We start from the raw sequence: 288358 nt of genomic DNA, 5'->3' as shown, positions 1-288358 counted from the left end.
AGAGCCTAGGAAGCAAGCAAGGTGCCAATACCCTCTTTCCTTATCCCTTCTTTAACAAAGGCTACAAACCTAGGAAAAATGCAACGAAGCACACTTGACGCAACACTAACAAGGAAGATGAGCCAACAAATGACTGATTTTTTTTTGTAAAGTGTGCCATGCTTCAAGAGCCCAATCGATTACCAAAAGATAGCTCCTAGAAACCCATCATTCCATAAACCCTTCACACTGTGCATTTCTGTACATTTACACATTTATGTGCAGTTTTTAATGTTTGCTTATGGTTCACATTGAATATGCCTTTAACAAGGAGGTATATTGAGTATTAAAACAAGTTTTTTAGGGGCATTGAAGTACTGTTAAGTTCAATCAGAGGTCAAAGAAAACATGTTTTCGTTACTTGTTGATAGCAAGTGGGACAATACATTGGAACTAGATTAAAAGTTTCCACAAGTGGAGACAAAACATGTTGAGAAAATTCCAAATGCCACACATAATGGAGTCATATTGCCCATGTGTGATAGTCTTACATTTTTAGGTGCTCTTTTTCCATGATAAAAATGCACAAAACCTTTTAGAATTCTTGCCAAGATGCTTTTAGATCACACAAGTGGATCACACATTGTGTATGTCGTAGTGTGCTTGTTAATGGAGGATGTTGCCATGTACATATCTCATCGGGAAGTTGGATCCTTGAAGGAAACACAGGGTGCAAATAATGTAAGTGGAGGTGTTGATAGACTTGAAACATCCAAAAAGTTGGACTTATGCGGTCATTGTCTATATGCGGAAACTAGCATGTGTTGCTATGGAAATCACTAGGGAGAGTAACCAAAATGGAATTGTGATGGATGGGCATCCAATGGAGCTAGCAATGATTGAGCCTAAAACATTAGAGCTTTTTTGGACATTGCTTGACTTTTTCCCACAAAAAAATGCCATTTTTAGGTCAACAATGCTCAGAAAAGCCATTAAAATGGTCAAAAAATGGGCCAAATGGTGTGAAAAGACCAAATTCAGACCCAAACTCACGTTGCTATGGTTTTGAAGCTGAGGTATTCTTGCTTGAGCAAAATATCAACAATTTCTTCCCTCTTCATGAAGATAACACACATGACTTTCTCATGTGTTGCAGTGTAGTGTCGTCTTGCTCCCTTCTTGTTTTTGGGTATGTGAAGGAGTGAATTAGGGTTCCCCTTCTTCAATTTTGTGTGTGATCTTGCCTATGACACTCCTTAAGTTTCCATGGTTTTGTGTTGGCGAAGGATCAAGGGAAGAAGGGAGAGTTTTCTGTGCAACAAATTGACCCTATATCGGTGCCATTGGAGGTGAGGTCGCTCCAAAGATAGTTTTGAGTTTGGTGGTGGTTTTCTGAGTGATTGTGAGTTGAGATTCCATGGCTAATAAAATGATCTCTTTCTTGGCTTGGCTGACATGTGCTATATTTCTACGTCCTACTCTTAGGACTTGCTTTTTGCAATGCCTTTTGAGTTGGCGTGGGCTCGTAATTCCCAAGGGTGGAAGCTTGAGTTGTGAGAAAGGAGACCACTTTGTGTTTTGTGTTGCATTTCCAAACAACAAGGAGGCTTAACTAACAAAGGTGCCTTGCTTTCGGCTTCCCTTCCTAGTTTTTGGTGCCCCCACAGAGGAAGCGCACATAGTCTTTTTTCTACGCTTAATTTTGGACAGTGTGAAATAAAGACATGAATCAAGGTTTTAGTTTCATGGACTTCCAAAGGAGGATGCAAATTTCTTCTTGAAGGGTTTGGAGATGCAGTGTTTGATGAACACGGCATACAAGATCCATGTATCATGTTACACTTATTTGGATATATAAGTCTACATAATGAAGCATAGACATGGTTGCAAGCACTTAAAAGAGAGGCATAAGTTCAAGTTCCACCACTGGTCCTTGATTACACGAGGCTTTCTTGAATCACAATAGGAATGTTGAAGAACGTGATGTTGTTTGACATAAATTCTTAAAGTATGTACAAAGAACAACCAAAATGTGGATGATTACCCTATGGAGTTTTTGCGTATTTGGGATTGATGGTGTCGGGCTCTTAAATACAAGGTTCCTCCAAGAATCTTGAAAAAAGATCTCTCTGTTGAAAATCTTAAAGAGAACTTGAAGTTTAAAGTGGAGTTGAAGAGGCCTCCTACGTTGCAATGGCTATTGCTAGAGAAAAGGAGTGGAAAGCCAAGCATTTGAATGAGTAACGAAGGGTATCATGCTCTCATGTGTTGAGGAATCGGATATAATAAAAATATCCATCCAAACGGTGGTTATGGTAAACAAGTAGCTCCAAAACTAGTGGATCATGAGAAAATGCAACATAATATGCAAGATATGATGAATATGATGCAAGAGCTTCAATTGACTGTCCTTGGAGGTGGACAAGAAAGAGGTGGTGGATATGATAGAGGTGTGCAAGAACCACAAGAGGGAGGAGTAGGTGCTTAATCAAATGAAGTTTAAGCCATTGGAAATGTAGGGTGTGGATAAGGAGGAATAATGTTCATTCATACTTGCTACAATTGTGGAGAGCTTGGACAACTTAGTACATACACACTGTGATAAGCCACAAAGGATGGGAGGTGATCTGTATCTACTTCCACAAAATTTACCTAATAGGATGAATGATTTCCAAGCAAGGTGGAAAATGATGTGAATGCAGGTCAAGCAAGAGGAGGTGGTCAAGTGAACATAGTCCAAATATGGTGCCTTTAGGTAAAAGGGAGCAAGCAAGTAATGGTTGAGGTCCAAGTAAGAAGAAAGGTAAGGAGAAAGAAGGAGATGATAATAAGTTTAAGAAGAAGAGGAGACCACAAAGACAATTCAAATTAAATGATCTATCAATAGGAGAAGTGCAAAATGTGTATAGTCTCAAGGATTATCTTAAAGGAGGAAAGCCGATGTGACCTTTGGACAATTCATCAATATGGTTCCAGCTTAAAAGGCATTGAAAGTCATTTGTCTATCAAATTGAGAAGGAACCTAGACATGGATCAATGATAGTTTTAGCTCTTGGAGAGTCACCATATGTCAAGTGGTGGATTCTTGGTACAAAGGATTCTTGGCAAGTGGTCAAGTGGTCAAGTGGATTCTTGGCATGGGTGAAGACTGCATTGATGGAGGAGCTCAGGTATGTGTTATCACATAGTCCTCTGTTGCGAGGTTGGGCCTTTCCATCTTAGGTAGTTCAAGATTTAGAACCCGGCTTGCAAATCATGCAAAGGTTAAGTGCCTTGGTTTGGTTAAAAATATTGAAGCAGAAGCTTTTGATGTCAAGGCATTGGTGAATTATCATGCCATGCCAACTGGGTTCGGTGCTTTTCCTTCTCATCCTTGGGAGGCAATGGTTAAGGGATTTTGTGCAGTTCAATACTGGAGATATGGCACAATCACTTTGTACAACAAGAAGGGTGGTAGAAGTACATTCAATATGGAGAATAAGGAACCCTTGGAAAATGAAGACTCTCATGATCATGATGAAGTTTATGATGACTCAAGTGATGAGAATTTTGATAATGAAGTCAGCACCACAAGTCTTAGCTCTGAGAGTGAGGCGAGGTGTCTTTTTTGCTTGTTGAAGGAGAGGAGAAGGAGTATTTATAGGTGTGAGAAGTTATTGAAGATGAAGCTACTTTAAGTCGGTATGATCAGTTATAAAAGTTGATGCAACCAAAGGTGGATCCATCTACAAAGGATATGATCAATAGAGGCTTTGTTGGAATTTTGATGGAGGCTCATTGAAGGTAAATTCATCTTGCAAGGTCGATCTTCTTTAGCATTTATCTTAGCTTTACCTTTTTTTGTTATGCTTGGTTGCTCCATTTTTGCATTGACTTGAGGTGTTTTTGGGATTTTTGATGGTGATGTTGTTGAAAATTTTCCTTGTGGTTGAAAGAAGATGTTCATCCAGATTTCTGTCAGGATTAGACTCTCCTTGATACGATGGGACTCAATTATGTGGAAAGTATCCTTGTACTCTCCAATACTCAACTTGAGTACGGCTTCTGTCATGCCAAAGCTAGGAATTGTCTTTTTTGAACTTGTGTACACTATCTCCTCTAGCTCAGTGATTGGTGGCTTTCCCATCATTATCCACGTATCATAAAACATTAGATTCTTGGTTGCTTCTGGATCTATCACAGTTGAACATGTGATTTTGAATATGTTGAATTTGATCATCATAGGAGACAATCGATCTTCTTCCTTGTCCGTGTTTTTCTCTTGATCTTGCGCTTGTTGAACATTTGACATTGAATCTGATCTTTTCTCCTTCATCTGCTTTCATTTTCACTTTTTCTGGACTCAACTTCTTTGAAACAACTTTTGCTGATTCTTCAGATATGTCAATGATGACATATTCTCGCGGTTGCTCTACTTCTTTCGTTTTCACTTCTTCCTCATGCTCAATGACATAGCCATCTATTTGACATTTTCTGCTTTCACACTCACAAACCTTTTTATATTCCTTCAACACATTTATTGTAAACAAGGGAGTTATATCATAGCCATCTTCATCGCAGAATTTGGTAATGGTTACCTCATTTACGTAGACATCAAGAGTCACCAGTATTTGATCCCATCCAAAGGGTTCAAACATTTCTTCAAGAAAAGGTTCTAGAATACAGTCCGTGTCCTCCACAGGTCGATTGAGAATACAATCGACCATCAAGAGTCACCAGTATTTGATCCCATCCAAAGCGTTCAAACATTTCTTCAAGAAAAGGTTCTAGAATACAGTCCGTGTCCTCCACAGGTCGATTGAGAATACAATCCTCCTTCCTCAGACTTACATTCTGAGGAGCTCCGTACATCTAAATATGCGCTTTGATTTGCAACCAAATAGGTACCTCATTTTCTTGCTCATTTGTTGAGAGTAATTCTTCCCCCGAGGTTCTCTCTACATCTCTATAACTATGATCTTTCACACTAATTTTTGTAGTGACCTCTTTGTATCTCAAGTAGATATAGTCATAGCCCCATTCTTGTACCATTTTGAGCTGACGCATGAATGGTCTGCCCAATATGATATCAAAGTTGCTACTCTTGTCAAAATTCATTATGGCAAAGGTGTGCTCATACTCTATGCCACACAAGGATACAATATTCCATTTCTCCACGTATCCATCTGCTAATTGTAGTTCAGTCGAGTTTTTCTTAGAGCAGCTTTTTCCATTTTACCCACATTTCTCTGGTTGCAATGGCAATTCTTGCCCCACTATCTAATATCGCAATCGTCTTCACTCCTTTGTACAAGTGGTAAGGTGGTGTTTCCTTCCTCACTTTTGCAGTAATCACCCATCTTATTCACTGGTACTGGCTTTGTTTGTGGCTTCTTAGGCTAGGTGTCATTCATGCTTTTGTCTGCAAGCTGGTCATGTGAAGGGATTTTCAACCCCATCTTTTCCAGGTCTTTGCCCATTTGGCCCCATAGATGCGGTCTAATTTTTAGTAGCTCTGAGAGATAAAGTGTGCATTTATAGGAGAAGACATAAAATCGTGCAAGCGCTTGGTATCCATCATTTTTGGTGTGGCTTTCCACTGAGAAAGGTACCATTTTAACCTCCGATTTTGTTTTGAGTTCTCCTATAAAAGATGACAAAGTTTGTAGAGAGCGTGGTTTACTCTCTTCAGATGCGATAGACCTAGCATTTCCATATAGAGATCGTATATCCCTTGGGAAAAATTTGTGATCCATGTTTATCTCAGGGATAGGTGCTGACTGTAAAGTAGCACTACCATCTTTTTTGGTTTCTAATCGATTCCCATAAGGATTGTCGCCACAGTTCTTCTACCTCCGGAATAGGCATCACTAATTGTGAGCCCACCCCATCTGTGGTATTGGCTACTTCCCTTGTATCTAAAGGTGCCTGAACTCCTGGCTCTTCATGATCTTTGTTTACAATACAATGGCTTTCCAATTCTTGGATTTTTTTGCAGATTACCACCTCTATTTTTGGAGCATTTGGAACATGTGGTTCCATAAGAGCTTGGGCCTTCTGGATGAGCTCCTTGCACATTTGCAACCTCTCTTTTTTATACCTTGGATGAGGATACGTCAGCCATCTATTCTCTTGGGGTTGATTTGGTTTTAGCCTAGCTTCATAGGCCTTCAAAATTGCATCTAAGGGTTCAAAGAGTTTGTCGACCAAGACTGAACCTCTCGAGCTAGTCATTGACCCTTTATGCCCCTTTGCGTTTTTCATGCTAACTTGCTTTCTTTCTCTTGTGTAAGCTGTTCTTTTGTTTGATTCAGTTCAGTTTCCAAAGCAGCTTTCTCTTGTAGCCTTCTTGCTTTTATTTTGTCCCGTTTGGCTTTCCACGATTTTCTTCCTATTCTCACCGATATGTTTTCGATTTTTGTTTGAGGTGGCAATGTTGCTTCCTCGATTGGTTTGTTTTTGGCAACTTCTTGATCTTGAGCTTGAGTCATTACCTTTAAAAGAATCGTGGGTTCTACCTCGGATCCGCTTGAAGAAGGCATCAGGCCTACAACATTCATTATTGCTTTCCCCTTGTTTGCAATTTTGGTGTAGATGGTCTCTTCCACAACATTCAGAGAATACAAATAACTCTATTTGTGGACCCGTGTTTGGACAACTTTGTGCCCAATGGTCACCTCCACATTCATAGCATGGACCTTCTTGTTTCATAGCTCATGATCCAACCAATGGTTGTTCTTGCCTGGTAGTAATTTTCTTCAAACCATACTCTTAATTGGCTATGAACATGAGCGTGTTTGCATCCATGGAATACTGGTTTTTCATAGGGTGTGGCGCATGTGTTGGTTGAGCGTAGTTGACTATCACTCTACCATCGTTTAGAAGTGGTTCTTGTTTCCCTAGCATTTGTTGCGGTTTTGGTGTAGTGTTACACTATGAAGTGGGATGATCCCCTCCACAAGTATTGCATCTCCTCAATTGAGGCTTTCATACATCTAGGTTTTGTTTGTAGCCTTGGTTTTTTCTTCTAATCACCCCCTTCACCACTTGATCAACGATTGGTTCCCAAGGAGTGTGAACATCTCTCCTTGTTATTGATTTGCTCTTCGGAGATGAGGCACTACTAGTTGCATTGTCTGTATCTCCACTCAACTCTCCATGTAGGCCTTGCAATTGTTAACTAGATATAGAGCTTCTCTAGTGACTTGATCAAATGTTGTGCATCCTTTCAAATGTAGGTCCTTTTTTAAGGTTTCATTATCAAGCCCTCTATGAAGATAACTAATAGCCTCCCGTCTTCCGGTAGCCCTCTCATAGGACATGTCTCTACATATAGTTTGAAGCGAAGCAGAGCTTCCTTCACTTTTTCATCCCTTTTCTGTTTGAATGTGTAGATTTGGGACACTGTGTTGTGTTTGATCCCCCTTTTTGAGAGCTCCTCTACAAACTCTTGTAAGAGTTGTGCTATGTTTGGGAAATCATCTCTGTTTAGAGGTTTGAACAATGTCAAATCCGTACCTTCTAATGTTAACCCAAATCCCTCATACTAAGTATGGAAATCCGCAATCTGTTTGAAAATTGAGGGGATTTTACTCTTTTGGGGATCTCCTTGGCAAAAAGTGGTGATTTGATGCAATTTTGATTTCCAAAATTTGATGTGAGCACATGTGCATGTAATACACATCAAGGAGCACTTTGGGTAGAAACAGAAGTCCATTTTGACCAGATAGACATCATACGAGTATGATGTCTTAGAGGCCAAATTTGAAGTCAAAAGATACACTTGAGTGCACCCTTGTGATCTAGAGCATTTAGGAAGCAAATAGGCAAAATCTCATTTAATTTGAAGCATTTTTGGGCTTGTAAAGGCCATAAGATGGATCTAGGCAAGTGAATGCTTGAATTGATCATATCTATCACAAAAAGTGTTGGATTTTAATTTTAAATTTGTTGTGAGTTGCTTGTGAGGTGAGAGATCTTCGGAGTGAATTTTCCTCCATTTTGACCAATTAGACATCATACACGTATGATGTCTTAAGGGAAATTTTAGGGACCAAATATGATATCAGAGCATAATTGGGTGTTTAGCACCACAAAACAAGCTTAGAGACCAAATTTCGTTCAATTTGGATCACTTTTGGCTTATCTAACCTTCCCAGGAAGTTGCAAGCAACCAACCAGAAAAAGGAGTGACAGACATGTCTAAAAGTGTCAAAATAACAAACTGCGACTTGAAGTGTTACAGTACATCAAGGAGATTCTACAACTAAAGTTTGGAGAAATTCTGAAGGAGACATCATACGCATATGAAGTCTCCATGCACAAATTGAGGCCATACAGTAACTTTAACTCGTCAAAGGACTTCCTTTTGACCCTAGAATCCCAAATATAATTTCAAAACAAAATATGGACACGTGTTAGTGGACCAAAGCATGCATCTAGTGTTGACACTCTGAAATTGCCAAAATTGACCTACAGGGAGGTTGAATGCAATAGAAGACTGGTTTGGCCATAACTTAAGCTTCCAATATCGGATTTATAAACTTTTTTTATCAAAACAAAGCTCCAGAGTATCTCTACAAAATGCAATGTGATACATGAACAACAATAGAAGACCAAGGCCTTAAAATGCATCCAAAAGTTAGGGGTGTCTAAAATTGACAATTTGTGAGAATTGTGAGGAAACGATTGCGGTTTTGGACATAGTTTAGACTTTTTCCTAACCAAAGCACTTGACCACATTGGAATAAGTCTTCTTACATCAAGCTAGAGTTATTAAGCCCAAAAATAATTTCTACTTTAGACACAAACTCAGCTTACACAAGCTTCGAGATCGCAGCGATAGAGGAGCATCCGCCCATAATGGATCTTCCAAACTTACAGTTGATAAAGGCTGACTCAACTAGTCAAAAAACCAAGAGCAAAAGGAATAGTTAGAAAGCTAGAAAGGCTAGGATGAAAGCATGTAGGGAACAAGAACAAAATCCCTAGCTAAGGAACTTACCCAAGCTAAAGAGAAGATAAGAAAACATGAGAAAAGGGTTGCACCTTCTCTTATGAAGACGTCTCAACCTCTAGAAGAACCATCCACAGAAGAGAAACCGAGAACTATTGGTTCTCGAGGATCAGTGTTCGTCGAGAAGGTTAATGAGTCATTAGATGCCCTCTTGAAAGCCTATGAAACACGACTCAAATAAAACCAAGCCCAAGAAAAGGTGGATGACATATCCATATAACGAACTAGAAAAGCAAAGGCTTGAAATGTGCCAAAAAAAAATTCAAACAACCGAAGCTTTACTAGAACCACCAGTTGGAAAACCTGAGGATGTGATCCTTGTCCCGCCTACACCACTAATCCCACCAAAGCAGGAACAAAAAGATCTAGATCTCAATCACGAGCACAGACCAAAGCTTAAGGACCCATTGTTAGAACCAAAGATAGTGTTGAATACCACTGATAGCTCTTCTGAGGAATTTCACCTAGCTACACCTGAGGGTTGAAAAGAAATATATGCTCTTCACAATTGTGGAAACAAGCCAGAGAGGCCAATGAAGCGAGTGAGCTAAGTAGATGAGTAAATCAAACGGGTGACGGAAAAGGAGTGTTTCTTTCACCACCAATAGAGGAATTTGAGGTTGGATCTCAAATGAATTTAGAAGTGCAATCATATTGGGGAAACAAAGGATATGTACAGTATATGGGCAGTCAACCCCATTCGCTAAGAACACTCCGTCCTATACTACGGGAGAGCACGAGTCCAAGTTAGATGTTATTGCAGTCACATCACAGAGACTATCTTCCAACAAGGTCATCAATTCAAAAGGGTTAATAGGTATTCTATCTATTCCAGTCATCTGTCCAATAACATTAGCCAAGTTTCTCAAAATAAGACCAAACATGTGGACTACTGTGGATAGATATCTAGAGAAATTTGGTGTGAAAGACCCAACAACTCAGATACAAGAAGGGATCAAAGAGCTTGAAATGCCTTAGCTAAACACTAGTCCAGTGCCATTAAACAAGGTAGGTGAGTACTATGAGGGAGATGATGGGAACACCACTCTTTCTGTGGAATTCCAAGGTGTAAAAACCATGGTAATCCTTGACTTCGGAGCTAGTCTTGCCATCACAACAAAAGAGAATTGGAAAAAATGGGGAAAACCTTCCTTATAAAGTGCATCAAAAATGGATTCCAAAATCCCCAGTGGTGATGCAACCACAACAAGCATCGTTATACGTGGCTCCCATACAGGAAGAAAAGACTCAACTAAGAAGAAGACGGCCATGTCAACGGGCTAACAGCACTCTAATCAATTGGCTAGAAAAGCCCTTCCAAAAACAAACAATTCAAGAGCGAACACATAGTAACTTTCCATAACCAACCAACCAACCAACCACAGTAGGTTGCTTCTTGCTCAACCATGATATACATGAACTACCAAGCATGAAACAAAAACCACTTGTAGACACTCGTGTGTCAAAAAAACCAGCCCAATCTGAGTCCGAAAAAGCATGTAAGTCTAGTGGCAATGATCCCCCCTTGGGATAAAACAAGCCAAGGTGTAAAGTGCCACTAAGGTAGCAAAGAATCCTCTTGATAGCCTGCCAATGCTTATACCCTGGGCTATGCATGAATCTGCTCGCCTGTGAGACTACAAACTAAATATCTGGGCTCGCCTGTGAGACTACAAACTAAATATCTGGGCTTGTGTTGCATACATAAATGAGGCAGCCAGTAGCAGTTTGGTAAAGAGTGACATCAGCAGGATCGCCAGCATCATGTAGACTTAACTTCAAACCTGTTTCCATGGGAGTGGCAATAGGTTTGCAATCCTCAAGTCCAAACTTACATAGCAATGTCTCTATGTAACTTTTCTGACACAAGGCAATACCACCATCACACTGCTTAAACTGTACACCCGAGTAATGATGCAACAACCCCAAATCTTTCATCTTGAAAGTAGCATTCAAATCAGCCTTAAATTCAGCAGGAAGTCTCTCATTTGGTCCAGTGATTAGCAAATCATCGACATAAAGAACCACAATGAGAAGTACATCACCCTCATGCTTTACATACAATGTGCTTTCTGTTGGACAGTTACGAAAGCCTTGTTTGACCAAATGAGTGTCATCTTTCTCATACCAAGCACGAGGACCATACAAAGCCTTCTTACATTTGCACACTTTGTCCTCTTGTCCTTTTATGACAAAACCGCGAGGCTGCATTACATAAACTTCCTCAAATATGTCACCATTCAAGAAAGCAGTAACAATGTTTGATTGATGTACATCCCAACCAAAATGAGCTGCCAATGCACGTAGAAAACGCACAGTAATCATACGACAAGTGGGAGCAAAAGTCTCTTCATAATCTATGCCTTTTTGTTGTGCATAACCCTTTGCAACAAGTCGAGCCTTATGGCAATCAATCTAACCATCCGGCTTGCATTTCAACTTGTAAACCCACTTCGTACCAATGGCCTTTTTGCTAGGAGGCAAAAAGGCCATTGTGATTTGCCTCCTGGCCTTTTTGCCAGGAGGCAAATCACATAAAGTCCATGTGTCATTTTCTATGAGTGCATCATATTCTGATTGCATGGCAGCCATCCAATGTTTTGAATTTTGTGCTTCATCAAAAGACAGAGGCTCCTCAACATCATGTAAGCTAGACACAGCCAAAGCATAACAATCTGATGCATAAGATGCATGGCGAGAGCCTAAACGAGTACGAGTAGACAAAGGTGCATCCAATTTACTGTCACGCAAAGTGTGCACCAGCCATTTTGGCATACCTCTAGCCTGCTAATTCAACCTTTCCTCATCAAGTACATCATGTACATCTACATCAGTAATAGGCTGATCTAGAACATTTTCAGAAACCCCCATAGGCTGTACATTTGCCTCATTGGAACTTACACTCGTATTTCCACCACTGAAAAGAGGCAACAAAGTGTCATAAATTTCCTGTGAGCTTACATTACTGTCTCTAGTACATGACAGCAAGGGCTGAACAGAATCTTCCACAAACACTACATCCCGAGAAACCAGAATATGTTTTGTTTGCGGATGATACAACCTGTAACCTTTTCTTTCAGCACTATAACCAACAAAAATACATTTGACAGCCTTATCATCCAATTTTCTGCGCTGCACTTGTGGCACCAAAGCATATGCCAAACAGCCAAAAACACCCATGTGCTCAATAGAAGGCTTTCTATCATGCCATGCTTCATATGGAGTAATAGACTACAAAGCTTTCGTAGGACACCTGTTAAGTACATAAGTGGCACACATGATGGCCTCAAGCCAAAAAGAATGCGGCAAAGCTTGACTTTTGACCATACATCGTGCCATTTCCGTCAGTGACCTGTTTTTCCTCTCAGCAACACCATTTTGCTGAGGTGTATAAGGCACTGTACGTTGGTGTTTTATCCCACGATTAGCCAGAAATGCATTAAATTCATGAGACATATACTCCCCCCCTCGATCAAAACGGAGGGTGCCCATAGTACATTTCGAGACATTTTCAGCCATACCCAGAAATTGTTTGAAGCACATAAAAACTTTAGACTTCGCTTTAAGAGGAAATACCCATGCATGCCTGGAGTAATCATCAATGAAAGTCACAAAGTACACGTAATTGCCCAAGGACGGAGTTTGCATGGATCCACAAACATCACTATGCACAAGATGCAACCTGCATGTGGCTCGAACTGAACCATCCTTTGGAAACTTAGAACGCTGCATCTTACCCAAAATACAGCCTTCACAAACATGTTTGACAGGTGCTTCAAGAGGCGGCAAAGAAGCAACCATATCAGATTTCTGCAAATGCAGCAAACTGCCAAAATTCAGATGACCAAAACGTGCATGCCAAAGTTTTGCATCTGAAATAGCCCTTGAATCTGCAGCAGCACTTGCAAAATTTTGTCCACGCTTGTCATACAAAGTGGGTTGCATACAGCATTTGCAAAATTTTGTCCGCACTTGTCATACAAAGTGAGCTTATACAGCCCACGGCACAAAAGGCCAGATGCAACAATTTCATCACCAAAACTGAGATCATGAACTGTACATCAGTCATCCACAAATGTGACTACAAGTCCAAGTCTAGCAAGTGCGGATATAGACAAGAGATTCTTCTTGATCCCAGGTACATAAAGTCCATCAACAAGTGTGAAAGAACTGCCATTAGTAGTAGTAAGCACAATCTTTCCAACTCCCTGAACTGGATAAGAGGCATTGTTGGCACAAGTGACTGAATTCCCATGAGGGACAGACTCGAGAGAGGTAAACAATTCTCAATGTGAGGTAATGTGCTTTGTAGCACCAATGTCGAAATACCACACATGTGAATCTGCAACAACTGACAAGCATGCATCATGGACAACAGGATTGTAAGTGCACTCTGCACTAAAAGCCCATTCTGCATCAACATCCGCATCACAGTCTCCTTTCACAGAAGACTCAACAATGGGTGCATTAGTAGTGGAACCAGCATTTGTAGTGGAACCACCCTCTTTCTTCTTAGCCTCTTTGGCCTTCAACTTAGGACACGACTTGATCAAGTGATCATTATCTTTACAATAATGGCAACACATCTTCTTTTTGCCCTTATCACTAGAATTTTCAGACAAATTGATGCCAGCAGAAGCATTAGGAACAGAATTTTTGCCACTCGCAGCAGAACCATAAGAAGTGGCTGCATTACTGTTACCACCCTTTCTTTGAGCAGCAATAAAAGCATGTTCAACTGCACGCTGCCTAGTCTTGTTTTTTCTAGAAAGTGACTCTTGCAACAGCAATGTTCATAATGCATCAAACTTGACAACTTCAAGATTTCCTTGGGTCATAAGTCTCCAAGTACTAGCAAAAGTCTGGTAAGAATCTGGTAAGGCATCAAGAACAGTCTGCACAAGGGAACTGTCTGAAATGACTTCACCTGCAGAAATAAGTTACTCATTCATATCCTTGACACTAGCAAGGAAAGTGTCCATATCATCTTCCTCATGCATAATCTTCGACTCCAGCTCTTTACGTGGCAAAGTAATTTTAGCCTCATTGCGGCTTGCATAAAGACCTGCTAGAATATCCCAAGCCTGTTTTGCAGATTTTGCTGAACGAAGGTGAGGAACAATGGTGCGCTTCATCGGACAAACCGCCGTAGGGGTTACAGAAAAGGGTGGTTGGTTAAGATCTTATGCAATTTATTGACAAAAATATGCAAATCCTATTGTTGAGGGTCATGGTAAGGTTTTATTGAGCTACGGGATTCTCAAATGTGGAAATCCTTTTGGTGATACAGGTTTTGGAGTGTGTCCCCGACATCCCCACAGTTTTGGCATCAACATAGGATGTATGTTTATGCAGTTAGTGCAGTATTGATTTGCATATGTTGATCCACCATTGTTGGCATTGTTGTCATCTTTATGTGTATGCATTTGATAGTGTTTAGTTGGTCAAAGACACGTTTCTAGAGTTGGAGATAGTGACAGTGACAATTCTTTGAGATTCTATCTTGCTATTTTAGCCACTTTGATCAACGTTTTAGTCATTGTACACATTTGTTTTTGGGTTCAAAAGTCTGCAAGGGATACTATCTCAAAAAAAAATAGGTTTTCTATCATCTTGTTTAGTACAGTGGATGTATCACTTTTGTTCCTTGTTGAGTGGTGACTCGATCATCGAAGAAATCTTTGTTCAATATTGAGATGTTGGATGGCTCTAACTTCCCATTTTTGAGGGAAGAAATTTACAATGTCTTGGTACAAAAAAAGCAGATCCGACCAATAAAGATGAAAGAGATAAAGCCTGAGGATATAGATGATTATGATTGGCAAGAGTTGGATGAGCTTGTCAGGTCTACCAGCATGGTGACTTTTTCAAAGAATGTGTACTTGAATGTAAACATGGAAAAGACTAGGTACAAGTTGTGGAAAATTTTTGTGACTTATATGAGAAGCAAAGTACAACGTCACTAGTTTATTGGCTTAAAAAGTTAGTTGAATTGAAGATGGATGAGGGCACACCCATGTGCAACCATTTCAATGAGTTCAACACAATTTTCAGTGAGTTTTTTGTGCAAGGAGTCAATTTCAATGATTCTGTCAAAGCAATGTTTTTGCTAGTTAAATTGCCAGAAAGTTGGGTCACTTTTTGCAAAACCATAAGTGATTTAGTACCTCCAAATGGTTTAACATGTGCTAATGTTGAGGGCAGTTTTCTTACTGAAGAGGTTAGCAAGAAAAATCTTGGTTCTTCTCGTGGTAGTAGCAATGCTCTCGTTGTTCGTGGTTGATCACACGAAAAGGGCAAGTAGAATTAGAGAGGGAAACCTTGTAGCAAATCACATGGCTACATACTTCAATGAAGAGAAGATTTATAATAAGCCTATGCATACAATGGAGGTTAGGAGGGTTATCTTCCAAGAAGATGGGGTTGTTCACAATAGGCTAAAGTATCTAATGTTGGACAACAAGGCCAAATCTCTCTTGTAGTAGAAGATGTTGTTGAGGGACAATAGGCTCAACTAGTTGTTAGAATATCTACAAGAGTTTCAAGGCCTCCTAATAGATATACTCCCTCATTGGACTACATTATTTTGGCAGATTACAAAGAGCCATCCTACTACACAAGGCAATCAGAAATGGACTCACTGCATAAGAATCCAACTTGGAAGTTGGTTCGGTTGCCTAAAGGTAAAAAGGCATTATCATGAAAATGGGTGTACAAGCAAAAAGTTACACCTCATGATAATAAACCCAAGTACAAGGCACGACTTGTTGCTAAAGGATTAAGCAGCAGGAAGGTATTGACTTTGATAAAATCTTTTCTCCAATTGTCAAAATGACCTCTTTGTGGTGTTTACTTCTGTTGGTTGCTAAAGAGTACATGGAACTTGACCAAATGGATGTCAAGACAACGTTCTTGCATGGTGATCTTCAAGAAGAAGTTTATATGAAGAAGCCGGAAGGTTTTGTTGAGAAGGGCAATGAAGACTTGGTGTGTCAATTAGGAAAGACTCTTATGGTCTAAAACAGTCATCAAGGGAGTGGAGTCATAAATTCTACTCGTTCACACTCTCTCAAGGCTACAACTGTAGCGATATGGGCCATTACCTCTACACTATGCGAGCTCAAGATGGTAGTTTTTTTTAATAGAGATACACACCCTTGTGAGGCCTCTATGATATCAAAGAAAGTCAATAAATCCCAAACATAAGAACTTACACCAATTTTATACCCTCAGTAGGAAAAAAAAAATCAGGAGTAAGCTACCAGCCATTAATAGCATACTCGATCTAATGTAGAACCAATCATGTCAGACATGAGCAGCAATTGTTTCAGATCAAGCTAGAATAAAGACCTAAAGGTCTATTTAACTAATGAATTCCCACAAAAATACAACCAATAAGTTTATAGCAAGCAAAGAGCAGCTCAATATGGAAACCAATAATGTGTTGTAGATATTTGGGATGAAATCAGAGGTATTTATGTTACCTTGACAAATTAGTGTCATATAGGTTCCAAATACAACTGCATCAACTCATCACACATAGTGATATGGATGAAAACCAAAAAATTATATCCAAGAACCATTCTATTCTATAAGCAAAATTAGCTTTGAGTTAGATCCTAAATCATCCTTCCTAATCATATTAGGCCATGGAGTATGAAGCTGATTATCCCTTTTTTTAGTGGAACACTCATAGTCTAGCAAAAATAACATCGGTGTAATCTTTCATTTCCAATTTTGATGTATGATCAATAGAGCACCCAGAACATAGCCTAGAAGCACATAGAGGAAAAATGTGTGTTTAGGCATCTTGCCAAAGGACTTTATTTAAGATTTTTATTTACCCTTCCTAATCACTTGAGGCCATGGTGTAGGAAGAAGATAACTCCTTGTTGGAGTAGAATACCCACAATCCAACAAAAATTACACCAATAAATTAAACATTTTTTCAATTTTTAATGATCAAAGCATTAGGTCATAACCTAGAAGCATAACCCACACTACATATATGCAAGTGTCATCAGAACAAAATTTCTATAAATAAAATCCACATTAGGCAATCCACAAATAAAATCCGCAGTAGGCAATCCACGACATGCCGACATCAAAAAAAATATAACCAGTGAGTTTGAAAAAACAGTTGTGTAGAGGATGTTTTCATCAAGCTGCATGTTATAGTAGAAAGCTTTTGCCATAGCAGAGAAGCAAAACATCCCTCATACACACTCATTCTCTTAGTATTGCATGGCTAAGTGAGCAAAAAAGAGAGTCCCTCGACAATTAAATAGGTGCCAAGTAGTAGATAGTGAGACAATTCCAGTTGGATACCAAGTAGTAGATAGTGAGACAATTCCAGCTGGATGCAAGTCTTCAAGTATCCCCAATAGTATATTAACACAGGGGCTTGAAGAGTAGGCACAACATTTAATTTAAGATATTGTATATTAACACAATATATACATAGGTTTAGAGAGGAAGGGACAAACTAGTACTATAGTATTACCTCAATATGCTCACATCAGCAACGAGAAAAGAGGAATAAACCAGTAAATGAGGATGATCACATGTATCTGTAGGAAAGGTCATGGAACATAGATACAAATGACTTAATGAAACCTTTATACTTTTGCCATTGCTATCTAGCATAGAAATGATTGTTATACCTTTAGCATTTGTAGAGGAGTGTCCACTTCTATTGCACTAAATCTTTATGTACATTTGATGTGCTAGCTCCATTATTACCCCTCTTTTGAACGCGTTGAGTTGGGGCATATGTAGGTTGTAACCCAAAGGCCTCAAGGTAAAGCTGCAATACATTCGGTGACTCTATCATTTGACACTCTTCCATCCACTCATTAAAGTTATGATCACCCACACCCACTACTCACACACATAGTAGTTCACTTATAAAGCAAATCAGCGCGTTCTCTCAACTTGGGCACCCCTCTTTATGAAGGTCTGGCAAAATGATATGGTGTCACCAAGTGTCCACTTCGCCTTATTTGAGTTAATTTCCTAGTACCCACCGACTTATTAAATGTAGCGAGGGGCCTTCATTTCCAATGTCAAACTGCAGCAATGCTAAACCTTCTTTAGTCAAGATAGAATTCTCACCTGCATCCATATAGACAAGACAATAGATTCAATTAGACTTGGCTACATATAACAAGTGTCAAAAAACCTAACAGTTGTTTTCCGTGTCAAACTTAAAAATTATTGGACTAGCTACAATCCTATATATGCAAAGGTAAAAAAGTGATCCCATTCATAAATCCATCCTTTGCTTACTTCGTTTGATCATTAGAGACTTAACAGTAACTCTATATTTTAGTGTTTAATATAAATTTCTTTCAGAGTAACCTTTTGCAAATTTGAAAACCAATGCTTAGTCTACAACTTGGTTCTCCTTGAATTAGAGCCAAGCAGTTGTCGGTAATGAGGTCATCTTTGGATAGTAAAGTGTATAAAATCCTTAAAGGAATCAATGCCATCCTTTACCCAATATACAAGTTTTAACTAGAAGAAAGAGCCCAAAGCTGTCCTTTTCATAGAAACTTACAACCAAAAAATCAAAACAATGATCATCATTCAAAGCTTGTTTAAGCTTTCGAGAGATTTCTCAATTTATTATAAACATAAGAGTCTAGAAAAGCCACAATATAAGGACTTTTCCCCAAAGAATAATTAGACACATAAGTGGCATAAAGTGTTTTCCCAAACACCCAAGCAGCATTGTCAGTAAATTAGTAATTACTTGTACAAAAATAATCCAACAAAGGGCTTCCAAGCATCATGTAACCATATTTAGAAATTTTGTAACAAGAAAAGGAATTGGTCAGAGAAGTAATTTATAATAAGCCTCCTCAAAAGAATCCCCAAATGTAGACATCAAATCCGGTCAGTCAAAAAATTCCACCCAAGATATCACAAGAAAAGCAACCGAGGAAGTGTAGAGACCCAAAAAAATTGAGAGGATAACTAACAAAGACATTGGATTCAGTTATCTGAGTCCATCCCCATAATCTTAGAAAAAAATAAAAGTATCAAGACAATCCAACTATAAATCATTAAAGCAAAGCCAGCAATCGAGGCATTTTTCAATCGAGGAAGATTCTCAAAAGGACCAGTAGCCAAGCCATGATGAAGTGTATCTTTAAAAATACATTGATAATAAAAACCAACAGAACTATGCCCAAAAAGTGCCACAAATCCAAGAAGGGAGTACCAACCAAGAAAAGCCTAAGTGTCAATGAGATTCTAAACCACCTTATAAAAAATGAGATTGTAAATCAAAGAAACAACAATATTGTAAAACTAGAGTAGCAAAAACATATCATTTTTTGAAAAATATTGCATCAAATAGTACACTCAGTAGTAATAACCAGAGGAATTAATCCCAACAACAGCTACCCCACCCAAAAGAGAGTGTTGGCAGAGTAAAACATGAATAGCAACTAGGTTGTAAACCACGGTAATAACCATCTTGTAACACCAGAGTAGCAACAAGATCCACAATCCTTTTGTTGTATACCATAGCATTAGAAGTCTAAAAATACCAATGCCAAAAGACTACCTTAGCAAGCCAAGTTAAGTAGGAGGGAAAACAGTAAGAAACTTGGGAGGAATAAGTCAAAAACATTTAACCTAAACCAAGTTGAGCAGCCAAAAGAATTTCAGCTATAATGGACGTCATGACCAATAAATACTTGTAACCAGATTGGCCAGATTCAGGAGTAACCAACAATAGGTGAAATTTTCCATAAACTTCTATACTAGATGAGAACAAAAAGTTCTCAACTTATTAAGCCAAAGTAGCAATAAATTTTGAGAGAGCTGAGCTTTGGAAAGGTACAGAAGGCATCATGCCTAGGTCAGTATCCTCCCAAAGGGTCGGGTCTAGTATTACTTTCATATTCCAAAAAGCCTTATCATTAGAAAGCCAATCCATAGCAACTAGAGTTCAAGAAAAATCAGGTTCCATACTTCAAACACCCATATTTCTTTTCACATAGACCCATATCTTCTCTCCCTTTTAGTAAGTCAAATTAGCTCAAGTAATAAGGATTGCAAGCTAGTTAAGAAGTCGAAATTGGCAAAGTTAACTAATTGAATTAAGACCACATTTCAGGGCCAAGCATCCATTACAGAGTTTTAATTGACACCATAATTAGTCAAGCAAGTGAGATAAAGTTAGTTTTAAAGTAGGAAACATGTGAAGAATAAGCATTCCCATTATCTCCATAGAGTAGTAAAGGAAGGATTGGTACATAGTTCCCAGAAAGTATCAAAATGGACAACACCAGCACACTAAAACATCTCACTCTCTCTTTCTTTCATTGGAAAAACTCTCTTTCTCACCCACTCTTTAAAGCAAGGCTAAGTAATCAAAATCTAAGTGAGGGAAAAAAAACCCCTCACCTTTAAATAGAAAGGGGCAGTCAGTCAAGTCCTCCTCTTCCTTCCACAACTAATATTGAGTAGGTTAGGTCACATGAGTATTCCCATTAGCTTCACCATGTATCTATAGGTACGCAGCAGCATGTAGAAGCAATTGATAGACACAAGAGTATCACTACTTAAAATGTCATAAAAGGCAATAAGAACAAACCATGATGCAAAGAGCACATACAATATTCTGCATATTGTAATTTGCAACTAAATCCAAGCAAGAATTAAACCAGGGTATTGCAATACCTTTTCATAGGGAAGCTTGATCTCGTCGGCCAAAACAAAGGGGGCAATAAAGAGCAGTCTCACCATCAAGGTGGGAACAAGGGTGTTGTGCATAGCAAAATAGGGATGAGGCACAGTAAAGCCACCCCACAGACAAGAATGCCATCCAACGATCACATGTACATAAGCCTCAGATGTGAGAAAACCCAAAACCCATTATACAGTTGGTAAAAAATGCTTAACGTCCACCTCATTACAAAGAAGGGGACATTTCCACCTAGGAATGTACTAAAATAATACAAAATAAGCCCAAATTTAACCTTACAAAAGTTAGAAGGTGTATTCCTATCATGAGACCATTTAGAGAGCCTCCTGACTAGGAGAATAAGGAGAAAAGAGACCAGGAGTCCAAAAAAATATGTGCCACTTTTAATCCCCAAGGCAACCAGAGAGGAGCATCTCATAAAATAAATGAGAAAAGTATTAAGAGGGAAAACCTACTATGACAAGAAAGTCATGGTTCAAAGACAGAGGGAGAATCAAAGCCGAGCAAAGCTAAAGGTAATTATTTAGCTCCATCATGCATAGGCCAGATTCAACTATGCAAGGTAATTATTCATGGTAGGGAAAAGATGGAAAAAGCCCAGACTCAGACATATCAGGGAAAAGAGGAACAACTCAGATTCACCCATTGAGGAGAGTGCAAGGTAAAAACTCATGGTAATCACCCACAAGACAATATAACCAACAAATGCATTATGCAAAGCATAAGCCAAAAGAACAAGCAAAAGATTCATGGTAATCACCCACAAGAAAATATAACCATCGAATCCATTATGCTCACTATAAGCCAACTACTGAAAACACCTGAAAGTAAGCAAGTTGAAACAACTTCTTAGCATGTCAAATGCCAAAAGAGAATCCCTTTAAAAGATAACATGCAATGGCAATAAGCAGATTGTAGTTGGATGAAGCATTGACAACCAAGTAAAGTGACCAAGTGTGTGTGTGTGTGTGTGTGTGTGTGTGTGTGTGTGTGTGTGTGTGTGTGTGTGTTATCTAAGCTATGCAACATGATGACTTCTTGCCAACAATGTTTAGCGAGCTTAGCGATTGAAGGTTTGCCCAAGCTTGGCAATTAAGTTTAATTGTAGTTTAATTAGCCAGTTTCAAACTGAGTTAACATGAAGTAAAGTGGATAAAAATAGTCAAAAAATGCTTCAAAATTACAAATTTTATTAGTACTTCTTGTGTGCATCTTAATGGAAACGAAATGTCCATTGCAAATACATCAACAAAGTGAAGGCATGCTTGGCTACAAAGGGCAAGTGCGAGAAGCGCATCGAGGGTTTGGACAGAGACAGAGAGAGAGAGAGAGAGAGAGAGAGAGAGAGAGAGAGAGAGAGAGAGAGAGAGAGAGAGAGAGAGAGAGAGAGAGTGGTCCTCTCTTTGTCAATACGCATGTCTGTGAACATTCTCTCTAGTCGACGCTATGCAAGGGTAGATACACATAGCATTGTTGAGAGTTAAGGAAATTTTTCATGTCAATAAAGAAGGTATAGAATATTCTAATATAGTGGAAAGAATCCCAATATATTTCAAAGATATATGAAGCATCTGATAAAATTGGAACGAAATAGAGACGACAAGCATAAGGTGAGATCTCTCTCTCTCTCTCTCTCTCTCTCTCTCTCTCTCTCTCTCTCTCTCTCTCTCTCTCTCTCTCTCTCTCTCTCTCTCTCTCTCGCACGCGCGCGCACACACACAGTGCACTTGAGTTTAAGATTCTATGGTTAGATATTTGAGAGTAGCTACGGTTGTCCTTATAATGTCAAACTCTCTCACTCTCTCTATGTGTTTGTGTGTGTGTGCGTGTGCACACGCGCTCGAATTGAAGACTTGTTGCATAGATCTTGAGGCCTTTTGCTATTGTTCCAGTACAATGACAATGACATTAAAAAATTACTATGCTCCCCTTCTGTCCCCCGCCGCCCCCCTCCGACTCTCTCTCTCTCTCTCTCTCTCTCTCTCTCACACACACACACACACACACACACACACACACACACGTGTTGGGTGGATAGCAAGTTACCTATGTGCATACACATACGACTTTCCATTGTGACATGATAGCTGACAAATTGGTGCTGCGGTTGAAAAGACAATCCCAAGTTGATGTGTGCACAAGGCAAGTGCTCTCCTTTTTTCCACCTCTTTACAGAAAAGTATGGATGGCTATGATTGGTCTCTCTCTCTCTCTCTCTCTCTCTCTCTCTCATCTTGAACTTGAGACCATCAAATAGCTCTTTGAGATCTCCTTGGATTGTTCAACATTTTAAATCCTCCTCTTATCACGACTTGTGTGTTGCTATTTTTAGACTTATACTTATACACAAAAGAACATAACAATTCAAAAGACAAATGGCTTTAGACAAAGGACAATGATTAGCACAAAAACAATTTAGTCTTGGATTCATTTTTGTACCTCATAGTGAGAATGAGGTATTATTCTAGTGTTTTGTACACAAGATAGTCAAGAACAACTTGTTCTGAAGTGAAAGAGGCCAGTTTCGATAGTGATGGACAACAACTTAGCCAAAAAGATCCTAAGTAAAGATAGAGTCCTCATGTGCATCCACATAAACAAGACAATAGATTTGTTAGCCTTGAATAACAACTTGTTCGGAAGTGAAAGAGGCTAGTTTCGATAGTGATGGACAACAACTTAGCCAAAAAGATCCTAAGTAAAGATAGAGTCCTCATGTGCATCCACATAAACAAGACAATAGATTTGTTAGCCTTGAATACGTATTACACGTGTCAATGAACCTATCAGTTGTTATCCATGTCCTACTTAAAACCTTTTTAACTTATACCTACCATCCATGTAGTGTTAAATATCAGCAAACAAGTATCCATTCTCAGAACAGTAAGCCACAAATAAAAGTGACATGTGTGTGTGTGTGTGTGTGTGTGGGTGTGTGTGTGTGTGTGTGTGTGTGTGAGCCCGCCCTAATCCAGGTCAATGAATAGGTTGTAGGCCCATTGAGTGCGGACCTACTGCCTCATCAAGTTGATAAGAATAGAATAGTCAAGTTTGAAGCCAAAGAGCTGTATCATATTGAAAAATCATGAGATCATCGGAGCTATAAGTTATAATGTTAACAAAGACGATTACACTCGAGTCAGAGTTTTAAGACGTTATTAGCTAGTTGAGAATAGTATGGATGTCGTTCATAGTCAGCTGTAGAGGTTTTTCATGCTTTAAGCAGTTTCTATGGATAGTCCTCATACAAACCGTCCATCCAAGAGTAGTTTGTTTATAGGTAAAATATTCCTAAAATCATAAGAATTGAAATAATTAAACAAGGGTAAGTAATTTTGGATTAACGTGCAATCTAAAACCAACAAATCAAAGACTACAATACCTGTGAGTAAGAATCTGATCCATAGACAAGGAAAGACCACTTAACACCTGTCAACCTAACAAGGACTTATAGACAGTGGGTCGATCAAAGCCTATAGACAAAAAATCTCCAAAGCTAGTGTCGTGGTTTCTTAGCTTTTTGCGACAACCTTGTGTTGGAGGAGCGACTCACACACCCATGAAGTGCATGCAAACACTACCTAGATCAACATAATGTCAATCGAGGACACAAATGACACGATAGGCACACTGAGGAAATCTCTTTAGCTTGTCAGGCTGAGACCATCCTACACATACAACACTCTGGAAGGCCAACTAAACCACAATCAAGAACCTCACTGCTCTCAACTACACCACCTAGCCACATACACACAATCGGAAGGTAACTCACCTAATCATGCCAGATTCGTACGAAACTTAAGGAACACCATCCCCTCACTAGGATACACATGTCCCTAAGCTTCTACACTCAAAACCCTCACTCTAAACCCATCTGCGAAAAACACGTAGGATGACAGAGCAGAATTTTGAAAGTGCCCGAAACTGAAATTTATGAGTACCTATGCATAGCTTATGTCGTCACGATTCTATAGACTACTAGCACGCAGAAAACAGACATCGTTTGATACACTTACGGCCACAAATAGCTCGTAGATGCGTCGGTGTGTGCGCTTCGTCTCGCGTGGAATGCTTGGCATTGTCACGTAGCTCTCCTCGAGCCTACAACAATGGTGCAGTCGGATCTCCAATGTGTTGAGCGAGCCAGGCGTAGCGAGAGGATAAAGCTCACGCTCACTCTCTTTCTCTCTCACACACAGTAGACGACAGCGCTAAAGTTTTGATTATGATTAAAGTCTCCTCCTTTACAAAATGACCTAGGTACCTTATATACTAAGGCTACCTTAGGTTTAACCAAAAATGGGGTTGAAAGTGTCAAATGGATTTGTATTTACAATCTAGAAGTGCCATTGCACCCCGGCTTCTGAAACTAGAATAACTACTCATTACAAATGACGTTTATAGCCATAATCCGCAGCATTTCATAACTCGCAAAAGATAAGACTTTGGTACAAAACTTGAGTTATGTTGTGTTGTTGACCCAGCGGCGGTCAACACTCCCCCCTTCCGCGTTCATGTCGTCCCCGACATGACCTGATTGTCGATGGCGATGTGGTCTTTGCTGTCATTTTGGCTTCATCTGTTGCACTGCTTGTAACTTTGTCGAACCACAACAAGAACTATGATCCATTAGAGCGGACATCTATCATCATAACCATTCATCTTTTGAGATCCTCTGATGACTTTTATGTCTGCTCTTCTTCATTGGGGACTTCTTTGTTCCTGTGCAATCATGTTGTTAGTGTTGTCTGCAGCTCTGTCATTGTAGTCCATTCTTCGACTCGCCATTGAGGAGAGTATGCTATGATCTGAAATTGGTTCTCCAATTCATTTGTCAATTGATTTGAGTAGCATTTCCTTATTGTTGATGTAGAAGGAATATGTACAAGAGGATGGTGATAGGTGTCTTTAGATGAGGGTCTAAAACCTGGATGACCAAAGGGAAAAAACCCGGTGGGAAAAAAATACCTTTGGTATACGCTCTTTTTGGAGTTGAGCAGTTGAACGTGAAGTGCATGTTCATGAAAGGTGAGTGCTTGGGTGAAACACGGAAAGAGTGCCTGATGGAAGTGCCAATTATGGGACACTCTATATGCATATGAGAAATTTGTCACCAAAAGCATGCAATGTGAAAGAAGGAGATGATGGGTGTTTCGAGGAATAAATGTAGCACATGTGACATCAAAAGATGTCTCAATAGCTTCCACCTTTCCAAGAAGGGTTGTCGATGTAAAAGTTTCTCCACTCGTATCTCACTGTGCTCGGTACGTGAGTGTCTTTTGGACCTTCTCCTTCACTTCACCAGACTTAAGTACTTAGACTTCGACTCTTTTGCTCACCTATACCAGCATGAGCGACACAACGTAAATATGCTCAACTCTTCCAGCTTGAGCAGTACCTAGAATAGCTAAGACGCTTAGACTACAGAGAATATTACTTCAAGCTTTGGGACTAACACCTCACTCATTTTGTGGCTTAGCTACTCGACTCTGACAAGTATGACTTGTCGGTTGCATGTTGACACTGCTTTGTGACAAGTTCTTCGGATGTTGTAGTGACTGTTGATACATACTTCATGAAGTTTCATCGTTTTTCTGTACCTTCTTCTCTTTGTAGTGCTTAGGCCTCTCGTCAGTCTTTTCTTCATGTGGATTATGGATTTTTTTTATTTTTTCTTAATAATAAACAAAGAAAATCTTAAAACAACTCAACAAAAGAAAAATCATTCAAATAGAAATCTAAATGCTATGTACACTATACACATGTCCCTAGGGGCTCATATATGGATTTTGTCCCCATACTCCTCTGTAACACTACTATGAGGGCATATACTCTAAATTTCGTCAAAAAGTTATCACAATAAAACGCAAAAATTCAATGCATCTCACAAAACATTGCCCTCTAATAGTCATAATGTTAGGTCCACATTCAGAATGCCTCCCCCCTTCCTATTTGGAGTCATCCTTTACGACGGGGTATCACAAAGGGTATGTGTTGTGCTTGGGCAATTAAAAGTTGTGCCTATGCAGGGTAATGTAGCCCTATTATGCATACACAGTCAATGCATGGAAAAGATTTATGTTGTGCAAGATGTGAGTATAAGCAATTTGCTTATTGGCATTTGTTGGCGAGGCTTCCTATTCTAAGCAATGTAATGGTCTTTGAAGCTCTTGTATCGTTGCTTGATTGAAGCGAGTTGCTCTCTTCTAATTGTACTATAATCGTAGGAAGAATTGTAAGAATTCAAGCGACGATGCACTGACAACAGTTTTGTTGTTCTTCTTTAGAGCCCATTTCTTTGCGATTATTGGATGTTTTGTTGCTGACGCTCGTTTGGGAACCCATACTTGCTCGTGCTTCATTTGTGTTTGAAGAGACTTCTTTGGGATCCACCTTTTTGTTGTGTGAGTCAACAGTGGTCTTTGCTTCAGCCCTTGTGCGCTTGGTTGGGGACAGGATTTAGGCTTTGAAAGTTGATATTGTGGTTGTTTTGGAATCCAAATGAATTCCTGACTTTTTTGTGCTTGAATCAACTTCTTTGGAGCTCAAACCTGAGTTGTGAAAGCTTGTAATTTTGTGATATTCTTACCCGTTCATGCACACTTTCCTTGTTTTTGTTTTGGTTTTGGATCTTGTGATTTGTCATTAGAGATCTTTGTCTTCTTGATCCATATCTGTTTTTGGCCGATCTGGCTTTTTGGTATCCAGATTTGTCGAGCTTGTTGGCTTTGACTTGTTGTCCTGTTCTTTTGCCCTGTCATGGTTGTTGCTGAAGGGGTTGGTGATAGTGATGGCCTGAGTTGATGATAGGGGATGTCGTAAGATTCATCACTATCGCTACTATCCTCAGCAAGGTTGACTTCTTGTACTTTCCCTTGATTTTTTGCCTGGTAGTGGAAAGTTACTGTCTGTTTGCTCGTGGGTGGTAGTTTCTTGGAGGACTTTTCTGGCCCATTGATTAGAGCATTGTTAGCTCGTTGCTCTGGTCGTATTCCTCTTAGTAGCTGAGTCTTTGCATCCTTATTAGGAGCCATGTATGAGGATGCTTGTGGTGCCTGTGTCTTCACCGAGGACTTTGGAATCCACTTTTGATGCACTTTATTCGTGTAGCGATGACATTGATTCCCGGATTGTTGATCTTCTTGAAGCTCGAAGTGTTCTACAGAGTCATAGAACTTGTCGTCTTCTTCATCTTTTGATTCTCCACATTTCTTTGTTTGCTCCTTATTTCGAGAGCTTGTTGATGTTTGGATCTCTTCGTTTTCCTGGATTACACTCACTACAAAATAAGGAACGACATCATAGCCATTTTCATCACAAAACTTTGTTGTGGGAGCATCCTCCACGACCCCCACGCCAGAGTAGCCAAGATGTGTTCCCATCCAAAAGGCTCTAACTCTTCTTCAGGAAATGGTTCTGGGATATAGTCCATATCTTCTATAACCCGCTCTAGGATACATTCCTCACGTTTCAAGCTACCACATTGTGAAGCTCCACACATCCACGGTTCTTTAGGCTTACCTAACCAAGCTGGAAGTTCTGATCCTGCTACTGTGGCGGAATCAAACTCCTCAACCAGTGTTCTCGTCACATCCCTATAGCTATGTTTCCTCAAGTTTATCTTTGTTATGGTTTCCATATGTCTCAGGTATATATGGTCATAACCCCAATCTTGGACCATTTTCAATTGTCGCATGAATGGTCTTCCCAGAATGATGTCATAGTTGTTCTTCTTGCCAAATTCAACAAGAGCAAAAGTGTGTTCATATTCAATGCCACAAGAAGTAACAAGTACTTTTTCTAGCAGTCCTAGGGGCTTTTCCTTGTGTCCGTCTGCAAGCTGCACGGTCATTCGTGTGGATATCAAGGCGGGTTTTTCCCATTTTTTCCAAACCTCTTTGGTTGCAATGGCCACACCAGCTCCACTGTCAAGGATTGCCATGGTTTTTACACCATTGAATCCCACAGGAAGGGTGGTGTTTCCCTCTTCTCCCTCATAATACTCACCTACCTTGTTTAATGGCACTGGCCTAGTATTTAGTTGAGGCATTTCAAGCTCTTTGATGCCTTCCTCGATTTAAGTCATTGGGGTTTTTACACCAAATTTCTCTAGACTTTTACCCACATTAGCCCACATGTTTGGTCTTATTCTGAGCAACTCGGCTAACATTATTGTACATGTGACTGGGGTAGATAGAATATCTACTAGCCCCTTTGAATCGATGGTCTTGTTGGGAGACAGTCTCTGTGATGGGACTGCAACCACATCTGACTTGGTCTCGTACTCTCCAGTGTAGGACAGTAGTGTTCTTAGCGAATGGGGTTGACTATCCATAGATTGTACAGATCCTTTGTCGCCCCAATATGATCGCACGTCTAGATTCATTTGAGATCCAGTCTCAAATTCCTCTATTGGTGATAGAAACACTTCTCGTTCATCACCAGTCTTGTCTACTCATCTTCTTAGGTCATCGGCTTCATTGGCCTCTCTGACTTGTTTCCACAATTCGTCAAGACCATCTATCTCTTTACAATCCTCGGGTATAGCTTGGTGAAATCCCTCGGAAGAGTTATCCATGGTATTCAGTACTATCCTTGGTTCTAATGCTCGGTCTTTGAGGTTTGGTTTGTGCTCATGACTAGAATCTGGCTCTTTTAGTTCCTGGTTTGGTGGGATTACTTGTGTAGGCATGACACGGATCACATCCTCAGGTTTTGCAACTTGTGGTTCTAGTAAAGCTTGGGCTGTTTGAATCATTTTCTGGCACATTTCAAACCTTTGCTTTTCTAGTTCCGCATAGGGATATGTCATCCACCTGTGTTCTTGGGTTTGGTTGTTTTTTAGCCTCACATCATAGGCTTTCAAGAGGGCATTTAATGTCTCATTAACCTTCTCTACCAACACAGATCTTCCTGAACTAGCACTTCTCGGTTTCTCATCCGTGGATGGTTCTTCTAGAGGTTTAACCATCTGTGTAAGAGAAGGTGCCTCCTTTTCCTCATGTTGTTTTATCTTCTCCTGAGCTTCGGTAAGCTTCTCAGCTAGGGATTTTTGCTCTCGTTCCCTGCGTGCTTTCATCCTAGTCTTTCTAGCTTTCCAACTATTTCGTTTGCTCTTGGTTTTCTGACTAGGTGCGTCTATCTTTGGTCCATCATCTGTCTTTGGGCTCATGTCACTTCCCGTGTTCTTTGTCTCTGGATTCTCATCAGCTTTCTTTTGAGCTTGTGCTCTCGTAACTACTTGAACTGGTACAACATTTTCATTTTCTGAGCTACTAGGGAGCTGAACAATCCCTAATACATTTGTCGTGATTTTCCTGATTTGGTTTGGTTTTTTCGGGCAATCGGGAATCAAGTGAGTGATGCCACACTCAAGACAATAGGCATTTACTTCAGTGATCTCCGTATGAGGACATTGTTTGACCAAGTGGTTGTCACGACTTTTGTGACAATCTGTCTCTGGTTGAGGAGATTCTTTTAGCATTTCCTCTTGTCTATAAGCAAGCTTTGACCTAGATAAGCCGCTATTTGCAATGAATCGCAATGTCCTTTCGTCCATTTCATACCTTCTTTCTTTCGACTAAAACCCAAGAGGTGGAGGTTGTACCGGCCTCACCACTCCATGTGTTTCTCTCACATTTTGTTGCTCCGAAGGGTAGTACTCACTTCGGTTTCTATACCACATTGTAGCTGGTACTGGCGTTGGTTTATTTGATGCTTCCATCATTGGCATGTATCTCATGTCTACCGGCATTCTAGCACCTGGCAGCGGAGGTTGTTGTCCTAAGACAAGCTGTGGCCTTAAAACTCCTACTGGTCCTTGTGCATTCCTCGTAAAGTATCTAGGTGGAGTAGGTGCTTCTGGAACAGGTTGTACATACCTCTCCCTAGCATTTTCCATGCTATAATAGCACTCTTCCCCCGTATGGTTCGTCCATTTTCTCTCAATTTCACACCACTTCGGCTCTCCCAAATCAAACCTTACAAGAGGAATCAACCTCTTGACCAAGTCGTCGATAAGCTTTTCTTGATCAATAGGTGCCGTTGGCTTGGCAATGGACTCACTTATCTGTGAAACACTGTGCTGAGAGGATGTGTTGTCTCCTTGACTCTTTAAGTCCTTTTCTTTGTATGCCTCACAATTATCCACTAGATAAAGAGCTTCTTTGATCAACTCGTTTAGCGTCATCCTCCTTATCATATGCAGATCCTTCTGAAGGCCCGCATGTCTCATTCCCTGGATAAAGATCAGCATCAATCGTGCTTGCGTAGGTAATTCCGCTCTCGGACAGAGCTTAACATATCCCTTGAGCCATAATGATGCTTTGCGTACTGATTCGTTCTCTTTCTGTTTGAATCTATGGATTTGCGAGACCGTGTTGTGAGCAATGCCTTTTGGCGAGAATTCTTCAATAAACTCCTCAAACAGCTCATCTAGGGTCTCAAAATCCCATTTTTCCACCGAGTCGAACCATGTAGCTGCATCATCTTCTAGAGTCAATCCAAATCCCGCAAACTGTGTCGCAAAATATGAAACTTCCTCTGCTCTAATCACTCTTCTAAAAGCCATTACGTGATCTCTCGGATCTTCATCTCTGGAGTATTTTCTGTTTACCCATTTATGGACTTGGGATGGTCTAACCCGTCGATTGTCTACAAGTCTAACCAGAGACTCTCCCAATCCTTCTCTCGTTATCGCTCTTGAAGGGAATCATGGTGGCTCTCTTCTTGGAATTCCTATAGGAATTCTCGTGTTTGGTGGAGGCATTCGTGGTCCTTCATTGACCAAATATCCACCTCTTTCTAATACAGTCTGTGGATTTGTGCTTTCTACAACTCTGTATTCTCGTCCATACTTGTCAATAACTATAGATCTCCATTGACAGTCGACTCCGTATGTGTAGACATATAAGAGCTTGTAATCCGTTATCTCTTCTAAGTATGGATCTGAGCACCTATAAAGATTGACCTCATTGTCGTCAATGTATCTATATAGTCTTTCACTCTCATGATCAATCATCCAAACTCTCTCAACAAGGTGGATCTTTATCAATTGCAAGTTTGGAAGATCCATTGTGGGAGGATATTCCTCTATCGTCGGGATCTCCAAGCTTGTGTAAGCTGCGTTTGAATCTAGGGTAGACATGATTTTTGGGCTTAAGAGTTTTTGCTTGGTTCAAGTAGACTTAGTCCACTGTGTTCAAGTGATTTGGTTAGGGAAAAGTCGAAACTATGTCCAAAACCGGAACCGTTTTGTCACAATTCTCGCAAATTGTCGCTTTCAGACACCCCTAACTTGCGGATGTATTTTGAGGCCTCAAACGATGTTTTTTTTCAAAGTTGAACTAAATGGTTACTTTGGGCATACACTTAGTTCAAGTTTTGCTTCAAGATCTGTAGAGCCGCTCTCCGGCTACGTTTTGATATAAAAACTTTTCCGATCTGATACCGCTTGTGAAAGTTATGGCCAAATCAGTGAAATGAAGTTTAGAATGGTCAAAATGAGTCCAAATTCAATTTTAAAAGAAGATTTGGGACTCTGTGACACTGTGAACACTTTTGTATGGTCAAAATTACAGTTGGACCCTAAAAGTGGCCTAGAGACATCCTACGCATAGGATGTCTATACGCTAAGAATTGAACAAAATTTGGTCCAGAGACTCCCCTTAAGTCCAGCAACACAATGGTATGCTCAGAATTTCATTTGGACCTAAAAATGGCCTTGAGACATCCTACGTGTAGGATGTCTTTTTGCTCAGAATGACTTGAAATGTTCACCCCAGCTTCTCCTTGATGTGTTGATCACAGTGGTGTGCTCATAGGTTGGTTTGGAGTCCTAAATCAGGCTGGAGACATCCTACGCGTAGGATGTCTAACTGCTCAGGTTTTGTCCAAACTTGATCCCAAGATTCTCCTAGTGCTCAGCAACCCAATGGTATGCTCAAAATTGAATTTGGATGCCAATAGCTCAGGATTTGGGATGTATAAGCTTCTAGTGCACTCCAAGAGTAGGATGTCTGACAATTCTTGTCTTTGCTTGGTAAATAGGCCAAACAAGGTCCAAATTCACTTTTGAAAAAAGTTTTGGAATCCTTGAGACACTTAGAACTTCCCTATATGGCCAAAGTAGAATTTTGACCACTTTATGACCCTGGAGACATCCTACGCGTAGGATGTCTTTTTGCTCTGTTTCAGCTCAAACTTGCATTGTAGCTTCCCCTTGATGTGCTAAGCTCACATCTATTTTTACTTTTTGATTGTGACACCTATAGGTTGGTCAAATGATCAAGAATCTGTTCCAAAAGCCTGATGTCTGTTCTGATGAATTCCCAAGTCAAATCAACTCCAAATTGGACCAAAATTGACTAGGAGGCTTGCCTAAGGCTATATGACAACATGGTATGGTCACAATAGAATTTTGGTTTCAGAATCATGCAGTAGACATCCTACGCGTAGGATGTCTTTTTGCTCAGAATGAACCCAAATTTGAACCATAGACTCTCCTTAAGGTGCTGATCACTGTGGTATTCTCAGAATTTTGTTTAGAGTCCAAAATCACACAGAAGACATCCTACGCGTAGGATATCTTTTTGGCCTGTTTGACCCCAGACTTGTCCCACAGCTTCCCCTTGATGTCAGTAACCTAGTGGTATGCTTAGATTTTGGTTTGGATTTCAAAAGTCCCAAATTTAGCTGTTCTTGCCTTTTTTTCAGTCAAAAGTGCTAAAGTCCGCTTTGAATCCAATTTTCTCACCCAAATGAGGTGAAACCCCTTTCAGTCACTCAATATATCATTCAAGACATGTTCATGTAGCCATATTATGGTTTTGGTCTCAAAATAATGCTTTGGCACAAATTGGGTAGGATGTCTGGCAATTTCAGTCTATCTGGCCTTATCCTGTCAAGATATGGTCAAATTTCCACTTTCCAGGTAAAAATAGGGTAAAACCTACCTTCTGAACACACTGATCAACTCAGAATTTCAAAATTTCCACCAAATCACCCTGTAGACATCCTACGTGTAGGATGTCTACTGCTGATTTTTTGAGACTGAAGTGTCCTTGATGCTTCCTTATGCTCTCAGCAAGTGCAAGTATGCTTCACAATTGCAAAAACATGCAAAAATCGCTCAATTTAAGCCTTTTCTGAAATTTTACGTTTTCTGACTCCGCCTTTTGGCTTTTGGTCAACAAAAATAGGGAAAAACACCCAAGTCAATATGTTACTACGGTAAAACCTACCCTCTGAACCCACTGGTACAGTCAGAATTTTCAAATTTGGTCTCCAGAACCCCCTTGAGACATTCTACGCGTAGGATGTCTATGTTTATAGAATTGCAGGTTTTCTTCATAGAACCCTTGCAAATGCTCTTTTATATGCACATCATCAATCAGTCATACAAAAATATTCACAAAAGCTTGTTTAATGCATTTTTACCCTCAAAAGCACACTTTTCCGTGATTTCAAATGCAATCCAGCACTTTAGCAAATAATTCAATGCTGAATAGCTCTAGATCAGAATCGGATCACTTACCTAAAGCTACTCCTACAAATCATATGGGGTTTTGCATCTATGAGTAGAAAAACGCTTCATTGCCACACACGGACTAGTAAACGCTTTTATCACCTCACAAATCACTCGACCACCAACAACTACTCTAATCCACAAATCTTAACTAAACCTATCTAGTCGCAGACCCTCGGCAAGACACACGCTTCCTGGCTATCCACTTGATCGCGGAATATCCTCTTCCGGATCCACTTAAGAAAAACGCTTTCTTTAGCCGAAACTAAATCAAGCAACCATCACACGAGTGTTAGTAGGAAACCTACTTAGGTCCTTGTGTCCCCGGCAACGGCGCCAATGTTGCGGGAGCAACTCACACACCCATGAAGTGCATGCAAACACTACCTAGATCAACATAATGTCAATCGAGGACACAAATGACACGATAGGCACACGGAGGAAATCTCTTTAGCTTGTCAGGCTGAGACCATCCTACACATACAACACTCTAGAAGGCCAACTAAACCACAATCTAGAACCTCACTGCTCTCAACTACACCACCTAGCCACATACACACAATCGGAAGGTAACTCACCTAATCATGCCAGATTCGTACGAAACTTAAGGAACACCATCCCCTCACTAGGATACACCTGTCCCTAAGCTTCTACACTCAAAACCCTCACTCTAAACCCATCTGCGAAAAATGCATAGGATAACAAAGCAGAATTTTGGAAGTGCCTGAAATTGAAATTTATGAGTACCTATGCGTAGCTTATGTCGCCACGATTCTATAGACTACTAGCACGCAGAAAACAGACATCGTTTGATACACTTACGGCCACAAATAGCTCGTAGATGCGTCGACGTGTGCACTTCGTCTCACGTGGAATGCTTGGCATTGTCACGTAGCTCTCCTCGAGCCTACAGCAATGGTGCAGTCGGATCTCCAATGTGTTGAGCGAGCCGGGCGTAGCGAGAGGATAAAGCTCACGCTCACTCTCTTTCTCTCTCACACACAGTAGATGACAGCGCTAAAGTTTTGATTATGATTAAAGTCTTCTCCTTTACAAAATGACCTAGGTACCTTATATACTAAGGATACCTTAGGTTTAACCAAAAATGGGGTTGAAAGGGTCAAATGGATTTGTATTTACAATCTGGAAGTGCCATTGCACGCCGGCTTCTGAAACTAGAATAACTACTCATTACAAATGACGTTTATAGCCATAATCCGCAGCATTTCATAACTCGCAAAAGATAAGACTTTGGTACGAAACTTGAGTTATGTTGTGTTGTTGACACAGTGGTCAACACCTTGTGTTTAGGATTTGTGTGTTTAGGGTTTTAAAATTATACACAAAAAAACATAACATTTCAAAAGACAGCTAGCTTTAAACAAAGGACAACGATTAGCACAAAAAGAACTAAGTCTTTGATTCAATTTTGTACATCATAATGAGAATGAGGTATCACTCTAGTGTTTTGTGCATAAGATAGTCAAGAACAACTTATATTAAAGTGAAAGAGGCCAGGTTTGATAGTGATGGACAACAACTTAGTCAAAAAGATCCTAAGTAAAGATACAGTCATCACCTTCATCCATATAAACAAGAAAACACATTCGTTAGCCTTGAATACGTATTATAGGTGAATGAACCTATCAAATGTTATACATATCCTACTTAAAACCTTTTTAATTTATACCTACCATCCATGTAGTGTTAAATAGCAGCAAGTATCCATTCTCTAGAACAGTAAGCCATATATGAAATTGACATGTGTGTGTGAGTGTGTGTGCCCGCGCGTTTGCCTTAACCCAAGCACCATACTCAATGAGTAGGCAATAAGCCCATTGAGTATGGGCCTACTGCCTCATCAAGTTGATGAGAATAGAATAGTCAAGTCTGAAGCCAAAGAGCTGTATCATATTAAAAAATCTATGAGTCTCATCAGAGCTATAAGTGATAATGTTAATAGAGAGGATTATACTCGAGTCGGAGTTTTAAGGCTTTGTTAGCCAGTAGAGAAGAGTATGGATATCGTTTATAGTCAGTCATAGAAGTTTTCATGCTTTAACCAGTTTCTATGGATAGTCCTTAAACGAACCATCCATCCAAGAGTAGTTCGTTACAGGTAAAATGTTTCGAAATCATGACATTAAAAATAATTACACAAGGGTAAGTAATTTTGGATTAACCTGCATCTTGAAACCAACAAAGTCAAAGACTACAATAACTGTGAGCAGAAATCCCATCTATAGACAAGGAGAGACCACATAACACATGTCAACCTAACAAGGAATTATAGACAGTGGATATGGCCCATCAAAGCCTATAAGAATTATAGACAGTACGTCCATCAAAGCCTATAAACAAAAATCTCCAAAGCCAGTGTCCTGGTTCCCCAACTTTTTGGGAAAACCTTGTGTTTAGGATGTGTGTGTTGTTGTTTTTAGACCTATACTTATACACAAAAGAACATAATAGTTCAAAAGACAACTGGCTTTAGATAAAGGACAATGATTAGCACAAAAGCACCTTAGTCTTTGATTCATTTTTGTACATCGTAGTGAGAATGAGTCCATAACAACTTATTCTAAAGTGAAAGAGGCCAGTTTTGATAGTGATGGACAACAGCTTAGCCAAAAAGATCCTAAGTAAAGATAAAGTCCTCACATGCATCCATATAAACAAGAAAACATATTCGTTAGCTTTGAATACATATTACAAGTGTCAAGAAACCTATCAGTTGTTATCCATGTCCTACTGAAAACCTTTTCAACTTATACCTACCATCCATTAGTGTTAAATATCAGCAAGTATCCATTCTTAGAATAGTAAGCCACATATGAAAGTAACATGTGTGTGTGTAGCAGTTCTATATATATATATATATATATATATATATATATATATATATGCAAACGAACACTAACTGTTCACAAACTAACAATTCTAGAAAAGTTTAGTGGCTTTGCACAATAATTTATTTGCAGTTGAAAATAAATTTTGTACAAGGTAATGAAGATAACAAAATACAGCTCAAGAATCCATAAACCCAAAGTCTGGGAATTTTGCGTCACACTAAGAGATCCACCATTTGTTAAGAACTGGACATTTTAATCAAGGAAGGTAGCCCTCACCTGCACCCATAGCCACAAGAAAACAGTTCGTTAGCACGTGACTGTACGCAGGTGATGTTGGGCGTCCCAGTTGTTATCCATGTCACCATAAAAAAAACATAGTTCTTAACTTGTAATTTGTTCTTTTTGATAAAAAAATGTTTTTTTAAAACAACAAAGATCCTTGGCTTTTCTACCAATCTGATACAGACGGTACCCACCCCCATAGAGCAACCATAAATTCTGATTTATTTTTTCTCAAAAAGCATTTTTTTAACCAATCTTAAGGTTTTTAAAGGAGTTTAGGTAGAAAAAAATTTTTTACCAGAACTTCATCCTTAACTAGATAAGAGTGACTTATATTCTATTTGAAGTAGTCTCAAGCCAGATCAAAACTACCCACTTCCTTGTATATCAACAACATTTGTAATAGAACCTTTTATTCGGAACTAGTTTTATAATCAGGCTGGGATATCTCCAAAAAAAACTTTAAGTATTTACCACTTATTACCTAACGGGGATACCCCTTTCTTAGAGAAATTTCATAACCATTATTCCCAAAAATACTTACTATTATGTTATGTCACTCCTACTACTGCCATATGCCAGCTAACAAAAGTATACTACAATATATTGGACTACTTAGTCATAGTGAGCCAACTTAGACTCAGTCCGAAAAAAAACCTCCGGTCAAGCCTAGATAGAGGGAACTATATACCATACTCATCTACCATATAATGCATTCATTCCTATCAAATATCAAAAATTAGGGCAATAACTCCGAAGCAATCTGTAAATTCATAGTATCATTTTAGTTAAATCAGTAAAATAAAAACGTCTGAAATTTAACAACATCAGATTAACCAGCCAGGATCCACTTAAGGTCACTATATGATTTACCCCATAGTATCGAGATCAAACCTACTAGCAAGATGGTAGGTAAGGACAAGTGCCTATATATTTTGAATGAGAAAAAGAAGCCAGCAGAAGAAGGTAAGCAAAAAGAATTGAGTAGCCAAGGTTCGACCTAACCTCAGCCATCAGAAATCTGTCACCACATTGAACTAGTGATAGGTTAATCAGAACCTACCGCTATTCTTCCTAGCATATGATGATGATGAAAAAAACCAGTAAATTAGAAACTTGCTTTTATTCGACCTCAGTCCGGTATGTGCAGTCAGCATATAGGGCACCATACCAGAAGCCAGTACTCAGTATATAGACAAAATAACCTTTTTAGCCGATTCAGTCCAATAGGCAACTGGTAAAAAAGATCAGTCTAACTTATAAAAAATGGTCGAGTTAAGTTGAAAAAACATTATTTACTCCTACAATCGGGTATGCGAAACCTTACATAACCTTTTGACACCAGTAATTAGTAATCTCAGAATAACCTTTTGTCGATTCAGTAAGAACAACCAAATCGGTCCAGGATTTGTAACCTTACCTAGAGCACTACATCACATCGGTATTCCAACTTACCGAGGTAACAGAACCATCAGCACACTGTTTTGTGTTTTAATTTATAAGTATACTTTCAAGCTTATTTTTTTGAATTACACAAGGTCAAACAGTCTCAGCCAGCAGAAATCTGTCAATAGGCTGAATTTGTGATTAGCAAAGGAAACTTTAACTCATCTTCCATCTTGTGCTGTAATACGAAAAAGACGAGCGAGTAAAAAACACATATAATACCTTCAGAGTATCATCCAATATGGCAACAAATTTGAAAACAGTCTTCCGTTTATTCAAAGTCTCTTTAGACAATTCCAAAACTTCGGTACCAGTACTATGAATTGAATCAGTTTGAGGTCAGCCCATGTACATAGTGTACTCCAACCTCCTTAGTATTACAACTGACATAGGTCTCCGACATTACTTGCTCACTGTTTTTTAGTTTTTTTTAAAATATTTGTGAATTTCTAGCTCTATGCAAAGACCAGTTATACATACATCAAAAAATTGAATAATCACCAGCTAACCTTACCATTTCCAAACAAACATAATGCAGTCCGATGCTAAATCATGCCATATATTTAGACATGCTCAAGTCATATTATTCATTAGCCGATAGGGTCAGACTTATCCCATCCAAAAAAAACTAGCTTACAGAACCAGTTTTTTATTTCCCATTCCGCTTATTTCACGGACCCTTACAACATAAGTCAAAGAGAACCATAACTTGCATCATTCCCTAAGCAAACCAATCATATTACACCCCATACACAAGAAAGGTCAGTATCCAGAACAGGGTTATTTTTTTAAAAAAAATTTAATGGTTTTTTTACAGCTTTCTCAAAACAGTCTCAGCAAAGCTTCACAGTATTTTTAGAAATTTCGAGAGCAAGAAAGAATTTTTGTTTAACCTGCAGATTAGGAGACGAAGAAGCTTCCACAATCTCCTTCTCATTCTTTTTCGGCATGATTGAGCACACATTAGAAAATAGCTTCTAACCCACACATTATAGAATGCACGCACAGGTGAATACAGCACGATGCTAAGTGAGTAAGAGTACTCACTTTTTAAGAGGCATTTATATTTGCTGAAGCAAATCGCGAGCAGATCCGCCACTGACTCGGACCAGCTACCGCACTAGAGGGCGCCCATACGGCCAGAAACTCCGGGATTATCCCCAGCAGAAGATCCGGTTGATCTAGACCAAGTCGCCCCAACACTCGCTGCTACAATCACCTGCCCACTCAACCCTAGCACAGGCAGTGGCGTGTTGCAGGAAGCCCGACACAATTGCAGAGAAGCTTTAAAAACGCTACTGAGTGTATAGAGAGAGAGATTTTTTTAAATTTAAAGCAAGGTCAAGTCCTATAGTACCATGTCACACTATGACTACCAACCCAAAAAAAACTTATGCGGTCGATACCCGGTTCGAATCACCTTACGGGCTTTTTGTACCTAGCTCAGGTTGATCCGACACACCCCGTTATCAATTCAACAGAACCTAACAATTAGCTTAAGTCATGCAGCCATCCACTAGGGTACAATATACCTGCCATGATCTTAACGGTGTGCGATACACTACATAGCAACAACACTTTTTTGTGATCATTTATTACTTCCAATTCCGTCTCGAAGTCAAAAGGTGGGTCTATAAAAGCCAGATGACATTTATACATAACCACGTCCAAGGTAACAGTAAGGAGTAACTATACTCAAGTAATTTACATATCCGTTTATTTGCTCCTCATGCGTGTTTATCCAATAATGGCCTCGAGAACTGGTTTTTTCCATAGCAACAGCAAACCTTTATCAATCAGGTGAATCTACTCGGAGAGCTACTTTACTCCGTTATGAACTTCATCTATTCCCGCAATTAGGAACCTCTGTTTCCCAAACTAAATGGTGGTTATATCAGAACCGAGTGACTCGTGTAACCCTTTGGGGTCGCGAGCATTTTAGGAACAATATCAGATTGGTGATGGTAACTGAAGTTGTGGGCCTAGGGCCACAGTATTATTGCATAGAACATTCATTGAAGCCAGGTTTTTCTGAGTGGTTATACTTGCTAGCCCAATTCCTTCCACCTCATAAGATTTTTTTGTATCGTAGTTATGGTCATCTATTAAGAGGATATTTTAACAGTACTCCACGCACCCGGGAGTATGGGTTAGCCTTGGCGACTCATATCCTGCCTTTAGCAGAGCGTCCAAACACTTGCTTTTACTGCGACAGCTGTTTGTGTCATCATGTAATGGGCGGTTTAATAGAGATGTAGATGAGGGGATCCCAAAATACTTATCAGCCCAGCTTCTTTTTGTCAAATTTAATAGAAGAGTCAGTTGAAAGACCTCATGTTAATTTTGTGTGTGTGTGTGTGTGTGTGTGTGTGTGAGAGAGAGAGAGAGAGAGAGAGAGAGAGAGAGAGATTGATTTTTGACAACTTCCCACGTCGAAGTATCCTCAGTTTTTGGTAAAGGATGATAAACAAGGTTTTCTTTGCGATGAAACAAGGGGTAGATTGAAGGGAATTTCAATCACCATCTGGGTAATAAAAATAATTTATCTCTCTCTCTCTCTCTCTCTCTCTCTCTCTCACACACACACACACACACACACACACACACACACACACACACACACACACACACACACACACACACACGCGCACACACAAGAAGAGACTAATTTTTATTACTTGAAAACAACTCTAAGAATGCCCAAATGGTGGTGATTTCAAGGGCACTGAAGCAAAAAACTGGAACTGTGAGAATGAAGTACAACTAGCCACATGGGAAAATTGAAAAAACCAAAAACAAAATGAAAAAACTTCTCTTAAAGAGATAAAAATTTGCCCATGGTAAGCTAAATAGAGAGAGGGTGATAGCAGCCTCAGAATGATAGGTATGTCCACCAAAAGCACACTCTGCAAACTCTCTCTCTCTCTCTCTCTCTCTCTCTCTCTCTCTCTCTCTCTCACACACACACACACACACACACACACACACACACACACATGAGGAGACTTTCTAATATATGTGTATGTGTATGTGTATGTGTGTGTGTGTGTGTGTGTGTTACACACACACACACACACCCATGAAGAGAATTTCTAATGTTGTAGAAAAAAGCCTAAGGGATCTTAGCTAAGTTAGTAGACCAAGCACCATATAATTTCTTATACATGGTTAAACATGTGTTTTTTTGGATCCTCAAACATAGAACATTGAAAGGGTTTAGATGATGCCATAATGGATCTTGGAAAGAGTGGGTGGGCTAGCATAGCAATGGGGAGAGTTGTGAGCATTATGTTAGGCTATGTTGATATGACTAAACAAAGTTTGAGTGTAGTAATGACTTGGGGTTGTATTGTGTGTAAATTCAAGCCACAATTACTTTGTCAACAAGGTTGTAGAAGACGTGGACAGTGATGACGATTAGTGAATCTACTTTTGAGTGGAAAGCTTGGAAATGGCCCATGAGTAGCCGATTCTCTAAACCCCATACCAAGGGCATTTACCAAGTGTTAATTCATGAGGTTGATTGGTTTGCCCCTTTAAACAAGCAGTGGAAGAAGAAATGGTAGGAGGCTCGATGGGTAGAGGTCACAAAGAACATTTGAAATCCACAGTGGCCTCAATTTATGAAGATATTTATGTGGAAGGTACTTTGGGGGCCTTGCCGACATGTGTCAAGATTCAAGCGTGTTCTGGCCGAAGATGGTGAGGCTTTGAGTGGCAATCGGTGTCGTCTCCACTGGCAGCTCTGTCCAGGCTTCTTGTAAATGTCCTTTTTCAATAGAGAGTCTCCCTGTAAAGCCTGACATATGCTTCTCTATATCTTCGGTTTGAGGGCTCCGTGTGAAATCCCTTGAGACAAATTCTGTTGTCAGTTCCTATGTGGGTGACTCTCTTATTAGACCATGGATCCTTGTAATTTGTTTAGCCTTGGCTCGAGTTGAGCATGATGTTGATGTAGTGGTTGTTATTAATATAACTTCTCACATAATGTGAGATTTGTTGAAAGAAAAATATCCCCTTTAATGTGCGCGTACACACACACACACACACACACACACACACACACAAAGAGATGAGCTCGTGCATTAGCTTTTTAATAATAGCAGTCATTTTCTTGGTTAATCGAACAATGAAATCTTAGAAATTATGATTGGAATATTATGTGATATGCAAGTCTATAAATTCTCATAAATTATACACCACATATACCAAGGTTATACATCTTATTTATAGATCCTAAAACAATTAAGCCATGCTATGATAAAAAAATTTGTATCACCTCTAAGTCACTCGTTAACCAATGAACATCAAAGAATAGCCAGTTCAATGGAACAATACATACTTAAAGCAAACAACAATTACTTTATGTTCAAGAAGTTTATAAAAATAAACACATTGACGTGGGTGGATTTTCATTGGATTGTCTTTTGAGAGGTGCTAGATGTCATCTCCTCCATTTTTTTGTACGGGATGTTACTCTTGATAGTTAGTTAGAGCTACGTTATCATAGCTTTGGAGGATACTCTTATTTTATATTGAAGCATCAAAAATATATTTGGCACTACTTTATTGATGCATATAGAATGTTGCCACCTAAGGTGAGGGGGGAGAGTGTCACAGAGTTAAGCCTTGCTTCTAATTAGCTGCAACAATGTGCGAGTCATATACTATTCTATTCTATGTAGAGTAGAAAGTCTTTTGACTTTCTATTGTCAACATGATTTTCATTTCATAGAATCTTACCCTTCACTTTTGTATTTTAGATTAGAAATTTTGTAGGGTTTTCTTTGAAGCGAACCACTCTAAGGCTTTTCATTCCATACAATCTTTTTGTTTTTTTTGCAAAACTCACACACGAGTGAGTGATATTATATTGACCAAACCAACAAAAATATTCACTCTATACATCATTCCATACAATCTTACCCTTCACTTTTGCATTCAATTTTGTATTTTAAATTAGATGTTTTATAAGGTTTTCTTTGAAGTGAACCAATGTGTGATAGATGGAGGCCCTCTCCTTTCTTGAAATTTTTAAGTTGTTTAATATATAGTATAGAAGATAGATAAATAGATAAGAAATTTTTAAGGTTTGTTAAAAGACTAGCATCTAGGACCTTATGATTTTTAACATCGGATACTTAGATCCTTTTTTTAATCCTTTTTTCTAGGGTATCAATGACATGGCCCAAGGAGTACCCACAAATTGCACATTTAAAAAGTACAAGATCAAGGAAACACCCTTAAAGTGCCCTACTACCATAGCTCGACCTTCACATGGAAAGTTCTATGGTTTTGCCAAACAGCCTCAAAAGAAGCCAAGGAATCTATCACTTATATATTCCTTAGAACGCATATGGCTCGTATCAAAAGCTCTACTTTTCTTGTGACCCACATATGAAAATTGTCACGTTCGTGCTTCATAGGAAAAGATAAATCCAAGTTAACTAATCCACAATGAGGGTCTAGGGTTTGTGGAGAGCAGGGGATCGCTCTTCTTCTACAGCTTGCGAGATGCGCACGAGTGGAGGGCCCAATGGAGGTATGTGGTAGGGTGGCAGTTGGGCGCCTCGTGTTGGGTAAGTAGATGCTAAGGGGAAATGGATGATTCCTAAGGGGTTGGGTTTTCCTTACTGCTTGCAACCCTACGTTCGATTTTTTGCTCGCTCCATGCCACCCCTCTATTTTTGCTTCTCGGGAGAGGATGCCTTCCTACCACTCCTTCGGGGGGGATGTTCAGCATCTGGTGCAGGTTAGTGGTTCGCTTGTGTTGGAGGGTAGGAGATGGATGGGTGGCAATCGACCGTCTCTTGGTGGCAACACTTGATGTTGATGTAGTGGTTGTTATTAATATAACTTCTCACATAATGTGATATTTGTTGAAAGAAAAATATCCCCTTTAACGCGTGCGCGTACACACACACACACAGATGAGCTCGTGCATTAGCTTTTTAATAATAGCAGTCATTTTCTTGGTTAATCGAACAATGAAATCTTAGAAATTATGATTGGAATATTATGTGATATGCAAGTATATAAATTTTCATAAATAATACACCACATATACCAAGGTTATACATCTTATTTATAGATCCTAAAACAATTGAGCCATGCTATGATTAAAAAAAATGTATCACCTCTAAGTCACTCACTAACCAATGAACATCAAAGAATAGTCAGTTCAATGGAACAATACATACTTAAAGCAACCAACAATTACTTTATGTTCAAGAAGGTTATAAAAATAAACACATTGACGTGGGTGGATTTTCATTGGATTGTCTTTTGAGAGGTGTTAGATGTCATCTCCTCCATTTTTTTTAAATACAAGATGTTACTGTTGATAGTTAGTTAGAGCTATGATAATCTTATTTTATTTTGAAGCATCCAAAAATATATTTGGCACTACTTTATCGATGCATACAAAATGTTGCCACCTAAGGTGAGGAGGGAGAGTGTCACAGAGTTAAGCCTTGTTTCTAATTAGCTACAACAACGTGCGAGTCATATCCTATTCTATTCTATGTAGAGTAGAAATTCTTTTGACTTTCTATTGTCAACATGCTTTTCATTTCATAGAATCTTACCCTTCACTTTTGTATTTTATATTAGAATTTTTGTAGGGTTTTCTGTGAAGCAAACCACTCTAAGGCTTTTCATTCCATACAATCTTTTTGTTTTTTTTTGCAAAACTCACACATGAGTGAGTGATATTATATTGACCAAACCAACAAAAAAGTTCACTCCATACATCACTCCATACAATCTTACTCTTCACTTTTGCATTCACTTTTGTATTTTAAATTAGATGTTTTATAAGGTTTCTTTGAAGTGAACCAATGTGTGATAGGTGGAGGCTCTCTCCTTTCTTGAAAATTTTAAGCTCCTTAATATATAGTATAGAAGATAGATAAATAGATAAGAAAGTTTTAGGGTTTGTTAAAAGACTAGCATCTATGACCCCTTTAACATCCGACACTTTAGATCCTTTTTTTCAATCCTTTTTTCTAGGGTATCAATTGCATGGCCCAAGGAGTACCCACATATTGCAGATTTAAAAAGTACAATATCAAGGAAACACCCTTAAAGTGCCCTCCTACCATAGCTCGACCTTCACATGGAAAGTTCTATGGTTTTGCCAAACAGCCTCAAAAGAAGCCAAGGAATCTATCACTTATATATTTCTTAGAACGCATATGCCTCGTATCAAAAGCTCTACTTTTCTTGTGACCCACATATGAAAATTGTCACCTTTGTGCTTCATAAGAAAAGGTAAATCCAAGTTAACTAATCCACAGTGAGGGTCTAGGGTTTGTGGAGAGCAGGCGATCGCTCTTCTTCTACGACTTGCGATATGCGCACGAGTGGAGGGCCCAATGGAGGTATGTGCTAGGGTGGCAGTTGGGCGCCTCGTGTTGGGTAAGTAGATGCTATGGGGAAATGGATGATTCCTAAGGGTTGGGTTTTCCTTAGTGCTTGCAACCCTACCTTCAATTTTTTGCTCGCTCCATGCCACCCCTCTAATTTTGCTTCTCGGGAGAGGATGCCCTCCTGCCACTCCTTCGGGGGGGATGTTCAACATCTGGTGCAAGTCAGTGGTTCGCTTGTGTTGGAGGGTAGGAGATGGATGGGTGGCAGTCGACTGTCTTTTGGTGGCAACACTTGATGTTGATGTGTCTTGTCTGTGAGATGGTGCTTGGCTCACCAATTAAAGGCTGCATGTTAGTATACGTTTGGGACTTTTCCTTTTTGTGGTGGCTCTCATGGGTCGGTGATGGAGACGTCATGGCTCCGCCCTGCTTGCGGTCATATTCTCGGACTTTGGTTTCTCTCCTTGGAGGAAATCTTGTTCATGGCATGAGCTAGCTTTTTGGTGGCAGCCAAGGTGGAATTCTCAGGTCTTCCTTTGCCCCTTTTGGTACTCGATTCTATGTCTATGATTCTCTAAGTTTGGACTTGATGGGGTGGCTACTTTGTTCGCCTACTTCTTCTATGTTACTCTTGGACTTTGGATACCTTGGCTTAGTTGTTGACCAGGGTTATGTGGTGTAATTTTTTTGGTTTCATAATTCATGTCACTCACTATTTTTTGGGGAGGGGGGGGGGGGGGGGGGGGGGGGGGGGGGGGGGGGGGGTAAATTCACCATGGGCCATTGGAAGGATGCACCCACTTTGGATCTCCTTTGGTAGGTGATGGAGTCTTGGGATCCTCTTTTGATATGGAGGTGTATATTTTTTTTGAAGTTTCTTTACCCTATGTGTTGTGAAGCTTTCTGATACCTTTGGTGGCCTCTTGTGTAATTCTTTTTGTGATACGATGTGTGCTCAATGCTTTTGGGCAATGGTTGTGGGAGTCTATATTGTCTCTTTTTGGTTATGGAAATATATTTTCTCCACACAATTGTGAGTATGAAAACAAAAATAAAAAAGGAAAACGGATAAATCCAATCACTATAGGAAATAATAAAATTTCAAATGTTGCCTCTCTTCTTCTATGAGGCGTGTTTTAGAAAGCCAACAAAAAAGAAATATAGCATGAGCTTGTGAGGGATGCTTATGTAAGAATGTGAGGAGCTTAGATAACCCCCTTCCATCAAGAGTGCATCCCTCATTGGTGCCCCTTCCCACACAAAGTTAGCGTAGGATATGCAAATGACCTTTCCAGATCTAGCTAGCCCTTACTACACTTTTTTTTTTGCCATACTTACAATTGTGAGTGGATGTATTAGATTCTCCATAAAAAAATGTACTAAGTACCCTCAAATTTGGGTTGAGCCTTGAGGGGCCACACAATACATCAAGGAACTACACTGGCCAGGCAGGGAAGAGCCTTGTCACCAGATTCCATACATACTATTGAGCTCATGATGACAAGGATTGCTTGATTCCATCCGTTCGCCTTCTTCCTTTTTCCAAAGGTTACAATTACTTCCCTGCTTTCTTGGACAATATTTGTGAAGCTAATTGTGCATTCATAGCAACTAGCAAGAGCAACATAGTGTTTATAAAGCCTAGCTTGCCTCAACTGACTCTCCTCCAAGTTGCTCCCACCGACAACACCACATCAAGTAAGCACGATGCAAGTGAAATTCTCTTTGCCTATCTCTTTGTAGAGAGGATGAATATAGAAACTCATCTTATCCACACAAAGTATGATGATTGCATGAATAGATCAATTGATCTGCTGCTTGCAGTGACGACGATGATGAACGTAGATACAAAGCGGGAGAGACTCAAGCAGATAGATGAACTTCATCACACACGTGCATATAAAAACTTAAACTTAGCTTCAAATAGCTTCAAGCCTGAGGTCACGTAGTTCGTGTGCATGTATAGTTGCATCCTGAACATTTCAATGTCTAAGCAAATTTCAAGTCATGTAGTTCGGGGACGAGAGACAATATCAAGAGATCATGCTCACTGAACTCAAAGCTAGGATGGGCTAAGGGCATGCAATTATCAATTATTTTGAGCAACGCTAGCCCATGACTAGTTTCAACATAAGATGTGTGTTTGCTAGCTTTGCTGTGTGGTTGAGCTTAGCGTAAGGCAACCTTTCAAGCATGCATCATCTCTTCTCTAGGTAGGGTGATTCCACAATAATATTGTAGCCATGCATGCATTAAACCTTCTCTCACCAAAGTTCCCGCATCACAATGATAGCACAAACAACACGCAAGAAGGAGGACACTAGCCTGCAACCACAAGAACACATGTTGCCATCGACACCAACCTCAATATGAACAATACCTGCAAGTCGAAACAAAAAAAGCTCGTTGTAACAACAACAGTCCTTGCTTGACTTCTAGCACCCAACCGGAACAAGCAACATGCATCTCTCTCTCTCTCTCTCTCTCTCTCTCACACACACACACACACACACACACACACACACACACACACACATTGTGTGTTCATGCTCCTCCTTTGTTGTGTACTATCTAGGCCTAATTATGCAATGAAATAACATTTACATGTTCCTTTGGAATACCACAAGCAGCGGGATCATTTGTAATAAGCATTTTGTGACAGCTGGCAACAGTCGGAGACAGAAGACGAAGCCGAATCGGAGGAGGAGGAAGAGCATTATAATGCTGCGTCTGTTGGTGGGTTTTAGCGATGGTGTCAAAGTAGAGGAGCCAGAGCAAGAGGTGAGGACATGTTGGCAATCTGCTATCTGCTCGACTGTATGGGAGAGGGGCAAGCGTTTTTTTACCATTCTTGGGGCATCGAATTTTATATTCTGTTGCGTCCAAAGTAACATCACCCACATCCACATTTGTATGTATCTGTGGGGGTCTCTCTCTCTCTCTCTCTCTCTCTCTCTCTCTCACACACACACACACACACACACACACACACACACACACACACACACACACACATGCACATACACGCACAGACGCCCTCGCACGCGCGTGCACACACACACACACACACACACACACACCCACACCCACACACACACACACACACACACACACACACACACAATTACTAATAACGAAAATCCATGAAGAATATTACAGAGCCTATGGGGAGCATGTCGTCACTCAAATGATCACAGCACTATAACTGTAGACAGCTTAGAAGCAATCGAAATTGTGCTCATAATTCTGAGCTGGTAGCTCATTTACAGCAAAACCGAACTGACGTAATTGCTGAGGGAAATTTTGAACCAGGCGAAGTAATAGGCAGCATCTTGAGCAAAGACAAGGAGATTGCCGAGCATCCACAGTCTGACCTCTATAGAGAAAGATAGATACTGTAGCAACTCTCTCTCTCTCTCTCTTTCTCGTTTAATATAACATTTCGTTTTATTTAATTTCTCTCTCACTCTCTCTTTCTTGCATGCGTGCTCATGGAGACACACAATTGCACAGAAGCACAGACTGAAATTTATTTGTTAGGCCAATTCATGTCGGTTGTGCCATGCTAGTCATTGGAGATATTTTATTGTACTTCTGTTTAGAAGGTCCTTTAAGGCCAACACCCTTTGTTTTTATTGTGCAGTTGAATTGACTCCTTGCACAAGAGTCTTGTTTGTGTGTAGTTGATCATGGAGCCAGCAAGTGCAATTGCTCCAGCAATGCAAGTGGAGTCAGACCGACCAGAACTGGCCATCTTGTTCGTGGGAGTGAGCCTGGTTTTAGGGTTACTATGTCGACACATTCTGAGGGGCACAAGAGTGCCTTACACAGTTGCCCTTCTCATCCTTGGGATCGCTCTTGGAGTTGCAGGCAAGTTCAACCTTTTATTGGCCTCCAAATTTCCTTACTTTTGTGATGGCTTATTGGTTATAGTGAGCAGTGACTTTTTGGTTTGTTTTACTTTTTCTGAATTGCTGATTTTCTTTCGTTTTTTGTATGGATCATCTGATCTCGTGTGGCTTCTTTGGTCACTTTCCAAAAAAATGCAAGCATAGTAATAATCTGCAGTGGTTTGGCTTCTTTGGTTACTTTGCTCAAAAAAGATGCAAACAAAGGTGGCCTGAATTTGAAAACTGATTAAAATTGTTTTTACAGAGCCTTTTATACGTAATTAATTGCACAAAGGCTGAATAAATCGCTAATTACCTCAGGATTTTAGCCTTTCTTTGGCTTAATAATGTCTTATACATCCAGTGATTAAAATTGCTGATTTTCTTTCGTTTTTTGTATGGATCATCTGATCTCGTGTGGCTTCTTTGGTCACTTTCCAAAAAAATGCAAGCATAGTAATAATCTGCAGTGGTTTGGCTTCTTTGGTTACTTTGCTCAAAAAAGATGCAAACAAAGGTGGCCTGAATTTGAAAACTGATTAAAATTGTTTTTACAGAGCCTTTTATACGTAATTAATTGCACAAAGTTTGAATAAATCGCTAATTACCTCAGGATTTTAGCCTTTCTTTGGCTTAATAATGTCTTATACATCCAGTGATTAAAATTAAATGGTAATCGTGGATAGGTTTAAAGGCAGTTACTGTGGTAAGTCCAACTTGACCATCTTGTTGAAACTTGAGCACGTCCACGATGCATGTTGACATTGGTGCATACCAGCAGGTAGTGCTTGCCAGCTCTGCAAGTTGTGTAGACAATTTTAGGGCTATCTGTGTCTTGGAAGCTTCGATTAGCTGTGAATAAATGATGTAGATCTAGTGAATGCCTCCACTATGAAAGGTGTTACACCAATTTCCACTCAACAATCCCGTGGGACAGAGCCCTTTCTCTTTGATATGATAGTGGCCTCCATCAACCACGAGTCTGACCCTGTCTGCTGCAATGGTCCATGCCAGGGTCCCATATGTGGACTCTATATAGGTTAGTTGACATGACTGAAGTATCATATAACCAAAGCTTTGTGCGGGTCAGAGCTAGCAGCAGAGTCAGGGACAGAGGCATCTAGGCAAAGAGAGACAGATGCAGCCTGTTAGGGTTCAAGGAGGGTGGGAAAACCGATGATAAGAGGATATTGAGCGGCTCTCAGACAGGTCACCAGATGGGAGTGAGCTTCGGCAAGAGGCAGAGGCCCCTCTTGAGCAGTTGGACCTGCAGTCTGAGGTGCCCATGACAGTTCAACCAAAGGCAAATTAAAGGCTGCAACAGTCAATGGACCTTAAGAGGTGCAGTTAAAAGTGCCACTCTTAGTGGTGGCCATGGCTGAGCGATTGAAGGAGATTTCAGTGCTATAAACGGAAGGCAAGGTGGCCTTGCCAAACAGAGTAAATGGCATATTGCAAGAGATAAATCGACAAAACTGTATACCTGGCAACTATCTTTGCACATACTCCAAGCCGTACGTGACAAGAGAGAGACAGAGCGGGAGAGAGAAAGAAAGCATGCAGATGCGCCTCCTAGAGCAGAGTGCCACACCGGCATGACAAGAGAGAAGAGGAGAGGAGAGAAGAAACACATGAGCACGGGGTGCAATCTCCCCCCCGTGCAAGAGTGAGCATTTTCCTCTTGCACGTATTTCATTTATAGATTCTTCAATGCTCAAAATGAATACACATTGGCCGGCCGGCATGAATGACCATAGCTCCTAATGAGCACTCGAGTAATAAATGTACAGATCCCATATCCATAACATACTCCGGGGTTGACAAAGCAACTGCCCTCAGTTGCGGGGTGCAGAAGTGGTGGAGTCGAGTGTGAGGTACAAAACTTTCAGTACTTGCCTTCAACAATTCACATTGGTTGCAACGAATTAGTATCGCCAATCCACTGTTGATCTCCCATGGTGCGTGCAGTGTAGCTGAGAAGCTCAAGGTCGATAGATCGCATCTAGCCGCAGAATGTGTAGAGCAATGGATAAATAATAAAATAAAATAACACGGCTCTCTTCTTACTTTGATCCGCTCTTCTTCAATACTATTAATCATCTAACTATGCACGTTAGCGAGTGTTAATGATATTAACAGTTATAGTGTCTCTTAATCTGTCACAATCTACTGACGTATCAAAGTGAAACCGGCCTGTTCAATCCAAAAAGGGCGGTAGACTTTACTTCAAACCTTGATTTAGCTTTCACCCATTATTAGTCGTCTATTTTACCTGCGTTGTAGTGACACAAGAGAGGGGAATGGGATACAGATGCTAGAATGCACCTGTATGAGAAGACCGACACCAGATTGGCCCCTAACTTAGGCGCCCCTTTCGGTATTTCTTTATTCTTTAAAAGAGGGAATAAATGTTGTGGATCCCTACAAGCTGCCCCGCACAAACTTGGCTGAATTTCAACTGTTCCGGCCTGATTTCGGCAGCATAACTGTACTAGGACCCTTCACAGTCAGTATTCCCACGCATTGACTGACTTTCCCGACGCATATGGGCACTTTGCAAAACCTGGCGAGAATCTGCAGCACGCTGAATTCTCTGTTTTCAGCCCTGAAAATGCGCTAGATCACTTGTACAGCGGTCCCCTTGCGTCCCCGAACCTCCTGGGGGTATTAGGGTCTGTTTAGGGCCAAAACCCTAAACCTGCAAAAATACACAGCAGGCTGTAATTCACTGTTTCGGGCTCCGTTTCGCGTGCCGGTCGCATCCGTAGCAAGTCCTCGAGCTCCCGCACCTGTAGGGCTACTTGCCCTTTGAATCGGACGAGATTTCTGGTGTGAAACCTCTCCGAATTCACCTGTACCTGCGGGGGAATTAGCCGCTAGCTAATCCAGTACCTGTGCAAGAGGCTCTTGCCTCGGCAATCGCGCATGAACCCACACAACTGTACATTGGTCAAATGAAGAGCCCACTAGAGGGGCATAACATACTGCCAAAGGGGAGAGAGAGGGTAGTGCGTAGCGTGCAGGGCATCACTCCTGGCACCGCACTGTACATAGGAGGGAAAGCAAGCACTCCATAGCTCTTAACCTGTGACAAATTCTGCAAAAGCAGCCCCTTTCCCCTTCAAATTCAGCGCCCCCTTCTCTTGCATGAGGAAAGTGCACAGAATTGTGCCACTTGGCACATTTACGAGCATTTTCCCGTTTCGGGGTTGCCGCCTAAAATTCTCCCAACCGGTTGCCCAATTGACTTCACGGCAGAGTAAGAAAATGTTCCCCTTGTCATTCCGGAGGTAATGACGCCAACACATTTTCAGGTCCCAAAATAGCAGTTCCCTAAATTTTAGGAGATGCCGCCATTGTATCTTTTTAGGTCATCCGACCCTCTTTGTACACTGTGGCCACATCCAGAACTGAAATGTAGCCTCTGTAGCAAAGGATTCCACTTTGGCTAGTCAATGACCCCACTTGGCTAACCATAGTCCTTGTCCAACCATAGTGCTCTCTTGCCCTCAGGCCTGGACTCCCTTTGGACAGTTCCACACTAGCTATGCAATGCAGGGCAGTTAGATTTCCCGAGGGGTGTTTCCAAAAAGTGAAAGTAAATAGATAATAAGAAAGAAATAAAAAAAAAGGATAGATAGTAGTCACACGCTGGTGACATATCCCCCTCTTGAAATCTCAAACGTCCTCGTTTGCATCTATGTCGTTCATGCTCCTAGACAACACTGATGTATTCAACACCTGTCGACACATGTACGACACATACATGCTCATTGTCAACCGTGGTGTATTCAACACCTCGTCGACTCATGTATTGCTTGCGTGTGAACCCTGTCCCAATGACATAGTGGTAGCTTCGCACTTTGCCATTGCTTTGAGTCACTAACTTTCCAATGACAAAATGGTAGCTGCACATTTTGCCACTGTCTTATAGTACACGTTGGATCCCGTAACACTTTTGAGCATACCCAAACCGACAGTTTAAGAATGCAGTTACACATGTACTCTTTAATAGAAGGAATTACGGTATCCTTGACAAACTGACAAGAAATACTCACTTCTATAGCACTAACCAAACTTTTGGACATTCCATAAGAGCAATTGCCAAACTGACAATCTGTACAGCTCTAACATTCATGTAACAGGTATTTCATTTGAGCTCACTTTAAATACCATGTACATCATTTGTTTCAGAAGCCATTGTCACACTGACAATCCATGTAGCTTTGAAACTCAAAGGGTCAAGGTAGGTTGCAAATCGAAGGCTTCAAGGTAAAGTGATAACACAGTTGGTGACTCTGCAAGTTCACCTTCTTCCATCCACTTAGCATCCATTGGTGGATAGTTTCTGAACTTTACTAAGTAACGCCTAGCAACCTTGCCTTTCACTTTCCTTTCTTTGTGTGCCAAAATCTGTTCAGGGACCAAGATCTCGTCAAGTTTCTCGACTTCCGGCTGATCTTCAGCTGGCATATCTTCTGGCACATCACCCACATAGGGTCTGAGAAGACTCACATGAAACGCATTGTGAATCTTCCAACTGTCAGGCAATTTCAGCCTATATGCAACATCACTGAAAATGTCGCACACTTGAAAAGGCCCATAGTAACGCATGCTGAGCTTTGGAAACAGTCTTTCCTTGCCCTTCATCTTCTTTAACCTTGCCTTTTCAAAGCGTAAAAGCACCCAATCACCAAGTGAATATACCACTTCACGACGGTGACGATTAGCTACTTTCTTTTGCTTTGCCTGAGTCCTTTCTAAGGCCACTTTGACCTTCTTGTACATTTCATCCATGTCCTGAACATACTTATCTGCTTTAAATATCTTGTCCTTTGTATGCAGTATGGGAGGAACTTTCTTGCCACCTTCAACTATCTCAAAGGGTGCCTTGCCAGTTGATGAATGCACTGTATTATTGTATGCATACTCCACCAATGGCAAATACTGCTCCCACTTTCCTTTATGCTCTGACACATAGCACTTCAGCAGATCTAGGACATTAGAATTTGCCTCTTCTAACTGCCCATCTGTTTGAGGATGAAATGACGAAGAGAATTTGAGCGTGGTGCCCATATTCTCAAACAAACCTCTCCAGAACAAACTTGTCATGCGTGGATCACGGTCGCTAACAATCGACTGTGGCATGCCATGATACTTGAAAATATTGCTCATAAACAAGCGTGCCATCTGATCTGGCTTTATCTTCTTCCTGACAGGAATAAAATGAGCCTGTTTGCTGAATCTGCAAATAATGGTCCAAATACCATCGTTTCCTGTCTGCGTTCTCGGAAGATCAAAGATAAAATCCATAGCAATACTTTCCCATGGTTTATCTGGAATAGGTAGTGGTTGCAATAACCCTGGTGCCTTTTGCCTGTCAAACTTGACCTTTTGGCATATTAGGCATTCTCGCACAAAGGCATCCACATCCCTTCTCAATGTAGGCCAATAGAAGAATGTCTCAACCGCTTTAACTGTAGCATCAATACCACGATGCCCTGCATACGGTGGGACATGACTCTCTTCCATAACTTTGCGTCGCAATGGCTTTGTGACACACAATCTGCCATGCATCATCTGCCATGCATCATCATGAACCCGTCTTTAAGAAGATAGTGTTCATGACGTTGTCCATCCATTAGTTGCTCGAAGACCCTTGCAAAATCTTCATCATTTGCATACTGTTCTCTCATATCATCAAGTTCATGATGATAAGGAATCGACACAACTGAAATTTGTGGCTTCCTTGACAAGGCATCAGCCACAACGTTCTTCTTGCCTTCCACATGCACAATCTGAAAATGGAACATGGACAAGATATTTGCCCATCGCATATGCTTCTCAGATAACTTTGTTTGTGTCAAGAAGTATCGCAAGGTCTGATGATCCGTTTGGACAACGAAATCTGCACCTAGCAGGTAGTGTTTCCAACTTAAGAGCGCATGAATCACAGCCAGTAACTCTTTCTCATAGACCTGCATGGTCATCTCTGGCCCTTGCAAAATTCTGCTCTCATAGGCTACTACCCTGCCATCTTGCATTAGCACTGCACCAATGCTACTACCGCAGGCATCACACTGGACCACAAATGACTTCCTAAGATCTGGCAACACAATGACTGGATCTGAAGTCATCTTTTTCTTTAAGATATTAAAAGATGAAATCTCTTTCTGTGTCCATCTAAAGGTGACTGCTTTCTTTTGAAGAGCATGTAAAGGTGAAGCAATCTCAACGAAATTTCGGATAAACCTTCTGTAATAGGAGCATAGTCCCAAAAAGCTTCGGACACACCGTCTTCAAATTTGGCCATGACTTGATCGCTTCAACTTTTGCAGGATCCATTCTGACACCATCCTTTGAGACAATGTGTCCCAGAAAGTGAATCTCTTCCAGAAAAAACTCACTTTTCTTTGCATTGATGAGCAACCTATGACTGCATAGCTCTTTGAACACAATGGCCAAGTGATGCCTATGCTCCTCTTCATTCTTTGAGTAGACTATCATGTCATCAAAGAATGTACGAACAAACTACTGGTGTGGACGGAAAATTCTGTCCATCATCCTATTGAACGTAGCAGGAGCATTTGTGAGACCAAAGGGCATCACTAAAAATTCGTAAAGGCCAAACGTCGTTCTAAAAGCAGTCTTGTGCACATCCTCTGATCTAATGCGGATCTGATGGTACCCACTCTTTAGATCTATCCTGCTAAACATAGCTGCTCCTTCTAATTTGTCCATAATATCATCAATTCTAGGTATAGGAAACCTATTCTTGATGGTATTCTTGTTCAGTGCACGGTAGTCGATGCACATACACCATGAGCCATCCTTTTTCTGCACCAACAACACTGGAGAACAGAATGGAGATGAACTGGGCTGAATCAGCCCCTTTTCTAACAGCTCCTGTACTTGGCCCATTATCTCTTTCTGCTGAGCCGCACTAACCCTGTACGGAGGCTTATTTGGTGGGCTACTGCCTGGCACCAAATCTATCACATGGTCCTCGGGTCTCCCTGGCGGTAATTGAGACGGTAATGAATCGGAAAAATAGTCACTATACTGTTGTAAAAACATTGACCTTTCTTTATCTAGCACAGATAAATTTGATTCATCACAATCTGATACTTCACGTGCAAAAACCAAGTACGCAGAAAGATGCTTTTTCATTACAGAAGTAATAGCAGAAGCTGATACAGTAGGAATAGACTCCCCTTTAAGCTTTACATCCAGAATATGAGTCTTTCCCCTGCTCTGTACAGTGATCTTTTTGTTGTAGGCATCCATGATTCCCTGTACACGAAACAACCAAGGAATAGCTAACAACACATCACATCCGTCCAGTGGCATGATGTAAAATTCTTCAGCATCTACATAGGACTGGATATGTAGACGCAACTTTCCAATGATGGGTGTCACAGCCTCTGTATGGCCAGGACATGCCAAACCTACCTCTGCTGTATACCCCATCTCTTGAGGTCTGATTCCCAACTTTGAAGCCAATTCTGGGGAAATGAAGTTGGCTTTGGCACCTGGATCAAAGAAGATAAGCACTCTTTGATCCCTGACCTTTCCCCATGCTCTGCAAAGCTCACTTGCATCTGAATTTGGCTTGTCGCCCACCAAATCTGGCACTAGACCAGCCATGGGCTTCTTTCCTTTCCTGTCCTCCTTGTCTTCAGAATCAGCTGGCCTTTTCTTTGTAGGACAGTTGTAAGCAATGTGGCCAGGCTGCTCACATATAAAGCATTTGTTTTCTGTCCTCAGGACCTTCTTTTTCTTTTCTGACTTGCGAGGAAAACGTCTTTTCCATTTCTTCGCTGGTCCCTTTTCTTTTTATCTTTCCCTGTGTTGGCTGACTCCTGAGTCCCTTTAGGAGCCTCATTGGGAACGTGCTTCTTGGCTGAATTTTTCTTGCCTGATCCTGCCTTGACGCCAGTGTTAAATTCACAATCTTCTCCCTTGAGCAAACCATTGCCAGTGTTTGCTACCTCGATGAGCTGCGTCAAAGTAGTGACTTTTGTCTTCGTACAGTACTTTCTCAATCCTTTAGGTAGGCCACAATAGTATTTTTCAATCTGTTCTGTCAATGGCACAACCCTATAGGAAGTTACTTGAAGTAGAGCTTTCCAAAACTTCCGATTGTAATCATCCAGATTTCTGCAAGTGGTAGCATTTAGTTGGTGCCATTCTGTCATGACATCTGCTTCAAAGTCATCAGATAACCATGCTGCTGCAAAAATCTGCTTGAAGTAAATCCATGTGAACGGAGCTTGCCCTTGAAGCAATAAAGTTGTCCACCATTGTCCCGCATTCCCTGTCAAGAAAGTGGTTGCCTTGCGGACCTTTGAAGCCTCCGTAAAATTTCCCCCTGCATAGGCCTTGTCAAACTGCTGGAGGAATGAGAGAGCCTTCTTCCTGTCATCAAACCCTGTAAAGGTCGTGAATGACACACCTTTGCCACCTTCTTTGTACGGAGTTGGCCTCTCCAGCGGCGTTAAATTGTCATATGGAAGTGACTGAAACATGGGAACACTATTAGGGTTCATCTGTGTTCCTTGGCCGCTATTAACTTGACCTGGAAATGCCATATTTGGCTGCTGATTTGTAATTCCAGCCATACCAAAATTTGCCTGTGGCATCCCAAATTGGCCCTGAGTGCTCTGAAACCCTGGTTGCATACCCATGACACTGTACATGGGGTTAGGCATCATCGTTTGAGCATCCCCAAACACTGTTCCTGGCGTATAAAACTGATTTCCAGGTGCATGACCAGCCATGCTGTGGAATACCGATCCACCTCCAAAATAGCCAAGGTGTACTGAAGGTTGTGGGAAGACCTGTTGCATAGCCTGTAGGTTGCTTCCCTGCCCATTAGAACCAGCTATAGGCTGCTGAAAGGTGGCGGGCTGAACTGGTACAGCTTGAAAGACTGGCATCTCAGCCACCTGTTCTTGCACCTTAGGCATAGGTTGTGGAGACTGCATGTTCTCCGTCAAGTGTACATGTGTTTCCATTGACTGTGCGGTATGAATCACCTGTGCTCGAGCCTTAACAGGCTTTTGAATATAATCCATTGACCCAACTTGCTGAGACGGAACAGGAGGTTGCAGAAAGGCTAAAAACCTCGGATTCTGCATTACTTGTGTGAACATAGCCACAACAGTAGCCAACTGGGTCCTGAATATATCGTCATCTGTCTGTGGTGGTCTTGACGACTCACCCACTTCATGTGTCTGTTGACCCTGTGAAGAGGAAACCTCTTCAGTCACATCATTCGGTCTGTCAGCCATAATTGCTATTTCCTGTGTCTGGTCTATGATCCTCTGTGTCTTCAAGCCCAATCTGACCAAGGCTCACTTCTATGGGAAAAAGTGATTTAATCCCGTCGATGGAACCATGAAACCGGCCTGTTCAATCCAAAAAGGGCGGTAGACTTTACTTCAAACCTTGATTTAGCTTTCACCCATTATTAGTCGTCTATTTTACCTGCGTTGTAGTGACACAAGAGAGGGGAATGGGATACAGATGCTAGAATGCACCTGTATGAGAAGACCGACACCAGATTGGCCCCTAACTTAGGCGCCCCTTTCGGTATTTCTTTATTCTTTAAAAGAGGGAATAAATGTTGTGGATCCCTACAAGCTGCCCCGCACAAACTTGGCTGAATTTCAACTGTTCCGGCCTGATTTCGGCAGCATAACTGTACTAGGACCCTTCACAGTCAGTATTCCCACGCATTGATTGACTTTCCCGACGCATACGGGCACTTTGCAAAACCTGGCGAGAATCTGCAGCACGCTGAATTCTCTGTTTTCAGCCCTGAAAATGCGCTAGATCACCTGTACAGCGGTCCTCTTGCGTCCCCGAACCTCCTGGGGGTATTAGGGTCTGTTTAGGGCCAAAACCCTAAACCTGCAAAAATACACAGCAGGCTGTAATTCACTGTTTCGGGCTCCGTTTCGCGTGCCGGTCGCATCCGTAGCAAGTCCTCGAGCTCCCGCACCTGTAGGGCTACTTGCCCTTTGAATCGGACGAGATTTCTGGCGTGAAAGCTCTCCGAATTCACCTGTACCTGCGGGGGAATTAGCCGCTAGCTAGTCCAGTACCTGTGCAAGAGGCTCTTGCCTCGGCAATCGCGCATGAACCCACACAACTGTACATTGGTCAAATGAAGAGCCCACTAGAGGGGCATAACATACCGCCAAAGGGGAGAGAGAGGGCAGTGCGTAGCGTGCAGGGCATCACTCCTGGCACCGCACTGTACATAGGAGGGAAAGCAAGCACTCCATAGCTCTTAACCTGTGACAAATTCTGCAAAAACAGCCCCTTTCCCCTTCAAATTCAGCGCCCCCTTCTCTTGCATGAGGAAAGTGCACAGAATTGTGCCACTTGGCACATTTACGAGCATTTTCCCGTTTCGGGGTTGCCACCTAAAAATCTCCCAACCGGTTGCCCAATTGACTTCACGGCAGAGTAAGAAAATGTTCCCCTTGTCATTCCGGAGGTAATGACGCCAACACATTTTCAGGTCCCAAAATAGCAGTTCCCTAAATTTTAGGAGATGCTGCCATTGTATCTTTCTAGGTCATCCGACCCTCTTTGTACACTGTGGCCACATCCAGAACTGAAATGTAGCCTCTGTAGCAAAGGATTCCACTTTGGCTAGTCAATGACCCCACTTGGCTAACCATAGTCCTTGTCCAACCATAGTGCTCTCTTACCCTCAGGCCTGGACTCCCTTTGGACAGTTCCACACTAGCTATGCAATGCAGGGCAGTTAGATTTCCCGAGGGGTGTTTCCAAAAAGTGAAAGTAAATAGATAATAAGAAAGAAATCAACAAAAAGGATAGATAGTAGTCACACGCTGGTGACACAAAGCCCTGAAGAAGGGGGCCAACTTGCAGATATCGCCCGAGGGGCCTAAACCCTAAGAAGAACAAGTAACAGAAGAAGAAGTCCTATCATTTTATGGGGACCCCATCCGATGGGGCCCGAAGTGACATAAAGGATTTAAATAAAGCAGGAGCCACACACACACAGAAAAGGCTGGCGGAGCAGCTGATGACGTGGCTGCTGTACGAAAACCCGAAAATTGCGATGACATGATGACGTGGCAGGCTGTACGGATTTCCGCGTTTTGCGCTTGCTGATGATGTGGCAGCTGTACCTTAATTACGATGATAGCTTTTTTGCATTGCTTTTGGACCATATGCTTTTGAGTTTGAAGGCTTTTCACTGTGAACTGCTTTTGGGGCCTAGGGCCATTAAATATGTGCTAAGGGCTCATTCTCTGGCATGCTTCCTGGAGAAGGTGCTAATAGTGGAGTTCTGGCTTGTACTGTGTTGATGCAATATAAAGAAATACCGAAAGGGGCGCCAAGGTTTGGGGCTAATACTCTTTGGGGTGGAATTATTCCCCCACTCCGTGTTGTGTGTCGGCTCTCTATGAGTTTAGTTGTTATTGAAGTGCTAAAAGACTGTTTAGTCTGTTCTTTTCTATCAGCACGTGGTGCCAGTCTTGTGACAGTGGTATCAGGGCATCAGGCGTGTGCTTTTTTGAAAGCATACCGGTCCTACCAAAGAGCAGACAGAGCAAGATCGCACTTCCAAAGTTTATTGGAAATTTTAGCTTCGTGCTCCGACCCCAGACTTATTAGCCACTCCCACCCTTACTTCATCGCGCATCGGGTGCTCTCCCATCTTTACCGCTCATGTCTTACAGGGCATAAGCCATAAAGATCACTTGCAAGAGAAGGATCCAAGATTTGTTTTGAGTCACTGTTTTTCTTAAAAGCAGTGCCATGCAGATGTTGATGTCTATAGCTACCAAGCAGCACACTCCAAAGACTTGGCAAGCTTTCTAGAAATTTTTTTGCCCGAAGTTATATGGTTTCTATCATCTTCCTTCGGAGTGCAACTTCTGGCAGAGTGGGGTATCTTGAAATGCTTGCCATGGAAACCCTAGCAGATTATAACTTGAAATTTCTTGACATCTCCCAGTAGATGTCTCTTCATGAGCAAATGACGTTGGAGGTCTAGTGCGATTGCTATCTTGGGACTACCATCGCCACCAAAGAAACATTGTTTGTCCAAGAGCTGATGGACCATGCTGTGCTCGGCTACGACCCTATGGAATGAACCTAACCCTAATTTTTTTGGTGCAGGTTTCATGTCGAGGGCTAGCTCCTTTCGGACTTCTAACGGCTCAATAATAGTAAAGCCGTAGGAAAGTCTAAAAAGACTCTATTATTAAGTCCAAAGCTCTCGAGGTGTGCACCATATCCCACATAGTGGGCTCAACAAAACCAATAATAGATCCTAGTTCCACTTACCCTAATATAATCAACAAAATCAACCATTTATAGGCTACTTAAGGACCTCTCTTCTTAAGCAAGAAAAAAGAAACCAAATGCTCTGATTTTTAAAGTCAATCGACTTTTCGAGCTCGACTGATGTCGAGATTGCTTTTTAAGTTTGAAATTTGTTTGAGAACTTGTTTGGTGATCCTGTTTGCAATTTGTTTGAAATGGATGGTATTTGTTTTGAACCTGTCTTGGTGCCGATTTGAATTGTTTGACTCTAGTTTTAATACTAGTTTCAATGATTGGTGATTTTACTCCCGGGTGTAGTAGTGAGAAATGATGTTTGAGAATGCTTGTTCATACTCATGGCCCGAACGCTTGTGGTTATTTGTGGGGGGAGTATTGAATGATTGAAAAGTGTTGTTTTTACTCATGGCCCGGACCCTTGTGGTTATTTATGGGGGGAGAGTTGTTGTTCTGACTCCCGGCCCGGACCTGGATGGTTATGCGGGAGGAGTATTAAGAAGTCTGAGTAGTGGTTACTATAACCGGCCTATACAACGTAGAGGGCGGTACTATTTCAATCACCTGTTAACTTTACACAGAGCATTGAGAAGGGAAGAGAACACAGTTGCGTCCAACGACTAGAATGTCACTGCGTACATGAGACCGATACCCTGTAGGCCCCAAAGACTGGCGCCTCTTTCAGTATTTCCCTATTCAAATTAAGATAGACGATCCGACCATTCAATACAAGCTTTCACAAAGCTGTCCAAACGTGGCGAGGGCTGAAAACGCAGGTTTTCGACCTGATTTCGGCAGCATAACGGCGCAAAAACCCATGTAGGTCAAAAGCACTTGTCTAGGACGGATTCCCTCATTTGGAAGCTTTTTGGTGAGCTGTCATAGAAATTTAGCGGGCTATAATTCTCTGTTTTTTACTGTCGGGTGCCCAAAAGCCTGTACACGCATTCCAAGGCTCTCACGAGGCTCCCCCGGTGTTCCCTTGCAGTTTAGGTGCGAAACCCTAAACCTGCAAAAAAACACAGCAGGCTGTAATTCCCTGTTTCGGATCGTTTTAGTGGAGCAAACACGCCTACACGTGTCCCAAGGGCTCCCGCACACAATGGGACAGTTCCCCTGTGAATTGGACTAGTTTTCACGCGAGAAAACTCTCTAAACTCGCAATCCTTCGCGATGGAACTGTGCGTACCTGTGGGGGATTAGCAATTAGCTAATCCGGTTCCTATTTAGAAGGTTCTTGCCTTGGCAAAGGCGCATAAACCCCCAGAACCGTACAAGTTCATCTGAGTAGCCCAACTAGTGGGGCATTACCATATGTGCACGAAGCAAATCATCGCGCTACATGAGATAGAGGAGAAGGCAAGCTTTCCATTAAAGCTGTAGACCTGCACCCACTACTCACACACACACACACACTGTATGTCACTTATTAGTGACAAATCAGCCCCCTCTCTCTCTTGGGCGCCTCCTCTTGCTGAGGTGTCCTGCAGGCTGCTTTCTTCTTGCCAAGTGTCTAGTTTGCCCCTTTGAGTTAATTCCCTAGTTCCCACTGACTTATAAAGTTATAAGTGACTTTCCGAGTGGTCCATATTTCATTTGGCGCGCACATGCTTCTATACTCATTAGAATTCAGTGCTAATTGGCCCGACCAGTCCCAGACTGACCGACTCAGACTCCCGATGTGAGCAACCTATTCGGCCACAGCCGTTTCACACTGGCCATGCAATGTCCACTTGCACCTTTTCAAGGGTTCCTGGGGAAACAAGTAGAAATAAAAATAAATAAAAATATATAGTACTTATTTACGAAAGGCAACAGGAAAAATGCACCTCCTGGTGACACACCCCACCCTTGAAATACTGCAAGCGACCTCGCTTGCATGCCAATAATACATGCGAATATCTCCTGACATCACATATATTCTATGATGGGAGTCCAAGATATACATGCTTCCGGAAATGTAGCGTTGGATGATTAAAGAATCCCACCAACCTGGCTACAACATATATATCAAGCATAGAATTCTTCTAATGTACGCTCGAGCACAAACTTCTCTAGCTAAATCCTGTATGGAAAGAGTAGATACAATTGCTTTACTACTCTCTTGAGCATCTTGAACCATGCTCTTGCCTTGCTCCAAAAAGGACACATCAAGTCATTGTGGGTTCCATTTGAAAGGCTTCAAGATACAATTGCAATAGCTGAGGTGAATCAACCAATTCAGACTATTCCATCCATTTGGCATCCAAGGATGGATAGTTCTTGAACTTCACCAAATAGCCTCTTGCAACCTTTTCTCTAACCTTTCTTTCTTTATGTGCCAGTATTTGTTCAGGAACAAGGATTTCATCCAATTCTTCTACTTCGGGTTGTTCCTCATCAAGCATATTCAATGGCACATCACCAACAAAGGGTCTTAGAAGGTTGACATGAAAAGAATTATGTATTTTCCAGCCTTCTGGTAGCTTCAACCTGTAAGCTACATCGCTGATCTTTTCTGAAATCTGAAAAGGACCATAATATCGCATACTGAGCTTAGGAAACAAACGTTCCTTGCCTTTCCTTTTCCTTAACCTAGCTTTTTCAAAGTGCAAAAGCACCCAATCACCAAGTGAAAATACAAGTTCACAACGGTGACGATCAACAACTTTCTTTTGCTTAGCCTGAGTCTTCTCAAGAGCAATCTTTATCTTCCTGTATGTTTCATCCACATCTTGGACATGTCTGCCTCAAATATCTTGTCCTTAATCTGTAAAATGGGCGGGACTTTCTTCCCTCCTTCCACTATCTCAAATGGTGCCTTACCTGTTGACGTATGCACAGTGTTATTGTAAGCATATTCAACCAATGGGAGATGGTGTTCCCAAGTTGCCTTGTGCTCTGACACATAACATTTGAGCAGATCAAGGACAATAGAATTTTCCTCTTGTGACTGTCCATCAGTTTGCGGATGAAACGAAGAAGAGAACTTTAGCGTAGTGCCCATGTTCTCAAACAATGCCTTCCAGAAAAGACTCGTCATACTTGGATCCCTGTCACTGACAATTGACCGAGGCATTCCGTGGTATTTAAAGATATTGCCATGAATATCTTGACCATGTGTTCTGGCTTTATCTTCTTCCTCACAGGAATGAAATGGGCCTGCTTATTGAACCTACAAATGATAGTCCAAATCCCATCATTGCCTGTTTGCGTCCTTGGAAGATGAAAGATAAAGTCCATTGCTATGCTTTCCCATGGCCTATTAGGGATCGGCAATGGCTGCAACAATCCCGGTTGCTTTTGTCTGTCATATCTGCATTTTGTATGTATGGCTGTGAAAAACCAACCATACCAAATTGTGTTCCAGGCACTCGAAACTGGCCATAGACACCCTGAAAACCTGGTTGGACACCCATGTTCGTGTACATAGGGTTACCCATGCCTATTTGCATTGTCCCGAACACATTCCCTGGCATATAACCTATGGAAGGTCGAGCCATAGCTTGAAACACTGAACCACCTCCAAAATAACCAGGATAAGTATTAGGTAATGGAAGGGTCTGACGCATAGCCTGTTCATTACTCCCTTGACCATTCACAAACGGTTCCTGTCTAGCTAAAGCAAGTTGCTTTGGATCATTGGACACCGGTAGTTGCTCAACCACATGGGCTTTCCCTCGAGCATCATGAGTCCTCTGCGCATTGGAAATCTCCTTTTCCTGCAACGGCTCAGTCATGCCCTGTGTAGGAGGCTGAAAACCGTGTGTCGCAGCCTGTAAGAACTCCTGCATCCTTGGGTTGCTAGCCAACTGCTGAAACATGTCCATGCAGCTACACAGTTGAGTTCTAAACAACCTGTCCTCTTCTTGAAGAGTTCAAGGAATTTTCTCCGTGCCATGTGAGAAGGATCCCTCTTCAGGTACTTGGTCTCTCTTCTCTGCCATAACAACAAGCTCTGTGTTGCTTTCACCCACAACAATCCACGCTGCACTTTTTGAAGAAAAAGTGACTATCCCGTTGATGGAACCATATAACCGGCCTATACAACGTAGAGGGCGGTACTATTTCAAGCACTTGTAAACTTTACACAGAGCACTGAGAAGGGAAGAGAACATAGTTGCGTCCAACGACTAGAATGTCACTGCGCACATGAGACCAACACCCTGTAGGCCCCAAAGACTGGCGCCCCTTTCGGTATTTCTTTATTCAAATTAAGGTAGACGATCCGACCACTTAATACAAGCTTTCACAAAGCTGTCCAAACCTGGCGAGGGCTGAAAACGCAGGTTTTCGACCTGATTTTGGCAGCATAACGGTGCAAAAACCCCTGTAGATCGAAAGCACCTGTCTAGGACGGATTCCCTCGCTATCTGGAAGCTTTTTGGTGAGCTGTCACAGAAATTCAGTGGGCTGTAATTCTATGTTTTTCACTGCCGGGTGCCCAAAAGCCTGTACACGCATTCCAAGGTTCTCACGAGGCTCCCCCGGTGTTCCCTTGCAGTTTAGGTGTGAAACCCTAAACCTGCAAAAAAACACAGCAGGCTGTAATTCCCTGTTTCAAATCGTTTTTAGTGGAGCAAACACGCCTACACGTGTCCAAGGGCTCCCGCACACAATGGGTCAGTTCCCCTGTGAATTGGACAAGTTTTCACGCGAGAAAACTCTCCAAACTCGCAATCTTTTGCGATGGAACTGTGCGTTCCTGTGGGAGATTAGCAATTAGCTAATCCGGTTCCTTTTCAGAAGGCTCTTGCCTTGGCAAACGCGCATAAATCTCCAGAACTGTACAAGTTCATTTGAGTAGCCCAACTAGTGGGGCATTACCATATGTGCCAAAGGGGAGAGAGAGAGGCACGAGAGCAAATCATCGCGCTACATGAGATAGAGGAGAAGACAAGCTTTCCATTAAAGCTGTAGACCTGTACCCACTACTCACACACACATTGTAGGTCATTTATTAGTGAAGAATCATCCCCCTCTCTCTCTTGGGCGCCTCCTCTTGCTGAAGTGTCTTGCAGGCTGCTCTTCTCCTGCCAAGTGTCCAGTTTGCCCCTTTGAGTTAATTCCCTAGTTCCCACTGACTTATAAAGTTATAAGTGACTTTTCGAGTGGCCCAGACTTCATTTGGCACACACAGGCTTCCATACTCATCAGAATTCAGTGCTAATTGGCCGGACCAGTCCCAGATTGACCGACTCAGACTCCCGATGTGAGAAACCTATTCGGCCACAGCCGTTTCACACAATGTCCACTTGCACCTTTTCAAGGGTTCCAGGTAAAACAAGTAGAATTAAAAATAAATAAAAATATGTAGTACTTATTTACGAAAGTCAACAGGAAAAATACACCTCTTGGTGACAGTTACTTTTAGCACCTCCAAACAACGCAGGCTACGGTCTGGGGGGCGTTTGGTTGTAAAAGGCCTCTATATCTCCTGGCCCGGACCTTTTTAGGTTATGCGGGAGGAGTGATAAGGGAGTTGTTGAATATCTCCCGGCCCAGACCTTGTTAGGTTATGCAGGAGGAGTGTTCATCGGCGGCTTTATGTTTCTATGTCTTGTAACATGCATATGTGAACATTTGTGTTGCATTGTGATGTGCCAACCACTGAATATTCCTAATTGGATGAGATCGCTTGGGTATGTAATTTTAGTGCTTCAAGACACCCGCGGAAGATCAGTACGGTCTGGGTGTCATGGCTAATTTTACTACGCCAGAATATCAAGAGTTCCTATCTGGATGAACTTCTTGATCAAAAGAGCCGAAAGGAGAACTAACTCCTTAACAAAAAGAGCAAACTGATTGTCCCTTGGAATGTCCTTCGGAATGACCCTCGAAAATTTTTGAGCTAACTTGAGTTGTTTTGCAGATATGCTGTAATCGTAGACGATTACTCTCTTTCAAGAAGGGGAGATGTCAGAAACTGCTGACGTGTCAAAGCCCTGAAGAAGGGAGCCAACTTGCAGATGTCGGCCAAGGGGCTTAAACCCTAAGAAGAACAAGTAACAGAAGAAGAAGTCCTACCTACTTATAGGGACCCCGTCGGATGGGGCCCCAAGTGACATAAAGGATTAAAATAAAGCAAGACCCACATACACACAGAAAAGGTTGGCGGAGCAGTTGATGACGTGGCTGTTGTACGGAAACCCGAAAATTGCGCTGACATGATGACGTGGCAGGTTGTACGGTTTCCGCGTTTTGCGCTGGCTGGTGATGTGGCAGCTGTATGGATTTTCATAAATTACCTTGGCATCTTTTTGGCATTGCTTTTGGACCACATGCTTTTGAGTTTGAAGGCTTTTCACTGTAAACTGCTTTTGGGGCCTAGGGCCTTTAAATATGTGCTAAGGGCTCATTCTCTGGCATGCTTCCTGGAGAAGGTGCAAAGCGTGGAGTCCTGGCTTGTACTATGTTGATGCAATATAAAGAAATACCGAAAGGGGCGCCAAGGTTTGGGGCCAATATTCTTTGGGGTGAAATTCCGCCACTCCGTGTGACGTGTCGTCTCTCTCTTTGAGTTCAGTTGTTATTGAAGTGCTAAAAGACTGATCAGTCTGTTCTTTTCTATCGGCACGTGGTGCCAGTCTTATGACATAATCACTTTATTAATCCTTTTTAATCCCCTCTCTACTATTTAATCTTTTGTAATATCCTATCTAAGGCCGTATGCTAATCCCTTCATATTATTGAGTAGTTTCATTAAGTTTAATATGTTCAATTACTATGTTTAATTATCATAATTTCACTAGTAATTACTATATCATGAATATTTCTAATTGGATGAGATTGCCTGGGTATGTAATTTTAGTGCATCAAGACATCGGTGGAAGATCATTACGGTCTGGGTCTGATGACTAATTTTACTACGTTGGAATATCAAGAGTTTCAATCTGGATGAAAGGAGAAGCTAACTCCTCGATCAAAAGAGCCGAAAGGAGAAGCTAACTCCTTAATAAAAAGAGCAAACTGATTGTCCCTCGGAATGTCTCTCGGAACGACACCCTCGTAAATTTTTGAGCTGACTTGAGTTGTTTTACAGATATGCTTTAATCGCGGACGATCACTCCCTTTCAAGAAGGGGAGATGTCACAAACTGCTGACGTGTCAAAGCCATGAAGAAGGGAGCCAACTTGCAGATGTCGACCGAGGGGCCTAAACCCTAAGAAGAACAAGTAACAGAAGAAGAAGTCCTACCAACTTATGGGGACCCCGTCCGATGGGGCCCCAAGTGACATCAAGGATTAAAATAAAGCAGGACCCACACACACACAAAAGGCTGACGGAGCAGCTGATGACGTGGCTGCTGTATGGAAACCCGAAAATTGCGCTGACATGATGACATGGCAGGTTGGACGGATTTTCACGTTTTGCACTGGCCGATGACGTGGCAGTTGTACGGATTTTTGTAAATTACCCTGGCAGCTTTTTCGCATTGCTTTTGGACCAGATGCTTTTGAGCTGAAGGCTTTTAATTGTAAACTGCTTTTGGGGCCTAGGGCCTTTAAATATGTGCTAAGGGCTCATTCTCTGGCATGCTTCCTGGAGAAGGTGCAAAGCGTGGAGTTCTGGCTTGTACTATGTTGATGCAATGTAAAGAAATACCGAAAGGGATGCCAAGGTTTGGGGCCAATACTCTCTGGGGTGGAATTCTGCCACTCCGTGTCGCGTGTCATCTCTCTCTTTCAGTCTAGTTGTTATTGAAGTGCTAAAAGACTGTTCAGTCTGTTCTTTTCTATCGGTATGTGGTGCCAGTCTTGTGACATAATCACTTTATTAATCCTTTTTAATCCCCTCTCTACTATTTAATCTTTTGTAATATCTAAGGCTGTATGCTAATCTCTTCTTATTATTGAGTAGTTTCATTAAGTTTAATATGTTCAATTACTATGTTTAATTATCATAATTTCACTAGTAATTATTGCAAGCTGAAGCAACTAACAACACTTACAAGCATGAGAGAACAAATTACTTAGCTGATGCTTGTCGAAATCCTTTATCTTGGAGCGTAGCCTATGCTCTGATACCACTGCTGTAAACGGAAGGTGAGGTGGCCCTGCCAAACAGAGTAAACGGCATATTGCAAGAGATAAATTGACAAAACTGTATACTTGGCAACTATCTTTGCACATACTCCAAGCCATACGTGACAAGAGAGAGACAGAGAGCGGGGGGGAGAGAAAGAAAGCGTGCAGATGCGCCTCCCAGAGTAGAGTGTCACACCAACACGGCAAGAGAGAAGAGAGGAGAGGGGAGAAGAAACACACGAGCATTGGGTGCAATCTCCCGCCGTGCAAGAGTGAGCATTTCCCTCTCTCACGTATTTCATTTATAGATTCTTCAATGCTCAAAATGAATACACATTGGCCGGCCGGCATAAATGACCATATCTCCTAATGAGCACTTGAGTAATAAATGTACAGATCCCATATCCATAACATTCAGAGTCTCCAGTTCATAAGGACGAGGGCTTTGATTACTTTGCCAGATTTGCCTCTACTTCAGAAGTCCCTCTATCCATGTGGCGCCCAAGTGTGCAGTAGTTTGAGAGATGGGGCCCTGTGTTTATAGAGGCGTGACCAATTGTACGGTTCAGCATGACTTTACAAATTTTGTAGACTTTGTGTCCAATCCCCAGGTCATTTTTTATAAGTTGTTAGGCCCTTTAACCTTAGATCTAGGTATAGTCCTAAGTCATGAGGTAATTTGCAGAGGTTTTTCATGGTTTTAAAGAGTCTTTTTAGAAAACACACAGCACTTATTTAAACCGAACGATGTAAAGTGAAACACACTGTATTTTCCTATACGAAGCCGTACGTTACTTTATTGTACGACTGTACAATGACAACCCTAAAGTACATAGACCACACACACACCCATACACCCACTTGAAAGAATTGAAGGTTAAACTGATAAAGGAAGACAAAACAACTGGAAAAAGAAAAGAAAGAAGCCAAAATGCTACCCTTCCAAGCCAGAAACTGCATGGGAAGCGGAGTCGGGGAAGCATAATGAATGGCATTCATAACCAAAGAAAGAAAACTATGGGAAGGTTATGTACACAGTGGAGGAAGTAGCGGTTGCAGTACGGTCCTGTCCGTATGGGCTAGCAAGCGGTGTAGTACGTAATGGCACCTAGTATAAAAAAAAATGCATTACCTATCGCTCTATCAATTAAATATTTGTAAGTGTAGACTTCAAAAAGTACCTGAGAAGGGCCTCCTGGCTGTGCAAACCGCTCGACAAGGTGGCTGACGTCCATTGCTCGCAAGGTGCGTAACTGCCCCGGCTGAAGCGGGACCAGGGAAGGTTTTCAAGGGGTGGCTGATGCAGAGGAAATGGGCGAGACCGGTGAAAAAAAGTGGGGCTTGTGACCCTTTGCATTACATAAAAACAACCAAAGGTCCATATACAAGAAAGATACACAATGAGATCGTGATCACGAGGAAAAATACCCAAACAACCACAGGATAGACCGAAGGATAAGATACTCAAATCTTGAAGTGGTAAAGTAGCTTTGTCTGGCTGTAGGAAGCCTACACAAATCTGCCAGAAGCTCTCTCCGCCTCTACTGGTGTAGCGAAACCATAAAGACCAGTGCTAGCTACTAAAATGATGTAGAGTATTCATTGTAAACAGCCTCCTATAGTAGCTCATAAAAGCCAAGGGATTGTAAAAGAGAGGGACTACTCGTGATGGCCCACCACCATAGGTTACCTAGTCACCCCCTCATTGCATCCTTGTTGATCCAGCCATCCAACTTGGCTCCTCATGACGCCCGAGGATGCAAGGATCTTCACATTTAGAGGTCTACATTGGAGGCCACAGAGCATCGTTGAGCGACATCAAGCACGCCCCCCAAAGAACTGATTTTGGAGGACATTGAGGCCATATGGCAAAGACCCATGAGAGAGTTCTTGGGATGATCACCATTGTATACTTTCTCCATCTTACACCTCATTAGCCCTCATGTGATTGTACCCCTCCCCTTCTGTTTTGAGATGATGTATTATATGACGACGATGTAGGGTAGGCTTACATACCTACTTGGTGCCCTCATTTATGTTCCCTAGACATTGTACTAGAGTCACACGTACTTTCTCCATCTTACACCTCATTAGCCCTCATGTGATTGTACCCCTCCCCTTCTGTTTTGAGATGATGTATTATATGACGACGACGACGATGATGTAGGGTAGGCTTACATACCTACCCACTCTTGGTGCCCTCATTTATGTTCCTAGACATTGTACTAGAGTCACACGTGGATGTAACCTTTTGGTCTTATAGGTCATTTTGGCCTTTTGAAGACGTCAATATAACATTTCATTTTCTCTCTCCCCACACAACTCAAAACACCCCAACACCCCCCCCCCCCCCCCCCCTTCTTAAAAAAAAAAAAAAGCCCAATCCAAAAAAAAAGGGAAAGAAACTTTACCCTTTCATATGTCTAAAAAGGCACATGCTCTTCCAACTTCCAAAAACGGCCATGGACAAATTACAAGGTATAACCAGAGGTGAGAAAACTTCTCAAGATCTGCAAGGGGCTCATAGCTAAGGGGAACAATCAATGGGACAGTATAGGAATCAAAATACTTGCAGATAGGGCAAAGTTGGCAGCTGAAGAGGCTGATGACTCAATAACAGGAGCAAGGGCCACACAAATGTGCCCAAGACAAACTGAAGCCTCAAGCAGTGCAACTCTGCAAAGAAGTCCTATCTGAGAACATCCCATCCTAATGAATGGTGAACACCAGCGGGACAGCACAAAGGCTGGACCACCATCCACACTGAGAAGAAGCAGCCCATATGTAAGATCTTGAAACCTGTAAAAATTCCGCAGCTTTGTTCCCTTATCTTTGCAGAAAACTACATTTAATATTCAGGCAAGCATTGCAGCAATTTTTGTCTCCTTTGATATCCAAATCTGGAGCACCAAAACAACTGTTTTGAGTTTGAGAGGTTTCACACACAAGCTTGCATTATATATAGAGCAGCTGAAATGTGGATCACAACAGGCTCGCATTATAGAGCACCTGAAATGCGGTTTTTATTAAGATTGCTTTTTCCTGAAAGCAGAGTTGGATAAGAGCTCCAAATTCAAGATTTCTGGATAGATTCTAGATAGTTCTTTTGTGTCTATAAGAAGAGTTCACAACCTTGCAGGTGATGGAGCGAAATTGCTTGAGTACTATTTTTCTTTCAATTTGATCTCATTTTTGAATGTGCAGAAATTCTGTAGGGTTAGTGTATGTAGTGGATTGATGATACGTGATTATGAGTTAATGAACATGTTTTGGATCATTTGAAAGGCTAAACTCACAAATTAAGTTCTGTCGCATCTTTAACACAATGATATATTCTTGTAGGCTGTAAAATAAATATGCACATTCCGAGCTCTAATTAGACTGGAAAAATTGTCTCACTTTTTCAGTCTCTTTTTAACTGCAGAGTATGGTACGCGAGGCACCCTTCACGATCTAGGACAGAGTATTCAATTATGTATGTTTTGATCCTTTCTTGATTGCTTATGCATAATAAATATTTATCAATTATTTTTTGTCCTGATTGTTTTGTAGGGTCGAATATAAGTCCAAGCTTGATCTTGTTCGTGTTTCTACCAGCTCTCCTTTTTGAAAGCTCCTTTGCCATGGAGGTTCATCAAATTAAGGTGGTTTGTTTTTCTACAAGCTAGCAAGAAGACTCATGTGGGAATCACTTGAAAAGTAAAAGCACTGAGGGTTGAAATATTCAAAGCTCAGGAGAAAGGGTCCCAGCTTGAGCTTAAGCCTCTTCTTGATTTTGTTTATCGATTAGATCCACGAGAGTTTATCACTGAAAAACTAAGGGGACATCGTACATGTGTGTTGTTAAATTCTTAAGGCTCATGGTTCCAAAATATGGGAGAATTGCAGGCTAATCGCAATGCTTTGAGATGCTTTTATGAAATTATTGGATTCTGCAAAATCAGGGCTTTGTAAATACCTCTCAAAGGGCACTTAGGTTGAATTAGCCAGCTCTTATTTCGTTGATGTTCAATAGCACTTAAGATGGTTTTCAAAATAAGTTTAACTATTTGCAGTTGAAGGTATTTTTCAGTTGACTTAGGGTCTGAAGGTTTTAAAGATGAAACTTTGAGTATGGTGTCTTTTTAACACACACCAGCTGTAATTATGCACGCTGAAACAACAGAAAATGCACATTGGACTTTTTGTTTCTGACAAGTTCAACTGTAGCTTGGAAAGGAGCCTTTTATGATAATGTTTTTCTATCTTGTTCTTCTCTTAATTTGTGGTAATATATATTTCAGAGATGTCTCGTGCAAATGGTCTTACTTGCTGGACCAGGCGTGGCGATTTCGACATTTTGCACAGGGATGTTAATACGAGTGAGTCCAGACAAATTTCTCTTCAAAGGATATTATGTTTCTCTGCAACAAAGTAAGGTTGTTTCTTTTTTGTGCCCCTTGCAGTAAAGAAACAGCTACAATGTGGTCTCTTAGCATGGATGGTTGAACATGAAAAATTTGACCATTTTGGAAAATTTGCATCTTACACCCGAATGGCTGTTCTCAAAGAAGAGTTTGTGGCATCAAAGAACATATACCCTGTTTAAAGTGCCATCACAGCTTTTAGGGGAGTTTCCTGGTAGTATTGCTTTTGACTGATCAGAGGATTGTAGTTAAGAGCTGGCCGTAGCATTCCAGAGGATTTTCCTGTCTTTTGGATGATCTGCAGTCAGAGGATAGTAGTTAAGAGAACCAATGTTTGGGGCCATCAAGGAACATATACCCTGCTTAAAGTGCCATCACAGCTTTTAGAGGAGTTTCCTGGTAGTATTGCTCTTGAGTGATCTGCAGTCAGAGGATTGTAGTTAAGAGCTGGCAGTAGCATTCCAGAGGATTTTCCTAGTGGTATTTCTTTTGGATGATTTGCAGTCAGAGGAGTGTAGTTAAGAGAACCAATGTTTGGGGCCATCTTGTCAGAAAGATAGATCCAAACACCACAGAGAGAGTTTGATCAAATCGGATGTCGATCCTCATAGGCACACAGATGTCACAAACCAGTGACGTGGCAGCCCGCCCACACACGCACACACCCGGAACAAAGCAGGCCCGCCAAATGCGCTGCAAATTATGCTGGCAGGCTGTACGGCAGTTTGACTATTCACATAACCATAACAATGCATGAGAGATGCATCGTCTTGATCGTAAGAAACTTGGGACACATTAGTGTTCTCTCTAATAATCGATTGCATTAATAGAAGATGTGGATTTTGTGGGTTCTTTTGTAAGTTCTTTAGGTTCGTTCTTAGGACAATCTCGCCTTAGTGACCCTTAGTGTGACATTGATAACATTTTCCTTCCTTAGAATAAATGACTTGATCTTCTGCCGTTATGTATCCTCCTACAATTTCTTGTGCGGCTTTTTCATCTGGGGTGAGCTTAGGTTTAGCAGGTGTGTTAGCTTTACCCTTAGATTCATTTTGGGAGTTCTTTTTTTTTATTTTTCCCGAGAAAAGGATCCTTCTATTAGTTAATGAGACTGCCCATAGGGCTACAATCTCCTCTACAAGAGAGGGCTACAACAATCATGATGGGGAGACTCTCCCAATGAAAAAACAACTTATGTACAATGAGGCTAGATCAAGAGATGGGAGGAGGGAAAAGCCACATAGGTGCACGGTAGTGTTCTCTGAGCACACCCTGGACCATGGTGAAGAAAGGCCCAGGATGCCAGAGTTGAAGGAAAGCCTCTCTGCGCTCCTTCATGTGGACGGAAGTGCCCTGGAGCCTCTCGAACTCTCCTCTAAGAGTATGGACCAGCTCTAGCCAAAGATCCCGAACAATCTCTGCTGGTGGTACAGGGCGAGCCTCGAAGATGCGGAAGCAACGCGTCCGCCAGATGAACCAGAGTGTCAGGCCACTGATGAGCTCCCAACACTCCTCTCTCACTGCACCACTCCTGTGGAGTAAGCTGTGTAGCAAGCTGGAGTGTAGGTCGACCCCCTTGCATCACTATCATCCTGCTGGTGGAAGAAAGCTCAAATTGAAGTGCCGGGCCCGTGAGAGTGGACCAAGCAGTTGCCCCCCGAGTGTACTGCCGAGCAGTGGAAAGAGCTGGCATCGGCCGAAGGACACAAAGCCACACCTGCTGTGCGAGAGGACAGTCCCAGAGACAGTGACGCTGACTCTCCACAAGATGGTCACAAGCTGCACACGCGGCCGAGAGACCACTATGTACAAGCCAGCTCCCAACTGCTGTAGCTCTGTGTGCAACTAGACACTGGAACAAAGTGACTCGTCTCGGCTGTCTGGAGTCCCACAACCTCTTCCAAAAAAACTGCCAAGAACTTAGCTTTGAGACCCTCCTCCTGCCAATGAGGTGCTGCAGCAGGACGAGCCTCTCTTTGTGCTGCCAGTATGTGAAGTCCCAGCCAAACAGTGTACTGCAAGAACGGGACACCTGGATGGTCTGTAGAGGAGAAAGGGTCCCTCCACAGCCACTCTCCAGGATCCCACTGTACTTGTGCAAGTGGACAGCTCTCCCAAGTCCACAATCTCTAGTGGCCAGTCTGAAGAGCTGCTGGGTCCTCCCACAGATGGCCACCACGCGAATCCTCTGAAAACAACACTCTGCCACCTGCGGGTCCTCAACTGCAACTCGGTGTAAGTGTCTCTCACCCTGTAGCTCGAAAAACAGGGAGGATATAGTCTCTGAGCAAGCCTGAACTGAGATGAGAACCTCCAGTCGCGTGAAGGCTCCTATCCATCTGGGCGTTGCTGACTCGAGAGGTGTGAGCCACGCAACTGGTACTGCCTGTGAGATGTCCTGACACATGCTCTGCACCCCTCTCATGCCCTGTAGCTGCATGCCTTGAAGCTCCTCTGACAAGCCTGAAAACTTGTAACTAGTCACCTAGAGAGCGTGCTGAACCCTCTGCCATGGGACCCCAGGAACATGAGGCCGACTACCAACCAAGTGGCCTCTTTGAGTGCTAACCATGGGGTTCCAAACAAGAGACTGTCTGGATGCTGACGCTGCTCCAGGCCTCGCCGCAGTTGCTCCCAAAAATAGAGCAGACTCACAGCGAGCGGTCCTCTAGTCTCCTGCTCAAGCCAACTCTACGCCTCTCTGTGAAAAGTCGAGGGTCGCCATGGGCTTCTAGCCTTGAGGCACCCTAGCACGAAGCCGCTGAAGCAAGAACTCCTCCCAGGGCTCCTCACCTGGAAGAAGTCCTCTGACGATGAACTTCCCAAGAAGGGCTTTGCTCTGCTGCGCTGGGTCTATGATCCCCAACGTAGAAGAATGATGACCTGCCATGCCACTCTGGCCCGGGCTATCTGAGTGTCACGCCTTGACCAAAGGAAGTTCTTGATCAGCCTCTCAACCTAGCTAATACAGGAACTCGAGAAGATCCAACAAGAAGTGATGTACCACATAGTATCCAACAACACCTGGTTGGCCACTACAACTCTGCCCGCCAAAGAAAGTCGTGCGGAGCTCCAATGTAACAACTTCCTCCTGATAGACAAGAGGAGGGGAGCAATCTGCTGCTCGGGAGACAAGTCCAAACCAACCTGGCAACCCAAGTACCGAACTACAGTCCTTGGGGGAATCCACCTAAAACCCTCACCGGGCATCCAATCTGGCGTAGGAGCACTACCAACCGAGGAAACCACAGTCTTTCTCCACTTGATCAGTGCGCCAAATGCACAACAGAAAGTCTCAAGAGCCTGCTCACACCTGTCTAGGGTGTCCTCCTGGCCATCCAAGTAGCGTCCAGTAGCTCATCTCCCCGAATGGGGAGCGCTAAGCCACGTAAACCAACTTGCTATGAAACCAAAACCCTGCTCATCGCCTCATCATAGAACAGAAAGAGGAAAGGGGCAAGAGGGCAGCCCTGTCTGACCGACCGTGTGAGCATGAAGCGATCACCTCTATCTCCTGCTAAAAGCACCTGACTGTGCGCTTGTCTGTACAAAGCTGGCACCCCTCTCATCCAAGCATACGAGAAGCCCATCCTGCGTAGAGTGCCCTCCAAAAAATCCCAGTCAACTCTGTCGTAGGCCTTTTCAAAATCGAGAAGGAGAATCACCAAATCCTCACCACAGAGCCGCGCGAGGGCAGAAGCCTCCCAAAAAGTAAAGATGTTGTCAAGGATACTACGCTCCTTGACAAAACCTGTCCGAGTCCCATGTATAAGGCTCTCTAGAAGTGGTTGAATCCTCAAACTCAGAGCCTTGGAAGAATTTTGTAGGCTGAGTTGAGGATGGTGATGGGGCGCCACTGTCGAATCTCATCTAAGGAGCCACCCTCCTTGGGAATGAGGTAAATCAGGCCCTTACTCATGCTGTCAGGCATCTCACCTGTGTGCAAAATGTACTGAAAAGCACTACAAAGATCTGAGCCAAGCAAGTCCCAGTACTCCAAGAAGAAGCTCGGGGTCAAGCCATTCTCACTTGGACAACTACCACGGGGAAGTGCACTAAGAGCCGTGTGTAGCTCCTCTAGCTGAAGAGGCAGCTCAAGCCTCTGAAGCATTTCCTCAGTCACAAGACAAGGCATCTGTGCCTACACCTGCTCTCTGCATGCATCCTGACGCTCTGATTGGGCTCTGTAGACAATAGATCACGGTAAAAGTCAGTAGCAACTGCACGCATGTCCTCTGGCTCTGAAGCAACTGACCCGTCGGGCCTCCTCAAGTGCCTGACCTTGGCATGCGTATGCCGAGGTCCCACTGCCTCAAAGAAAGCGCCTATCACTCTGTCACCCACTTGGGTCCATTGAGATGCCCGACGATGGAAAGCAAACTCATGGCGCCTCTCCTCTGTGCTGATGAGCTCGTGGCGAGCATGCTGTAACTGCTCCTCCAACCAAGGACTGTTTGGATGCTGCTCCTGCATCCTCTGCAAGGAAGCAATGCCCCGTCGGAGGTGCTGCTCCTCTCTCGCTGCAGCCAGGCGAGCCGAAGACTCCTGAAGAAAGAGCTGACTAAGCTGAGCAAGTCCTGAGGCTACTCTGTCAGCAAGAGAGTCCTGTGCGTCTAAGCTCTCTGTCCAAAGAGCCTCCACTCGCTCTCTGAGCGCAAAGTCTAGCAAGACCCTCTTTGGGATGCATAGCATCGTGCTCCCCCTCCCTCTGCCTATCAGTCACTGTGAGGATCACTGGTGCTTGGTCCGAAAAGGAAGTCTGAGCCAAAATGCCAACAGTCCCTCCCAAGTCACAGAAGTGATCACTAGTGTAGAAGTGATCTATCCACGATAGATTCGCTCCTCCCACTCGACGGTCCGAACGAGAGAAGGCCAGGCTGTCAGGTGGCCTCACAAAGCTAGAATGCTGCCACACATCAGAAATCGCAAAGTCATACATAACCTCTCCCAAGCCGCCAACTCATCTCCATACACAGTAGCATGGCTACCTCCAACCCTGTTAGCTGGGTCCTCCAACATGTTGAAGTCTCCCCCAATGCACCATTGCTCTACCTGAGGGAGAGACTCTGCAATGTAAGCCCAAAACTCTGCATGTGCGCTCGCCACATTAGGTGCGTAGATGTTCAGGAAGCCCATCTGGCAACCCTGAACCTGCACAATAATCCACTGAGCCCTGCCTCGCAGAATAATCCCTCTGCCCACAATGGCTTGCTGCAAAGAGTCCGCAATGGTCATCATACCCCATCCGGGATGCCTCCAGGTCCAAAAGAAGCTAACCAAAAAGTCTCATAGCGACCACGCAAAATTTGACCACAACGCCGAATGCGGCTCCCTCCTGCAACATAAGAATGTCAATTTCACCACCCACAAGGCATCTCTGCAGCTCCTGACGCAATTGACCTCTCTGACGCTGAAATTGGAGCCCTCCTAATCCCTGCACATTCCATGAGATGATCCTCATGAAGCCAGTGAGAGAAAACAGATGCTGCAACAGCAGCCAACCTCGCTATCTTTGAGGCCGGTTTGGATGGGGAGTAATCCGCGTCTGAACGACCTCTAGACAAGCGCGCAAGAAGTGACTGTTCCGCCCAGGCCCAAGCTGAGCGTGCAGCTTGAAGGGCTACATCCTCTGTCCAAGAATCCCCATGCACAAAAACATAACACGGAGGGCACTGAGTGTCAACAAAGAAGTGCACCACAATGTGCCTGCAACCCGCTGCATCTAGGGTGTCACGCTGAACTTGGTCTGCACGAGATTTGTCACTGCTAAGTCCCCTGTTTGGTGCGAGAACTCAGTAGCCTGAGTCTGGAGCCAGTCCAGGGGTCAGAAGACTATTGGGAGCCCAACGGAATCATTTCCTAAAATTTAGGGAACTCCTATTTTGGGCCGTGAAATGTGTTCCCGTCATTACCTCCGGTATGACTAGGGGAACATTTTACAACTCTGCCGCGAAGTCAACTGAGCAACCAGTTGGGAGATTTTTAGGCGACAAACCCGAAACGGGAAAATGCTTGTAAATGCGCCAAGTGGCAAATGTTCATGCACTTGCCTCATGCAGAAAAATGGGCGCTGAATTTCAAGCTGGAAAGAGGCATTATTTGCATTTTGTCACAAGTTAAGAGCTATGGAGTGCTTTCTTTCCCTCCCATGTACAGTGTGGTGCTAGGAGTGATGCCCTGCACGCTACACACTGCTCTCTCTCTCCCCCCTACGTGCAGTTATGTGATGCCCCATAAGAGGGCTCTTCATTTGACTGATGTACAGCTGTGTGGGTTCATGCTTTTGTGCTGAGGCAAGAGCCTCCTTGAGCAGGAACAGGGGTAGCTAGCTGCTACTCCAAAGCAGGCACAGGTGAGGGTCATAACCTCACCGTACAGGTGCAAATTCAGCGCTGTGTATGCGCACAAAATTGACTGTTTTTCAGCCATAGGGACGCCAGAACCTTTGAGCATCGTGCCCCACTGGCAGAGAACAGTTCGGGGACTGTTTGGGGCTGGAAACAGAGCAAAAACCAGTAAATACAGCGACCTGAATTTACTGTTTACTGTTTACTGTTTTTGGGTAGGAATTAGAGGGTTTACGCCAGTGCAAGTGAGATCCAGCAGGGGAATTGATTTCGCGCAAGTTTTGGGGCTGTTATGCTGCTGAAATTTGGCCAAATCAGGTAGTCTCTAGCAGGATACAGGTAAAGGATTCCGAGGACTCTACTTTGTAATTTACGTGAACAAAAGGAGAGACTATTTGACAGAATTAAATCTCAAAGTATAAAGAATTACCGAAAGGGGCGCCAATTTTGGGGCCTACAAGTTGTCGGCTCTGCTCGGTGCATTCTAGCTTTCGAGCCGTGTGTGTATTCAAGTGTTAATTCCCCTCGCAGGTTCTCTTTGCAAAGTGCTCTGTGTGTGTGTGTGTGTGTGTGTGTCTAAAGTAAAGAATTTCGGGTGAAAGCCAACGCCTACCGCCCCACGGGCCAGTTTCAAGAGGACCGTGTGCTGGGTCCACTCTGTGATATCCCTACCACACAACGGAAAGGAGAAACCCACCGCCGTGTCTAGGGCCTCATTGCCTTTAGCTGCAAGAAAGAGGACGTAGACTCGAAAGCTGGCCTCCTCCAAGTCGGAAGAGGAATCACCCAGAAATTGAGTGAAGCTCTAGTCGAAGAAATCCCAACGTTTGCGAATGTCGAAGCTGGTCAGACCTCTGGGGATTGCTGCAAAGGGAGAAGTGAGCACCAAAAAAGACGGCCTTAAGTGGGGTTGTCTCTCACGAGCCACACGGCTCGCAACGAAAGCACTGCCAAGAGAACGCCTCGCGGCAGAAGTGTGGCTAGTACCCTACGTCTGAGGAGGAGTGGCGGAGGGGTCGGGAGACGAGGCTGTGGGCCCCATCGAGGAGAGAGGAGGGTAAGGGGGCGAAGGTGGGGGGGGGGGGGGGGGGGGGAGGCAGGGCGGTAGCGGGGGTTGAGGGAGGAGGAGGCGGTGGTGGAGAAACAGAAGTGGACGGTGGTGGTGGATAGAAGTGGAGGAACAGCTGAAGGGGGTCAAAATGGTTCCCAGTCGGAACCCAGTGCTACTGAGCTGCAACAGGTCGGCCATCAGGAGCAGCAGTGGGGTGAGCTCTCCCTTGACGGCGGCGGCCAGGCACCTGCTGCCAACCATCAGCTGGCTGGTCACTGGTCTCTGTCGAAGTACCAGCCTGTGTATCCTGTGTACTTGACTGCTTGGCATGCTCAGCCTTGGGAAGCTGCGCATGCGATGTGGGTTGAGGTCTCCTGCGAGGACATGCTTTTGCCATATGGCCCATTTGTCTACAAATGAAACACTGGTTCGGGAGACCCGAATACTCCACACTCTGTCTGATCCATCCCCACTCACCCTAGGCAGCAGTACCAACTTGGGGAGGGAGTGTGTCACGAACGAGAACACGCACAGTAGGTAGACCTGCGGCCTTGGCCACAACTGAAGCTGCCATGCGTGGAGACTCCAAAACTGTCCTGAACATGGAACCAATCCTGGGTAGGAGGGGATGGTACTCTCGCCTCAGGCCTGGGAAACAAACCGAAATCGGCAAGTCTGCCTCCTCCTCGAGCACATCTGTAGTAGGGTCAAAACCGTGATGCCAACGTCGGAAGTAAGCTCGAGCTGCTCTGATGCCGAGTGGGCTCATCGAAATCACCTTGGTCGTCATATCTGCAGACTCTAACTCGACCTTGTAGTACTTGCTTCGAGGATCTGGACATCGGTGATCTTGCCCACACCGGAGAGAAGATGGGCCTGTAGTAAATCCCGAATCTCCCCCCGGCTGGGCCGAGTGCCAATGATTTTACAGATAACTGAAGTGGCTTGCAAGCGCTCCACTTCGGCCATCAAGCTGGCTTGCTCTTCTGGCGAAAGAGCAAGTCGAAGGGTCGGCTCCGTAGTGTCGGGCGAGGGGGCTTCTGTGGAGTTCCTCTGACGTGGAGCAGAGGCCGCCATTCTGTGTCTGCTGCTGAAAGGATAAGGTCATTGAAGTTGAGGCGAATGCTAGCAAGCTGAAAAAACAGCCTACAGGTAGGCGGAAGGCGAAAAAAGGAAACAGGGGGCAGGGGGGGGGGGGAGTAGGAGGGTTGAGGCCAAGGGGCGGATAGGTGCAACGATGGCGAAAAGGGGGCGCGAGGGCTGCATGTATCGTACGCAGGCAGGCTGGCTGTACCCCATGCAGTCAGGGCAGTGTGCAGTGCGCTGGTGGGCTGGACATCGGCGGGTAGGGCAACGGGCAGGGTAATGCACAGCGCGAGGGAGGAGCGAGGAGGTGTGAGCGATGGCGAGAGGGGGGGGGGTTTGCAGGTGCGTGCGCAGGGGGGACGTGAGTAGCAGCGAGCGTTTTTTGGAACTCCGTGATGCCTCATTTTGAGAGTTCTTTTGTAAAGGATAAGAAGAAGATTGGCTACAAGAGTTACCGTTCTTACCATTCTTACCGTTCTGTGGGTTCTGAGGAGTTTGAGAGGTAGTGTGAGAATACTTGCTCTCCTTAGGCTTTCCTTTGTTGTGCTTCATCTCCTGTGAGAGAGCAATCGCTACCACCTTGTTGAGATCTATTGGATCGAGTACATACTTGATATACTCGTCCAATCCATAAAGGAATGCCTCTTTGTGCTCATTATCATATTTGCGTAATTGAGTGCCGAGCTGCAAAACACGATTAGAGAAAGACATAATTGGCATACCATTTTGCTTGAGACTGCGCCAATCGTCCTTCAACCGTGCTAGGTATTGGGGTGGCATAAACCGCGCCTTGAGCTCGTCTTGAAAGTCGTCCCAATTGAAAGAAAGGAGCGCGCCTTCTTCGACTTCCTCTAGGTGCGCGGTCAATTGTGCCTCTTTCCATGTGGTACCAATTTCTTGCCTCTTGCCATGTGGTACCAATTGTGCCTCACGCTCCAAGGGCTACTCTTCTTTCTTCGTGCTCGCCATCCAAGGCTGCCTTTCTTTCTTCGCGCTCGCGATCCAAGGCTGCCTTTCTTTCTTAGCGCTCTCTCCAAGATTGCTTTTGTTTCTTTGGCTGCTAAGCGTGCTTGATCACGCTCGCGATCCAAGGTGGTGCACTTGTAGTATCATGTCCATCATCGTTTTGACCAAAGCCTCCATAGGATTTGGTGCAAACTGTGGCGTAGATTTGGAAGGGGGAGGGTAGGAAAAACCTCCTGGTGGGAAAAATTCTTCTTCGCCACCTCCATGCTCATCACCTTCACGCAAAGTATCCATTCCCCTTCGGGTAATGACCATACACTGAGATCTTGGGTACTTAAGTTCACGAGGAATTGGGTTCTTGTGGTTCTTGAGTCCTTGAGGTTCTTGAGGTTCTTGAGGTCTTTCTTTAGCTTGCAATCTGTGTTAGAGAAGGCTTTTCTCTTACCCAATCTCTACTCTTCCCTGCGGGCACACCCCTTGGTGGCCTTGCGCTCACACCAAGGTTGTTTTTTCTTACCAAGAGACACTTTCTGGGACAGATCGTCTCAGCAGCAGGAGTGCAGATGGACTCGGCCAAGATTGAGGCTAACGTGATTGGCCCTATTTGAAGAATGTCCATGAAGTTAGAAGCTTCTTGGACTTATGTTCTTACTACCGGCGGTTCACTAGAATGTTTGGAGAGGTTGCTTCCCCTTTGCATATTTTGACACAGAAAGAGGTCTCTTTCTCATGGGGACCCATAGAGGTGATTGCCTTTCAGAATTTGAAAGAGAAATGACTACGGGACGAGTTTTGACTTTGCCGGATTTGCAAAAGTCGTTTGAAGTATATTGTGATGCTTGTGGTCGTAGTCTGGGTGCGGTCTTAATGCAAGAAGGCCATGTCATTGCCTATGAGAGCTGATTGTTTTCAAGGCCGGAATTGACAGCACAGATATATGAGAAAGAGCTTTTGGCGGTTATCCATGCTCTTACTCAGTGGCGGCATTACCTACTCAGGAGCCGATTTTACGGTCTTCACAGATCACCAGAGTTTACGCTACTTATTGTCACAGAAGCAGCTTTCGGAAAAGCAGATGCGGTGGGTTAACATCTTGTCACAATTTTACTTCTAGATTGTCCATGTACAGGGACAAAAGAACTTGGTGGCAGATGCTTTGTCCCGGAAGACGTTAGTCTTGGCTATTTTCGCAATTCATCATAGGAGCTTCGAGGACATGGTCGATTAGCACGCCGTAGATCCAATGTATTCGCACGAATACAGGATGGGGAGGTAGTAGCTCTAACCGAATGCCATTGCCCACCATTTACGGGTCATCGCGGCATTGATACCACCTTGAAAGGTGTGGAGAAATACTTCTTTTGGCCGAGACTCAAGAAGGATGTAGACGATTTTGTATGCAGTTGCTTGGTATGCCAGAAGGTCAAGTTTGACAGGCAGAAAGCACAGGGATTGTTATAGCCTTTACCCATTCCCACTCGCCCCTGGGAAAGTATTGCTATGGATTTCAGTTTTGATCTCCCGAAGACGAAGAGTGGGCTCGATGGTATCCGGATTGTTATTGACAAATTTAGCAAGCAAGCTCATTTCATTCCAGTGAAGAAGACAGTCAAGCCGGATCAATTAGCGAGACTGTTCATTGCTTGGCATGCCTGAGACAATTTTCTTTGACAGAGATCCCCGATTCACGAGTTTGTTTTGGAAGGCGATTTGGGAGAACATTGGCACATGGTTGTAATTCTCGTCATCTTTTCACCCGCAGATAGATGGGCAATGTGAGATTGCAAATTCGGTTGTATTGGGTTTATTGAAGTTTTACATTTCGGATCAGAAGACTCAATGGGAAAAGTATTTTCCCTTGGTGGAATTTGCCTACAATAACACGATCCACTCTTTGACGGGAAAGGCGCCATTTGAGATTATTGAAGGTGCTATGAAGGTTCCACCCTTAAGCACAAAAGAGAAGATTTTGAAGCCGACCAGTACACAAGGGACTTGGATACAGCTTTTGCCAAGGTTTGGGAGGCTTTACAGAATTCTCAGGAAAGACACAAAAAGGCGGCAGATCGACATCGTCGCGATTTGAAATTAAAGGAGAATGTTGGGTGCTCTTATGTTTTGAGGAGGCACGCCTGAGAAAGAAAAAGGGAAAGGAGCGGCTTTTTCCAAAGCTTAACATGAGATACTATGGACCTTCCCATATAAAAGAAAAGATAATTGATGTCTCCTTTAGGTTGAAGCTGCCCGATACTTGGAGAATTCACAATGCTTTTCATGTGAGTCTCTTGAAGCCTTTTAAGGGCGATGTACCCGATGATGGGGAGCCAGATGAGCAACCCGAAGTGGAGGAAAACGAGGAGATACGCGTTCCAAAACAGATATTGGCACATAAAGATAGAAAGATAAAAGGTAAAGGAATAAGGCAGTTCTTGGTTAAATTCAAGAACTATCCCGCATTGGATGCGAAGTGGATGGGGGAGGAGGACCTGTTGGCAGATACTCCTCAGATTGTGAATCTTTACCTTGAAGCATTCGGTTTAGCATAGTCTACTCCGATAGAACCCAGATTTCAGCTTGGGCGGAATTTGGTGCAGCGGGCTTGCACAAGAGGGGAGTTAGTCCTCTCCTTTGTCAACAAATTGCCCTGACTTTTGATAATAGAGTCACTGATGTCCCTATTGGGTTTGAGGGATACTGTGAGCTGATAGTATTTTGCTGTGATGACTTTAAGATTTGGAATTCCCGATAATATGATACCCATTTGTACTTCACTTCTTTAAGTGCAAGAACTGATAGACGAAACGACTGTAGCATTTCGGTTTGATAAATCTCTATAGACATGAGTGCAATAAGGATTAGTTAATCGGGCATCTGTGAGGTCTCGACTAGATCTAGATGCGATTGCTAAATACGTTGCCGATTAATCATGGTCTGAGATTCGAATGAATTTTGAATGTGATTTGTCATGTGATGTTCTATAAAGTGACTGTCGATTGGTACATGTGCTAGATGTGTTGTTCCTAGTGCGTCGGTACTAACAGTCAGTGTCTGCTAAGACAATTTGTGGCCTTTGTCTGTTTTGCAGGCGTAATCGAGGGTGATTACAATGCTTTCAAGAGGGGGGTATGCCACAAATTGGTGACGTGGTATGCCCGGACACGTAGGCAGTAGGGTACAGTCCTGGAAAAAGCGGAGACAGTGACATGTGGCAGTTGTACTGCAGGCACGCCTTCTGCGCTGCATTGCTGATGTGGCAAAGTTGTACGGCAGTCCCGCTTTTTGCGTTGCCTACTGACGTGGCAAAGCGTACGGAAAGTTGCTTTAACGTTGGCTGATTTTTACTGGCTGAATTGAGAAGCTTTTGGAACATTTCTTTATTTAAATTGGAAGCTTTTGGGGTCACTTCTCAGAGCATCTAGACGCAGAGTCTGAGAGTGAGAACCTTCTCACTCTCTTGTACTTTGAACTCGGATTAATACCAAAAGAAATACCGAAAGGGGCGCCAGTCTTTGGGGCAATATCTCTAGGCACGGAACTCCGTTGGGCTGTGTCGAATCATTGTGAATTGTGAACTGTTTTGAAGTGAATCTCTGCTGTGTCGCGGTAGAATCTTGACTTGGAGTGTCCAAGTTGGTTACAGCTCAATTGTTGCTCAAGGATAGATGCATACAACCGTGCCAATGTGTGTCCAATCATAACCGTACGGTAGTTACCAGGCACTGTAGGATCCCCTGCCTTAAAGATAGGCACAACAATAGACAATCTCCAAGTCTCAGGTAGACCCTCACACATGACACGATTGAACAGAACTGCAAGAACCTCTAACAACATATCTCTAGCATGTATAAAGTGCTATGTTACTAGACCATCATGATCATACGTATAAGAAATTGCTGACGTGTCCATCTACTGAAGAACGGAGCTACCGATCGAGGGGCCTAAACCCTAGAAGAAGCAGAAGCAGAAGCAGAAGCAGCAACAGATTTCTGAAAATTGCGTAGCCGTTGATGATGTGGTAGATTTTCGAAAATTGCGCTGGCATGACAACGTGGTAGGCTGTACTGAATTCTGCGTTTTTGCGTTGGCTGATGACGTGGCAGGCTGTACAAATTTTCGTAAATTACGCTGGCAGATTTTGGCTTTGCTTTTTGGACCAGAAGCTTTTGAGTTTTGAAGGCTTTTCACTGTAAGTGCTTTTCAGGCCAAGGGCCTTTAAATATGAGGTTAGGGCTCATTCTTTGGCATGCTTCTTGGAGAAGATGCAGAGTCTAGAGTACCGGCTTGTATTGTGTTGATGCAATATAAAGAAATACCGAAAGGGGCGCCAAGGTTTGGGCCCAATACTCTGTGGGGTGGAATTTTGCCACTCCGTGTCACGTGGCGTCTCTCTCTCTCTCTCTCTCTCTCTCTCTCTCTTAGTTCAATTGTCATTGAAGTGCTAAAAGTCTGTTCAGTCTGTTCTTTTCTATTGGCATGTGGTGCCCGTTTTGTGACAGTGGTATCAGAGCATCATGTGTGTGCTTTTCTGAAAGCATACCGGTCCCACGATAGAGCAGACAGAGTTATTTATTTGAGGTATTTCGCCCTCCAACCACAATAGAGCAAACAAAGTTATTTATTTGAGGTATTTCGGTATTTCGCCCTCCAACCACCATAGAGCAGACAAAGTTATTTATTTGAGGTATTTCGGTATTTCGCCTTCCAACCCGGACTTATTAGCCACTCCCACCCTTCATCGCGCATTGGGCCCGCTCCCGTCTTCATCGCTGTGTCTTACAGAGCATAAGCCATAAAGAACCCAAGACTTGGAATTCATGGATTCAGCAGAATATTTGCAGTTTCTGCTCAACGAGCTTCACAACATTCTTTCGCGGCATCCTCAACAGAATCTTTAGATGCTGCAAAGTTTTCAACAATTTTTGAACTACATGTTACCCCCTCTGATGCCCCTGGTGGTACCTACTCCTCCGGCACTAGAAAGTACGAGAGCTTCCAACCGGCAACCTTCTCAGCCGTTTGTTCCGATCGGGGGAGTCTTCAGGAATATGGTGCAGCCATCTGACCCTGATCCAATGCAACCGCCTTTGCCACCGTCATTGCCCCCACGTCCACCACCACTGCTACTAGGCTACAATGGTTGGAGCCCATATGGATACCCTTATTATCCATACCCGGGATATGCGCCTAACCAACCCAAAGATTTCAAAGATGGCGGCACGAGAATCAAATTTTTCACTTTTTCCGGGATGAAAGATCGCAAGAAAGCATTGTAGTTCCTACAGCAAGTCGACAACATCTATGCTTTGGGGAACTATACAGAAGAATCCAAGATTTCTCGAGCAGCGGGATTTCTTAAAGATAATGCTATGGAATGGTGGAGTTCAATTGCGACACAACCGTATGCTCCAAGGACCTGGCAAGCTTTCAAGACAGTTTTTGCACGTAGTTACATGACTGCTATGTTTGAAGTCCGGATTTTAGCAGAGTGGGGCAACTTGAAAATGCTTGCCATCGAAACCATGGACGAATATAACCAAAGGTTTCTCGACGTGTACCTTCCGGTGTCCTTCTTTAGGTCTGTTCCCTTGGAGACCCAATGCGAGCAAAACACCATTGGACTACCATCACCATTGCAGGAATATTGTCTATCCAAGCAAGTCTCTACCATGCAAGAACTTATGGACCATGCCGTGGTCGGTTACAAGCTGATGAAGGGAAAGTTAGAGTTTACCATAGAAGAATCTCCGGGCTCCAACCACAACTCTCGCCAACAAAGAACAAATTCTCGAGAGTCTCGTGAAAGTCAACTACAAAGGCCTTGTTTGACGCCTCAACAACGAGACACCTTACTACAAGAAGGCCGATGCTTTGGATGCTTTCAAACAGGGCATAATCATTTCTAATTGTCCCAAACGCATTGATAGACCAGAGGAGCCGACGCCCGCACCAACCGTCGACAGAACCCCAACGCCACCTCCTGCTAAGAGAGCTAGATCCGCCATTGGATTAGTTCGTGATATTTATGGCATATGCCTTGAGAATACAAATGAATTGTGTCGAGCATATGGCAAAGTTAATGGCTTCAAAGCCCTTATTTTCTTTGACCCCGGAGCTATAGAGAACTTCATCCATCCAGAATTCTTAAAGCAGATGCACTTTGATTATGATGCAGAGGGTGGACAAATTGAAGCCGAGCTAGCCACAGGGCCGACTCAGAAAGTGGTACCACTCATTGGTGCTCTTCTAGTGACTATTCAAAATTATCATGGAAATGCTGATTTCCACCATGAAGTTGGGCAATTGCGACGTTCTCTTGGGCATGCCTTGGCACGACAAGAATGATGCGACTCTCCAAGTTTGGAACCGAACCATCACTGTGATGCAGAAGGACAAGCCAGTTGTCATCAAAGTTCGGTTGTCTGAACAAAACCTCGAATGAACTCTCTACTTGTTTTTTTTTCTTTATAGCTAGAAAGTATTGTTTCAAAACTTGTTTGAAATTTGTTTGAAATGGATGGTATCTGTTTTGAACTTGTCTTGGTGCCGATTTGAATTGTTTGACTCTGATTGTAATACTGGTTTCAATGATTGGTGAGTTTACTCCGGGGTGTAGTAGTGAGAAATGATGTTTGAGAATGCTTGTTCATACTCATGGCCCGGACCCTTGTGGTTATTTACGGGGGAGTATTGCTGTTGTGACTCCCGGCCCGGACCTTGATGGTTATGCGGGAGGAGTATTAAGAAGTCTGAGGAGTGGTTACTCTTAGCACCTCCAAACGATGCAGGCTGCGGTCTAGGGGGCGTTTGGTTGTAAAAATCCTCTATCTCTCCGGGTTCGGACCTTTTCAGGTTATGCGGGAGGAGTGATGAGGGAGTCGTTGAATATCTCCCGGCTCGGACCTTGTTAGGTTATGCGGGAGGAGTGTTCATCGGCGGCTTTATGTTTCTATGTCTTGTAACATGCATATGTAAGCATTTGTGGTGTGCCAATTTCTGAATATTCCTAATTGGATGAGATTGCTTGGGTATGTAATTTTAGTGCATCAAGACACCCGTGGAAGACCAATACGGTTTGGGTGTGATGGCTAATTTTACTACGCCGGAATATCAAGAGTTCCAATCTGGACGAAAGGAGACGCTAACTCCTTGATCAGAAGAGCCGAAAGGAGAAGCTAACTCCTTAACAAAAAGAGCAAACTGAATGTCCCTCGGAATGACCCTCAGAATTTTTTTTTGGAGCTAACTTGAGTTGTTTTGCAGATATGCTGTAATCGTGGATGATTACTCTCTTTCAAGAAGGGGAGATATAACAAACTGTTGAGGTGTCGACCTACTGAAGAACGAAGCTACCGGTCGAGGGGCATAAACCCTAGAAGAAGCAGAAGCAACAACAAATTTTTGAAAATTGCGTAGTTGTTGATGACGTGGCAAATTTTAAAAAATTGCATTGGCATGATGACGTGGCAAGCTGTACGGATTTCCGCGTTTTGCACTGGCTGATGATGTGGCAGGCTGTACGGATTTTCGTAAATTACGTTGGCAGCTTTTGGCTTTGCTTTTTGAACCAGAAGCTTTTGAGTTTTGAAGGCTTTTCATTGTAAGTGCTTTTCAGGCCAAGGGCCTTTAAATATGAGGCTAGGGCTCATTCTCTGGCATGCTTCTTGGAGAAGGTGCAAAGTCTGGAGTATCGGCTTGTACTGTGTTGATGCAATATAAAGAAATACCGAAAGGGCCGCCAAGGTTTGGGGCCAATACACTCTGGGGTGGAATACTGCCACTCTGTGTCGCATGTCGTCTCTCTCTCTCTCTCTCTCTCTCTCTCTCTCTCTCTCTCAGGTCAATTGTTATTGAAGTGCTAAAAGTCTGTTCACTCTGTTCTTTTCTATTGGCACGTGGTGCCCGTCTTGTGACAATACGCCCTCCTTGTCTTCATGCTGTCAATGGCCGTCTTTATCATCTTAGTGGTAAAGAAGGTACTCGTAGACGGACATGGCTCAAGAGGATCTGGATATGTCATAAATTGCTGATGTGTCAAGCCACTTAAGAATAGATCCAACACGCGGATCTCCGCCGAGGAACCTAAACCCTAAGTGAAGAAGCAGCTGAGAAAGCAAAAGTAGTAGAAGAAGAAGAAGCATGAGAAGAAGTTTTACCAACTTGCAAAGTCTTGTTGAGTGGCCTATTTTTAAAGAAGAATTCCCACCAACTAACGGGACCCCGTCTGAAGGGGCCCAAGTGTTGGGTTCAAGCCCTTTGCCGGTCAGCCCGTGGGAAAAGCCTCTTATAGGCATGCAGTAAAGTTCAGTTAAAGTAAAGTTTGCATGGCAAGAAAAAAGCCTTTATATGTAAGGTTAAGCAATCATCAAATATTGTTGCGTGTTATTTTTCTACTGTGTCGAGATCTCTCTCTCTCTCTCTCTCTCTCTCTCTCTCTCTCTCTCTCTCTCTTTCAACTTGTTCGGCTGTGCTCCCTCCAAGCCATGGATTGCCTCAGGTTACACCCACCATAGCCCAAGGTTACAACAACTGGTATCAGAGCTCTTCCCGATCTTGGCCCTGGTTTGATTCCGCGCGTGGGAGCAGCCGCTTATGCAGAGAGATGGGAGCAGATCAGCCTGCGAGTTCTTGCCCGTAATTGGCAGCAGCAAGATCGCCTTGGCCTAAGGAGTAGTTGCATCTCCTAGTTTGGTGGTCTCAGCCCGCTGCAAGCGAGATCGTCATCCACGCCATCACCGCCACTGCTTGTTCTTTTTTATAGAAATTCGCCATTTCATATTTCACACTTCTTTTTACATTGGCCACTCAATTGGCTTTGAGCAAGGGCATATTCACACCCTTGAGCAACTTACTCACATCCTCTACCCGGTGCTCCTAGTAGATAAGCAAGGTAACGACGGCGAACAACAAATCATTGCATATCAAAACCCAGGACTGCAACTTCCCTGTTTTTGGTGGCGTGAGCAATAAACACGTATGCAATCTTAGCTAAGGTGATTGAGAACATAAAAGTTGCAAAAATTGGCAGTTTTGCATGCAATTGGTTTGGTGGCCTTGCACGTGTTTTTGCTAGCATCTAACATATCCACGGTGGTCTACAAAGACACTCTTCTCAAGTTTTTTGCTCAGTAACATGTCCAATGGTATAACCATTTGGTCATCCCAAGCAAAGGTGTATGACATGCATCATGTGCTAGTGAGTGTCAAATCAAGGCAGGTTCTTGGGAATATGATCGCTGAAGACCTATTTGGTATTGAAGATCAAGAAGGTGATAGCTTGCAATTGTGCAATACATGCGGTGCATAGGCATATTCCAAGTGCCACAAGCAAACTTTACAACATGTTCGAACACATCGACAATTGCCAGAACGAAAAAGAATCTCCTTCGAGACTACAGTACAAGTTTTCAAAACTATTTTTTGTCACTTTTGGTGTCATAGAGCTGTCCTCTTTTGTCTCTTATGAAAACCATCATAAACTTTCCAGTCAAATCCTCTTTTTACTTCATCATATGTCAATCATGCCATGATAACAAAACTTTGTACGGGTTGTAGACACTGCCACCACACAGATAAGTGGTAAGACCTCCCAATTTTTGTCAGTTCTTAGCTTGTTTTTACCGCTTCTCATGAGGTTACTGGGTACACCATAAACCCAAGGTTTGGCAGTGAACCAAAAACTCCAATATTTTTTGGTAGCTACATATTTGGCCTACACCCTATCTGTTCAAGGGGGGGTTACTGATCTAGCACCAAGCTATGGATACACCAGAAATCCTTGGTTGTGAGAAAACCTAAAACTCACGGTTGACGAGTACACCAAAAACTCGAGGTATTTCATGAGAGGGTTTATCTAGTTCGGGCTTGAGGGGGGGATTGTTAGGTTCAAGCCCTTTGCCGGTTAGCAACCCGTGGGAAAAGCCTCTTATAGGCATGCAGTAAAGTTCAGTTAAAGTAAAGTTTGCATGGCAAGAAAAGCCTTTATATGTAAGGTTAAGCAATCATCAAATATTGTTGCGTGTTATTTTTCTACTGTGTCGAGATCTCTCTCTCTCTCTCTCTCTCTCTCTCTCTCTCTCTCTCTCTCTCTCTCTCTCTCTCTCTCTCTCTCTCGTTCAACTTGTTCTGCTGCGCTCCCTCCAAGCCATGGATTGCCTCAGGTTACACCCACCATAGCCCAAGGTTACAACACCAAGTGACCTACAGGCCTTAAAACAAAGCAGGACCAATACACACACAACAATCTCTGGCGTAGAAATTGATGACGTGGCAGCTGTACAGACGTCCGCGAGTTGCCTTGACAGTTGCACGTAGCAACCTGTACTGACTTTCGCGTTTTACGCTGTTGGCTGATGACGTGGCAGGCTGTACGGATTTCCCATGTTTTGTGCTGACTGCTTTTGGGAGGCCAGATGCTTTTAGAACTGGAAGCTTTTCATGTAACTGCTTTTGAGAGGCCAAGGGCTAAATATGAGCCAAGGACTCATTCTCTGACACGCTTTGGCGTGGAGGTGTAAAGGATGGAGTTCCGACGTTGTACCTTGTTCAAGCGATATAAAGAAATACCGAAAGGGGTGCCAAGGTTTGGGGCCAATGCTCTCTCGAGGTGAAACTCCGCCACTTGCCGTCTTGTGTCGTGCATCTCTTTCAGTTCAATTGTTATTTGAAGTGCTTTAAGTTGTTCAGTCTGTTCTTTTCCGTTGGCACGTGGTGCCCACCTCTGTGACAATGGTATCAGAGCTTTAGGCGTATGCTTTTCTGAAAACATACCGGTCCCACCAAAGAGCAGACAGAGCAAGGTGGCGCTTCCAAAGTTTACCATAAATTTTATTAAAGAATCTTCGTGCCCCTACCCCAGACTTATTAACCACTCCCACCCCGTCTTTATCGCGCATCGAGCGCTCTCCCGTCTTCATCGCTCCGTCTTACAGGGCATAAGCCATAAAGGTCACTTGCAAGAGAAGGATCAAGGATTTTTCAAGCTGCTATTTTTCTCATAGGCAATGCCATGCAGTGTTGGATGTCTAGAGATACCAAGCCGCACACTCCAAGGACTTTGCAAGCTTTCAAGGAATTTTTGCCTGAAGTTACGTGCCTTCTGCCATCTTCCTTTGGAGTGCTACTTCTGGCAGAGGGGGGTATCCTGAAATGCTTGCCACGGAAACCTAGCAAATTACGACTTGAAATTAAACTGATAACTTTGGAGGTCAAGTGTGATTGGTATATCTTGGGGCTACCATCACCGCCACAGGAACACTCTATCGAGGCTTGTTTCGTCTATTCAAGAGCTTATGGACCATGTTGTAGTCGGCTACGACCTTATGGAAGAAATTTAACCCTAATTTTGGTGCAGGTTTCAGGTAGGAAAGCCGATTGTCTTTTCGAGCTCGGCTAATGTCGAGATTGCTTTTAAAGATTGAACTTTGTTTGAGAACTTGTTTGGTGATCGTGTTTGGAATTTGTTTGAAATGGATGGTATCTGTTTTAAACTTGTGTTGGTGCTGATTTGAATTGTTTGACTGTGGTTCTAATACTGGTTTCAATGCTTTGTGATTTTACTCCCGGGTGGAGTAGACGGGATATCTAGCGAGCGTTTTGTTGTATGCTAGAAAACCTCCAAACGATGCAGACAAGATGTGTGGGGAGCGTTTGGTTGTATGCTTGAATCTCCAAGCGACGTAAGCTGCAGTCTGGGGAGCGTTTAGTGTACTAGTCCTCTGAACTCATGGCCCGAACCTTTTTAGATTATTTGTAGGGGGAGTGACGAGGTAGTCGTTGAGTAGCTTCATACTGCAGACCCTCTGTCTCAGGGGAGTGCTCATCAGTGCTGTTTGTTGTGTCTTGTAACATGCATATGTGAGCATTTGTGTTGCATTGTGATGTGCCAACCACTGAATATTCCTAATTGGATGAGATTGCCTGGGTATGTAATTTTAGTGCATCAAGACACTTGTTGGAGATCAACGCGATCTGGGTGTGATGGCTAATTTTACTATGCCAGAATATCTAGAGCTCCGATCTAGAATGAGACTCTTTTTTGGATGAGATTTTTCTGGGAAGCCAACAACCCAAGATATCAAGAGCTTTAATCTGGATTGAGAAAACTGATTGTCCCTCGAAACGTCCCTCAAAATTTTTTAAGCTAACTTGAGTTGTTTTACAGATATGCTGTAATTGTGGACAATTACTTTCTTTCAAGAAGGGGAGATGTCACAAACTGTTGATGTGTTAAGCCACTGAAGAATGGATTTAACATGTAGATCCCGACCGAGGAACCTAAATCCTAAGTGAAGAAGCAAAAGTAGCAGAAGAAGAAGAAGCACCAGAAGAAGTTTTACCAACTTGCAAAGTTTTGCCGAGTGGCGTATTTTAAAGAAGAGTTCCCACCAACTTACGGGACCTTGTCCGAAGGGGCCAAAGTGACCTAAAGACCTTAAAATAAAGTAGGACCAATACACACACAACAATCTCTGGCGTAGAAACTGATGACGTGGCAGCTGTATAGACGTCTGCGAATTGCGTTGACAGTGCCATGTGGCAGCTTGTATGGACTTTTGCATGTTACGCTGCTGGCTAATGACATGGAAGGTTGTACGGATTTTCCATGTTTTGCGTTGGTTGCTTTTGGGAGGTCAGATGCTTTTAGAACTTGAAGCTTTTCATGTAACTGCTTTTGAGAGGCCAAAGGGCCTTCATATACGAGCCAAGGGCTCATTCTCTGACACGCTTTGGCGTGCGCTTTGGCGTGGAGGTGCAGAGGATTGAGTTCCGGCGTTGTACCTTGTTCAAGCAATATAAAGAAATACTGAGAGGGGTGCCAAGGTTAGAGGCAAGTGCTCTCCTGGGGTGGAACTCCGCTACTCCCCGTCCGTGTCGTGCATCTCTTTCAGTTCAGTTGTTATTTGAAGTGCTTAAAGTTGTTCAGTCTGTTCTTTTCCGTTGGCACATGGTGCCTGTCCCCATGACACCGTGTATAAGGATGTTGCATACTGACCCCACACATGAGAGAGGTAATCACTAGAGAAGGAGATAAGTCCCCTTTCCTTTGAGGTTTTCCTATTGCTTCCACTTTTCTTATTGTCCATCCTCGAAGCTCTCGTATGCGTCGGCTCATCAACCCCCATCATGGTCATGAGTTCTTTGACTTCTTCATCAACATTATCGTGGTCTTTGAGGCCACAAATCCTCACATGTAATGCACGCACACACCTCCTTTGCTCCTCTTCTAGTGTCAAGTTAATGATGGTGGGTGTGGGGGTTGTCTCCTTGCCGTTTCCTTTCTTGGCGATCTCGATCCATTTTTCGGCCGCCTCCGCTTTTTGTTGGGTCTTTGTAATAACATCCACCCACGAAAGCGTCCTTTCTTTGTGTTGCTTCTCCCCTTCTTTGATGGCCCGCATTTGTTCTTTAACCGTGTTAGAGTTCGTCAATTGTTGAGGATTGAAGCTCTCCCTCTTCAAGTGTGTCGTGATCGCATCTCGGCAAGCTCCTTCTTGAGTAACACTGTCTCCTCAGCTTAAGCCGTCACCCGATTCTCAAGTGTGTTTATCGTGCTTTCTTGGACTGACACGCGTTCTTCGAGTATTTTTACTGTGCCTAGGAGGTTGCAATTAATCTTGTTAATGGTCTCGCAAATTTCTTCTTTGCATTTTTGAATGACATCTTCCAGAGAGTCGTCTTTACCATTTTGCTTCATGTTTGAGAGGGGGAGGGAGAAAGTTCGTGAGAGAGAGAAACGCACACTACGTAAATATGTGGTTCCACATTATGCATACATCGTCATTCCACATTTGTTTACACTCTCCACATCATCCATACATGTGCACTCCGCACCTATCCACAATCTTTGCACTTTCTGAACCGCAATTTCTACACAACGGAGATTCTGAAATTTCTGAACTTTTTTGCAATTTCTGCAGCTGAAATTTTGAACTTCTGAGAAATTTCTGAACTCTGAAATTCTAAATATTTTTCGACGAGAGAAATGAAAATGAAATGAAATGTTATATTAACGTCTTCAAAAGGCCAAAGTGACCTATGAGACCAAAAAGCTACAATGTGGTGGATCTGATACAAAGTCAGAGTAACAAAATGACACAACGAATATACTATGGAATCCTGGACTGCTAGGTGTGAATGGGGCAGAGCAGCTAGCTGGGGTATCTAAATCACAAGAGATCGAGCATCGGTAGCTGGCGGATCTCATCAATCTCCTCCATGGTCAGTAGTCTGACCGGGCGTCGTGCATGTCGGGCCAAAGTGATTCGAATCCTCTGATGCAGCCTCCGTCGGTGCTATGTAGTCCTCCGTAGTCGTGGGTGTCTGGATCTTCCTAGCTCGGTTGCCCGGTCGATCAGTGTGCCTCTGGTGTGAGGCGACGAGCTCTGCTGTGGTAGTAGCTCCTCCGGGTGTCCAGTGTCTGCTCTAAAGAAGTATGTGATGTGTCTCTGAGACTGGCTAGCCTCTCCTCTCATCAGGCTCTCTCTGTGTCGGCGCAGCTCGAGTAGAAACAAACCCAAGCATCTCTGATCCTCGTACTGCATGACTTCGGAGAGTGGTCCAAAGCCCTCTCTAAACAAGCAGTGGAAGCGGCCTCGTATCTCGTAGTAGACGGGGCAGTGGCATGTGTAGTGCAACTCTGTCTCTGGCTCCATGCCACACAGGGGGCATGTCCTGGCCTCTGCTGGTACTCCACTGTATCTCCCAGTCTCGATCTGCAGCTGGTGTGAAGATGTGCGTATCTGGCCAATAGCACATCGTATCCCATGAGACAAGTGAGTGTCCATGTATCTGGGCCTCGTCACAGAACCGTCCTCTGCAAGCTGGAGAAGATGCTCTCTCTAGAAAGCCATCTTCGTGCCCAGCTCCTGTGCTGGCTGTATCCATGTCCTCCTGATGTCTAGCTGAGCCAGGTCCTGTCGGATGAGCCTGGTGATCTCGGACTGTGTAAGAGTCAGAGAGGGTGCCTCTAATGAGTACTGGAAGGGGGGCAATCTGTCTATGCTGAACCCATGCGCCTGAAACCATGATGTCATTTCACCATACCAGCATGCTGTATCTCCCTGCATGGCTAATTGTCGAGAGGACTCAAGTGCAAGGCGGGCATATCTGTCTCTGGGAAGTTCCCACATGCGGTGTATGAAGGAGACAGATCTGGTAAGCGCCTCGACTACTAGTGGGGGAGTAGCTAGCTCTGCCTCGGATAATGGCACGTGGTACTGAAGCCTTGGCTCTAATGAGCCGCGAGATCATAGAGACCAGAGGCTTCTCCATGTCCCTCCACCCATCAGTGCGACCTATCCTCCCGTGATGATCCAATGAAGGTCCCCATATCTCAGCTCCATAGGGCAATGCAAACGCCACTAAAGTGTCAAATAGTCAGAGCTTCGTCCGAGCTCCTGAAACTGAACCTATGAACACATCCTCTCCAATCTGTCCAATGCTGCATGGGCTCTGGTCAGTCTAGTCTCTGCTGCTCTCCTCAGTGAAAATGCTGGTCCACTAAAAACCACTCCAAGGTAAGTGTAAGCATCTGTATACTCCACCGTCTCTTGGCCGTATGTGAATGCGGGCGCTTACCTCCTGATCCACTGTGGGGTGGTATTAAATACCATGACCTTGGTTTTACCAAGGTTTATTGACGGACAAACCACTTTCGTGGGCAAATCTATGCAGAGCATCCAAGTGACGTTGCATCCCCTCTGGAGAGTCGGAGATCAACACAATATTATCAGCATAGAGCAATAGTGGAATCCATGTCCCTGCCAGTTGTGCACCTCTATCACCATCTCTCTCAATGTAGTCAGCAACCTCATCCACATACATACCAAATAGAGTAGGAGAGAGCGGGCAGCCCTGCTTCACACCAATAGTGGAGTGAATTGGTGCGGACAAACCCTGTGAGGTGCATACATGCACCACTATTGACCTGTACAAAGCCATGGTCCCCCAAATGAGCTATGTGTACTCCCATCTCCTGTAATCTGCGCATCAATCTAGCTCTGGGTATTGTGTCAAATGCTTTGCGGAAGTCCACAAAGCTACAATAGATCCGTCTCCCATGTGATCTGCCCTCCTCAATGATGGCTCTGAGTGTCAAGATATGGTCAAGAGTAGAAAAGCCTCTCCTGAAACCTGCCTGCCCAACTGCACGTATCCCTTCCCTCTCTGCCCATCTACTCAGCTGCTGCTCAAGAATGGATGCGTACAACCGTGCCAATGTGTGTCCAATCATGATAGTGCGATAATTCCCAGGCTCCATAGGGTCTCCTGACTTGAAGATGGGTACAATCGTAGAAATGCTCCAAGTATCAGGTAACCCCTCACACATGGCACGGTTAAGCATAACTGCTAGAAGCTCTGCTAGTAGATCTCTGGCATGCATGAAATGCTCAGCCACTAAGCCATCATGATCATATGCTCTCCTAGTCCTCATCCTGTCAATGGCCTTCCTCACCATCTCAACGGTAAAAAAAGCAAATGTATGTGGGCATGGATCGGGGGGGTCGGGGAGGGGCGGTGATCCAGAAACTGTGTACAGAGATGATGCGTACTGGCCCCAAGTCTTTGTAGAGGTAATGGCAGGGGGGGGGGGACTGCTCATGAAAGAGCCGCCACGCCTCACGCGAGTCCTGACGCAAGAATAGCTGGTAAAGATCCTGCTCTAGTCGAGCCAAAAATGACCTTTTCTTCTGCCGCACTAGGCGTCGGAAGTCAATTTGTGACTGCCTGTGAGTGATGTCTCCCAAAAGCACCTCCCTTTGAAGTCTAGCTCTAGTCTCGCGGCATTCCGCATCATACCAGCTGTTCTGGGACATGCTCCCAGAACGACGTCTCTGCTCAGGCTGAGTGTGTGGGTATGCCTCTGCTGCTGCATCATGTAATGTCTGTGTTAGTATAGTAGTAAGCTCCTCCAGAGGTCGTCCTGGCTCCTCAGTGCACAAGCGTCTGTATATCCCATCTATGTATACAGAGTCCGTCTCCCGTGTGAAGGTGTAGTGAGTAGGGGCAGCTGCCCGTGGCCTGTGTGCTACACTAAACTGGAAAGAGATGGTCAATGACACAAGAGTATGATCCACTGCCACACCAATAGGTCTAGGCCCAACAGTGAGATCCTGGATACTAGAGATGAGGCTCGGCTTTGCCATGACAAAATCCACTATGCTGGCTCCATGTCTGTGTGGAAAGCATGTGAAACCTCCTGCAGCGGGAAATCTCTATAGGCCATTCAAGATGGCCAACCCATGTGCAGTCCCCATGTCTATCAAGTGCCGTCCACTATTCCCAATTTGGCGATAGTCTAGATAGGCCTGTCTCCACAACATCCAACTCTCTCAGCATCTCCTCTGAGGTATCATAAAACACTGTTTGATGATGGGCAGTCCTAGCATTGAAGTCCCCTAGAATGATAATGTCACCATCTCTAGAGGACTCCCATTTTTATCATCCAAGATAGAAAAGGGGGACAATCCTTTAGGTGGTGCATATACTGACGTACTCGGGGGAAAGTAGCAAATAGCAATGTAAAGATATCTGCGTGTCTCTGCTCTCAATCTCACCCACATGTACCTAGCTTGCTCATCCCTGCGAGCTATATGTATCAATGGCTGCAACTCCTCCCTGAATAACACTGCCACTCCTCCCGAGCCCTGCCCTCTGTGCTCTGATCGTGTCTCCTATCTACAGGCTATCTCCCATCTGTATCCTCTAATGTGAGGCATAGATTGCCCAGGGGCCTGATGTGTCTCAGAGTAGAAGATGATGTCTCTCACGGAAAAACTCTCCTCAAAAGCACCTACATCAAGACGCATAGATCCATTACAATTCCAGGTAGCAACTTTGAGTGCAGTCCCATAGGCCTCACACCATCATGTGGAGCGTCGCTCCAATATCACCACTCTTCCATCTCGGTAAAAGGCAATCTTGCCTTTTTCCCTTGCCGCTCTAATCTCTGGCATTACCTCCTGCATATGAGCGATATGTGAGAGGGTAAGGTCATCCCAGAGAAAGATACCTGTTTTCTTGAGAGAGAGAGAGAGAGAGAGAGAGAGAGAGAGAGAGAGAGAGAGAGAGAGAGAGAGAGAGAGAGAGAGAGAGAGAGAGAGAGAGAGAGAGAGAGAGAGAGAGAGAGAGAGAGAGAGAGAGAGATATGAAACGAAATGAAATGTTATATTAACGTCTTTAAAAGGCCTAGGAGACCAAAAAGTTACAATTGGTGAATCTGATACCATGTCTGAGTACGGAAATTACAAAGTTACAAAGTTGCCAAGTTAACAAAGAACTAGCACTAAAACACTAAGGAGAAAGGAAATAAGGGGAGAAGGGGGGTCGGGGGGGGGGGGGGGGGGGGGGGGGGGACCCGTGCGTTCAGATGAAATCTCTCATCGGTCGCTGTCGGATCTCATCGACCTCCTCCATGGTCAGAACTCTGGATGGGCGTCTTGCATGTCGAGCTAGAGTGATTTGTATCTTCTCTTGCAACCTTCGTCGGTAATGGGAGACCCCTCGAGGTCGTGGACGTCTGGATCTGCCAAGTTAGAGAGAGAGAGAGAGAGAGAGAGAGAGAGAGAGAGAGAGAGAGAGAGAGAGAGAGAGAGAGAGAGAGAGAGAGAGAGAGAGAGAGAGAGAGAAATGAAATGAAATGATATATTAATGTCTACAAAAGGCCAAAATGACCTATGAGACCAACTGATTACGGTGATGAGTCTAGTACCAAGTCTGGGTACAAACAAAGAAAACTACAAACAAAGAAACTGATAGGAGTGCTACCGACTCCTATGGGTGGCTGGTAGGCTGATCAATGGGATCATGCCATAAAGGTACAAAGTGGGGATAAGTGTCACCATGATACAATATAGTAGTAGCATGAAAGCCTATCCTGATCGACACTCTGGGTGTCGTGCTAGAATCCTGTGGATCCTCTGCCGCAACCTCCGCCGGTGCTGCGTGGCTCCCCTCCTCAGTCGCGGTCGTCTCGATCTCCCTAACTCTATAGCTCGATCAATGAGAGTACCGCTGGTGTGTGTATGGGTGGGAACTGGGCTTTGTGATGGTGGTGTCCCCTCTGCCTCTGTGGTACTCAGGCTGAAGAAATCTGAGATGCGTCTCTGAGACTCTCTGTCTTTGCCCACTCAATAGAGCGTCTCTATGTCTCTGTATCTCAAGTAGGAATAATCCGAGACATCTTTGATCCTGATATCTCATGACTCTATCTAACGAGTCAAAACCATATCTAAATAAACAATAAAAGCGTCCCCGTATCTCATAGTAGACTGTGCAGCGACATATGTAGTGAAACTCTGTCTCTGGCTCTGCATGGCATAACTGACATATCCTACTGTCTGTTGGTAAGCCTTTGAATCTACCTGTCTCAATCCCAAGCTGGTGTGAAGATGTGCGAATCTGGCCTATAGCACATCGTAACCCATGAGATAGATGTGTGTCCATGTAACTGGGACATGTGACAAATCCGTCTGTCGTGAGTTGGAGAAGATGCTCTCTATAGAAAACCCTCTTCGTACCCAACTCCCGTGATGGCTCTATCCATGTCCTCTTGCTATCGAGCTGGATAAGATCCTGCCAAATGAGTCTAGTAGTCTCCATCCGTGTAAGAGCCAAAGATGGTGCATCAAGAGAATACTGGAAAGGGGGCAGCCTGTCCATGCTGAAACCATGCCTCTGAAACCATGAGCTCATCTGTGCATACCAACATGATGTATCTCCCTGTAATGCCAGCTGTCTAGATGACTCAAGAGCAAGCCTGGCATACCTGTCCCTGCTGGTGTCCCATAAGCTATGTACAAATGATACCGATCTGGTGAGAGCCTCAACCTCCATAGGTGGGGCAGCCAGCTCCGCTCGTATGATGTCATGTGGGACTGAGGCCTTGGCTCTAATCAGCCTAGAAATCATAGATATCAAGGGTCTCTCCATATTACTCCATCCAGCACTGTCAACAGACGGTCCCCAAACCTGAACCCCGTAGTGCATAACTGAAGCGATCAAAGTGTCGAAAAGCCAGAGCTTTGTTCGAGGTTCCTGGAACTGAACCTGCGAACAAATCCTCTCTAAACCGCCTAGGGCTGCATAGGCACGAGTCAATCTAGTGTCTGTTGCCACTTTCAGTGTGAACTTCGGTCCACTAAAGACCACCCCAAGATATGTGTATGCATCAGTATACTCCATATTGTCCTGCCCATATGTGAAAGTAGGTGCTGATCTCCTAACCCACTGTGGCGTGGTATTAAATACCATGACCTTGGTTTTACCAAGGTTGACAGACAATCCACTATCCTCTGCAAAACTATGCAATGCGTCCAAATGTCTCTGCATACCATCTGGTGAGTCTGATATCAACACAATATCGTCCGCATATAATAAAAGAGGGATCCATGTCCCCGCAAGCTGAGCACGTCTATCTCCACCTCTGTCAATATAATCAGAGACCTCATCAACATACATACCAAATAAAGTAGAGGACAGTGGGCATCCGTGTTTCACTCCGATAGTGGAGTGAACTATGTCAGATATCCCCTCTGACGTGCGTACATGACCCATCACTGAAATGTACAATGCCATAATCCCCCATATCAGCTCTGAGGGTACCCCCAATTCTATAAGCCGGCGCATCAATCTGGCCCTTGGTACTGTGTCAAAAGCTTTGCGGAAATCCACGAAGCTGTAGAATATCCGTCTACCATGTTCTCGACCCTCCTCAATGATAGCTGTGAGTGTAAAGACATGATCTAGTGTGGAGAAACCCCTCCTGAAACCAGCCTGCCCAGGTGCTCGTATGCCCATAATCTCTGCCCAACTGCTCAGCCTATGCTCAAGGATAGATGCATATAACCGTGCCAATGTGTGTCCTACCATGATAGTACGGTAATTCCCCGGTACTGTGGGGTCTCCTGTCTTGAAGATAGGTACAATAGTAGATAATCTCCAAGACTCATGGAAGCCTTCACACATGACACGGTTGAATAACCGTGCAAGCATCTCTGCCAACAAATCCCCAGCATGTATAATGTGCTCTGCTACCAAACCCTCATGATCCTGTGCCCGTCTGGTCTTCATCCTGTCAATGGCCTCCTTTACCATCTTAGTGGTAAAGAAGGTGCTCGTAGCCGGACATGGCTGTGGTGGATATGGTAGTGGTGGTTGTCCAGGTACAGTGTATAAAGATGCTGCATACTGACCCCATATCTCTGTAGAAGTAATCGCTTGTGGGGTAGACTGCTCATGGAATAGACGCCAAGCCTCTCCTGAATCTCTACTAAGGAAGAGCTGATATAAATCTTGCTCCATCTGGACCAAGAAAGCTCGCTTCTTCCGTCGCACTAGTCGTCGTGTAGCAATACGAGACTGTCTATAGGTGATCACTCCCAATGTAAGCTCATTGTATCTTAGCTCTACTCTGTCGACACTCCTCATCATACCAGCTGTTCTGAGGTATGTGCCTAGAACGACGTAGAGCATGTTAGGGGGGTGGGAGGGGCGGGGGGAGGGCAGTGCGTTGGGGGGGGGGGGGGGGGGGTTTGAGGGGAGGGGACAGGGGAGGGCCATAGTTACCCGGAACGCGGAACGGGAACGGGAACGGCAACGGCAACGGGATCCCCGCGGAACGGGGGAACGGCTAGGGGTCCGGAACGGGAACGTTGCGGAACGGGAGGTATAAAAAACACCCAAATAGTGCAATTTTTAGCTCCTTGTGTTTAAATACAAGGAGTATTAGAGTGCTTTGACTCTAATACTCACAAAAAACTCGTTTTGAAGACCATTCAACCTTGCTATGACTAGATGATGAGAGAGAGAGAGAGAGAGAGAGAGAGAGAGAGAGAGAGAGAGAGAGAGAGATGGAGAAGGAGAGATTTGAGAGAGTGGGAGGGAGAGGAAGAGAGCTTGAAGGCTTGAAGCCTTGAGCCTTGAGAGAGTGAGTCTTGAGAGGGAGAGATCTTGAGAGTGAGAGGGAGAGAGCTTGAGCCTTGAGTATTAGCTTGTGAAGAGAAAGGGGGAGGGGGGTGCATTTTATGAGCCCTTGAGGCCTTGCACACTTTCAAAAGAAGCCCAAACATTTACTTCAATTTTTTCAATTTTTGCCAAATTTGTTTGTAGCCGTTGGCCGTTCCAGGGGCATTCCGGAACGGTCCGGGGGCGTTTCGGAACGTTCTGGAACGGCCGTTCTGGTTTGCATTGGCCACCCAGAACGTCAGACATTCCGGGACGTTCCGGAACGTTTGGGAAGGGAACTGCCCCCCGGAACGCCGGAACGGGGGCTAGGGGGCGTTCCCCGGTAACTATGGGGAGGGCAGGGCAATAGGGGAGAGAGAGAGAGAGAGAGAGAGAGAGAGAGAGAGAGAGAGAGAGAGAGAGAGAGAGAGAGAGAGAGAGAGAGAGAGAGAGAGAGCATGTCAGGGGGTGGGAGGGTGATGGGAGGGCAGCACGGCAGGGAGTGGGAGGGGCGGGGGGAGGGCAGTGCGGGGGGGGGGGGGGGGGGGGTTGAGGGGAGGGGGACAGGGGAGGGCAGCGCAATAGAAGGGGGGGGGGGGGGAAAGGGTAGCTCAACAAAGTGTTGCTAAATGGACTATTTCTTATATTTCTGAGTAATTTCTTTTTATTGAAATTAAGATGTTTAATTGTGTGCACTTGAACCGTAAGGTTAGGAACTGTAGATCTATTGGAATTATTAAAAGGCATCAGGAATGGACAACTCTGATGTGTCATATGATTGGGTGACATTATGCATCACGAAGGGGTTGTACCGTTTGAGTGCATCTGGTTGAGTTACCTTATGCTTGTTTTTCTCCAGTACACCTTCCCATACAATTGGAGTTGGAGCATATCGTTATTATTAGGAGGTTTGTTAAGTGCAACAGATCCCGTAGCAGTTGTAGCACTTCTCAAGGAGCTTGGTGCAAGCAAAAAGCTAAATACTTTGATCGAAGGAGAATCATTGATGAATGATGGGTGAGGTTTGCTCTTTACTTCTAGGTGAAGGTTTGCTGTACGTGAAAATTCGACTCAATTTGTACAGCAACTCCAATTTTTGCCTCATTCCTTGCTAGCTCAATTTGATACCTTCTGTAATTTATAGACTTCTATCTTTACCTTCCTCTCTCCCCTGCTGTAGTCTTAATACCATTGATGATGCATTTGTAGAGTCTTATGTTCACCTTACCCTCTCCCATCTAACAAGTCGCATTGTTTAAGTTCATCTTTGATGATAGCTGCTGATATTTCACTGTTTTGCATATTGGCAGAACTGCGATAGTTATTTTTCACTTGTTCTTGGAATTGGTGCTTGGCGAGTCATTCAGTGCAGGGACTGTTGTGGTTTATCTATCTAGGGTGGCACTTGGCGGGTATGGTTTATGTCAATCTGGGATTTGGGCCAATTTGTAAGAAAGGCTTAACACTGAAGTTGCCATTATGTTTATGCAGAGTAGCCCTTGGAGCTGTATTTGGACTGGTTTCAGTGTTGTGGCTGGGGCTAGTATTCAATGACACGGTGATCGAGATAACTCTCACTTTGACTGCCAGCTACATTGCGTACTACACGGTATGGGTGATAATCCTCTTGAATTCTCTTGTTCATTCATTTGTTCATTACCTAATGCTAACTGTTACAGCACTCCCATTGAGAACTCCGTACTTATGCTAGGTTTTGTGTCTTTTCACATTGGTACAAGTGACCTTCAAACGTATGTAAGATTTGTAAGATTGAGCATAATAAGGTGATGCTAGTGAGCAGGCAGGTGCTAGTAACTCTGCTGGTGTGTACCTCTCAAAGTGGGAAACGCCTTGCGTGTAGACAAGAAGATGTCATTATTCTTTCCGGATAGGAGTATTATTTTGAGAAATTAGCCCAAAATTCTTGTGGATGGGTAATGAACCTTCTTGTAGTTGCATTGTGCATTCTACATCTCTCATATCTTTGTCTGCATGTGGCATGTTTGGCTTCAACATTTCTACTGCTCATTTGAAGGAGTTTGAGTTTATTCACTCTTGGACAACTTGTCTATCGAACTTCAATTGAGATAAAAGTCATTTGATAATTGTTTTAATATTTCACCAGTTCTACCTACCTCACCTGAGGTGCAAGAGTGAATGAATGACTACATGAAAGGATGCTGTATAGGAGCCACCCAGTAGGCGAATGCTCTTGACTAGGCTGATGGCTGCTAGACCAGTTTACGGAAACCTCACAGTCAACTGCGCTCGTACGGCGATAGCGCTAAGATGGGGCTTTTCGTCACTCTGCAATTCTCTTAGTGTCCCCCTTTGCACATTTTTATAGGCATTGTGGCTGTGCTTTACGTTGCACCAAAAGCCCTTGGATTTTAAAGATTGCCAAAAAGTCAATTGTTTTCAAGACTAGTGGAAAATCTGCCACAGGTTTGATTTTTGACTGGCATCCTTACCCTTCAAATTTCATGAATCCTACATAGTTTTAGGGGCGGCCCTCTTTCTTACCTGTTAGAAATGGAAAGAAGACCTAAAAATGGGTAAAACGCGAGCCAAAAATAAACTCTGGCTGCTACGTCCATGGTGCTACCTAAGCACATCCGTTTCTGCAGTGCCATGTTAGCCCACGATTCGCACCGGGAATCCCACTGCAATTCCTGCCAAGATTCTGGTCGGCTCTTGATCTCCTCTTCTGTCTTGTTGGGTCATGCCATGCAATTACTTTGTGACATAACTCCCCCTTAAAGATGAGTAACCGTCCTTGATTACCCTTGCAAAATACACTAGAAACTAGGATTTTATAGACATCGACTCCATGCAGACATACCTTTGTTCATCACTAAAAAGACAGTACAATATCAAAGCATACACTAGCTCAGAGAACACTTGACAATCAAGGGTCACATCCTCATCTTCTTCTCGGTCAAGACCTCAAACACGAATTGTAATCACAATTGAATCACTTAGCCATCACAGCTAGGCCTCCCTGACCTCTCACCAATGTTTCTATGCACTAATTTCATCATTCTAACCATCATTATCACCCCTATCGATGAATAGAGATAAAATGTTCCAGACATTCCACCTCACAAATACTCAAACAAGCGTACAGTTTGAAAGAGTACAACAATTCAAACACAAATTGGATATCCAACCATAATATCAAATATCTTGGTATATGGTATGTATATATCATATAGAAGTCACCGGGTACAGTACCGCCAACACATTAGTTACCCCAAAATGTCAGAGACAAAATGGTTGACTCTATCTGAATCTGTTGTTGATCTGTGACGACGGAGTAGAGTGGCTCCTCTCCTATGCACCGCGGATTGCACCAGACTCAACCTGCTGAATTGACATGCACTTTTGGATGGTGGCAACCAAACCAAAAGCCTCAAGGTAAAGCTCTTACAACTAAGGAATATCTACTAAGTCCTCCTCCATCCATTTTGCATCAAGAGTAGGGTAGTTCCTAAACTTGATCAAGTATTTATGGACCAGTTTACCCTTCACTTTTCTTTTCTTTCCTTGTGCGCTAGAATCTGCTTAGATATAAGAATTTCCTCTCTTTCTTCTACCTCAGGTTGCTCTTCTAGCCCTTTGTTCTTTGGCACCTATCCCTTGAAAGCTCATAGTAGACTCACATGAAAAGCATTGTAAATCCTCCAAGTGATTGACAACTTAAGTCTAAAAGGATGCCTCATTGGTCTTTTCAAAGATTTGGAAGGGCCCATAGTACCTTGTATTTAGCTCTGAAAAAAGCTTCTCCTTACCTTGCATCGTTTTCAATTTGGCTTTCTCAAACTTACAAAGAACCCAATTTCTTCCTTTAACTTAAAGTTGTGCCGGTGCTTGTTTGCTGCTTTCTTATTCCGTTCTTGAGACTTCAGCTTAGCCTCCTTGACCTCGGAAAAAGATGTGGCTAGATCCTTCGCAAAATAATGAGCCTGAAAGATCGTCCTTGGTGCACAAGATATACAAAACTTTCTTGCTATTTGTAACGGTGACGAGCACCACGTGCCAACGGTAAAGAACATATTGAACAACTTTAAGCACTTCAAATAACACTAAACTGAAAGAGATGTACGACACACGAGACGGGAGTGGCGGAGCTCCACCCCAAGAGAGCATTGGCCCCAAACCTTGACGCCCTTTGCGGTATTTCTTTATATTGCTTCAACTCAGTACAAGCTGGTACTCTATCCTCTGCACTCCCACGCGGAGACGTGCAGAGATTAAGCCCATGGCACATTTTTTAAGGCCCTTGGCCTTGAAAAGCAATTACATGAAAAGCATCAAACTGTAAAAGCATCTGGTTTCAAAAGCTGATGCTAAAAACTGCCAGCGTGTTTCACAGAAATCTGTACAACTGCCACATCATCAACGTAAAACATGGAAATCCGTACAGGTGCCACGTCAACACTACCAGCGCAATTTGTGGGTTGTCTGTACAAGCTTGCCACCACGTCATCATTTGCTTACACGCCAGATTTCTGAGTGTGGTTTTGCTTTATTTAATATCTTTGTGTCACTTGAGCCCATCGGACTTGGTCCCATAAGTTGGGTAGGAACTTCTTTAAAAATTAGGCCACTCGGCAAGTCTTTATAAGTTGGTAAAACTTCTTCTGCTTCTTCTTCTTCTGCTGTTTCTTCTTAGGCTTTAGAAGGGTTTAGGCCCCTCGGCCGGGATCTGCAGGTTGGCTCCGTTCTTTAGTGGCTTGACACATCAGCAGCTTGTGACACTATTCGCTATCTTAAATGGTGCCTTCATAGTGGTTGTAAGCAAACTCCACTAATGGCAAATAGTTCTCTCAACGAGATTTGTGTTTATAGATGCAACACTGCATCAAGTTAAATGCCATCGAGATGATAATCTGTCTGCCCATCCATTTGTTGTGAAACAAAGAAGAGAACTTGAGTGTCATCCCCAAATTCTTGCACATGGTTTCCAAATAGATGGTGAACTTGAGGTCTTTGTTGACACAATAGACTTAGGTCTCCCATGATTCCGAAAGACCTATGCACTATATAGTTTAGCCAAATGATCCGGCTTCAGTGTGTTCTTCATTGGTACCAGTGAGCTTGCTTATTGTACCTATCCACAATAGTCCAGATACCATTATGCCCATCCTTAGTCCTTGGGAGATCGAAGATAAAGTCCATAGGAATAGTCTCCCATGGTTGATCTAGGATAAGAGAGGTGTTCCGTTGATTTGTTGCTTGTCACAAATTGCTGACGTGTCAAGCCCTGAAGACCCTGAGGGTTAGGGCTCCCCGAGCCTAATTCTAGCCAACCTGCAGATCCAACTCAGGGGCCTAAACCGTAGCAGAAGCAAAAGAAGAAGCAGTATTTACCAACTTATCGATCCTCACCGAGTGGCCCAGTTATCAAAGAAAGGGTTAGGATTAAAACCCTAACCCCCAGATAACTTATGGGTCCTGTCCAATGGGGCCTAAAAATTAAGCACCCACACACACACAAAAGGCATTGCGTAAAAACTGATGATGTGGCTACTGTACGGACATCCTGCAAATCACGATGACATGCTAATGTGATAGTGTATAGTCGTTCGTAAATGGCGTTGAGAGGTTGCTAATGTGGCAATGTGTGGATTTTTGTATTTTTTGATGGCTGTTCTTTAGCGCCAGCTTTTGGACCAGATGCTTTTGAGTTTGATGCTTTTCATGTAAATTGCTTTCCATGGCCTAGGGGCCTTTAAATTTATGCCATGGGCTCACTCTACTGTGTGGAGGTGCAAAGGAGTGCCCCCGACATTGTAATGTGTTAAAGCAATATAAAGAAAAGGGAAGCCTGGGTTTGGGGCTAGTGCTCTCTTGGGGTGGAACTCTGCCATTGCGCCACTGTGTGTCTCATGTGCCGTGCATCTCTTTCAGTACTGTTGTTTTGAAGCATCTAAAGTCTGTTAAGTCTGTTCTTTTCGGTTGGCACATGGTGCCCTCCCGTTACATGCTTGTCATAATTTACGACATACGAAACAAACACACACGAAATCATCCACATGCGTCTTGAGCTAAGGCCAATAGAAGTAATCCTCAATTGCCTTCGGTGTCATATCCTATCACCCTATGCTCAACAAAAGGCAGATCATGGCAACCCGTCAATGCTTTCCTCGTCAAAGTCCTTGTTATACATAACTTGGTACTTTGTCAAAAATGAGGTCACAATTTGGATAAGAAACATATTGCTCCCTCACATCATCGAAGTTATGATGAAATATTGTTGTGGACGGTAGATGGTTGTGGCTTGCAAGATAGCACATCTCCAACCACATTCTTCTTGCCATGTAAATACACAATATGAAAGTGAAAATAAGATAAAATATTTGTCCATGTTCCAATATATATGTGGTAGTGATGTGTGTGAACACACTTAGACCCCGGAGCATTTTTTCCCTCACTAAGTGGTTTTTTTCCCCGTGCATTGTATATACACCCATTATTCTAGGGGTAACTTATCTTTCCATTGTGCACTAAGTAATATACTCTATGTTGTGTGCCTTGAGCTTCTTCATCTTCTCCAAGCTGTGTGTGTTTTCCTGCAGTCCTAAATCCAACAATTGGTGGAGCTCGTAGAGCTAGGTCTGCTCAGAGTTTTCATTTGGGCTCTTTTTGGCCTTCCTTTTCACTACAGGTAGTATTGCGTAGGCAATTTTGTTCTTTTGTGCAAAATTTTGTCAGTGCAATTTCTTGCAAAATAGGTTCCTTAACAATCTTCTTTGGGTTGTGCTACATAGCACGTGTTGGTCCTACTTCGTTTTTCCTCTTTCTGGCCAGTTTTCATTAGGTGCAGTCACTCACCATGGCTAACAACAACACATACGTTTTCAAGATGTTTGCTGCTGAGGATAAACTGGATGGGGATAACTATCGAATGTGGGCTTACATGATGCAACATGTTCTTGTGTCAAAGGTCGTTTGGAATGTTGTGCAGGGCATTGATGTATGTAGACACCTTTTGTGGATAAAGCCTCTGTTGAGGATTTTGCAGGTTTTGGTGGCAGTACTGTTGCTGCTAGAGTTCTTTTCTCTACGATTGAGCAGTCTCGTCGGGATGCTAAAGATACACAGGTTCATGCATTGATTGCATTATCTGTGAAGCGCACTATTACTCCTCACATTTGCTCAGCTAAATTAGCAAAACAGGCTTGGAATATTCTTGCCGGTCTTTAGCAATGAGGCTAAAATTGCATTGTTGTGTAAAGAGCTGGAGTCAAAGATTATGCATGAGAAAGATGACATGGACACTTTCCTTGTTGGTATCAAGGATATTAATGAGCAACTCATTTTTGCAGGCGGTCATTTCTGAAAGTTCCCTTGTGCAGACTGTTCTTGATGCATTGCCAAATTCTTACCAGACCTTTGCCAGTACTTGGAGACTTATGTAACAAACTTGGACACCCCAAGTCTGGAATCTAGCACAACACACAAGAGAGAATTACTTTAAAATACTTCACACTTAATTCACAGTTCAATTGAGTCGATATGTCTTGGCGTAATTCCGGGCCCAAAGAGATTGGCCCCAAAGACTGCCGCCCCTTTCGGGATTTCTTTTCGTATTAGTGCTTGAGCAAAGTACAGTTTCCCATTGGTCTCCTCTGCTCATTGGCTCGTCAACACTTGTGAGCCAGAAAGAGCCCAGGGGACTTATTTCAAGGCCCTTGGCCATGGGAAAAGCAAGACATGAAAAGCTTCCGTACGGCTTGTCACGTTAGCAGAGTAACCGCGTTTTGTGAAAATTTGTACGGCCAGCCACGTCAGCACTTCAATGCAATTTGTGGATTTTCGTACTGCAGCCTGCAGCCAGTCTTTTTTTTTTTTTTCAAGTCTATTGTCCCTAGGGCCCTGTTGGCAGGTGCCCTATAAGTTGGGACAACTTATGGACATGCCACGTCATTAGTTTGTGACATACCCCCCTCTTGAAAGAGTTGTAATTGCCCTCGATTACGCATGCAAAATAGACAGGGGCCATAAACCAATTCAATAGACATTGACTGTAAATACCAACGTAATAGACAACACAAATCTAGCACCTGCACAAAGACGACTCAGTCAATGCACATTCACATCATATCAATAACATAAAAAATGATCACAGATCTAAGACCCATGATTCTTGGCAACATATTTAGCAATCGCATCTAGATCCATCCTGGACCATACTGAGGTCGGATTAGATAATTCTTATTGCAACCATGTCTATAGATTCTCAAGACCGAAATGTTGCAGTCATTTCGTCTTCAATCTGGCACTCAAACAAAATCACATATGAGAGAGCACACAATCAAATTCAAGTTCGGGAATTCCCATTTTCAACTTTCTTATTTGTAAAGTCGTACAACAGAATACTCTCTACACAGTAGTATCCGTGAAATACAAAGGGAAATCAATGACTTTATGCCATCCAGGTAATTTGTGACAAAGGAGCGGAGTGACTCCCCTCTCGTGCAGTCCCGTCTGCACCAGATTCAACCCTGTTGATATGTTGGATCTTTTTGAATAGTTTTAGCTAAGCTGAAAGTCTCAAGGTAAAGTTCCAAAATCTGAGGAGTATGTGCTAAGTCCTCCTCCTCCATCCACTTCACATCCAATGTCGGATAGTTCTTGAATTTTAGTAGGAACCGCCGAATCACTTTACCTTTCTTTTTTTTTTCTTTGTGGGCTAGTATCTGTTCTGAAATGAGTATCTCCTCTCTCTCTTCCACTTTAGGTTGCTCATCAGGCTCCCTGTCAACTGGCACCTCACCCTAAATGAAAAGCATTGTGAATCTTCCAAGTGTGTGGCAACTTGAGTCTGAAGGATACATCATCTATCTTTACTTGGATCTGGAAAGGGCCATAATACCTCATGCTAATCTTTGGAAAAAGCCACTCCTTCCTTTTTCTTTTCCTTAGGCGTGCCTTCTCAAAACGTAAAAGCACCCAATCATCTTCCTTCAACTTCAAGTCGCGTCTATGTCTATTTGCTGTCTTCTTATGCCGTGCTTGAGACTTCTCTAGAGTCTCGCGAACCCTAACAAAAGCAGTGTCCAAATCCCTCGTGTACTGATCTGCTTCAAAAATCTTGTACTTGGTGCTTAGAAATGGAGGGACCTTCTTAGCACCTTCGATTACTTCAAATGGCGCCTTCCCCGTCGAAGAGTGAACCGTGTTATTGTAGGCAAATTCAACCAAAGGCAAATATTTTTCCCATTGAGTCTTCTGATCGGAGATGTAAGACTTCAATAAATCCAAAACCACTAAATTGGCTATCTGAGATTGCCTTTCTGTTTGCGGATGGAATGATGATGAGAACTGTAACCGCGTATCTGAGATTGCCTTTCTGTTTGCGGATGGAATGATGATGAGAACTGTAACTGCGTGCCAATCTTCTTCCAAATTGCCCTCCAAAACAAACTCGTAAATTGGGGATCTTTGTACGACACTATCATCTCAGACATGCCATGTAATCGGAAAATCTGAGCAATGAATAATCTCGCTAAATGATTAGGCTTGATCGTTTTCTTTACTAGAATAAAGTGAGCTTGCTTGCTAAATTTGTCGATGATTGTCCAAATGCCATCGTGCCCACTTAAGGTCTAGGGGAGATCAATGTGAATCCTTGAAGCGTGAAAAAGTGTCAAACCGTATTGCTTGACCCCTATCCTTGAACTCTTTTTCTTCTTTTCGAGGTTATCATATTGAGTAGCTCTCATGAGATGGTTGTGCTTCTTACCATAAATGGGACCAAAAGTGTGGGAATCTCTATCAGATTTGTCGGAAGAGGACGAGGTGTCCTCCTCAGAACTGCAAGAATCTTTTTGTGCTTTCAGACTTCCTCCTCGATTTGCCTTTCTTGCTTTTCTTGGTCTTTCTCGGCTTCTTCTGCTCCTTCTGCTCCTCAGTGGAACTAGAGGAAGAGGAGCTGTCATAATTCTCTGAAGACGAAGAAGAATTGGGGTCATCCTTGAAGCGAACACGCTTCTTGGCTCCATAGCTGCCTCGGAAGTCTATCTCTGGCCCAAGTGAGTGGCAAAATCCTCTGACTTACCTTTCTTGCGAGAGTGATTTAGCTTTCATCAGTTGATCTTGCGCTTCAAAGTGTCGTCAAACTCTTCTTGCGAGTATAGTTTCTGCTAATTGCACCAGGCTTTGCTGCAGCCTTCATGGCCAACTTGATAGGTGAGTAGCTGCCTCGGAAGTCTATCTCTGGCCCAAGTGAGTGGCAAAATCCTCTGACTTACCTTTCTTGCGAGAGTGATTTAACTTTCATCAGTTGATCTTGCGCTTCAAAGTGTCGTCAAACTCTTCTTGCGAGTATAGTTTCTGCTTTTTTGCACCAGGCTTTGCTGCAGCCTTCATGGCCGACTTGATAGGTGAGTGGATGGCATTGTTCCATCAAGATTGAACCTCATCAAGCGGATGATTCTTCAAATACTTCATGTAGTTCGGGTTCTTGGAGTACTCGAACATTCGTTTTGCACACCTATCAACCTGAAGTTGACACTTGTACTCTGCTTTCTCGAGATCTCCCGCCGAAAACTTGCCGTTGTCCTCTCCCGATTCCTTGGAAGGAGGCTTACTCCATTGGAATCTCAGTTCCCTAACTGGGATTTGAGTGCTCTTCATCTTCCGAGAGACTGGTAGTCAATAGCGACACACAAACAGAGACTGCAAGAACTGAACTTGAATGGAGAGAGAGTGTCAAAAAGAAGAGGAGATTTGGCACAAAGCGGTGGAGTTCTGCTTCCATATACACTAGCCCCAAAGAATGGTATCCCTAACGGTTTTTCTTTCTTGATTGACCACAATACAATGTCTGAGGGTCTCCTTCTCTACAGTTGCTCCCAAGCTAATCTACAGGGAAGTGGGCCCTGACACTTCTTAAATGCAGTAAAGAGGGCCCCAAAAACAAGGCACCACCAAAACCACCTGACACCTAATTTCTAATAACTCTACTCCCAAAATCTCTGTGCAAGAAGCTGCCCCAGTGATTGCCGCATGGACTGCCATGTCAGCCCGCAATTTGCGGTAGATTTTGCACCGAGTTGTTTTCTGAGTTGGGTGTTAACTTTTATCCCAGTTAGGTCTGGCCTGTTGGTGGGCCATTTATGGTCCACCTGGACCATGTGCCGCATCATCAGAGTTGTGACAGTCATCCAGCACACTCGCGCATCATTCTTTTTCTCAAGTATTTTTGAGGAAGAAAGGCCATGTAAGAGATGTATTACTTCATCATGAAAGAAATGAATTTACATTCTTTTACAATATCATGATAACCTCGATTCTCTGAATGTTTGAGGACTGAATTGAATTTAGTCCAGCTCGGATCCCTGAGACATAATAATTTTTCTTTCTACCTTTGTTGTGCCAGTTTATGGCATATTCAAAGTGGAATGAATCAAAATCGATGCATCTGATCTGTCTTATGGGCCGACCTTGGCCTCTACAGAATGTTAATACACATTTCTTTCTTTCTTTTGTTTCTGTAAATTTATGGAGGGTATTCAAGTGCAGGAAGCTCAAGGATACAATGGGCTTTATTCGTAAGGCTTTGGCTACTGTTATTAGATGAGGAACCCATTGTTCATCCGTTTTTGGAGACTAAAGTGAAAATTGAGCTTGCGAGAGAAGTTGGCTCTACTCGAGCTACTTTACCAGTTACTATCTGATGTAAAAGTTTTTAGACTGAGGAGTTCCTGAAGATGCATTGCAGCCATTAAGCTGAAAAGTATTGCTTGCATGGTTAGGGATTTGTGGCTCTCACACTGGTATCAGAGTCATGATTGATTGCCCAATACCTTAGTGAAAACATTATTCAGAGTCTTAGCTTAAGTTGTTTAGATCTCCAGGAATGAGTTGAATGTTTTGAGTTGGATGAACCTAGAGGTATTGGCTTTTGTTTGAATAACATTAAGATTGGACTTTCTCCAATGCAAGAAGATGCTTATCATGCTTACCAAAAACTCTTGGTGTTCTGTGTCATGCATGGGGCAGATTGTCCTTCACCGGATTATCAATTTTGAAAGAGGATGATGAGAATGCTTGACAAGAGTGTATTTATATCATAGATGATGATAAGCTGGAATGCATGGGGACCAAGAGGCAATCATACCTGCCTGTGAACAAGCTGACAATATAACTTGCATATTACAAGGCAAATCAGGATGCACAAAGAATCGAGTGGAAAACCTATTACTTGTTTGTTTGTGTTTTTGTGTTTAAGGGAGATCCAGCATGTGTCTCTGTCTCATCTGCTCCATCTGTTGGCCACCCAACAGCCTATTCTACACGTCATTTTTCACCTGTGGTAAAAGTAAATGTTTAGCCAAGTTCTCTCAACCTAGGATTTCTATCAAAGTGTTCTTGTCAATGGGTACCTGGATGAGGATCGCTATAGGTTAGGTCGCTCCATTCGTCTGCCTTTATTTCTTTTTTCCCGAGAAAAAGATCCTTCCATTAGTTAATGAAAACTGCCCATGGGGCTACAACCACCTCAACAAGAGAGGGCTACAACAATCATGATGGGGAGACTCCCCAATGAAAAAACAACATATGTATATTGAGGCTAAATCAAGAGATGGGAGGAGGGAAGAGCCACACAGGTGGATAGTAGTGCCATCTGAGCACACCCTGGACCATGGTGAAGAAAGGCCCAGTGTAACCGGCCTGTTACCTTCAAAAAGGGCGGTAGACCTTAGACTTAAACCTTATTTGCTTTCACCCATTTAATTTGTCGCCACTTTACCTGTACTTTCAAGACACAACAAAAGGGGAAAAGGGATACAGGCTGCTAGATTGCACCTGTATGAGAAGACCGACACCATACTGGCCCCTAAATTAGGTGCCCCTTTCGGTATTTCTTTATTCTTTAACAGAGGGAATAAAAGCTGTGGTTCCCTACAAGCTGCCCCGCACAATCTTGGCTGAATTTCAACTGTTCTGGCCTGATTTCGGCAGCATAACTGTACTAGGACCCTTCACAGTCAGTATTCCCACGCATTGGATGACTTTCCCGACGCATACGGACACTTTGCAAAACCTGGCGAGAATCTGCAGCACGCTGAGTTCTCTGTTTTCTGCCCCGAAAATGCGCCAGATCAGGTGTACAGCGGTCCCCTTGCGTCCCCGAACCTCCTGGAGGTATTAGGGTCCGTTTAGGGCCAAAACCCTAAACCTGCAAAAATACACAGCAGGCTGTAATTCACTGTTTCGGGCTCCGTTTTGCGTGCCGGTTGCATCCGTAGCAAGTCCTCGAGCTCTTGCAACTGTAGGGCTACTTGCCCTTTGAATCGGACGAGATTTCGCACATGAAACCTCTCCGAATCACGTGTATCTGCGGGGGATTAGCCGCTAGCTAATCCAGTACCTGTGCAAGAGGCTCTTGCCTCGGCAATCGCGCATGAACCCACACAACTGTACATTGGTCAATTGAAAAGCCCACTAGAGGGGCATAACCATAAAGAATAGGGGAGAGAGAGAGCAGTGAGAGTTGTGCAGGTCATGACATCCTGCACCTCACTGTACATAGAGGGTAAGCCAGCACTCCATTGAAGCTCTCCCACCTATGACAGCACTTAAAAACGAGCTCCCAGCTGAAAATCACGTTTTTGCCTTCTCTAAGTAGTAAATTGGCCTCAGAGTGCCAAGTGTCACTCATTTGTGCATTTTCCCGCTATAGACCCTCGGGTCTAAAATTATCTCACTTGTAGCCTCTGTTGACTTGGCCACATATTAACAAAATGATCCCCATGTCAAACTGCATGTAATGACGCGAAGACATTTTGCCGTCCAACAATAGCAGTCCCTAAAATTTAGGAGTTTCTGCCATTACATTCTTCTAGGTCATCTGACCCTCTTTGTACAAATCAGCCACACCCAGAACTGAAATGTAGCCTATGTAGCAAAGGATTCCGCTTTGGCTGGCCAATGACCCCACTTTGGCTAACCATAGTCCTTGTCCAACCTTAGTGCTCTTTAGCCCTCAGGCCTGGAGGTTTGTTTCCAAAAGGTAAAACAAACGAAATTCCCTAAAGAAAGAGAAAATAAACAAAATGGAATTGCCAATGGCTGGTGATATATCCCCCTCTTGAAATCTCAAACGTCCTCGTTTGCACCTATGTTGTACATGCTTACAGTCAGCACTCAGGTGTCCGGACACCATGTAGACACATGTACGACACATACATGCTCACAGTCAACACCTCGTTGACACATGTATTGCTTGCGTGTGAACCCTGTCCCAATGACATAGTGGAAGCGTCACACTCTGCCATTGCTTTGAGTCCATAACTTTCCAATGACAAAATGGAAGCGTCACATTTTGCCACTGTCTTTTAGTACACGTTGGATCCAGAAACCTTTCAAGCATACCCAAACCGACAGTTTAAGAACGCAGTTACACATGTACTCTTCAATAGAAATAATTGTTGTACCCTTGACAAACTGACAAGAAATACTCACTTCTATAGCACTAAACAAACTTTTGTACATTCCATAAGAGCAATTGCGAAACTGACAATCTGTACAGCTCTAACATTCATGTAACATGCACTTCATTTGAGCTCACTGTAAGTAACATGTACATCATTTCTTTCAGAAGCGAGTGTCACACTGACAATCCATGTAGCTTTGAATCTCAAGGGGTCAAGGTAGGTTGCAAACCAAGGTTTTAAGTTCCGATACTTTTAGTGACTCTGCAAGTTCACTTTTTTTTATCCACTTGACATCCAGAGGTGAATAGCTTTTGAACTTTACCAAATAGCACCTTGCAACCTTGCCTTTTCTTTTCTTTCTTTATGTGCCAAAATCTGTTCCGGGACCAAGATCTCGTCAAGTTCCTCGACTTCCGGCTGATCTTCAGCTGGCATATCTTCTGGCACATCCCCCAAATAGGGTCTGAGAAGACTCACGTGAAACGCATTGTGAATCTTCCAACTCTCAGGCAATTTCAACCTTTATGCAATATCACTGATTTGCATACTGAGCATCGAAAACAATCTTTCTCTGCTCTTCATCTTGATCTTTGGAGATTAACCTGTGATCTACCCTTATGCTGTCACTTTTATTGGGCTGAGAATTCTCTTTTAAACCCAATTTCGGCAGCATAATTGTAGTAGAAACCTTCACAACCAAAAATCCACATATCCAAGTGATTATCCACGCATAATAGAGCACTTTTGCAAACCTGTCTTGGAAATTCAGCACGCTGAATTCTTTGTTTTTAGCTCTTAAAATGCTCCAGATCACTTGTATTACTGTCCTCTAGCTTCCCCGAAGCTCTCGGGACAAAAAGGCATCAAATAGGGTCAAAACCCTAAATCTGCAGAAAAATACAGCAAGCTTTATTTTCTTCTTTCGGGCTCTGTTTTGCGTACCAATCGCACCAATTCGTAGCCTTTGATCTTCTGTATCAGTAGGACTACTTGCCCTTTGATTTACACGAGATTTCTCGCAAGAAATCTTGTTAAATCATCCTGTACCTGTTTTGAATTAGCCTTTCGCTAATTCGGTACCTGTATGAAATCATTCCAAGTGGAAGGAGTCTGTTCTTGTAACAACAGTGTATTCCACCACTGACTTGCATTTTTTTTTTCTAGAAAAGTGACAGCTTTCCTGACTTTTAATGCTCCTTCCAACAAATGCTTTGTTAAACTCTTCGAGGAAAGAGAAAACCTTTGTCCTCTCATCAAAGCCATTGAATGTGTCAATGGACTCACTGATCATCTTCTGTGTATGGCTTTAGCTTATCCATTGACTCCAAATTGTCAAAAGAGATAGTTTGCATAATGGGTACACCTGTGGGAGCCATCTGTACTCCATGGCCAGTAACATGTTGATGTCCAGGTGTCATATTCACTGATGGGATTGAAAAACCAGCCATACCCAAGTTGCCTTGTGACACCCCAAACTGACCTTGTGTGCCCTGAAATCCTGGGTGCAAACCAATGTTTGCATACATGGGGTTGGGCACCATGCCTTGCATACCCCTAAACACTGTTCCTGGCATGCCAAAACTGCCTTGAACTTGATGTGCTATTGATGAAGATTGTATGAACTCCATAAATCTTGGATTCTCCATCAATTGCTTGAACATGGTCACATCAGTAACAACCTGCTAAGCTTTCTCTGCTTGGAGTGAACTCTCGCCAATTTCATGTGCAGTTGGAATAGGCTGTCTATCCTGTGAAGAGGAACCCTCTTCCTTGTTCCATCCATCTTGTATCCAAAGAAAGACTCGTAGCCTTTCTCACCTGTATCCAAAGAAAGACTCTCGTAGCCTTTCCCACCTGTAAATCCAAAGAAAGACTCGTAGCCTTTCTCACCTGTATCCAAAGAAAGACTCTCGTAGCCTCTCTCACCTGTAAATCCACTCGATCTACTTTCAAACTCTCTGTGTTTTCAAGGTCGTCCCTAACTCTCTCTTTGTCTTTAACCCAAACTGACCAAGGCTCACTTTTTGAGGAAAAAGTGATTTAATCCCGACGATGGAACCATGTAACCGGCCTGTTAACTTCAAAAAGGGCGGTAGACCTTAGACTTCAACCTTATTTGCTTTCACCCATTTAATTTGTGGCCCACTTTACATGTACTTTCAAGACACAACAAAAGGGAAAAGGGATACAGGCTGCTAGATTGCACCTGTATGAGAAGACTGACACCATACTGGCCCCTAAATTAGGCGCCCCTTTCGGTATTTCTTTATTTTTTAACAGAGGGAATAAAAGCTGTGGTTCCCTACAAGCTGCCCCTCACAATCTTGGCTGAATTTCAACTGTTCTGGCCTGATTTCGGCAGCATAACTGTACTAGGACCCTTCACAGTCAGTATTCCCACGCATTGGATGACTTTCCCGACGCATACGGACACTTTACAAAACCTGGCGAGAATTTGCAGCACGCTGAGTTCTCTGTTTTCTGCCCCGAAAATGCGCCAGATCACCTGTACAACGGTCCCCTTGCGTCCCCGAACCTCCTGGAGGTATTAGGGTCCGTTTAGGGCCAAATTCCTAAACCTGCAAAAATACACAGCAGGCTGTAATTCACTGTTTCGGGCTCCGTTTTGCGTGCCGGTCGCATCCGTAGCAAGTCCTCGAGCTCTTGCAACTGTAGGGCTACTTGCCCTTTGCATCGGACGAGATTTCGCACATCAAACCTCTCCGAATCACCTGTACCTGCGGGGGATTAGCCGCTAGCTAATCCAGTACCTGTGCAAGAGGCTCTTGCCTCGGCAATCGCGCATGAACCCACACAACTGTACATTGGTCAATTGAAAAGCCCACTAGAGGGGCATAACCATAAAGAATAGGGGAGAGAGAGAGCAGTGAGAGTTGTGCAGGTCATGACATCCTGCACCTCACTGTACATAGAGGGTAAGCCAGCACTCCATTGAAGCTCTCCCACATGTGACAGCACTAAAAAACGAGCTCCTAGCTGAAAATCACGTTTTTGGCTTCTCTTTAAGTAGTAAACTGGCCTCAGAGTGCCGAGTGTCACTCATTTGTGCATTTTCCCGCTTTAGACCCTCGGGTCTAAAAATATCTCACCTGCAGCCTTTGTTGACTTGGCCACAGAGTAACAAAATGATCCCCATGTCAAATTGCACGTAATGACGCGAAGACATTTTGCCGTCCAAAAATAGCAGTCCCTAAAATTTAGGAGTTTCTGCCATTATGTTCTTCTAGGTCATCTGACCCTCTTTGTACACTGCAGCCACACCCAGAACTGAAATGTAGCCTATGTAGCAAAGGATTCCGCTTTGGCTGGCCAATGACCCCACTTTGGCTAACCATAGGCCTTGTCCAACCTTAGTGCTCTTTAGCCCTCAGGCATGGACTCTCTCTGAAGAGTTTCACACTGGCTATGCAATGCAGGGCAGTTAGATTTCCAGAAGGGTGTTTCCAAAAAGTAAAACAAACAAAATTCCCCAAAGAAAGAGAAAATAAACAAAAATGGAATTGCCACTGACTGGTGACACCCAGGACGCCAGAGTCGAAGGAACACCTCTCTACGCTCCCGCATGCGGTCAGAGCTGCCCTGGAGTCTCTCGAACTGTCCTTTGAGAGTATGGAGCAGCTCTAGCCAAAGATCCCGAACAGTCTCTGTTGGTGGTACAAAGCGAGCCTCAAAGATGCGGAAGCAGCGGGCCCGCCAGATGAACCAAAGTGTCAGGCCTCTAATGAGCTGTCAGCGCTCCTCTCTCGCTTTGCACCACTCCTGTGCAGTAAGCTCTATAGCAGGCTGTAGAGTAGGTCGCCCCCCGTGTACCATTATCATCCTGCTGGTGGAGGATAGCTCAAACTGAAGTGCGAGGCCCGTTAAAGTAGACCAAGCAGCTGCTCCCCATGTGTACTTCCGAGCTATGGAAAGAGCTGGCTTCAATCGAAGAACACGAAGCCACACCTGTTGTGCCAAAGGAAAGTCCCAAAGACAGTGACGCTGACTGTCCACAGGATGGTCACAAGCTGCACATGCAGCCGAAAGACCACTATGTACAAGCGAACTCCCAACTGCTGTAGCTCGGTGTGCAACCAGCCACTGGAACAAAGTGACTCGCCTCAGCTGTTTGGAGTCCCACAACCTCTCCCAAAAAGCTGCCAAGAACTCAATTGTGAGACTCTCCTCCTGCTAATGAGGCGCTGCAGCAGGGCGAACCTCCCTCTGCGCTGCCGATGTGTGACATCCCAGTCGAACAATGTACTGAAAGAAAGGGACACCTGGATAGTCTGCTGAGGAGAAAGGGTCCCTCCAGAGCCACTCTCCAGGATCCCACTGTACTCGTGCCAGTGGACAGCTCTGCCAAACCCATAGTCTCCGGTGGCCAGTCTCAAGAGTAGCTGGGGTCAAGATCTATGACACAAGTCCTCCCACAGATGCCCACCACTCAGAACCTCTGAAAACAACACTTTGTTACGTGTGGAGCCTCTAGTGCAACTCTGTGTAAACGTCCCTCATCTTGTAGCTCGAAAAACAGGGAGGGTACAGTGTGTGAGCAAGCCCGAACTAAGATGAGAACCTCCGGTCGCGTGAAGGCTCCCATCCATCTGGGCGCTGCTGACTCGAGAGGTGTGAGCCACTCAGCTGGTACTGCCTCAGCGATGTCCTGACACATGCTCTGCACCCCTCTCATGCCCTGTAGTTGAATGCCCTGAAGCTCCTTTGACAAGCCTGAAAACTGTAACTAGTCACCTAGAGAGCGTGCTGGACCCTTTGCCATGGGACCCCAGGAAACATGAGGCCGACTACCAACCAAGTGGCCTCTCTGAGTGCTAACCATGGGGTTCCAAACAAGGGGCTGTCTCAGGCGCTCCTCCATGCAAGTAGGCTGACCTTGCTCCAGGCCTCCCCGCAGTTGCTCCCAAGATCGGAGCAGGCTCACAGTGAAGTGGTCATCCAGTCTCCTATTCAAGCCAACTCTGCGCATCTTTGTGAAAAGCCATCGAGTCCAGGGTCACCAGGGGCCTCCAGCTTGAGGCACCCTAGCACTAAGCCGCTGAAGCAAGAACTCCTCCTAGGGCTCCTCACCTGGAAGACGTCCTCCAGCGATGAACTTCCCAAGAAGGGCTCTGCTTTGCTGTGCAGGGTCTATGATCCCCAACCCTCCCTGAGAACAAGGAAGAGTCATGACCTGCCATGCCACTTTGGCCCGGGCTATCTGAGTGTCACGCCCTGACCAAAGGAAGTTCCTAATTAGCCTCTCTAATTGGATGATACAGGAACTCCAGAAGATCCAACAAGAAGTGATGTACCACTTAGTAGCCAACAACACCTGGTTGGCCACTACAACTTTGCCTGCCAGAGAATGTCGTGCGGAGCTTTATTGTAACAACTTCCTCCTGATAGACAGGAGGAGGGGAGCGATCTGCTGCTGGGGAGACAAGTCCAAACCAACCTGACAACCCAAGTACCGAGCTGCAGTCCTTGGGGGAATCCACCTGAAACCCTCACCTGGCATCCAATCGGGCGTAGGAGCACTACCAACCGAAAAAGCCACTGTCTTTCTCTAGTTGATGAGTGGACCACATACACAACAGAAAGTCTCAAGAGCCTACTCACACTTGTGTAGGTTTGACTCCTTGCCATTCAAGCACAAGGCTGAGTCGTTTGCAAACTCATCGTCCAGTAGCTCATCTCGCCGAATAGGGAGCGCTAAGCCACGTAAACCAACCTGCTGTGAAACCAAAAACCTGCTCATCGCCTCAGCATAGAACTGAAAGAGGAAGGGGGCAAGAGGGCAGCCCTATCTGACCGAACATGTGAGCATGAAACGATCACCTCTACCTCCTAACAACAACACCTGACTGTGTGTCCGTCTGTACAAAGCTGACACCCCTCTGATCGAGGCATATGAGAAGCCCATCCTGCGTAGAGTGCCCTCCAAAAAGTCCCAGTCAACTCTGTCGTAAGCCTTCTCAAAATTGAGAAGAAGAATCACCAAATCCTCACCACAGAGCCGCGCGAGGGCAGAAGCCTCCCAAAAAGTAAAGATGTTGTCAAGGATACTACGCTCCTTGACAAAACCTGTTTGAGTCCCATGTATAATGCTCTCAAGAAGTGGCTGAATCCTCAAACTCAGGGCCTTGGCAAGAATTTTTGTAGGCTGAGTTGAGGATGGTGATGGGGGGCCATTGTCGAATCTCATCCAAGGAGCCACCCTCCTTGGGAATGAGGTATATCAGGCCCTTACTCATGCTGTCAGGCATCTCACCTGTGTTCAGGATGATGTATTGAAAAGCACTACAGAGATCTGAGCAAAGCAAGTCCCAGGACTCCAAGAAGAAGCTCGGGGTCAAGCCATCCTCACCTGGACAGCTACCACGGGGAAGTGCACCAAGAGCCGTGTGCAGCTCCTCTAGCTGAAGAGGCAGCTCAAGCCTTTGACGCATCTGCTCAGTCACAAGACAAGGCATCTGTGCCCACACCTGCTCTCTGCATGCATCCTGACGCTTTGATTGGGGCTCTACAGATAGTAAATCACGGTAAAAGTCATTAGCAAATGTACGAATGTCCTCTAGCTCTGAAGCAACTGACCCATCGAGCCTCCTCAACTAAATGACATTGGCATGCGTATGCCGAGGTCCCACTGCCTCAAAGAAAGCGCCTGTCACTCTGTCACCCACCTGGGTCCACTGAGATGCTTGTCGATGGAAAGCAAACTCATGGCGCCTCTTCTTGTGCTGACGAGCTCCTGGCGAGCCTGTTGTAATTGCTCCTCCAACCAAGGACTGTCTGGATGCTGCTCCTGGATCCTCTGCAAGGAAGCAACGCCCCGTCGAAGACGCTGCTGCTCCTCTCTCGTTGAAGCCAGTAGGCGAGCCGAAGACTCTTGAAGAAAGAGTCGACTAAGATGAGCAAGTCTTGAGGCAACTCTGTCAGCAGGAGAATCCTACATAAGCCTTCGTCCAAAGAGCCTCCACTCGCTCTCTAAGCGCCGAGTCAGCAAGACCCTCTCTGGGATGCGAAGCATCATGCTCCCCCTCCTCTGCCTATCAGTCACTGTAAGGATCACTGGAGCATGGTTCGAAAAGGAAGTCCCTGCTAGAATGCCAACTGTCCTACCGAAGTCACAGAAGTGGTCACTAGTGTAGAAGCGATCTATCCGAGATAGATTCACGCCTCCAACTCTGCGGTCCGAACAAGAGAAGGCCAGGCTGTCTGGGGGCACAAAGCTGGAATGCTGGCACCTGCAGTCATACAAAACCTCTCCCAAGCTGCCAGCTCAACTCCATGCACAGTAGTATGGCTGCCACCAATCCTGTCAGAGGGTTCCTCCAACGTGTTGAAGTCACCCCCGTATGCACCATCGCTCTGCGTACGGCAGAGACTCAACAATCTGAGACCAAAACTCTGCAGGTGCACTCGCCACATTGGGCGCATAGATGTTCAGGAAGCCCAAGAGACAACCTTGAACCTGAATAGTGATTCACTGAGCCCTGCTTGGCACAATAATCCCTTTATCCACAATGGCCTGCTGCAAAGAATCGGCAATAGTCATCAATACTCTGCCCTAGATGCTTTCAGGTCCAAATGTAGCTGACAAAATAGTCTCATATCGTCCACGCAAAAGCTAACCACAACGTCTAATGCGGCTCTCACACAGATGATGCTCCTTTAACATAAGAAGGTCAATCTCTCCTCCCACAAGACAACGCTGGAGCTCCTGACGAGGCCGGCCCCTTTGACGTTGAAACTGGGGCCCATCTAATCCCTGTACATTCCATGAGACTATTCTCATGGGGAGCGAGAGAGAACTGATGCTGGTGCAGTAGCTAACCGTGCTATCTTCGAGGCAGGCTTGGATGGGGAGTAATCCGCATGCGAGCGTCCTTGAGATAGGCGTGACTGCATAGAGTGTCTAGCCCAAGCCCAAGTAGACCGAGCTGTGCGTGAAGCAACCTCCTCTGTCTAGGAGTACTTATGTATGTGTACATAGCATGGTGGGCTCTGCGTGTCAGCAAAAAGTAAACCACAATGTGTCTACATCCTGCTGCGTCTGGAGGTGTCACAACAAACTTGGCCAACGGCCAAAGAGTCTGTAGCAAGTCTGTAACCCCTAGGTCTCCCATGTGATGAGAGAACTCTAGGACCCGTGTCTGCAACCACTCCAACACTGAGTCTATAATCTTCTCAGCCTGGTCCCTGCCGCATAGGGGAAAAGAGAAGCCAACTGCTGAGTCCAAGGCCTCTATCCCACTAGCTGCAAGGAACAACACATGAACTCTGAAGCAGGCTGCCTCAAGGTGTGGTGAGGGGCCGCCAAGAAACCGTGTAAAGTCGTCGTGCAAAGAAATCCCAACGACGACGAATGTCGAAGCTCATCAGACCACGAGGAACTGTTGCAAAGGGAGATGTCTGCTGAGTCCAAGGCCTCTATCCCCCTAGCTGCAAGGAACATCACATGAACTCTGAAGCAGGCTGCCTCAAGGTGTGGTGAGGGGCCACCGAGAAATCGTGTAAAGTCGTAGGGCAAAGAAATCCCAACGACGATGAATGTTGAAGCTCGTCAGACCACGAGGATCTGCTGCAAAGGGAGATGTCTATACCATAAGAGGGGGGTCGCAAGAAAGGCTGTCCCTCTCTCGCCAAGCGACTCGTAGCAAAGGCACTGCCAATAGATCTTCTAGCACCCGAGAAGGGCCGTGGGACTGGAGCGGGAGGAGGTGAGGGAGCAGGGGGAGAAGGGGTAGAGGGAGTGCGAGGGGGATCGACAAAGGTGGGAGGGCGAGATGGGAGAGGCCGAGGGAGGAGGAGGGGGCGAGGCGGAAGAGGGGTCCCCTTGCCCGACCCCGCTGAGCCCACCATTCGACTTGCTTTCACTCCGACAGAGCAAGCGAGCCTAGCCGCAGAGGTGGAACGTCTGTAGGCAACTTCCGTCATCTGCAAGATTCTCGGTACCGGACTCAATGGAGGAGAGCTGCGTGACATTCTCCAGGCCTGCCTTCTTGCAGAGGTGGGCAAGATCTTGGACATCGAGTTCCTCGAACGCGGCTACTATCAAATAGAGTTTGAGACCTCTGAGATGGCGTCCAAGGTCATCGTGATGAGCCCCCTGACCATCCGAGCAGTTTGAGCCCACTTCCGACAGTGGAGACACGGTTTTGACCCAGCTTCGGATGTTTTGGTAGAGGAGGCAGACCTTCCCATCACCGTCTGCTTTCCTGGTTTGAGGAGGGAGTACCTACCACTTTTGTCCAGGATAGGCTCAGAGATTGGGACTGTTCTTGAGACACTTCGCACGGCAGCCTCAGTAGTTGCTAAGGCGGCCAGCATTCCCTTAGTACGAGTTCTCGTTAGGGACTCCCATACTCTCCCGAAGGTCATACTACTCCCTCGGGCGAGAGGGGGTTGGTTCAGACAGAGCGTGGAATATTCGGGCCTCTCGAATCAATGTTTCATTTGTCGACAGATGGGCCATCTTGCGAAGGCCTGTCCACGGAGGAGACCCTGCCTACTCCGCAGGCCAAGCCCAAGCCCTCAAGGGCTGGCCAGCACCAACAGTCAGAGCCTCAGAGTACGCCTCAGAGTACGCAGGCACAACCACCCTCCGAGCCTAAGGCTCAAGCGGAGGAGGGCTGGCAGCAGGTTCGTGGTCGACGTTGGCAAGGGCCACCACGCCAGCATGGCACTCAAAGTGGTCCTCAGGCTCTTGCCTAATAGCAGTGGGTTCCCACGGGGAACCGTTTGGACCCTCTACAGCAGGACGAGGTCCCTGCTCCAGCCTCCACCTCAGCCCCCCCCCCCCCCCTCCTGAGTTCCCTCATCAGAGTCCCTCTGTGGCGGAGCTTGAGCTCCATCTGTGTTTGCTGCTGTGGTGGAGACGGAGTGGATAGAGTAACTTCTCTGCAAAAAACCCTGACTAGCACTGTCAAGAAACCAGCACTGCCAGAGCCAAGCGAAAGAAACCTTCAGGGAGAGTACGGCAGAGAATGGGGGGGGGGGGGGGGAAGGGGGAGGCGGTGCACGGGGCGGGTTGGAAGCGACAGAGGGTGGCGGGCAGAAAACTGCAGTGGGCAGCGGGGGCTGAGGGTGGGGCGCAAATGGCGCGGCTGGCGACAGGGAGGGACAGCGCAAGGGGAAGGCGGGTGGCAGCGTGTGCGCAGCGGTCAGCGCTTGGGGGGGGGGGGGGGAGCAAGTGATGGCGAGAGGGGGGGGCGACAGGTGCAGGTGAAGGGGAGCGTGCGGCAGCAGCAGCAGCGAGCGATCAAATTGTTCGTCTGCCTTTATTAATGCTGCATTCATCAAATTTGCTCCTCATTGTGTCTACTAGATTAGAAGTTGTGTGTAAAGGTTTTGTTAATGTGGCTGTCTATCCCCTTCCTATCTTCAAAGATAACAAATTCAAGTAGATTTTTCTGAAAAGAGAATCTTTTGTTTCTGCAGGCTGAAGATGAAGCGGGTGTGTCTGGTGTCTTGGCAGTCATGACAGTTGGGATGTAAGATCTTGAAGCTTGCAGAAAAATAGTTTAGATTTGCTTACAAAGGTATAATGGGAAATTGAAAGGCGAGGCTGCAAGATCGCTAGCTTAACTTTTTGCCTGCACTAGTTTTTTTGCAGTTTTTGGTAGAGCCGCTTTCAAAGGAGAGACTCAACAAAGCATGCACTATTTCTGGTGAAAATGTTTTTTCAAATCAGAGTCCTTTCTATTACCTTCCATGCAAGCAGCATCTCAAGCAAGTTTATAAGTGTAAATTACATGTTTATAATACCACTTAGAAAGCCTATACAGATTCTGTTGTTAGTGCAGAGCATCTGTCGTTCCTTCAATATTAAGCCAAATATTAAGATAATTTGAAATCTGATCCACTAGAGCCTTGTTGGACAGGGAGATGGTAGCTTACATTGCAAATACTCTGATATTTATTCTGAGGTACACCATCTCTCTATCCATGTTCTCTTGGTTGGTGCTTTTAATGTATTCAGTACTGCTCACCTCACATATAATCTTGTTTTGCAGTGGTGTAGTGATTGCAGAGTACATACTAAAAAGTCAAAACAGTATAGAAGGTTCAAAGGCGCAAATTTATTACTTTCCTGTTTCTTAAAGTATTGTGTACTTGTGCATTGCATTGAATGGAAAACCTTACCTGAATCTAAAAATCTTTTCTGGTTTTCCATGGAAAAATGTTCAATCCATATGATAAATTGTTTTTATTTCACAATTGCAGGCCGGGATTGGGGTTACCTTGTTCTTTTGTACGTATTTCTGCAAGTAACGCGTATCATTGTGGTTGTCACCCTTCTTCCTGGTCTACAATACTTTGGGTATGGTTTGACTTGGAAAGAAGCGATTATTCTGACATGGGCTGGCCTCCGAGGTGCAGTGGCGTTGGCACTATCCCTGTCGGTGAATGTAAGTTCTTTTCATATCTCTGCAAATTATCCGAAGAAGTGTGATACTTCCAATGCTCAGGGCAAAGGCCATTTCCTGCAGCTTTAATTTGAGCTTTTTACCATGTTTATGGATAGTTTTGGCCCTTGATGGATGCTTTTAATCCATTTGTCAAGAAAATATTTTTCACTATCATAGCGTACATCCATACAAGATTCTTGCAATTTGCTTGAGCTTCAATTTATCAAATCAAACCCTAGATGCAAGTTCTTGCTTGAAGATGGGATTTCCAGGTATGGATGTGTTGGCAGAATTACTGCTGATAGAGAGAGGAGGGATGGATGCTAGCTATGCTTTCACTTTTTCCATTACCCTCAATGATTCTCAACAGGATTTATTGTGTATCCTTGAAAAGGAAATCCATTCAAAATCTTCCACAATCTAACTTGCATCCTCTTGCCGGAGATCGTGAAATTTGTTAAAGTTATGGCATCTCAAGTGAACAGTCCAATGTGATCCCATTATTTAATTTGGCTTTTAGATATTTATTTTACGTAAAACTCGGTAAAGACCTTACCAAATATTGTAATATATCTCCGATGTGAAGGTGGATATTGCAATGCCCTCCTTTTTGGGGGCACTCAATACTAATAAGAGAGGCAAAAGTGGGCACCTCTATAGCTAACCCTCCTTGCTTTTTGAAAAATGCACTCCTTACACATCCTTAGAAAAACACACAAAATAGTCTTCTTTCTCCCAACTCAAGCCTCCCCTTTTGGAATTTAGAAGCACTCACCTAGGCGAAACATCATGCGAGATGACTTATAGAGCCATTAGAGCATATATCAACCAAAGCCACCTAAGAGAGGAAGCCAAGAAAACCCAAATTTAAACCCCCCCAAGAATAACCCAAAATTCAAATATCTAAAACCCCCCAAGAATAATTTAAAATTCAAATATATCCTTGCTTTTCCCCTCCCCTTAGCTTCAATTGACTAGATATAGCACCACTTTGCCGTGCAAATAGCCCTCACCTTCTCCATAAAACTAGGCTTGTCTAGAGAAAGCCACTTTTGTGGCTTTAGGAGACTTCCTTAAAAATTTTTTTCAATTATTCGTAAGGGTTATGTAAGGAAAACCTTTTTCAAGAAATATACTCAACACATGGTATGAGTTGATAAATAATAGTAAGAAAATAAATTAAAGACTAAAGACATGTTTTGATGGCTATCTTTAAGGACAAAACATATAAAACTTCAAATTATGTCGAAAGTAGGTCAGATACTTTATAAGCATGCTCAATTTTTTGTGGAAAATCCTTCTATATGTGTGCAATAGACTTATCAAACTTGTATAATGTCCAGATAAAGCGTGATAACATTATATATCTTTAAGTTGAGAAATAAATTGCAGTTTTACAAAAATAAATTGACTTTTAGAAGAGGGAAGTTTTATTTTTTGGAGTTTTGAAGTCAAAGATGATTCCCAAAGTCTTGTATACATTTTAAAACCATGCTCAAGAAGCTTCATGATGTTTTAAACTCGTAAACAAGAGTTATGGTTGAATTATCAAAATCTAGCATGAGCCACTGTAGTAATCGGCAAGCGCATGCACCATGGAAGCTTCAAGTCTTTAATGGAGGAAACCTTTAATTCAACCCTCAATTTACCCCACCCCAAACCTTTAATTCAACCCTCAATATACCCCACCCTCAATATCTTGTTTAATGGTTGAATTACCAAAATCTAGCATGAGCCACTGTGGTACTCGGCAAGCGCACGCACCATGGCAGCTTCAAGTCTTTAATGGAGGAAACCTTTAATTCAACCCTCAATATACCCCACCCCAAACAACAAGAGAGAAGGGCGGAACAACAAAGCTACACCTCTATGAAACATGCCATCTCCTTCGCAAAGCACACTTAAAAGTGCTGATTATGGGCTAAGTGAGAACCCCCATAGCTTAATAACCATGGCAAAGTGACTGATGTGGCATTTGTGACCCCTTTTACCTATAAATGCCATTTTTGATCATTTTATTATTATAGTTTTTGGGGGAATTTTCTTGGAGGGAAAAAAGGAAAAACAAATGTGGAAAGTTCGAAAATCAAGTGGAGAACAATGTTTCAGCGACAAATGCATGTGAATTAACATACTTCCACTCAGTTGTCAAGAAATCCGTTTCTTTCATAAAAGGTCATGGGGAAATGTTTCTGAAACATCTCATTTCTAAAACTCGCGTTTCTTTGAAGACCAACTCTTCACTTGTGCGATTCCCTTTTATTCAATTTGAAGTTTCAACTTATAAGTAAGCCATGAGTTCTCTAGAACATAATAGGCGGAATTCTTGTCTAACTTTGACATGTGCAGTGCGTGTGAACATTTAGGGCCAATGTATACATGCCAACATCTATTTTGAAGTTTTTTACGAAACCGTTTAGGTGGCGTTTCAGACATAGATCGATACCTCTCAAAGCCTCTGAAAATTATTTCAAAACTTCCCATTTCGAAACCCTATGGCTACTATGCTCATGGCCTTTGTGGGCATTTATAATGGCTCTGCACGACAATTTCCACATATGGTAAATGACCGCATGTGTTGAACTTTCTAGGCGAGACGAATATTTGGCCACATTGCACAACATTATTTGCATTATAAAAAGTTTTATTTCCATATTCTATGCAACTCTTTCACAAATGAAGCGGCATCCAAGGCCTCAATTTCCTTGTAAGCCATAAACATTGTGACAGCAGCCAAAGAAGCACTACACTCAATATAATATCTATGTTGCACCATCCACGTGCCACACCCATAGGCAAGTTGGAAAGCTTCCCAAAAACGGACTTTTTTAGTTTGATTGATTGAAAAGCAAACCTTCACAACATCTAAGATCTTAAGAATGTTTGTATTCAATCATGAGTATCTTTCATGTTAGTTCAGAGCCTTGAAGTGGACTACCATGCAGAGTTGATGGAATGTTCATGCGAGTGGACTTGTCTAGAGAGCAGGTCAAGAAAGAAGCCTATTTGTCTATATGAGGAGTTATATTAGCTCTTTTTGAGTAAAGATTTAAATGATGCAAGTAGACTTAGGTGTTTGTGACAACACCTCAAGGTACCGGAAGTGAGGATGTTGATGTTGTTGTGCGCATTTTGAAGAGCCGTTTTTTGTACATATTGTACATATGAAGATGCCATCGAGGGACACGATACTCTTTATGAGTTAATTTTGTGGCCTTTTTAGTTTGGTGTGTCAGGTACATGTACATGCAAGGCAAGTAGCCTATGTAGCTCAAGCTAGGAGGTCACTCTAGGGGCCTGTATGTGTGCAGTTTGAAGTGTTTTTTGTATATAAGTGAGATGTGAATTGTGTCACAACTTGATGATATGTCAAGCCACTGAAGAACGGAGCCAACCTGTAAAACCCGACCGAGGGGCCTAAACCCTAAGAAGGAGCAGATGAAGAAGAAGTCCTACCAACTTATGGGACCCCGTCCGTTGGGGCCCAGACCTAAAGGCATTGAAACTAAAGCGGGACCAACACACACGCAAAGCGTAGACACTGATACGTGGCAGCTGTACGGACGCCCGCAAAACGCGTTGCAGTGCCACATAGCAGACTGTACAGATTTCGACATTCTACGCTGCTAACCTGGCAGGTGTACAGATTTCCGTGATTCGTGCTGACAGCTTTGGGCGCCAACTTTTGGGATGAGATGCTTTAGAGTTTAATGCTTTCCATGTAACTGCTTTTCATAGGCCAAGGGCATTTAAATATGTCCAGAGGGCTCAGTCTCTGGCACGCTTCCTGGTGAAGGTGGAGAGCGTTGAGTACTGGCTTGTACTGAGTTGAAGCAATATAAAGAAATACTAAAAAGGGGCGTCAAGGTTTGGAACTCCTCTACTGCGTGTCTCGTGTTGTGCATCTCTTTGAGTTCAGTTGTTATTTGAAGTGCATAAAGTTGTTCAGTCTGTTTTTTTCTGTAGGCACATGGTGCCCGTCCCCTTGTTACAGTGGTATCAGAGCTTCAGGCGTGTGCTTTTCTGAAAGCACACCGGTCCTACCAAAGAGCAAATAGAGCAAGATGGCGCTTCCAATCTGTAAATGAAATTTAATTGAAGAATCTTCGTGTCTCGACCTCGGACTTATTAGCCACTCCCACCCTTGTTTCATCATGCATCGGGTGCGCTTCCATCTTCATCGCTCTTAGGGTGTAAGCCATAAAGAACCCAAAACATGGCGTTCATAGATTTGCAGAATACTTGCAGTTTCTTTGCGACGAGCTTCGCGACATTCTTTTGCGGCATCTGTTGCAGAATCTCCCGATGCTGCAAAGTTTTCAACAGTTTTTGAATTACATGTTACCCCCTCTGATACCCCATGTGGTACCTCCTCCTTTGGCAACATAAAGTACAAGAGCTTCCAACCGGCAACCATCCCAGCCGTCTGTTCCGATCGGAGGAGTCTTCAGGAATATGGTGCAGCCATTTGACCCTGATCAAGTGCAACTGCCTTTGAGACCGCCGTTACCCCCACCTCTCCCACCACCACCGCCACCAAGTTACAATGGTTGGAGCCCGTATGGATACCTCTAGGGACATGCGTCTAACCAACTAAAAGATTTCAAGGATGGCGACTTGACAGTCAAATTTTTCACCTTTTTCGGGAGGAAAGATCAGAAGAAAGCATTGCGGTTCCTACAACAATGCGACAACATCTATGTTTTGGGGAACTATACAGAAGAATCCAAGATTTTTGGAGCAACATGATTTCTTAAAGAAATGCGATGCAATGGTGGAGTTCAATCGAGAAGCAACCGCATGCTCCAAGGACCTGGCAAGCTTTCAAGACAGTATTTGCACGCAGTTATATGACCTCTCTTTGAAGTCCAGATCTTGGCAGAATGCGGCAACTTGAAAATGCTCGCCATAGAGACCATGGATAATTATAACCAAAGGTTTCTCTCTGTCTACCTTCCGGTGTCCTTCTTTAAGTTCATTTCCTTGGAGGACCAATGCGAGCGATACACCATTGGATTACCATCACCGTTGCAGGAAAATTGTCTATCCAAGCAAGTCTCAACCATGCAAGAACTTATGGACCATGCCGCGGTCGGCTACAAACTGATGAAGGGAAAGTTGGAGTTTACCACAGAACCAACTCTGGTCACCAACCAAAACTTTTGACAACAACGAACAAATTCTCACGAGTCTCGTAAAACCCAACCTCAAAGGCCTCCTCTGACACAGCGTCAACGAGAAACCCTTTTACAACAAGGCCAATGCTTCTAATATTTTCAAACAGGGCATACATGTCCTGAGCAAGCCTCTACGCCTATAGAGAAACCTTCTGCTCCTACGAGAGAGAGATCCCCAGGGCCACCTCCAGCTAAGAGAGCTAAACCCGCTATTGGATTAGTTCCTGATATCTATGGCATACGCCTTGAAAGTACAAAGGAATTGTGTCGAGCATATGGCAAAGTCAAGGCTTGAAAGTCCTTATTCTCTTTGACCTCGGAGCTACACAGAACTTCATCCGTCCAGAATTCTTGAAGCAGATGCACTTTGATTATGATGCAGAGGGTGGAGAAATTGAAGCCAAGCTAGCCACGGGACAAACTCAAAAAGTGGTAGCCTCATTGGTGCTCTTCCAGTGACTGTCCAAGATTATCATGGACAAGCCGATTTCCACATTATTAAGTTGGGCACTTGTGACGTTCTCTTGGACATGCCTTGGCACGACATGAATGATGCGGCTCTCCTGATCCGAAACTGAACCATTACCCTAATGCAGAAAGACAAGTCAGTCGTCCTCCTCAAAGTTCGGCAGTCTGAACAAAAACCTGAATGAATTGTCGAGTTGTTTTGTAGTTAGATGCTTTTTAACTCTGTTTGAGAAGTATTGTTTGAAATGGATGGTATCTGTTTTAAACCTGTCTTGGTGCTAATTTGAACTGTTTGATTCTAGTTTTAATACTGGTTTCAATTGCTTGGTGATTTACTCCCTTGTGGGGTAGTGAGAAATGCTATTTTGGTTTCGTTTGAACCTCGGAACGACGCAGACGCGATGTCTGGTGAGCGTTTCGTTGTATGCTTGAAAACCTTGTAACGATGCAGACGAGATGTATGGGAAGCATTTCGTTGTATGCTGGAAAACCTCCGAACGACATGGACGGGATGTTTGGGGAGCGTTTGGTTGTATGCTTGAATCTCCAAGCGATGTAGGCTGCGGTTTGGGGAGCGTTTGGTTGTATTAGTTCTCTGAGCTCATGGAGCGGACCCTTTCAGGTTATTTGCGGGGGGAGTGACAAAGTAGTCGTTGAGTAGCTTTATATCACAGATCGTCTGTCTCGGAAGAGTGCTCAGTGGCGCTGTTCGTTGTGTCTTGTAACATGCATATGTGAGAATTTGTGTTGCATTGTGATGTGCCAACCATTGCATATTCCCTATTGGATGAGAAAGCCAACGACCCAGGATATCAAGAGCTCCAATCTGGAATGACACTCTTTATTGGACGAGATTTTTATGGGAAGCCAATGACCCAGGATATCAAGAGCTCCAATCTGGAACGGAAACATTGATTCTCCCTCCGATTGTCCTCTGAATGTCCTTCAGAATGACCCTCGGAAATTTTTGAGCTAACTTGAGTGGTTTTTGCAGATGTGCTATAATCGTGGACGATTACTTTCTTTGAAGAAGGGGGAATATCACAAACTGATGACACGTCAAGCCACTGAAGAACAGAGCCAACCTGCAAATCCCGGCCGAGGGGCCTAAACCCTAAGGAGGAGAAGAAGAAGAAGAAGTCCTACCAACTTATGGGACCCTTCCGATGGGGCCGAAGCGACCTAGAGGCACTGAAACTAAAGCGAGACCAACACACACACAAAGCGTAGACGCTGATGACGTGGCAGCTGTACGGACGCCCACAAAATGTGCTGCAGTGCCACATGGCAGACTATACGGACAAATATACGGATTTTCACGTTTTACGTTGTTAACGTTGCAAGTGTACGGATTTTTGTGATTCGCATTGGCAGCTTTGAGCGCCAGCTTTTGGGACGAGATGCTTTAGAGTTTAATGCTTTTCATGTAACTGCTTTTCATAGGCCAAGGGCCTTTAAATATGTGCAGAGGGCTCAGTCTCTGGCACGCTGCCTGGTGCATGGACCTTTATAAGTGTGCTAAGGCCTCTTCTCTTTGCAGATAAGCTTGTGAGCATTGAAAGAGAGAGGGTCCTTGGACATTGTACCTTTGTGAAGCAATAATAAAGAAATATCAGAAGGGGCACGAGTCTTTGGGGCCAGTGCATCTGGGCACGAACTCTGTCGTGCCGTGTTGAATCTCCTTTTCTCTTTCTCCCTCTATTCAAGTTTTGTTCAATCAATTGCAGTTTTCTCATGTGTGCTGCTGTAGATCTTTGGCCTCGAGAGTCCAAGTCTTTAACACATAGCAACAACCCTTGTTCGCACCACAAATTCTGCCACAATTTGCATGCAGCGGGGCCTTTTCTTCCGATCTAGGCCATTGCTCTACTCATGTGGTATAGTAGGTACATCTACGTCACTAACCCTTCGCCCCCCTAAGAGGAGTAGTCGTCCTTGACTATGCCTACAAAACAGAAAGTAGACACTAAACCAATTTAAAAGACATTGACTTCATGCTAACATGCATTTGAGTGACGTGGAACAAACAGTACTGAAATCATGCATTAGCACAAAGAACATTAGTCACTAACCAATAATCAATAACACCCTTATCTTTATCACCCTCGAGATTTCAGACATGAACTCTAATAATATTGAATTATTTAGTCACCAGTTCTAACAAATGCTGTGGTGCACTCACAGTTGCATTAGTACCCAGCCTAGGTATTTATTGAGGTATTTATCTGCATGTGAAGCACCTCAATTTATTAACTCATTCATAAGTGACATTTTAAAAATCGTGGGATTTTTATGAATTTGCCCGACCCAATTTTAATCCCATATGTAAGTAACCCTGGGGGTCACTTCTAGCAATAAGTCAGCACCCTCAATACCAGCACCAACTCTCTGCAGTACCTCAACATCTCTGGTGTTTTTGCACCACATCAGCCCATCAACACCAATGTTTTCAGTTTTCAGCCATGGCCTCGCCGTACCATCCAGCTATCAATACTAGCGTTTTCAGTTTTCAGCCCAAGACAGCAGATCAACTAGCGTTTTTAGATTCAGCCCTCAGATCAGCCAGAGTTTTTCAGTTTTCAGCCCATCGCTGACATCGACGGCAGTAGATCAGCCCACAGCCTCGTCGTCGTAGATCCCATTTAACATCTCTAATGTTTTAAGTTTTCAGCCTTTAGCTTTGCAAATCCAAGCACAAGTAGCAAGATCCCATCAGCATCTCGGCACTTAGGACCATTGTATCAGCATTTGTGCAATCTAAAGCAAACATCTTTGTAGCGATAGTGAAAGGGGCCCTTGGAGGGGGTTTGGGACCCCATCTGCTGTTAGTGTCTCTCTCTCTCTCTCTCTCTCTCTCTCTCTCTCTCTCACACACACACACACACACACACACACACACACACACACAAAACCTTCACTTACAGTGTCTCTTCTCTTTCTAGTCTTTGCACATCTCTCATGAAGTAAAAGGAACCTTGAGTACGCATTGAGCACTCATCCTAAGCATTCACCATCACTCACTTCTGTTGCACATTACACTCATATGACTTGTCACTTGCTAAGGTAAGAATTGCATGGCCTTTGATCTTATGCTCAGCTGTGTTGTTACCCTAGATAAAAGTGACTCTGTGTCTTGGACTCTTAAGACAATAAATTTAGTAGACCGTGCTATTACAAAAAGAAGATGAATTTGCTCCTATGGTGTGATAAAATTCGGATACATTTCTTAATCTAGTATTTTGAAGTCGATTACATTGTGACAAACAAATCTTAATAGGTTTTTGGATTGTTGTGGTTTAATAGGCCCTCAGCGCAAGTGATTCTCAGGATGTTGCTATACTTTCCGAAAAAACAAGAGCTAGAGTATGTATATTTCTCCCTTTTTTTTTTGGTTTTCTTTTATGATACACTCTGCTTAAGCTTAAAGTGTCCACTGCTTGCTTGCCACAAGCCCCGTTTGCATCTCTCTCTCTCTCTCTCTCTCTCTCTCTCTCTCTCTCTCTCTCTCTCTCTCTCTCTCGTTTCATGACTAGTACCAATCAAGGTATGTACAAATCCATTCCGTACAGTACATATATTTGTACGTACAGAGTGATACGTAAATCCCCCCCCCGGCAGGCCCCCTAAAACCATACCCCCACCCCCCTTCCTTTCCACCCCTTCTTTCTTGTTCTTCTTCTTCTTTTTCTGGTTGTTGTGTGAGCGGTTTTAGGCGCCTATAGACCCTTATCAAACTCAATACAGAGACTATCATCTTGTTATCTTGATGAGGGTATCATCTATGATGGAGTGTCATTTACTGCGTAACCTAAATCTTTTGGAGTTGTTGTTTCTTAAGTTATAATGTAACATTTGAGGGGTAATTGAAGCTTTGCATCTATTGTTCAATTCTAATTGTTTATTGTTGGATGTTTGAAGTGGTCCACAATATTGAACTGTGGTATAAAGTCTCAAATTTCATAGTTTATGGCACTTTCGGTTTGTAGTTTCACCATCCTATGGAGTGATACTTATGAATATATCATAAACCTCTTACGCTATTCTACATTTTAGGCTATAAAAAATAACATATGAACCTCATAACTCATTACTACATACAATATGCATTGACCACGTATCGAATGCTACTTACCTTACCACCTTGTTATAGATATCACTTCATGACTATTCTAGAGGATGGCTTCATCCAATGGCTAGGATATATGGAGACGTGCCACATAGTGCTAGAGTGTGGCAGTTGGATATCCCAGGGTTTCATCTCACGGACTAGAGATTGAGGTCGGAGGTACGTCTGCATTGAATTAAGCCTTGCAATTTACAATTGTTAAGGGGAGAGCCCACTCTACAATTCTCTAGGTGATAATTGCTCCCCCAGGCACCTTTTTATAGACACTGTGGCCTGGCCTTGCTTTATATAGCACCAAAAGCCCTCGGCTCTAATGTCAACTGGTTTCAAGACTTGCCCAAAAGCTTCCCCACATTGCCCACAATTCGTGCCAAGAATCTTTCCACGTTACTGATGATTTTCGCGTCGGACTTCATGTTGTAGCCAACTTAGACTTCTCTCCTCTTTTGGTCCAACTTGAGCTGTCTCTTGCTCTTCACTCCGTCCGGTCGGCCTGCAAAACAAATAGCAAGCTAGGATTTATTAGACACTGACGCCATTCAAATGTGCATTTTGGCCATTGCTTGCAAGCATACACTAGCACAAATAACACTTAACAATCCACAGTGACATTGTAACGGGAGGGCACCGCATGCCAATGGAAAAGAATAGACGGAACAACTTTAAGCACTTCAAATAACAACTGAAATGAAAGAGATGCACAACGCAGGAGATGTGGAGTAGTGGAGTTCCACCCCAAGAGAGCACTGACCCCAAACCCTGGCGCCCCTTTTTGTATTTCTTTGTATTACTTGAGCTCAGTACAACGGCGGCGTCATGTATCTTCACCTTCATGCGAAGCATGCCAGATAGTGATCCCTTGCCACATTTAAAGGCCCTTGGCGTGAAAAGCATGTACGATTGTGGAGCCTCCCAACCACTGCCTTTGGGGATGCTTCACATCATTTTTGCTTTGGAGAGCTCTTGCATTGCTTCTTTCTAGAGCTGGGGTTAAGTTTGGCTTTCTTACGTGGGAAGGAGTCTTGTGGTTGATGTATTGTCCTGGCAGTCATTTTTTTTTTTGAGTGTGTTGCCATGGATCCTGTTTGTATGCTGACAGCCTCAGGGTATCTTATCGATACCGTGAGTATGATACCTAGCGGGGATGCGCAACATGATACTCCTCCGTTTTGAGATGAGGTGTTCTGCATACTAGTTGCCATTACATTGTGGAATGTTTGGCGATCGTGCTGCCGTCACGTTCTAAGTGCTTCACCGTCCTCTACTGAAGACATACTTGCGCACATTTGGGGTGGATATTAACCACTCTACGTAGCCAATCGCATTCAACAGCGAGCCAAGAAATACATGTTTTGTTTTCTTTGACGATGGGCTTACTCCCATATGTTTTTCAGCTTTGTCAGAGGTCACATGCAGTGGCATTACTCCCCACCATAGTGCTTCATCTTGCACTCCTCCCATACCCCACCTTGAAGAGTTCCATTTGGTAGATTCTTCCATATCCACCGTTGCTTTGTACGTCGTGCGAGATAGGCTATTTCTAGCTTCTCTAGGATACTTTTATACTCAAATGTATAGAGATGATGAAACCAGCCCGTAGACTCGCTAGAGGGCGGCACACTTTAGCTTTCACCCAGATCTTCACTTGAACTTTACGACACAGAGCAAATACTCAAATTCACTTGGGACTGGAACTAACACTTCACACAAACCACGGCTTGGCAGCTAGAGTGCTACTAGGCAGATCGTGACACTTCGTTGGCCCCAAAGGTTGGCGCCCCTTTCGGTATTTCTTTATCCGATTGAACTTTGGAGAAAATCTGTAAATTCCGACGAGCTGTTCCACTTTTATCAGGCTGAAAGTGACCTACTCTGTAGACTGTCTTTGTATCTGTGTACTCAAGTAGATACAGTCCAAGACATCTCTAGTCCTGACATTTCATGACTGGAGAAAGGTCCGAATTCTTCTCTGAATAGACTGTGGAAACGACCCTGTACATTGACATATATGATGCATCTCCGTCTCTGGCTCTGTATGGAATAGGCGGCATATCCTGCTGGCTGCTGATATCCCTTTGAATCTACCAATCTCAATCGTAAGGTGGTGTGAGGATGTCCGTATCTAACCAATGGCACACCGTAACCCATGAAATAGATGTGTATCATTATAGCTGGGTCAAATCAAAAACCCATCCTTTGTGAGTTGGAAAAGATGCTCCCTGTAGAAATCCATCTTTGTGCCCAACTCCTGTGTCGGCTCTATCCATGTCCTCTCGGTGTCCAACTGGGTTAGGTCTTGGCAAATGAGTCTAGTAATCTCCATCCGTGTAAGAGACAATGCTGGTAGTACTGAAAAGGAGATAACCTGTCCATGCTGAAGCCATGCATAAAGGGGACAGATCTGGTAAACGCCTCTATCTCCATGGGGGAGATGCTAACTCGTGTGGCACGGAGGCCTTGGCTCTAATCAGCCGAGAAGTCATAGCTACCAAGGGCCTCTCCAATGAGCCTCCATACCTCTCCACCCATCCTGACTCACACAGGGCCCTCAAACCTGAACCCATAGAGCATTGCTGAAGTTACCAAGGTCTCAAAGAGCCAGAGCTTTCTCCAGGTTCTTGGAACCGAACCTGCGGACACATCCTCTCCAATCCTCCCAAGGCCGTATATACTCCGGTCAGTCTAGTCTTTGTTGCTCTCTTTAAAGAAAACCTTGGGCCGTTGAAGACCACCTTAAGATAAAGGTATGCATCTGTGTACTCAAGTGCTGATCTCCTGATCCATCGCAGTGTGGTGTTAAACACCATGACCTTGGTTTTACCAAGGTTCACAGAATTTCCACTTTCCTCTGCAAATCTATGTAGTGCATCCAAATGTCGTTGCATACCCTTTGGTGAGTCAGAGATCAATACAATATCATCAGCATGTAACAACAATGACATGTCTCTGCCAGCTGTGAACCTCTGTCACCCTCTCTATCAATGTAGTCACAAACCACATCTATATACATACGAAATAGGGTAGGAGACAATGGACAGCTTTATTTCACTCCAATAGTGGAGGGAACTAAATCAGATATCTTCTCTGGAGTGCGTACATGTCCCACCACTGATTTGTATGGAGGCATGATCCCCCAAATCAAATTATTGGGCACTCCCATCTCCTGTAGTCTGGGCATCATTTTGGCTCTAGGCACTGTGTTAAATGCTTTGTGGAAATCGACAAAGCTACAATAAATCTGTCTCCCATGTCACAAATTGTTGACGTGTCAAGCCACTCAAGAACAAAGTCAACCTTCAAATCCCGGCCGAGGGGTCTAAACCCTAAGAAGAAGCCCTGCCAACTTATGGGACCCCTAAGTTGGGACCTTGTCCGATGGGGCCGTAGGAACTAAAGATTAAAACGGGACCCACACACACACACACACACACACACACACACACACACACACACACACACACACACGTTTTTTTGGTAAATCAATTTGATTTATCTATCTGTGGGAAACCTCAAAGAGAGGAAAACCCACCCAAAAGATGAAGTACAAGCGAAGGAACACAAAAGTGTTCAACTGTACAAAACAGCTAAAAGCATTCATAAGATAGTTGATGTATCTCTGCAGTGATATCACCAACTTCCAAGGCAAACCGTAAAGACTGCCTAAGGGAAAGTTTGAAGAAAGGCAGGGGATCTGCATGAATTCGATGAAACATATGGCCATTACGCTGTCGCCACAGGCTCCAATAAACCCAAAACCTGACCCACATGAAGAAGACTGCAGAGCGCTGCAACGCCTGTGAGAAGATACCAAAAGCTCAAAACCGTTTATGGAAGACCGTCGAGGGAAAACGGAGCCGCATACACGCAGATACCCGACGAAGAAAGTCTCGAGTAATACAACAGTCCCACAAGAGGTGACAAACATCCTCCTCGGCAGATGAGCAACGGACACATAATGAAGGGCGGATATGGCGCATCCGAAGAAAGGTACCCACAGGGAGCACACCAAGTAAACAACACCAAAGAAACAAACGCTCCTTCAGCGGCAAACGGCTTTCCCATAATGCAGATAGAAGCCTTCTCCACCAAATATCTGATTTATGAATGTGCCAAAGAGCGTTGCAATGATCAGCAAGCCATGGTTGAGGCAAAAGAAGAGCATATGCCCGACCAGCAGAAATATCTTGAAATGGCATTTCCCGAAGATTACAGTCAGACATGCGATCACCATCAGCCAAGGGTGAAACAGGCAAAAAACCAACCAACATTCGCTGCAATTCTCTCCAGAACTGACGATAATGCATGCCCAATCCAAAACGGCGAGCGGCTAATGGAAACTCCAAAGTGAAACCATCTGCATCCACCACATCCACAACCACCTGAATGCCACGGCAGGAGAGGAAATACGCTTGGCGAGGCGAGCAGTCAACCAAGGTAAGAGAAAAGGCCCGACTCTAATGAAGACTCTCCAAGCGAGGGAGTTTCCTTGCGTTCGAGTATTCCATGATAAATGATTCGTAACCTGTTTCCAGGTGGAGAGCAAGGTGGAAGCAAGCGGGCATCCAGGAATATGGCCATCCATCTTACCAAATACCACCTCCCAAATAGATGGTTGCCAAAAACCAAACGAGGACGTAACCACATGCTGACTCAAGTATGCAAACATAAGAGTTAAAGGATGAGATTGTTGCGTAATTGTAGGCAATAGCATAGCCTTTCTAGCCAGAACATGCCTACGCATGTCCAAAATATTCAGATCACCAAATCTCTTCGGTGTACAAAGTTTTGTCATTGACATCAGACGCAGGCCTTTTTTATGTGCATGAGTTCGCCACAAATGAGACAATATGGCCGACACGAGAGAGTCAAGACAGTGACGAGGCCAATGCAATAGTGGCAAAAAGAACTGAACATATGTCATGAGGATACTCTGAACGATTTTCAGGCGAACATGCAGTGGCCAAGTAGAAAGCTTCTAGTAATGTAGTTTAACATTCAAACGTTGTATAACCCAGTCTACTTTTTGCGTGTGAGTGACGTTCTATCCAATCGGATAACCCAAATGCCTGGTGATTACATTCTGAGGAACAATCTCTCCCGGCCATAGCAGAGCATGGCAATCACAAGGACGGAGTGGTAAAAGCTTGGATTTACGGAAGTTGACTTTAAGACCAGCCGCAATTGCAAACAATTCCAAAGCTTCCATAATCGCTTGAACATCACTCTGTTGATTTCGGGGCATAAACAACGAGTCATCCGCATAAGCCTGTCCAATAAATGAATGACCCGATGGAAACTGTAAACCATGAAGACGTTGCGCAGAGGTCAAGTGATCAAGATACATCAACATAGGATGAGTGGCAATAGCATACAACAAAGCACTGAGGGGGAAACCTTCCCTAACCGAACAACCAAGCGGCCACGATTCGGTCAATTCCCCTTCCAGGATATAAACCACATTGGCCAATTTAGGACCAAACTCAAGACACCTCATTGTGGCAGCAATAAAATCCCATTGCACAGTGTCAAAGGCCTTTTCAATGTCAACTTGCATGACTAGCACATCCTGTTGCGTGTACTTAGCATACTCCATGCCAATCAAAACATTTGCCAAATTGTCAATGATTTGACGACGAGGAATAAAACCATAATGGGCCTGATGAAGTCCTGCAAACAAGCAGTCCTTAATGCGATGGACCAGCATTTTAGCCAATAACTTGTAAACCACTGGCATCAAAGTTATGGGCCGCCAATGAGAGAATTGCTCGCACAGTGCTTGCTTGGGCAATAATTTAAGTAAACCCTCTTTCCATGATACTGGCAAATCCTGTTTTTCCCATGCCGCATTTACCATGAAAAGTAGGGGCTGTCTAAGAGCATCCCAAAAGGAGAGGAAAAATTCCATAGTAAGTCCATCCCAATCGGGAGATCGCCAACGGCCCAATGCAAGCAGGGCATCATGCAATTCAGAAGCAGAGAAAGGATCCTCAAGGCATTGTGCCTTCCGCGAAGACATGATCGGACGAACATAAGAAAGCAATAATTGACGCGCTCGACAAGCTGCCGAAGATGGCTGAGGTGGGGCTGCAAACACCTGACGATAGTGTGAAACCATAACCTCTGCAAGTTCCCGCTTCGAAGAGGTCCAAGCCCCCGAGGGAAGCATAACCCGCTTAATTGATTGCGAGACCCTTGAATGATGCAGATGCTTACAAAATTTCTTCGAAGCACAGCCTTTGTCCATGAAAGCCTATTGCGTGCTCGCGTTTGCCATTTAGCAATTTTTCGCTTATCATTTTGTTGAATACATAGATTAGCCATAGTTACCCGGAACGCGGAACGGGAACGGCGACGGGATCCCCCGCGGAACGGGGGAACGGTGAGGGGCCCGGAACGGGAACGGCGCGGAACGGGAGGCATAAAAACACCCAAATAATGCAATTTTAAGCTCTGTGTGATTCAAATATAGTAGTGTCAGAGTCCTTTGACTCTAATACTCACAGAAAACTTGATTTGAAGACCATTCAACCTTACTATGGCCAACGTATGTTGTATAGGCTTGAGAGCTTGAGGGGGGAGGGACGCGGAGAGAGAGAGAGAGAGAGAGAGAGAGAGAGAGAGAGAGAGAGAGAGCTTAAAAGTGGGAGACTCGACTCTCGAGAGAGCTTGAGAGAGAGGGGGAGAGGGAGAGAGCCTTGCCGACTAACAAGGCTAGAGCTTGAGAGTCAAGACTCGAGACTCGAGAGGGTAGAGCTTGAGCTTTCACCCTTGAGAGCTTGTGTGCACTGTGAAGGTAAGGGGTGGGGGGAAGGGCATTTAAGAAGGGGGAGCCTCACAAGATAAAGCTCAAAAATCTGAAAATCTGCCATTCCCAGCCGTTCCGGGCCGTTCCGGGCTGGCCGTTCCGGTACCAAAAACCCCTGCGGAACGTTCCGGGCCATGAAGACCCTCCGGAACGCCGTTTCGGCGTTCCCAACCCATAGGGAGGCGTTCCCTGGTAACAGTGAGATTAGCTTCACATAGCTCTATCATTTCAGAGTCAGACAGTGGCCGGGAATCAGCTAACTGTTGTAGGCGTTGACTAACCTGTTTCGCATCAAGGACATCTCCCCGAATGAGCTGTATATACTGCGTACCATAGTCACAAATGACACTTTGTACTCTCATGATAAAACGATACCAGGTAGCATCCAAGTCAATATGCATATGGGCCAACAACGGGGGAATTATATCGGTAATCATGTGTCGGAAAGCTTCATGAGTAAGGTAGGAATTGTTAACATGCAACAAGCGTTTCCTATATAGAGGCCGATCACAAAGACACTGTCCAAAAGACAAAGACAGCAGAAGAGGATAATGGTCTGATAACTGCACGGCATAATCTATCCTCATAGCACATACGAATTCTTCATATTTTGTCCATTAAGCAAGTAGCAGTGATCCAATCGTGCTCTATATGATGAATGAGCGGCATGCTGGAAGGTGAAACCAGAAACATAAGGATGCAAACAGCGCCATATATCAATCATTTGTGCAGAGGCAAAAAGAAGATCCCATTCACGCTTCTCCACAAGCAACATATGCGAATTTCCTGTGGTGCTGTCATTTAAATCAGGGGTATTATTGAAATCTCCACAAAGAAATGCATTAGAAGTCCAAGGGTGAGATGAAATGTCTCGCCATAAAGCAGCTCTTTGCCCAGAGGCCATGTATGCATAAGTACCTGCAAATTCATGAACTCGACCATTCAACAAACATTGGACAACCATCCACCTGCCATGCGGATCATTGTATAGCAGAACCGGCTGAAGCTCATGGAGAACCAACATCAATAAACCCGAGAAATCATGCAAACCTGCATACGCAATCCAATAACTGGCAAAGTAGGAGCATTGACCAGCAAACTCGTGCTGATTATACTCTTGCAATACAACTAAGTCTGCTTTAGATGTATGTACATAGTGCCAGGTCAGACGCCATTTGTCCAGGTTACATAAACCCCGCACATTGTATGAGATGCATTTAATTTGACTTTGCATATCAAAAAACCTATGTACAAGAGGCAAGAAACATGTGATCAGGTGGAGGTGCCCATTGGCACATCTCCATCCACTACATCCATACGAGGACCCGGCCTCGGAGACAGAGCAGGAAACGTGTCCACAGGGTTCACAGGTGAGGAGGAAGTCTCACCGAGAAGTACATCTTTGTGAGAGTGCATCGCTTTGTCCCATGCATCAATCAATGTGCGATTGTCATTACAGGGAAGTTGCTTAAACGATGCATTCTTGTTGGCATTAACAGAAGGAACGTAATTATGAGAAGAAAGTGGTGTACGAATCTTTACTGATTTTTTTGGCACTATCCATGAATTGACCTCAACGAGTGCAACATTTTTGCCTTTTGCAGCAGCTCCATTCCCAGGATCAGTAAATTGCTGTGCCTTGCCTTTCCCTTTGTCCACATTCAAAGCAGCCTTAACAGTAGGGGCTCCACTCTACTTGACTTCGCCTGTGGGTTTTCGTGCAGGGATAGAGGTGGACGAAGGAACAACAGAAGGAGGGGGTTGCAAGACCGGCTCCGGACATTCAGATTGCATATGGCCAAATTTACCGCATCGAAAGCATGAATTCGCAAATTTACCCCATTTAAGTTTAAATGGGCGCTTGCCTACCCATGGATCTCCTGAATCAACCATAATTCCTTCAGGGGTACTCTTGTGAGTGTCCCAGAGAATGCAAAACCTCTATGTATTTGCATCCAATTTCGGGGGACAAATGACTTTACCAAGCTGCGCGGCCAACAAAGGCAAAAAATGTCTCCACGTGCGAGGGAAATCAACAATTTCCACCCACACCGGGCATTTGTGACGAATAAGACTCTGGTAGTCTTTAGTGAGTGCCCATAGGAGAACATGCGTCATTTGCGTATTAAAGAAGAGGGGAGACATCTCAAGCAAAAGATTTCTAGCTTCCATATCTGCAAGCAAAACTTCATAAAATACACGTGCCCCGAAATAGACACCACAAACTGCTTGTCTTTTAAGGAGAAAATCAACCCATTGCCCGACATCCAGCACAGTAGGCATTTTCCCTGGGAAAAAGAGAATAACTGCATTCATAGCGTACTGAGCAACTGGGTCCATGAGGTCTTGCACCGGAATACGCACCTCAAGAGCAGGCGCCTGACCATTCCAAGCCTGTCGAGCCTCCTCAAAATCCTCATATAGGCATGCTTTGATCTCGGAAGCGGCCTCCGACGTGGGTTCCATTGCTTTCCGATGTTGGAAGACGCACAAAGAGTCGAACATAAATCAAAGTTTCTCGCCAAACAAAACCAACTGTCTAGGAAACCAAGCTCTGTACAGAATTTACAGCAAAATACATCCCAAGCCACAATAGTAGTACATCAATTGAGTACACAATAGGAGCCAGTTGGTATAAACATGGTTAATGGTCTTGAATTATACTACTGTACTGATTAGGTTTAGCATTATGCCTTGTTACTCTTATGCTAAAAAAAGGGGGGGCTGAGGTGTTGTTAGACACATGCGCGGACTGTTTTGCGCTATCAGGTGGTTGTATTGGCTTTTTGTCAAGCCGTTGTAGGTGTTGTTGTTACTGGTTGTTATGGCTCTATTTTCAGCCGCACAGGTTATGCGCTACTGGTTGTAGCATTTGCATCTGTGCGCATATTGGATGTTACATGGGTTCGGTTCCTTGCCGCTATAGGGCGTTAATTTAATCTCACCATTTAGTAGTATGACATGTTGCAAGGTGTGCTGAGTTGGAAGTTTAATGGGTTTTGTTATTTTGGTTTGATAAAACTGCTATCACAACTAGGCTTAAGACGAGTCTCGCCTTTGAAATTTCACATGAAGCAATTGGTTGGGGTGTTATTTCATCTAGTACCTTTGGTTATGGGATAAGTAAGATATCTTACTCAGACAGGCCGGACACTACTGGTCTTAAAAGTTGCTAATGACTTATGGATATCTTTGCGATAACGAAGGTAAATATATGGCCGGTTTTTTTCGGCTTTGGTATAGCTTCCAAGCTATTGCTCTTAAAAATGAGGCTCCACATTAAGAAGAAGGAATCTTGCTACTCTGCTGACCAGTTATACTGGTGTCTTATTGGTTATAAAAAACTAGGTAGTCATCACCCTCATCTGATACCTTTGGTTGACAAAAAGTAGTCGGATCTCACATCTCTTTGTCTAAAGGGGTACCTTTGATACCATGGGATTACTAATTCTGAAGGTAAGTATATGGTTGCTTTTTTTTTTTGGCTTAAAGCATAGCTACTGAGCTATGGCTCTTGAAATAGTTTGACTCTTGATGGACTTCACCATTTAGAAAGTAGACTCTAACACTCATTTGTGAAGTAATAAGAAAAGACTGCTAACATACTAGTTCTAATGAATAGCCTAGCTTGTCTAAAGTAACTAAAATCTATAAGATGGACATGGACAACAACTGATATGGTCCATTGATACCTGTAAAACACATCCAAGGCTAACTGAATTGTTGTCTTGTTTGGATGGATGCAGGTAAGGACTCTATCTTATCTTGGAGGGTTTTCGTTTCTTTGGCAAGCTACCTTACTTTTATGAAGCACTCACTAAGGACCGGGGAAGTTCTTTTACTACTTGTTTAACTGGAAGAGGATCTCTTTCCTACAATCATTGTACCTACATAATTCTAATACTGAGTTATTTTTGTACTTATCTGTTCATTGTTCCTTGCCCAGCTGTCTTTTGAATGTAAAAATTCAATTATGTCGTATTAGTTAAGATTTAAACAGCTACACACACATTTTATACATAAGGTTTTTCCTTTATGAGGAAAACCGGGATGCTGGCTTGGGAAATTGTCTTGGAAATTGAGCTCTAAATTGGACCCACAGTTTGTAAATCCTTTATTGGTAGACTGGTGTTAGGTGGCCCCTTTTAGACTCTTTTTCTGGTTCCCTGCTCACGGCTACCATAGTCTTTGACTTTGCCGCTTGAAGGTTTGCAGGCCCAAAATAAACATTACAATTTCGACACTTTACTAATTGTTATGTCACCTCTGTTTCAGGAGTGCTCACGTTTTGGCAATTTGGGTTCTTGAACTGTTATTTACAGGTACATGCTACTCTTATGTGGAACAATATGACTTTTCGGAACAAGATGACTTGCCTTATGTTTTTCTTTCAACAACTACTCAATGACAACCATACTTACTTCAAACTGGCTGACAAAGCCTTAAAACTCCTACAGGAGTAATGTCTTCCTTGAGGACTTTATCTACAGACAAATCTTCCCTTTTGAGGATCACTCCTATTTTTCTATGCTTAAGGAATCTCTGATAAGTGGGTTATGGTCGGGCTTGACAAAAACTCAAACTGTCCCACTATTATGCCTACCTTGGAATTCATTTAAAGACATAGCAATAAGGGCATACAAAGCCGCTGTTAGCTCCTGTATTGGCCTTCTTTACTTATTCTGCTACTCTTCCTCTACCCCTTTCTTGGCCTGGGAAGAGGTCTTTTTACTATATGAAAAAATATTGCTGTAACGGCTTTAATCGGAATCAGATCCGAAACATCATCATACAGGCTCTCATTCGGCATAACTGGCCTAGACTATTGTTTCAGAAAGAGAATCTCTCTCTCTCTCTCTCACACACACACACACACACACACACACACACACACACACACACACACACACACACACACACACACACACACACACACACACTTACATTGAATTCAGGTCTTGACGTGGCAGCCGGTATGGATTTTGGTGAATCGAGTTGTACGAATTTTCGTAATTCGCGTTGACAACTTTTTGGGTTCAGCGCTTTCGGACCAGTGGCTGTTGAGTTTGTAGCTTTTCATGTAAACTCCTTTTGAATGGCACGGGGCCTTTAAATATGAAGTGTGGGCTCTCACCCTGTTGGCAGTCTACCCGCGGGAAATGCAGAGCAAGAGCCACATAGTGTACCTTGTTTAAGCAATATAAAGAAATACCGAAAGGGCGCCACGGTTTGGGGCCATAACTCTATGGGATGGAATTCCGCCACTCCGTGGCGCGTGTGCTCTCTCTCTCTCTCTCTCTTTCAGTTCAATTGTTATTGAAGTCTGAAAAGTCTATTTAGTCTGTTCTTTTCTATTGGCACGTCGTGCCCTCCTGCTTACAATGGTATCAGAGCTTCAGGCGTGGGCTTTTATCAAAGCATACCGGTCCTACCAAGTAGAAGACAGAGCATGTTGGCTCTTCCAAAGTTTACATGAAATTATTTTATGTAAGAATCTTTGTGTCCCGACCTCAGACTTATTAGTCACTCCACCCTTACTTCATTGCGCATTGGGCGCGCGCTCGTCTTCATCGCTCTGTTTTACAAGGCATAAGCCATAAGGAACCCAAGACATGGCGTTCATGGATTCAGCAGAATACTTGCAGTTTCTCCTCCACGAGCTTCGCGACATTCTTTCGTGACATCCTCAGCAGAATCTCCCGATGCTTCAAAGTTTTCAACATTTTCTAAATTATAGGTTACACTTTGTGATGCCCCATGTGGTACTTCCTGCTCCGGACTCTTCAGGAATATGGTGCAGCCATTTGATTTTGATCCAGTGCAACCGCCGTTCCCCCAACCTCACCCACCACCACCGCCACCGCCACCTGGCTACAATGGTCGGAGCCCATATGGAGACTCTTATTATTCGTACTCGGAAGACGCGCCTAGCCAATTGAAAGATTTCAAGGATGGTGGCACGACAGTCAAATTTTTCACTTTTTTTGGGGTGAACGATTAGAAGAAAGGTTGCAGTTCCGCGAGCAATTTGACAACATCTATGCTTTGGGGAACTATATAGAAGATTCCAAAATTTCTTGAGCAGCAGGATTTCTTAAAGATAATGCTATGCAGTGGTGTAGTTCAATTGCGACACAACCGCATGCTCCAAGGACTTGGCAAGCTTTCAAGATAGTATTTGCACGCAGTTATATGACTTCTCTCTTTGAAGTCCGAAACTTGGTAGAATGGGGCACTTGAAAATGTTTGCCACAGAGACCATGGACGACTATAACCAAAGGTTTTTTTGACGTGTACCTGTCGGTGTCCTTCTTTAAGTTCATTCCCTTGGAGGCCCAGTGCGAGCGATACACCATTGGACTACCATCACCATTGCAGGAATATTGTCTCTCTAAACAAGTTTCAACTATGCAAGAGCTTATGGACCATGTCGCGGTTGGCTGCAAACTAATGAAGGGAAAGCTGAAGTTCATCACATAAGAACCTCCGGTCACTACCCAAAACTCTCGGCAACAACGAACAAATTCTGGAGTCTCAAGAAAGTCAATCCCAAAAGCCTCGTTTGACGCCTCAACAACGAGACACCTTATCACAAGAAGGCCAATGCTTTGTATGCTTTTAAACAAGGCATCACCATTCTGGTTGTCCCATCGCACTGATAGACCAACGGAGCCGACGTCCTAACCGACGATTGAGAGAACCTCGGAGCCACCTCTAGCTAAGAGAGCTGGAACCGTTATTGGAATAGTCCCTGGTATCTATGGCATACGCCTTGAAAGTACAAATGAGTTGTGTGGAGCATATGGCAAAGTCAACGGCTTGAAAGCCCTTATTTTCTTTGACCCCGGATCTACAGAGAACTACATCCATCCAGAATTCTTGAAGCGGATGCACTTTGATTATGATGCAGAGGGTAGAGAAATTGAAGCCGAGCTAGCCACGTGGCAAACTCAAAAAGTCGTACCTCTCATTGGTGCTCTTTCAGTGACCATCCAATGATATCACGAAAAAGCCATTTCACATTATGAAGTTGGGCAATTGTGACGTTCTTTTGGGCATGCCTTGGCATGACAAGAATGACGCGACACTCCAATCCGGAACCGTACAATTACCGTGATACAAAAGGAGAAGCCCGTCGTCCTCAAAGCTAGGCTGTCTAAACAAAACCTGAATGAATTATCTAGTTGTTTTAATACTGTTGAACTCTGTTTGATGAAGTACTATTTGAATATTGTTTGAAATGGATGGTATCTGTTTTAAACCTGTCTTGGTGCCCATTTGAATTGGTTGCCTTTGGTTTTAATACTTGTTTCAATAATTGGTGATTTTACTCTCGGGTGGAGCAGTGAGAAATGACATTTGAGAATGCTTGCTCATACTTATGGTCTAGACCCTTGTGGTTGTTTGCCGAGGGAGTATTGAATGTTTCAAAAGTGTTGTTTTTACTCATGGCGTGTACCCTTGTGGTTATTTACGGGGGGAGTATTGCTGTTGTTACTCATGGCCCGAACCTGGATGGTTATTTACGGGGGGAGTATTAACAAGTCTGAGAAGTGGTTGCTCTCAACACCTCCAAATGACGCAAGATGCAGTCTGGGGGGCATTTGGTTGTAAAAGGCCTCTATATCTCCCGGTTCAGACCTTTTTAGGTTATGCGGGAGGAGTGATGAGGAAGTCGTTGAATAGCTGGCCCAGACCTTGATGGTTATTTGTGTGGAGAGTGTTCATCGACGACTTTATGTTTCTGTCTTGTAAGATGCATATGTGAGCATTTGTGGTGGATTATGATGTGCTACACTGAATATTCCTTATTGGATGAGATTCTTCTAGGAAGCCAACGACCTAGGAAATCAAGAGCTCCAATGTGGAATGAGACTCCTTATCGGATGAGATTCTTTTGGGAAGCGAATGACCCAGGAAATCAAGAGCTCCAATTTAGAATGAGAAAATTGATTGTCCTTCGGAATGTCCCTTGCATTGACCCTCGGAAATTTTTGAGCTAACTTGAGTTGTTCGTCAGATATACTGTAATCGCAAAGGATTTACTTCCTTTTAAAAAGGGGGGATTGTTGACGTATCAAACCACTCAAGAACGGAACCTACCTGTAGATCCCGGCCGAGGGGCCTAAACCCTAAGAAGAAGTCCTACCAACTTATGGGACCCTATCCTATGGGGCTTAGAGGACCTAATGATTAAAATGGGACCAACACACATACACAACGACTTCATGAGCTAACGTGGCAACGAGTACGGATTTTCGCAAGTCGCGTTGCTAACGTGGCAGGTGTACCGATTTCTGTAATTCGTGCTGACAGTTTTTGAGTTCAACGCTTTTGGACCAGTTGCTTTTGAGTTTGTAGCTTTTCGTATAAAGTGCTTTTGAATGGCCAAGGGCCTTTAAATATGAACTGTGAGCTCTCGATCTTGTAGTTTGCCTGCGGGAGATACAAAGAAAAAGCCACACAGTGTACCTCGTTAAAGCAATATAAAGAAATACAGAAAGGGGCACCACGGTTTGGGGCTAGTACTCTTGTGGGGTGGAATTTCTCCACTGTTGTGTCGCGTGTGCTCTCTCTCTTTTTCAGTCCAGCTGTTATTAAAGTACTAAAAGTCTGTTCAGTCTGTTTTTTCTATAGGCACCCGGTGCCGTCCCGATTACATCCCATGTGCCCTACCCTCCTCAATGATGGCTCTGAGTGTCAGAATATGGTCAAGAGTGGAGAAGCGTCTCGTGAAATAGGCCTGTCCTACTGTCTGTATGCCCCCACTCTTTGGCCACCTGCTCAATTGCTGCTCAAGGATAGATGCATACAACCGTGCCAATGTGTGTCCAATTATAATAGTACGGTAGTTTCCAGGTTCCATAGGATCACCTGCCTTGAAGATAGACACAATAGTAGACAATCTTCAAGTCTTAGGTAGACTCTCACACATGACACGATTGAACAGAAATGCAAGAACCTTTGCTAGCATATCTGTAGCATGTATAAAGTGCTTTGCCACTAGACCATCATGATCATATGCCCTCTTGGTTCTCATTGTGTCAATGGCCATCTTTACCATCTGAGTGGTAAAGAAGGTACTCGTAGATGGGCATGGGTCAGGAGGATCTGGAAGGGGTGTTTGTCCAGGGACCGTATATAAGGATTTGCTTATTGACCCCACACATCAGGGGAAGTAGTCACTGGGGGAGATGAGTGCTCATGGAAAATACGCGAAAATACGCGATGCCTCTTCTGAGTCTTTACTCAAGAAAAACTGGTATACGTCTTGCTCCATTTGAGCGGAACGCTCGCTTCTTCCGTCGCACAAGGCATTGGAAGGCTATCCAAGACTGTCAGTGATTGATTACCCCTAGGAGATCTCTCTCTAAGGCTGTATTCTCATCTCTCTGCACTACTCGTCATACCAATTGTTATGAGGCATGCTCCCAGAAAGTCGTCTATGGTTAGCCTACGTGTGTGGCCGCTGCTGCTACATCATGCAATGTCTCAATTAGTAAAGTCACCGAAAGCCCTGGCGTGGCTGCTATACATAGACGATCGTAGATCTGCTTTGAATAAACAGAGTTAGTCTTGTGTAAATGTCTAGCGGGTATGTGTCCATCCTGACACCTGAGCTGTACTGTAGTGATAGAAGACTGATAATGTCAAGAGAGCATGGTCCACCACTATACCCACTGGCCTTGGAGTTGGTCCTACTATGAGAGGTTGAATGCAGGGAATGAAGCTTGGCTGTGCCATGACATAGTCCTCTCTACTGGCCCCATGCCTATGCGCGAAGCAAGTAAACCCATTTGATGCGGGAAGTAGCTGTAGGCCATTAAGTATGGCCAATTTATGTGAGGCCCCCATTTCCATCAGAGACTTTTCATACCCAGTGTACTCATCTTGTGGGCGTCTGTCAAGCCCCACATTATTGGTATCTAGCTCTCTCAGTATCTCATCTAAGGTATCATAACATTTTTTTATGATGGTTTTTTGTGCGGGCATTAAACTCCACCAAAAGAATTATGTCACTATCTTTGGGAAACTCCCATATGTCCTCGTCTAAGGGGACTGTCGGCCAGGTGTGGCATACAATGATGTGCTAGGGGCAAAATAACATATAGCAATGTACAAGAATCTGCCCGTCTCAGCCCTCGATCTCACCCATATGTATCTTGCCCGATCATCTCGCCGAACAGTGTGCACAAGCGGCTGTAACTCCTTTCTGAATAGAACTCCTACTCTTCTGGATCCTCGCGCTGGATCCTTTGATCCTCTCGTCTCTGCTCAGCAAGTAGTCTCCTACCTATATCCAGTCACATGTGTCATAAGCTGTTTTAGTGTCTTGTGTGTCTCTGAGTAAAAGACGATGTCTCTCCTCGTAAAGCTGTCCTCAAATGCCCCTACATCAAGAGGAAGTGACCCATTACAATTCCATGCTGCCATCTTTAGTGTGGTCCCATAGGTCTCGCACCGTCATGCAGAGCATTGCTCCAATATCACCACACCTCCATCTCGGTAAATAGAAATCTTGCCTTTTTTTCCTTGCCGCTCTAATATCCGGCATTACCTCTTGCACATGAGCAATCTGCGAGAGAGAGGTCATCTCCAAGAAAGATGCCACTCTTCTTAAGAGTTGGTCTCTTCTTCAAAAGTCCTCTGTCACGTGACACATCCAACACTATGTGTCCGTGGACAAGCTACACCATAACAGGGTTCCCGTCAGTCCAGTCAGTCTAGGTTAGAAGTGATCTGGCACTTTTGTGAGTCTATTCGTAGACCGTGCATGCCCAGTCACTTAGTGTAGATGCATATTCTCTGGTTGCACACCGCATAAGCATAAGCATTTACATCAGATTCCATCAGAGTCAGTTTGGGGATTTTTCGAGTGACTTTATCCTATTTTCCCTATTTTGGACATTTTTCATTTTTTAATATAAGTGACTTCCCAACAAAAGTAGGTAGGGCAAATTGGGTAAGAAAATAGATAAGCAAACCCAAGTTAGCACTCCTAGGCAGATGAGCAAGGAGCACACAGGCCCTCAGGCAGCAGGCATCCTTCTCTCTCAACAAGAACCATCAAGCACCCTCATGAGCCTAGCGTTTCCTTCATCATCGAATCCCCCAAGCTAGCGTTTGCAGTTTCCTCTCATCGCTAACACCCCCAACATCTAGCGTTGCAGAATCGCCACTAAGGCTGCAGGAGAATCAGTGTTTTCCAACTTCCTATCGCCACAGGTAACCAGCGTTTGCAGCCCTCAGATTCAGCAGTTAAACGCAGCCTTAACACAGCAGTATCCAGCGTTTTGGGCAGCGTTTTTCAGCCTCTGTCGCAGCATACCCTCAGCGTTTTCAGCCATCGATTTGCAGCAGTAAAACGCAGCCCTAGACCTGCTCTTCTTAGCGTTTTTATCAGCCCTAATACCTGCGACAAACCAGGGATTTTCAGCCACAAAAACAGCAACTTAAACAGCGTTTTCAACACCCCAAGGTGGTCCCAAATTCTTAGCCATTATCCCTTTGTGGACAGCAGATAGAAGAGCACCGAATTCAGCCCTAAAGTCATCATCGTCGTCATCGACATAGTCACGAATTGCATCAGCCCATGCATCATCATTGTACACCTTTGTGCAATCATAAGTAGACCACTCTCGCCGACGAGAGTGGGGCCTTCGGAGGAGGGTTTTACAACGTCTCTGGTGTCGTATCTCTGTTCTCTCTTTCTCTCAGTCTCATACACTTGCACGCACAATATCCACTCACTTTGTTCTTGATCATAGCACTCTCCATAAAGAACGGAAGGCTCTCCCTTCCATAAGAACTAAAAGGAACCTTGAGCAAATATGGATCACTCATCTTGAGAAAATACAACATTCATTCCGTTGCACCTTACACCTTGGCTTCCACGGAGGGGAAACGAAGGATGAGTGCCCTTTCCTTTGAGGGTTCCCCCTTGCTTCCACTTTTCTTATTGACCACTCTCCAAGCCCTCATATGTGTTGGCTCATGGACCCCCATCATAGCAATGAGTTCTTTCACTTCTTCATCAACATTATCTTGGTCTTTGAGGCCACAGATCCTCACGTGTAAGGCAGGCACATGCCTTCTTTGCTCCTCTTCTAGTGTCAAGTTAATGATGGTACGTGTGGGGGTTGTTTCCTTGCCTTTTCCTTTCTTGGCAATCTCGATCCATTTCTCAGCCTCGTCCGTTGGGTCTTTGTAATGACATTCACCCACAAAGTCGTCATTTCTTTGTACAGCTCATCACCTTCTTTGATGGCCCACACTTGTTCTTTGATCGTGTTGAGTTCTTCAACTAGTGAGGGTTGAAGCTCTCCCTCTTCGAGTACGTTCTATGATCGCACCTCTACAAGCTCTTAATGCGATCTCATCTTCTTGGGCCGTCACACGGTCCTCAAGTGTGTTTATCGTGCTTTCCTCGGCCGACACACGTTCGTCGAGTGCCTTGATTGTGCCTAGAAGGTTGCAATTAATCTTGTTAATGGTCTCACCCATTTCTTCTTTGCATTTTTGAATGGCATCCTCGAGAGGCTGTCCTTGCTATTTGCTTCTTCATGTTGGAGAACGGCAATAGGAGAGGGAGAGGAAGAAAGGGAGAGAAGAGAGAAGTTCTTGAGATAGAGAGAAGTCCACCCTTTGTGTAGGTCTTTCCACACTACACATACATGTCTATTCCACATTTTCTACATTCTCTGCAACTTTGAACCATACTCCGAGAGAGAGAGAGAGAGAGAGAGAGAGAGAGAGAGAGAGAGAGAGAGAGAGAGAGAGAGAGAGAGAGAGAGAGATCCAATTTTATTCTCAGTTTGTATTCTTGACGGGCGGTGTGGTCTTTCTTACATTGACAATCAATGGATCAACAACTCAATTTCTGATGCACTTTCTGAAAATGCAATGTAGCACAGACATCAAGGTTTATTCTCTGCTCTGTTTTTTGGTACCTAAGATGGTGTGAACTTCAATATGTTTTTAAACTTATTTGTTTGTAACATGTGCTTGGTTGTAAGATGTCATTCTCATGCTCTGGTATACAAGAGTTCAGTCAGTCTTTGAGCTAAAAGATGAGCAATCTTACTATCCCTGTCTTGCTTAGATGATTGCCATTCAAATCTTCTTGCATTGCATTTAAGTTCTTGCACAATAAGATTGGATTGATTCCCGTGTGTATGTGTGCATTGAATCATAAGTTTGCACTTCACTTTTGAATCTTAATCCTGAAATTATCATTTGTGAAATTAGCTCCTTAACTATAGCTATCCAATGAGTCCAAGTATGCTCAATTTAAATCCCATTTGAGCTTTTTTGATCTCTCGGGTAACTGCAACAATTAGTCTATCATTTGCTTGGCTTGGCTTGGCTTACGCGGAATATCCTATTCTTGGAGTGGAAGAAGGTAACAGGCTCAAATCGCGCGCACTATTTTGAGGCCTTGTGGCGGACTTGAAGTTGGCGGTCAACTAATTTTATGCCATTTTCGGGTCCATAGACCTCTTTCTCGCGCATAGGCGTACTCCAAGTAGCATTTCAAGTTTATCTACATCTCGGTTGGGTCCGGTAGCAGGTCTTCCCGCGCTGCCTTATCTCATTTTTGGACACTGTGCCCCATCAACCCATTTCCATAGCTTTTCGGATCCGACCACGGGCATTCCCACGCCCAGCAACCCTGCACCTCAGCACAACAGAGGGAGCATTCCCATAGCTACCATCTTTGCCTATTCTCTCGGCCCAACAAAGAAGCCCCCTTTCCTGCGCGACATCGGCTGTAAATAAAGGCTCTTGTGGCAGGCATTCCCATAGGATAACTTCAATCATCTAAGGCATTTTGCGGTGGTTTTTCAAAGGGAGATTCCAAGCCTCAAATTTTTTATGCTTTGTGGAGAGTTAGTTAACAATAGTAAAGAGCGACTTCACAGAGTTCTTTTGTAAAATCTCTTGTAAACCTTCCTTGAGTGTTGTTCTAAGTGCACTATGGACACAATGCATATGTGAGTTCTAAAAGACACTGCCATTGAAAATATGGTAAGACCTCTCTTGTTGGCATCCAACACTAGCACAATCATTGATATGTATGCCATGCCTACACCAGAGGTATCAACACAAACAACTATTTGGATAGCTTGAGTTCGAGGGGAGAGATGACTACAAAAATGAAGATCATAAAAGCAAAGAAGAACACACATTTGACTACAACGACAAATTTGACAACATGAAGAAAGCAAGCAAAGGCAAGAGGACCAATCCTCCTACTACACAAATATACTAGCACAATTTGGCACTGAAGATGTTCTCCAAACACATTTTGACTTTTGTATTTGTCCACCAAATTTGACTTTGCTTTGTCGTACCACCTTGTTGACCACTATTCTCAAGGGGAGGAAACTTTGACGTCCTCAACCTGGTTGACAAATCTCTAGGGAGGATGTTTGACCTACCTACGCGTGATTGGTACTAGTTCTGTAGGGGAGGTACGCTACTTTGTGAGCCTATCTAGATGGGAGACTTAGACCCCACTAGAAGAACATTCGACTTTGGTGTTCTCAAACACAAAAGGGGAGGCTTGGTAGGATTTGTGCCTTGATCACACCTCATGGGAGACATCTCTTGGACATTATGACTAGATACACCTGTGACTAGCTACTTTGCCTAGCTTTAGTATATGCTTGCATACACTACATTTTGAGCCTTGGCTCCTCCAAATACACCCCCATATGAGCATCCACGAGCTACCTAGCTGATCTACACCTCTAGAGGTTTCCCAACACATCACCAATGATGTCACCAAGATGCCCTTTGATCTGCTCTTTAAAAGAGTCCCTCTTGTACTCACACTTTGGTTGAATCAATCAATCCTAGTATTCTACTTTGCATCTCTCTATAGTGTATGCTCACTTGCTCATTCTCCATTGCTTGTGGTGTGTGTGATTAGTAATAATCACCTACATTATGCACACACCATGAACGCTACCCACACCGACACCCACCATAAACACCTACTCAAGAGAAGTCTTCAGACGATCAGCTGACCATACTGGATTACAGAGTGAGCACAACATTTATGCGGCCTCCACTATAGCCCCGTTGATTGCACATGTCTTCAACCGGGCTATAGGGGAGGGCTTCCCAGAGGAGTGGACACAACACACCATAGTGCCTATCCACAAATCTGGCGACACCCTGGACCCAGGGAACTACAGGACTATCATGATTGGCCACACGATGGCCAAGCTATATGGAGCAGTACTTGAGGCACAGCTCAGCTGCTACGCAGAGATCGAGGGTTTACGAGCTCCAGGCCAGGCAGGTTTCAGACGAGCTTTCTCCACCACTGATCACATCTTCGTTCTGCGCTGCCTCATCGATGGGGCAAAGGCGCGGAAGAAGAGGCTTTACTGCTGCTTTGTGGATTTCCGCAAGGCCTTTGACACAATCCCACGCGAGAGACTCTTCCAGTGCCTTCACAACATTGGGGTACCAACAGAGATGATTTGGGCCATATATGCTCTCTACGAGAGGGTGACGGGTCGAGTTCGTTGCCCAAGCGGTTTTTCAGAGACCATTGCTAGCACCATTGGTGTTAAGCAAGGATGCCCACTCTCCCCGACACTCTTTGGGCTCTACATCGACGAGATCTCCGACTACATACTGCGAGCAGGAGGAGAGGGGAGCGACTTGGCAGGTACTCCGGTCCACATCATGTTATATGCTGATGATATTGTGTTGATTTCAGAGTCACCCGAGGGCTTGCAACGCCATCTTGAGGCCTTGGACGAATTCAGCACACACAGGGGGTTGACTGTGAACCTTGGCAAAACCAAGGTTATGATCTTTCACACATCCAGTGCAGTGAGGAGCGCTGCCACCTTCACAGCAGCAGGAGGACAGGTTGATGTAGTCACCTCCTATGTCTACCTTGGCATCACATTCACCAGCCTACCAGGACCCTTCACTATGAGGCAGGCTGCTGCTGACAGGCTCACCCGAGGATATACAGCTCTGACCATGCTAGAGCGGAGATGCCACCAGGCACACTTTCAGGAGCCCCGCACGAAGGGGTGGCTTTTCGACACCTTAGTCACCCCGGCCTTGATGTACTCGGCGGCAGTATGGGCACCAGGATTGACAGCTGACCAGTGGACACAGCTTGAGAGGCCACATGTATGTATGATCTCACGCTTGCTCCGCAGCAAGAAGACAGTGCCACATGACATTATTAGAGCCGAGCTCACCACACCACCTATGGTTGTAGAGGCACTATTCCAGACAGTCTGCTTCATCCAGAGGATGAGAGAGCTACCTCCTGACAGACTTACTCATAGAGCATTTGAGGCAGCTATACAGCTATCAGAGAGTGGGCATGAGAGAGCATGGTACTCACAGGTCAGAGCATGGTTTGAGGGACACGGTCTTGACATGGAGAGCCTACCACCATTCCAGTACGACCCCCACTCACCATATGTTCACCTCTCTCGCAGTGAGAGGAACTTGGTATTGAGACAGGATCTGTGGCAGCTATACACTAGGAGAGTCTGGGAGTCACCTGGCTTGGGGACGAGGATGTCAGATTACAGAGACCAGTTTCTCACCATATTGTCTAGGGGGTTCATACAGAGACCACGCTACATGGACACATATATGCCACATAGCTCACGGGTGGCGATTGGTCAGCTGAGAGTGGCTTCACACAGGTTAGAGATTGAGATCGGGAGACATACTGGTGTTCCCAGGGAGGAGCGAGTCTGCAGAGCCTGCACAGAGGAGGTGGAGAGTGAGGAGCACTTTGTATGTAGATGCAGAGCATACACTGAGATCAGAGGCAGGTATGAGGCCTTATTCAGAGGACAGCCCACTCTCCGAGAGATCATGGACTCTCGAGATCAGAGACAGCTCGGACGTTTCTTACTAGAGATACAGAGCCATCGGGACACACTACTACAGCCACACACAGCTACACAGACGGAGGGGAGATAGTCGCAGCTCACAGACTTCTTTCAGAGGATTGCCGCCCCTCCCTCACCAGACACTCAGAGGGGAGTGACACTCCCACAGGCGGAGGTGAGCCGAGCTAGACGACGACCATGAGTCACAGGCTACAGGGGCGCGAGCTCCCACCACCGACAGATCGAGGAGATCCGAGCCCGGGAGCGCCGTGCCACTGAGGAGCGAGTGGCTCAGATGAGGGCCGACCCGACAGCTTTCATCCGGGTAGCCTTGGCACCAGACCCGCCCATGTACCACATCTTACATCCCCCCATTAGTACAGGATGGAGCTCGATAGCTTGATGCATTCTCATGATTGTACTACCTTGAGCATATAGTCATGCATATACCCCTAGAGATAGAGCTCCATCCCTCCTCAGATACTCCACTACCTACATTCAGTTCAGTTTTGTATCAGTTTTGTTTCATTTGTCTTTCCGATAGACGGATGACATACACACCATGTACATTTGATTTGTCTCATAGGCCGATTTCGGCCTGACATAGACGTTAAAAATCTTTCTTTCTTTCTCGCTCATCTCTCTCTATCCAGACTTCTTTATCCAGACCTTGTATCAGATTCACCATGATGTAACTCTTTGGTCTCATAGCTCATTTTGGCCTTTAGAAGACGTTAATATAACATTTTATTTCATCTGTGTGTGTGTTTGTGTGCGGGTGGAGAAGGTAGTTATATAATGTGTACAAGAGACTGCTAGAGGTGCTCAATGGGCCTATCTCCCATAGGAAGTACAAAGTGGAGGAGTACAATGTGAGTGCTAGCTATACATCATGGTGGCATATAGGAAGAGTGTAGTATAACCCAGGGAGGAGGATAATGCCAGTAAGGTTTCCTGGATCCAAACTGAAAAATACAGGAGACTGCGCCCATGGCTGAAGAAAAGGGTATCTATGCCACTTTGCTGCCATCAAGGAGCTTGTTGATGTATCCCACTGGCTACAAAGAGTATGCATCAACTTTGACAAGATAGCAGTCAAGACTCAAGGTAGTAGATGCCAAGGACGGTTGTGAGTCCAGGATGTGAGCAAGTCAAGCCCTCCTGCTGTGTAGTACATCACCGACATGTCCTAGCTTGTGCAACCCAAGTGCCAACGGGTGGTCTTGCATGTGGAATCATCCACATCAAGTAAGATATTCGGCAGCTGACTCTGAGGCATTATGAAAATTGTAATCTAAAAGCAGAAGAGAGGCGCTGCTGAGACCGGTGCCTTGAGTGGCGCAGACGGCAAGTAGGATGTGTGTCACAAACTGCTGACATGTCAAGTCACTGAAGAACGGAGCCACTATGCAAATCCCGGTTGAGGGGCCTAGACCCTAAGAATAAGCTGACGAAGAAGAAGAAGTTTCTACCAACTTATGGTACCCCATCCGATGGGGCCCAAGTGACAAGAGAATAAAATAAGCAGGACACACACACACACACACACACACACACACACACACACACACACACACACACACACACACACACACACACACACACACACACACACACACACACACACACACACACACACACACACACACACGTGGAACTGATGACGTGGTGATTGTATGGAATTCGGGATTTTTCGTTGACTGCTGACGTGTCAAATCTGTACGGATTTTTGCGTTTCACGTTGACTGTGCCGACATGGCAACCTGTACGGATTTAGGCCCCTCGGCCGGGATCAGTAGGTTGGGGAGCTTCTCCTTCTGGTTTCGTTTCTTCTGCTTCTTCTCTTAGGGTTTAGGCCCCTTGACCGGGATCAGTAGGTTGGCCTGCTTCTCGGGGCTTGCCACGTTAGTATGTTGTGACATACCCCCCTATGGCAAGCCCGCTTCTTGGGGCTTGCCACGTCAGTATGTTGTGGCATATCCCCCTATGGAAAAAAAACGTAATCATCCGCGATTATACTTGCAAAACAACTCAAGTTAGATAAAAAATATCCAAGGGTCAATCCCAAGGATCATTTAGTTTTCTCATTCCATATCGGAGCTCTTGATATTCTGGCATAGCAAAATTAGCCATCACTCTCTGACCGCGTTGATCTTTAAAGGGATGTCTCGATGCACTAAAGTTACATACTCGGGCAATCTTACCCAAGCTTTTAGCGGCAGGGCCAAAATCTGCTCACATCAAGGCATAGGGCTTGTCAAGAGGATCAACTTTGACTTCTGTTGCATATCCAAATTCTCAACCATTGAAGAGATTTTTAGAGACCTTTGCAAAACCAAAAAGCATAAAAAAGCATGCTTGTTTGTGATTTTTAGGGCAAAAATGAACTCCTCTTTCCTCTTCTCCTCCTCCTCTTGTCATTTCTTCTTCATTCCACTCCATTGCTTCCATTTGTAGGTTGCTGTAAGGCCGGTTTCTCTCCTAAAAAAAGGAAAAAAATTATGTAGAATCTGGAACATCTGGCTTTGTTTGCTCTTGATAGATCAATATGCTTTCAAGAAAGCACATGCCTGAAGCTCTGATACCAGTGTAACCGGACTGCACCACATGCCAATTGAAAAGAACAGACTGGAAGAAAATTTTAGCACTTCAAAATAACTGAATTGAAATAGAGAGAGAGAATCCACGTGAGAGACATGAAGTGGCGGAGTTCCATTCCCAGAAGGCACTGGCCCCAAACCTTGGCACCAAGTGCAAGCTCAAGGAACTCTGCTATGCTTCTCCACACAGTAGAATGCTAGAGAGAGAGAGAGAGCCCACTCAACATATTTAAAGGCCCTTGGCTTATCCAAATGCATCTCACATGAAAAGCGTTAGTTCTAAAACATATGGTCCAAAAGCAAAGCAAGCAAAATAATGAATTGTTAAGGCCATGGACTTTTGAGACTTAACAATTGACACTTGGTGAAAAGTGAGTTTCAACTTTTTGATGAATGATTGTGTCATTAACCAAAAAAGATCGTGCCATAAATATGAACCAACTCCAATCTACTTTTGGTATTTCTTGCTATTTTTTGTTAATCAATTTTTCCTCGGCACACATAGAGGGTTTCATTGAACTGTTATCTCTACTCCAGTCCAAGAAGGTTGTTACACAAAAGGAACAATTACATATGGGTACTCAGCTTAAGAAATCAAGACAGTGAATTACGTAATTTGTAGTGACAACCAGTTTTTTTGACCCTAAGGCCCCCTATGCCTACAGCACAAACGTAGCACCACTCGACCTTAGCAAGTGACTTGCACTACAAATTCACAATATATTCCTTTTGGATAAAGATCTCATAGAGCAGATTCTCAAATGAAGTTCTCACACATGCGTCAGTGTCCTCTGTGATTGCTGAAGCTCCAACAAGCTTGTACTTCTCTCCAACTTGAAATTAAGCTTAAAGGCTCCAGTATGGGTGAATTGGTACTGCCAGAAATCTTTTCTATTACATTTGTCTGTTTATCAAGCATTTAAACTATCTTAGGAAGGGTAGGGTCCTTGTGTGCCTTGCTCTTTCTCTCTCAGACTTTGTAAGGGTTGCAGACTTGGTAATTTCCAGGTGTTTCATTCCTGTTTTTTTTATAATAATTTTAAAAAATCACTTACTGTTATTGTTGCTGTAAATGAACGTCACTTTGTTGATTTAGATACTTGCATGGAGGTATTTAGTTTCAGTTGTAACATTCAGTTTCAGTCGTAACATTCAAGTGCTCTTGGACGAAACCATACGTTTTACAATGTTACTTTGAGAAGTACACCCTGATGCATATGTAGAGTTGATGCATTTGTTTGTTCATGTCCTAGTTTATTCACATACACAAGAGCTGAGCTTTGTAGCTGATTGTAATGTATACGAGTCCTCTTAGTTGTTCTTGGAGCACGTTTAATACTTCTGTTATGTTTTTTTTTGCTTCTATAAAAAAGAATCTGATTGTGAATTTTTGATCATCCATGGGAGAGAATGAAGTTACGTGTTGTGGAGTATACCAAACATGAAATGCATTTAAAAGCTTTGGAAGCTTTTGAGGAGCTAGGAGAAGATGAGGAGCTTGGACCTGCAGAATGGCAAACCGTGACAAACTACTTGAGCTGCTTGACTACCTCAAACCTCCCAATCCATGCACATGATTTACAGAGTACACTATCCGGAAATTATGAAAATCATCTCCAAGACACACGTATCAGGCTTCTGAATGGTATATCTTTTATCTTTATTGAGGTGGCTGTCAATTATAATTTATTGCAAACTGGGCTGGTATTGTACTTTGTGCACTAGTAGACAGTTATAACACTATACTGATGTCAAAGCCCCACACTAAAAAGAAACCAACGTTTTGTATGGATTTTTTTTCCTAACCATGGAAGGCTAATAATTGCAATGACTCCAGGCCTTCAGGAAAACCAACCTATAGACAGGTTGGATGAGTGTCAAAGCAAACACACCTGGTTTTAAATTTTGTAAAACCACTGGTATATCATCGCTTTTCAAGACACATGAGGAGGATGAACTTCTTGTGATGTCACCCATGCCATCAAACTCGAAACAGTGGAAAATAAGATTCAAGCTGATGATCATCAATCTCATTCATTTTCCAACAATATTAAAATTATTGAAAGAGAAGCATGGAAATATGCAAATTGGTAAAAGGCAGGCTACAAAACCATAACTTTGTTTAGCATTATCAACTGGTTCGAGAGCCTGAATCTTGGCCAAAAAGGAAAGGAGCAAGATATCAGAACCACTCATGCATTTTAACCTTTTTTGGTCTTGTGAGAAAGCAAGTACTGCCGAGAGCATTAAGGTTCCCACCCGTAGTGAACAACAACAGTACGTATCACCAGAAATGTGTTGGTTAGGAAATAGCTAGGATACTGGAGATACTAGCTTGAAGTTTTTTTTTCTCTCCATTTGAAATTCTGGCTTATGCCCTTTGTAGAATGAGCATGATATATAATTCATGGTTCTGGCAGTAGACTTCTGGATCTAAATAACATGTTCCTATAATAGCTCAAATCTTACGATCGTTGAGACCCAATCAGTATCGATGGCAAGCTTGAGGAAAAGTCATGGACGTCGAGGCCATGAGACACTTGAGGAGATTCAGCAAGGTATCAAATGAATGAAATGCCCAGCAATTCATCTTGGCCTTGCTGTTGAAATACACGGAACAATTTGCATTCATACAATCTCAAAATAGCACAATGACAACCAAGGGATTTCCCCTTAGATTTTTTCATCACAATATTCTAAAAAGTGACATACCACTTGCCATATGCTGACGTTATGGTTAACACAAGTGACATAGATGTGGACACGCATGTGCTTATTTTGTCTCCAAGAAGATCCAAAATCCATTGTGGATTTTTGTAGAAGGCTGAAAATATTCAGCCCACCAGGGATAAATTTTTTGGTAGATATTAGAAGATGCATACCTTGGATATGACGCCTTGTTTCTGTAGAAGCTCTAATGCAACAGAGATGAAGCTATCGTTGTCAGCATTTTTCAATTGGATTGCAGCATGGGTCTTTTGCATCAATCTCCTTCATAGTGAAAAACAGAGTGGGCCTCACACGATCTGTGGCAATTGTGTCCTAGACCTATCCCTGTATGTGATGCCTCTTCTGTGATCCCACTTTGAGGCCTAAGCTGTGTTAACGGGTATGTCCACTGTGCAGTATAGATAATCACTACCAGTACAAACAAATTGTTAGGTATTAAATACAAATAGACTTACATGCCTACTTATGCATGCTTGTACACATGTAAATGCATGTATGCAGGCATGTATATACTATACACGCATATGTACATGCATGTATATATCATATGATACATGCATGCATATACCAATGTATGTGTGTACGAATAACAATGAGTACGTAGAATACTAATTACTGGTATGGTATTTATTGTACACGGGAAAGACTGATAAATACACATTTGGAATTCGAATGGAACCTTGCCCCAGAGCACAAACACTATTAGTAACCACATAATGCCGAACCTACACAATTCTACGCTACGAGCGCATGTTTGAGATTCAAGCTTAGGTTGTGCGCCTGGAAAGATAGCATAGTAACAAGGGACGGAGGGGACGGAGCCTAGAGATGGGGGTTGCCCGGATCCGGGACGGGGGTGGCATGGGATGGGTGGGGACGGACGGCAGACTGCCTGCCAGATGGGAATGCAGCCAAAACGTCCAGGGGACGACAGGGAACGGCAGGGGACGGCAGGGAAACAGTCAACATTGTTTAAAATTTGAAAAACTGACCGTTTCTAACGGTCAGTTCTTCGCCAACAGCCAAATTTTTTAACTTTGAAGCTCACCCCAATGGCTAGAAAAGCCACCCTTTGGGACCTCATTTCTCAAGCTCTCCACCTTAACTCTCAAGCCAATTGCTCTACGCCGCTATGGTCTAGCCTCTCCTCTCTACCTTCACAAGTCAATATGAATCATGTTCTTTGGTTTATTGAGTGTAAATTTGTGATCAAAGTGATGCTCTCTGTGTGGGGCATGTGTGTAGGTCAAAAAATGTGAAAAAACCTCTGTTTTTTAAGCCGTTCCGACCCCCATCCCCGTTCCCTGACTTTTACCGTCCCGTCCCCGACCCCGACCCCGACCCCGACCCCGACCCCGATCCGCCGTTCCATGTTACTAGGAAAGATAGACAAAGACTGACTGGATTACGCTCTCGAGCTGCAAGTGCTAACCGAGAATCCTTTGGAGGTGCACAATGCATGCTGCAAGCACGCGAGATTTCATTGGGCAGAGTCTAGGGAGAGCATGATTAGGAATTGGCAGACTCGCAAAGGAAGTTCAATGAACTTAATGTGCAGAATGCAAAACTTAAAGAAGAGATCAGCTACAAGTCACTGAATGGTCAGTTCAATGAAGGACACTGACTGAATCAAAAACTATGCGCTTGAAGGCAAGTTAGATTGCTATAGAACCAACAACAAAAAGTAGAGGATAACTTGCAAGCAGCTATGGTGGCTTATCGAGTTGACAATGATGCAGTCGCGATCTGCCGTTGCTGAATATTTGAAAGAGATCTGGCATGACATTTTGCACCACAATGTGGCAATGCTGGAGCCGAGACACTCAAATCGAATTGCTTTGTTCGAGCTCTCCAAGCTTGATCAATGCACGTCAAGCTGCCTATGTTACCTCCTGCTGCACCAGAAAATCAGAATGATGGCCCCGCCAGATGATTGAGATAATGTCGAAGACCCCAAAGTGGAAAATCTCAGCGAAGATGCCGAATGAGGCTCTGGCTCTTAGTTTATTATTGTGATGAGTGTAACGGCATTCCACTGGTTGACACCCGTCCACTCTCGAGCCGTTTAGTGTTTAATCAACCCTCTGAACTGGCTGACCAAGAGTCTTTATACCCGTGTGGCAGAAAAATTACATTGAAAAATATCCCATGTTGCAAAAAAATTGCATCCGGAAGTTTGCAACTATGCTCAAGTCTTCTGTGGGTATGATTCTTTAAAATCCCTTTGAAATTTGAATCCACCGGCAATTATGTTACCCTCAAGGGTTCCTTTGTATTCAGTTGTTTTTTTTTCCCGAGAAAAAGATTCACTGAAAACACTTCATAACTTTAAATCACAGTTCAATTCGAGACGACACGGCCCGACGTAGTTGTATGCTCAGAGGTATGGGCCCCTAAACCTGGCACCCATTTCGGTATTTCTTTGTTATATTAAATCTTGAGCAAAGTACAACTCCCATAGAGGTCCTCTGCTCTCAGACTCTGCGTCCAGATGATGTGAGAAGTGAGGCCCCTAAGGGTCCTTTTATTCTTACAAGGGATGCCAAAAGCAGAGCCCAAAAGCAGTTAAACTCAAAAGCAAAGTAATCCCAAAAGCATCTTGGTAGCAACTTGGTCCAAAAACTGCAAAAAGCAGTCAATGCAATTTACAAAAATTATGTACAGCTACCACTGTAATTTTCGGGACTGTCCGTACAGTCTGCCACATCAACATGTCAGCACAAAATCCGGGGGTTTCGTACTGTTGCCAAAAGAGCTCTAGAATCTCTTGCAATAAGCGTGCACTGTATTCTTCTTGGTCATCCGAAGATGGTTCCAAGCAATTCGTATATGACGGTTTGTTTTGCGTGTCAAAAACCTGAGCATTTCGTGCATCAACCACCTCTTCTAATTCCTTCTTTGTATACTTCTTGGGAGTAGGAGGTTTCTTGAGAGCGGGTTTTCGGGGTGGTCTTGTGGTCTGCTGCCACTATGTGTGCACCTCTTTGAAAGAAGTCTTGCTCATATCTTTAGCCAATTTCGGATCCTTGGCAAAATTAAGCATCATCTTTGTTGCATCGCCGATCAATTGTGGGCGTTCCATCTCTTGAGGCTCGGCCTTAGTAGGCCGAGGCGGGCCATGCTCCTCGCGCGAATCTTCGTTGTGATCCCTTCTCGCATCTCCGGATGCAGAGGGAGTCGACTGATCTTTGCCTGAAGCCATAGGTGCCGCGAAAAAATTTAGGGATCGGATTTCCCGTAGAAGAGAAATCGGCGTGCTCTCATACCCTTGTAACAGATTTGGAGACTCCAAGTCGAGAATCTACCGCGACAGCACAAATAAATACTTCAAAACAGTTCATTGTTTACAATTGATTTGAGACTGGCCCGTTGGCGGAGTTCCGTGCCTAGAGATATTGGCCCCAGAGACTGGCGCCCCTTTCGGTATTTCTTTTTGTATTAGTCTGCAACTCGAAAGTACAAGTAAGTCGCCAGGACTCACTTTGAGACTCTCCATCCAGATGCTCTGAGAAGTGAGAGCCCAGAGACCCTTTTAAAAGTTTACAAGGGATGCCAAAAGCAGAGCCCAAAAGCTGAGAATGAAAAGTTCCTTCCTCTCTCTCTCTCCAACTTGCGTAAAATGAAGCAAGTCAATAGCGTAGGATTTTAATCTGTCTTTGCATAGCCAAAAAAAACTCTCTTTCCCTGCGTAGACAAATTTTTAGCCACGCGATGCTTTTGCTGGCTTGTCCGTATGCTGCTGCCACGTCATGCATTTCCGCGAGGGGCTCTCTGAAGGTGTGAGTGTGTGTGTGTGTACTGAGCACGCCACCATGCCTGGTCACTAGGTTGTGACAGTTTCTAGGTCCCTTTTCCGGGCTTTGTCGACATGCGATGTCATCACTTTGTGACAGAACTCACCTAGACACATGAGAGCCCAAAGCGGCGATTCCCAAAAGTATAGGGCCAATGTGTGGGAGTCTTTACAAAGGAAGTTTATGCGACACTACACTTCCTGAGGTTTAGTAGAGGTGGCCATCCCCTATAGACGAGAGCTCCACTAGGACCCAAGCATAGTGACATAAAAACGCGTTTCGGCCCTCCGAAACCTCGAAACGGCGAAACGACCAAAACGTTTCGGCAAAACGGACGAAACAAGTTGTTTTTTTTTTTTGGCCCCCTTTTGACCGGTTGACATCAAACCACCCGTTTGGGGATTTTTAAGCCATGTACGAAGACCACCACATGAACATCGAATAATCTCTCTCTCTCTCTCTCTCTCTCTCTCTCTCTCTCTCTCTCTCTCTCTCTCTCTCAACCTTGCACGTTAGCCTGACCTCCTCATCTATACCTGTACGTTGCTGCAGTTGGTTGCCGACGTACCTTGTTCACTCATGACTCAAGTCTCACATCTAGATTTTGGTATTTCACATGTCTCGACAGGTGTATTTGCATATATATTCAATGTATAATTATAGGTACATACATGTAAAACGAAACCTGTGTTTCGCTTTCTTTGAGCTTCGAAATGAAATGTTTCAGAAACCTCAAAACCTTGAAACGCACGAAACCCCGAAATGTTTCATGTCACACTGGACCCAAGACGAAGAGGCCCGCTTGATATGCATTGCTCTATGCTACTTCGCCTCCTCACGATCAAAGTTTGTGACAGTAGTAGAAGCAGAACATAGGGGCCCAGTGGATCAAGAGGAGGGGGGAACCTTTCACCATACAGTTTCCTTCTAGAGTTCCGGGATCGTGGAGTACTCTAGCTTTAGAGGTCTTCCTCATGAGAAACTTCCAGGTACATTGAGCAGACAATGCAAGACATATTTCCATGAGGATTCTGAGATGTTACACCCCCTCGACATGGCAGCAATAGCGAGTAGACACCTACACCCACGGCGTATGGATGATACCTACTTAGGTTGGGTCGCAACACCCTTGTTATATCTAACAGGATGGCCTAATTGGTAGACTTGGTTGGTCTCAAATGTATTCCTCCATTTGTCTTAAGAGTGGGGCAGCCCATGAGATCGCATTTTTGAATCTAGGAAGGCAGAACATTTGATCATATTAGTGACTATTCCCTTCCTACCCATCAGTGCTGATCACACTTACCTCTCATTTTTATTTGACAACACACCCCACCATGCATACCACCCACTTTCACTCCCCACATAGTGTGTACTTCTCATATGACGTGTTCGATATCTACTCTTAGCATGTTCATGAGTGCATCTACCAGATAGACCCTTCAACACCACTTCAGGCACTCACCACATAGTATTTTATGTTTTTCACACATTAATCCTTAGCAGTTTTCCACACCACATTTACACAAGTAGCACTACACGCTTTGGGACTACGCCCAAGAATGGATGGTATGGTGACAAGTGCAGAGAGCTATACAAATGGCTAAATGTAGAGCGTGCACTAGATGAGATTACTGAGAGAAGATTTCAAAAGCATGAGCAGTCATGGGTGAGTAGTCAACCGTGGTAGGGCACCGACCCACGCCCAACCATATCCACTTTCTTTACAACCATGGTGGTGGAGAGGGCTATTCATTGCATGCAGCATGGCTGTTCCACAGATCACTCAGGTATACAAAGTGAGGACCGCATTACGTTGTCGGCACCCTCATCCTCCTCATTGCCTTGCTTTTCAATAGAGCTCTAGTAGAGGGATTACCAGCAAAGTGGATTAGGCACACCATTGTCCCAATCCCCGAGCCTAGGAACACTCTCGATCTTGGCAACTACAGGACCATTATGATTGGCCACACAATGGCCATACTCTATGGAGCAAGTGTTGGAGGTAGAGTTGAGCTCATATGCAAAGAGAAAGGGCCTACGAGCCCCAAGGAAGGCCGGTTTTAGACGAGGCTTCTATAGACCACATGTGTCACAAGACTGTGACAAACACTAACCTTATTTGCTGGGTTCCTTCCCTTGATTTTTTTTTAGATTTTTGGGACCCCCTTTTTGAAATCACAAATGGCTGGACATTGTATGGCCAGTGTCAAATGGTCGATGGCCGAGAGTTTCACCCGCAACAGTGAAGACCAGGCAGCCACGAGTTGCTTGGGCCGATCGACGCTGAAATCTGACTAGTAAGAGGGTGGCTAGGCTCAATCAAAGTTATTTATGCCCCTCCCTGAGACTTCATAAGCTGGTGGGTACTTGGAATTCAAACCAAATGGGCAAAGTGGACACTTGGCGGCTCCAGAGAAATTCTACTAGACACCTCAACTCGGAGGGGCTGCTCAAATCGATTTGGGGCTGTTGGGGGCTGATTTTTACACATCAGTGAATCTACACCGTGTGTGTGAGTAGTTGGTGCAGGTGATCACAACTTTAATGGAAAGTTTGCCTTCTCCTTTGTCTTATGTAGCACGATGATTCCGCTCTCGTGCACCTCTCTTCCCTTTTGAATACAAAATCGTGATGCCCGGGTCAAGGGCTATTCATCTATATGTACAATTTTGTGGGTCTGCGCAATTGCCGAGGCAAGAGCCTCTTGCACAGGTACCGGATTAGCTAACTGCTAATCCCAAGCAGGTACATGTTGATTTAGAGACATTTCTCGGGAGAAATCGTGTCTAAATCAAAGGACAAGTAGGCCTACAGGTTCAAGAACCTACAGGTTCAAGAACCTACAGGTTCAAGAACCTACAGGTTCAAGAACCCACAGGTTCAAGAACCCACAGGTTCAAGAACTTGAGGGCCTGCTACGGATGCGTTCGGCATACAAAGAACTACAGCTTGCTATACTTTTTTGCACGTTTTGGGTTTCGACCCTTTTTGATGCCTAATGGTCCCAGGAGCTTCGGGGAAGCTGGAGAATTGCGGAACAGGTGTTCTCGAGTGTTTTAGAGGCTGAAAAAAGAGAATTCAGCGTGCTGTATTTTCTCGGCAGGTTTTTAAAAGTGCTCTGATTCGCGTGGAAAGTCATCTAGTACATGGGGATTTTGTTTGTGAAGCCTTCTACTGTCGTTATGTTATCGAAATTGGGCTAGAGTAGGCAATTTTCAGCCCAATAGAGGTGGGACAGGTCGTAGAAGTTTACAGGTTTTCTTCAAGTTTAATTGGAATAAAGAAATACCGCAAGGGGCACGAACCTTTGGGGCCAACAGGGTGTCGTTGTCTACTTGGGAACACTCTAGCCCCCAAACCGTGAACTTTTTGAAGTGGTGAATTCCAGTTACAGGTTAATCTGTAAAGCTACTTTATGTCGTACAGTACAGGTAAAGTTAAACAACATATAGATCTGGTGAAAGCGAAAGTTTACCGCCTCTTTAGTGAGGCTAGAGACCGGTTTCATGGTTCCGTTGCTGGGACCGTATTACTTTTTCCTCAAGAAGCGAGCCTTGGTTGGTTTTCGGTGAAGACACAAACTAGAGGAACTTGGAATTCCATTATGGCTGACAGGACGAATGACACCAGAGAAGAGGGTTCCTTTTCACAAACAGATAGGCTGTTCCTCTACTGTTTGAGGTTGGTGAGAGTTCACAGCCGCCAATGTCTGTACCTTTTATTGATGTGAATGTCCCACGGTTAATGACTGGGCAGTTAGACTAGGATGCGTTCGGGAAACTTGGTAGCTTCTTTGAACGTGTTTATTCGGTTGGTGCAGAATTACGCCAATATTACCATACATGGCGTTTGGCATCATGCCTTGCATACCCCCAAACATTGTTCCTGGCATGTACAACTGATTTCCAGGCGCAAACCAGCCATGCTTTGAAACAGAGATCCACCCCCAAATTACCCAGGATGTATCGTGGGTGGTGGAAATACGTGATGCATAGCCTGGAACGAGGTCCCCTATCCATTTACACCAACATTTGGGCCATGAAAGGTGGCTCGCTGAACTGTTGTAGCCCGAGGAATTGGCACCCTAGCCACCTGTCCGTGGAAAAAAAAAGTTTTCCTTGGAGCCCCATCTAACTCCGCAACATGCAAATGCTTCCTGCCTTGATGAGACACATTTAGAACCTGGGCTTCAGCCTCAATGGGCTCTCTTAGTTGAGAAAGTTTCCTTGCCTGTTGTGACATTGATGGAGCTGTAGAAACTCCATAAGGGTTTCAGTGTAATCATGGCCAGTTTGGGGTGCCAAAGGGAAATTTTGGTAAGGCTTGTTTTTCGAATCAGCACCAGGCTGTCAAGATGCTAACAGATGGTCCCAAGCACTGTAGAGACACTTCCCTATGATAATTTGGACGTGTTGGACAAGCCAAAACCATACAAAGAAGTTGGTGCAATCGTGACGTTTGTTACTTTAAGCGGATTTGAAGACAAGACGAAGGCTCTTAGTCCTCCAAGAGTTTGCTATTGCTTATGCAAGGGGGAAGTTTGTGAAGGCTTCGAAGGTTTGAAAAGCTGCCACTTTTTGAAAGGGAATGCGCATTCATGGTGGACGACATTATTGATGCAAGGACACGCACCCGCTGTCACAGAAATGGAAGCGTGTACTTAATACTTTAAATACTAATTTACTAGTTCAAGTGGAATTCTGTAGGACAAAAAATTGGGAAAAACAATGCAGAAAAATCGACACAGGAGTAGGGACCTGAAGATGGGTTGTTCCCCCCCCTTGAAGGAGATTCCTATTAATTTCTAAACTGTTACAAGCACGTGAACCCGTAACAAAATTCATTGTTCATGTCCCTTATACTTTTATGATGCATATGGATGCATGATTTCATAAGCCTATTGGCTGAAATTCATCATACCTGTAACCGAGAGCGGCTATGGCTGCTTCGTACCCGGATTTTCAATACGGGAGAAGCTTCTATTGATATCTGCTCGCTTAAGGGATGCCCACATGAGCTCTCCTTGCCTGAAATCTACTTTTGGAACGCGTCAAAGCGCTGAAATTTTCGTAGGCAGCCTATTCTGCACTTGTGCAACTATTCTCCGTAGGGACGCACACAAGCTGCTATGGCTGCAATCTACCTCCACCGGGGGCTTCACAGCCTTTGCATGGTCTTCACGGACTCCGGAGTTGGAAAATCGTGAGGAGAGAGAGATGGGCTGAACTAAGAAGCGAGAGACACAATTTTGTGTGGATGGAAACTGCTGCAGGACCCCTTTAGGAGGTAGCGCTAGCCTTCCTTATAGTCCTTGCGGGGAAAACCTACCATGTGGTATTGCATGGGGGGGAGAGAGAGAGAGAGAGAGAAAGAGAGTTTGTAAGATTTTGCACGCTGGTCTGCAATTCTTCTCACGATAAGGCTGAGTTTTTTTATGTTTATTAAATCTGTCCGCGTTCAAACTGGATGGCCACTTAGTTAATAAGATTTTAAACGTTTATACAGAACGGGCATTGAATCCCCGTTTTTTGGCCAATCTGGGACATTATAACGTACCGATTTCATATCTCTTCCAACTCGGTTTTCTGGCTTCCGCCTAGTTGTATTTCCGCTGTGTCGGGCTTGCCACTTCATAGACAGCCACCGCAAAAACTATTAAATTATAGCTTTTCTCAACGAACTGGGGACATAATCTTATTTATGTGCTTGTTTTGAACTATTTTGCACTGCGTCAAGCTAGTGTTCTACTTATCTTACTATCCGGACACGGATAAATTTCGAGATGGCGCATTGCACCGCAAAATTTACTTCTTCATAATTGGTACCAATAAATCCATAAATTCATATATCCATTCTGTGTGCACAAAAATAATTTTAATTTATTTGTAGCCGTAACTAAAATTATTACACCGCCACATGGGTCTACTTCAAACAGACTTTTGCATCTGCATGGCTGTCAAATAAGTTTGAAGGCAATGTCATGATAGATTTGCACCAACTCAATGCGGCCTCTTGTAAAAACATAGCGGAGTACAATTGGAAGTTTTGTAAAGCGCTGCTTTGAGTAACTTCCTACAGATTTGTGCCATTGACAGAGTAGATAGAGAAGTTTTGTTGTGGGCTACCTAAAGGGCTGAGGAATTATTGTACAAAGAATAGATTGGCCACCCTTAAAGAACAGAGTGGCTACCCTTACTTAGCTTATGAAAGTTGCCAACACTAGTGATGCCTTGTTGAAGGGAGAAGAGAGGGGATTCTAGGGCAATGTGAAAGGGGGCCAATAAAACAGCAAAGAAGCCTTTTGCAAAAGCGACTCCTGAAGCTTCCCAAGGGTCAGGAAAAATAGAAAAAGCTAAGGACTCAACCAAGATGTGTGGAGGACACGCTAAGACACAAAAATAGCCTCTTGTACGCAAGTCTTTTGAAGAGAAGAAGGCTTTAATGATTGCGAATAAATGCTTTATTTGTGAGCAGTCTGGTCACATTGTTGTAGATTGTCCACAGAAGAAGAGGCCAGTTGACTTAGTGAACAAAGAGGACAAGAAAGAAAAAAAAACCCAAATCTACAGTCTGTTTAGTGTTAGATATGCTGGGGGACACGCCAAATTATGATACCAGCGAGCTATGCAAAGCGTCAGGTAAAATCAGGGATTAAACAACGCTTATTTTTTTTCATCCAGATGCAAAGGAAAACTTTATCTCACGAGAGTTTACTATCACATTGGGCATCAAAGCTGAAGATATAGGGTACACAACGGAGACAGGTTTGGCATGTCCTAGCCATTCGAAGTGTGTTACTCGCATCATTGAATAGCTACGTCTGCATATTTAGTCTTATGTGGACACAGAAGAATCTTATATCATGCCTTTAGAAGGGTATGAGGTGTAACAAACTTGGACACCCTAAGTCAAGATTCTACCGCGACACAGGAGAGATTCACTTCAAACTTATTCACAGATTACAAGAAAGTCGACACGGCCTGACGTAGTTCCGGGCCAAGAGATATTGGCCTCAAAGACTGGCGCCCCTTTCGATATTTATTTTTATATTAATCTTTGAGCAAAGTACAACTGAGCCCGTGGGTGTTCGCTCTCAGACTCTGTGTCTAGATGCTCTGTAGAGTGAGCCCCTAAGGCCACTTATAAACATTACATTGGGTTGCTAAAAGCAGAGCCCCAAAAGCATCTAAAATCAAAAGCAAACTGTCCCAAAAGCTGTTAGCGTAATTTACGGAGATCCGTACTCTGCTGTTAGCGCAAAAAGCGGAAAATACGTACATCCTGCCACATCAGCACTGTTAGCTTGTATCGCAGAAATCCGTACAACCACGTTAGCAGGAGTTGGTGCAAATGGCGGAATTCCGTACAGTCAGTCAGTCAGCCACGTCAACAGTTGGGTGTATGTTTGTCCTGGTGGCGCCACGTAACCTCTTGAAAGAATTATAATCGCCCTCAATTACGCTTGCGAGACAGACAGAGGCCATAAAGTGTCTTAGTAGACATTGACTGTTAGTACCGACGCACTAGACACGACACATCTAGCACTTGTACAAAAGGACAGTCACATCACAGGACAAATCTCAGACCACGACCATCGGCAACTTATTTAGTAATTGCATCGAGATTCATTCCGGACCTCACTGATGCCCGATTAACTAATCTCTATCGCAATCACGTCTAATAGAGATTTATGAGACCGAAATGCTGCAGTCATTTCGTCTTTTAGTTCCTGCACTCAAATAAATCAAATGAGAGGGTACAAATCAATCATATTCAATTTTGGGAATTCAGTGTCATAAAGCCATACAACAGAATACTAGTTGGCCCATTAGTATACCTGAAACTCAATGGGGACATTAATGACCTTATTCAAAAATCAGGGTAATCTGTTGACAAAGGAGCAGAGTAACTCCCCACTAGATTCACCCTCGCTGAATACGGGGTTCTATGGGAGTAGACTATGCTAAACCAAATGCTTCAATGTAAAGTTCCAAAATATGAGGACTATCTGCTAGGTTCTCCTCCTCCATCCACTTCGCATCCAATGCAGGATAGTTCTTGAGTTTAACCAAGAACCGCCTAATCACTTTACCTTTTATCTTTCTGTCCTTGTGTGCCAAAATTTGTTTTGGAACGAGTATCTCCTCGCTTTCCTCCACTTCGGGTTGATCATAAGGCTCCCCATCAACTAGCACATCGCCTTTAAAAGGCTTCAATAGACCTACATGGAATGCATTGTGAATCTTTCAAGTATCGGGCAGCTTGAGTTTAAAGGAGACCTCATTTATCTTATTTTTAAATCCAGAAAGGGCCATGATACCTCATTCTAAGCTTTGGAAAAAGCCGCTTCTTTCCTTTTCACTTTCTTAGGCGTGCCTTCTCAAAACATAAGAGCACCCAATCGTCTTCCTTCAATTTCAAATCTTGTCGATGTTGATTTGCTGCTTTCTTATGTCGTTCTTGAGATTTCGCTAAAGCCCCTCGGACCTTGGCAAAAGCAGCGTCCAAGTTCCTCGTGTACTAGTCGGCTTCAAAAATCTTATCTTTAGTGCTAAGGAAGGGTGGAACCTTCGGAGCACCTTCAATGATCTCAAATGGCGCCTTCTCCGACAAAAGAGTGAATCGTGTTATTGTAGGCAAATTCCACCAAGGGCAAATTTTTTTCCCATTGAGTCTTCTTATCAGAGATGTAAGAGTTCAACAAATTCAGAACAACCGAATTTGGACTGTCCTGTACAAGCACCCATTGCTTTCCTGAGGCTCCCCTGGCAAATAAACGATCCGAACCCTTGCACCTAGCCCTCCTAAGCTTTCCAAACTTGTCCATGGATGTAATTGCAGGTTTTTGACCCAATTTCGCTAACATAATGGCGCAAAAATCCCTAAAGGTCAAAAATACACGTCAAGGACACTTTCCCTTGCGGTATGGAAGCTTTCCAGTGAGCTGTAGGTCAGTTTTAGCATGTTGTAATTTTCTGTTTTGCCACTTTTAGATGCCTATTGCCTTGTACACGCATGCTGGCGATTCCCTGCAGTTTAGGTGCAAAATCCTAAACCTGTAGAAAAACACAGCAGGCTGTAATTCTTTGTTTTGGAGCGTTTCGAGCGGAGCAAGCACGCCTACGCCTGGCTCAGGTGTTCCCGCACACAATGGGACAGTTCCCTTGTAAATTGGACGAGTTCTCACGCGAGAAAACTCTCCGTTTTCACATTCCTTCGCGATGGAACTGTGCGTACCTGAAGGGGATTAGCAATTAGCTAATCCGGTTTTTGTACAGAAGGCTCTTGCCTTGACAAACGTGCATAAAACCCCCAGAACTGTACATGGTCATCTGAGAAGCCCAACTAGTGGGGCATTACCATATGTGCAAAGGGGGGACAGAGATGCGCGAGAAAAAATCGTTGCGCTACATAGAGCAAGAGGGAAGGCAAGCTTTCCATTAATGTGTGATCACCTGCACCCACTACTTACACACACTGCAAGTCAAATCAGCCCCCTCTCTCAATTTGGGCGCCCCCCTCTTCATGCAAATTTGGCAGATGCATCTGAAGCCGCCATGTGTCCAGTTTGCCTCTTTTGAGTTTATTCCCTAGTACCCACCCACTTATAAGTGTCGCGAGTGGCCTAAATGACTTTGAACTAAGCCTAGACACCCTTTTATTGCTCGGTTTTCAATGCCGATTAGCCCGACCAACTCGTGGTGACCTGCCCTTCCCGACTGCGGGTGAAACTTTCGGCTATCGGTTTCACACTGGCCACGCAATGTCCGCTTATTTGCAACTTCAAAAAGAGGGTCCCAAAAATTAAACAAAAATCATCGGAAAGAAACCAACAACTCAAGTTAGCAATTGCCACGTCCTCGTGACATACCGCCCTTGTAAAATCGCAAACGTCCTCGATTGCGTGCCATACATACATGCGATAGATGATTTAGTGTGGTAAGCACCATTTTATCATCGCATGTCACTGCTATTGCACTGAATCCATGAGTACAATTTATGTGCTAGCTCTATCATTACCCCTCCTTTGCAGAGATTGGGTTGAGGCATACGTAGGCTGTAACCCAAAGGCCTCAAGGTAAAGCTGCAATACATTTGGTGATTCTGATAGTTCATGCTCTTTCATCCACTTTGCATCCGTAGGTGGATAGTTCTTGAACTTCACCAAATAGCATCTTGCAACCTGTCCCTTACCTTTTTACTTGTGCAAGAGGCTCTTGCCCTTGCAAATGAGCATAATTCCGCAACACTGTAGCATACTACCCATGACCAAGTAAGCTCAAATTTCAAGATGATTTACCGATGCGTCAAAGAATGCAAGCAATCACCTCAGAGAATCGGCACGCAACGTGTCACTTGGCAGACCCACATCACTCCCGGAGGAGATCTAGTGGCCAATCTACCACTGTGAGACCTCTCCCTATCTCATCTTGGTTCATACTTGCAAATCCTAAAAATGCAGCAAAAGATCAGCCCTTATTTGACCACTTTTTGGCAAGGCGAACATGCGGAATTTCCTTTCTGTCCTGTGAAAAGAAACCCTCTTCCTTGGTGTCATTCATCCTGTCAGTCATAGTGTAATTCCAAGTTCTTGTACTCTATGTCTTCACTAAACCAATCAAGGCTCACTTCATGAGGAAAAAGTGATTTATATCTCGGCAATGGAACCATGAAACCGGCCCGTAGGGGGCGTTAGGCGTAGGCTTGGCTCTCACTCAAAATTCTTAACTTTAAACTTTATGACACAGAGGAATTTCACGAATAAGCCTGTGACTAGAATTCAACACTTCAAGACAAACCACGGCCTGGCAGCTAGAGCGCTACCAAGCAGACAACGACACCCTGTTTGCCCCAAAGACTGGCACCCCTTTTGGTATTTCTTTATTCTTATTATACTTGAGAAAAACTTGTAAACTTCTACAAGCTGTCCCACTTTTATCGGGCCGAAATTCCTCTACTCCAACCCGATTTTGGCAACATAACCACAGTAGAAGTCTCCACGGGCAAAATCCCAAGCAAACATAGACTTTCCACGCACTTCAGAGCTCTTTGCAAAACCTGGCAAGAAATTGCAGCTCGCTGAATTCTCTGTTTTGCGCTCCGCGATCACTTTTTTGGGTAGCCCTCGAGCTTCTCGCACCTATAGGGTCACTTGCCGCTTGAATTAGACGAGATTTCTTGTGGAAAAATCTCTCTAAATTGTCTTGTACAAGCACCCATAGATTTCTTGAGGCTCCCATGGCAAATAAATGATCCGAACCCTTGCACCTAGCCCTCACCAAGCTGTCCAAACCTGTCCATGGCTGTAATTGCAGGTTTTTGACCTGATTTCGCCAGCATAACGGTGCAAAAATCCTTGTAGGTAAAAAATACACGTCAAGGACACTTTCCCTTGCGGCAGACCGTTTCGAGCGGAGCGAGCACGCCTACGCGTGTATCAGGTGCTCCCCCACGCAATGGGACAGTTCCCCTGTAAATTGGACGAGTTTTCACGCGAGAAAACTCTCCGTTTTCGCATTCTTTCGCGATGGAATTGTGTGTATCTAAAGGGGATTATCAATTAGCTAATCCGGTTCCTGTAAAAAAGGCTCTTGCCTTGGCAATTGCGCATAAAACCCCAGAACTGTACATTGTCATATGAGAAGCCCAACTAGTGGGGCATTACCATATGTGCAAAAAGGGGAGAGAGATGCACGAGAGCAAATCGTCACGCTACATAGAGCAAGGGAGAAGGCAAGCTTTCCATTAAAGCTGTGATCACCTGCATCCACTACTCACACACATTGTAGCAGACATTGCAAGTCAAATCAGCCCCCTCTCTCAATTTGGGCAGACCCTCTTCATGCAAATCTGGCAGATGCATCTGAAGCCGCCATGTGTCCAGTTTGCCTTCTTTGAGTTAATTCCCTAGTACCCACCAACTTATAAGTGTCGCGAGGGGCCTAAATGACTTTGAACTGAGCCTAGACACCCTTTTACTGCTCGGATTCCAGTGCCGATTAGCCCAACCAACTCGTGGTGACCTGCCCTTCCGGACTGCGGGTGAAAGTCTCGCCCATCAACCGTCTCACACTGGCCATGCAATGTTTGGTCATTTGCAACTTCAAAAAGAGGGTCCCAAAAATTAAACAAAAATCATCGGAAAGAAACCAACAACTCAAGTTAGCAATTGCCACGTCCTCGTGATAGGCCGACTCCCACTATAACCTCCTTTGGTCTCCTCACTTATGCGTGTAGGTAGAACGGTTTCCTCCCTGCCAGATTCAATGTCCAAATCCTGATGTGTTGTGGAAAAGGGATCGTATCCTTCGTAGGAGAAGAATTGTCTGAGCTCTTATACCACTGTAATAGACTTGGACACTCGAAACCAAAGATCTACTTCAACACAAGTGAGAGAATTGAACTGAACTTGAAAAGAGGGAGAGAGAGAGAGAAGTGGAGAGTCGACATAGCACGGCATAGCCCCGCACCCAGACGCACTAGACCAAAAGACTTGCGTCCCTTCTGGATATTTCTTCATTATTATGCTTCGCATAGTACAATGTTCAGGGGTCCTCTCTCTGGCGATGCTCCTAAGCAAATCTGCAAAGTGTAGGCCCTAGGCACACATTTAAACGCCCTTGGCCAAAAGCAATAGCTCTATTTCAAAAGCACTGGGTCTCAAAACCTGGTCCCAATAGGTGTCCCTATAATGCGGATGTCCGGACATTGTGCCATGTCATCAGCTGGCCCTAAAACGTGGAAATCCGTACTCTACCATGTCATCATCTCTCTATGCAATTTGGGGTCTCTGCTTTATCTTAAAAGGGTTTAGGCCCCGCGATCAAGCTCCATAAGTTGGGGAGATTGAGGGTTAGGTTTTTAACCCTAACCCTCTCAGGCTACATGGCATGAACGTCTTAAGTTGGTAAAACTTCTGCATCCTTCTACTTATACCCTTCGGCCACGTTCTTTCCTTTAGGACATGCTACGTCAACACTTTGTGACACACCCTCTTAACTTTCAGAGAGGAGCCACACTCCAGCAAGCAAATATTATTCGAGCCCCTAAACGCCTCTAAGCACCAGGATATGAGGCCTAAAGAGTACGTCACAAGGCCATGCGAAAGATTTGACGATTGCATGATTAGACTAGACATAGGGAAATAGAGTGGGCTTTCTTAGACCCTCTTACTTTGTTGTGGGAAATCTTCAATTCCTACCATAGTTACAGGGAATGGCCATTTTTAGGTCCCCGTTCCCATCCTAATTTCCCATTCCAGATCCCCGTTGCGTGTGTCAGGCGGCATGAGTATTCGAAACAGGGAATGGCATTTCATGCATGTTTCCCTTTCTGATTTCCCATTCCTACCCACCTATGCATGCCATACTACACCCCAAATTTAGTATATGATGGAGCTAGCTAGTCTTTTGCATATCATGGTTGTACTCCCCAGCACTCATAGTTTCACATCCATTAGAGGTCGAGCTCCACCATCTCATATGCATGTATAACACACTTGCACCTTAATCTATTTTATTTTGTAGCATGTTCATTATTAGTGCCGTTTGTCCTTTTCTGTAGATATCCAGAAGGAAGACACATGTACACTGCTCTATTTCATATGCCAACTCATCCTCTAGAAAAAAATAATAATCTTTTTTCTTTCTTTTTATTTCTCTTCCCCATCCTTGAGGGTTGTAGGACCTAGGACATGCATGCACTCTGTCTATTTTATTTTGTAGCATGTTCATTATTAGCGCCATTTGTCCTTTTCTCTAGATATCCAGAAGGAAGACACTTGTACACTGCTCTATATCATATGCCAACTCATCCTCTAGAAAAAAATAATAAATCTTTTTTCTTTCTTTTTATTTCTCTTCCCCATCCTTGAGGGTTGTAGGACCTAGGACATGCATGCACTCTTGTGCTTCTGCATCAATGTAAGGTCAACATAAATGTCCTTGGCATGCATGTCCTGCTGTGTGGTAACTACTTCTGTCTAAGGTTTTCATAAAGATAGATAGGATCACCTTGTAGCCCCTGAGTATTATCCTCTTGGCATAAAGGATACTCTCCCTGCTTCATTGGTAAACTGTGGATGTTCTTCCCAGCCCTCCATGCTTTCGCGAAGGGCACCTTCTTTCCAATGTTCTCCCGTTTGTGGGGTAGATGTGGGCTGCTGTCAACTATGCACATCGCCTTTACATTGAGATCTCTTGCTTGTCTCATTTTCTCTTCTTTGATTTTGGTTTGAATGAGGTGTGCTCATCTTGTTGGGACTTTTCCTTCACATCTCTATTAAGTGTCTTCTTACTGCCTCCACCAATTCCTCTTTGGTGGTTTCCAATTGGAGTGCTGTTGTGACTTTGTTGGTAATTTCCTCTCTGATGACCACCTTGTCACTCCATGATTTTCACTCGTCATGAATGGGTTGGTATTGGAGAGAGGCCACCATTTTTTTGAGTAGGACGATCTCACACAAAAGCCATTGGGTAGCTTGAAAGTAAACGTGCAAGTTCATTTACAACCATTGCATTCTCTTTCAATTTTCTTAACTGAAATATGGACACGCAAAAGAGTCTCTTTACATGGTACTGTCTTTTCTGTTGATATGTTTTCCAGGTGTTCAAGTATGATGTTTTAACTGAAAAATGTTCTATGCCCGAATATTTTTTGAGTTGCTTTGTCTTTCCCAGGTGTACAAGCTGCATACTGGACCATGGTTGAAGAGCGTCGAGTAACTCAAACAGCCGCTCTCATCTTGATGCAGTCAGTTGATGAGGCACTTGATGCTGCTATGAAAAATGAACCTTTAGCTGATTGGAAGGGACTGGACCCGCATGTTCAATTTCCAGCTTACCTTAAGCATTTATGGTTACGCAACTCAAGAATTGTTCCAAGACCTCTGCTAAACTTTCTAGTGGCTGGACGCTTGGAATCTGGCTGCTACCTCTCAGCTGCATATTTAAGAGCTCATAGAGTTGCAAGACGTCAGCTTCGAGATTTCATAGGTAACTTTCTAATGGTGGCTGTCCTGAATATTTAAAAGCTCTGGAGCTGAGACCAGTTGCTTAAAAGCAGATGAGGGAGTTTTTGCACAAAGGCGTATTTCACACAAAAAGTACACAGTGTCTATGCTAGCAACCACCATCAGAGTGAAAACCTGTGCTAATTGCTAAGATGTTTGACATGCGATTATTTTTAAAAGCATGAGAAAAAAGTTCAGATTGGTGTAGCAATGACAATGAGCGATAATTAATGGGTGTCGCCTTAAAATGGATAACGTATCTTCTTGGCAGGAAAATGGCAATGTACCAAGCCACCCTTCTCCGGTGGTTGGTTAGCATACAATGGCCACTCTCCACTATGTGCTTAGTGTGGCCATCTAATGGAGATATAAAGAAAGGTTACATTTTTTAAGGGTTTGTAAAAAATGAAAATGTTTTCTTAAAACCTTTGGATGTTTTTTATAACATAAAATTTCCACTTTTTGACAATTTTGGTAGAGGTTTCTTTTGATCTTTCTATAGCATATTTTGAGGCCTCTTTGCACTTTATATGAGAGATGATGGGATCCATAGTTGTATTTTCACACGTGCTTCATCTATCTAAATATAAATAGACATCTAAGAAATATTTTTTTTTTTGGTTAAATGATAAAAATCTTCACGTTTTTTAATGTTCTTTAAACACTAAGCGGGCGAGTGTTTAAACCATGTACGTGTTTATAACGTTTAAATGATAAAAATCTTCACGTTTTTTAATGTTCTTTAAACACTAAGCGGGCGAGTGTTTAAACCATGTACGTGTTTATAACGTTCAAAATTACCGTTTAAAACGGGGATACTCCTTGTGGAGTTGTCTTAGAGCAAAATAATTTTCACTTAGATTTTTTGCCTCAAGCCCTTTCTCGGTGTAAATTAGTATACATGGAAATTGTGAATTGACATAAGAGTGTAGATATGGACATAATGCCGTGTGTCATAAGAGTGTGTGGGCTTTCGTTTTGTGAGCTTTTTAGCTGCTTTAGCAAGCACATGTATATGCAATGCAAGTCGCTTCACTAGCCACTTGCTCCAGGTTACATGCACTACAAGTCGCTTCACTAGTGTCAGTTGGCGGAAGTATTACTTGTACATAATCAAAGCACATGAACAAATTTAAAAAAGCTCAGCCAAATATCAGAAATTTGCACGTTTTGGGTCATTGTGTCTTCCTTATTCTTGTTGATACAGTTTTCGCCCTCGACTAGCCTTCTCTATGTGTAGTCTTGCCATGGCAACCTGCTGCTCGCAGCAATTTTGTACATTGTGGTGCATAGATTTGAAATCCGTGTCTCGAAAACTTTTGTTTCAGAAATTGCAGAGAATTTTTGAGGCTTGAAAGCATTCCTTTTGGAGTTGTGGTTTAGAAGATAGAGTCTATTTCTCGCAGGGTACATGATATGGAAGCCTGCAAGCAGTTTGATGTAGAGTAAGTTGTGAAGGCTTACATGTTTTGTGGCATATGCATACTTTGAAATTGTGGTTTTGACGAATCAAGTAATGAAAGGGGAAGCTCTTTTCCTCCATTCGGCAGCGTCATACTAAACATGGCTAGAGGCCAAAGTGTTTGTACCAGATCTGTCACCCTCAGGTCCCCTGTGTGGTGTGAGAACTCAATAACCTAGACTTGGAGCCAGTCAAGAACTTCTGCAAAGTCCACTTTGTATGTTCCTTACCCCACAACAGAAAGGAGAAACCTACCGTTGTATCCAGAGTCTTCGTGCCTTGGGCTGCTAGAAAGGGGACGTGAACTCGAAAGCAAACTTCGTCCAGGTCGGTGGAAGAGTCACCAAGGAAGCGTGTGAAATTGTAGTCGAAGAAGTCCCATCGTTTGCGAAAATCAAAGCTGGTCAAACCACGAGAGACTGCTGGAAAAGGAGAGGTGTGAACCAAAAGTGGCGTCCTCAGGTAGGGCTGTCCCTCTCGAGCCATGCGACTCGTAGCGAAAGCACTACCAAGAGATCGTCTCACTGCTGATGTGTGTCGAGTCCCCTACGTTTGAGAAGGAGTGTGGGATGGGTCGGGTGATGAGGCTAAGGGCCCCACCAAGGAGAGAGGCGGAGCGGGTGGGGATGGAGGTCGGCGAGGAGGCAGAACGGAGGAGTCTGAAAGTGGAGGGGACGGAGGTGGTGGAGTTGAGGTGGAGGGGGGCTTCTCAGGGGGCTCTTGCTGGAGGGGGGTCAAAACGGTTTCCTGTTGGAACCATAGTTACCGGGGAACGCCCCCTAGCCCCCGTTCCGGCGTTCCGGGGGGCAGTTCCCTTCCCGAACGTTCCAGAACGTCCTGGAATGTCTGACGTTCCGGGTGGCCAATGCAAACCGGAACGGCCGTTCCGGAATGTTCCGAAACGCCCCCGGACCGTTCCGGAATGCCCCTGGAACGGCCAACGGCTACAAACAAATTTGGCAAAAATTGAAAAAATTGAAGTAAATGTTTGGGCTTCTTTTGAAAGTGTGTAAGGCCGCAAGGACTCATAAAATGCACCCCCCTCCCCCTTTCTCTTCACAAGCTAATCCTCAAGGCTCAAGCTCTCTCCCTCTCACTCTCAAGATCTCTCCCTCTCAAGACTCACTCTCTCAAGGCTCAAGGCTTCAAGCCTTCAAGCTCTCTTCCTCTCCCTCCCACTCTCTCAAATCTCTCCCTCTCCATCTCACTCTCTCTCTCTCTCTCTCTCTCTCATCATCTAGTCATAACAAGGTTGAATAGTCTTCAAAACGAGTTTTTTGTGAGTATTAGAGTCAAAGCACTCTAATACTCCTTGTATTTAAACACAAGGAGCTAAAAATTGCACTATTTGGGTGTTTTTTATACCTCCCGTTCCGCGACGTTCCCGTTCCAGACCCCTAGCCGTTCCCCCGTTCCGCGGGGATCCCGTTCCCGTTCCCGTACCGCGTTCCGGGTAACTATGGTTGGAACCCAATGCTGCTGAGCTGCAAGAGGTCGTCCACCCGAGGGGGGAAAGGGGGGGGGGGGGGGGGAGTGGGGGGAGCCTGTCCCTGTCGACGGTGGCCGGGCACCTGGTGCCAACCATCAGCTGGCTCATCGTTGGCCTCTATCAAGGTGCTAGTGTGTGTCGTGGGTTCCTTTCTGCTGAGCATACTCAACCTTGGGAGGTTTAGCATCTGCTATGGGTCGAGATCTCCTGCGAGGACATGCCTTCTCTAAGTGGCTCATCTGCCTTGGGAGACTGTGCATCTGCTATGGGTGGAGATCTCCTGCGAGGACAAGCCTTCGCTAAGTGGCTCATCTGCCTGGAAATGAAGCACTGGTTTGGGAGTCCGGAATACTCCATCCTTTGACGTAACCATCCCCCACTTCCTCTCGGGAGTCTTGAACTCTATCTGACAATATCCCCGCCTGAGAAGCTGAATGTCGATGATCTTCCCCACCTCTGCTAGAAGGTGAGCTTGCAGAAGGTCGCTGGGACGGCTGTCAATAATCTTGCAGATGACAGGGGTGGCCTAGAGGCGTTCCACCTCTGCTGCAAGGCTCGCTTGCTCTGCTTGGTGACAGAGCAAGTCCGATGGTAGGCTCGGCAGGGTCGGACGACGGGGCTCCATCAGCGTCCCTCTGTGGCGGAGCTCGAGCCTCCATCTATGTGTGCTACTGCGGGGGAAGGCGAAGAGAGTCGTCGTCCTCCTCAAACGACTCACGGCTAGCGTGCTAACGACAGATCGAAGGAGGTGACACCTTCGAAAAAACAGAAAAGGGGGACAGGGGCGGGCTGAAAGAGAGAAGGGGAGCGGATGAAAGGCGGGGGGGGGGGGGGGGGGGGGGGGGGGGGAGGGGGCAAGGGGGGATGCAATGAATGGCTGTGGACTAGGGGTAGGGCGCACGGGATGGGAAGCGAGTAGGGGGCGGGCGGTGGGTAGTGTGCTGTGAGCAGTGGGCAGCGAGCTGTGGGCAGGGGGTGGGCAGCACGCAAGAGGGAGGGAGGGAGGGGGGGGGGGGGGGGGGAGAGCTGCACGAAGGAGGACAGGGAAGCTTGGCGATAGCAAGGGGGTTGGGGCAGCAGCAGCGACGAGTTCCTATTGATAGTTTTTGTGTTTATAGCTCTAGAAAATATCATTGTTCAAAGCATGAGATTGTATTGAAGCATTATAATGAAAGTGGAGGTCAACTCAACCCAAAGAAGTGCCATCTTGCTCGACAAGGGTGAAGTTGTTAGGACAGGGACAATGATCTTTGGGAATGGGATTCTGGCAAAGTGAAGGCTTTGGTACTCTTCTCGTCACCTTAAGATACCAAGCAACTGGCTTCTTTTATTCAAAAGGTCAAGTATATGTTCCTTTGTTTGCTAAAATTCTTTATCCTTAACAAGTAGCAAAATTGTGTCCTCTACAATAAACCAATGATTGTGAAGCAATTTTTACAAGGCATCAAGGAGGTTCTTGCTTCTTTTCCTGCTATGCAAGCTCCTAATTGAGATAAAGAGTCTGCTATTGGACCTATACTTCTTCAACAAGGTAACAACTCCCACTACATAAGCTTGTCTATTATGCTAGTAGGGTAAAACTAGAGAAGGAGAGAGGCTATACAGAGGTGGAGCTTATTATAATTACTGTAATTTACGCATATAGAAGGTTCAGGTACTACCTTCTTCCCAAACCTTTCACATTTAGTGAATAGACCTACTTTATCAAAGAGATGTATGAAGAGGATTGTGAAGCTAGAGGAATTGATTAATCAGCTGCCACCAGCAAAGTCCCAATTGGATCTTTTGCACAAAGCCAATCATGCAGTCCGATCAGTGGGAAGCTCATCTACTACCCCAACAAAGAGACGAACAAGATGTCAAAGCTCAAGAGAAAAGACTCTTGACAATGAAGCGGGAGTCTGATATGGAGTTAATCGGGAGAAATTAAACCAAGAAATAGGGATACTCCATCTGAATATCAGTCCACAACAGCAAAAGAGGAGTAAATCAGAAACAAATGCAAACCAGCCGAGCAGATATCTAAAATACAAACTCAAACATCTATGCAAGAGGCTCAACAGTTGTGGGAGGAGAGACTAAAGAAGATGGATGAAGAAAAGAAAAAGATAGATGAAGCGGGCTCTGATGCAGACGATGAAGATGATCTTGAGCTAGATAAAAACTAGAGAAAGGGAAGGTAGAGAAAATGAAGAAGATCAGACAATATAAACCAAGAAAATAGATTTGAAGACGCAAAGCTCAGGAGGAACCTTCAGACAACACATCCATGATGTGCTCAAAAGGAAAGCGGAGCAGCAAGAAGCGGAGGAATCAAAGAGGCAAACGGTAACTGATTTAGAATCTCCAATGGAGTCTCCAAAAGGATATCAAACTACTCAAGAAGAACCACCAAAGGAGGAAATTGTTGCTGACTAGTAACCAGACATTGAGATATACACTGATCAACAGGTTCACCCAATCCAGTGACACCACCCCCTGTGGAAGAAGAGAAAGAGGACACCAAGAAGAATCAAGAAAATCAAGAGCAGGCTCAAATTGAGAAGATTGACTCTATGGAAGCTGATCAAGACAAAATAGAAGAGAGAAAAGAGCATGCAACGGACCAACAACAAAGCAAAGAGTCAGTGCCTTGGACCTCCCAACAACAGACTACTCACGAAGGAGGCCCAGTGTCATCACTCTCCAGAGGTGTGATTGAAGATGTAGACAGATTGATCTTGGAGTTTGTCTTAGCTCAACATTTCAAAGCAATCAATCTCTAGTTCAAGTGCTGGCGGGCAGTATCCCAGCTCAGGGAAATAGATGCTCAGGATGCCAAGGAGGCACATGTAGCAAAACCGGAAAATGCAAGGCTGCAAGGGTAGATAGAGAACGTACAAGAGGACCAAAGAAGTCTTCAAGAGGTACTAGAACAAGCAAAGAGAGAAATGGAAGGTTTCTACCATGATCTACAAGATCACATTTGTAACAGACTTGGACACTCCAAGTCAAGAATCTACCACGACAGCACCAAATAACCACTTCAAAACAGTTGACAGTTCACAATTAATTCAACACTGGCCTGGCGGAGTTCTGTGCCTAGAGATATTGGCCCCATAGACTGGCGCCCCTTTCGGTATTTCTTTTTGTATTAATCTGAGTTCAAAGTACAAGAGTGCAGGCAGGCGTTCACACTCAGACTTTGCGTCCAAGTGCTCTGAGTTGTGAGAGGCCAACCCGCGTTTTTAAAGGTTACAAGGGATGCCAAAAGCAAAGCCCCAAAAGCTGAAAATCAAAAGCTCAAAAGTTTTGGAAAAATAAACCAGGAGTTTCTCTCTCTCTCTCTCTCTCTCTCTCTCTCTCTCTCTCTCTCTCTCTCTCTCTCTCTCTCGCTAAAAATAAAGCAAAGAGTCTCTCTCTCACATAGACCAACTTAGGACCCCATAGTATATATCTTTGTTTTGTACTGTTGTTAGGTTATTTTGTTACTCTGACTTTGTATCAGATCCACCACTTTGTAACTTTTGGGTCTCATAGGTCATTGTGGCCTTTTGAATACGTTAATATAACATTTCATTTCATTTCATTTCTCTCTCTCTCTCTCTCTCTCTCTCTCTCTCTCTCTCTCTCTCTCTCTCTCTCTCTCAAATAAAGTAAAGAGGGCCTTTTTGTCTCTCTTAAAGCGTAGGGAAAAGCAGCCAGCAAAAAGCGTAAAAACATCACCCAAAAGCTACCAGCCAAAATCCCGCAATTTGCGTCGTGAATCCCGGAAATTCTGTACAGCCACGTGTCACCTTTTCCATACGCAGCAGCCATCAAATTAGGGTTTCGGGTTTCTGCAAATTAGGGTTAGGGTTTCAACAAATTAGGGTTAGGGTTTTTGCAATTAGGGTTTCCTGCAGCGGGCAGCCACCTCATCACTTTGTGACATACCCCCCTCTTGAAAGCATTGTACTTGCCCTCGATTATGCATGCAAAACAGACAGAGACCATATACCGTCTTAGCAGACACTGACTGTTAGTACCTTAGTACTAGGAACACACATTTAGCACATGTACCAATCGACAGTCACATCACACGACATCACAGGACATCACATGACATTCAACATTCATTCGGATCTTAGACCATGATTTATCGGTAATGTAGGTAGCAATCGTATCTAGATCTAGTTGGGACCTCATCGATGGCCGATTGACTAACCCCTATTGCAACCATGTCTATTCAAGATCAATTAGACCAAAATGCTACAGTCATTTCATCTATCAGTTCCTGTACTTAAAAACAAGTCAAGAACAAATCGGTTTCATATTCAAGAATTTCATTTCATAAAGTCATACAACAGAATACTGTCAGCTGTTAGTATCCCTGAAGCTCAAAGAGACATGAGTGACTCTAGTATTCAAAAATCAAGGCATCTGTTGACAAAGGAGCGGAGTAATTCCTCTCTTGTGCAAACCCACTGCACCAGAACTCCCGCCAAGCTGAATTCTGGGTTCCATTTGGAATAGGCTATGCTAAACCAAAAGCTTCGAGGTAAAGTTTCACAATCTGAGGAGTATAGCAGATACTCCTCCTCCATCCACTTCGCATCCAATCCAGGATAGTTCTTGAATTTAACCAAGAACCGCCTTCTTACTTTACCTTTATTCTTTGTGTCCTTATGTGCCAAAATCTGTTCAGGAACAAGGATCTCCTCGTTTTCTTCCACTTCGGGTTGCTCATCGGGCTCCCCATCATCAGACACATCACCTTTAAAAGGTTTCAAGAGACTCACATGAAATGCATTGTGAATCCCACAAGTGTCAGGCAGTTTCAGTCGGAAGGAGACATCGTTGATCTTTTCAGAGATCTGAAAAGGTCTGTAGTATCGCATACTAAGCTTTGGAAAAAGCCTCTCCTTTCCCTTTTTCTTTCTCACACGTGTCTTCTAAAAACGTAAGAGGACCCAATCCTCCTCCAATTTCGAATCGCGACGATGGGGATCGGCTGCCTTGTTCTGTCGTTCTTGAGATTTTTGCAAAGCCTCGCGGACCTTGGCAAAAGCCGTGTCTAAGTCGCGCGTATACTCATCTGCTTCAAAAATCTTATCTTTCGTGCTTAGGAAGGGTGGAACCTTTGCAGCACCTTCCCCGTCGAAGAGTGTATCGTGTTATTGTAGGCAAATTCCACCAAAGGTAGATACTTTTCTTCATCGAGTCTTTTGATCTGAGATATAGGATTTCAATAAATCTAAAACCACTGAATTGGCAATCTCAGATTGCCCGTCAAACTGCGGGTGAAACGATGATGAGAACTGCAATCGCGCGTCAATGTTCTCCCAAATTGCCTTCCAAAACAAACTCATAAATCTGGGGTCCCTGTCGGAGGCAATTGTCTCAGACATGCCATGTAATTTGAAAATCTGGGGCACAAACAGTCTCGCTAAGTGATCTAGCTTGACTGTCTTCTTCAGTGGAATGAAATGAGCCTGTTTACTAAATCTGTCAATAATCCAGATACCATCGTGACCACTTTGTGTTCTCGGGAGATCAAAAATGAAATCCATTGCAATACTTTCCCGGGAGCGGGTGGGTATGGGCAAAAGCTGTAACAATCCTTGTGCTTTATGCCTGTCAAACTTGACCTTCTGGCATACCAAGCAACGTCGCACAAACTTGTCCACATCCTTCTTGAGTGTCGGCCAAAAGAAGTATCTCTCTACCCCTTTCATGGTGGTAGCAATACCGCGGTGACCCTTAAAAGGCAGACAGTGGCATTCGGTCATAACCTTTTCCCTCAACGGCTTTGTAACGCACCATGATTTTCCTCATCAAGTAGCCATCCCGAATGGAATATCCCGCTACTGTCTCCCCAACCCGTATCTGTGTGAAAACATCTGCAAAATCCGGATCTGTGGCATATTGGTCGACCATGTCCTCGAAGCTCCTATGATGTATCGCGGAAATAGCTAGAACCAACGGCTTTCAAGACAGCATCTGCCACCAGATTCTTCTTTCCCTACACATGGACAATCTGGAAGTGAAACTGTGACAAGATGTTCGCCCACCGCATCCGCTTTTCCGATAGCTGCTTTTGTGACAAGAAGTAACGTAAACTCTGATGGTCTGTAAAGACAGTAAAATCCTTTCCGGGGAGGTAATGCCGCCATTGGGTAAGAGCATGGATAACCGCCAAAGATCTTTCTCATAAATCTGTGCTGTCAATTCTGGCCTTGAGGACAATCAGCTCTCGTAAGCAATGACATGGCCTTGTTGCATTAAGACCGCTCGCAGACTACGACCACAAGCATCACAATATACTGGCAAAGTCAAAACTGGTCCTGTAGTCAATTTCTCTTTCAAAGTTTGAAAGGCAGTCACCTCTGTGGGTCCCCACGAGAAAGGGACTCCTTTCTGTGTCAAGATACGCAAAGGGAAAGCAACCTCTACAAACTTTCTAATGAACCACTTGTAGTACGAACACAGTCCCAAGAAGCTTCTAATCTCATGGACATTCTTCAAATCGGGCCAATCACGGATAGTCTCTATCTTGGCCGGATCCATTTGCACTCCTGCTGCTGCTGACACAATGTGTCCCAAAAAGTGTATCTCTGGTAGGAAAAATTCACTTTTCTTTGCATTAATCACTAACTTTGATCTCGTAATGCCTGAGAGACTTGAAGCAGATGATCTCTATGTTCTACCTCATTCTTGGAGAAAACAATGATATCGTCAAAGAAAATGCCAACAAGTAGCCTGTACTCTCGAAAAATCCTGTCCATTATCCAGTTAAATGTCGGAGGAGCATTGGTTAGGCCAAAAGGCATCACCAAAAACTCAAATAACCGAAAAGTCGTCCGAAAGGTTGTCTTGCAGACATCTCCCGGTGCCATTGTAATATGATAATATCCACTCTTCAAATCAATCCTCCTAAAACGCGAGGATCCCTGTAATCTGTCAAATATAATCCTAGAAATCGGAAATAAGATTTCTTGATGGTGATTTTGTTGAGAGCTCTATAATCGATGCACATTCTCCAAGATCCTTCTTTCTTCAAAACCAACAACACTGGAGAGCAATACGGTGAAGTACTAGGCTGGACAAGACCCTTTTCCAAGAGCTCTTTCACTTGGTTCATAATCTCTTCGTTCTATGCTCGGCTCACACGGTAAGGTGGCCGGTTGGTGGCGTGCTTCCAGGTATCAGATCAATGGTATGATCTTGAGGACGAGCAGGTGGTAACTTGCCTAGCAGACCCTTTGAGAAGCAATCAGCATGAGCGTGGAGAAAATCTTGGCGTTCTTTATCAAGTTTTGACATATTTATCCTATCCTCATCACTCAACTCCTTCATAAAAGTCGAGTAAACAAACAGATTGGATTTCATTAATTTAGAAATGGCCGAAGCCGTTACACTAGGGACAAACTCACCCTTAAGTTTGATGTCAAGTACAATGGTTCTGCCCTTCTGTGTAGTCAATGTCGCTTTCCTCGCCCGATAGTCGACCACGGCGTTGTTCTTGTGATACCAGGGAATTCCCAAGAGAACACCTGTAACTAAGTCAGACTTTGTAAATAATTAATTTATTTACGAGAAAAGAATTATCTAATTAGTTGTGTGCACACCAGAATAGACCTAGCAGTTCTAAGGCCTCAGGTGAGCCTAAATGCGGGCTAGAACACCTCAGAGGGACCTTAGCAGAAATTACCCTGAAGCCCTAGTGATTGGGAAATCGGGTCTTCAGAAAGGGGTAAGCAGTAGCCTCAGATTTTAGGCTCAGGAAAAATACGCGCGTCAGTACAAGCACATGAATGAGATGGGGTCCTTAGAACAGTGACCCTAAGGCTAATAAAGCTAATAAAGCATTAGGGTAAGTTTCGTTAAATTAAATTTAACGGTCCGTGCCCGGACGGGCGGCCGGACAAGTGTGAACAGGTAAAGGCGGTGCAGTGCCGGTGCGGCATAGCGCCGACAGACCTTTGGTGTTCTCATAAAAGAATCATTGGTAGCAATTGTTAGTTAGTTGCACATTTTTAATTAATGAGCTAGAAGTTTTTAAAGTCAAAAGTTGAATGGTTTTTAAGTTTTTAAAGTAAGTGTACCAAGTGGCACACTTACCAATGCAAACTAACTCTCTCTCACTCTCACTCTCACCCTCTCTCTCTTCCTAGCGCCCCCTCTCTCTGATGGCTATTTAGGAGCCCCCCCTCCCCCATTTTCAGGGCTGGCAGTGCACCTACCCCCCCTAATGTGAGCGTGCTCTACGCGGTGGAGCCCTCCATTGAAGCTTGAGAGCAGCCCCTTGCGACATATGTGGTAGCCTTGTGCTCCCATTGTCAAGAACAAGGGATCTCACAGTCATAGACACCTTTTGGTGAAGTTTCATCGCGAGAAGCTGCCGTAGACGCTCTCTTAGCAGAGTGCGGCTGCTGTAATTCTCTGTTTTCAGCCCCTAATCACCTCGATTAGGGCTGTTTTCAGCAGATCAGCCATAGAAATCCTCTTCTCTCTCCTTATCCTAAGTCTACATCAAGTTTGGCGCGATTCCATCGCGAAGAAGACCTCTGTTTCGGCGTAGGGGTGCGTACAGGTAAGAATTTCAGGTTATGTGCAGAAAATTACAGCAAGCATGTGCGTGTGCATTTTGCTTGTTTCTCTTTTGTGTTCTATGCATGAAGGAATGAGCATGAAGGCAACACATAACAGAAGATGGACTCTCCTCTGTGAGAGCTTCCGATGAGCTGTTTCGGAAGATAGACTCTCTTTTCGAGAGCTTCCAACCGGTCTCGCAGAAGAGGGGAAATCCCCTAAGCAGTAAGAAAGTGGAAACACTTTCTCAGTCAGTAGTCAGAACAGAACAGAAGAAAGAATAGAGGACGGGCGTATGCCCCGTTCCTGTGCTTGTAAAGATTCTCCCTTAGTAATAAAGATATTCTCTTTATGGGGGGGGACCAGCCCATCTTCTGGTCCCCAATGAAGTGTCAAGTTTTCTCGCTCCCTCTAATTCTCTTGAGTATTTGAAGTGCAATTAAACGTCAGTTTACGCTTCCGTATTTTTTTGACAGTGGTATCAGAGCAAGGTCCTCTCTCTCTTCCTGAAGGGATTGACGACTCATGGCAGACTGCAGAAATGAAAGGACGCGAGATAGAGTTCTCCTTCAACAGCAGGTGGAAGAGTTGCAGAAAGCTCTCTCCCATCCAGAAGTCCAAAAGATTCTCCATACTCTTGAAAAAGGGAAGGAGAAAATGCCGATGGGGTCGGGAGAAATTCCACAGAACCCAAAGGCGCCACAACCAAGAAAAGATCCTTTGATTGGAACTTCCCGCATGCACGAGAGGCAAAAGAAATCTCCAGAACGTCATGTGCGGTTTAATCCAAAAGTTCAAGAGCAGGATCCCTCTGATTCCCCTCAGTTTTCTCTCATGAAGGATCTGGAAGACATAGTTTCTCCGGAAGACATGTTTCTCGACGATCCGTCGCAGCAAGAAGTACATTCAAGGGAAAGGACTCCTGTCCCCAAGGAGTCTAAGCATCGAAAGAAGGAGCACCATAAGAAGAAGCACCACAGGCAGAAAACATTCAAGTCGGGAGATAAAGATGTGAAATTCGACACCTACAATGGACGGCGTGATAATGACAAAGCTTTGGCTTTCATCCACCAATTTGAAGTTGCATTTGCTGAAGGGAATTTTAAAGAAAGATCCAAGCTTCGCCATGTTAGTTTGTACCTGAAAGGCACCGCCAGCAATTGGTGGTTAACCCTTATCCTGGAAGAGCGCAAACCCCAAGATTGGACCGCTTTCAAGGAGGAGTTCTACGCACAGTTCCTTCCTCCAGACTATGAGGAAGAGGTAAAGAAAGAATGGGATCGACTTTCACAGTCAGAGAACGAAACTGTTCCACGCTATGTGGATAGGTTTTGGGACGTTCTCTTGAAAGTCACTCCATTCAAGAAGATTGACGATTCGGAGAAGATGCGCAAGTTTGAAGCAGGTTTGCATGAAGCCTTGCAAAAGGCTATGAAGCTTTACCCTCGAGGTAACTTGCAGATACTTATGGAATCAGCCCGCATAGCTGATGGAATACATGACAAGGGTACTCCAAGGAAGATGGAGCAAAGCACTTACCATGCCAAGCAGAAGGCTCTCCATGAGCAACCTACCTCTTCTACTTCTTCTCAAAAGAAGAAAAGAACCGCCTCCGAAGCAGAAGCAAAGCCAAATCAACCCAAGAAAGGGAGATATCTCTCTCCTGCTGAGTTGCGAACCTACATTAGTGAAGGAAGATGCTTCAAGTGCGGACAAGTTGGTTATATGAAGGGTGATTGTCCAACCAAACCTCCACAACCACCCTCCTCCAATGCAGTCCCAGATGTACAGGGAAATACAACCAAGGATGGAAAAGAAAGAGCTCTTCTCAAAGCATGGGGTAGTATCAACAACCAGCGGGCTCTTATTTTGTTTGACCCTGGTAGTACAGACAACTTCATCTCTACCAAGCTAGCTGACGACCTGAACTTGCAGCCCAATCGTTTTGGAGTCTCTATTCAAGCGCAATCTGCTTTCAAAGGGCAAAACTCAAACTCTACCCCAATCATAGGGAAGTTGAATCTAAAGGTCGACGACTACAAGGATCAAGAGTCTTTCTTACTAGCTTCACTTGAAGGATGCGATGTTATCTTGGGAATGCCTTGGCACTACAAGATGCATCCCATTCCTGACTATGTTCAGAAAACCTTATCTTTTGCTCATAAAGGAAATGAGTATCTTGTACTTGCAGATGCAGGTGATTGGTGTATTCCTATCGCCAACCACATTGCCATCAAGAAAGAAATGAAAAAGTGTGTTTCAGCGTACTTGATTTTTGCAAGAGAGAGAGATGTGTCTGTTTCACAACTTTCTTCCTCTTTAGAGCAAAAAAGACTTAAGTTAATAGAAAGATATAAAGATTGTTTTGCAGATGAACTTCCAAATAAACTCCCACCTTCGCGACCTGAGGATCATACCATTGATTTGATCCCAGGAAGTTCTCCTCCAAATCAGCCCCCTTATCGATTCAGTCTAATGCAACAAGAAGAAATTCTCAAGCAGGTTAACGAACTTTTGGAGAAGGGCTTAATAAGGCCTAGTACTTCTCCATATTGTTCACCTGTCTTGCTAGTACAGAAAAAGGATGGCACATTCCGCATGTGTATAGACTATAGATCTCTAAACAAGATCACAATCAAGAATCGATTTCCAATCCCTCGGATTGACGACATTCTTGACAAGTTACAAGGAGCAAGTGTCTTTAGTCGTATAGACTTGAAGAGCGGTTATCATCAAATCCGCATAGCTCCTCAGGATGTGCATAAGACTTCATTTAGAACAACCTTTGGGTTGTATGAATTCTTAGTGATGCCTTTTGGACTCACTAATGCACCAGCTACATTCAACAGAATGATGGATAGAATCTTCCACTCATATAGAAGTTTTACAGGCGTTTTCTTTGATGACGTCTTAATCTTCTCAGCGACGGAAGACGAACACTATAAGCATCTCGCCTTAGTGTTTGAAGAATTACGCAAACACAAATTATTTGTGAATGCTAAGAAGAGTGAGTTCTTTTTAAAAGAAATCCACTATTTGGGCCATATAGTATCTCACAACCAGGTGAGAATGGACCCTGAAAAGATTCAAGCAGTTGTAGAATGGCCTACGCCAACTACAGTACATGATGTACGAAGTTTCCTTGGCCTCTGTTCTTATTATCGGCGTTTCATTCGAGCTTTTGCCGCGATAGCAGGTCCCCTCCATGACCTGACAAAGAAGCGGATTCCATTCCATTGGGGGTTTGGACAAAAACAAGCTTTCGAAAAGCTTAAGTATCTACTCAGTCACGGACCTGTTCTCACCGTCCCTGATCTTCGCAAACCTTTCGAGGTATACTGCGATGCATCTGCAGATTGTGTAGGAGCAGTTCTGAACCAAGAGGGTCACGCGATAGCCTATGAAAGTCGGCGCCTTAAAGATGCAGAGTTGCATGCCTCCATATACGAAAAAGAGCTACTGGCAGTAATTCATGCTCTTTCCATTTGGAAACACTATCTATTAGGAGCTGATTTTATTATCAAGACAGATCATCAAAGTCTTCGCTACTTTCTCACACAGAGAAAGTTATCAGAAAAGCAGATGAGATGGGCCAACTTTCTTTCAATGTTTCATTTTCAGATTTTACACACTTCTGGAACAAAGAATGCAGTTGCAGATGCTCTCTCCAGGCGTCCAAAGATCAATGCACTAACAACAATTTATCATGAGGAACTAGAATCTCTCAGCGAGATGTATCCTCAAGATCCAGACTTTGCCACAATTTGGGCAGATCTTCAAGCTGGTCACTCAAAGCCACCTTATTCTATCAGGGATAATACACTCTATCGTCAACAAGCAATATGCATAGCTCAGCCCTTACGACAAAAGGTGATGGATGAAGCACATAATTCTCCTTATGCCGGGCATCGGGGAATTGCTTCCACCACTAGTACCCTCGAAAGGTATTTCTTTTGGCCAACACTCCGTGCGGACATTGAAAAACATGTACGTGAGTGTTTAGTATGCCAAAAAGTGAAATATGACAGACATAAAGTTTATGGCAAGCTTCAGCCACTCCCTGTGCCTAACACGCCATGGGAAAGTATTGCTATGGATTTTATTACGGATCTTCCTAGATCCAAGAATGGAAATGATGCAATCTGGACTATAGTAGACAGGTTCAGTAAGCAAGCACATTTCCTTCCAGTAAAGAAGACGATCAAAGCTGATCACATGGCTAGAATATTTCTAGCTCAGATTTTTAAACACCATGGATTGCCAAAGACTATTGTGAGCGACAGAGATCCCCGCATGACTAGTCTATTTTGGCAGGCATTGTTTGAAAACTTGGGAACTAAGCTTGATTTTTCATCAGCTTATCATCCTCAAACAGATGGTCAAAGCGAAATCGCTAATGCCACTGTTTTAGATCTCCTCAAGTGCTATGTTTCGGAACGACAATCCGAATGGGAACAGTACTTAACGATAGTTGAGTTTGCGTATAATAATACCATACATTCCTCAACTGGTTAAAGCTCCCTTTGAAATTATTTATGGGAAGCCACTCTTACTTCCTATTATGGTGACCAAAGAAAACATCTTCGCCGCAGATGAATTTGTGCGCAATATTGATATTGCCCATCAACAAGTAAAGCAAGCGATTCTTCGAACTCAAGAGCAACAGAAGAGAAAAGCAGACAAGCACAGAAGGAATCTCAATCTTGAAAAAGGACAATATGTCCTGCTTCGGTTTGAGAAAGCTAGATTGAAAAAGCAGGTCGGCAAAGGGAAAGTTGTCAAACTTTCCCATAGATTTTATGGCCCTTTCAAAATTACAGATAAAGTCAATGATGTGACTTTCAGATTGGATTTGCCTTCTAACTGGCGCATCCACAATGCTTTTCATGTCAGTCTCCTCCGACCATATGTTGGACCTCCTCCAGTGGTGCCCGTACAAGAAGATCCTCCAGAAGTCGAAGAGACTGAGGAAATCCTTCAACCTGAACAGATAATACACCACTCGGAGAGACAACTCAAGTCGGGGAGTCTACATCGAAAGTATTTAGTTAAGTTCAAGAATTACACTCCTTTAGATGCAAAGTGGATGACTGAGTCCGATCTCAAGGACTACCCTGACATCTTGCACAGTTATGTTGACGCTCTACAGTTGAGGTCAACTGTTTAGAACCAAGAGGGATGTAACTAAGTCAGACTTTGTAAATAATTAATTTATTTACGAGAAAAGAATTATCTAATTAGTTGTGTGCACACCAGAATAGACCTAGCAGTTTTAAGGCCTCAGGTTAGCCTAAATGCGGGCTAGAACACCTCAGAGGGACCTTAGCAGAAATTACCCTGAAGCCCTAGTGATTGGAAAATCGGGTCTTCAGAAAGGGGTAAGTAGTAGCCTCAGATTTTAGGTTCAGGAAAAATACGCGCGTCAGTACAAGCACATGAATGAGATGGGGTCCTTAGAACAGTGACCCTAAGGCTAATAAAGCTAATAAAGCCTTAGGGTAAGTTTCGTTAAATTAAATTTAACGGTCCGTGCCCGGGCGGGCGGCCGGACAAGTGTGAACAGGTAAAGGCGGTGCAGTGCCGGTGCGGCATAGCGCCGACAGACCTTTGGTGTTCTCATAAAAGAATCATTGGTAGCAGTTGTTAGTTAGTTGCACATTTTTAATTAATGAGCTAGAAGTTTTTAAAGTCAAAAGTTGAATGGTTTTTAAGTTTTTAAAGTAAGTGTGCCAAGTGGCACACTTACCAATGCAAACTAACTCTCTCTCACTCTCACTCTCTTCCTAGCGCCCCCTCTCTCTGATGGCTATTTAGGAGCCCCCCCTCCCCCATTTTCAGGGCTGGCAGTGCACCTACCTCCCCTAATGTGAGCGTGCTCTACGCGGTGGAGCCCTCCATTGAAGCTTGAGAGCAGCCCCTTGCGACATATGTGGTAGCCTTGTGCTCCCATTGTCAAGAACAAGGGATCTCACAGTCATAGACACCTTTTGGTGAAGTTTCATCGCGAGAAGCTGCCGTAGACGCTCTCTTAGCAGAGTGCGGCTGCTGTAATTCTCTGTTTTCAGCCCCTAATCACCTCGATTAGGGCTGTTTTCAGCAGATCAGCCATAGAAATCCTCTTCTCTCTCCTTATCCTAAGTCTACATCAAGTTTGGCGCGATTCCATCGCGAAGAAGACCTCTGTTTCGGCATAGGGGTGCGTACAGGTAAGAATTTCAGGTTATGTGCAGAAAATTACAGCAAGCATGTGCGTGTGCATTTTGCTTGTTTCTCTTTTGTGTTCTATGCATGAAGGAATGAGCATGAAGGCAACACATAACGGAAGATGGACTCTCCTCTGTGAGAGCTTCCGATGAGCTGTTTCAGAAGATAGACTCTCTTTTTGAGAGCTTCCAACCAGTCTCGGAGAAGAGGGGAAATCCCCTAAGCAGTAAGAAAGTGGAAACACTTTCTCAGTCAGTAGTCAGAACAGAACAGAAGAAATAATAGAGGACGGGCGTATACCCCGTTCCTGTGCTTGTAAAGATTCTCCCTTAGTAATAAAGATATTCTCTTTATGGGGGGGGGACCAGCCCATCTTCTGGTCCCCAATGAAGTGTCAAGTTTTCTCGCTCCCTCTAATTCTCTTGAGTATTTGAAGTGCAATTAAACGTCAGTTTACGCTTCCGTATTTTTGTGACAACACCACAACCTTCCAAAGGCATTATGTAAAAATCCTCATGCCCCAAATACTCCTGACAATGCAACCGAAGTTTGCCAATGACAAGTGTAATGGCTACGTCCCTGCCGGGTGCCGCTAGAATTGCCTCCGCAAGTGGTCCCATCCGATTGGGAGTGATCCCGAGCCGTGCCGCCAATTCCGTTGAATGAATTTTGCCTTGGCTCCTTCATCAAAGAAGATCAAGGCCTCTTGGTCTTTCACTTTGCCCCAAGCTCGGCAAAGTTCTGTACTCTCGTCCAACGTGCTGGGATCGATACCCACACAATCTGGAACCAGTCCTGTTTTCATCTTGCCTTTTCTTCCACGTTCTTCAGTTGCTCTCGAACTCTCAGGCCTTTCGTCGTCCTTGTTGGGTGCTCTCTTTGTGACTGTTTAGGGCACTTCGTGGAGATATGTCCAGTTTCCCAGCATCAAGAGCACTTTCCTTTCCTGATGAAGCGAGCCCGCTCCTGAGGAGTAAGCTTGGGTCGTGCATCTTTCTTTTCTGAGTTTCTCTTTCTCTTTATACCTTCATTTGTCAAAGTCTGTTCAGCTATTTGTGTCATGATCTCATCGGTGGGGTAAGTCATACTACCAGAGTGGATGGCAAAACCCCGTTTCGCATGGCTCATCAACTCGTGAATAGAAGTTGACTTTTGTTCCAAGGAGTGATCTCGGATCTCTGTAGGAAGACCCGAGGTAAACCGCTGAATGTGCTCCTTGAACGAGATCTTCTTAAATGAAGAGGCGGGTAGAAAAGAGCTCCAGAATCTCTCGCAATAAGCGTCCACTATATCTTTCTTGGTCATCCGAAGATGGTTTCAGTAGTTTGTATATCACGTTCATACTCTCGAGTCAACCAAGAAGAATAAAAAAAAGCCTCTTAAATTTCAGGCATTTAGCTGGCGCAATCTTGCTTAATAGAAGCGTGGACCACCAAGTTCGAGCATTCCCCTTAAAGTAAGAGGTACCTCTCTGAATCTTAGAGTGCTCTAAGTAACGTCCTCCCGCGAAAGCGATGTCAAAGTGCTGTACAAAAGACAAAGCCTTCGAAGCATCTCAATATCCCGAAAACCTGTCAAATTTAATTGATTGTCCACCTTCTTTAAACTCTCGGACTTTCTTGCTTTTGTCTTCCAGAAAGTGATACTGGTTGGCTTTGTAAAAATTCTTCCTCTTTGCATAAAAGTTGTTGTCATCAGAGTCTGAACTGTCTGTAGACGAGTCCTCTGTAGAACTGTCACTCACGGGGCGAGATTTAGACTTCTTTGCCTTTTTCTTGCCCTTTCCGAAGCGTTGCTTTTGCTTCGCTTTTTGCCTTTTCGGTCTTCTTTGCTCGAGTCAGATGAGCTAGAAGAACTATCAGAAGAAGAACTGGGTACTCCTTCAAATCGAACACGCTTCTTCTGTTTCTTTGCCTTTTGAAATGTCTATTGACGACCCAAATAACCCGAGAAGTCAATGCCCTTCTTTCTGCTTTCTGCTGTCCTTTTTAGCTTTGTTTTGTGTGTCAAAAAGCTGAGCAATCCATGCATCAACCATCTCTTCTAATTCCTTCTTTGAATACTTCTTGTGAGTAGAAGGTTTCTTGAGAATGGTTTTGGGGGTGGTGGTGTGGTTTTCTGTCACTGCTCATGTACTTCCTGGAAAGAAGTCTCGCTCATATATTTTGCAAATTTTGGGTCCTTCGCAAAATTGAGCATCATCTTTGTTGCATCGCCTATCAATTGACGACACTCCATCTCTCGACGCTCTGCATGAGTAGGCCAAGGCGGGCCATACTCCTTAGCAGAATCTTCGTTGTGATCCCTTCCCGCATCCTTGGATACAGAGGGAGTCAGCTGATCTTTGCCTGAAGCCATAGGTGCCGTGGGAAAAGAAAATTGGGATCAAATTTCTCGTAGAAGAGAAATCAAGTGTGCTCTAATGCCACTGTAACAGACTTGGACACTCCGAGTCAAGAATCCACCACGACAACACCAAATGACCACTTCAAAACAGTTGACTATTCACAATTGAGTCAACACTGGCCCGGCGGAGTTCCGTGCCTTTAGATATTGGCCCCAAAGACTGGCACCCTTTTCGGTATTTGTTTTTGTATTAAGCTGAGGTCAAAAGTACAAGAGTGCGGGCAGGCACTCACACTCAGACTCTGTGTCCAGATGCTTTGAGTTGTGAGAGGCCAACCCGCGTATTTAAAGGTTACAAGGGATGCCAAAAGCAGAGCCCCAAAAGCTGAAAATCAAAAGCTCAAAAGTTTTGTAAAAATAAAACAGGAGTTTCTCTCTCTCTCTCTCTCTCTCTCTCTCTCTCTCTCTCTCTCTCTCTCTCTCTCTCTCTCTCTCTCGCTAAATAAAGCAAAGAGGGGCTTTTTCTCTCTCCCAAAGCGTAGGGAAAAGCAGCCAGCATGCACCCTTCTAGTTGGCCACATCATCACAGGGCCATTAATTTTTGTGATCCTATTATTTTTTTGAGAAATTTTTATAAAAAACAGGAGTTATGATTATTGAGGGAGATGATTATACATCATTGTAAAATCTGCGTTATATTGTTTCTATCCTAAGATTTAAGCCTTGTAAGTCGGCCACTAGCCAAATGAGCCCTAGGTATAAAGTTCAAATTTTCAAGTTTGAACATAACCTTTGTATCATTATCTAAAGTTTTGAAGAGCTCTATGCGTACGACTGAGAGCGACTACTCAAGCACTTTGTAATCCATTTTTGTCAAGCTCTAGTAATTCGATCTTGATTTCAACAAGTGCATTGTGTTCCTTGTCTCTTACTCTTTAAGTTAAGTGTAGTGTAATCATTGTCAATTTCATTGTGGTTTGCGAATGCCTTTGTGAGCTAAATCTGTTATTTTGAGTGCAAAAATGGTTGTTTTCTGCCAGTTTGATCATAGAAGAGTGATCCTAGACCATAGAGCAACCTTTCGGGATAGCGCTTTTGTAGTTTTCAGGACCTTGATCATGATGGATTGTGATTTTGGTACCTTGTTGGATTGCAACGAGGCTTGGTAGGATAGTGCGCCTAGGCCTAGTAGACCTCCTCTGAAAGTTTCGTTGCATTTCAGGTTCTATTGAGTGCCAAAATGTGTGATGACCTAGAGCGATGAGACGGGACATAGGCACAATTGCCGGACTAGAGAGTGATAGATTTTCTAGTGCTGATGATAGCTTCATTTTGGAGGTCCACTTTTTGGGCTTGACACCCTCAAAGAGTCTTTGTGCCCCATCTGAGTCGTTTCTTTGAGTATTGATATGTTAGGGCCAAACAACTATGTTGCAAACGTCGACAATCATGGCGACTCGCTAACACCTATCTCTTCTTGAAACTGTAAAACCAGCTTGTATATATCAATGTTATGTACTTTTAAAACATCATTCTCATATTGTAAGTTGCATTTTATGATTTCTTCAAGATATGCAAATATATCCACAAAAGAGACTTCTTTCAAAACTCTTGAGCTCAGTTCATATGGTCGAAGTGCTTTGCCTCGTTGAAACTCACTTTGAATGCTACTAACATGTTGGTTCCCCCACTTGCATGTCATTCAACATTTTGAACAATATTGAGCTCTTTGAGGTTAAACCCAAAAATCATGAAGAAAAGTATCTTGGCCATCAAAGGTGGGCTAGAGCATTTCCTAGAAAATAATATACAATCCCGGATTCTCTAAACCCTTTGTTCACCCTCAAAAGTGCACGTTCTTGAAAGTTGTCCATGTTTTTGGTGTGATTCATGTAAAACTAAAGAACCTTTTTCCTATCTCTAATTGAGATCCCATCATATACTGAACCATCATCAAGAACTTTAGTCTCCATCCTCACTATGGTAATGTAGGGTTCTCCCAAAATAAGTGAATAAGATGAATGTTTTTGCACCAGAAAGCGTTAATCGTTGCTCACATCCTAGTAGTAACCCTGACATTTGGGCATCCTTTGGATAAATCCCTTGGTAAGGTATTGCTGGTTTGATCCTCCATCTGTGAGTATCAATTGGCTATCTTCCTTTGGATACAATCTCTTTGACATGAACAGAACCAATCCACAAGTGCAATCACGAGCTCATCAAAATCCCCCATCTTTACTATAATCTATGTCGTTATCCTTGCCCATATGTCCTTGAGCACATAGTGACTTCTTAGAATATAATCTATATCTTGTTCATTGAAGTGAACGTGCTTAACATTGGCATGTGACATCCTTCGTAAGTTAACCTCCATTGAATTCCTCTGTATACCTCTCAACTATTGCCTAAATTTGTGAAAGTATGAAGCATGGAGAGATGCCAAGTAAGGTTATGCATGGAATCAGGGAAGACAAAGCTGGACCCCGCTATGTGCACATGGCTTACATAAGTGCTTTGAATCTCCAACATGAGATAGCCTATAGGTCTTGATGCTTTCATTTATGATAAAACATGAAACTCAACTGGCCAAGAACTAGGTAGTTTTTGGGGTTGGGGTGGTGCTTAAGCATGCCTTTTTTATTCTTTGACATGTATTTGTTTGATAGTGTCTATTAATAAGTCTATTTGAAGTAGGGAATTATGCTGAACTAGGACGTCAATTTGAGTGCAACTTTTCTATCTGCTGAATAGCACGTGATGGTCATTTGGGTGCGAGTATTTCTTATCAGCACATACGCATTCGATGTGTTACACACAAGCTGGGCAGTGTAACTTGAGGGGGGTGTCTTGCTTGGAAGACATTGCCATAGAGGTGCCATTTGCTCTTGTTTTCCCAACAGCGTCTATGCATGCAAGGTAGGTCGTCCCGATCCTGAAACGCGTTCCCAAGCCGGACACTTCTCGGAATGGAGACGGCAACGGAACTTCGTTCCCTCTTGAGACCTAACCTGAACAGCAAGCTGAACGCGGAACGGCAGCATCCAGAATACCCAAGTTTGAAAAATGTGACTGAAAAAAAATTGGCTGTTTGGGGCAGCTCTTTTGAGCCTTTTTTTTTTTTTTTGGGAGGGGGGGTTCTTCTTCCCATCCTCTCTATACAAAGAAGGGATTTATACCCTCTCTCTCAAGCTCTCAACCTCACCCTCTCCCTCAAGGCTCTCTCCCCCTCTCCCTTTCCCACTTTTTGTCACTTGGCAATCTTTTTTATTATAAAATCTCTACTCTTATGAAATGCCGATTACGAGGCTTTAAAGCCATAAGCATCCAACATTCGCAACTGACAAGATATTTCGTCATTCAGGTGAAAGTGAGATCGCAGAAGTGGTAATAAAAGAAAGTGAAGTAGAGGAAGCTGCAGCAAAGGAATTTTTAGAGGATGTTCGGCTTACTTTTCCTGAGGTTGGATACTAAAGACTGGATTACAGCTGTATGTATGTGTTTGCATTTGCATTTGCAATTGTTTTTGTGTGCTTATGTGCAAGTCTAGTTTCACCAAAAGAAAGGTGTCTTGTGCGCGGCGTGCGTGTATCTTCACAAATGCTCTTGGTGTGTCTCCTTGATGTTCCGATCATTTATTTTGTTGCTTTTCTTTGTCAGGTATCACCTTGGCAATGGCTATGTTTTTTAAATATCCTTATCTTCTTTCCAGGTTCTTCGTGCTGTGAAGACCAAGCAGGTCACTCATGCAATACTAAACCATCTGGTGGATTACATCGATGGACTTGAAAAGACTGGGCTACTTGAGAACAAAGAAATCAATCATCTTCATGATGTTGTCCAGGTGATTTCTACTAAGCTTTAATCTTCTTCCTGAGTCTGTGATAATGCAGGATGGGTATCCTAGGCACTCAGCATCTGTGTTCATCATGAAATCGAACTGTGGCCTTGTTTGGCCTATCTTCTCCACTGCATCAAATATCTTCTTGAACTCGTCTACACCAGTATATGCATCAGTCTCAGCCATGAATGAGGATCTTTTTACGGCTTTAATTGGCTCCTTTGTCTTGGCCAAATTCTCATCAAAGTAGACTAACTTGATCCTTTCTGCAAATAACTTCTTCATCACATACATTGGCACTTCTTCATCACATACTTTGGTACTTTGAGAAATGGCATCAAATAGGTTTCCTTGGTCCAGACTCCATTTCATGTTCAGTTCCATGGTCAACTGAGGATGACTAACTTAGGATTGGATGTGGAACTTTCCCAGCTAAATCATTAACCTTCTCTTTGCCTTTAATTTTCTAATGTAGGCTGCAGGTCAGTATGAGGTCCTATATACATGTCTATATATGTATATATGTATGAATAACTGAGGATTGGATGTTATTTCTATCGAGGTGATGGCTTGTCTTAAAATTAAGCCCAAGGACATGGGGCCCCAAATGGATGTAGTGTTCGATGCAAGAGGCAAGGGCATGAAGTCGCCGTAATGCCTCTCATTGGCAAGCTCCGCTTACATTGTCAGGGCTGTAGAGGGCACGAGGACTTACGTATCATGCCACTTGGATTGGTGTACTTTGGGAATGCCTTGGCATAACAAGAATGATGTCTTCATTCAAGCAAAGCAAGAACGCATTCAGGACGTCTTTTGGATTGTACGAGTTTTGGTGATGCCTTTTGGTCTCACAAATCCTCTTGCAACGTTGAATAGGATGATGGACAGCATCTTTCAATGGCCAAGACAGAATGTGGACACCTTTGTCGATACCATCATTGTTTTGTTCAAGACCAAAGAAGAGGATAGAGAACATGTGAAACAAGTGTTTAAGCATTGCGCGAACTCCGGTTGATGATCAATGGAAAGAAGAGTGAGTACTTTCTGCCAGAGCTACACTTGGGACTCAGTTTCGTCCTAGGGTGTTAACATGGATCCAACAAAAGGCTATTCGCAATTGGCCTACATTGTAGAATGTGCGTGAGAGGAGCTTTGTGGGCTTGTGCTCTTATTATAGGAAGTTCATTAGACCCTTTGCGGAGATTCCTTCGCCATTACACACCCTGCCTCAAAAAGGGGGACCATTCACTTAGGGACCTCCACAGATTGAGACATTTGAGCGACTTAAAGAAAAAGTTCAATATTGGGCCTGTGTTGATTCTACCAGACTTGCAAAATTCTTCTGAGGTTTACTATGATGCTTGTGGAAGCAGTTTGGGAGCAGTCTTAATGTAAGAGGGCCATGTAGTAGCTTGTGAGAGTCGGATTGCTCTCAAAGACTGAGAGGATTGCACAGATTAATGAAAAGGAGCTCTTGGCAGTGATAGATGCTTTGACTTAGTGGAAGCATTACTTGCTTGGCATAGTTTTTTACAATGTACTCGGATTTTCAAACTCTGAAATACTTCTTGCTCCAGACAAAGTTGTCAAGAAAATCATCATTGGAAACTGAGAGAGAGAGAGAGAGAGAGAGAGAGAGAGAGAGAGAGAGAGAGAGAGAGAGAGGATCGACATCAGATGGGGTCCCAAACCCCCCTCCAAGGGCCCCCCTCTCTATTGCTAGAGAGGTATTTGCTTTAGATTGCACAAATCTAGTACAATGGTTCTATGATGCCGAGATGCTTGCTGTAGGGTGTAGATACTATGAGGCTAAGTGCTAGGTACTGCGGCGATGATGGCGAGGACGACAAGGAGGCTAAGGGCTGAAAATCTGAAAACGCTAGTGGTGCTCTAGGGCTGAAAATTGGATCGCTGAAGTTATGCTGAAATCTGCACTTGCGGCGATGATGACGACGACGACGACGATGGGCTGAATACGGCGAGGATCTACTGTGAAGTAAGGGTAAGGCTTCTACGAGGCTAAGGCTGAAAAACGTCGAGGCTCATGGCGTCTTTCACTGGCTGAAAATGTCACGAGACGGGCACCACGTGCCAATAGAAAAGAACAGACTGAATAGACTTTTAGCAATTCAATAACAACTGAACTCAGAGAGAGAGAGATGACACGCGACACGGAGTGGCGGAATTCCACCCTAGAGAGTATTGGCCCCAAACCTTGCATCAACATAGTACAAGCCGGTCCTTCACGCTCTACACCTTCTCCAAGAAGCATGCCAGAGAATGAGCCCTAGCCTCATATGTAAAGGCCCTAGGCCCCAGAAGCAGTTTACTTGAAAAGCCTTCAAACTCAAAAGCATCTGGTCCAAAAGCAATGCCCAAAATCTGCTAGCGTAAACGAAAATCCGTACAGCCTGCCACGTCATCATGTCAGTGCAATTCTCGTGTGTGTGAGTGGGTCCAGCTTTGTTTTAATGTCTTTAGGTCACTTGGATCCCATCGCACGGGGTCCCATAAGTTGATGAGAACTCCTCTTTAAAAATAGGCCACTCGGCAAGACTTTGCAAGCTGGTAAAACTTCTTGTGCCGCTTCTACTTCTTCTCCTACTTCTTCTTAGGGTTTAAGCCCCTTAGTCGGGATCTGCAGGTTGGCTCCGTTCTTCAGTGGCTTAACACGTTAGCAGTTTGTGACATCCCTCTTCTTGAAAGAAAGTAATCGTGGACAATTACTTCATATCTACAAAACAACTCAAGTTAGCTCAAAAATTTCCGAGGGATATTTCGAGGGACATTCCGAGGGACAATCAGTTTTCTCAATCCAGATTGGAACTCTTGATACCCTGGGTCGTTGGTTTCTAAGAAAAATCTCATTCACTGAGGAGTCTTATTCCAGATCAGAGCTCTTGATATCCTTGGCCGTTGGCTTTCTAGAAAAATCTCGTCCAATAAGGAATATTCAGCCGTTGGCACATCACAGTGCAACACAAATGCTCACATATGCATATTATAAGACACAACGAACAGCGCCGTTGAGCACTCCCTCGAGACGAATGGTTTGCGGTATGAAGCTATTGAAAGACTACCTTATCATTGTCCCTGCAAATAACTTAAAAAGGTTCGGACCATGAGTTCAGAGGATCGGTGCAACCAAACGCTCCACTCCCCATACACAGCCTGTGTTGCTTGGAGGTTCAAGCATACAACCAAACGCTTCCTGGACATCCTATTTGCGTTGTTCCTAGGCTTTGAAGCATAAAGCGCAACGCTCCTCAGACATCCCGTCTACGTCGTTCATACCAAAATAACATTTCTCACTACTCCACCGGGGAGCAAATCACTAAGCATTGAAACTAGTATTAAAACGAGAGTCACACAGTTCAAATCGGCACCAGGACAAGTTTAAAACAGATACTCTCCATTTCAAACAAATTCCAAGCAGGATCACCAAACAAGTTCTCAAACAAATTCTCAAGCAAAGTTCAATCTTAAAAAGCAATCTCGACCTCAAACAAGCCTGAAAAGCCGACTGGCTTTCCATCTTGAGTCTGCCATCAAGTTGTAGCCGACTACAGCATGGGTGACAAGCTCTCGAAGTCGAAATAAGCATCGACAGACAGTATTTCTGATCACTTTGGGTCTCCAAGGTTATCAGCTCTAGAAGAGACATTTACTGAGAGATGTCAAGAAATTTCAAGTTGTAATCCGCTAGGGTTTTCCGCGGCAAGCATTTCACGCTACCCTACTCTACCAGAAGCTGCACTCCAAAGGAAGATTTGAGAAAGAATGTAACTTCGGGCAAAATTTATTGAAAGCTTGCCAAGTCCTTGGAATGTGCCATTTGGTAGGTATAGACATTCACCATTGTATGGCACTGCCTCTGAGAAAAACAGAGGCTTGAAAAATCTTTGATCCTTCTCTTGCAAGTGATTTTTATGGCTTATGCCCTGTAAGACAGAGGGATTAAGACGGGAGCGCCCTCAATCTGCAATGAAGTTAGGGTGGGAGGGGCTACTAAGTCCGGGGTCATGACAGGAAGATTCTTTCATAATATTTCTTGGAAATCTTGGAAGCACCATCTTGCTTTTTCTACTCTTTTGGTAGGACGGGTATGCTTTCAAAAAAACACATGCGTGAAGCACTAATACCACTGTCATGGGAACGGGCACCACGTGCCAACAGAAAAGAACAGATTGCACAACTTTAACCCCTTCAAATAACAATTGAACTGAAAGAGATGCATGACACGAGACGGGGAGTGGCGGAGTTCTACCTAGAGACCACTGGCCCTGAACCTTTGTGCCCCTTTCAGTTTTTCTTTATATTGCTTGAACTCGGTACAATGCTGGTACTTACGCTCTGTACCTTCACCTAGAAGTGTGTTAGAGAATGAGCCCTCTTCACATATTTAAAGGCCCTTGGCCTATGGAAAGCAGTTACATGAAAAGCCTCAAACTCAAAAGCATCTAGTCCCAAAAACACTAGCGCCCAAAAGCTGCCAGCGCATTTTGCGAAAATCCGTATAGCGGCGACGTAATCATGTTAGCACAAAATCCATGAATTTCGTACAGGTTGCCACGTCAGCAATCGAGCGTAATTTGCGGGTCTTCCGTACAGCTGCCAGGTCATCACGCAATTCTCGTGTGTGTGAGTGGGTCCAACTTTGTTTTAATATCTTTAGGTCACTTGGGCCCCATCGGACGATGTCCCATAAGTTGGTGGGAACTCCTCTTAAAAATATGCCACTCGGCAAGACTTTGCAAGTTGGTAAAACTTCTTGTGCCGCTTCTAATTCTTTTGTTGCTTTTTCTTAGGGTTTAGGCCCTCGACCGGGATCTGCAAGTTGGCTCAGTTCTTCAATGGCATGACACATCAGTAGTTTGTGACAAGCGTACCAGAGAATGAGCCCTTGGCTTATGGAAAACAGTTACATGAAAAGATTCAAACTCAAAAGCATTCGGTCCAAAAGCACTAGTGCCCAAAAGTTACCAGCACGTTTTGCGGAAATCTGTACAATTGCCTCGTCATCATGTCAGCGCAAAATCCGGGAATTTCGTATAGGTTGCCACATCAATAGTCTAGTGTAATTTGCGGGTCTTCCATACAGCTGCCACGTCATCACACAATTCTTGTGTGTGTGAGTGGGTCCACCTTCGTCTTAATGTCTTTAGGTCACCTGGGCCCCATCGGAAGGGGTCCCATAAGTTGGTGGAAACTCCTCTTTAAAAATAGGCCACTCGGCAAGACTTTGCTTGTTGGTGAAACTTCTTCTGCTGCTTCTCGTAGGGTTTAGGCCCCTCGCCAGGATCTACAGGTTGGCTCCGTTCTTGAGTGGCTTGACACGTTTGCAGTTTGTGACATAGAGGCTACTCTAGATTGTTGGACTGTGAAACCGGCCTGTAGACTTGCTTAAGGGCGGTAGACTTTAGCTTTCACCCGATCACTTTACGACACAAAGAAACTTTATGATAAACCTATGATTGGAATTTAACACGTCAAACAAAAACACGACTTGGCGACACCACGTTGGTCCCAAAGGTTGGCGCCCCTCTCGGTATTTCTTTATTCAATTAAAACTTTGGAGAAATCCTGTAAGATCCTACGAGCTCTCCCACTTTATTCGCGCTGAAAATGACCTACTCTATCTCGATTTGACAGCATAACCACAGTAGGAGGCTTCACAGATAAAATCCCCAAGCAAAAGGTGACTTTCCTGACGCTTTTGAGCACTTTCTCAAACCTGGTGAGAAATTTCAGCACCTGAATTCTTTGTTTTCTGCCCCGAAAATGCACCAGAACACCTGTACAGTGATCCCCTAGTTTCCCCGAAGCTCACAGGGGTATCAGGGATCCAAAAGGGTCAAAACCCTAAACCTGGAAAAATACACAGCAGGCTGTAATTTTCTGTTTCGGGCTTTGTGTCTTCTGTCGGACTCATCTGAAGCAAGCCCTCGAGCCCCCACACCTATAGGGCTACTTGCCCTTTGAATCAAACGAGATTGCTCACGTGAAATCTCTCCAAGTTCACCTGTACCTACAGGGGATTAGCAATTACCTAATCCAGTACCTGTGCGAGAGGCTCTTGCCTCGGCAATCGCGCATGAGCCCACACAACTGTACTTACGGATGGAAAGTTCTTGAATTGGGCATCACGATTCTATTTTCAAAAAAGGAGAGAGGTGCACGAGAGCGGAATCATCGTGCTACATAGAACTGGGAAGAAGGCAAGCTATCCATTAAGGTTATGATCACGTGCACCCACTACTCTCTCTCTCTCTCACACTCACACACACAATAGGCTCACTTAATTAAGGAGGAGCAACCAAAATCGATTGTTCTCTCTTAGAATGAGCGCCCTCCAACTAACTTGGCTTGCAGAATGCTCTCCTACTTCCATGTGTCATGTTTGCCTCTTTAGAGTTAAATTCCTAGTACCCACTAACCTATAAGTGTTGTGTGGGGCCTAATTGACTTTGAACTGAACCTAGACATAATTTTATTGCTCTGATTTTATTGCCGACTAACCCGACCAACTCGTGAAGACCTGACCTTAACTATTGCGGGTGAAACTCTCGGTCGTCGGTGGATAGTTCGTATCCATAGGTGGATAGTTCCTAAACTTCACCAAACAACGCCGTGCAACTTTTCCCTTGACGTTTTTTTATTTATGTGCCACTCATTCAATGTCTTCCTTTGTTGAAAAAACGGGAAATTTACATAAGAGAATCTCAAGTGGCCATCACAATGACTACAACAAGACACTCTTTATCAAAAAAATCACTACCACAAGCTACATTCTTTCTCCAAACATTTTCATAAAAACACTACTCCATTCCATACCTCGTTGGTTTCTCTCTTTGAGGAGGAAGCTCGTAATAATGTAGCCATCTTAAGTAGTTGGCATTTCCAAAATGTCTACAACCTTTTAAATCTACTCTGGTATCAAGATCTGATCAAGTTTTTGAACTTCTGGTTGATCTTCATTTGGTAGATCTCTTGGCACATCACCCACAAAGGGTCTTAGAAGACTCACATGAAACGCATTATGAATCTTCCAAGTGTAAGGCAATTCCCACTTATAAGCAACATCGATGATCTTGTCAAGTACTTGAAAAGGCCCATAGTAAAGCATGCTGAGCTTTGAAACAACCGTTCCTTGCCCTTCATCTTCTTTAACCTTGCTTTTTCAAACTGCAAAAGAACCCAATCACCAAGTGAAAACAACAATTCACGTCGGTGACGATCAGCATCTTTTTTCTGCTTTACCTGAGTCTTCTCTAAGGCAAGCTTGATTTTCTTATACATTTCATCCATGTTTTCTACATATCGATTCGTTTTGAAAATCTTATCCTTTGGGTGCAAAATGGGAGGAACCCTTTTGCCAACCTCGTAACAATTTCAAAAGGTGCCTTGCCTGTCGACGAATGCACCGTATTGTTATATGCATACTCAAGCATAGGTTAATATGGTCCCCACAGCAGATCTAAGACACTAGATTTATCCTCGTCTGGCTGTCCATCAGTTTGTGAATGAAACAAGGAAAACTTGGGCGTAGTGACCATGTTTTTAAACACGCCTCTCCAAAACAAGCTCGTCATACGAGGATCGTGATCACTGATAATTGATTGTGGCATGTCATGGTACTTAAACACATTGTATATAAACAACCATGCCATCTGATAATTTTTTTTCTCGTTGTGGCAGGAATAATATGGGCCTGCTTGCTGAACTTACAAATAATGGTCCATATACCATCATTCTGTGTCGGTCATAGTGTAATTCCAAGTGCCAGAGCTCTGTGTCCTCACCAAAATCAACCAAGGCTCACTCTTTAAGAAAAAAGTGATTCTGTCCTAGCAATGTAACCATGAAACCGGTCCATAGACTCACTAGAGGGCGGTAGACTTTAGCTTTCACCCGATCTTTACTTGAACTTTACGACACAAAGCAACTTCACGAATAAACCTAATATTGGAATTTAACACTTCAAACAAAAACACGGCTTGGAAGCTAGAGTGCTTGCAGGAGATTAGCAATTAGCTAATCCACTACCTGTGCAAGAGGCTCTTGCCTCGGCAATCGTGCATAACTGTACATATAGATGGAAAGCCCTGCAGTTGGGCATTAGGATTTTGTATTCAAAAGGGGAGAGAGGTGCACGAGAGCGGAATCATCGTGCTACATAGAACAGGGGAGAAAACAATCTTTCCATTAAAGTTGGGATCACTGCTCACACTCATAAAAGGCTCACTTAATGAAGAAGGAACAACCAAATTTGATTTTTCTCACTTAGAATGGGCGTTCCCACCTGACTTGGCTTGCAGATTGCTCTCCTTCTACCACATGTCCAGTTTCCTCTTGAGCTAAATTCCTAGTATCCACCTAGTTATATGTGTCGCATGGGGCCTAAATGACTTTGAACTAAGCCTAGACATACTTTAAGTGCTCGGATTTCAGTGCTGACTGGCCGACCAACCCAACCCGTGGCAGCCTAGCCTTCACTGCTCCGGGTAAAACTCTCGGCCGTTGGCTGTTTCACATTGGCCATACAATGTCCGGCCATTTGTGACTTCAAAAAGAGGGTCCCAAAAATTGAGTAAAAATCAAGGGAAAGAAACTAACAACTAAGGTTAGTGGTTGCCACAGCCTGGTGACAAACTGGATAAACCTACTAGTGATGCTGACCTTGCGACTTTGGGACAATCATTTTAAGTTGAGAGTCCATGAATTCAACTGATTTTTTATTCCACGAGACAAAGATTCTTTTATTAGTTAATGAAACTGCCCTTAGGGCTACAACCACCTCTGCTAGAGAGGGCTACAACAATCATAAGGAGGAGTCTCTCTCAATGAAAAAAAAACATTTGTACAATGAGGCTAAATCAAGAGATGGGAGGAGGGAAAAGCCACATAGGTGGACGGTAGTGCCATCTCAACACATCTTGGACCATGGTGAAGAAAGGCCCAGGGCGCCAGAGTCGAAGGAAAGCCTCTCTACGCTCCCGCATGCGGTCGGAGCTGCCCTGGAGTCTCTCAAACTGTCCTCTGAGAGTATGGACCAGCTGTAGCCAAAGATCACGAACAGTCTCTGCTGGTGGTACAAGGCGAGCCTCAAAGATACAGAAGCAGCAGCCCGCCAAATGAACCAGAGTGTCAGGCCATCGATGAGCTCCAAACATTCCTCTCTCTCATTGCACCATTCCTGTGGAGTAAGCTCTGTAGCAGGCTGGAGTGTAGGTCGACCCCCTTGCATCACTATCATCATGCTGGTGGAGGATAGCTCAAACTGAAGTGTCGGGCCCGTGAGAGTGGACCAAGCAGCTGCCCCCCAAGTGTATTGTCGTGTCATGGAAAGAGCCGGCATCAGCCGAAGGACACGAAGCCAAACCTGTTGTGCCAAAGGACAATCCCAAAGACAATGGCGCTGACTCTCCACAGGATGGTCACAAGCTACGCATGTTGCCGAGAGACCACTATGTACAAGCCAGCTGGCAACTGCTGTAGCTCGATGTGCAACCAGCCATTGGAACAAAGTGACTCGCTGCGGTTGTCTGGTGTCACAAATTGCTGACGTGTCAAGCCCTGAAGAATGGAGCCAACTTGCAGATCCCGGCCAAGGGGCCTAAACCCTAAGAAGACGAGCAACAACAGAAGAAGAAGTCCTACTAACTTATGGGACCTCGTCCGATGGGGCCCAAGTGACATAAAAGCATTTAGAATAAAGCTGGACCCTCTCACACACACATAGTGTGGAACTGATGACGTTGAAGCTGTATGGAGGCTCCAAAAATTACGCTTACAGTGCTGACGTGGCAGTTGTATGGAATTCCGTGATTTACGTTGGCAGCTTTTTGGCATTGCTTTTGGACCAGAAGCTTTTGAGTTTGAAGGCTTTTCATAGGCCAAGGGCCTTTGAATATGAGGCCATGGGCTCCTTCTTCGGCATGCTTCTTGGAGAAGGTGTAGAGTCTGGACTACCTGCTTGTAATGTATGGATGCAACATAAAGAAATATTGAAAGGGGCGTCAAGGTTTGGGGCCAATACTCTCTGGGGTGGAATTCTGCCACTCCGTGTCGCTTGTCATCTCTCCCTCTCAGTTCAGTTGTTATTGAAGTGCTAAAAGTCTGTTCAGTCTATTTTTTTCTATTGGCACGTGGTGCCTGTCTTGTGACACTGGAGTCCCACCACCTCGCCCAAAAAGTTGACAAGAACTTAGTTGTGAGACTCTCCTCCTACCAATGAGGTGCTGCAGCAAGCCGAGCCTCTCTCCGTGCTATCAGTTTGTGACGTCCATTCGAACAGTGTATTGAAAGAAACGGACACCTGGATGGTCGGTTTAGGAGAAAGGGCCCCTCAAAAACCACTCTCCAGGATCCCACTCCACTTGTGCTAGTGGAGGCACTCCCAAGCAAACAGCCTCCAATGGCCAGTCTCAAGAGCTGCTGGGCTAGGATCTATGACACAAGTCCTCCCACAAATGCCCACAACTCGGATCCTCTAAAAACAGCACTGTGCCACCTATGGGGCCTCTATTGAGCAAGCCCGAACTGCGATGAGAACCCGAACTGCGATGAGAACCTCCAGTCGCGTGAAGGCGCCCATCCATCTGGGCGCTGCTGACTCGAGAGGTGTGAGCCACTCAGCTTGCACTGCCTCTGTGGTGTCTTGACACATGCTCGGCACCCTCTCATGCCCTATAGCTGGATGCTATGAACCTCCTCTAACAAGCTTGAAAATTGTAGCGAGTCACCTAAAGTGCGTGCTGGACCCTCTGCCATGGGACCCCAAGAAACAAGAGGCCTACTACCAACCAACTGGCCTCTCTTAGTGCTAACCACGGGGTTCGAAACAAGGGATTGTCTCAGGCGCTCCTTCGTCCAAGTAGGCTGATGCTGCTCTAGGCCTCTTCGTAGCTCGTCTAAGGAGCGGAGCAAACTCACAGCGAAATGGTCCTCCAGTCTCCTGCTCAGGCCAACCTTGCGCATCTGTGTGAAAATCCATTTGGTCGAAGGTCGCTTGGGGCCTCTAGCCTGAGACACTCTAGCACTAAGCCGCTGAAGCAAAAAACTCCTTCAAGGGCTCCTCCCCTAGAAGTAATCCTCTGACAACAAAATTCCCAAGAAGGGCTCTACTCTGTTGTGATTGGTCTATGATCCCCAACCCTCCTTGAGAACAAGGAAGAGTGATGGTGTGCCAGGCCACTTTGGCCCGGGCTATCTGAGTGGCACGCCGTGACCAAAGGAAGTTCCTGATCGGCCTCTCTACCTGGCTGATGCAGGAACTCGAAAAGATCCAACAAGAAGTGATGTAGCACATAGTAGCCAACAACACCGAGTTGGGGACTACAACTCTGCTTGCTAGAGAAAGTCGTGTGGAGCTCCAATGCAACAACTTTCTGCTGATGGACAGGAGGAGGGGAGCAATCGGCTGCTTAGGAGACAAGTCCAAGCCAACTTGACAGCCCAAGTATCAAACTATAGTTCTTGGGGGAATCCATCTGAAACCCTCACCTGGCAGCCAATCAGGCGTAGGAGCACTACCAAACCGAGAAAGACTATCTTTCTCTAGTTGATCAGTGCGCGTGATGCACAACAAAAGGTCTCAAGAGCCTGCTCACATTTGTGAAGGTTGTCCTCTTGGCCAAGTACAAGGCTGAGTCGTCTACAAACTCAGCATCAAGTAGGTCATTTCTCCGAATAGGGAGCGCTAAGCCATGTAGACCAACGTGTTGTGAAACCAAATACTTGCTCATCGCCTCGGCATAGAACAGAAAGAGGAAGGGGGCAAGAGGGCAGCCCTGTCTGACCAAACATGTGAGCATGAAACGATTTCCTCTACCACCTGACATAAGTACCTGACTGTGTACCCCGTCTGTAAAGAGATGACACACCTCTGATCTAGGCATCTGAGAAGCCCATCCTGCGTAGAGGGCCCTCTAAAAAGTCCCAATCAACTCTATCGTAGGCCTTCTCAAAATCAAGAAGAAGCATCACCAGATCCTCACCACAAAGGCGCGCGAGGGCAGATGCCTCCCAGAAACTAAAGATGTTGTCAAGGATACTATGCTCCTTGAAAAAACTTGTCTGTGTCCCATGTATGATGCTCTTTAGAAGTGGATGAATCCTCAAACTCAGAGCCTTGGCAAGAATTTTGTAGGCCGAGTTGAGGATGGTGATGGGCCGCCATTGTCAAATCTCATCCAAGGAGCGACCGTCCTTGGGAATGAGGTAAATGAGGCCCTAACTCATGTTATTAGGCATCTCTCCTGTGTGTAGAATGTATTGAAAAGCGTTGCAGAGATTTGAGCCAAGCAAGTCACAGTACTCTAAGAAAAAGATGGGAGTCAAACCATCCTCACTGGACAGCTACCACGAGGAAGTGCTTTGAGGGCCGCATGGAGCTCCTCTAATTGAAGAGGCAGCTCAAGCCTTTGGCGCATCTCCTTAGTCACAAGATAAGGCATTTGTGCCCACCCCTGCGCTCTGCATGTATCCTGACGCTCTGATTGAGGCTCTGCTGCTGACAGCAGGTCACGATAAAAGTCAATGGCAAGTGCACGCATAACCTCTCGCTCTGAAGCAATTGACTTGTCAAGCCTCCTCAAGTGGCAGACCCTGGCATCATAGTTACCAGGAACGAGAAACCGGAACGGGAACGGGGAACGGGAACGTGGAACAAAATGCCATTCCTTGTTACGGGTACTCACGTTTGAAACACGGAACGGGGATTCGGAACGGGAACTTGGAATGGGAACGGGGAACGGAGACCTGAAAACGGCCATTCCTTGTTACTATGCCTGGCATGCGCTTGTTGAGGCCCCAGTGTCTCAAAGAAAGCCCCTGTCACTATGTCACCCACCTGGGTTCACTGAGTTGGTGTGGATGAAAAGCAAACTTTTGGCGCCTCTCCTCCGTGCTGGCAAGCTCCTTGCGAGCTTGCTGCAACTGCTCCCTCCAACCAAGGACTGTCTGGATGCTGCTCCTACATCCTCTGCAAGAAAGCAACGCCCCGTCGGAGACTCTGCTCCTCCTCTCTCGCTACAGCCAGCCGGGCCGTAGACTCCTAAAGAAATAGTTGACTAAGCTGAGCAAGTCCAAAGGCCACTCTGTCAGCGTAGGAGAGTCCTGCATGTCAAGCCCTCTGTCCAAAGAGCCACCACTCGTTTCTGAGCGTAGAGTCCAGCAAGACCCTCTCAGGGATGCGAAGCATCGTGCTCCCCCTCCTCTGTGTATCTATCACTGCGAGGATCACTGGTACATGGTCCCAAGAAGAAGTCCCAGCCAGAATGCAAACTGACCTACTCGAGTCACAGAAGTGGTCACTAGTGTAGAAGCGATGTATCCGAGATAGATTCATTGCTCCCACTCTGTGGTCCGAATGAGAGAAGGCCAGGCTATCTTGGGGCCTGACAAAGCTAGAATGCTGCCACACATTTGAAACCCTCAAAGTCATACATGACCTCTCCCAAGCTGCCAACTCTCAACTCCATGCATAGTAGTATGGCTAACTCCAATCCTGTCAGAGGGTCCTCCAACATGTTGAAGTCACCCCCAATGCACCATTGCTTTGCCTGCGGCAGAGAATCTACAATACTAGACCAAAACTCTGCACGTGCACTCACCACATTGGACACGTAGATGTTCAGGAAGCCCATGAGGCAACCCTGAACCTGCATAGTAATCCATTAAGCCCTGCTTGGCACAATAATCCCTCTACCCACAATGGCTGCTGGAAAGAATCCACATTAGTCATACATACCCCACCTTGGATGCCTCCAGGTCCAAATGCAGCGGACCAAAACGTCTCATAGCGACCATGCAAAATCTGATCACACCGTCTAATGTGGCTGTCACAAAGTTGATGCTCTTGTATCATAAGAATGTCAATCTCACCACCCACAAGGCATCTCTGAAGCTCCTGACGCAGCCGACCCCTAACGCTGAAACTGGGGCCCTCCTAATCCTTGCACATTTCATGAGATGATCCTCATGGAGTAACTGGGAGAAAACAGATGTAGCCAACCTCTCTATCTTTGAGGCTGGTTTGGATGGGAAGTAATCCACATCCGAACGACCTCTAGACAAGCGCTAAAGAAGTGATTGTCTCGCCCAATCCCAAGCCGAGCAAAGGGCTATATCCTCTGTTTAAGAATCCTCATGTACAAATTCATAACAAGGAGGGGTCTGAGTGTCAGCAAACAAATGCCCACAAGGTGCCTGCAACCCGTTGCGTACGGAGGCGTCACGCTGAACTTCGCAAGAGGCCAAAGTGTCTGCACCAGATCTGTCCCCCCTAAGTCCCCTGTGTGGTGTGAGAACTCAGTAGCTTGAGTCTGGAGCCAGTCAAGAACTGTGTGCTGGGTCCACTCTGTGGGATCCCTACCGCATAGCGGAAAGGAGAAACCCACGGCTTTGTCGAAAGCCTCAATGCCTCTAGCTGCAAGAAAGAGGACGTGGACTCGAAAGCAAGCCTCCTCCAGGTCAGGAGAAGAGTCACCCAAAAACCGTGTGAATCTGTAGTCGAAGAAGTCCCAACGTCTACGAATGTCGAAGCTAGTCAAACCTCTAACTGCTGCAAAAGGAGAAGTCTGCACCAAAAAAGGCGGCCTCAAGTGGGGCTGTCCCTCTCGAGCCACACGACTCATAGCGAAAGCACTACCAGGAGATCGACTCGCTGCAAATGCGTGTCCAGTCCCCTGCATCTGAGGAGGAGTGGTGGGGTCGGGAGGTGAGGCTGTGGGCCCCATCGGGGAGAAAGAAGGGACGGGAGGCGAAGGTTGAGGTGGGAGGACGGGGAGGGGGAGGAGGCGGGGGAGGCGGAGCGGCAGCGTCCGAGGGAGGAGGGGGTGGAGGAGGTGGAACTGAAGTGGATAGAGCCTCCTCAGGCGGGTCTTGCTGAAGGGGGTCAAAACGGTTTCTAGTCGGAACCCAGTGCTGCTGAGCTGCAGACGGTCGGCCACCAGGGGGAACAGTGGGGCGAGCCCGCCCCTGTCGGGAGCGGCCAGGCACATGCTGCCAATCGTCAGCTGTCTGATTGCTGGTCTCAGTCGAGGTACGAGCGTGTGCGTCGTGTGCTGGCTGTTGGGCTTGCTCAACCTTGGGAGGCTGCGCATGGCTATGGGTCAAGGTGTCCTACGAGGACAGGCCTTTGCCAAATGGACCATGTGTTTGTAAATGAAACACTGATTCAGGAGGCCCGAATACTCCACGCTCTTATGGAACTAACTCCCACTCACCCGAGGTAGGAGGATGATCTTCAAGAGAGTGTAGGTGTTCTGAACCAGAACACGTACTGAGTGGATGCCGGTCGCCTTGGTAGCTACAGAGGCTTCCATGCAAGACTTCGTTCTCAAACCGAGAAAGAAGACGGAGATAGGAAGGTCTGCCTCCTCTACCAGAACATATGTAGCTAGATCAAAACCATGTCTCCACTATCGAAAGTGGGCTCCAACTGCTCGGATGGCCAAGGGGCTCATCGCGATGACCTTGGACGCCATCTTGGAAGTCTCGAACTCTATCAAATAGTAGCCGCGTACGAGGAACTGAGCATCCAAGATCTTGCCCACCTCTGCGAGTAGGCAGGCTTAGAGATGATCACGCACCTCTCCTTTGCTGGGTCTGGTGCCGACAATCTTGCAGATGACGAAAGTCGCCTGAAGGCGTTCCACCTCTGCTGCGACGCTCGCTTGCTCTGTCCGCAAAAGATCAAGTCGGATGGTGGGCTCTGTAGGGTTGGGCAAGGGGCCTTCTTGAGAGTCCTTGTGAGGTGGAGCATGAGCCTCCATCAGTGTCTGCTGCTGTGGAGAAGGGGTGAAGTGACATCGGCGAACGAAGGCCTTCTGCTGGAACGAGCACATCGAAGGGGCTGGCGAGACCAACCAAGCAGGACCGGGGGGGGCGCGGGAGTGGGCGAGGAGCTGGGCAGGCGGGCAAGGGGTGCAGGCAGTGGGGGAGGGCGGGAGAAGGGGGGGATCGTGATGGTGAGCAGGGAAGGGGGGGGGGGGGGGGGGGGGGGGGGGGGGGGCAGAGCAGCAGCAGCGAGCAAAGGAAGTATTCAAGCACCCTCTGAGCATTGAGTTTACTGTGTCCCTCTTTCCTTTCCGGTCTTACAATTGTTGTCGTCATTTCATTGGGAGTTTCTGTAGCTAGCTGTGGTCATTGTGGTGCTTTTGTGAGAGAGATTTCTTGTGCACACTGCATTGAGGGGACACCTACAGACACTCACACCAGAGAGCACGAGCACGACAGAGTCTTCTTTCTACACAAGCATATCCAATCTTATCTCGTGGTGCATGCTGATATGAAACCTCCCCAGGCATTGGCAAGGAGTGGAACTAGAGATAGCTTAAATGTATCACTCACACAGAACCTCCATCCACTTCATAGGAAAAGAGTCAAGAGAGGCTAGCTATATGAGTGTAGTGATCCCTTGGCATGATTGTAGGACCAGCCCACTATTTGGGGGCTTCCAAGACTTTGTTCTGCTTTTCTACTAAGTTTTTTGCTGTAGCTATTACGTTCATTTACAAACTGAATGTCAAATTTTGAGGAAGAAAATAAAAGAAATCTCGGCCTTGAAAGGGTTAGCTCACTTGAAAGGAACAGTAGCCAGGATTGACAGGGAAATAATTTTTTGGGGAGTCCCTGCATAAACTAAATGGAAAAGAGAAGATAGTAGATTGACAGTGTTTAGGATAAGCAGATGTCTTTATTTTTATTGCAACTGAACACTTCGGAACCTTTGTAGGTTTTTGTTTTGGTTTGGATTAGTCTCTGCGTTATGAATGGTGCTAAGGGCAGGAACATGGCGCACAGCCCGTAAATATTCCTTCCTGTTTTTTGTTATTTCAGGCAGATTTAAAACGACTCTCAAGGAATCCTCCTTTAGTGAAAATGCCCTCTACTGTGGAAATTTTGAGAGGTCATCCATTCATTGGCTCACAACCTGCTGAAATTCAGGAAGCATTGATAAACTCGGCAAAAGAAGGGATAAAGCTTCGAAATAGCTTACTGTACAGGGAGGACGATCGAGCCGAGGGGATTTGGCTAGTTGCAAATGGTGTCGTTCAGGTTTTAATTGCTATACTCTCACCACAGTTGCTGCAGCTTCTGATTTTCTTTATTATTGTTGACCTGCCACAGTGCAGTGTTCTATCCATACCTTTCAAAAGATTTCTTGAATGAAAAATCCTGGGGCTTGAAGTTTTCAAGCAGCAAAAATTACAAGCCTCTAAAAAAAGAATCTTGTCTCGAGTCTTGTAATTACATAGCTCCTTTATTGTCTACTAAAGGCAGGTTACAAAAGTCCTGCTCATTCACTAAAACCTTAAAATATCAAAAAGAGGTTCTACATCTATCCATCGCATTGCATTTTCTTTTTCTCTGGTAAAGCTACCAGGTTTACCTGTAAGCTTGAGCGTAACGAGTGTCTGTTTATGCCTGATGCAGTGGAATTGCAAAGCATCTTCAGGGAAGCACCTTTTGCATCCAACTTTCTCTCATGGAAGTACATTGGGGCTTTATGAAGTGCTGACTGGCAAGTCATACCTATGCAATCTGAGGGCTGATTCTGTGGTGCATTGCTTCTTTCTTGAAGCACCCCATATTTTATCCACACTGCGTACAAGACCGGAGGTTGAAGAATCATTTTGGAGGGTAAAATAATTTTCTTGGAAGATAAAAGATAAATTTTCAGCTGGCCTGAATAGTTACTGAAATATACCTTTTGCACAGGAGAGTTTACTTGCAGTTGCAAAGATACTCTTGCCTGAAGATTTTGAGCGGACTGCATTGCAAGAGCTAAGAGTCCTGACGATGGAAAGATCCATAATGAGAATTTATTTGAAGGGCGAAGTCATAGGTATTATTCCAGGGGAAGTTGGATTTCTTTTGGAGGGATTTCTCAAACAGGAAGGCACAGAAGAAATTCTTGTGGCTCCTTGTGCACTAACAAACAATCCTGGAGAAGCTTATCGAGGTTTGGTCCCTCACATTGATCCGTTCCTCGTCTTGTGTCAATTTCATGTAAAGGCTCTCATAATTTCAGTAAATGACTGTTGCTAGCAATTGTTTTACTGGATACTAACTTAACATAAATGTGTCACAACAAGGATAGTAACTATTAGCATGATACAAGCTAACATAATCCACCAAGTATAGAAATGATTAATTACTTGTAAGTACACTACCTGAGATAGGAATGCATAAACAGACCAGAAAATTCTGGGTATGATTATTTTGGGAGGGACCATGCTGTTGTAGCTCAGGTTCTTATGCTCATAGGATCTTTACTCCTAGAGACTTTTGAACCTTGGTTGTGTATGTGATTTTGAGTTATTTAAGCAAGTGACAATAGCTGATTGAACCCTGCTTGAAAGAACCAACCCACAATCAAATGACTTGATACGCTATATTGAAACAACAACCAACTGCTTTGGTGAGGACATTGTAGGCAATGCAAAAAGGTAATTGGGCACCATTTGCAAAGTTTCTCTCAACTGTCTCAACTGGCTCCATGGGTCCTGAAAAGGCAAAGCATCTTGCTCTCGAGCTGAAGCCAGAAGTCTACAGAAAGGACACTGGCAAACCATGCTCAAAAGTCACTTAGAGGAGAAGCAAGTTCAACACTTTTTTGAATGGTGGGAAGGACCTCTCCCCAATTTTCTCTGTCAGTCTATTTTGTTTTGTAGTAGGTTTATTTTCAGCACGTTTGTCCTTCCTGCTGATGAAAGATAAATTGCAAGAAAGAAAGCCTTATTAACGTGCTGACGACGATGGGATGGGAGAGATGGGCCGAAGAGAGCTTATTGTAGGGAAAAGGGGTGAAGTAAGGGCTAAGGAAAAGGGGTTCGATGAATGAGCGTATAAAAGAGGGCTAGGGCTGAGGGATAAGCGTGATGAGGGAAAAGGGCTAAGGGCGCAAAGGTAATAGGCAACACAAGAGTGGGGATTGCGGGTGTTCATTTTTTTGCTTTATTTGTTTTTTCTCATCCTATTATTTCTCTTTCTTGTATTTTCAACTCTCTTCTAATCATCATGGGGAAGAGTCCTTTCAAGTGTTCCACAGGTACAACAGTTTTAGCAGCTTCCATCCTTAATAACACGAGCTACATTGTAACAACATATTTGGGATTGAGATTGTTTGCCCTGCTGACCAGGTCCCCACTACTGAAGGCATTCTGCATGTTATGGACCCCCTCAGCTCTGATGCCAGGAAGTATGGATGTTCCATATTGGCTTGTCAAATGTCTATGCCCCCAATCATGCGAGGGTGAGCACAAAGTTTTGGCCTATAATTACAGATATCCTGCTTGCAGTTTTGCACGTGTGTGTGTGTGTGTGTGTGTGTGTGCGCGTGCGTGCGTGCTCGCGCATTTTGGGGGGGGGGGGGGGGGGGGGGGGGCTGCTGGGGGAGAGTCAATTCTGCCCTGCGCGTCCTTTGCCTCTGCCTGCGTGTGAATCAGCTCCTGCGCAAGCCTGCAGCCCTGTGGCAGGTCAGCCCTGCGCGTGCTCTACCTGCGTGCCAGTGACTACATACGCCTGTTTCGGCTATAGTTCGTCTCACTGCAGTAGCTTTGTTGGGCAGCATGCAATCTCTGAAGCCGTGTGCACCGGCGTGTGGGTGTGTGTGTGTGTGTGTGTGGGTACGAAGGTGTGCGTGCGTGCGTGCGCGCGCGCGCGCGCGCGTGTGTGTGTGTGTGTAGATTTACAAAAAAAAGAAGTGTGTGTGTGTTTGGATTGGCAGCAGGTCTCAAAGTTAACTTTTGCAAATCCAAGCTGTTGCCTCTGAGAGAGTGTGACTGGCATAAGATATTGTGGCCTGGGGAGATTGTTCCTCCCCATGTTCTGGTTCGCCATTTGGGTTATCCGCTAGGTTTGAATGTATCGGCTATGAAGAAAACGGATTGGGTGCTCCAACGTCTACATTCCAAGTTGAACTATTGGAAATTGTCCACGTGGCCACTTCATGTGGGTCTCAGGATTGTCCAGTGCATCCTTGTGGCTTATGTGCAGTTTTACTTGCCTTTGTTATCCTAGCCTCGGTTGCGCTTGCAGTCTCTCATGTCCAATATTTTAGAGCATTTTTGGCGGACCTTGTCTACCAAGAGGGGCATTCCGCTTCTATCTATGGACAAGCTGTGTTCTCCCAAGCGGCTTGGAGGGTTGAATATTTTGGACTTGAGACGTCATCTTCTGGCTCGGAAAGCTATGTTGTTGCCAGTTTTGGTGGAGCAGCAGCAACCCTGGGCTCTCATGGTCACACATTTATGTGCGCACATTGTCACCCCTTCTTTTGGTCATTGGCAACTGACTTATTGGGATGTTTTTGGGAAGCTTGAAGGACACATTCCTGGATGTCCCTTTACTTCCTCTAATTGTTGATTGGAAGGTTGTCACTTAGCATTTGGCTTGGGATGGTCGACAATCCTCTGGGGGTAACTCTCTTCGCTTGGAGAGTTTGCATTGGAGCAAGGTTTTTGCTTCGACTTTGGTTCAACGGTCTCCTCGCCAAGCGCATTTTCTTTCCCAAAAAGGAATCTGTCAGGTGCATCAGGTGGTTGATGACTCGGGTTATGTTCTTTGTTCTGCTGATGCTGTCTCCCGCTTTCGGTTGGGTCTTCACTATTCTCCTCTCTGGTGGGAGATTCAAAACATGCTTGCTGCTCATTCGCCCATTCCTCCTCTAGATGAAGACTCTCGCTTCTCTGATTGGAATCTGGCTACTACCAGATTGGACTGCATCTCAGCTGCCAGTGTCTATGCCATTCTTCAGTCTGATGTATGGATTGTGCATCGGGGTAATCAGCTGTGGTCGCTTTCCGAGTCATCCTTGTCGTGGCAACACGCATTGTCTCGCATTTGGCAGAGTCATCTGCCTTTGAAGGAACGTGTTTTCTTGTGGCGGTGCTTGGTGGGAGCTCTACCTGTTGGCAGTGTGTTGCATGCTCTGTATATTGCGCCTTCCCGCTGCCCCAAATGCCTTGAAGCTGAGGAGACTGTGCCACACTTTCTGTGGTGTTGTCGTCACTCCAGAGCCTTCATTCGGCAAGTGTCGACTGCTCTTCGACTACGTTTTCCTTCCGGCTCCTTTCACAGACGATTTTGGTTTTTTGGGGTGCTTCGGTCACCACAATCTCAGTTTGCGGTCTTCTTCACTTGGGTCAGATTTTGGACTATGTGGGCCATTTGGCATCATAGGAACTCCCTAATGTTCCAGGGCACTTTTGTTGACCCCTTTCCCTATTTCAAATTATCTCTTGGTCAAGCGCTGCATTTTGCCTATGAAGCTGAAGACATCACTCTTTATGCCTACAGGATTTACTTTGACTGTTTCCAGCCTTCGGAGCCTCATAGTGCTCTGTCTTTTGTATCCCTTTCTTTCCGTGGGTTTTCCTCGCTTTGAGGTTTCCCACTTGTAAATTAATCAAAGCAGATTTACAAAAAAAAGTGTGTGTGTGTGTGTGTGTGTGTGTGAGATTTTTCAGTGATGTGAGTGATTGCACATGGAGATCTACATGTGGTGGGGGGGCTCTGTGTGTCGCTGTGTGTGTGTGTGGTTGCTTGGGTTCGCTTTGTTGTACGAGTGCAGAGTGTAATTCAGGACTATGGTAAGCAGTACATGTTTCAATTATGTGGCGATGTTGAGGACGCCAACCACATGTATCAACAGCTCCAACAACTTTTAGCTAACACACGTTCGTTGTCAGAAAGTGAATTGACAGCCCTTTGTCAGGCCCGGGTGAGTTTGCAACGAAAATTGGTTGAATGGCAGACTCGTGCGCGCCATCGAGCATTTGTGGACAAGGGATGTGCCTCGAAACAATTTTTTAAGCACTTGCATCATTCAAGGGCTTCTCAAACTATTAAGTGGGTTATGTTCCGACCTGGAGCTTGGACAACCTCAAAGCGCGAGCTTGCGAATGCCATGGTGTCACATTTTAGGAATGTTTCCCCCTCCCCCTCCCCCCGCGGCATCTGGTGAAGTTATTAATGCACGCCAGCTTTTGCTAGCTACAATGTATTTAATTGTCCTGCGTCATGATGCTTTGGCCATGGAGGTGGATTTTACAGAAAATGAATTGCAGTCGGTATTGCTTGCTCTTGGCAGATGGCATTCGATTGGTTGGGACGGGCTCACTGTCGAATTTTTTATCTCCTTTTGGGAGCCTCTGAAAGAACCTTTGCTTTACATGATGAACATTGCATGGGTGAAGCAGTGTTTGCCGATGTCTTGGAAAGAGGGTTTGTTGAAGCTATTGCCCAAATAAGCGCTTTGTGAGCAGTTCTTTCATTGGCGGCCGATAACTCTTATGTCGGTTATATATAAAATCTTGGCTAAAATCATTGTGAACCGCATCAAGGAACCTCTTATGGTTGGTATCCACTCCGCGTAGTATGGTTTTATTCCTCGTTGCCAGATTTTGGATAATTTGGCTAATGTATATCGATTGGAATGGAATATGCAAAGTATACCCAATAGGATGTTCTTGTGATGCAGTTAGACATTGAAAAGGCTTTAGATACGGTACAATGGGATTTCATTGTTGTCACGATGCGGACCCTTGGATTTGGTCCTAAGATGGTCAATGTGGTATACTTCTTGTATGCTGACAGTACATCTCTAGGCCTCCTTAATGGGGAGCTCACAGAACCTTGGCCTCTTGGATGCTCTGTGAGACAGGGTTGCCTGCTTAGCACCTTGTTGTATGCCATTGCCACCCGCCCCTTGTTACTGTATTTGGATCATTTGACTTCGCTCGGTCATCTTCATGGGCTGCAATTACCGAATGGCAAAGACTTGGCAGGGCACGCCTATGCTGATGATTCGTTGTTCATGCCCCGCAATAACCAGGATGATGTGTGTGAAATTATGCAGGCATTGGATACATTTGGCCTCGCAGCAGGCCTTAAGGTTAACTTTCACAAATCCAAACTCTTGCCTCTGGATGTTTGTGATTGGCATCATCTTCTGTGGCCGGGTGAGATTCTTGATCCGCATGTGGAGGTCAGGCACTTAAAATACCCTATCGGTTGGCAAGTAACTAATACACAACAAATTAATTGGGTTATGCAACAATTGAATGTAAAATTGCACTATTGGAAACTGTCTACATGGTCACTACATGTTCGACTTGGTATTGTGCAAAGTATCTTGATGGCATATGTTCAATTTTACTTGCCGTTGTTGCACTCTCCTCGCTTTTGTCTCTCATTGCTTATGTCTAATATTGTATCTCACTTGTGGTGCACTAGCTCTCATAAGAAAGACCTCCGTTTGTTACCAATGGAAAAACTTTACACTCTGAAGCTTCTTGGGGGGCTCAATATTTTGGACCTTCGACGCCATGCATTGGCAAGGAAGGCTATGTGATTGCCTACTCTTGTGCGGCTATTGCAGCCATGGACAGTTATGGTTGTTGATCTATGGCAACACGTTACCACTCCCGCTTTTGGTTGTTGGCAGACCTCCCTTTGGGAGATTTTGTTTGGCAAGATGGATGGTTATGTTCCTGGTTGCTTATTCACCTCTGGCTTGCTCTTTGCTTGGAAAGATGTTACAGATCATCTCTACTAGCATGGCAGACAGCAAGCAAATGGGAACTCCTTGCCTTTTGATCAATCGCTTGGTCGAGCCTACTTCTTACTTTGTCTCTTACCCTGGTTGATCAATCGCCTCGTCAAGCCTACTTTCTCTGTGGTCGTGGCATCTGGGAAGTTGCTTATTCTTATGAGGCAGCATCACGCTTTAGGTTGGGCATGCATTATCGTCAGATTTTGAGCCTGCTTCAGCATATGCTGGCTGATTTCCTCCCTGTTCCGCCGCTGGTAGGTGGTCGTATGCAGGATTGGACTTTATGGGACACTCATATGGATGCGATTTCAGCCCGGCATATCTATGCTTCTCTTGTGCAAGACTCTTGGCTGGCTGATCAAGTAATGCGCTCTGGGCTTTGCACAAATCTGAACGATGGTGGAGACAGGCTCTCACTGCGATTTGGAAGTCTCGCTTGCCTCTTAAGGAGTGTCTATTTCTTTGGTGTTGTTTGTTGAGAGTTCTTCCTGTTGGAACTCTCCTTGCAGCACGTCACATTAGCTCCTCTTGTTGTGTCAGCTACTCCGCTGCTGATGAGAATGTCAAACATTTGCTTTGGGATTGTCCCTGCACCATGACATTCCTTCGATGCGTTTCTGCTTGTATGAATCTTGGATTTCCTCGGTGGTTTTTCACAAACGTTTCTGGCGTTTTGGCATTCTTCCGACTTCCCTCCAAGGTTTTGCCATCTTTGCATGGGTCAAATTTTGGTCGCTGTGGCACTATCGCAATCTCCATATGTTTCACCGTCATGAGGCGGATCCTTTTCCATCCTTCAAGATTTCGCTGAGGCAATCGTTACATTTTGCCTTTGACAATGGGGACATATCCCTGGAAATCTTGCAACTCTTCTATGTTTGCTTTTAGCAATTTTACATTGCAGAACACAGTTGTGTTCTTCCCCTTGTATCTGAGCTTTTTGGTGGGTTTTCCTCGCTTTGAGGTTTTCCACCTATAATTAGTCAAATCAGATTTACAAAAAAAGTGTGTGTCTGTGTATGTGTGTATGTATCTGTGTATGTGCACGTTCTTTGCCTGCGAGGACAGACGTGCACCCTGCCTGCGAGTAGCGCGTGAGACTGCACGTTAGCCTACGCGTGTACCTGATGCTGTTCCTGTACGTGCCTGCAGCCCAGAGCTAGTCATCCTGTCTGCTCGCTGCGTGCGTGACAGTCTTTGCACCCTTCAACAGCCTATCTCCAGAGCAACTCGTTGGGCAGTGGGCTCGCTTTGCAGCCCTGTGGGGGTGTGCTGCAGAAGGTGTGTCAGGGCAGGGCGTTTCAGCCAGCAGGTGGTGCTCACCTGTTCAGAGATTTTGTGGATTCGTAGTGTGTTATGCTCAATATTGTGGCACGATCAGTGCAAGATTATGTAATAATGTTGTGGCTTTCACTGTACAGAGTTCCAGTTACCTCCCATAGCTTTTGCAGAGTTTTTTAGCCGTTTGCTTTTGTTTGGCGAGGTTTTCTTGATATATGTTCGACACTCTATGTGTGTTTAAGCGTCGGAGAGCCATGGAACCTACTTCGGAGGCCGCTTCAGAGATTAAGGCTTGTTTGTATGAGGATTTCGAGGAGGCTCGGCAAGCCTGGAATGGTTAGGCGCCTGCTCTTGAGGTGCACATTCCCGTGCAGGACCTCATGGATCGAGTAGCGCAGTATGTAGTCATTTTGTTCTTCCCAGGGAAAATGCGTACAGCGCAAGATATCGGACAATGGGTCGATTTTTTTCTGAAACGACAAGCTGTTCGTGGCGTTTACTTCGGTGAACGCATATTTTATCAAGTCCTGCTTGCAGATATAGAAGCGAGAAATCTTTTGCTTGAGATGTCTCCCCTCTTCTTTAATATGCAGATGACACATGTTCTACTGTGGGCACTTACTAAAGACTATCAGAGTCTTATTCGTCACAAATGCCCGTTGTGGGTGGAATTTGTTGATTTCCCTCTTATGTGGAGACCTTTCCTGGTATTGTTGGCTGTGCATCTTGGTAAGGTGATGCCCCCCGAAGTAGGATGCGAACACAAATAGGGTTTGCATCCTTTGTGACAATGACAAACAAACTCCTGAAGGAATTATGGTTGACTCGGGAGACTCATGGGTGGGCAAGCGCCCATTTAAACTTAAATTGGATAAATTTGCAATTCTTGGTTTCGATGTGGCAAGTTTGGTCGTATGCAATCTGAATGCCCGGAGCCAGTCTCGCAACCTCCTCTTTCAGTTCTTCCTTCTTCCACCGCTATCCTTACAGGTAAACCAATTGGTGAAGCTAAGCAGAATGGAGCCTAAGGTGGTTTCGAATGTGGAGAATGGGAAAGGCAAGAGATCGCAGTCCAATGATCTTGGGAATGGGATTGCTGTCAAAGGCAAAAATGTTGGGCCTATTGATACTGACTCCTGGGTGGTGCCTAAACAAACATTGAAGATTTGTACGCCACCTTCTTCTCGTAATTATGTTCCCCTTGTTAATGCCAATACGAATGCGTTATTTAAGCAACTTTCTTGTAATGACAATCGCAGGTTGATTGACGCATGGGAAAAAGGGATGCACTCTTACAAAGATGTCCTTCCTTGTGAGACCTCCATGGAGCTCACATGTAAATCTTGTGGACACATTGACTCAGTGGATGGGTTCTCGTATGCATGTAGTGGATGGAGACGTGTCTATGGGCACCTCTACTTGATTCCTATATTTATTGCCTAGATGATCAAAACTTTTTTCCATTTTGGCTTATGATACTGGAAGTGTTTAGTATACTTGAAGAAGCCGTGTGAATGTCACACAACTCTCCCTTTGTCACAAAGTGATGACGTGGCGGACAACAAAATTCTAATTTCTGATAGAAACCCTAAAAAAACTGCAAACCCTAATTTTTGCCTCAAACCATAATTTCTGGAAATCGCAGAGGTCAACCAAAAAAAAAGGATATTTTTGAGCGACGCAAATCTCAGCTTTTGGCCAAAAAAGCATAATTGCTTTTTATTGCTCTCATTTAGATTGAGAGAGAGAGAGAGAGAGAGAGAGAGAGAGAGAGAGAGAGAGAGAGAGAGAGAGAGAGAGAAATGAAATGAAATGTTATATTAACGTCTTCAAAAGGCCAAAATGACCTATGAGACCAATCAGTTACAAAATAGTGAATCTAATACCATGTCTGGGTACAAAAGAGAGAGAGAGAGAGAGAGAGAGAGAGAGAGAGAGAGAGAGAGAGAGAGAGAGAGAGAGAGAGAGAGAGAGAGAGAGAGAATTTGCTTTTGCTTTCAGAAACTCTGTGTGAGAGAGGGAAAAGAGAGAGAGAGAGAGAGAGAGAGAGAGAGAGAGAGAGAGAGAGAGAGAGAGAGAGAGAGAGAGAGAGAGAGAATTTGCTTTTGCTTTCAGAAACTCTGTGTGAGAGAGGGAAAAGAGCTTTTGCTTTCAGGGCTTTTGATTTTAAAGCTTTTGGGGCTCTGCTCTTGGGCATCCTTGTAACCTTTAAATAAGTGGTGAGAGCTCCACTTCTCATAGCATCTGGACGCAGAGTCTGAGAGTGAAACCCTAGCCACTTTCTTGTACTTTGATCTGATTAATATAAAAAGAAATACCGAAAGGGGCGCCAGTCTTTGGGACCAATATCTCTAGGCACGGAACTCTGTTGGGCTAGTGTACATCTATTGTGATCGGTGACTTCTTTTGAAGTGGTTATTTGGTGCTGTCGCGGTTGATTCTTGACTTGGAGTGTCCAAGTCTGTTACACCCTTATATCATGTGTGGCCATGGTTGCCTTCTTTGAGGAGAATTCTATTGAATTTGCTAAAAAAATTGTGCGTAAAACATCTTTGCAAAGTACAGAGCACAATTTGCATTGTGCAATGGATGTCCAAAAACTTCCAAGTAGCTCTTCTCGATGTTTTCTTTGATTTCTCAGTGTTGATACTTTGATTTCCGATGCGTAGTCAAATTAAATGCATCTCATACAATGTGTGTGGGTTATGCAACCTTGATAAATGGCGATTGTTCGGACACTATGTATATACATGTAGGGCAGACAATGGACATATTTGTTTTGCAAGAACATAATCAGCACGAGTTTGCCGATCAATGTTCTTATTTTGTCGGTTATTGGATTGCATATGTTGGCTTGCAAGATTTCTCGTGTTTACTGATGCTAGTTTGTCATGAACTTAACCCTGTTTTATTGCATATTGATCCGCATGGCCGGTGGATGGTTGTGCAATGTTTGTTAAATGGTATGGTATATGAATTTGGAGTTGTTTATGCACATACAGCCTCTGGGCACAAAGCGGCTTTATGGCTAGATATCTCTTCTCACCCATGGACTTCCAATGCATTTTTTTGTGGTGACTTTAATAATACCCCTGCTACGAATGATAGTACCACGGGCAATTCGCATATGTTACTTGAGGAAAGGCAAGAATGGGATCATCTCTTTGCCTCTGCTCGAATGACCGATCTATGGCGCTGTTTGCATCCAAATGCTTTTGGATTTACCTTTCAGCATGTTGCTTATTCTTTTTATCGTGCACGGTTGGATCATTGGTATTTGCTTAATGGGCAACAGTATGAAGAGTTTGTACGTGATATGAGGATTGATTATACAGTGCGGTTATCGGACCATTGCCCTCTTTTGTTGTGGTTGTACTTCGGACAGTCTCTTTGTGATTGGCCTCTACCTAGGAAACATTTGCTGCATGTTAATAGTGCAGGGCTACACCAAGCTCAATATGGTTTCATTCCACGTCAAATCATGGACAATTTGGCAAATGTTATGATGGAATGGAGTATGCTAAATACACGCAGCAAGATGTGTTGGTCATGCAAGTGGATATTGAAAAGGCTTTTGACACTGTGCAGTGGGACTTCATTACTGCCATGATGAGGTGCCTAGGGTTTGGTCCTAAATTGGCCAATGTGGTTTATTTCTTGTATGCTTGTAGTACGTCTTCGAGGATCCTAGAAGGTGAATTGACAGAATCGTGGCCACTTGGTTGTTCGGTTAGGCAAGGCTGTCCCCTTAGTGCTTTGCTATATGCTATGGCCACTCACCCTTTGTTGATGTATCTTGATCATTTGACCTTTGCGGAGCGTCTTCATGGCTTCCAGTTACCCTCAGGTCATACCTTTATTGGGCAGGCTTATGCAGATGACTCATTGTTTGCGTCTCACAACCAGAGGATGTCCAAGTGATTATGGAAGCCTTGGAATTGTTTGGGATTGTGGCCGGTCTTGAAGTCAGCTTTCGTAAATCGAAGCTTCTGCCACTTCGTTCTTGCGATTGGCAGTCTATTGTGGCCAGGTGAGATGGTTCTTGTAAATGTGATCACTAGGCATTTGGGATATCCAATTGAATGGAACGTCACTCACACTCAAAAAGTGGATTAGGTTATGCAATGCTTGAATGTCAAATTGCAGTATTGGAAGCTATCTACTTGGCTGTTGCATGTTCGCCTACGAATCGTTCAGAGTATCCTGATGGCATATGTTCAGTTCTTTTTGCCACTGTTGCATTGGCCTCGCCATTGTCTTGATTCTCTTATGTGAGCCATTCTGTCTCATTTGTGGCAAACTCATGCACACAAAAAGGCTTCCGATTGATGTCGATGGAGAAGCTTTGTACACCTAAATGCTTTGGTGGTCTGAATATTTTGGACTTGCGTAGTAGGGATGCTCTTGCAAGGAAAGCTATGTTATTGCCTACACTTGCGCAACAATCTTAGCCTTGGACTCTTATGTTTGCATACCTGAGCCAACATGTTGCTACGTCTTCATTGGGTCATTGGCAATCAACTATTTGGGAGGTTGTATTAGGTAAAATCGACGGACATATTCCTGGATGCCCATTCGCTTCCACTTTGCTCTCTGCTTGGAAAGAGGTTACAGTTCATCTTTCATGGAATGCACAGCACGAAGGAAATTCACTTCGTTTGGAGAGCCTTCATTGGAGCCGAGCATTCTCTTACTTTGGTTGAGGATGTGGTGGATGCAGCCGGATTCACTTTGGAGTTTCCATTCGCCGCTCACCGATTTGGATTGGGCATGCATTATCGTCAGTTCTGGAGACAATTGCAACAAATGTTGGTTGATTTTTTACCCGTTTCGCCTTTGCTCGATGGCGTTCGCATGTCCGACTAGAATCTTCGGGAAACGCCCTTTCGGGATATTTATGCTAGTCGAGTTTATGCTCTTTTTCTCCCTCAACCTTGGCATGTTTTTTTTTTTTATAGAAAAAGATCCTTCTATTAGTTAATGAAAACTGCCCATAGGGCTACATCCACCTCTGCAAGAGGGGGCTACAACAAGCATGGTGGGGAGACTCTCCCAATGAAAAAACAGCATATGTACAATGGGGCTAAATCAAGAGATGGGAGGAGGGAAAAGCCACACAGGTGGACAGTAGTGCCATCTGAGCACCCCCTGGACCATGGAGTAGAACGGCCCAGGGCGCCAGAGTCGAAGGAAAGCCTCGCGGCGCTCCCGCACGCGGTCGGAGCTGCCCTGTAGTCCCTCAAGCTGTCCTCTGAGAGTATGGATCAGCTCTAGCCAAAAGTCATGAACAGTCTCTGCTAGTGGTACAAGGCGAGCCTCAAAGATGCAGAAACAACGGGCCCGCCAGATGAACCAGAGAGCTAGGCCGCTGATGAGCTCCCAACACTCCGCTCTCTCACTGCTCCACTCCTGTGGAGTAAGGTATGTAGCAGGCTGGAGTGTAGGTTGACCCCCTTGTATCACTATCATCCTGCTGGTGGAAGATAGCTCAAACTGAAGTGCCGGGCCCGTGAGGGTGGACCAAGCCGCTGCCCCCCAAGTGTACTGTCGAGCTGAGGAGAGGGCAGGCATTAGCCGAAGAACTCGTAGCCACACCTGCTGGGCCGAGGGACAGGCCCAAAGACAGTGACGCTGACTCTCCACCAACTGGTCACAAGCTGTACATGCGGCCGAGAGACCACTATGTACAAGCCAGCTCCCTACTGCTGTGGCTCTGTGTGCAACCAACCACTGGAACAAGGTGACGCGCCTCGGCTGTCTGGAGTCCCACAGCCTCTGCCAAAAAGCTGCCAAGAACTCAACTGTGAGACCCTCCTCCTGCCAATGACGTGCTGCAGCGGGGCGGGCCTCACTCTGTGCTGCAAGTATATGACGTCCAAGCCGAACAGTGTACTGAAAGAAAGGGACTCCTGGGCGGTCTGCAGAAGAAAATGGGTCCTTCTATAGCCACTCACCAGGATCCCACTGTACTCGTGCCAGTGGACAGCACTCCCAAGCCCATAGCCTCCAGTGTCCAGTCTCAAGAGCTGTTGGGTCAGGGTCTATGACGCAAGTCCTCCCATAGATGCCCACAACACGGATCCTCTGGAAACAACACTCTGCTACCTGCGGGGCCTCTACTGCAACTCTCTGTAGTCGTCCCCCACCCTGAAGCTCGAAGAACAGGGCTGGGACAGTCTCTGAGCAAGCCCTGACTGAAATGAGAACCTCCAGTCGTGTGAAGGCTCCCATCCACCGGGGTGCCACTGGCTCGAGAGGCGTGAGCCAGTCAGCTGGAACTGACTGTGAGATGTCCTGACACATGCTCTGAACCCCTCTCATGCCGTGTAGCTGGACAACCTGCACCTCCTCTGACAAACCTGTGAACTCTAGCCAGTCACCTAGAGAGCGCGCTGGACCTGCTGCCATGGGACCCCAAGAAACATGAGGCCTACTCCCAACCAAGTGGCCTCGCTGAGTGCTAACCATGGGGTTCCAGACGAGGGGCTGCCGTAGGCGCTCCTCCGTGCACGTCGGCTATCTCTGCTCTAGGCCACGCCGTAATAGCTCCCAAGACCGAAGCAGACTCACAGCGAATCGGTCCTCCAGTTGATCATTATAATGCTCTTTGGCACATGCATAAATTTGACATCTGGTGGAGAAAGCTTCTATCTACTTTGTGGAAAAGCCATTTTCCTTTGAAGGAGTGGTCGTTTCTTTGGCGTTGTTTTGCTTGGTGTGCTTCCGGTGGGCACTTTTCTTAGAGCATGCCATATTTGCTCTTCTTTGGGATACTGACAAACCAACCCCGAAAGGCATTATGGTTGATTTGGGGGACCCATGGGTGGGCAAACGCACGTTCAAACTCAAATGATATTTCAGGTGTGGTAAATTTGGACACATGCAATCAGAATGTTATGAACGTGTCTTGCAGCCACCTCCTTCAGCAGTTCCATCATCGGCTCTCGTCCCTACAAGCAAATCTATTAGTGAGGCTAAGCACAATGGAGTTTCCATTGCTTATATGACTCCCAATGTGGTAAAAGGGAAAACCAAGCCTCCTCAATCTATTGTTCCTGGTAATGGCAATGTTGTGAAAGGTAAGAATGTTGGGTCTAGTGATAATAGTTCTTGGGTGGTGCCTAAAAACACAATGAAGATTTGCACTCCACCCGCCTTCTATAATTATGTTCCACTTGTTAATGCTAATAAGAAAGTATCGTATAAACAACTTCCATGTAATGATAATTGCACGCTGATTGACGCATGTGAAAAAGCGATGCATTCTTACAAGGATGTACTTAATGGTGAGACTTCCATCTCGCTTGCAACTGTGTGGAACCTTTTTTTGCACTAAATCATCAGATTGGACCTAGCAGATGTGGTGCATGAAGATGTGTCTATGGCCACATCTACCTAATTTCTTACATTCTTTTGCCAATTTTACATATAATCTTTCATTCATAATCGCATTAGATGCATCTTGTACAATGTGTGTGGGTTATGTAACCCTGATAAGTGGCGGCTAACCTTGCACTATGTAAATACATGTAAGGCAAATATAGTTGTTTTTGCAAGAGCATGCGTTTGCTGGACAGTGTTTCTATTTTGCTAGTTATTGGATTGTGTATGTGAGTAACGACCCACGCGGTCGCTGGATGATTGTGCAATGTTTGTTGAATGGTCAAATCTATGAAATTGGAGGCATTTAGGAGTTGTAACATGTAAGGATTCTAGGTGCTAATCCTTAATTAAGTACTTAAACTCATGATTAAGACTTAAGAAACTTGAACTGAACTCAGAAACAAGACTTAGAAGACTCTGTGTTGATTGATTGAACTGTTAAAAATTGAGTACAATAGGCTCCTTATATAGGAGACGAAGAGACAGAAATGAAAAGACACGTCTCTTGGTGAAGAGACATGACTTTAGACATAAAGACACATCCTTTCGGTGAAGTGCTGCAACCATTGGGCGAAGAGTCGCACCCGTAGAGCGAAGGGGTGTGACCAATCGTCGAAGGAGTGTGGCTTTTGTCGAAGAGGCACGTCTCTTGGATGAAGGGGTGTGACCATCCAAGCGCAGGGGTCCTCCTTGGCACGGCACTTCGCGTATCTGCAACTAGGAGTAGATGTATTGTTGTTAACATAGTCACAATCGTTACACTCCCTCCCTCTTTAAATAAAACCCAGGGTAGTTGAAGAAAATTCCGGGAGAAGGAAATGTATTGTTGTTGTGCTTCTGCATTCAAAGCTCTTTGTTAAGTCCCATGTCATGGCACTGTTATTGACCATGACTATTTTGCCAAATTGAAAATTGATTATATCTGCAACTTGATAATTGCCTTTGTCAAAGTTATATGTAACTTCGAGCTTTGTCCAATAAAAGATTGAATCTTTATCTGCTTCAAGTAAAACTATTGGTAAATTGACTTGAGTTTTGTGTTGAGTGATGACCATTGGTTGAAAAACTGTAAGGTATTCCATTGGTTTATTTGGAACAATCAAATCCTCTTGAACGGATGTCGTAGACTGAGATAGAGTAGTGTTTGGAGGTATATCCATCTGTAAAGGTTTATGTGTGGAACAAGTTGTGTCTAAAGATTCAATTGGAGCGACTGAAGTCATGCTGCAAGAGTTTGCATTAGTTTTATCCTTTTGCACCGCTGAAGGCAAGGACTAAAGTCTTCGAGTTTGAAGAATTATCATTCACCATAGCATCTGGTATCTGTTTAGAGACAAAGATTGTATTCTGTAAGGGTGGTGACGAGGCGAATTTTCCTGCCTGGATCACGATCAAAGAAGGGGTTATGTGCTTGTTGGTTGTCACATAAGAACTGGAATCTTCTGAATCTTAAGCTTTCTCACCAGGTATTGAGGCTTCCAATTGAGAAGGGGGAGGTTGAGGGAGTTGTCGCCTCTTAGACCTATGAAGGATCCTCTTGCACAAGGAAAGGATCAATAAATCTTCAACTTTACCACCATCAGATAAGAAAGACTTAAATGTAGGGCATGGCTCGCGAGGGAGAACTTGTCCAGCGTCGCCGCATTCATGATCGAGTACTCGACTAGGGTCGGATATATGTGCCACTAAGTAAGCCCATCTTGATATCGATGATGATCCGTTGGAAGCTTCATATTGCTGCTTATGTTGTTAATGATTCGAATAAGAAGTTGGTTGCTTAGTACTGTAACTTTTCCAAGAATATTCATGCTGAGACTTTTGTTGCTCGCACGAAGGTACTTTGTGTCTAGTTGTCTCGGAGAAACCATGCTTTGGGTGAGAAAATTTCGGTTCCGAAGGCTTATGTTTGAGTGGTTTTTTCTGGTCGACCACTGAAGCGTTGGAAGAAGATGCATGTATTGTCCGAGAAGTTGTTGGTTGACTCCGAGAAGGGTGTTGGTTGACTCCGAGAAGGGTGTACAAATTCTAAAATCGCTGGCTGTCTGACTTGTTTTGTTTTTTAACGTAAGTTAAATGAGAAAGGGTGCTTTCACACGGCCCTTTTAATTAATGTGAGTGGCCGGCCATGGTGGGAAGCCACTTTGGGGTTTTAATAAAAACAAAAGGCATGCGCTGCTGGCTTTGTGATTTTTTTTTTGAAAAAATGTTGAGGCCTTTGCACATTAGGGGTGGAATTGGTCCTGGCCCAAATTTAAAGTGGCCAGCCAATTTAATAAAGGCTTTCAAAACTGACCATCAGCGAAGAAAAGGAATCACTGGCTGCGCAATGAGACGTCGAGACTCTCCAGAGAGGCATCGCCAACGCATATGAAAATTGCACGCAAGAGGTGCATCTGCCAGGGCTGGGGCTCTCAAGGGGTGCGACCCGTCATCGCCAAGGGGGGCGAGGCAGGATGCTCCAACGCATGGAAGAGAGGAACGCAAGGGGTGCATCCCTTCAGAGAGCTACATGCCAGGAGTGCAACGGGTATGCCGCAACACCCATCTCCATCTTCTGTCTTCTGCTTGACTGTATTTATATAGAAGAGAAGGTTACCTCATGCTGGATTGTATATTGTCCATCGTTCTTTTGCTTCCATGCAACTGCAGGAAGGGGGGAAGAGGGTAGCGGCGAGGGTGAGAGGCTCACAACCTTCGGGTCCTTGGAAAAAAAATTTCTCTGATACCACTGTAAGGATTCTAGGTGCTAATCCTTAATTAAGTACTTAAACTCATGATTAAGACTTAAGAAACTTTAATTGAACTCAGAAACAAGACTTAGAAGACTCTGTGTTGATTGATTGAACTGTTGAAAACTGAGTACGATAGGCTTCTTATATAGGAGACGAAGAGACACAAATGAAAAGACACGTCTCCCGGTGAAGAGACATGACTTTAGATGTAAAGACACATCCTTTCGGCAAAGAGCTACAACCATTGGGCGAAGAGTCGCGTAGAGCAAAGGGGTGTGACCAGTCGTCGAAGGAGTGTGGATTTTGGCGAAGAGGCACGTCTCATGGGCGAAGGGGTGTGACCATCCAAGAGCAGGGGTCCTCCTTGGCATGGCACTTTGCGTATCTGCAACTAGGAGTAGATGTATTGTTGTTAACATAGTCACAATCGTGACATAACAACTGCCGTCTCATGGGCGAAGGGGTGTGACCATCCAAGAGTAGGGGTCCTCCTTGGCATGGCACTTTGCGTATCTGCAACTAGGAGTAGATGTATTGTTGTTAACATAGTCATAATCGTGACATAACAACTACCGTCTCATGGGCGAAGGGGTGTGACCATCCAAGAGCAGGGATCCTCCTTGGCATGGCACTTTGCGTATCTGCAACTAGGAGTAGATGTATTGTTGTTAACATAGTCACAATCGTGACATAACAACTGCGGTCTCATGGGCGAAGGGGTGTGACCATCCAAGAGCAGGGGTCCTCCTTGGCATGGCACTTTGCGTATCTGCAACTAGGAGTAGATGTATTGTTGTTAACATAGTCACAATCGTGACATAACAACTGCCTGACAAAAACACTCACTACTCCTGTCCGCACCCCCCCCCCCGCCATCGTTGCCCTCGCGTAGCCTCATCCGTCCTCACCTCCTGTGCATAGCCTCTCAGCTCTGCCCTACGCGCAACCCCCTGCCTGTTCTCAGTGTGTTGCCCCCCCCCCCGTCCACACCGTCAGCATCCCGCCAGTTCCCCCCTCGCTCACCTCGTGCTCCTCTCACATTGCTCACCCGTGCTCTTCGCGTAGTCAATTGCCCTACTCACTCGCTTCACCTCGCATTCAGTGACGCCCTCGACCACCTTCTGAGCAGCAGACACAGATAGAGGATTCTGCTCCGCCACACTGCAGCCCCCTCGCCCGACCTCGTAGAACCCACCATCTGACTTGCTTTTTCGCGTACAGAGCAAGCGAGCTTAGAGGCAAAGGTGGCGCGCCTTCAGGCCATGTTATGTGCCGCTAGGGGATCAAGCCCGAACGTTGTCGGGATGGGCGTCTAGTGTCCAGGCGGATGTAGTGTGAACCTGGCCAGTGTGGCCGGCCATTATTATAAAAGGGAGGCCAAGGCCTCATTTGTAGTTATCGACCCCCGCTGGCAAAGTGCCAGTGATTAGCCCGTGAGGCTAGGAGTGCGCGAGGTCACCTTGAGGAGGTGAGGCCGTGGCCTACGTCCTCGGACGCTGGCCAGTCGGGGAATCTTGATTTCGCGTAATTTTTAGTAATTAACTGCTGAAATTGTGCGTTTTTCTTCTCGTAAGCTTGTACGCAAGTGATATGTTGTACGGACGGAAATCATATTTTCACTTACATTTTCTGATCTTTTATTGAAAAAAAAAACAGCCATTTTATTGGTCGCATTGCTGAATTTTACTGCTTTTGCATGAAAATCAGGGAATTAATTACTTTATTTATTCCTGTTGCAGTGAATTTCAGCAGGGTATGCTCTCTCTGTTGGAGCAAAGAGAGAAATGAAATGAAATGAAATGTTATATTAACGTCTTCAAAAGGCCAAAATGACCTATGAGACCAATCAGTTACAAAATAGTGAATCTAATACCATGTCTGGGTACAAAAGAACTAGAAAAGAACTAGAAGTGGAACAAAATACTACTACTACTACTACAATCTAAAACTACGTGGGTGTAGCAGCTGATACAATAGGTACCCGGTAAACTGGATGTAACAGTGTGTGAAACAAAGATGGAAGAAATGGTGAGGATCCATCCTCATCTGCACTCTGGATGTCGAGAGAGTATGGCTCGAATCTTCTGTTGTAGTCTCCGTCGATGCTGTGTAGCTCCTCTCCTCAGTCGCGGTCGTCTGTATCTCTGTAGCTCCAATGCTCGGTCGATGAGAGTGCCAGTAGTGATCGAATGAGTGTGGGACGAGCTCTGCAGTGGTGGCTGCTCCTCTGGCTGTCCCATATCTAGTGAAAAGAAATCTGTAATGTGTCTCTGGGACTGCCTCTCTCTAGCTCTCCCCAGTAAAGTGTCTCTATACCTGTGTAACTCAAGTAGATATAGTCCAAGACATCTCTGATCCTCATAACTCATGACCCTAGATAGAGGACCAAAACCCTCTCTGAATAAGCAGTGGAAACGCCCCCGTATCTCATAGAACACTGTGCAATGACATATGTAGTGCAACTCTGTCTCTGGCTCTCTCTGGCATAATCGGCATATCCTGCTGTCTGCTGGTATCCCTCTGAATCTACCGGTCTCAATCTCGAGCTGATGTGAGGATGTGCGTATCTGACCAATGGCACAACGCAAACCATGAGACATATGTGTGTCCATGTAGCTGGGTCGAATCACAAACCCATCTCCTGTGAGGTGGAGAAGATGCTCTCTATAGAAAGCCATCTTTGTGCTCAACTCCTGAGGCGGCTCTATCCATGTCCTCCTGGTGTCGAGCTGGATCAGGTCCTGACGAATGAGTCTAGTGATCTCCACCCGTGTAAGAGATAGCGAGGGTGCCTGAAGAGAATACTGGAAAGGGGGCAACCTGTCCATGGTGAAGCCATGCGTCTGAAACCATGAAGTCATCTGTGCATACCAGCATGAAGTGTCCCCCTGTAGAGCTAACTGTCTGGAAGACTCAAGGGCCAATCTAGCATATCTGTCTCTAGTAGTATCCCATAGGCTGTGCACAAAGGACACTGATCTGGTAAGCGCCTCAATCTCCATGGGGGGGGCAGCTAGCTCTGCTCGAATGATCGCGTGAGGTACGGAGGCCTTGGCTCTAATCAATCGGGAGATCATAGATACCAAGGGCCTCTCCATACCTCTCCAACCATCCTGGCCTACAGAAGGTCCCCATACCTGTACCCCATACATCATAGCTGAGGCTACTAAAGTATCAAAGAGCCATAACTTTGTCCGAGGTTCCTGGAACTGAACCTGCGAACACATCCTCTCCAAGCCTCCCAAGGCCGCATAAGCTCTGGTCAGTCTAGTCTTTGCTGCTCTCCCCAAAGAAAACCTCGGCCCAGTGAAGACTATCCCAAGGTAAGTGTATGCATCTGTATACTCCACAATCTCTTGACCATACGTGAAGGTCGGTGCCGATCTCCTGATCCACTGCGGTGTGGTGTTAAACACCATGACCTTCGTTTTACCAAGGTTTACAGACAATCCACTATCCTCTGCAAAACTGTGTAATGCATCCAACTGTCGCTGCATACCCTCTGGTGAGTCAGAGATCAAGACAATATCATCAGCATATAACAACAATGGGATCCACGTCCCTGCCAGCTGGGCACCTCTATCACCCTCTCTGTCAATGTAATCAGACACCTCATCAACATACATACCAAATAGAGTAGGAGACAATGGGCAACCCTGTTTCACCCCGATAGTGGAGTGAACTAAGTCAGATATCCCCTCTGGGGTGCGTACATGTCCCATCACTGATCTGTATAAAGCCATAATCCTCCAAATCAACACTGTGGGCACCCCCATCTCATGCAGTCTGCGCATCAGTCGAGCTCTCGGTACCATGTCAAATGCTTTGCGAAATCCACAAAGCTACAATAAATCCGTCTCCCATGTGACCTGCCCTCCTCAATGATAGCTCTGAGTGTCAGAATATGGTCAAGAGTGGAGAAACCCCTCCTGAAACCTGCCTGTCCCTTTGCCCGTACACCCTCACCCTCTGCCCAGTTACTCAACTGCTGCTCAATAATGGATGCATACAATCGTGCCAGTGTGTGTCCAACCATAATAGTGCGGTAATTTCCAGGCTCTGTAGGATCACCTGCCTTGAATATAGGCACAATAGTAGACAACCTCCAAGTCTCAGGTAATCCCTCACACATGGCACGATTGAACAACACTGCAAGAACCTCCATCAGCATATCCCTAGCATGTATAAAGTGCTCCGCTACTAGACCGTCATGATCGTAAGCCCTCCTGGTCCTCATCCTGTCAATGGCTCTCTTTACCATCTCAGTGGTAAAGAAGGTGCTCGTAGGTGGACATGGCTCTGTAGGATCTGGAAGGGGATCCTGCCCAAGAACCGTATATAACGATGTCGCATACTGGCCCCACACATCAGGAGAAGTAATCACTGGGGGAGGGGAGTGCTCATGGAAGAGTCGCCATGCCTCGCCTGAGTCTCTACTCAAGAACAACTGATACAAGTCTCGCTCCATCTGGGCCAGGTAAGCTCGTTTCTTCTTTCGCACAAGGCGCCGGAAAGCAATCCGCGACTGTCTGTAGGTGATGACTCCTAAATGAAGATCCCTCTGAAGCTGGGCTCTCATCTCTCTGCACTCCTCATCATACCAACTATTCTGGGGCATGCTCCCAGAATGTCGCCTCCGATCCGGTTGAGTGTGTGGGTATGCCTCTGATGCTGCATCATGTAGTGTCTCAGTCAATAAAGTAGTGCACTCCTCTACTGAGAGGCCTGGAGCAACTGTGCATAGACGATCCCAGATCGCCTCTGTATAAACCGAGTCAGTCTCTGGTGTAAATGTATAACGGGTGTGTGACCTGCCTCCTGATTTCTGGGCTGTACTAAACTGAAAAGATACGGACAGTGTCAAGAGAGCATGATCCACTGCTACGCCCACTGGTCTGGCTCCCACCGTGAAATCCTGAATACAAGGAATAAAGCTCGGCTGTGTCATAACATAGTCCACTGTACTGGCCCCATGTCTGTGTGGAAAGCATGTGAAGCCTGCTGCTCCAGGAAACCGCTGTAAGCCATTAAGTATGGCTAGCCCATGTGTAGTCGTCATCTCCGTGAGGTATCTCCCATACTCAGTCTGCTCTCTGTCATGTGAGCATCTGTCAAACCCCAGCTCACCCACATCCAACTCTCTAAGCATCTCATCTGAGGTGTCGTAGAAGACTGTCTGACAGTTGCCCGTTCGAGCATTGAAGTCTCCTAGGAGGATGATATCACCATCCCTAGAAAACTCCCATATATCATCATCTAGAATTGAGAAAGGCGACTGCCCTCTGGATACAGCATATACTGACGTACTGGGGGGGAAGTAACATATAGCAATATATAGAAATCGACCTGTGTCAGCTCTCAGCCTCACCCACATGTATCTAGCCTGATCATCTCTCCGTACAATATGTAGTAGTGGCTGTAGCTCCTCCCTAAACAACACCGCTACTCCTCCTGAACCTCTACTCCCATGCTCAGATCTCGTGACTGTTCTGTGGGCTGTCTCCCATTTGTATCCCACCACATGTGGCAACAGTTGGCCAGGGGCCTGGTGAGTCTCTGAAAAGAAAACAATGTCCTTGTCTCTGAAACTGTCCTCAAAGGCACCAACATCCAACCTCATAGACCCATTACAATTCCAAGTCGCCATCCTCAATGTGGTCCCATAGGTCTCGCACCGTCATGTAGAGCGCCGCTCTACAATCACCACCCGACCATCTCTGTAAAAGGCCATCTTCCCCTTCTCCCTTGCCGCTTGAATCTCGGGCATTACTTCTCTCATATGCGCAAGTTGTGAGAGAGTGAGGTCATCGCCTAAGAAAATACCTGTCTTCTTGAGAGTAGGTCTCTTCCTCAAGAATTCCTTCTTCTCTTCCAATGAAGGGAAGCGTAGTATGAGAGCTCTTTCCTTTGAAGATTCTCCGGGGCCCTCACTCTTCTTGCCCACTCTCCATGCCTTTGTGTGTGAAGGCTTCTCCACCCCCATCATTGATGTGAGGCTTGTGACCTCTTTTTCCACATTGTTTATGTCCTTGAGGCCGGTTACCCTCACATGTAGAGCCCGCACCCTCCTTCTTTGTTCCTCTTCGAGGGTCATGTTGATAAGAGTGGGTGTACAAGGAGCTTCCTTACCTTTCCCTTTCTTGGCAACCTCAATCCATTTTTCGGCCTCCTCTACTTTCTTTTGCGTTTCGGATATGACCGCGGCCCATGACTTCTTCTCCTCATTGATGTTGTCAATTTCTTCCCTCAAAGAGGGCTGAAATTCCCCCTCTTCAAGCCCATTTTTTGACCGTGTTTCCAACACTTCTTTGTGGAGGTCCAAAATGCTATTCTCCAACGTGGCGATCTTGTTGAGAAGATGATCCTTCTCGTCCTTCCACCTCTTCTCCTTTTCTTCATTTTCTCGGAGGAAAACGGTCTTCGCGTTCCTCCAATCTTCCATCTCTTTTCTCCATGCTTTCATTTCCAATTCAATGATGGAAATTCGTTTGGAGTGAAGCATATATTTGAGTTTGCTTGTTGCCATAGGTGAGGTTGGGGATGACATGAGAGAGAGAGAGAGAGAGAGAGAGAGAGAGAGAGAGAGAGAGAGAAGAGAGGATTGATGTTTCTAAAGTGCAGAAAATGCAGCAAACCCTAAAACGCAGATCTGTCCAACAACCCCCACAAAAAAAAAAAAAAAACAGCAGCAAACCCTAAACGAAAGCATGGTAAAGAGAGAGAGAGATGGCGTGATGAGAGAGAGAGAGAGAGAGAGAGAGAGAGAGAGGCTAACAAAAGAGAGAGAGAGAGAGAGAGAGAGAGAGAGAGAGAGAGAGAGAGAGAGAGAGCTCTACCTGCCATCGATGGTGCCAATCGTGGCTTTCCTGAGCGCTAGGGGGTGAGGAATCTTCAGTGCTGAAGGGAGAAGGAATTCCCATCGACTGCACGCTCTGCAATTCCAGCATGGCTGATCCTTTTTCTAGCGTGGCACCCAGTTGGAGGCTTGGTGTTTGTTGGGCACGGGAAACCACACGCAAGGCTGCTTCCTTCTTTTCTTCCACCAGGCACCCGAACAAAGGACCAGCGCTCGAGTTTTCTTTGTGCTGGAGTTTTTCTATGTTGATTGTTTTTTTGGGGGATACCCTTTATTTTGGCTAGGACCTTTTTTAAGGTAAAGTTTGAAACCTGCACATTATTAAAATCACTTACAGAAACTCACCAGTTTGCAGAGAATTCAGTTTTGGCTCTGTTGCTTATCTCCCACCGCTCCTCTCTCTCACCCGCTCGCACTCCCACGCTTCCGCCACCACGTGCTCGCCTTCGAAACTCTGAGAAGAAAAGAAGTTCAGACCATCAATCCGGTGAGAGCGCTTCGAGGAAGCGACCCCGATTCCAACAAAAGTCCAAATCACCGCCAAGATCTTCTCAGGAGAAGAAGAAAGCTAAGAATGCTTCAGTTGCTGATGCAGTGAAGAAGGGGGCTTGCTTCGGACGTGGCCAGACAGGTCACCAAATCAAGGATTGCCCAAAGAAGAAGAGAAAGAAGCCGCAAGGTCGGCCTTTGATTCAGTGTCACGAGATCTCAGGTAACTCCGACGTCATTCAAGTTGAAATTTATCATTTAGCACACAGTTCATGCACTTACTGTACTTTTAGCACCAACGTGTTTGATAAGCACGATCTTCTCGGTTTCCCCCGGAAGATCAATGGTCATGACGTGACCGTACTCCTTGATAAAGCTCACACAATTTTGTGAATGCAAAATTGGTGCAGAAACTGAGTTTGCGGACGCGGGACAATGACCATGAGTATCGTGTGAAGATGGCCCGTGGCGAGGATACAGATGTATGGAATCGGATGGTTCCAGATTTGTTGCTCGAGCTAGCTGATTACAAAGAGAACCTGGATTTCCACATCATGCACCTGGATAGAGCAGATGTTATTTTAGGAATTTCATGGTTTTATGATAAACAAGACTCGTATATAGTCTACACTCTCTTGTTTTTGTTAAGCAGGACATGCCTCATGTATCTGTTTCGCTTTGTAATCAGATTTCTGTAAATAATGGTTTTTGCAATACCAGTTGTTACTGCTTTGGAAATGTATAAAGATACAAAGTCTTTTGATATTGACTTTTATCAATGTGTACCATCTGCTTGGTTTGATTCATTAGTGCTTGGTACTTCTGTCACTGAATTTCGTAAAAATGTTTCATGTTCTTCTGTTGAACTTGGGGATTCCGACGAATCCAACCTTATCCAAGAAATCATGACTGATTTCAAGGATGGTTTTCCTGATGATCTGTCTCCTGGCTTTCCGCCTTCGAGAGAAGTAGATCATGGTGTTGAGTTGGTGGTTGGTAGTAAGCCCTTCTCAAAGCAACCCAATCGGTTGAGTAAAACCGAGGACGATGAGATTCAGCGGCAGTTGAAAGATTCTCGAAAGAAGGATAACACTATGCGCTTTTGCGTGGATTACAAAGGGTTGAATAAACTCACTGTCAAGAATAAGTATCTGCTCCCGCGCATGGACAATCTGATAGATCGGCTCCATGATGCGTTGTATTTTACAAAGATAGACCTGCGATCAGGCTATCATCAGATACGGATCAAACTGGAAGATGTTCTCAAGACATGCTTCCATCCGCGTTATGGTCACTACGAATTCTTGGTCTTGCCTTTTGGTTTGACCAATGCTCTCGCTACGTTTGAGCAGATGATGAATGATCTGCTCAGACCGTTGCTAGGCAACCTCGTTGTTGTATTTCTCAATGACATCTTGATCTATAGCCGAAGTTTGTCTGAGCACTTAGCGCATATGTGCGCTGTTCTCGAGGTAGTGAGAACTGAGAAGCTTTATGCTAAGGCTTGTAAGTGTGAATTCTTTAAGAAAGAGCTTCTGTACTTGGGTCGACCCTAAAAAGTTGGATAAAGTGCGAAATTGGCCCATTCGGAAGAATATGCGCCAAGTAAAGTAGTTCTTAGGCTACTACTTTAGGCTTTACAGGATTCTTTCGCAAATTTACCAAGGACTATTGTAAAGTTGCTGCTCCGCTTACGCAACTTTTAAATGGAGGGGTGAAAGGGCCGAAGACTTCAGGTCCTCACCATAAAGGTAATCCCCCTTTTGTCTGGAATGAGCTTCTCGACGAGAGCTTTCGGACACTAAAGCACTTGGTGACTACTGCGCCAATATTGCACATTGTGGATCCTAGCAAACCGTTTGTGGTTGAAACAGAAGCTAGCGATTATGCCATTGGTGCGGCGTTATACCAGGATGGCCATTCAGTTGCGTTTGAAAGTAAGAAACTTTTTGATGCTGAGATGCGTTATCCAACGTATGAGAAGGAGCTTTACGCCGTAGTCCACGCCTTGAGGAAATGACGGCACTACTTGTATGGCTCTACGTTTGTTGCATGGATAGATCATCACTCCTTCTGCTATGTCTGTGATCATGGTGATCTCAGAGGTCGGAAGGCTAGATGGGTTGAACTTCTGCAAGAGTTTGACTTTGAGATCCATTATAGAAAAGGATCGAGCAATCGAGTTGCCAATGCACTCAGTAGGATTTCTGAGGTTAACGCCTTGTCTATGGCTGAAATCTCGACGGATTTCTCTCTCTCTCCAAGGGCTATGTCGTCTGGATAGCTATTTTGGTAAGATATGGAACGAGGTCGAAGCGGGGCATGACTCGCGTACAGGCTTGGGTGGTCCGGAGACCCAAGTGAGTCAAGCCGGAGAGACGAGACAGCGGCAATATTAGAGGTGGACTATTGTTCAGAAATGGAAAAGTCTGCGTGCCAGAAAATAATGAGGTTTGACAAAGGATTTTGTGCAAATGCCACGATGTTCTAGCGCTGGGCACCCAGGCATCCAGAGAACTTTGGCTTTGGTCAAGCGATATTTCTATTGGCTAAGGATGCGCTCTTACATAGAGAGCTATTTGAAGAGATGCGCTCAGTGTCAGTTCAATAAGGCAGAGCGCCTTTAGGAAAGCCGGTGTGCTACATCCATTGGAAATCCCAGATACCAAGTGGCAGAGTATTTCCATGGACTTTATCGTTGGTTTGCCAAATACTAGTCGAGGCAATGATGCCATTTGGGTTGTGGTCGATAGACTTACAAAGATGGCGAAATTTATACTAACAAAGTCGATAGTAAAAAGCCATGAGTTGGCGGTTCTATTTGTCAATCAGCTTTATAAATTGTACGGTCTGCTAGAGGATATCCTCAGTGATCGAGATACTAAGTTCACTGGCTGATTTTGGCGAGATGTGTTTGCTCATTTTTTCGACGAAGTTGAGTATGTCGTCTTCTGACCATCCTGGTCAACAGCAACGGGAAGGGAATTAGCTTCGTTTGGAGAGTCTTCATTGGAGTCGGGCATTCTCTCTTGCTTTGGTGGGTCATTGGCCTCTGCAAGCATACTTTCTCTCTTGTCGTTGCCTTCATGTAGTTGGTGATGTGGTGGTTGAGGCAGGCTACACTTTCCAGTTTTCCCTTGCCGCTCGCCGTTCTCCCGGTGGACACTTTTCTTAGTGCGTGTTACATCCGATCTTCTCATTGTGTCAGCCATTCTTCAAATTCCGAAGAAGCTGTTAGTCACTTACTATGGGATTGCTGCACTACTAGAACTTTTCTTCGCCGCATATCAGCTTGTATGCGACTCCGTTTCCCCTCTATGGTCTTCCACAAGCGGTTCTGGACTTTTGGCATTCTCCCACCTTCCTTGCAACGATTTGCGGTTTTCTTTATATGCGTCAAATTTTGGGCCTATTGGACCCTGCGGCGCCAACATATAATGGTTGCATGTTCCACCGCTCTAATACCGATCCTTTTTCGTTTTTCAAGCTTTTTGTCACGGGGACAGGCACCACGTGCCAACGGAAAAAGAATAGACTGAATAGACTTTAAGCACTTCAATAACAACTGAACTGAAAGAGAGAGAGAGCACTCGCAACATGGAGTGACGGAATTCCATCCCAGAGAAGTACTAGACTCAAATCTTGGTGCCCCTTTCTGTATTTCTTTATATTACTGGAACTCGGTACAATGCCAGTACTCGCTCTCTACAGTTTCACTCAGAAGACTCCCATAGAATGAGCCCTCTGCACATATTTAAAGGCCCTTGGCCTTGAAAAGCAGTCAAACTCAAAATCATCTAATCCCAAAAGCACTATCGTCCAAAAGCTGCCACAGGTTTTGCGGAAATTTGTACTCTGCCACGTGTCATCATGTCAACGCGAATTGTGGAAGTCCGTACAGTTGCCACGTCAGCAGCTCTCCGCGCGCGCACGTGTGTGTGTGTGTGGGCTTGCGTTATTTTTAATGCCTTCATGTCACTTGGGCCCCATCGGACGTGGTCTCATAAGTTGGTGGGAACCCTTCTTTGAAAATAGGCCACTTGGCAAGACAGTGTAAGTTGGTATAAAACTTCTTTCGTTGCTTCTACTCCTTCTGTTGCTTCTCTTAGGGTTCAGGCCCCTCGGTTTAGATCTATAGGTTAGCTTCGTTCTTCAGTGGCTTGACATGTCAGTAGTTTGTGACATCCCCCCTTCTTGAAAGAAAGTAATCGTCCGCGATTATAACATATCTGCAAAACTACTCAAGTTAGCTCAAAAATTTCCGAGGGTCATTAATGGCAAGGGACATTCCGAGGGACAATCAGTTTTCTTATTCCAAATCAGAGCTTTTGATTTCTTGGGTCGTTGGCTTCCCAGAAGAATCTCATCAAATTAGGAGACTCATTTCGGATTGGAGCTCTTGATATCCTGGGTCGTTGACTTTCTAGAAGTATCTCATCCAGTAAGGAGTCCTGTCCGGATATCCTGGGTCATTGACTTCCAAGAAGTATCTCATTCAATAAGGAATAATTAGTGGTTGGCACATCACAATGCAACACAAATGCTCACATATGCATGTTACAAGACATAGAAACATAAAGTCGTCGATGAACAATCCCCGCGCAAATAACCATCCTGGTCCGGGCCATGAGCTGTTCAACGAATCCCTCATCACTCCTCCCGCAAATAACCTAAAAAGGTCCGAGCCATGAGATATAGAGGCCTTTTACAACCAAACGTCTCCCCAAACCGCAGCCTGCGTCGTTTAGAGGTACTGAGAGTAACCACTACTGCGACTTCTTTTAACTCCCCTTGTAAATAACCATCCGGGTCCAGGTCATGAGTATGAGCAAGTATCCTCAAATATCATTTCTCACTACTCCACCTGGGAGTAAAATCACCAATCATTGAAACTAATATTAAAACGAGAGTAACAATTCAAATCGGCTGCAAGACAAGTTTAAAATATATACCATCCATTTCAAACAAATTTCAAATAGTACTTTCTCAAACAGAGTTCAAAAGTATTAAAACAACTAGATAATTCATTCAGGTCTTTGTTCAGAAGGCGAACTTGAGAGCGACTAGCTTGTCCTTTTGCATCACGGTAATTGTATGGTTACGGATTTGGAGTGTTGTGTCATCCTTGTCATGCCAAAGCATACCCAACAGAATGTCACAGTTGCCCAACTTCATAATGTGAAAATCGGCTTTTCCGTGATATACTTGGATAGTCACTGGAAGAGCACCAATGACATGTACCATGTTCTGAGAGAAATGAAATGAAATGAAATGTTATATTAACGTCTTCAAAAGGCCAAAATGACCTATGAGACCAATCAGTTACAAAATAGTGAATCTAATACCATGTCTGGGTACAAAAGAACTAGAAAAGAACTAGAAGTGGAACAAAATACTACTACTACTACTACAATCTAAAACTACGTGGGTGTAGCAGCTGATACAATAGTTACCCGGTAAACTGGATGTAACAGTGTGTGAAACAAAGATGGAAGAAATGGTGAGGATCCATCCTCATCTGCACTCTGGATGTCGAGAGAGTATGGCTCGAATCTTCTGTTGTAGTCTCCGTCGATGCTGTGTAGCTCCTCTCCTCAGTCGCGGTCGTCTGTATCTCTGTAGCTCCAATGCTCGGTCGATGAGAGTGCCAGTAGTGGTCGAATGAGTGTGGGACAAGCTCTGCAGTGGTGGCTGCTCCTCTGGCTGTCCCATATCTAGTGAAAAGAAATCTGTAATGTGTCTCTGGGACTGCCTCTCTCTAGCTCTCCCCAGTAAAGTGTCTCTACACCTGTGTAACTCAAGTAGATATAGTCCAAGACATCTCTGATCCTCATAACTCATGACCCTAGATAGAGGACCAAAACCCTCTCTGAATAAGCAGTGGAAACGCCCCCGTATCTCATAGAGAGAGAGAGAGAGAGAGAGAGAGAGAGAGAGAGATTACAGATTTCTTTTTACTGGATATGGGATAGCCAGAGGAGCATCCATCACTGCAGAGCTCGGCCCACATTCATTCGACCACTACTGGCACTCTCATCGACTGAGCACTAGAGCTACGGAGATCCAAACGGCCACGATTGAGGAGGGGCTACAGAGCATCGATGGAGACTACAACAGAGGATTCGAGCCATACTCTCTCAACATCCAGAGTGCAGATGAGGATGGATTCTAGTAGTAGTATCTGTGTTCTAGTTCTTTCTTTTGTACCCAGACATGGCATTAGATTCACTGTTTTGTAAGAGGTTGATCTCATAGGTCATTTTCGCCTTTTGAAGACCTTCATATAACATTTCATCTCTCTCTCTCTCTCTCTCTCTCTCTCTCTCTCTCTCTCTCTCTCTCTCTCTCTCTCTCTCTCTCTCTCTCTCTCTCGCACACGCGCGCTCAGTTCACCTCTTTATCTCTCCCATTAGCAATCTCTTGCTCAGAGCTCCTGTGAGAGCAATGCAGAGCCTACACAGCTTGCGACGAAGGTGTCGGGCAGCCCATAGAGCTTGTGTGCGTCCCTACAGGGAGTAGACGCACTCAGACAAGCGCAATACTGGCTGCCCACCCAAAATTCAGCATTCCGACAAAGTCCAAAAGCAATTATCAATCAAGAAGCACTCGTGTGGGTACCCCCCATGCGAGCAGATATCAGTAGAAGCTTCTCTTGCGCAGAAAATCTCAGTACAAACCAGACATAACCGTTCTCGGCTACAGGTATGATGAATTTCAGCGAGTAGGCTTATGAATGCATCAGAAAAGTGTATGGGATATGAACAGTGAATATTGTTTCGGGCTCTTGTGCTTGTAATAGTTCAGAAAGTAATACAAATCTCCTTCAAGGGCGAGGGGGGGACCAGCCCATCTTCTAGTCCCTAGTGCTTTGTCAATTTTCTGCATTGTTTTTCTCAATTTTATGTCGCGCAGAATTCCACGTGAAATAGTAAATTAGCTTAAAAGTATGAAGTGCAGGCTTCCGTTTCTGTGACGGATTTGGTCCTAAGTTAGACAATGTTGTACATTTCTTGTGTGCTCGTAGTACGTCTTTTGGCCTTCTTGTTCGGGGGGTTCACTCTGTGTAAAACTACCATATCACGTGCGTTCAAGACATGTTTGTAAAACCCCTTATCTGTGAATTTTTTAAGGAAAATAATATACCCTTTTCTTTTAAAATCTCTAAGTGTTTTTCAAATTTGAAATAATAATGCCCTTCTGTATATATATTTCTGTAAGTTTCAAGAACTTTAAATACCCTTCTATTGAACTCACGTGATAGGTTACATTTTTATTAGGTGACCTCCCCCAGCCTTCTTGATGGTGAGCTAGGTGGCCCTTGGCCACTTGGATGCTCTATCAGGCAAGGTTGCTCACTCAATGCCTTATTGTATGCCATTTCCACTCACCCCTTGTTGTTGCATTTGGATCACTAGACTCGCTTGGTCGTCTTCACATCGGTTGCAATTATCCTCTAGAAATGACTTTATTGGGCAGGCTTACGATGATGACTCATCGTTCATGCCTCGCAATAACCAGGATCACATGTGAGAGATTATGTAGGCATTGGGTACGTTTGGACTTGTGGCAAGCCTTAAGGTCAATTAAAAATCCCAACTCCTGCCTCTTAATGCACATGATTGTCATCATCTTTTGTGGCGTGGAGATATACTTGATCTGCATGTGATTGCTAGCTCACAATCTCTTGCGTGTGGAGCTGATGACGTGGCAATTGTACGGACAGATTTCCGCAAGCGAGCTTAGAGGCACCAGTGGCGCGCCTCAAGGCCACCTTTGTTATCTGGAAGATTATCGGCACCAGACCTAGCAGAGGGGAGGTGCGAGATCTGCTTCAGGCTTGCCTTTTAGCCGAGGTGGGTAACATCATCGACGTATAGCTTCTCTGGCGCGGGTACTATAAGATAGAGTTTCCGAGATGGCGTCCAAGGTCATCGCAATGAGCTCCCTGGCCATTCGAGCAGCTAGAGCTCACTTTCGGCAGTGGCACTATGGATTCGATCCTGCTACCGATGTTCTTGTTGGGGAGGCAGACCTCCCCATCTCAGTTTGCTTCCCGGGTTTGAGGAGAGAGTACCTCCCGCTTCTTTCTAGGATTGGCTCCAAGATTGGGACTGTCGTGGAGTCACCTCGCATGGCAGCTTCTGTAGCTGCCAAGGCAGCTCGCATTCCTTCAGTACGCGTTCTGGTACGTGACACCCACACACCCTTCCGAAGTTTGTGCTTCTCCCTTGAGTGAGTGGTGGTTGGCTCCGCTAGACTGTGGAGTACTCGGGCCTTCCGAACAAGTGCTCTATTTGTCGGCAAATGGGCCACCTTGCAAAGGTGTGTCCACAGAGGCGGCCCAAACCTTCGGCACAGGTGCAGACTCAGCTTCCTAGGGCTAGCCAGACACAGGAGGCAGAGACACAGGGAGCTCCGACAGACTCTAGCCCGAGTACTCCACAGTCTAGCAGGTCCGTGGCTGTCACTGCCAAGGACCACCACTTTAGTCCGACCCTCCCTGGTGGTCGCCCTACACCAATCCAACAGCAGTGGGTTCCCACAAGGAACCGTTCTGACCCCTTACAATAAGACGAGACCTTTGTTCCTCCCTCCACCTCAGCTTCACCACCGACAGCCCCTCCTCCCTCCAAGCCACCCACCGCCCCTCCTCCGCCTTCCATCATGCCCCCCGTCCTCGCGGCTCCCTGCCCTCCCTCTCCATCCACTAGCCACCCTATACCCTCACCTTCTGCCCCTCAGCCGGCTCAGTGGGTAGGACCTTCATCGTGTGCTAGGAGGTCTCTTGGGAGTGCTTTTGCCACGAGCCGTCTAGCGAGAGAGGAGCGGACCTTCTTACGACCCCCCCTTCTAGTGCAGACGTCTCCCTTTGCCGCTGTCCTCGGAGAGTTGACGAGTTTCGACATCCGTCGCCGATGAGACTTCTTTGCCTACAACTTTACACGCTTCCTCAGCGACTCTTCACCTGACTTGTAGGCGGCTTGCTTCAGAGTCCATGTTCTGCTCCTTGCAGCTAGAGGGATAGAGGCCCTCGCCATAGTAGTTGGCTTCTCTTTTCCTCTGTGTGGCAAGGACTAGTCTGAGTGGACTCTAGACTCTGTGTTGGATTGGCTTCTGACTGAGGCTCTTGAGTTCTCTCATCACATGGGAGACTTGGGGGTTATAGATTTGGTACAAATCTTGTGGCCGTTGGCCAAGTTCTCGGTCACCCCCAGACACAGCTAGATGTACACACATCGTGGTACACTTCTTTGCTGATAGTGATACGCAGAGCCCACTGTGCTATGTATATATACATGTTGACTCCTGGACAGAGGAGGTAGCCCGACAGACGGCACGCTCTTCTTGGGGCTGGGTTGGACAGTCTTTACAGTCACGTCTATCTCGGGGTCGTTCGAATGCGGATTACTCCCCATCCAAGCCGGCCTCGAAGATAGCGAGATTGTCTTTTGCCGCAGCATCTCTTCTCTCTCACTAACTCCATGAGAATTGTCTCATGAAACGTGCAGGGATTAGGAGGACCCCAGTTTGAGCATCTGCGGGGTCGGTTGTGCCAGGAGCTTCAGCGATGCCTTGTGGGGTGAGATTGATGTTCTTGTGCTACAGGAGCATCATCTTTGTGAGGGCCGCATCAGACGATGTGGTCAGCTCTTGCGTGGTCGTTATGAGACATTTTGGTCAGCTGCATTTGGACCTGGTTGTATCCAAGGAGGGGTATGTATGACTATTGCGGACTCATGGCAACTGTCATTGTGGCCATAGGTATTATTGTGTCAGGCAGGACTCAGTGGATTACTATGCAAGTTCACGGTTGCCTCGTGGGCTTCGTGAACATCTATGCGCCCGATGTGGCAAGTGCATGCGCATAGTTTTAGTCTCATATTGTAGAGTCTCTGCAGCATGCAGAGTAGTGGTGTGTTGGGGGAGAACATGTTGGAGGACCCCTCTGATAGGATTGGAGGTAGCCATGCTACTGTTCACTGGGTCGAGTTGGCAGCTTGGGAGCGTCTTATGTACGACTTTGAGGATGTCTGATGTTTGGCAGCATTCAGGCTTTGTGAGGCCCCAAATAGCTTGTCCTCGCATTTTGACCATAAGGTAGAAGGAGTGAATCTATCACGGATGGATCGCCTCTATGCCAGTGACCACATCTGTGACATGGGTGGATCTGTTTGCCTTCGGGTAGGGACTTCGTTCTCCGACCATGCACCAATGATCCTCACTGTGACAGACAGATAGAGGAGGGGGAGCACAATGCTGCACATCCCTAAGAGGGTCTTGTTGGACTCAAAGCTTAGAGAGCGAGTGGTGGCGCTTTGGACAAAGGGCTTCAACACGTAGGACACCCCTATTGGTAGAGTGGCCTCTGGACTTGCGGAGGTTAGTCGCTTCTTCTTTCAAGAGTCTGCAACTCGCTTGGCTGCCTCCAAGGAGGAGGAGAAGCGTCTCCGTCGACCTGTGGTTTCCTTACAGAGGATGCAGGAGCACCATCCAGACAGTCCTTGGTTGGAGGAGCAGATATAGCAGGCTCGACATGAGCTGACTAGCATTGAGGAGAGACATCACAAGTTTGCCTTCCAGCGGCAAGCATCTCAATGGACCCAGGTGGGTGACAGTGTTACTGGGGAGTTCTTTGCGATGGTGGGTCCATGTCATGTGCACACCAGTGTCAGCCCGACAGGTCAGTTGCTTCAGAGCATGAGGACATGCATATAGTTGCTATTGACTTTTACCGAGAGTTGTTAGCTAAGGCTCAGTTAGAGCATCAGGATGTATGCAAAGAGCAGGTTGGGGCACAAATGCCTTGCCTAGTTATTGAGGAGATGCATCAGAGACTAGAGCATCCCCTCCAGCTAGAGGAGCTCCATGAGGCCCTTAGAGTTCTCCTCCGTGGTAGTTGTCCAGGGGAGGATGGTTTGACCCCCATTTTCTTCTTGGAGTATTGGGACTTTCTTGGTTCAGATCTTTGCAACGCTTTTCGATACATCCTGCATACTGGAGAGATGTCTGACAGCATGAGTGAGGGCTTGATTTACCTTATTCCCAAGGAGGGGGGCTCCTTGGATGAGATTCGGCAAGGACGACCCATCACCATCCTCAACTCAGCCTACAAAATTCTAGCAAAGGCTCTCAATTAAAGGATTCAGCCACTACTTGAGAGCATTATACATGGGACTCAGACAGGCTTTGTCAAGGAGCGTAGTATCCTTGACAACATCTTCACTTTTTGGGAGGCATCTACCCTCGCGCGTCTCCGCGGTGAGGATCTGGTGATTCTCCTTCTCGATTTTGAGAAGACTTACGACAGAGTGGATTGGGACTTCTTGGAGGGAACCCTACGCAGGATGGGCTTCTCAGATGCTTGGATCAGAGGTGTGTCAACTCTCTACACGCATGCGCACAATCGGGTGCTTTTTGGCTGCAGGACGAGGGGAGCACTTCATGCTCATACGGTCGGCTAAACAGGGCTGCCCTTTAGCCCCCTTCCTCTTTCTATTCTATGCTGAGACGATGAGCAAATTTATGGCCTCACAGTAGGTTAACTTGCAATGCCGGCTTCTACAATGCTCGTGTTTTTTTTGCTATAGGGAGCGTCTACTTCCAGGGAGGAGCCCTAGAAGGAGTTATTGCTTCACAAACTTCGTGCTCGAGTGCCTCACGCAGGAGGCCCTTGGAGCCTCTCCATCAGGTGGATCTTTAAAAAGATGCGTAGAGTTGGCGTGAGCAGAGGGATGGAGAACCGTTTTGCTGCCAGTTTGCTTAGATCCTAGGAGCTGTTGAGGAGTAGCCTAGAGCAGCATCAGCCTTCCTGTACAGAGGAGCGTTTGAGACAGCCCCTAGTTTGGAACCCCTTGGTCAGCACTCAGAGAGACCGCCTCGTTGGTAGTAGGCCTCATGTTTCTTCGGTATTCATGGCAGAGGGTCCGGCCCACACTCTTGGGGACAGGATACAGTTTTCAATTTTGTTCGAGGAGGTTCAGAGCGTCGAGCTACGGGGCATGAGAGATGTGTAGAGCATGTGTCAGGACATTACGAAGGCCTTACCAGCTGAGTGGCTCACCTCTCTAGAGACAACAGCTCCGAGATGGATGGGGGCCTTCACGCAACTGGAGGTCCTCATCGCAGTTCGAGCTTGCTCGGAGTCCGTGCCTCACATGTTCTTTGAGAGAGTCTTAGGTTGCAGAGTGTTGCTCTCAGAGGATTCGAGTCTTGGGCATTAGTGGGAGGACAGGTGTCATAGATCCTGACCTTGCAGATCTTGAGACAGGCCACTCGTATCTATGGGCTCGAGAAAGCTGCCCTCTAGCTCGAGTGCAGTGGCACCCTGGAGAGTGGTTCTGGAGGGACCCCCTTCTTTGCAGCCAATCACCGTGGGATCCTATTCTTTCCATACACAGTGCGAGTAGGGCGCCACATATTGACAGCACGAAGGGAGGCTCGCCCTGCTGTAGCACTTCATTGGTAGAAGGATGGTCTCACACCTGTGTTCTTGTAAGGCTATGGGAGTGGTTGTGGGAATCCAGATAGCCGAGGAGAGTCACTTTGTTCCAATGGCTTGTTGCACATAGAGCTACAGCAGTTGGGAGTTCGCTAGTGCACAGTGGCTTTTCGGTAGCCTATACAGCTTGTGGTCACCCTTTGGAGGGTCAACAACATTGTCTGTGGGACAGCCGCATGGCACAACAGGTTTGGCTTTGGGTTTTTCGGCTGATGCCTGCTCTTTCCACAACCCACCAGTACACTTGGGGTGTTGCAGCCTGGTCCACACTTACAGTGAAACCGGCCCGTAGGGCGGTAGGCGTTGGCTTTCACCCGAAATTCTTTACTTTATACACACACACACACAGCACTTTGCAAAGAGAACCTGCGACGGGAGTTAACACTTGAATACACACACGGCTCGGTAGCTAAAATGCTCCGAGCAGACACCGAGAACCTGTAGGCCCCAAAATTGGCGCCCCTTTCGGTATTTCTTTATTCTTTAGGAGGGTAAATTACAAGGTAAGGTCCTGGGAATCGTTCACGTGTATCCACCTACATACCATTTGATTTGGCCAAATTTCGGCAGCATAACAGCCCCAAAACTTGCGCGAAACCAATCCCCCTGCTGGAACTCGCTTGCACTATCGTATACCCTCTGATTCCTGTCCAAAAACAGTAAATTCAGCACGCTGTATTTACTGGTTTTTGCCCTGTTTTCAGTCCCAAACAGTCCCCTAACTGTCCTTTGCCAGTGGGGCACAATTCCCAATGATCTTGGCGTCCGTATGGCTGAAAAACAGTAAATATACAGCGCTGATTTTGCACCTGTATGGTGAGGTTATGACCCTCACGAGTGCTTGCTTTGGAGCAGCAGCTAGCTACCCCTGTTTCTCCTCAAGGAGGCTCTTGCCTCAGCACAAAAGCATGAACCCACACAATTGTACATCAGTCAAATGAGGAGCCCTCTTGTGGGGCATCACATAACTGCACGTAGGGGAGAGAGAGCAGTGTGTAGTGTGCAGGGCATCACTCCTAGCACCACACTGTACATGAGAGGGAAAGGAAGCACTCCATAGCTCTTAACCTGTGACAGGTTGCAAATGAAGCCTCTCCCTTCTCTAAATTCAGCGCCAATTCTCTGCAAGAGGAAAGTGCATGAAAAGTTGACACTTGGCGCATTTACAAGCATTTGCCCGTTTCGGGCTCGCCGCTTAAAAATATCATGACCGGTTGCCCAGTTGACTTCGCGGCAGAGTTGTAAAATGTTCCCCTAGTCATACCGGAGGTAATGACGCGAACACATTTCACGGCCCAAAATAGCAGTTCCCTAAATTTTAGGAGGTGCTTCCGTTGGGCTCCCACTGGTCTTCTGACCATCTATCCTCATTGGGACCGCATCCAAAAATGCAATGTGGCCCAACTGTCGGATACTTTTTGTTGGTAGTCCCACCTTGACTTTACGCCTTAATTGAGTTCACTTCCTAGTATCCACCAACTTGCTAAGTGCGACGGGGGGACCTATATGATCTTGCTCTGAGCCTAGACATCCTCTTACCATACGAATTCCAGTGCCAACCACTTCTCGTCTACGGGTGAATCTACCGTTCACATTGGCCATACAATGTCCGACCGTTTGCTACTTCAAAAAGAGGGTCTTGAACAAATAAAATAAACCCCATTGGAAAGAAACCAACAACCAAGGTTAGCAGTTGCCACATCTCTGTGACATGGTTAATAACTGCCACGTCCTCGTGACATACCCCCCTCTTGAAATCGCAAACGTCCTCGATTGCATTCCATAAATACACGCCACTGATGATCTTGTGCTATCAACACTCTTTTATCATCGCATGTATCCGCAAGAAAGGTCGAAACATACATAGATACAAATGACTTAATGAGGCCTTCATACTTTTGCCATTTCCATCTATGGCACTGAATTCATATATACATTTGATGTACTAGCTCTATCATTACCCCTCCTTTGCACACGTTGGGTTGGGGCATAAGTAGGCTGTAACCCAAAAGCTTCAAGGTAGAGCTGCAATACATTTGGTGACTCTGACAGTTCATGCTCTTCCATCCACTTTGCATCCATAGGTAGATAGTTCTTGAACTTCACCAAATAACGTCTTGCAACTTGTCCTTTAACTTTTCTGTCCTTATGTGCCAAAACTTGCTCAGGTACCAGGATTTCATCAAGTTCCTCAACTTCTGGCTGATCCTCAACTGGCATATCTTCTGGCACATCACCCACGAAGGGTCTTAGAAGACTCACGTGAAACGCATTATGAATCTTCCACGCATCAGGCAATTTCAGCGTGTAAGCCACATCGCTGATCTTGTCAAGCACTTGAAAAGGCCCATAGTAACGCATGCTGAGCTTAGGAAACAGCCGTTCCTTGCCCTTCATCTTCTTTAACCTTGCCTTTTCGAACCTTAAGAGAACCCAATCACCAGGTGATAGTAACAATTCACGACGGTGACGATCAACAGCCTTTTTCTGTTTTGCCTGAGTCTTCTCCAAGGCAACTTTAATCTTCTTATACATCTCATCCATGTTCTCAACATATCGATCTGTCTCAAAGATCTGGTCCTTTGTGTGCAAAATGGGAGGAACCTTTTTGCCGCCTTCAACAATCTCAAAAGGTGCTTTGCCAGTAGACGAATGCACCGTATTATTGTACGCATACTCAAGCATAGGCAAATACTGTTCCCACTTGCCCTTATTATCTGACACATAGCATTTCAACAGATCTAAGACAGTAGAATTAGCCTCTTCTGACTGTCCATCAGTTTGTGGATGAAACGAAGACGAGAACTTGAGCGTAGTACCCATGTTCTCAAACAATCCTCTCCAGAACAAACTGGTCATGCGAGGATCACGATCACTGATAATCGATTGTGGCATACCATGGTACTTAAACACATTGTACATGAACAAGCATGCCATCTGATCAGATTTTATCTTCTTCCTGACAGGGATAAAATGGGCCTACTTGCTGAACCTGCAGATAATGGTCCATATACCATCATTCCCTGTTGGTGTTTTTGGAAGATCAAAGATAAAGTCCATAGCAATGCTTTCCCATGGCTTATCCGGAATCGGCAGTGGTTGTAACAACCCTGGTGCCTTTTGCCTGTCAAACTTGACCTTTTGGCAAACTATGCATGCTGGCACAAAGGCATCCACATCTCTCCTCAAGGTAGGCCAATAGAAGAATGTCTCTATCGCCTTAACTGTTGTATCAATGCCACGATGCCCTGCATACGGTGGGACATGAGTCTCTTCCATGACCTTATGTCGCAGTGGTCTAGTGACACAAAGTCTGCCATGCATCATCATAAAACCATCTCTGAGGAGGTAGTGCTCGTGATGTTGCCCCTCTTGTAACTGTTCAAAGATCCTTGCAAAATCTTCATCTGCAGTATATGGTTCCTTCATGTCATCTAACTCATGATGATAAGGAATTGACACAGCTGAAATTTGTGGCTTTCTTGATAACGCATCAGCCACAACATTCTTCTTGCCTTCCACATGCATAATCTGGAAATGGAACATGGAAAGAATGTTTGCCCATCGCATATGCTTTTCGGATAACTTTGACTGTGTCAAGAAGTATCGCAAGGTCTGATGATCTGTTTGGACAACAAAATCAGCACCTAAGAGGCAGTGCTTCCAGCTAGAAAGCGCATGAATCACCGCCAAGAGCTCTTTCTCATAGACTTGCATAGTCCTCTCTGGCCCTTGCAAAATTCGGCTTTCATAAGCTACTACCTGTCCGTCTTGCATTAGCATTGCTCCGATGCTACTGCCACACGCGTCACACTGGACCACAAATGACTTCCTGAGATCTGGCAAAACAATAACTGGATCTAAAGTCAACTTTTCCTTTAAGAGACTAAAAGCTGAAATCTCTTTTTGGGTCCATCTGAAAGTGACCTCTTTCTTTTGCAATGCGTGAAGAGGCGATGCTATCTCTGCAAAATTGCTGATAAACCTTCTATAGTAGGAACACAATCCCAAGAAGCTTCTGACATCGTACACAGTCTTCAAGTCTGGCCATGTCTTGATAGCTTCGACCTTTGCAGGATCCATTCTAACACCATCCTTTGAGACTATGTGGCCCAGAAAGTGGATCTCTTCGAGGAAGAATTCACTTTTCTTAGGATTGACAAGTAACCTGTGACTGCGCAGCTCTTCGAACACAATGGTCAAGTGACGCCTATGCTCGTCTTCATTCTTCGAATACACAATCATGTCATCGAAGAATGTTCCAACAAACTGTTGATGCAAGCGGAAAATCCGGTCCATCATTCTGTTGAACGTGGCAGGAGCATTTGTTAGCCCAAACGGCATCACTAGAAACTCATAAAGACCAAATGTCGTTCTAAACGCAGTCTTGTGCACATCCTCTGGGCTTATACGAATATGATGGTACCCACTCTTAAGGTCTATCCTGCTGAAAATTGCAGCACCCTCTAAACAATCGAGAATATCATCAATGCGAGGAATAGGAAACCTAGTCTTGATGGTATTCTTATTCAACGCACGGTAATCAATACACATGCGCCATGAGCCATCCTTCTTCTACACTAGGAGCACTGGGGAGCAAAAAGGTGAAGAACTAGGCTGGATCAGCCCCTTCTCTAATAACTCCTCAATTTGGCCCATAATCTCTTTCTGCTGCGCCGCACTAACCCTGTAGGGAGGTTTATTTGGTGGGCTACACCCTGGCACCAAATCTATCCGATGGTCCTCAGGTCTCTCTGGCGGCAATTGCGACGGTAATGAATCAGAAAAACAGGCACTAAACTTTTGCAACAATGTTGACCTTTCTTTATCTAACACAGATAAATTTGACTGATCCCTATCTGAGACATCACGTGCAAAAATCAAGCACACAGAAAGATGATTCTTTATTACAGAAGTGATAGCAGAAGCAGATACAATAGGGACTGACTCTCCTTTAAGCTTAACATCGAAGATGTGAGTTTTGCCCCTATGCTGTACAGTGATCTTTTTGTTGTAGGCATCCAAGACTCCATGCACTCGGAACATCCACGAGATCCCCAACAAGGCGTCACAACCTTCCAGCGGCATGATGTAAAACTCTTCAGTGTCCACATACGACTGAATATGCAAACGCAGTTTTTCAATGATGGGAGTAACACACTCTGAGTGGCTAGGACATGCCAACCTTGCCTCTGCGGTGTACCCTATCTCTTCAGCTCTGATGCCCAGCTTCATAGCTAACTCTGGTGAGATAAAGTTGGCTTTGGCACCTGGATCAAAGAAGATGAGTGCCGTCTGATCCCTAACTTTACCCCATGCCCTGCATAACTCACTGGCATCTGTGCTGGGCCTGTCACCCACCATGTCTGGCACTAAACCTGCCGTGGGTTTAGGCTTCTTGCCTTTCTGGTCTTCTTTATCCTCTGAGTCAGCTAGCCTTTTCCTTTGTGGACAATTGATAGAAATATGACCAGGCTGTTCGCATATAAAGCATTTGTTCTCAGCCATTAGGACCTTCTTTTCCTCGAGCGACTTGCGCACAAAAGACTTCCTTTTCTGTTTCTTTGCCTGCGCTCCAGAAGTCCCGGCTGAATCCTTGTCTTTGGTGGCCTTTTCTGACCCCTGTCACGCATCAGGAGCCGTCTTCACAAAAGGCTTCGTCGCTGAATTTTTCTTTTGCTGCCCTCCTTTGTCACTGCTCGGAAATCCACTGTCCTCTCCTTTCAACAAGGCAAGACCAGTGTTCGCAACTTCCATAAGCTGAGTAAGGGTAGCCACTCTGTTCTTTGTACAGTAATCGCGAAGCCCTTTAAGCAGCCCACAACAGTACTTCTCTATCTGCTCTGTCAATGGCACAAATCTGTAGGAGGTCACTGAGAGTAATGCTTTACAAAACCTCCTATTGTACTCCAGCAAGCTCTTGCACGAAGCTGCCGTAAGTTGGTGCCAATCCGTCAGGACATCGACTTCAAATTCGTTTGATAGCCAAGCAGATGCAAACATTTGCTTGAAGTAAACCCAAGTGGCGGGTGCATGTCCTTGCATTAACAATGTCGTCCACCATGTAAGCGCATTGTCCTTTAAGAAAGTAACAGCTTTCCTGACCTTCGAGGCCTCTGTAAAATTCCCTCCCGCATAAGGTGTATCAAACTGCTGGAGGAAAGTGAGTGCCTTTGTCTTATCCTCGAAACCACTGAAGGTACTGAACTTTACCGCTACACCACCTTCTTTGTAAGCCTTCGGCTTCTCTAGTGCCCCCAAATTGTCATACGGAATGGTCTGCAACATGGGCACTGTACTAGGCATCATCGGCACGTGTTGGCCATTCACATTTTGCGTGAGAGGTGCGATATCTGGCTGCTGTCCAGAAAAACCAGCCATGCCAAAATGACCCTGTGGCACCCCAAACTGGCCTTGGTTGCCGTGGAAACCTTGCTGCATGCCGATAGTACCATACATGGGGTTTGGCATGATGCCTTGCATACCCCCGAACACTGTTCCTGGCATGTACGGCTAACTTCCAGACGCATAACCAGCCATACTTTGGAACACTGATCCACCCCCGAAATACCCAGGATGTAGCGTGGGTGGTGGAAAAACTGAGTGCATAGCCTGGTATCCAGCTCCCTGTCCATTCAAGACAGCATGCTAGCTCTGAAAGGTGGCGGGCTGAACTGGCATAACCTGTGGAATAGGCGTTCTAGCCACCTGTTCAAGCACGGGAGGAACCTGCTTTGGAGCCTCCGACTCCGCAACATGCGAGTGTTCCCTTTCCTCCTGCGCCTCATGAAGTACCTGGGCTTGAGCTTCAACAAGCTCCGTACGCGGCGTAGGTTGCCTATTTTGCTGTTGCACTGGTGGCGCTTGCAAGAATTCCATAAACCTCGGATTCTGCACCAGCTGCGAAAAGACATTCACCGCGGCAACTAACTGAGTCTTAAACGCATCATCCTCAAGTTGCCCTGTCATAAAGCCCTGTACTACTGGAGGGACATTCACGTTGATAGGAGGTACAGACTGACGTGGCCGTGAGCTCTCGCCAATCTCAAAAACCATAGGAATCTCTTGCCTGTCCTTTGGAGAGGAACCCTCTTCCATAATTCCCTTCCCCTTGTCGGCCATAGTGTAATCCCCGCGTTCTTGCACTGTGTGTCTTTACCCTGAACAATCCAGGCTCACTCTTCAAGGAAAAAGTGATTGATATCCCGGCAATGGAACCTTGAAACCGGCCCGTAGGGCGGTAGGCGTTGGCTTTCACCCGAAATTCTTTACTTTATACACACACACAGAGCACTTTGCAAAGAGAACCTGCGACGGGAGTTAACACTTGAATACACACACGGCTCGGTAGCTAAAATGCTCCGAGCAGACACCGACAATCTGTAGGCCCCAAAATTGGCGCCCCTTTCGGTATTTCTTCAGGAGGGTAAATTACAAGGTAAGGTCCTGGGAATCCTTCACGTGTATCCACCTAGATACCATTTGATTTGGCCAAATTTCGGCAGCATAACAGCCCCAAAACTTGCACGAAACCAATTCCCCTGCTGGAACTCGCTTGCACTGTCGTATACCCTCTGATTCCTGTCCAAAAACAGTAAATTCAGCACGCTGTATTTACTGGTTTTTGCCCTGTTTTCAGCCCCAAACAGTCCCCTAACTGTCCTTTGCCAGTGGGGCACGATTCCCAATGATCCTGGTGTCCGTATGGCTGAAAAACTGTAAATATACAGCGCATACACAGCTGATTTTGCACCTGTATGGTGAGGTTATGACCCTCACGAGTGCCTGCTTTGGAGCAGCACCTAGCTACCCCTGTTCCTCCTCAAGGAGGCTCTTGCCTCAGCACAAAAGCATGAACCCACACAACTGTACATCAGTCAAATGAGGAGCCCTCTTGTGGGGCATCACATAACTGCACGTAGGGGAGAGAGAGAGCAGTGTGTAGTGTGCAAGGCATCACTCCTAGCACCACACTGTACATGAGAGGGAAAGGAAGCACTCCATAGCTCTTAACCTGTGACAGGTTGCAAATGAAGCCTCTCCCTTCTCTAAATTCAGCACCAATTCTTCTGCAAGAGGAAAGTGCATGAAAAGTTGACACTTGGCGCATTTACAAGCATTTGCCCGTTTCGGGCTCGCCGCTTAAAAACATCTTGACCGGTTGCCCAGTTGACTTCGCAGCAGAGTTGTAAAATGTTCCCCTAGTTATACCGGAGGTAATGACGCGAACACATTTCACGGCCCAAAATAGCAGTTCCCTAAATTTTAGGAGATGCTTCCGTTGGGCTCCCACTGGTCTTCTGACCATCTATCCTCATTGGGACCGCATCCAAAAATGCAATGTGGCCCAACTGTCGGATACTTTTTGTTAGTAGTCCCACCTTGACTTTACGCCTTAATTGAGTTCACTTCCTAGTATCCACCAACTTGCTAAGTGCGACGGGGGGACCTATATGATCTTGCTCTGAGCCTAGACATCCTCTTACCATACGAATTCCAGTGCCGATCACTTCCCGTTGCGGGTGAATCTACCGTTCACATTGGCCATACAATGTCCGACCGTTTGCTACTTCAAAAAGAGGGTGTTAAACAAATAAAATAAACCCCATTGGAAAGAAACCAACAACCAAGGTTAGCAGTTGCCACATCTCTGTGACATGGTTAATAACTGCCACGTCCTCGTGACATACGGGCCCTGCGCTCCAGTTTGAGTTGGCTTCCACCAGCAAAAAGATAATGATCTAGGGGGGTCGACCTACACTTCAACTAGCCACAGAGCTTACCCTCCAGGAGTGGATGAGTGAGAGAGGTGTGTTGGGAGCTTATCTGCGGCCTGACACTTTGGTTCATTTGGCGGGCCCACTTCGTTTCCATCTTCAAGGCTCGCCCTGTCCCTCTGGCAAAGACTATTCGTGATTTTTGGTTGGAGCTGATTCACACTCTCAAGGGCCAGTTCGAGAGACTCCAGGGCAGCTCGAACTGCATGCAAGAGCGCAAAGAGGCTTTCCTGCGACTCTGGCGCCCAGGGCCTTTTCTCACCATGGTCCAGGGGACACCCAGATGGCACTACCGTCCACTTGTGTGGCTTTTTTCTCCTCCCATCTCTTGATTTAACCCATTGTACATATTCTATTTGTTTCATTGAGATAGTTTGCCCTTGTTGTTGATGTAGCCCTCTCTAGCAGACATGGTTGTAGCCCTATGGGTAGTTTTATTAACTAATGGAAGGATCTCTTTCTCGGAAAAAAAGAATATGTGCAGAGGACTCGTTCTCTGACACTCTTTCGGGTGAAGTACAAAGCGTGCGTACTGGCATTGTACTGAGTTCAAGCAATATAAAGAAATACCAAAAAGGGTGCCAAGGTTTGGGGCCAGTGCTCTCTCTTGGGATGGAATTCTCCCACTCCGCGTCTCGTGTCTTCTATCTCTTCAAGTGCAGTTGTTATTTGAAGTGCTTAAAGTTGTTCAGTATGTTCTTTTTTGTTGCACGTTGTGCCCATCTCATGACAATGGTATCAGAGCTATAATATGGAATGAGACTTTTTATCGGATTGGATACTTCTGGGATCATAGTTGCATGGGACGGCGGGTCGGGGTCGGGGTCGGGGTCGGGGTCGGGGTCGGGAACGGGGACGGGGACGGGGACAGGGACGGGCGGCAAAAGTCAGGAAACAGGGATAGGGTTCAAAACGGCAAAAAAAAAAAAGGAGTTTTTTTGACATTTTTTGACCTACACACATGCCACACACATAGAGCATCACTTTGATCACAAAATTACAATAAATAGACCAAAGAGCACGAGTCATATAGGCACAAATGTGCTAATAAAACATCGATGGATACAAAATGAAAAGTGCATGCCACAAGGGCTCAAAAAGAACTTAGGACAAGCCTCAAGGATAACAAAAAGCACAAAGGGCTAGGTGGACTCTAGAGGAGTAGCTCAGTAGACTCTAGACTCGAGAGTGATCAATGATCATCAAACTCAAGAAGTGCTCGCCTGCTTGAATCTCCATATCATCGTTGTGTCGAGGTTGTCACCAGCATAGGAGGCCTCGCGAGGCTCGCAATTGCCATTAAGGCTCGCATTGAGGCTCGAAGTCCTCCTCTAGCTCCTCCAAAAGTGTCTCGGCCATAGATGGATTCTCTTGTGCCATCTCCCACTCAGTGAAGGGATCTGCCTTGTGTGTGACGCTCTTGGCAAGCATTCGCAAACAAACACCAAATCATTGGCCCTCTGGACTCCAAGGCGATTCCTCTTCTTAGAGGCAATGTGGCTATACACACTTCATAGTTGCTCCAAGCAACTAGTGGTACATGCTTGGCTAAGGACACGAACAGCCAAGCGCTGCAAATGTGGGCCATCTCCTCCATAGTCCTCTCACCGCAAAACCGAGCTAGTCTTGTTGCGATCAACCTGTGCATCTACACATCCATAGGAGCCCTTCTTTTGCCTGTAGTTGAGTAGCTCGTCTCTAATCTTGCGCCTAGTGTCACTGCTAGGCTCAAGGCGCTCCAATGCAAGCCGCCATCCTTTGCTCACCTCCTTGTCAATCTCTTGATGCCTTCCCTGAAACTCACGGTCAAGCACATAAGCTGCCGCATGAAGTGGAGAGTAGTATCCATTCCACCTCCACTCACACAAGCCATGACGGTAGACCGTAGAGAGGAGAGCTTGAGAGAATATGAGGCCCAAGGGTGCTTTTATAGCCTCCCAAGGGCTAAACCCCCCCCCCCCCCCCCCCCCCCCCCCCCCCCAAAAGAAGTGAACGTTGGTTGCAAGCGACCATTAAAAACGATCCATTTTCTCAAATTTCAAATTTTTGCCCGCTGTCCCCGGTCCGCCGGCAGCTTGCGACCCCGCCGGTCAGATGAATTTCCGACCGTTCCCCTCCGTTCCCGGCCCGTGTTCCCGGCCCGGCTGGTTTCGGCCGTTAGGCGGCCCTAGGCCCCGTTCCCTCCATCCCCTGTAACTATGTCTGGGATACCACCGACCCAAGATAACAAGAGCTCCAATCTGGAATGAGACTCCTTATTGGATTGGATACTTCTGGGAAACAAACAACCCAGGATTTCAAGAGCTCCAATCTGGAATGGGACTCCTTATTGGATGAGATACTTCTAGGAAACCAACGACCCAGGATATCAAGAGCTCCAGTCTAGAATGAGATTCTTTTGGGAAGCCAATGACCCAAGAAATCAAGAGCTCCAATTTGGAATGAGAAAATTGATTGTGTCACAAATTACTGACGTGTTAGCCACTAAAGAATGGAACCAACGCCTAAACCCTAGAAGCAGGAAAAGATGTTTTACCAACTTGCAAAGTCTTGTCGAGTGGCCTATGTTTAAAGAGGAGTTCCCACCAACTTATGGGACCCCATCCGATGGTGCCAGGGGACCTAAAGACATTAAAATAAAGCCGGCACACACACACATAAAGACCCGATGACATGGCAATTGTACGTTAGGATGTGTGCATTTTGCGTTTACCTGTTGACGTTGCAGCCAATACAGAATTCCGTGTTTCACGTTGACTGTGCTGATGTGACAGTTTGGACTGATTTTTGTGATTTACGCTGGGTAGTTTTCAGCGCCAGCTTGTGAGGCCATATGCTTTTGAGTTTGATGCTTTTCATAGGCCAAGGACCTTTAAATATGTTCAAAGGGCTCGGTCTCCGGCACTTTTCCTAGTGAAGGTGCAGAGCGTGAGTACGGGTGTGAGCGGGATGGAAACACACACGACGCCTCTATAATCACCCGACACACACTCTTGGGATGATACACACACATTATGGGGCACCACTCGGCTTACACAACCCACCTGGCATTGTACTGAGTTCAAGCAATATAAAGAAATGCCAAAAGGTGCACCAAGGTTTGGGGCTCGAACTGGAACACCGCCACTCCTCATCTCGTATATCGTGCACTCTCTCTCTCTCTCTCTCTCTCTCTCTCTCTCTCTCTCTCTCTCTCTCTCTCTCTCTCTCTTTGAGTTCAGTGTTATTTGAAGTGCTAAAAGTGTTCAGTCTGTTATTTTCCGTTGGCAGGTGGTGATTGTCCCGTGATATATTGTCCCTCGGAATGAGTCTCAGCAAAAAAAATTTGAGCTAACTTGAGTTGTTTTGCAGATATGCTGTAATCCCGGACGATTACTTTCTTTCAAGAAGGGGGGGATGTCACAAATTGCTGATGTGTCAAGACATTGAAGAACAGAGCCAACCTGCAGATCCCAGCCGAGAAGCCTAAATCCTAGAAGCAATAGAAGCAGTAAAAAAAATTTTACCAACTTGCAAGGTTTGGCTGAGTGGTCCTATTTTTAAAGAAGAGTTCCCACCAATTTATGGGACCTCGTCCGATGGGGCCCAAGGGACCTAAAGGCATTAAAATAAAGTAGAGCCGCATACACACAATCTCTTGCGTTGCGAGCTAATGAAGTGGCAGTTGTACGGACAGATTTTCGCAATTCACGATGGCTGTGTTAATGTGGCAACAAGTACAGAATTCCGCATACGGATTTTTGCAAAACGTGTTGGTAGCTTTTGGGCGCTAGTGCTTTTTGGGTGAGATGGTTTTGAGGTTCAAGCTTTTCGTGTAACAGTTTTTCAAGGCCAAGGGTCTTTATAGGGCCTTTACATATGTGCAGAGGGCTCATTCTCTGGCACACTTCCGGGTGAAGGTGTAGAGCGTGAGTACCGGCCTTGTACTGAGCTCAAGCAATATAAAGAAATACCAAAAAGGGCTTCAAGGTTTGGGGCCAGTGCTCTTTCTTGAGGTGGAACTCCGCCCCTCCCCGCCTCGTGTCGTCTATCATTTCAATTCAGTTGTTATTTGAAGTGCTTAAAGTTGTTCGGTCTGTTCTTTTCCATTGGCACGTGGTGCCCGTCACGAGACGGTGGTATCAGAGCTCCAATCTGGAATGAGATTTTTTATCGAATTAGATACTTCAAGGAAACCAACGACCCAGGCTATCAAGAGCTCCAATCTGGAATGAGACTCCTTATTGGATGAGATACTTTTGGGAAACCAACAACCCAGGATATCAAGAGCTCCAATATGGAATGAGACTCCTTGTTGGATGAGATACTTCTAGGAAACCAAGGACCGAGGATAAGCTCCAATTTGGAATGAGACTCCTTATTGGATGAGATTCTTTTGGGACGCCAACGACCGAGGCAATCAAGAGCTCCGATTTGGAATGAGAAAACTGATTGTGTCAAAAACTGATTGTGTCACAAACTGCTGACGTGTCAAGCCACTGAAGAGTGGAACCAACTTGTAGATCCCGGTCGAGGAGCTTAAACCCTAGAAACAGTAGAAGAAGTTTTACCAACTTGCAAAGTCTTGCCGAGTGGCCTATGTTTAAAGAGGAGTTCCCACCAACTTTTGGGACCCCATCCGATGGGGCAAGGGGAACTAAAGACATTAAATGAAAGCCGGCACACACACACGCACACATAAAGACCTCATGATTGACGTGAGAGCCAGTACAGACTCGCGTTTCACGCTGACTGTGCTGATCTGGTAGTTTGGACGGGTTTTCGTGATTTACGTTGGGCAGTTTTCAGTGCCAGCTTTTGAGGCCATATGCTTTTGAGTTCGATGCTTTTCATAGGCCAAGGGCCTTTAAATATGTTCAACTTCAAAGGGCTTGGTCTCTGGCAATTTTCCGGGTGAAGCTGCATTGCGTAAGTACCGGCATTGTACCGAGTTCAAGCAATATAAAGAAATACCGAAAGGGGCACCAAGGCTTGGGGCTCGGGGTGGAACACCGCCACTCCGTCTTGTGTGCCGTGCACTCTCTCTCTCTCTTTCCTTCAGTTCAGTGCTATTTGAAGTGCTAAAAGTGTTCAATCTGTTCTTTTCCGTTGGCAGGCGGTGATATCCCAAGATAGATTGGTGAAGGTTTACCGCATCGGTGATGGATAATAGGCCCTCCTAAGCAGAGTGGCTCTAACTGGGGAGGTGTTTTGAAAGGTTAGTTAACTAGGGTGTTTGACGGGCAAGGATGTGGAGGGTCTTTGGGCAAGGTATCACTGGTAGTGTCAGGGATTGTTGGGACTCCATTCGGTTTTGAACAGAACCTTTATGCTTGGGAAATTTGAATAGGATTGGGGCCCAATTCTTGAGCTTTTCACTTTAGTGTCCTTCTATAAGTTATATACTCTTTATAATGAAGCTTTCTCTATTGTCAAAATCTTCCTAAATGACACAATTTTGCATGATGCTTCTAGATAACTACCTTAAAAGGTAGAATTGACATCAGTCATTATGCCCATCCGACGGTTGGTATCATAATGAGCTGTAGTGGTGATACACCTGTTGTGAATGATGTCCCATTCAATGCGACTTGCAATTCATTTTCAATGATTTTTGAATGTCTGGTAGTACAAAGCACAATCTGCATGCAAACACTCAATTTGGTCTTTGTTATTTGATGGTTCTCTACTGGTAAATATAGCAGGTAGAGCAGAGGGTTTCTCTCATCAAGATGCTGTGTACCATGTTGAAACACGATCTCGAATAGCTGTGCTTGATTTGTCGACTCTCCATCCTCTGTTGCAAAGATCCTCAACCTCACTCATGTCCTCTGCAATGGTGCTTGCCTCTGCTTCGAGCTTTGAGCATGAAGGCCTCATGCGTTGGCCAGATTCCCGTCAACAGTCGGAGATGCAGATTCGAAGCATACTGAGTAGGAATCCAGCAGGATCATTTGATCCCCTTACAGCAGCATCTCTAAGCAATTCTTCCAGAGCAATGCAAGCTATACGCAAGGTATGAAGTTCTCAAGACTAGGCACATTTTGAGTTAATGCATTTCTTAGAAATTCTAATCAAAGGAATAGGGCTAACTTAAGCTTCCTTGTGTCCGGTAATAGAACGAAAATATACTGAGGAATTTATTTACTTGAAGGGCATGGCTTAGGACTATGTAAAATGGGCTCAAGTAAACAGGAAGAGTAATTAGCAAGAAACTTAGGTTTGATTTGTGTTCAGGTTAGAGGATCAAGCAGAAGCTGGATTGAAAGCAACATAAATAAGGCAGCCTTCTCTAGAAGAGCCCACCGTCATTCACAAGTGTTACCTGCTCAGCGACGAAGGTACATGTCTACTAGTGTGTTACCGCACCCTCAAAGTGAGACAGGAATTATATCCCAAGTAAGAGAGAGCAATAACCAAGCTAGCATCAATCAAAAGGAGGACACTTCAAGCTCAAGTGAAGAAAATGATGGCGAGGAGGAACACATTGTTCGCATTGATTCACCAAGTACCTTGTTTCACCAACATCTCTCTCAGTAAGGCAGAATGCTCAATATAAGCATCAACACAGTAATATCCTATCAATTTTCTGTAGCTGTTTTCTCAATTGAGATCTTATATTCATTGAATTCGATTGGCATGTCTATCTGACTGGCTAGGGGGAAAAAAAGGGGGGGGGGGGGGCTTATTTAGAAAGGTCATGGTCTTCTCATCACAAACTTTCAACATTTGGTGTATGAATGTGCACAGTTTTTTAGCTAATCATGTTAATTTGTTGGTTCCTCTCTGTGTGGACAAGGGTTTACTGTGGGAAAGCAGAGGTGTCAATAGCCCTAAGCAAGAGCAATGCAAACCCCAGTTCCCATGATCCTGTGTAAAGGGCCTTTTACTGTCAAGGTTGTGTTGTACAGCATGTTGTAATATTCCTGTACCTTCCCTTTTTCTATATCGATACCAATACCCCCGATCGTGTTTAAAAAATGCACTTTAGTAGAGATTAGAAGATAGGTTATGGGGGAAGGGGATGATTGCGATGAAGTTGAGCACTCCTGCCTGTCTGGTCGCCTGCAAACCCTAGAGATGGCAGCAGCATGTCGTCATCATCTTGAAAGCAAGCTTCCGGAGCGACTCTGCCCCTCAGCTGCTGCAAACCTCATCCCCCATGCTTCCCTCCTCAAGCTCTCAACCACCTTCCTACTGTTCATAGTTTAGTAATTCTTCCTAGAGGCACCCAAGAATCTTGGCTCACCCAAGAACCCCAAGAATCCCCTCCTGCCAACCTCCCTTCTCCGGCATCCTCTCTGATGGCCTTGGAAACACCAACAGCTTCTCCACTGCCTGAAGGTTCTTTTATGATTTATAAACACACAGATGACTATGCTTCAAGAGCCATCATTGGGTATTTTTTTGGGCCACGGTTTCCCTCTAGGCCCTACAAGCATTATTCTCAGAATATCAAACCCTCGAGGCCTCTTGCCAGTATGGGTCTTGGGTGTACGACCCCAGAAAGCGTTCAACCCTAGATGGCATCCTCAAGTTCTAAGAAGCTTGACATCTCAAAAGACCTACATGGGCAAATTCTCATTCAAAAGGATGATGGTGTCAGCTTCCTACAACCGGTTTGCTGTAATTATAAGCCTGATGCTTCCTTCCATTGTGAGTTGCAAGGCTTTCTCATCAAAGATTTCCCAAGCAAGAAAGGAGCGAAACAGCCTTCCCCCGCTCAAGCCTCTCCCGACACTAGACAAGGCATCTTCTCAAGCTTACAAGGGTCGTCCTAATACTCAAGCTTTGAAGGTCGACCAAGCGCTTCCAGAAATGAGACGGTTTACCAAAAGGCTAATTCTTTTGCCCTCCTTGCCTCCTTGGAGAAAGTGAATTTCGAAGAGGAAGAAGCTCTTTCTCTTGCATTGGTGGCTCAAGTCAATGCCTTGATTGAAGAGCTACTTCAGCAACGAGATGCATAAGCCCCTGCCAGCAGCAATTGGCCCACCCCATGGAGGCACAAATTGACAACAAAAGATCTTTAGAGTATTCTCAACCCAAGGCCAAAGATCTTTAGAGTATTGCCAAAGATCCTCAGATTAAGAGAATGTAAGCATCCAAGGTTTTTCCCTTTACCATTTCACTTTGTCTAAACGAACTCATGAGCAATTGTAAGACGAACATGCTTTCTCCATGAATGAGGTCCCTGCCAGATTCCAATGAATGGATGACATAAAATCTTTTTCACTAGTTTTGAAGGTAGCCCTCATTTTTCGAAAGTCTATGACTAAGTAGGTAGTGAGGGTATCTTGAAATCATGATCACAAGTGCTGCACATTTTTTTGGCCAAGGGCGTGGGAATTTTGACCGAGAAACAGAGCATGTAGTGCAAGAGATTTGACATTTTAGCAAGTTACAATGGTCATTTTATTATGAATCATGATGAGGATCTCACTTGATCTTCCATGAGGAGTTTGACAGGCAATGAAGACACCGCACCTATTATGGCATTATGCTTAAAGAGAAGAAACGTTGAAGATGTTCAATTTGACGACATCAAGGCAATCATACCTTTTATGTTTCTCGGTGGTGCAGAGGTTTAAATGAAGAGTGCAAACAGTTCTAAAATATGAAGTTGCTTTCGAAGTGCCCGCTTGTGGATGATGATTGCGACAAATGAAATAAAATCCATTATGAGGAGGCACCTCGCTTTTGTATATATGTTGGAATGTTCACTAGCATGGGAGGCCATGTTGAGAGGGAGCCAGGAAGCGGTCCCTGTACAAGAGCTAGAGAGAGAATGTTTGAGCGGCCATAGTCGAGAGCCTGCAAGGAATCGAGAGAGGGAGAGTACCTCTCTGTAGCTTACACAGAGAGATACTACAGAGAGAGAGTCTCTCTCTGTGTGGAGGAACTAAGAGAGAGGGAACCTCCCCCTGCATAGGATTGCCTTGTGGGTTGCCTTAGAGAGAGAACGAGGGCCTGCATCAAATCGGAGAGAGGGATTCGCCCCCGTTGTGAATTAAGGTGACAGAGAAAAGGGCTTTGCCCTGTGAGCCATAGACGAGAGGGAGAAGAGGTCTCAAGAGATTACTCTACAACATTAAAGTTTCTTTTATGAGGAGACTATGTGGTGGGAATAGGGTCTTTTAAGACCTTAGCAAAGAGAAAAAAACAAGGGGCTGTGACTGATCTGGGAGGCCATGAGGAAAGGGTGGCGAACAGGGGGTTTGTCGATTGGGGAGACACAACGTTGGCAAGGGAGAGCGAGCAGGCCATAGCCGCGAGGCAGTGCAATTGGTGGGTGGGGTTAGCAAGCCATACCGAGCAAGCACCACCATTTGCAATAATGAGAGGGTCTGTCAATTGAAGGAGGGAGCACTATCGTGGTTTGCAGGCTATTCAGAGGATGAGGCCACGACCTCGTCGTGTATGAAAGGAGATGCGCATTGGTTTGCCAATGCTGAGATGATGAGGGGGTTCGGCATGGCAAAGGAATAGAGAGATGGATTGCCTGGGGAGAAGAGCCTCAACCAGAAGCCCTAAGGGGAGAGAGAGATGATGAGGGGGTGCTGCCAAGAGAACTAAGGGGAGCCGAGGGCTCTGCAAGGGCATCAAGAGAGAGCTTTAGAGGGGCTCGCCAATGAAAATGAGAGAGAAGGCGAGATTCGAGGGGAGTTTCATCCCACCATAAGGGGGGCAAGATGCCGAGTCCAATAGAGAGAGAGAGAGAGAGAGAGAGAGGTTCTTTATGTTGTCATGCTCTATATCCTAAGAGCAGAAGAGAGAGAGAGAGAGAGGTTCTTTATGTTGTCATGCTCTATATCCTAAGAGCAGAAGAGAGAGTATCGAGTGGATATTGTGAGTGGGACATAAGGACAGAAAGAGGCCGTAGAGTATGCATATGAAGAAGTGGCCATCAACGAGATACGAAGTCGAAGCTCCGGACATGGTAAGTTTCTCTTATTTGTCGTAAACTTGACATGATAAAAATAAACACTTAAATACACACATTTATTGTCTCTCTCTACATGTTGATTATAAACACATAAAGTGTCTTCATGATTATGTTTTCAAGCCTTCATGAGTACATGCAGCCTAAGCAGTGTGTGGGTTTGAGAGAGAGTGTCTAACACAACCTTTGGCAAATAATTTAGCCGCAGTTAAATCTTTTAGGCTCTTGTTTTGGGGAGTGAGCGTAGTATATAGCTTGAGCTCTTTTGTTTGCTAGGTTTTTCTTGGTCTTGGTCTACTCCATGTCCTAGCTACAGAAAAATATCTATCAACAAGCAAGATTGCAAGGCACTCTTATTGTTCAAGATGGATGTTTGAGCCACAAGTTTGACTTTGCCAAGTACACATCTTCAAACGCTTTCAAGCCTTGATTAAATCACGAGCACTAAGTTTATATGCAATTAGAGGGTCTAGCACATTCTTGCGTCGACTAGATTAGGGTGGCCAGTGGCCACTTAACTCTTTGGCAAGAATAGATGATTCTTTTGGCTTCACCCACTTTGATGCAACGTCCACTATGGTCAAATGTAACTTGAATAGCCACAACCAGCTCACAATGAACTTTAAAGTTTATGTCTTTTGCAATGGCATGCATCACAATTGCACCCTTCTTGGCGCTCGACACATTTGCCTCTTAACAAGTACAATATAAGGTTTAAACAAGAGAGAACAAAAAATTGGGATGATTATGCTTGTTGGCAATCCTAAGAAGAATGTCATAAGCATATCTTTTCTAATTCTCAAATTTGATGTCTTTGAGTTAACATTTAACCATTTAAAGGTATCTAAGAAATTCTTTCAAAGATAAATGTATGTATAATCTCTAAACATTGACATTAAGTCCATAGTCTAGAAACTCCTCATTGCATGTATTGGTGCTGATATTTAGATGTGTCATATAAAGTGGGCATTTTAGTGCTATTTCCTAAATCAAACCAAGTGTATTAGTTGACCAATTAGTGGGCAATCTATTAAGTTGTAACAATGTAAGATTATTGAATGTGGTCACAAGAGTTCTACTAATCTAGAAAATAAATAACAAGTCAAATGTAAATAGGATTGAGTCTTACACTACATGATCATTTATTTCCATTATTTGATTCATCATATTAGCGAAGACTATATGGAGTCTTGCACTACATGATCATTTATTTCCATTATTTGATTCATCATGTTTTGAAGACTATATGGTTATTTATTTATGTTTAATAACGAATCACTTGATTATCATGTTAGCAAAGACAAAAGTA

The 288358-nt window shown here is 44.7% G+C and overlaps 1 protein-coding gene across 9 annotated transcripts; it reads left to right on the top strand.

Moving 5' to 3' along the window:
* The first annotated feature begins 48791 nt into the window (after nucleotides 1-48791).
* On the top strand, nucleotides 48792-283753 carry SOS1 (sodium proton exchanger, putative (NHX7) (SOS1)). 9 transcript variants are annotated; one of them, XM_086519995.1, is made up of 24 exons: nucleotides 48792-48949; nucleotides 49852-50038; nucleotides 73819-73869; nucleotides 73947-74038; nucleotides 74678-74755; nucleotides 107052-107209; nucleotides 107503-107604; nucleotides 107684-107801; nucleotides 131086-131138; nucleotides 131250-131315; nucleotides 131529-131573; nucleotides 131661-131710; nucleotides 131872-132056; nucleotides 141005-141064; nucleotides 161447-161554; nucleotides 169535-169763; nucleotides 189324-189638; nucleotides 213071-213168; nucleotides 213419-213550; nucleotides 230393-230611; nucleotides 230990-231196; nucleotides 231275-231518; nucleotides 282815-283125; nucleotides 283347-283753. In XM_086519995.1, exons 1-24 carry the CDS (start codon nucleotides 48890-48892, stop codon nucleotides 283647-283649), a joined length of 3471 nt encoding a protein of 1156 aa, XP_086376121.1. In that variant the 5' UTR covers nucleotides 48792-48889; the 3' UTR covers nucleotides 283650-283753. The 9 variants fall into 9 exon arrangements, with proteins under 9 accessions (XP_086376121.1, XP_086376120.1, XP_086376122.1 ...); XM_086519994.1 differs by having other exon boundaries at nucleotides 282812-283125; XM_086519997.1 differs by having other exon boundaries at nucleotides 48811-48949; nucleotides 49812-50038; nucleotides 282812-283125.
* The last annotated feature ends 4605 nt before the right edge of the window (nucleotides 283754-288358 follow it).

Source organism: Adiantum capillus-veneris, chromosome 9 (genome assembly GCF_014529385.1).
Source record: "Adiantum capillus-veneris isolate H3 chromosome 9, ASM1452938v2, whole genome shotgun sequence".
Lineage (NCBI taxonomy): Eukaryota > Viridiplantae > Streptophyta > Polypodiopsida > Polypodiales > Pteridaceae > Adiantum > Adiantum capillus-veneris.
This window is presented reverse-complemented; position numbering and strand designations above follow the sequence as displayed.

What these genes read in the sequence shown, in the direction of transcription:
- SOS1 (XM_086519994.1), top strand. Translation starts at nt 48,890, where the DNA reads ATGCTGCGTCTGTTGGTGGGTTTTAGCGATGGTGTCAAAGTAGAGGAG. An exon ending in GCACAGGGATGTTAATACGA is followed by an intron (nt 74,756 to 107,051) that starts GTGAGTCCAGAC and finishes GTTTTTCTCCAG; the next exon opens with TACACCTTCCCATACAATTG. An exon ending in AAGTCAAAACAGTATAGAAG is followed by an intron (nt 131,711 to 131,871) that starts GTTCAAAGGCGC and finishes TCACAATTGCAG; the next exon opens with GCCGGGATTGGGGTTACCTT.